Raw genomic sequence first — 215,513 nt, forward strand, 5'->3', positions numbered from 1 at the left:
TGCCAGCTGATTTCAGCTTGAATCCAACCACGTGCTCTCAAGAATATACACTCTGGGAGCAGTTGGTTAGCTGCCCAGAGCTTCCTCCGCCTTCTGCCACACAGATCCCGTTGACACAGATGATTTGCTCTTTGGCAGGCAATCAAAAATGGATATTCTTTGCTGACACTAGTGAGTCATGAATTATCATGGTGAATGAGAGAAATGGGCTCTTAACCACTGAAAACGTCAAGATAGGAGAAATGGTTAAAGGCTTAGGCATTCAGTTTGAGATGATGAAAAAGTTCTGGAGATGGACTGGTTGTCCAGAAATGTGAATGCATTTAATGCTACTGAACTTAAAAATGGTTAAAATGGGGAGTGGGGTGCTGAGTGGCTCAGTCAGTTGGGCATCCAACTCTTGGTCTTGGCTCAGGTCATGATCTCAGGGCTCCATTTTTAACCCAGAGTCTGCTCCAGATTCTCTCTCTCTTCCTCTCCCTCTACCCCTCCCCCGCTCATTCTCGCTCTCTAAAAATAAATAAATAAATAAAATCTTTAAGAAAATGATTGAAATGGTAAATTTTATGTTCTGTATATGTTATTTCAATTTTTAAAAACTTTGAGGTGGAGCCCCTGGCTGGCTCAGTTGGCAGAACATGTGACTCTTAATCTCAGGGTTATGAGTTCAAGCTCCACATTGGGCGTGGAGCCTACTTAATTAAAAAAAATAATAAAATAATTAAAAATTTATAAAAAATTTTAAGCTGTAGACACTGCCCATCCTTGCATGAATAGGGACAAACAACCATGACACTGGTCACCAAAATGTCCCCTGAGGCCTGGTCCCTGCTGGGGCTGTGCCTCACCAATGCTTTAAGAGGATTTCTGATTGCTGAGTGCCAACTAGAGGGTTCCAAATTAGGCCTCTAGAGCACAGGTCTGCAAACCCTTATAGTCAAGGGCCAGAAAGGTAAATATCCTAGTCTTTGTGGGCCATGAACTGTCTGTTGAAACTGCTCCCCTCTGTCATTCTAACAGGAAAGCAGCCACAGGCTATACCTACCTGAATGAGCATGGCTGTGTTCCAATAAAAATTCATCTACAAAAATCTGACCTAGAGCTTCATGTGCTGTCCCATGCTCTCCATCATTGGAATATTGTGTCTCCCTTGAGTGTCTTTTCATGCAAGGTGAGGTGGGAGCACTTCTACTTGCTTTGCCAAAGCCACATGTATTCGCTGTCTGTGGGGAGGCCCTCGGGGTAAGGCCTCCTTCCCTCCCGGCCCAAAAGTGCAGTGGCTGGGTTGTCAGACTTCTCACATCTCAGACAATCTGGACGGCCTGGTCACCTGCCTCAGAGAGCCCTGGAGTTGTAGGGAGCCTGCTGGCCAGCACCTGTTCACAAACAAAGACTCAGCCTGGAGCGTGGAGTACAACAGATAATATAAACAAAAGATTTAAAAAATTGCTCAAGGCATTATAAAATAAGAACTCTGACAGAGCAACAAAGAAAAGCCATTTGAGGCTGGAAAACAACAGCAAAAAAAAAACCCTACAGATTAGCCCCTCAGTGAAGAAAAGATGGGTCTGGCCCATTCAACCAGCACTGAGAACAGTGGGTGAGCTCCCAAAGCCAGGGAGACTTTAGGAAGGAACTGGATTTTCAACTACAAAACTGCAGGTTCCCTGAGGAACATCTGGATTTCAGGGTTCATTCGTTTTACCAGCTTTGCAGAAGACCAACTAAATCTGCAGGACAATTCAATTGGCTTCTGCCACTGATTATCACAGGTCTAAGGCAGAGGGAGGGAAGTGGAGGGTTGTTACAGGCGGTGCTTCTACGGAGCCGCTACCATACTCAGATCAGATTTCAGCGGCACCTGGGTGGCTCAGCTGGTTAAGCATCTGCCTTCGGCTCAGGTCATGATCTCAGGGTCCTGGGGTTGAGTACTGCATCGTGCTCCTTGATCAGTGGGGAGTCTGCTTCTCCCTCTCCCTCTGTTCTCCCCAAATTGTGCACGCTCGCTCTCTCTCTCTCTTGAATAAATAGATAAAATCTTTTTTTAAAAAGTAAAAAACAGATTTCCGACTATATATTCTTGCTTCCCCCAGCATCCTTTTCTCCTCTCCACTGGATCTGCTTACAAACCAGTCAGCATGCACCCTGAATGACTGCATGGTGTGTAGGGACAAGATCCAGTTTAAAACACAGAGGGAACAAGCTTCAAACATGAACTACACAGTGGACTCGATTTCCTCAAGTACAAAAATTTCTTCTTGGGGAGGGGGTGGGAGAGATGCAGTAACAGGGTGATGGACATGACGAAGGGCAAGTGATGGAATGAGCACTGGGTGTTCTATAAGACCGATGAACCACTGAACTCTACCTCGGAAACTAAGAATACACTATATGTTCATTAATTGAATTTAAATTTTAAAAAATCTTTCTTTACAATGTTACCATAAGAAGTAAATAGCTTATTTGTTAAATAACATGGGGTTTTTTTCCTGTCATTTTCTTGAGCTCTTACTCCATGAGAGACTCTATAAGGAGTTGTTGTTCCTAATTAATTGATTTATTTATTGAATACAATTGAAGTACAGTTGTCATACAGTATTATATTAGTTTTAGGTGTACAGCATAGTGGTTCAACGATTCTATACATTATGCAATGCTCACGATGATAAGTGTAGTTACCATCTGTCACCATACAAAGTTACGATGCTATTACAGACTATGTTCCCTATGCTGTACTTTTCCTCCCATGACTTACTCTATTTCATAACTGGGAGGTTTGTACCTTTATTGTTGTTTTAATGTATTTGCCTCTTTAAGTCACAATTATCTCTCTGTATTACAGACAAGAAAACTGAGGCTTAAGAGAGTTTAACTGAAATAAAATTGTAAACGTTTTGGCACAGAGTGGGCATTGAGTAAATGTCAACTACTACCCCTTCCAGAAAAAGCCTAATTTCAAATATGCTGTGTTCTTCCCTCTCAAAGAGATGATATGCTGAGGGTGGGGGCAGGTACTGCTTCCGGCCAGACACATGTCGCGGTGTTTCTCTCCACATGCTTAAGTCTTCTTTTCCTTCCACCAGAAAGGTTGTATTCATTCTTCACACAAACTGAGGCACCTGTTAGCTTTATTCTGAGCTGTTTGATGAGTTTGTGGCCATTTTAAAAAAAATTTTATTTGTTATTTGAGAGAGAGAGAGAAAGAGAGAGAGAGGTAGCAGTGCTACCTCAAGGGGGAGGGTATGGAGTAGAAGGGGGAAGCAGGCTCCCGACTGAGCAGGCACCTGACGCAAGGCTCCATTCCAGGACCCTGGGATCTGGACCTGAACTGAAAGCAGACACTTAAATAACTGAGCCCTCCCAGGGGCCCCGAGTTTGCAGCTATTATTAATGGAACTTTTCAGTGATGCTTTCTATTGGCCATTGCTGCTATAGAGCAGAGATAGAATGTGGATCTGGAGTCTACCTGTCTTACGGAACTCTTACTAGTTCTATTGGTCTCATAATGGAGATCTTTAAAAAACAAAACAAAACAAAACAATTCTTGCATCTCATTTCTTTCCCTCGTCTTATTGTATTGTCCAGAAACTCCAGAAGAAATACTGAATTGTAGCTCTGACAGTGGGCATCCTTTTTGTTTTCCTGTCTTTACCTTAATAATTCTTTGGCAGATGCCCTTTGTCCAGGTCACTCAGGTCTCCTGACTTTGTTGCTGTTTGCTGTTTGTTTCCACCAGGAGTGCATGTTGAATTTTGTCGAATGCTTTTTCAGCACCTGTTGACAGGGTCAGGACTTTTTTCTTTAAACCCCGTTAACTAGATCCCTTTGCATTGCCTCAGCCTTGTGCACTCAGCTTGGCCATAGCTTATTATTTTATTAACCCATTGCTTGGTTGGATTTATTGTTGGTGGGGTTTTTTATTTTAGTAATTTACTAATTACGTGCATAAATAAGATATTCCTACTGGTTTATTTTTGCACACCCCCCCTTCTCTGTCTTTATTAGCAGGATATGTTAACCTTCTAGAAATATTTTATAAGCATTCCACTTTCTCTATGCACTGAATACAGTATTAACATGGGGATATCTACTTTTCTGAAGATTAGGTAGATTCTTTGGATAAAACTGTACAGTCTCCAACTTTTTGGTGGGCTGACTGTGGATCACAATTTCAAGGTTGGTTTTTTGTTTTGCTTTGTTTTTGTTTTTTGCCTTTTTATGAAGATTTTACATTTCCCAGGTGATCACCCACCTCATCCAGGATTTCAAATGTATATAACAAAATGTAATATAAAATTCCACATAGTATGTTTGCTAGGACTGGCATAACTACTACAAACCCGGTGCTTTAAACAATAGAAATTTACTTTCTCACAATTCTGGAGACTAGAGTCCAAAATCAAGGTGTTCCTTGGAACCTCTTAGAACTTCTCTAAGGAGTTCCTTCCCAACCCCTCCAAATTCCTCTGATATCTGGTCAAGATCTGCAGATCTGGCATTGGGGAGGTGGCTACCTTATTTGGGATCAAGACAAACACCTACTGCTCCTTGTCTTTCCTTTAGGACCCCACCTATGGCTATAGAAGAGCCCTGAAGAAAGCCTGAGGAAGAATCTGTTCTACTTCTCTATCTGGCCCCCAGTGCTTGCAGGCAATCCTTTGTGTTCTTTGGCTCATACACACATCACTGCCATCTCCATGTCCATCTTTTACATGGTGTTGTGGGTGGAGGGAGGGACAAGTTTCTTCTTTTAAAGGTACCTCAGAGAGCTGCTTAGTGTGGATTTGAATATGTAAAGCACCTGTTATTTTGCAAAGTTTTTGTTTGTTTTTAGATTTATTTATTTATTTATTTGAGGTGGGGAGGAGGAGAGGGAGGGAGGGGGTATCTCCAGCAGACTCTTCAGTTGAGTGAGTTTGACCAGGGCTTGAGATTATGACTCAAGCTGAGAACAAGAGTTGTATGGCCCTTTCTTCATTTAAAGGTACGTCTGAGAGCTGCTTAGTTTGTTTGATTTGAATATGTAAAGCACTTGTTATTTCGCAAAGTTTTTGTTTGTTTTTAAAGATTTATTTATTTATTTATTTATTTATTTATCTATTTGAGGCAGTGGGGGCAAGGAGAGGGAGGGGAATCTCCAGCAGACTCTCCAGCTGAGTGAGCTTGACCAGGGCTTGAGATCATGACTCAAGTTGAAAACAAGAGTTGTAGGGGCGCCTGGGGGCTCAGTGCCTTAAAGCCTCTGCCTTCAGCTCAGGTCATGATCTCAGGGTCCTGGGATCGAGCCCTGCATCAGGCTTTCTGCTCAGCAGGGAGCCTGCTTCCTCCTCTCTCTCTGCCTTCCTCTCTGCCTACTTGTGATCTCTGTCTGTCAAATAAATAAATAAAATCTTTTTAAAAAATAAATAAATAAACAAGAGTTGTATGGCCCATCACCCACCCAGGCGCCTTTCATTTGCAAAGCTTTTGAATTGCAATTCTGATGTTTTCCTTAACCCAGGAATAATTTTGTTAAATTTATCTTATATTTAATTTTATATTGTTAAATTTCCCAACATTTTGGTTTTTCCTTCTGTTCCCTCATTTGCTTTTATTGCTCATTTCTAACTTTACTACACTCGTTTATTGATTGTGGCCTGTGTGATTTCCACTTTGGGGGTAAAAAGAGTTCCATATCTGTCTGTCAGTCCAAGCACGTTAATCATGATGGTCTAGACATCTGTCGTCTTGCTTGTTTAACTAATTTACCTAGTAAGAAATATGTCAGTAATGGAGCAAAAGAGTAGCTATGTAAAAAATACCATATGATTTTGCTCATATGTGGAATTTTAAAAACAAAGCAAAGGAAACAATGGGAAAAACAAGAAATAAACACAAACATGGACTCTTAACCATAGACAACAGATAGTCCCCAAAGGGGAGGGGAAGAGGACAAATAGGTAAAGGGAGTTAAGAGTGCATTTACGATGAGCACTCCGTACTGTGTAGAACTGTTGATTACGATGAGCACTCCGTACTGTGTAGAACTGTTGATTACGATGAGCACTCCGTACTGTGTAGAACTGTTGATTACGATGAGCACTCCGTACTGTGTAGAACTGTTGATTACGATGAGCACTCCGTACTGTGTAGAACTGTTGATTACGATGAGCACTCCGTACTGTGTAGAACTGTTGGATCAGTATTTGGACACCTGGAATTAATATGACACTGTATGTTAACTAACCGGAAATAAGAGAAAGAAAGAGAGAGAGAGAGAGAGAAAGGAAGAAAGAAAACAAAAGAAGAAAAGAAAGAGATAACAGTTGAGTACAGTAACAATAACTACAAAAGAGATATAAAAGAATAGAAGATTGCCTTCAAAATAACATCAAAACCTACAGATATTAGCGTTCTACTTAACAAAATATGGATGAGGAGAGTATAAAGTTTCAACTTCCCTCAAATTCATCTATAAATTCAATGTGATGACAGCCAAAACTCTAACACATCTTAAAGGGATTTGACATAGTTCTAAAAATTTACTTGGAAAATTAAAGGGCCAGGCATAGCTAGGACAGTTCTGAAGATGAGCATCAAATAGAGATTTGTCATATCAGATAGAACTTCCTAAATAAAAAAAAAGAAAGATTATTAAAAAACAAAAAAGAAAAGAAAGAAAGATGTTGGTTTCTCAAAATAATTAGGGTTTTATCCATTTTCTTCATATTCTTACTTATTTTAGCTTTTTATTTCCAAATTCGTGTGACTAGGCATATATAGATCCATGACATTAAACATGTTCCTGATCAATTGTGCCTTATATGAGCATTATAGGAGGCCTGATGGCCCACAGGACCTAAGCACTAACTGTAAACAGGTGTGTGGGTCCATGGTCAGTTCTGTCACCAACACTGTGCTGGAGGCCATTCCATCACCTCTGTAGGCATCAGTACCTCATTTATGAAATGGAGATCATGGGCTTTGTCACTACCTGGTGGGGGGGGGGGCAGCTAGCTTCTGGCTTGTGGTAAGTTCTCAAAGAACCGTTTTCTAAAATGGTAACAATGACAATGATGACCCACAACCTAAGAAAGGCCCCTACATTTTCTAATGGTTAAAAAAATATTAAGTAATATTTTGTGATGCATGAAAATTCTATGAAACCAAAATTTTAGTGTCCATAAACAAAGTTGTACTAGAACAGCCAGCCACTCATCCTCTTAGGCATTGCCTATGGTTATTTTCACACTACCATGCAGAATGGAGTACAAGAGAGAGTACTTAACCCCCAAAGCCTACAGTATTTACTCTCTGGTCCTTTGGAAAGAAGCTTGCCAACCTCTGCTTCAGGCCATTCACCCTACCCCACAAATCTTTGAGATTTTATGATCATATTACCATATGATCTGGTTCCATGCTACTACTTTGACCTCCTTTAACAACACAAAATTTTTCAGCATGTCCAGAAAATAAAGTGTCAATCACATTTATTAGTCTTTGTTTAATAATAGTCCCTTCCACCTAGAATTCTCTTCTTCCTTCTGAATATGAAAACCTCTACTCAAGAACCCAATTTGCTTTTATTTTACATACAATAAAGTGAACATATTTAACTATACAGATTGAAGAGGTTTGCAAATATACACAGTGTGTAACCAACATCCAAATTAAGACATGGATCATTCCTCACCAATGCAGAAAGTTCCCTCTGCAACCACTCTTCTGATAACAATCTCTTTTGATTAGTTTTTTTTAATCTCTTCTTAAACTTTCCATAAATGAAATCAGACAATATGTACTATTTTTTTTTTACCTGGCTTCTTTAGTTCAGCATAATATTTGTGAGACTCACCCATGTTGTGTTCATCACTTTGCCCTGCTGTCTAGTATTCCAACTGTATGAGTAAACTACTATTTGCTTATTCCATTCTTGTTAATGGCCACTTGGGTTGTTTCTGTCTTGAGGCTATTATGAATGAAGTGTCTATGAACATTTTTCTACAAGTCTTTTTGTGGACATAGTCTTTGTAGTTCTTAGGAATGGCTGGATCCTCAGCTCTGTGTTTGTTTAACCTTGTAAAGAACTGCCAAGTAGGGGCACCTGAATGGCTCAGTGGGTTAAAGTCTCTGCCTTCGGGGCACCTGGGTGGCTCAGTGGTTAAGCCTCTGCCTTCGGCTCAGGTCATTATCCGAGGGTCCTGGGATCGAGCCCCGCATCTGGCTCTCTGCTCAGCGGGGAGCCTGCTTCCTCCTCTCTCTCTCTCTCTGCCTGCCTCTCTGCCTACTTGTGGTCTCTGTCTGTCAAATAAATAAATAAAATCTTTAAATAAATAAATAAATAAAAATAAAAGTCTCTGCCTTCGGCTCAGGTCATGATCCCAGGGTCCTGGGATCAAGCCCTGTGTGGGGCTCACTGCTCAGCAGGGACCCTGCTTCCTCCTCTCTCTGCCTGTCTCTCTGCTTACTTGTGATCTCTGTCTGTCAAATAAATAAATAAAAATCTTCAAAAAAAAAAAAAAACTTCCAAGTAATTTTCCATGGTAGCACACCATCTTACACCCTCTCCAGCAATGTAGGAGAGATCTGGTTGCTTTACATCCTTATCAACATTTGGTATTTTCACTCTTAATAAGTGTAAGATATACCTCATTGTGGTTTTTTTAATTTGCATTTCCCTGATGACTAGTGATGTTTGGCACCTTTTCCTGAGCCTATTGGCTATGTGTATATATTTTTGTGTGACATATTCATTCAAGTCTTTTGCTCATTTTTTCAATTGGGTCATTCATCATATTGTTGATCTACAAGGTTACATATTCTAAATCAAGTCCTGCAAATATTTTCCCTGCAAAATTTTTCTCAGATGCGGTTTCTCTTTACATTTTCTTAGCAATGTCTTTTGATGAGCAGAAGATTTTAGAAGTTATTATTCTTTTCCATTGATCTATTTGTTCTATTTACACGATGCTATACTGTCTTACACCATTGCTATAGCTTTACACCTTTTGTTCTTTTTTTCAAGACTATCATAAATCATTTGCATTTTCATAAACATTTTTACAATCATCTTATCGATTTCTTAAAAAAAGATAAATTAAATTAAAAGAAGATCCCGCCAACGTGCTATTCTGATGGCAGAGTGGAGGATTACCCTGTGCCCCACAAAATGGAGCTTGAGGCTATGAGCAGATCCACCGGCCCAGGAAAGCCAGCTGTCTTCCCACATCTGACCACAGTGCAGTTGGCCACTGGCATGTGCTTCACCACCTGATCCTTTGTTTATGAGGTTACCTCCACCAGGTACACCTGGTGTTCCACCTGATCTTGGTGACCTTGTTCTTCTTGGACTTTGGAATGCTCTTCCTGCTGCTCTGGATTGGCATTTATAGATGAGGCACCAACAGTTCCAAATGGGTGGCTTCGGTGAACCCCTGCTTTTTTAAATGACTCTTTAGAGATTCTTCTATTTTCTTATTTGAGATAGAGAGAACACAAGCAGGGGGAGGGGCCAAGGGAGAGGGAACGGCAGACTCCCTTCCAAGCAAGGATTTTGACACAGGGCTCTATCCCAGGACCCTGAGACCATGACCTGAGTGGAAGGCAGATGCTTAACTAACTGAGCCACCCAGGCAACTCTTAAATTAATTTTATAACTGTTGTTGGAGATGTCGCACCTGCTGCTCACAATAAAGGCAGATGTGTGACTATCAAAAAATTAAAACTAACACTAAAAAATAAGAAAACTAAAGATCCTGGTGGATTTTGGTTAGATTTCACTGAATCAATAAATCAATTTGGAGATAATTGATATCCTTTTTTAAGAAAATTGAGTCTTCTGGTCAAAAATATGGTTATCCTTCCCCTCATTTATGTCCTCATTAATGTCTCTCTGCAATGCTCATTTAGGTCTTAGTATGGAGTAAAGAGTATAATTTAATTTTATTGTTTTATTTTTGTTACTGTCAGTATATAGAAATACATTTCTCAGGGGTGCCTGTGTGCCTCAGTCTGTTAAGTGTCTGCCTTCAGCTCAGATCATGATCCCAGAGTCCCAGAAATAGAGCCTAAGGTCAGGCTCCTGATCAACAGGCAATCTACTTGTCCCTCTGCCCCTCCCCCTCACTTGTGCTCTCTTGCTCTCTCTCAAATAAATACATAAAATTTTTTTAAAATTTTAAAAAGAATAAATTTTTCATATTGACTTTATATCTTACAACTTTAAATTTACTTCTCAGTTCTAATAGTTATTTTGTAGAGTCTTATGGATTTTCTCTATAATTATGTCAAAGTTTAAATGTCACCTTTTCCTATGACTTCCCTGGACAGGATTTGTTATCCACCCCTCCATGAAATCCCACAATGCTTTGTTGGTATCCATACCTCCATCATGACCACTACTATCAATGTTGTAATCACCTGTTTATCTATTGTGCTCTCAGTAAGAAATGTATCATTTTTTCATTTCATGTTTCCACTCCCTGGGTAATAAGTGAATGAATGAATATATATTTGAGTTTTCTGGAATTACTTATTCCAAATAAATACTCCAAATATTGCTTACTCCAAATACTATTTCTGGCCCTATTGGTATGCCTTCTACATGTCTCATTTTAAAACCAAACAGCGGCAGACAACTGGGTGGCTCAGTCAGTTAAGCATGTGCCTTTGTCTCAGGTCATGACCCAGGGTCCTGGGATGGAGTCTCACACGGGGCTACCCACTCAGCGGGAAGTCTGCTTCTCCCTCTGCCCCTACCCCGCACTCGTGCACTTGCTCACTCTCTTCGTGCACATGCAAACATAAATAAATAAAAGCTAAACTAAAAAAAAAAAAAAAAAAATCAACAATGAACCACAGAGTTGAAATTTCTGTCCGGTAACAGCACAGAAGTAAACATGATTGATTCTACCTGAAAGGTAGGAGCTTGGAAAGCTTCATACTGTATATATTGTTAACTTAATACTGTTACAAGTATGTGACCCCCTACTCAAATATCACACCTCTCCTTTCCTTCTTTTCTCAAAAATAGCTAGAACAATGTAACAGTATATTTTAAAGAGAATCTGGCACTCTTCCTGTTATAATGTTGTATCCTTAGGGGGATAAAGTGCAGAATCAGGAGAGGAAGAAAATCCAGGGAGTACAGTGCGCATTAGCAAAGTGAAAGAACCCCCAGTCTCCCCACTACAGGACCTTGGAGAGCTTTCTCCCTGAACCTGACTTCCTCAGATCTACCACACATCTGGGACCAATTGATCTAAAGGACCTCCTGCTCTGAAATTCTCCTAATGCTTATGGCTCGGATAGAAAAGCCTTCCATATTGCTAACCAGTGTTGATAATGCAGTACTATTTGCACTCCTATCTGCATGGTCAACAAATCAACTTATTATTTAACAAATGTTTCGTGTATTCCTACAATGTAAGACTCCTTCCTTAGTGAGCACGTACTCCCTAGTGACAAGGCAAATGAGAGACAATCTGCACACTTGTGGGATGTAAAAGCCCCAGTTAAGGTAGTGAAGGCTTCTCATCTCCATCCAAGGAGAACACTTTCAGCTTCCTTCCTTGCAGGAAGGAAGGAAGGAAAACTTATGTTCATTTCCCTGAACATAAGTTTGCACCTATGAACAGCAGAAAGTTTCACCAGGATCCTCATATCCTATATATAACCAGCTCAAAGGCCAGCTCTTAATTCATCAAGCATTTGATGGAAAGAAAACAGGGAGGAAGAAAGGAAGTACTCTCTGCCCCGACGAAGCTTCTCAGCCAGCCTTTCCAAGTTTTCAAGGCTCACTGAGAAGAGGTTTGTTATGGTTGAGCATGGCAGAGTTGAACCCACCTTGACCAGCTGGATAGAGCCAGAAGATTATGACAGCATGGAGGGTATTCTAGAGATGCACGTTTTGAGGGTGTAGTTCCAGAACTCTCTGGGAGAAGCTGAGGTTAGGATTCCTACCCAGAGTTTTCCAATCTGTGGTTCTGCAGTCAATTTAGAGAGTTGTGATCAGAATTCTTTTAATCAAACACATATTGGAGTGGATAAAAATAAATTATGTTTCATGAAACTTTGTTTCAGTTGAGAGCGTGTGTGTGTGTGTGTGTGTGTGTGTGTATTCTATATCCCGGCTTGTATATAAAATCTATTCCAGCTGTGGGTCTCAGGCAGAAGTCATGCCATTCTCCACCACAGACAACCAGTTCTTTTAATTTAAGAGCAAAACAGACTATGAAAGGCATAATATCTCCAAGAGGATGGTAATAAGGGAACTGGTTTTTCTCCGGGAGGAGGTGGAGGAAGGGTAACTTTGCCTTTCTAGTAGTTACTGGGAGAGCTAGGGGGTAGGTAAGCTTCAATCATGAGGAAAGCCACAATTAGCTTATCTCCCTGATAAGTCAGGCACTTCCTTCAGAGAATCCACCCTTTAACACCTTCTTTGGTGAACCAGAGTTTAAAAAAAAAAAAAAAAAAAAAAACCGACATCATTTCTTTTCTTTTCTTTTCTTTTTTTTTATGTTTCTTGATTATATCTTTCTCTTCTGGTTTGCCTTAGATCCAAGAATAGCAGAAAATGTATTTTGTTTTGTTTGGTTGGTTGGTTTTTTAAGGTTTTGTTTATTTGTTTGACAGAGAGAGAGTACAGGAGAGCATCGACAAGGGGAGCAGCAGGCAGAGGGTGAGGGAGAAGCAGACTCCCTGCTGAAAAGAAGCCAAAAGCAGGGCTTGATCTGAGGACCCTGGGATCATGACCTGAGCCGAAGACAGTCACCCAATCAAGTGAGCCACCCAGGAGCCCCAAGAAAATGTATTTTGTGGGTGTTTTTTTTAGCTCCTACGCTGTTCAGGGACCAGACATTCAAATCTTGGTTCTGCAGCTTACAAGCTGTGCAATCCAGCACAAGTGACTAACTTCCCTCTGCCTCAGTTTCCATTGTAAATGGAGATAACTATGTTGTAGAGATCAAATAAGAGCATAAGAAATGTATTTAAATATATGTAAAGAAGCACTAGAAGCTCCCTTGATTATTACCCATCCTGACATTGCCCTAGTGGTGAAATGTTCCTCTCTGGTCTAATGGAGTTGTGCTCCATTTGGGAAGTCGGAAGATACGCTCTTAGCCAACATACTTTGGACAGCATGGTGATATAAGGAGAAGGATATGGCCTCCAGAACCTAGACCGTGGCTCGAACTCTTAGCCTATTTATTTCCTCACTAAGTGACCTTGTAATTTAACTAACATCTGGCTCCCACTCCTCTCTAAAATGAGTATCTAATACTCACTGAGTAGGAGACAATGGACCGACCTGTTAATTTTCTCCTTTACCCTTTATAACAACTTTCTAGGAAGTTCCAGGACCCCTCGCTATGCTTTCCAGAAATTCTTGGTGATTATTTCTAAGTCAACTTGCAGTACAAGGCAAAGGATGCCTGTATAATAAACTATATTCCAGATGCAAAGAACGAATTGTCATTCCCACAGGAATTGCCCTATCCTCATGGATGTTCTTCTTAATAAATGATTTAAAAGGCTAAAAATAAAGATTTTTTAAAGAGTCAAAATTCTCTTTAATAAACAAAGCAAATGAGAAAGGGGGAAAAAAGAAAGAGAGAGAAATCAAGAAACAAACTCTTAACTAGAGAGAACAAACTGATGGTGGGGGTGGTTGGGTGACATTGGTGATGGGGATTAAGGAGGGCACTTGTTGTGAACACCAGGTGTTGTATAGAAGTGTAGAATCACTATATTGTACACCTGAGACTAATATAACACTGTATGTTAACTCACTGGAATTTAAAGAAAAACGTGATTTTAAAAAGGGTCAGAATTCCCCTTCTTACCACAACTACTTTTGTTGTTAGCTATTACTTTGCATTCTTTGTCTACATGCAGATATGGTTTCTCCTAGTTTCTGTCACATAATAAACTATTCACACTCTACTTTCCTATGTGACAGTCCTCATTTGCCAGCAGAGTTCTCACATTATCCCATAAAGTAGCTCCAGAATTGACCACTGTGTGGAAGTTTTATAACATTGGATATGAACATTGTATTCAAGTTTATGCTACAACAATTCTCTTTATTTTTTTTTTTTAAGATTTTATTTATTTGACAGAGAGAGAGATCACAAGGAGGCAGAAAGGCAGAGGGGAAGACAGAGAGAGAGGGGAAGCAGGCTCCCTGCTGAGCAGAGAGCCCATGCGGGGCTCAATCCTGGGACCCTGGGATCATGACCTGAGCCCAAGGCAGAGGCTTTAACCCACTGAGCCACCCAGATGCCCCAAAAAGTCTCTTTATGAGCACAGATTTATTCTTGTGCATTTTTCTCTTCGTAGATTATATTCTTTGGAAAAATTATGAAGGCTTTGATGTTTTACATTTGTAATGCTTTCCCCCTTAAAAATGAAAATGGCCCTTTGTTAACAAATGATAGATTCTTCATCTAATGTGGCCAAGAATTTGATCTGGGAGCTGATTTTATACTTGGAGAAATTGGGGTATAAGCACATTCAGACAGACCAGCCACTTATGCAAGCACCCATCTCATTTAAATGACCAGGGAAAGCAATGCTGTGTGTCTCAGCAGTGGAGTCTCATGGAACATCACCTAGCATTTCGGGAGACAAAAATCACCCTGCACTTAATGAAGTCTACCACAGAAGGAAAGACATGGGGGAGGAAGAACAGGGAGACAGTTAGGACAAATAATCTGTTGCACATACACTGTGTGTAGCAAGAGCAAATTGAAAAGAAGCTCAGGGTGCTTGAAGAGGTAGGATGTAAACCTGTCCTAAATGGGTATTATGTCCTATCGAAGTCTATTGTTTCATGGAGCCCAGGCCTAACAATGTCCTATTGTGGCAAATGCAAAGACAAGCTGGTTAAATCCCAGTTTTCCCTTCATTTTCAGTCTCCAGGACTGTAACCCTGAGGACAGGACTGCTCTCCCTGCCTGGGCTGCCTCCTCTGCTGGCGTGTAAGTACAGATGGTTTATAAGCGCCTGGATCTGATTTGAGGGCGTTAAAAATCTTTCGACCTTGCTCTGACTTTTATTAAGTGTAAAGACTATAGCATATATTTCCGGAGAGATGACATGGGAAAAACTATGCCTGGAATTGCCAACCTAGGGCCCATGGCTTATCTACAGAGCCACCTTTGGAATTATTAAGAATGTTTCACACAGATGGAAGATGCTTTGACGAGTTTTATGCTTATTAGTGGATGATTTAATATTTTTATTTTAAAAGGAATTTAAAGACGAACTTAAATTCCAAGGAAGTGTTTTGCTTTAAAGAAGCCTGGAAGGGATGTTAATGCTAAGTGGATTTTAAAATCCTGGGACTAGGGGCACCTTGGTGGCTCAGTGGGTTAAAGCCTCTGCCTTCTGCTCAGGTCATGATCCCAGGGTCCTGGGATTGAGCTCCACTTTGGGCTCTCTGCTCAGCAGGGAGCCTGCTTCCTCCTCTCTCTCTGCCTGCCTCTCTGCCTACTTGTGATCTCTGCCTGTCAAATAAATAAATTTAAAAAAAAAAAGAAATCCCAGGACTAAAACAACACTGTATGGCTACCAAGTGCTCTCGCTGCAAACACATTTCTGGGTCACATGACATCTTCTTATTGCCACTGACTGCACAAGGACAGGAGAACCAACCACCTGGGAATGGTTAATCAGCCCTGGGATCTTGGAAATTTGCCTGGAAATCATCTACTTCGTATCTCAACTTCTAGATGGAGAAGGATGTGCCTTTTTATGGGGAGGGAGGTTTTATGTTGGTTGTTGATGGTTTCCTCTGCTCTCTCCCTACCCGAGTCAGAGGATCTGGCTATGGACTGACCTTAGAATGCTATTGGACTTGAGGCTTCACAGAAAGAAGAGCCTTGGGTCTTGGGGTCTCCTGGGCTGATTCCTTTGAAAAGGAATGAGTTGCAGAAATGACTCATTTCTATATAGGTTTCTATACCAGGATATATAGTCTATATCTATACTATATAGTTTCTATACCAGGTCAGGGAGCCTGTTAAGTGTAATTGGAAGAAAATCATCCCAGCACTGACACTCCCCCTTTTTGGGTGACCAGTGGACTGACTGCTCAACCTCTCTGTTGTACCCCTTTCTCCATCTATAATATGAAGGTGTAGTTATCCTATTATCTTCACCAGGATATTGTTGAGGAGCAAAGAGATCTAGTGCAGTTGAAAGTGCTATATACAAGTAAATTATTTGTATTTTGTGTTGATAACAAACATTTAGGGATGGTCCTTGAGCTTGGTCCTTGAGCTTACACTCATGGCACTCTTCTTCCAGGATCTATTAGTAACAAGTGGACCTCTCCTTAACAACCCCTCCTTTTATACACTGACTAGGTGAGAGTTGAGAACTGCTTTGCATATTTGCTAAAGTTGTATTTCTTCCTTTCCTCTGTGGGGGTTGGGGTGTTGAGAGACCTACTAATATACCTACTCAGATCTAGTGGGAGCCCGTTAGGATTCAGCTCTGTGGAAAAGGTGGAAATAGGCAAAGGGAGGTGAAGTACAAACCATAATACATATTTCTTCTACCAGAACCATTTGATAAAACCTAATTTTTTTTTTTTTTGGTGAAAAAATTTATATTTAGATTTAGTTGGCTGGACTCAGTTTCTCTGTTAGATGATCCCAATTTACTGTCCACATCCAAATCATCACAGTCAGGAGCCAGTCAAACATATGCCTTCTCTCCATCATGCCTGATCAGGGTGTTGACCTTGGCCACCTCCGTAGGGCTTCTTCACAGTCTGTTTGATCTGGTGCTTGTTGGCCTTGACATCCACAAGTGTGTTGTTGTCTTCTATTTTCTTCATGGTTGACTGGGTGGTCAGGGGGAACTTGATGATGGCATGGTGATCAAGCTTGTTTCTCCTGGGACATTCTCTCAAGGATATGTGGGGTGGCTTCAGAGACACAGTGTCTTGGGCTGTGAGAAGGTAGGTGACGTGTGGATCTTCTCTTTTCTGTGACTGTGGATGCCTTTCAGCACAGCTTTCTTGGCCTTCAAAGCTTTTGCTTTGGCTTCAGCTTTGGGAGTGGTAGGGCCTTCATCTTCACCTTCAGTGCCATCTTTGTGAAAGCGATTTCTGATCAAACCTAACTTGGGTGAACAAGACTTGGGTGCCATGTTCTAAATCGTCTTATGATCATCTTAATTTAAAATGCCTCTTTTCTATGTGTCTAACACAATATGTATTTTTAAGATGTTATGGGTCCCAATTCTTTAGATCTTTAGTCAATACCCTGATTCATAAAAGTGCCATCCTTTTTCCTCTCTGATTGTGAACAAATAGAAATATGTGTGCTATCTAGGTAAACACGGCATTCCCTTCACCAGCCTCAGTGAATATTTAGGTGGTAGGGGGACTGAATGTCACGTGGAAACTTCGTCATGATATAGTAAAAAATAATAAGGTAAATTATAGTCCTTCCATATGACTCCTACGAGCTCTGTTTCCCCATCTGAGAAATGAGGACTTTGGATTAGATAATTCTATCCAGTTCAAAAATGGAGTAAATAATATCCTTTCACCAGGGGATTTTCTCTTCTCTTTCTGCTCCCACCCACCCTTTCCTCCTCCTCTTTCCAGAGCTTAGTAAATAGTCAACCCATCCATAGGGGCAGTGAGTGGAGGGAGGGAGAAGTCCTCTTGGATTCCTCTGGTCTACTCAACCCTTGCCCACTTCTCCAATATTCATCAGTGTGAGAACCGAAGATTTCTCTGGGTGGGTTTAATTCAGGTCAGCAATTATATGGGAATTGACTCATAAAACAAAATCTGTGCTAGGCTCTGGGAATGCAAGGTAAGTGAGTGAGTGCCTGTCTTTTAAGCTCTTTCCATCTCCTAGGGGGAGAAAATCAGAGTAACAGAACTGTAACATAATGAAGTCAGGGCTCTGAAAGCATGTGCTCAGGTAGGGAGGAGTATTCAGATTTGTGCAATTTCATGGCTAGCTTATACCAAATGGAGTAAACTAAAGTGTTGGAATTCTAAGGACTATTGAGCTACTTTCTCAAGCTTCTAATATAATCAGATTTCTTTCTTTTGGAGGTGAGAGACCAGTGGCCAGAGATCCAGGTCTCCATTAACCTTCATACAATAGGGCTGATAAAGCCCCCTCTTCAAACAATGTCTTGGCAATCCCTTTATCAGATGTAATTACATTTTCTAATCTTACAGTGACTTCCTTACAGGTATTGAGGGACTCAGGTTAAGGATCTTCCCAAAGGTTATCTGTTTGGGTTCTGTCCAGTTTAAGGCTGCAGTTCTAAGCTTTATTAAGCATTGTCCTGCTCTACAGGTGGTGTCCCAGCAGAGCAATCCTCTAAACCTGGACAAATTGACCCCCAGTGCTAAGGCCCTCTAATCAACGGCTATCTCTGAACAATGTCATCTATGCGCCACCCATGCCCCTCCTTTTTGCTTGCGGAGCCTGTGACTGATTCATCTCAAAGGCATTTGGTGAAATTCGGACTGAGGAGGTACCTGGTTCATTTAGTGTGATCACCTGAGCTATTTTCACTTCACAGATGAGATCTGGATTATACATGAGGCTCATGGCTGCTAGACCCAAATATTTCACATACTAGGAAGCTGTCAGTGTGGATGATGTGATTGAGACAAGCAGCATTAAGACCTTCCCTGGTGTGAGATTGTGTTAAAAAAAAAAAAAAAAAAAAAAAAAAGACCAAAAAAACCCGCAACAGGTAGATGAGTGGCCCAGTTTGGCTAAATGCTTGGTCATCATCCAACACTTCCTAATTATGAGTTGATCAAAGAGAAGTGCTGCGGGGAGAGGCAGAAGAGGAAATAACATTAAATATCTTAAAGTTACCCAGTTCTTCCTTTTGGTGAATTCCTTTCTTTTTGTGGAAATATTTTTCCTAGTAGTTTTGATGTTATCCAGCTCTGCTCATGCTGCTGCTTAATACGGATTTCATTACCTGCCTCCTACCCTCTCCGCAGACAATAAAGAAACTGCACTATGCACCACATGTCAACCCCCAAGGTGAAAAATCTCGCTCTTTCTCTATTCAAGTAAGAATTTAGGATATCCATTTGGTTTAATCCTACAAACTTGTGGGCCCATTCTTTGGAAGTAGCTGTGGAATACCCTCGTCCCTAACACATTGATTCCTCTCCTTATCCTCTCAGTCCTCATGCTTTTCCTTTGCAAGTTATACCAAGTTCAGGAGCAGCCATTAAAATGCAGAACAGCAAAGGAGTCACGATGAAAATGTTCCTCTGTATTTTTGTTGCAAATTTGTCCTTTCAGAAGTGATCCACGTTTCTGACATCCAGTTAATTTAAGTACTGTCAGATGAAAATGACAAGATAGGATGAATTAGCACCTGCTCTGATGTGATCAGGGAAGTCATGCCCACTGCAGTTTGGAAGGTTGGTGTCCTGTGAACCCCCCCCCCAAAAAAAAGCTCACCACGGCTCTGCTGCTAAGCCAGCTCTGAGAATCTTGAGTCACTGGACAGATCCGCAGCTTGAAATTTACACTTTTTTAAATTATTCTAAAAGAGAGAGAGCATAAGCCAAGGGTCGGGGGCAGAAGGAGAAGCAGCAGCAGACTCCCCACCAAGCAGGGAGCCCACCTCAGGGTTAAATCCCAGGACACCGAGATCATGACATGAGTCAAAGGCAGACACTTAACCCACTGAGCCACCCAGGCACCCCTGAAATTTACCTTTTAATGAGGGAAAAGATAGACTTTAAAAAAAAAAGGTAGACTTTAATTTTCCACAGAAATTATAAGAAATAGAGCCAAGTGAAAAGAAGTAGAAAACAAAAGAAAGATACTGGTAATTCCAATAAACATTTCTGTGGTTTTTTTTCTTCTGGTACTCCTTCTCATGTGATGTCACTTCTAGGTCTAAAATGCTAAAATGTTCTGAAGATTGTATTGGTCAAACACAGACTGGCTGTAGTTACCCAGGAACCTAAGCTTGGACAGGGTGCCTTTTTTTCTTGTGCCATCTTTAACTTATGGGAACTGTTTAGTCTAACATATTCAAAGAGGGTGGTGCTACTAATGCCAAGATGAAGACTGTCAGCAAAAAAACTAAATCTGGGGCCCCTGGGTGGCACAGTCAGCTAAACATTCAGTCTCAGTTTCTGCTCTGGTTGTGATCTCAGGGTCCCGGGATTGAGCCAGTGCAGAGTGCTAAAGCTTCTTTCTCTTTCCCTCTGCCCCTTCCCACGCCCACTTGTGCACTCTGTCTCTCAAATAAATAAATAAATCTTTAAAAAAAGAAAAAAACTAAATCTTAACCACTTTTTTTTCTAAGTAGACTTTAGGGGCACCTGGGTGGCTCAGTGGGTCAAAGCCTCTGCCTTCGGCTCAGGTCATGATCCCAGCGTCCTGGGATCGAGCCCCACATCGGGCTCTCTGCTCAGCAGGGAGCCTGCTTCTCCCTCTCTCTCTGCCTGCCTCTCTGCCTCCTTGTGATTTCTCTCTCTGTCAGATAAATAAATAAAATCTTCAAAAAAAAAAAGGTAGACTTTAATTTTCCACAGAAATTATAAGAAATAGAGCCAAGTGAAAAGAAGTAGAAAACAAAAGAAAGATAATTCCAATAACATTTCTGTGGTTTTTTTCTTCTGATACTCCTTCTCATGGTGAGTGTATATATGTTCTTTTTTTTTTTTTGAATTGTGTTATGTTAGTCACCATAAAATACATTATTGGTTTTTGATGCAGTGTTCCAAGATTCACTGTTTATGTTCAACACGCAGTATTCCATGCAATAGGTGCCCTCCTTAATACCCACCACCAGGCCCACTGATACTCCCACTTCTCTCCCCCCTCTAAAACCCTCAGTTTGTTTCTCAGAGTCCACAGTCTCTCATGGTTCTTCTCCCCCTCTGATCTCCCCCAATACACTTTTCCCTTCCTTCTCCTAATGTCCTCCATGTCATTCCTTATGTTCCACAAGTAAGTGAAACCATATGATAATTGACTTTCTCTGCTTCATGTATTTCACTCAGCATAGTCTCCTCTAGTCCCAGCCATGTTGATGCAAATGTTCTGTATTCATCCTTTCTGATGGCTGAGTGATATTCCATTGGATATATGGACCAACATTTATTGTTTCCTGCTTTGTTAATCTTTGCCATTTTAGGGGCTCCTGGGTGACTCAGTGGATTAAAGCCTCTGCCTTCAGCTCAGGTCATGATCTCAGGGTTCTGGGATCAAGCCCCGCATTGGGCTCTCTGCTCAGCAAGGAGCCTGCTTCTCCCTCTCTCTCTCTGTCTGCCTCTGCCTACTTGTGATCTTTGTCTGTCAAATAAATAAATAAAATCTTAAAAAAAAAAAAAATCTTTGCCATTTTAACTAGTGTAAGGTGGTATCTCAATGTGGTTTTGATTTGAATTTCCCCGATGGCTAATGATGATAAACATTTTTTCATGCGTCTGTTAGCCATTTGTATGTCTTCATTGGAGAAGTGTCTGCTCATGTCTTCTGCCCATTTTTTTTTTTACATGATTATCTGTTTTTTGGGTGTTCAGTTTGAGAAGTTCTTTATAGATCTTGGATATCAGCCCTTTGTCTGTAGTGTCATTTGCAAATATCTTCTCCCATTCCATGGGTTGCCTCTTGTTTTTTCAACTGTTTCCTTTGCTGTGCAGAGGCTTTTTATCTTGCTGAAGTCCCAAAAGTTCATTTTTGCTTTTGTTTCCTTTGTCTTTAGAGACATGTCTTGAAAGAAGTTGCTGTGGCTGATGTTGAAGAGGTTACTGCCTATGTTCCCCCCTAGGATTTTGATGGATCCCTGTCTCATGTTGAGGTCTTTCATCCATTTCGAATTTACCTTTGTGTATGGTATAAGAGAATGGTCAAGTTTCACTCTTTTATACATAGCTGTCCAATTTTCCCAGGACAATTTATTGAAGAGTCTGCATTTTTTCCATTGGGTATTTTTTCCTGCTTTGTCGAAGATTATTTGACCATAGAGTTCAGGGTCCATATCTGGGCTCTCTACTCTGTTCCATTGGTCTATGTGTCTGTTTTTATGCCCCCATGCTGTCTTGGTGATCACAGCTTTGTAATAAAACTTGAAATCAAACAATGATTGCCCCCAGGTTTGTTTTTCTTTTTCAATAGTTCCTTGGTAATTCTGGGTCTTTTCTGGTTCCATATACATTTTAGGATTATTTGTTCCAGCACTTTGAGAAATGCCGCTGTTGTTCAGCATAGTACTAGAAGTCCTAGCAACAGCAATCAGACAACAAAAAGAAATAAAATTTATTCAGATTGGCAAAGAAAAAGTCAAACTCTCTTTCTTCACAGATGGTATGACACTTTATATGGAAAATCCGAAAGACTCCACTCCCAAACCACTAGAACTCAATTCAGTAATGTGGCAGGATACAAAATCAATGCACAGAAATCAGTTGCTTTCTTATACACTAACAATGAAACTGTATAAAGGGCAATTAGAGAATCTATTCCATTTACAATAGCCTCAAAAACCGTAAGATACCTTGGAATAAACCTAACCAAAGAGGTAAATGATATATGCTTGAGGAACTACAGAACACTCATGAAAGAAATTGAAGAAGATACAAAAAGATGGGAAAAGATTCCATGCTCATGGATCAGAAGAATAAAACTTGTTAAAATGTCTAAGCTCCCCAGAGCAATCTATACTTTCAATGCCATCCCAATCAAAACACCAGCATTTAACCACTTTTTTAGAGTTACATTTATTAAATTAACATTTGCTACCAAGTACCAGGTAAGTACTTCACAAGGAATTGCTGTGTTACACCTCACACCAGCCTCTGGCTATTATCATATCCATATTTGAAACGAGGAAATTGAAGCACAGATAGGTTGGGAATGAACTTAGGGTCACACATTCGTAAATACCGGAGGTGGGATTGAAATGAATCCTGACCTCAGGTTCTTTGCTATTATTCATAGTGTCTAAAATTCACAGCAATTTGAATGGCTCTCCTCTGTGAACACCAGGGATTGTATATAGCACTCAGTGTGTGATAAGAGACAGGGGATGGGACTGACCTAAAATTTTCCTTTATTGACATGAACTTGGGTTTTTGTTTAAATTTCCTTTATATATTTCCAAAGTAAAATCTATTAAGTTCCTGTACAAATCAGAAGAAGACAATGTCAAAGATACTTGTGGGGGAAGGAGAGTATGAGATATAACTAGATCGTTGAAGGCAATGATCAGTTTCAAGCTGCTTTAATTCACTAACTCTGTATTTATTGTACAAGCAGAATGGAAAGATCAAAGCCAATCTGTGTTCCTACATTTGGGGAGTGATCACTGTGATTGGTCAGTTCCTGAGTGCATGTTAACAACCTCTGCCTGTCTCCATTCCTCCCACTCCCAATAGCACTACAGACCCTGAAGACTGAGCACTCTGCCTCTCTGTAATATGTGGTGGGGGGAGTGGGGGTTGGGAGGCATTGAGTGTAAGCATACAAGCTGTACAAAGAACATAGAGGACACAGAAGTTCAAGAATGGAATGGCCTCCAGGCTCTCCAAAGTATCTTATTTTCAATCTTATTTTGTATTAGAGAACATGGTCTGGAATCACAGCCAACCAGAACTAAAAGACAAAGGCCATTTTCCATGAGGGAGGGCCCTTCTCCACCTAATGTCTTTCCTCCCATATTCTTACAAAATGATGACTTGCTGGCCCTCTAAGTGTGGACTCTCCCTTGAATTTCCCGTTGACTGCCTTGCCCACAGCTAACACTGAGCTCTCTGATAGCCTCCTCTTGTGAGTAAGCCATGGACAAATTTCCAAAAGAAGTGGGTGGGAGAGGACATTCGGACCAAAGGAATAAAGGCTAGGAGAGGAGCCAACATGCAAGGAGCTGACAAACACTGAGCAGAGGTTCTCCAAACTAGCTGCTGATCAGATCAGCTAGAGCGCTTAGGGAGGATCCAATGTTCATGTTGCACATTGGATTAATAAATAGGACTGTAGGGTAAGGACACAGACATCTGTGATCTAGTGTGTAGTCACGTTTGAGAACCAGTATCCTGGAGGGCAAAGAGTGATCCCAAAGAAAGGCCAGGGGTGAACCTGAGGGCTGGCACTGGAAAGTAGGTAGAGGCGGTAGTTTGAAGCCTTTCATGAATACTCTGCTTTTTAATGATGAGAGGAACATGACCAGATGTTGGTGGTGGTGAATAAGGAATGGCAAGACAAGAGTGAAGCAGGAAAAACGGTGAAAAGGCTGCTGTCACATTGTCTGGCCAGGCCTAATTCCAGGTACAGTAAGGCTCCAGAGCACAGAGAAGGTGGGGTTGAGATAGTAGAAGAAGTGATGTGGGAAGAATCAGGGAGTGGAGACAGCTACATGATCAAAGGGGATAATGAAGAGTGGCTCGTGACTATCCAAAGCAACCTCATCAGCTCCCACTATTGTTTTTAGGATGTGCTAGCTGGGACATGCTTACAAGAGCATCTTTTGGGCCCTGCACTGTGCTGTCATGTGGGCCACAAGGGTCACTTGCTCCCCACACGTGAATAGATAGACTCAAAAGAGCAGGAGTTATCATCTCCCAGCCAGTAGAGACCCACATCTACATCTTAGGGCCCTGAACAGGTTCCACCAGCCTCATGGAAGAATCTATCAAGTGACCTTCTTCTCCAAATCAAAAGTTGGAACACATGAGCTTCCCATGAATTTGTATAATGCTTCAAGTATAAACTCTGAGACATGATTTAAATACCAAAATATTGAAATTTCTAGTTCCTTTTTACTTTTTATATGAATATAGAGTATTTAAAACAGGAGTATCCCATAAAATCCTAGAGGTATAATCTCTATAATGATATATTGTATATATTACATACTTAATAGAAAATCTTGAAGATATTCGCCAAAATTGAGGATATTAGCACATAAGAGTATCAGGTTTTCTTATTCTTACAAATAAAATCAGAAGTAATACTCAAAGGGAACCCACCCAACTTAATTCAGCTCTTCTCTGTGCTAACTCTGCCATGTTTTTTTTAAATTATTGACTCAACTTTACAAAGTAAAAATGAGCATAAGTCTTCTAAAGTCTTTCATAACTCAAACCTATGCAAAGTTGTTTCGAGAGAGGCAGGAGGAACCAAAAAATAGTTTCCAGAAATGACAAAATAAAAAGAAAATCCTTTTATTTATTATGTCTACAGAAAAATAGTAATTTGAATTATGAAATAAAACTATGAGCAAGAGGCCCCACCCTACAATTGTGAATTTAAGTATGTATTTAGCATTTAATCTATTTTTAGATTTATTTCAGGGTACCAATAAATTATAGTGTCAAATAAAGACTGCTGAATGGAGCACTTGGTCCCAGCCTGGTAGTGCCCTCACACTTTCTAGGAGATCCCAGCAGCTCCTCTTTTCTGGCCCTCAGATGCCACTTCTGTTTAGTGAGTCATTGTAATAAATAAATGGTTTTTCCATCCTGTTGCCCACTGGAACCACCTGCAGAGATTTTTAAATGTATCACGCCCCTAGAAATTTCCAAAACTGTTAAATTGGAGTCTGGTAAATGGGTCCTTGACCTCAATAGCTTTAAAAGCTCTCCAACTGAGTCCAGTGCATTGCCAGAGTTGAGAATTACTAGAGGAGTGACATGATCTCTATGTTTTCTGTCATAAACTAGGCTCCTGGAGCACCTGGGTGGCTCACTTGGTTAGGCGTCTGACTCTTGATTTTGGCTCAAGTCATGATCTCAGGGTCATGGGTTGGAGCTCCCCATTGTGCCCCACACTCAGTGTGTAGTCTGCTTGTCCCTCTCTCCCTGCTTCTCCTCCAGCACTCTCTCTCTTTCTCAAATGAAAAAATAAAATCTTTAGGAAAAAAATTAACTAGGTTTCTATTTCATGGGGCACTTTTCCCTCACACTCTCAATCCAAAAAGAAAATTCAGACTAGCACAAGCTTCCTTTTGTTTTCAGCTATGAGATATACACATGTAAAGACACCACACATAGAGGTCAAGACCAATATTTTATTTTTTTTAAAGATTTTATTTATTTATTTGAGAGAGAGAGACAGTGAGAGAGAGCATGAGTGAGGAGAAGTTCAGAGGGAGAAGCAGACTCCCCATGGAGCTGGGAGCCCGATGTGGGATTCGATCATGGGACTCCGGGATCATGACCTGAGCCGAAGGCAGTCGTCCAACCAACTGAGCCACCCAGGCGTCCCCAAGACCAATATTTTAAAAGGGGAAATGCTTTCAGACTCTAAGTATGACCCTTAACATCATGATGACTTGGTTTGTTTTAAAGAGAAATTCTAAATTACTTCTAAAAGGTATCTGGTGTTTTCAGGTGCACTGTAAGGTCTTCAGGTTTGCAAAAAGAAAATGAAAATTGGACAGAGCCTCTGGCCAAGGACAAGCACTGTGCTATGAGGACAGCACTCACATGGGAAACTGGCTCTCCTTGGTGGTGGCGGTCTTGCTACTAACCTTTATGCCAGTGGAGTGAGCAATTTCTCTAAATACAATAGAACCTCTGCCACTTTGAAGATAAGCTCACACAGGCTGCTTAAAACAATAATTCTGTACTTTCTTTCCTGTTTCTAGATTTATTTTAAGTATTAGTATAAAATGTCAGAGCAGCTGATAGCAGCCAGATCAGTTTGTATAAAACTCGACTGCCTGTTTGTAGTATATTACAGCTATATTTGACACAGGAAAGCACTTAATCATGCATGCTATCAGCACACCACACCCAGCTTTGTGAGGACCCTTGGAGGCTATGAGATTTATCACTGTGAACTTGAACTGGATGGACAGGCCCTACTGGATAATGCAGGCTGCTTCTGAGAAGTTAGGGCTAAAAGTGTACCATCCACAACCCAACTGCCAAGAGAAAGGTCAGGAATGTAAAGCCACCTCCCAGGAATGGCCTGAGTGCATCCCACCTATGCCCTGACTTTTATCTCAAGCTGTTGAAATTTTGCTGAGTGTAAATCTGATGACGTTGTAAGAAACTCCCCATGCCCCATTTTGCATTCAAAATAGCTTTTTGTGAGGGCCCTAACTATATTTTTCTCTTCCTGCCAACTGGTCAGTGACACTGCTTACGTGGAAGAGGCTAGCACTTGGGGGTGTTTGCCACCCTTGTAGGGGCCGGGTGGCAGTTGTTCCCTCCATTTTCCACATTGAGCTGACCAAGGAGAGACTGTCCATGGGGAACCCCATCCAGAAGTCCTGGACCTATGTTCTTCCTTTTATTTTTTTTTTAAGATTTTATTTATTTATCAGAGAGAGAGAGGGGGAGAGAGCGAGCACAGGCAGACAGAATGGCAGGCAGAGGCAGAGGGAGAAGCAGGCTCCCCGCTGAGCAAGGAGACCGATGTGGGACTTGATCCCAGGACACTGGGATCATGACCCGAGCCGAAGGCAGCCGCTTAACCAACTGAGCCACCCAGGCGTCCCATGTTCTTCCTTTTAAATGTGAAGTGTTTGGGCCATGTGAGCAAGTGTTTGCATTTCACTAGAAGTCAAGAAATCTAGATTCCACTTTTGGAATCAACATTCTGTAGTGAATATGGGACCTTACCCAAGTCATCTCTGACTTTTGTCTCCACCTCTGTAATGGCAATGACTAGGGATATATCTAATGGGGGTGCACTCAGAAGGGGACACACAGTTCAGCAGATTGGAAGAGAATGAATATTGGAATAAAATGAATAAGATGAATATGAAAGTATCATTTTTTCATTAACTATTAATATTATTACATACCTGTTTGGAACTACACTCTGTAACCAGACTGACTGGTCATAGCTCTTACTAAACTTCTCCTAGCCTCATTTACTTCATTTGTAAAATAGTAATGGTAAGATCCACAGATTTTTTTTTCTCTTCATTATAGACATTTTCAAACATTTTTTTAAATTTTTTAAAAGACTTGTTTATTTAAGAGAGAAAGAGAGTGTGTGTTGGGGGGGGTGAGTGAGTGCATGAAGTGGGGAGAGGCAGAGGGAGAGAGAGAATCCCCAAGCAGACTCCCCGTTGAGCATTGAGCCCAATGCAGAGCTCTGTCTCCGGACCCTGAGATCATGACCTGAGCCTAAGTCGAGAGTCAGATGCTTAACCGACTGAGCATCCCAGGCACCCCTCATATTTTTAAAAGGTAGAGGGAATAGTAGAATGAACTATCAGGTGTACATCACCTGTCCCAAATATTTTTGCCTGAATTCCTTTACACCAAATCCCAGGCATCATGCCATTTTCACCCATTTCTGACTAATTAGGTATACATTTTCTAATATCGTCACCATGCCATTGTCACACCTAGCAAAATTAACAGTAATTCTTTGTCGTCTAGTATCTGTCATAGCCAATTCTCCTGATTGTCTCAAAAATGTATTTTATTTTATTTTTTATTTATTATTTTATAATGATTTTATTTATTTATTTGAGAGAGAGAGAGAGCGAGCATGAGAGGAGAGAGATCAGCGGGAAAAGCAGACTCCCCGCCGAGCAGGGAGTCTGATGTGAGACTCGATCCCAGGACTCCAGGATCATGACCTGAGCTGAAGACAGTTGCTTAACCAACTGAGCCACCCAGGCGCCCTCACAAATGTATTTTTACAGTTGATTTATTCACTCAGAAGGCCAAGAGGTCCAAATGTTGAATGTGGTTACTATGTATCTCAAGCCACTTGTTTTTTGTTTTTTGTTTTTTTTAAGATTTTATTTAATTTAGGGCACTGGATATCTCAATCAGTTAAATGTCTGCCTTCAGCTCAGGTCAAATCTATTTATTTATTTAATTTGTTTGCTAGAGAGATAGCACAAGCACACGTATGCAAGGGGCAGGGCAGAAGGAGAGGGAAAAGAGAAGCAGATTCCCCAATGAGCACAGAGCCCCAAAGTGGGGCATGATCTCACAACTCTCAGATCATGATCTGAACCAAAATCAGGAGTTGGTTGTTCAACCCACTAAGCCACCCACATGCCCTGTAAACCATTTGTATTCTATAATATCAGTTCTCTCTCTCTTTAAATCACAACATTGTTTTGTTGGGGTAGCCTTATCATCTATCCTGTGGAGCGCTTCACATTCTGGATTAGATGGACTGCTTCCTTCTAGTGGTACTTCACTATTTTCCCCTCCATTTTCCCTATTTTGTAGGTTCGATGTTAAGGATTCCATGAATTAATATTTGTAAAACACCTGGTGCTGGTTTGTTAGGACTGCTATAACAGAGTCTCACAAACTGGGTAGATTAAACAGAGAAATTATCCTATCGTATCACAGTTCTGGATGTCAGAAGTTCATAATCGAAGTGCAGGCAGGATAGGTTTCTTCTGAGGACCAGGAAGGAAGGACCTGCTCCTCTCTTTGTCATGTAGATGGTCATCCTCTCCGGTGTCTTCACAGCCTTTTCAAATACTTGTGTCTCCTTCTATGTCCAGTTTTCCCCTTCTGCAAAGACACTAGTCATATAGAACATATGGTCATAAAGAACTAACCTAATGACTTCAACTTAACTAATCACATCAACGATGACCCTATTTCCAAGTAAGTTCATATTCTGAGACATTGAGGGCTTAAACTTCAACATACAAATTTTGTGGGGACACAGTTCAACCCATAATAGCACAAAACCTGGCACATTGTAAAATTTCTATAAGTGTTAACTACGTTGTCAATAATTCCAGGCTTAACATGTTATATCATCACTCACTTAGGGGTTAAGTGAGTTAATGCATGTAAAATACTAAACACAACACTAAGTAAAATTTCTATAAATATTAGCTATGTAAAAGTAGAATTTATATAGTAGTAAAATTTCTATAGTAAAATTTATATAAATATTAGCTATGAAATTGTAACTTGTTACCATACTAAATAATTAGCAATTTTTAAATACTAATTAATACACTTGTTAGAATGTTACTTATTTAGTAGTTTGTTAATACCAATTTAAATTCATTAGACTCAGGGGGGCCTAGGTGGCTCAATCATGAAGCATCTGCTTTCGGCTCAGGTCATGATCCCAGGGACCTGAGATCAGGTCCCACATAGGGCTCTCTGCACAGCAGGAAGCCTACTTCTCTCTCGCCTTCTCCCTGCTTGTATTCCCTCTCTTGCTGTCTCTCTCTCTCTGTCAAAAAAATAAATAAAATCTAAAAAAAATAAATAAATAAATTCATAAGACTCAGTCAGAATGAGCCACAAGCCAAATAAATTTTAACAGGTAGAGGGACAGAAACTGGGAGGCCTAGAAGAAAAGAGGCCCCAGTGGACATCTGACCAGCTCCCAGCCCATCTCAGGGAAGGTCAAGTCCTAGCTTTCCTACCTTACCAGCTACACAACTCTGGGAAAGTCCCTTCTTCAGACTAAGTTTTCCTTTTCTCTAAAATGATCAAACATGAGATATTCCCCAAACCCCTTTTCATTTCTAAAATTTTGGGTTTGGGACACCTGGATGATTAAGCAACTGACTCTTGGTTTAGGCTCAGGTAATGATCTCAGGATCGTGGGATCAAACCCTGAGCTGGGCTCCATGCTCGGTGCAGAGTCTGCTTAAGATTCTTTCCCTCTGCCTCTGCCCCTCACCCCTCTCTAAAATAAATTTTTAAATCTTAAAAAAATAAAATTCTAGGTTCTATAAGGAAAGGATGATGAAAAGCATAGCAGACAACTGCCACTTATAATAGCAAGAAAGTTATCTTACAATATTAATAGTATCAGAAAATTTTGCTAATTATAACACAGTAAATCATTCTTAAAACACACTAGAAAAAAATTATTTTAGCAAAAGTAGTCAAGTTGACATGTGTCCATCTTCTTTTATACCTCTATTTTTTTCACTTTGGTTTCTACCTAGTTGTTTGTTGTAGTTCTATGTTTGTTTGTTTTTCCTATTTCATGGACCATTTGTATTTGAAATTTTTTGGCTAACAGTGTTGTTTGTCGTTATTCTTTCCTGGTTTTTAAGCCTCTAACCAGGTATTTTCTTTGTCTTTCTTTCTTTCTTTTTTTCTTTTTTTAAGATTTATTTATTTATTTATTTGACAGAGATCACAAGTAGGCAGAGAGGCAGGCAGAGAGAGAAGGGGAAGCAGGCTCCCTGTTGAGCAGAGAGCCTGATGAGGGGCTCCATCCCAGGATCCTAAGATCATGACCCGAGCCAAAGGCAGAGGCTTAACCCACTGAGCCACCCAGGTGCCTCTTCTTTGTCTTTCTTTACCACTTTTTTAATTACTAAGCTCTCTTCCCTGACCTTGTTATTCCTCTCCCTTATACATTTTTTCCCTCTTATTCATTTCTTTCTTCTCTCATTGGGATGAAAAAGCCAAAGTTCCTTTGTTATAAAGATGGAATCAGTTACAGCATTACAGTTATAGCATTCCAATGAAACCTCATGCTGAAAAATCTCTGCTTACCTTTGTCAGACTAGAGTAGTAACAGCAAGTTTCATGGCTAGAAAGGCAAACGCAAGAGCTCAGCATGGAACCAGAGCTTTTCAGACCTTTACATGTGCCCAAATCTTCTGACTCACATCCAACAGAAAGGCTCTCATTGCCTGCTGCAACATTTCTTCTCTGGGGTCAACTCTACTAGGAAGTTCATCAGACAGGTGTATTAACTGCCCAACAGCCCACTGGGAAGACTAGTGGATGGGTGTGATGAATTAGGAGCAGATCCTGCTATTGGGGGTGGGAGAAAACACAGCTCTTCATGATGCTGAGCATTTTCAAAAGAGTGATAATACCCTTTCAGATCATCAGAAATGTTTACTAATTGAGAAGAAAGCCTCAAGTCTACTGATGGTTCTTAACATCTTTACATTTTCATTGCCATGATGAGAAGGGCTGAGCGAGCAGCTGCAGGGAGACGGGGAGAGGGTGGGGAGAGTGAGTTTCCAGCAGTAGGAAGAGCAGGGCCGCCCAGACCAGGAGACCCCTGTGGGGCACTGGGGATATCAAGCAATTGCTCTGGCACCTCCTTTCCCATCCATCCCCCAGGAAGGCTGTTGACCTTGATTTAGCTTCCCAAGTAGACTTCCTTCCTGAAAAAACACAGCTCCCATTAGAAAAAATTACATGGCCCTTCTGTCTCAGGCCAATTTCATTTGCTTGGACAGTAAAATCCAGTGTTTTCCTAAAACCTGAATACCTTGAGTAAACTGAAAAACCAAGATGATATAACCAGAGCTTGGCAACTCTCCAGATATGAGGGGTAAATAATGAGGAAAGAGTCAAAGACAGTATCAAATTTCTAATTCAGAGTTCCTAGAAGTATGATAAGCCACATAAAGAATAGAAAAAAGTAGAATCTATCAAAATATTAATAATCTCGGGCCTTCCATCACCACCAACCCTCTATTTTAATTTTTTGTGGTGGAAGTGGTCTGTAATTGCAAGGGCCGTATTTCACTTCCACGTTCCTTTCAAAATATGGAAAGAACATTGTCCAATGCTTCTTTTGCTTTTCTTTCATTTTTAAGGACAGAAAAATATATTTTGGCTCTGCCCCCCACACACACACTTTCCTCTGTATCTTACTTGTCAGAGTTATATCACTTTCTTATATCAGTCACTAGCAATACAAGTAATATTAACCTGAAAGCTTGGACCAATCAATATTCAACATTCTGGGTATGCCTGAGTGGTTAGTTAAGCTACCTCCTGATTTTGATTCAGGTCAGGAACTCAGGGTCATGAGATGAGCTCCATAAAGGGCTACCCATTCAGCTGGGAGTCTGCTTCTCTCCCGCTTCCTCTCCCTTTGCCCCTCCCCCGGCTCTCTTTCTCTCTCTCTCCCTCTCTCTCTCTCTCTCTCAAAATAAATAAATAAAATCTTAAAAAAATATATTCAACACTCTGGACCTGGGGAAGGAATCCTGGATGCCAGACACAGAAACAAAATCTAGATTCTGTTATCAAAGAGAATAAAGGGGTGGGGGGGATGGCTGTTAGGTGGACTACCAACAGTATTTACTGCAACATGCCTCTTGTTGCTGGCGCTTTTACTTGAAGCTGTTTAGACCCATCCCACAGATGTTTAGACAGATCTAGATCCGGAAAATGAAATATCTGGGAGGCTTCCACTGCACTGCAAGAGAAAGAAAAAGCACCATTTCCCCCAGAACTGAGGACAACTCTTGGGTAAATAACATCTACTGCTCCTCACAGCATCTATTGTGTGCCAGGTGCTATGTGCCAGGTACTTTGTTAAGCATTCCAAGCTTATTAGCTCATCTAGCTATGCAAAGTGAAAACCTTATCCCCATTTACACAAATTAAAGAAAACAGAAACTTTGCTTCAGGAAGGTAACATACTTGCCAAAGTCACACAATCAAGTGCAGAAGGGGAGTGTTAGGGTCAAAGCTCTTACTTCTCCAGTATACATCTCTATCATAAAATTCCTAAAATAAGCACATGCAAGCAGAGGCTCTTAGGGTCTCTGGGTGAGGAGGGAGGTTGGGGGACGATAGTTTTATGTCCTTCCCCAGGTACTGTGTTGTTTCAGAATATGAGGCTAAGGGTATAGGTACCAAGAAGTCCTAGAGTTTGTGCAGGGGTAGCTGCTGGCTCTTTGAGGACCTGGGAAACCAGGAGTTAGAGAGCACAGGGCTTCCATCTCTTTCTGCCCAGGAAAAATGAATGCTCAGCATTGCTGACTATAATGGGAGAAACAGAGCTGACCTGTAAAACTATCAGACATGTATGCTAGGGAGTCAGATTATTTCATGAAACTTTGCTTCAGGAAATCTGGAATCCACTCTGTAGCCACCCAAATTACAAATCAAGGCTAATGACACAGTCTGTGCTGCACTTCACAATGAACAAAGTGTTTCCACTTGTAATAGTGCAGTATCTCTTCTGTTAACTCCTCTCAGATGATGAAACTTGGGCTGTAAACCAATACTGTCCCAGGGAACTTTCCCTGACGATGGAAACGTACCTGTCTGCCCAATACAGTAGCTACAAGCCACATGTAGCTGCTGAGCACATAAAATGTGACAAGTGTGACTGAGGAAGTGAGTTTTTTAGTTTAAACTAACTGTAGTTTAAGTTTAAAGATCTATGTGTGGTTAGTGGCTACTGAAGTGAGCGGTGCACTCGTAGGTGTTGAGTGACTTACGCAAGTTTGTTGCTTTAGTAAGTTCTACAACTCTATTTGTGGTAACTCATTGCAAAAGGAATTCTTCCCGGGTTCGTTGAGTTAATTATCAACCTGATTTAAGTGTTGGAAATTAAATTCTGTTGTGAAAACTTCTCAAGTATGAATTTGATAAGGGGAAGGGAACAAAAATAGTTGAAATAAACTTTCCCTTATGTCAGTTAGGTCTGAATTTGTTGGACAATAGGAGCATAATACATATTCCATCACCTGAGGGAAGTTTTCCAGTCAGGTTGTAGGTAGAAGAATGAGCTTCTGAACCCAATAATGCAGGCAATTGCATAAGATACCTATTCACTGAGGGGCACAGCCAAAACTGTCCTTCACCTTCTGAGAGAAAAAAATAAGAGTCAAAGTCTCTCTTGCGACTCACTCTGGTATTCATAAATTCCAGAAGGTTCTAGGCACCAAACAGAAATCGTTATCTGATACTACTCCTGCTTATCAACACCAGTTAGACCCACGGAGGGGACTTAGAGAGAGCAGGAGAAGGAGTACAGGGAGGAATGGGCTTTCATCTGTGAAATCTCATGCTTTAACAAAAAAAAAAAAAAAAAGTTGCTTCGGGGGAGGGAAGAGGTGCCTAGATGGCTCAGTCATTTAAGCATCCAACTCTTGGTTTCAGCACAGGTCATGATCTCAGGGTTGGGGGATTAAGCCCCAAGTCAGGCTCTGTGCTCAGTGTGGAGTCTGCTCAAGATTTTCTTTCTCTCCCTCTCTCTTCCCCTCTGCTCCTCCTCCCACTGTGCCCCCTCCCCACTCCACTCCTGCTCTCTTATTAAAAATAAATAAATAAATAAAATATTTTTAAGGGGGGGCGCTCAGAGAGGAATAAATAAATAGAACAAGTCTCCCAGGAAAAATGTTTCATCAATTTTGAGGATTAAGTAGAGTCTTCTATTAATTTAAACAAATATTTCATTCTTCAATATGACAAGGACCATTATCCTACTTTTTGTAAGGCCTTAGATACTGTATCTTTATCTGGACTCTTTGCCTACTAAGGGATTCTGGAAATGATTGAGAAAAATCTGCCAATGACAACATCCACACCTCCCCCTCAACCATGACCTTTAGGAGGCTCTGGTTGCCCTGTTGCGTGAAGTCGAGGGTTCTCAGAATGTACATTGCTATCTTAACAGCGTGCCTTCAGATAGATCCCTTCCTTCCTGAGCAGATAGAAGTGTAGTTTAGCTGGGCAGGTGACCCTTACCTCCACCCCAGATTTAGTCAGAAACTTCATTTCATCACCATTATTAATAGCTGGGTGTGCTAATGTTTCCTGAACATGATAAGAGCCACACAGACTCAGAAGGAAACAAATCCATGACTCGGCACGTTTCCCTCCTATTCAGCTGCATTAGAAAGGTTCCTACTGGACCTGCAGATATCTGTGGGGCCCTGGACTCTGGACCAATGCCTGCTCAAAGATCTAACATTGGTGATAAGGATGTGCAGCTACTAAAATTCAGAAAAATAGTAGATAGTTTCTGTGTAATACTACTCTTTCCCTCTCTGGCTACCTAAAGATGATGCGCAGAACTGCTTAACTTAATTACAGTGCCAGTTTCTGTTTCCTGAATTCCAACTGGTTTGCCAAAGGGATGGAAGCTAATGTTTATACTGTGAATTGTGTACAAGATGTGTGTGTGTGTGTGTGTGTGTGTGTGTGTGTATCTCAGATTAGCCTCTTTTTCTCCCTGTAGATAAGAAACATTCACCTATTTTAAAGATGGGGAAGCTATGTTTCAGAGAGGTCAATAATTAGCCCAAGATCACACAGCTAATCAGAGAGAGAATTCAAATTCCAACCCTGATCCATCTATCTTCCAGTGCCAAACTGCCACCCAGGCAGCATGTGTGCCTGGAAGCAGGGAGCCCACTGTTACAGACCGAGCTGTGTCCTCCAAGATTTATATGTTGAGGCCCTAACCCCTAAAGTGAGTGTATTTGGAGATATGGCCTTCAGAGAGATGGTTAAGTTTAAATGAGGTCATAAGGGTGGGGCTCTAACCAGATAGGACTGAGGTTACTCTAAGAAGAGCAAGAGACTTTAAAGATCTTCTCTTTCAAAGCACACAGAGAAGAAACCATGAAAACACAGAGAGAAGAGAGTTGTCTAAACGCCAGAATCCAACCCTGTTGGTACCCTGTCTCAGACCTCCAGCCTCCAGAGCCCTCCCCCAAGTCTGTGGTTCTTCATTCTGGCTACTCTAGCTGACTAGCAAGCCCAGCTTGGGGCCTCCAAGACTTTCTTTTCAAAGCTCCTCATGTAACAGTCAGAAAGATATCATGCCCTAACCCCACATCCCACAGTACCTTCCTTATCACCTACTTGCCCTCCAGCAGGATAGGACTAAGGTGAGGAAGGAAAGGTACTTTCACCAGGCACACACACACACACAACAATAATTTCCAAAAGATGCCAAAAAATTCAGTAATTAAGACAGATAACATGTTTTAAATCATTAGTGCAAAAAAAATCCGTGATGTTTGCTACTTTGCCTGTTCGCCCACAGCTAGCCGTGCTTGAGAGATAGTTGACCCTGATCTTTCAATGAAAGTGGTACCCCTGTGAGTGAATCCCAAACTCCATTTTTGAGATAAAGGAACTACCCTTTTTTCCCATGACAGATGATTTTTTAAATCTTTTTTAAGATTTTATATGTTTAAGAGAAAGAAAGTATGAAAGAGCATGAGCAGGGAAGGGGTAGAGGGAGAGGGAAAAGCAGACTCCCTGCTGAGTGCAACGCCCCACATGAGGCTTGCTGCCAGGACCCTGAGATCACTACCTGAGCTGAAGTCAAACGCTTAATTGACTGAGCCAACCAGGCACCCCACGACAGATGATGATTAAGCTGTCAATAATAGTCAGATTTGGGGGGCGCCTGGGTGGCTCAGTGGGTTAAGCCGCTGCCTTCGGCTCGGGTCATGATCTCAGGGTCCTGGGATCGAGTCCCGCATCGGGCTCTCTGCTCAGCAGGGAGCCTGCTTCCCTCCCTCTCTCTCTCTGCCTGCCTCTCTATCTACTTGTGATTTCTCTCTGTCAAATAAATAAATAAAATCTTTAAAAAAAATAATAATAATAGTCAGATTTGGGCCAATTGTTGACTATGTTGCAGACTTTGTCCTGGGTGCAGTATGTTCAATAATGAACAAGGGAGATGAAGCCTGCTCATAGGGAGTCTGCAGGGGGAGAGACACAAGTAAGGGCCAGCATTAGTCTACAGTGCTCGGGCTACAAGGAGGCACATGTGAAGGAGCGAGAATGATGGAAGCACATAGAAGACTCGGAAGCCTGACAGAGGGCATCAGGAAAGAAGCCTCAGGGAAAGTGACATCTCAGTTTGCCAAATGACAAGAGCAAGGAAACATGGTTCCAGGCATGGGAGAAGCGTGTATAGATCCTCCAAGAGGCTGCTGTTGACAAGTGACAAGCATCACGGCATGGAAAGCTCATGACGTCTGTAAGGTGAGCATGCCTCTTCCTTGCATACTGCATTTAATCCGTCAGCAAATCCTGTGGGTTCCACATCAGAACAGATAGTGCAACTGCCTTTGACAAGTCCATTCCTCCCCCCAGGCTGAGACTCCTAAGTGGCCTGGCATCCTCCTTGACTTCACGCATTGCTCAACGTGGGTGCCGGAACCCTCCGGCCACAGAATCAATCTGATCATGCCACTTCTCCCGCCCAAACCTTCTAACTGCTTCTCGTTCTTACTCAGAGTAAAGTCAAATGAGTCAAATAATTTGCCCTGCAAGGCCCCTTCCCATTAGCTCTCTCCCCTCCTCTCTTTATAACAACCCTAATTTATCGTTTGTTTGTAACCCCAACTGCCCAAACAACCACTGGGAAAACCGAAGGGTCAAGTTTCTTAGACTTCTTGCAGTAAGGGAGCAGACCACCTTGACAGAATCTAAGTAGTATTTAAAAATTAAAAGTTAAAGAGTATTTTTAAGGGTTTAGGGCCTGAGCTAGGTGATGTCAAATATGAACTCACAGGTGGTGAATTGGCCAGGAGTAGGCAATTTACGATGTATTAGCCTGGGCCAAATGGCTGAGGACCAGATGGCTTTACTGGGAAAACTGAAGTGAGAGGCTCGTAGGACTCGGTGAATGAACTATTAGTCTTGATAAATAAACACCATTTCCTTGTTGAACACATGAATTGAGAATTATTCTGTTTCAGTTCTCACACCACAGAATGTAAGCCCCATGAGGGCATAGATTTATTTCTCTATTTATTCATTTCTACCGTATCTTCTATAAGAATGCCTGGCACTGAATAGGTATCAATAAGTGTTTATTGTATAAAAGAATAAATTTTATTATTCTGCTTTTTAAAATAAGGAAACTGAGGTGTGCCTGGGTGGCTGAGTCGGTTAAGTGTTAGACTCTTGGTTTTAGCTCAGGTCATGATGGCAGGGTCATGAGATCAAGCCCCACATCAGGTGGAGCTGAAATATTCAGCCTTAAAAAGGAATGACATTCTGATACAGGCTACAACATACATGAACCTTGAAAACATATGCGACCTGAGATAAGCCACACATAAAAGGACTCCATTTATATGCAGTACCTAGAATAGTCAGATTCATAGAAAAAGAAAGTAAAATAGTGATTACCAAAGGCTGGAGGGATAGGAGAATGGGAAATTATTGTTTCATGGATACAGAGTTTTTATCTGGGATGATGAAAAAATTCTGGAAATAGATAGTGGTAATCGGTTGCACAGCATTACGAATATACTTAATGTCACCAAATTGTACACTCTAAAGTGATAAATTTTGTGTTATGTGTATTTTACCACAATAAAATAAAATAAACATCCCAAGTGTCTTAGTCTTTTATTAATGCTACTCTAGCCCCCAAATAAAATCTTCTTGCAATCACCAGTCACCATTGAGCTTGTTTGAGGTGGGCCCAGATGATACCTGAACACACACAGCAAGCTACATTACAATACAAAAGAGAATCCTGAGCTTAGGGAATCCTCTATACCCAGCAGTAGGCCTATCTACCCTTTGCTCCCCAGGGAGACATTATCTGTATCATCCAAGGAGATTTGCTGCATAAGTATCCTTGAAAAGACAATCTGGAACATAGGGCAGTTCATACTTCTGTAGGCAAGATTTGCAGGAACTCAAGAGATCCGTGGAAAACTGTTTCCCCGTAATATTCACCCCTCATTTCTGCACCATCTTGGTTTCTGGTATGTTTTCCCATGAATATGACACTCTTTCATCCTCTCCAATTTATCTGACCAACAGAGGCTGGGACAAAACCCATTCAATTCATCTCATTCGGCATTTCATTAAAACTAATGCCTAAGGAACCCCAAGCAGAGGATGAAGCCAGTACTGACCTCAGCCATGCCCCTGAGTGTCCTGGATCCAAAGAAGCTGAACAAATCCCCAAAATCACCAGGGTCTTTTTCTCTTTACCTCAGTGTACTGATCTTGTAACCTGGCCAATGAGTTGGGACTGACTTTCAAGGTTGAGATCATATCATTATTCTCTCCAGCTAAAATCAGGGGCAGATTCCATGCCACTTCTAATTGGATGTCTCCCATCACAAGAAAAATTGCTTGTGAAGTGCATATAAATAATAAACCAATTATCTTCCATGACACTCCCTTGAGAACCAAGGCATAGCTGTTTTGCAAGAGATCTCCCCAGTTGTTGGAGTGCTACCTCACCCCCTGATGGTATTTCCTTAATATTGGAAAGTGTTCTAAGGCCACCCTTAGACATGAAGTCCCTATATTTTCATGAGAAAGGCAAATTAACACCTGGCTTCCAGACTAGACATACAATACTGAGAGTGCACATGGTGCTCCAAGAAAAAAAAAGTAATTGTTGTAATTTGTAATTGTTGAGCCCATTCACAGGACACCTACATCACCGGGGTGTATGTGAAAAGTTTGACAATTCCAATGACACAGCCTCCTGGATAGCTCATATGGGTCTCAGTTTAGTTCAAATAAATGAGCCCAGTCATTATTTTTAGAATGAAATCTATCCTGTTCGTACATGGCACCAGAAGAGCCATATTCACTCACCCCCACAGAATGATGGAACAATGAATCCGGGAATGAGGGTGGGAAATCCACTGGTGCTAAAAGTGTTTGGCATGAGAGTCTTTCGCTGCCATGCCCAATAAATTTCTCAGTAAGATTAACGTAAGTGATGGGGGCACCTGGGTGGCTCAGTGGGTTAAGCCTCTGCCTTCAGCTTGGGTCATGATCTCGGGGTCCTGGGATCAAGCCCCGAATCATGCTCTCTGCTCGGCGGGGAGCCTGCTTCCTCCTCTCTCTCTGCCTGCCTCTCTGCCTACTTGTGATCTCTGTCAAATAAATAAATAAAATCTTTTTAAAAAAAAGTAAATGATGATCAGTTATGGTCAGAGTCACCTGGAGGAAGGTGGCAGATCCCACAGTCTTAGATTTAAGTAAGTTGCAACAGTACAGAGAACTTGCACCAGGATAGTTTCCTTTTTGAGAAATCCTCGAGAGAATAATCACTAATGTCCCTCATTTCCCCTTAGGACCTCTCAGGTGTTCCCTCCCCAAGTGCCGGGTTTTTGTTCTCCCTCTATCAATACCAGAAAATTAGTGTGGACTCCTTCTAGTACCAATAACTTCACCCTTTATGAGCTATTTCACCATTCAAACCAAGAAGATTCTCTGGAGATCAAGTCTAAGAGGGACAAGGGCACTTTTATAAAATGTATAAGAACAGTTGTGATACTTTGCTAGGGCTGCCGTAACAAAATACCACAGACTCCATGCCTATACAACAGATATTTATTTTCTCCCAATTCTGGAAGCTGAAAAGTCCAAGATTAAGGTGCCAAGGTTGCTTGCTGGTGAGACCACTCTTCCAGACTTGCAGACAGCCACCATTTCAATGTGTCTTTCCATGGTCTTTCGTCTGTGCTTGAACAGAGGCAAATCTCTGGTGGCTCTTCCTCTTCTTATAAGGACACCAGTCCTACGGGATTAAAGTCACCCTTAAGAGTTCATTTAACATTAATTATATCTGTAAAGGCCATATCTAAAAATAAAGTCACATTGAGGGATAGGACATCAACATATGACTGGGGGGGGGGGGAGTGGAAGCAGGGGGACACAATTCAGCCCGTAACAACACTTATTCCCCCACCTTGGCCTATGTGGGCCACTGTAGGAAGAATTGGTAAGCAACATACTCAATCATGTGACCATTATCTTTTTAGGGCTGTGTTAATCCAAAAAGAGAATCTAGGTGGAAGAATCAGAATTTTGCATGTGTAAGACTTTCCTGTTGGCTGGCCTGCCCTAGGAAGTGAGCCACAGGCCAGCCTAGAACTGCCAATAGGTAAAAGGAAGGAGCATGCCGCTCAGTTATCCTAAGGGAAGTAGCCCAATTTTTTAAAAAGAGGTCTATATAACTCTTGGGAGACAGCTCCCCAGGGTGTCTCTCTGCATACTTTGTGAGCAAAGGCACTGACTGTCTTTGGTCTGGACTCTTTAGTCCAGAATATTTGTCTACCACACAGCCCTGAAGGATGAAGACCTTGTCTCCCTCCAGAGCAAAGGACAGCTATGTTAGCTTTCCAGCATAATAATGCTTCTCTCTAGGGCAATTATCAGACAGTCTCTTTGCCCATTATTAAAGATTTGGGCTCCTTGAACTTGGGTTTCTTTTCATGTATGCAAACCACGGCATGTGCAGATTTCACCTGCCCCTCATCACATTGTGGGAATTGGGCTCAGGAGCTCTGACAACTGCTATTGCCGTAAGTAGTAAGTCCTCCCCCTCTGGAACCCGGGAGTCTCATGTCTTCTGCCAGCAACACTGAAATGATAGCAGGCTGCGGTTTTTAGTCTGCAAGTAGGATAAACCCTTCACAGTTCTCGATGGTCGCCCCCACCACTTCTTTCGTCCTGATCATTACCCAGAAGCATACAAGGAGAAGACCACTCCTCCCTGGGGACTGCCAAATTCAGTGACTAAACTGTCTCACTAAGATGTGTAGATGGAGCAAAGGGGAGGAAATAGAGTTGAAAAGTTTCTTCTGTCAATTTTTGAGTGGTAGAAAGCACAGGAGGTCCATCAAATCCTTGACTACCAGCACAGGGTTGAGCAGCTCTTGCAATAAAAGGTTCACCATTGTCCCAATGCAAATGGTCCAGAAAGCCAAACACGGGGCATGGATCAGTTTCACAAGCCACAATGCTCTGGCAGAGGTTGATGACTGAACTAGAACAAAAACATCATAACCTCAAAAAGTATCAACAGCAGTGAGTCCCTATCAACAGCCCTGAAAGGGCTTAAGTGGCCAATGTAGTCTATCTATCAGGAGCAATCAAGAGCAAATGTCCCATGTGATACAGTCTCCCACTTTGTGAGGGGAGAAGGGTCGGGTGATGAAAGGGTGGAAGACTGAAGGTTGTTCTGGAAAAGTTTCAGCAAGGCTGACAAAGGGTCCTAGAGGCAAAGTAACCCATCAGAGGTATCCCAGGAATGGGTCTTAGAATCCCTGGTGTGTTCAGCGATTGGCTGAAAGCAGCCATGGACATTGCTTTCTGTGCAAGTATAGACATGAATATTTGCTCAGCAAATAAGGCTGTGTCCAACCACATTCTCTGCAAGTAGAAATCCCAAGATATGCATTTTTACAGCCATCATGACCAGTTATGGTTAATAAAAATGATTCCACATTAAATCACATTATAAGGGAAAAGGGTACTAAGACTCTGAAATAGAAAAAATCAAATAGCAAAACTGCAGAAGCATATCAATGTCTATATGAGTATTGTGGATACATAAAAGGAAAAGAACTAGACTGAGTGTCATATATAATGTCAACTTACACGTAATAAATAACATCTTTATACTTATGTATGTATAATACATAAATACTTACATATTTATGTATTACATATTTGAACAATGTCAAAATAATCCAAGGAACAAAGGTCAACTAATCGCTCATTGTAATGCATTTAATGCAGAGAAAAAGGTACAGGAGGATGCTTTTTGTGTCCTAACATGGTAGTGACAGTTTTGTAAATATTATTTACAAAACATATTTAAGTATGCATAATACATAAATACTTACACTTTCAGAAAATTCCATGAAGAACTAAAGGCCATCTTTAAAGCTCCAGAGAGAAAGGCACATTAGTATGTCTGTAGGGTTTTTTCCTTTTTTTTTTTTTTTAAGATTTTATTTATTTATTTGACAGAGAGAGATCACAAGTAGGCAGAGAGGCAGGCAGAGAGAGAGGTGGGGAAGCAGGGAGCCTGATTCAGGACTTGATCCCAGGACCCTGAGATCATGACCTGAGCTAAAGGCAGCGGCTTTAACCCACTGAGCCACCCAGGTGCCCTGTAGGTTTTTTTTCAATGTGACATATCACCTTTTTCTTTTCCTGGTAACCACAAACAGCTAGAGGGATTTCTTCAAGATTTTTCTATTTCTGGGACTCAGACAAGTAGAAAGAACAAGCAGGAAAACACAACCCCTCCTCTTCTCATGGCCCAGCTGGAAAAGGCTTCCTGGGACCAGGATCTTGTGGAGGGAGAAAAGGGGAGCAGGGGGCACAGCAGGCCCAGAGAGCACAGGTACATCATAATATCTTATCACTTACCCACCTAGTTGCTTTAAAGACCTATTGAGATACAACTCATATATCATAAAATTCACCTATGTAAAGTATACAGTTCCATGACTTTCGTATACTTACAGAAACATACAAGTATTACTATTATCGGAATTTAGGGTAATCACATCCCCCCAAATATTGAAACCCATTAGCAGTCATTCCTCAAACTTCCCTCACAATCCCTAGCCCTAGAAAACCACTAAGGTACTTTCTGTCTCTATAGATTTGCCCATTGTGGACATTCCATATAATTGGAATCCTAGGATATGTGGTCTTTTGCACCTGACTTCTCTCATTTAACACAATGATTTCATGGTTCATCCATGGTATGGCATGCATTGGAATGTTTTTCTGTTTTATGGCCAAATGACATTGCAGAGTGTGCTATATTTGGATATAATTATTATATAAATTACAAAATGTATAATAAATAATAAATTATTATATAAATTATTAAATGAATTAATTATATAAACTAATCAGTAATTAGTGGACATCTGGGTTGTTTTCATGTTTGGGGTATTATGAATAATGCTGCTATAAGTGTTTATGTGCAAGTTTATAGATGCTTTGAATTTTCTTGGGCATATACCTAGGAGTAGAATTGTTGGCTCATAGGGCAACCCTATGTTTAACATTTCGAGGAACCACCAAACTAATTTCCACACCAACTGCATCAGTTTACATACCCAGCAGCAGTATAGGAGAGTTCCAGTTTCTCCATATCTTTGCTAACACTTGGTATTGTTCTCTTTTTTATTATAGCTGTCCTGTGGTTTTGAAGTGGTATTTCCTTGTGGTTTTAATTTGCCTCTTCTTAATGGTTAACAATGTTGAGCATATTTTCATGTGTTCATTGGCCAGCTATATATCTTCTTTGGAGAAATGTCTATTCAAATCTTTTGCCCATGTTTTTAGTTGGGTTACTTATCTTTTTGTTCTTGACTTATAAGGGTTCTTTATATATTTTGGATACTAGTTTCTTATTAGATATGTGATTTCTAAATATTTTCTCTCATTCTGTCTTTTCACCTTCTTGATATATCATTTGCAGCACAAAAAGTTTAAATTTTGATAAGGTCAAATTTATTTTTTCTTTTGTTCCTTATGATTTTGGTGTCATTATCTACACAACCTTTGACTAAGTCAAGATCACAGAAATTTATTCATGTTTTCTTCTAAAAATGTAATCATTTTAGCTCTTACATTCAGGTCTGTGGTCTGTTCTGAATTAATTTTGTGTATGATATAAGAAAGGGATTCAATCTAATTCTTTTGCATGTGGGTATCCACTTCTTCCGGCACCACCTATTGAAAAGATTATTGTCACCCCATTGAACTGTGTGTCAATTTTAAGGAGAAAAAAAAGGTTCTGTTTCTGTATGAGCACAATCTGACAGGAGGAAAATTAGGTTCATTAATTCAGTCTTCTCACATTCCAAAATTCCTAGTACTTGGTATTCTGTGGGACAAACCTCCTCCAAACACATTTGTTAACTAAATAAATACAAGAACCATACTTAACCTTGCTGAACTACCTAAGAACTTGAACCACTTCTGTTTGCTATAAATACTCAGTGCTGTGAAGGAGCTGCTGGTTTCTATTGAAACTCGATCCCAGAGTATTTGTCTGGGAAGCTGGGGGACTGATTTTCCTGTTTTACCCATGACCTCTCCCAATAAATGCATTTATTAATTTCCACGAATTGTTGTGGCTGGTGGGAGATATGTAGCAGCCGCCAGTAGTGTGGCTAGAAAATGCCAACTGCCAACAGAAGGCCACAAAGACTATTGAATCGCTCCTTCCCAACTTCATCAGTACCTTGGGTCCTACCAATTTATGGCACTTTTTGGCCTTCTAGCTTACCACAGAGAGAAAAATGAAGACATTTAAGTGTTCTTCGGGCCAGTCCTACTGCAGCAAAACAAAAAATACCAGATGAGATTTTTGCCATCAAGCAAACTATTTGGCACATTGAAGGCACTCAAAACATATTGGTAGAGAACGTTAAAGATGTAATGCAAAGCCTACATCTGTCCCATGGGACTCCCCAAAAAAACAGCTAGAGAAGTGGTCTTCAAAGAGCCCGGAATCAACCTCAAATGAAGGGTCATAATCATTTTAGGGAAGTCAATTTCCTTTTTTTTTTTTCTTTTCTTTTTTTTTTTTTTTTTTTGTGGATTTATTTATTCATGTATTTAGAGAGAGCCCAAGGCAGAGGGAGAAGGAGAGAGGAAATCTCAAACAGACTCAGCTCTGCGTGTATAGCCCAAAGTGGGGCTGAATCCCAGGACCCTGAGATAGATATCCGAGCCAAAATCAAGAGTCAAGACATTCAACCAACCGGCCAGCCAGGTACCCCTAGGGAAAGTCAATTTCTAATTCAATCTGTACTGTTCTTCCAGGCTTGCCTTGCTCATTCTAATTTTTGTACCACACTTGGAGCCACAGATACTCTGGGAAAAACAACACTTGCACTATAACATTCTCAATCCTGGGCATGACCCAGAGAAACATGGCTTGGGCTCCTTACCCAGTCAGCAGAGCAGATGCTGCCTGCTCCTCTCCTAGCAAGAGACATAGAAAGGCTTAGATCACAGGATCTGAACTCTGAAAGAGCCCTTAGAGATTCATGACCCTCCTTTAGTTACAGATGAGACAACTAAGGCCTGAGGAATTAAGGGATTTGGCCTGTGTCATGCTGTGAAGTGAGTCTGCTGGAGAACTATCTGTAAAGTATTTGGGCAGGTTGACGTTCTGAGTTAAAATCACTGATGGAAAATAGTTCTTCGTTCAAAATCTGATGCTTCGAACATGTCAAACACGACAAAAATTTATCCAAATGTTCAAGCTAAGGTTTTGATAACTAACATCAAGTGTTAGGTAAGGATGGGGAGAAGTCACTACAGTTTCAAAGAAACCAAATCTAAATATAATTCCCCCACTACCATGTTAGGACACAAAAGACATCCTCCCGTACCTTTTTCTCTGCATTAAATGCATTACAATGAGAGGTCAGTTGACCTTGGTTCCTTGGATTATTTTGACATTGTTCAAAGAGCCTCCAGTGTGCATTTCACAGAGCCCAGGTGCTGGGCCACCCTTGAACATGGGTCCCCAGACCTGACTGTCAAATTCAGCAATTATTTTCTCTCTCTCTCTCTGCAGCTGTGCTCAGAAGACTGCTTTTGTGGACCACCAGGAATTTCCTGTGATAGAATATCAGAAAGCTACTGGTGACTGGGAGGAGGTGACTTCACAGGGCAAAAGTTCCCTTTCTACAATAAACATTCTTAGTGTGGCCATGTAGGAGACTTCCTACACAGACCCCACACCTACGAGCCACTTGTCTTCTTGACACCAAACAGGCAGAGAAAGAAACAGAACAATTTGTAAGAGGTTATCTGTTCTTCAGAGTGAATTTGCCTACGCGTTCCTAGGATATTAGCATCGTCGTAAAAAGCGGTGAAGAGGAAGCTCGCCTAGAAAGGATTCTAAGAGAACATAAGTTTTATAAAGCAAACAGGCAAGCCAGTTCAACAGTTCCTAAATGAGGGACAGAGGCTTGTGAAATGACTCGAAGACACTTCAGCATCTTGAAGGAGGAAGAGCAGGGCACCTCCTTGGCACCATGATCAGCCTTGTGCCTCACAGTAGGCCTAGGAGCAGCAGGAGAATGACCGACGCCATATTCCAAGAAGTCTACGTCTCCAACAGCCATCACAAAAGCCACCGTTCAGAAGAGAGTTACTAAAGATGAAAACCAGACATGCTTAATCAGAGCAGGTGCACACCTAAGACCTATCTGGTCTTCTACGCATCTGGGAGACAGTGGTCCAAGGGAAGGGGGCAGCCAGGCATCTACTACAATGGGAGGTAGCCCTGCAAGCCAAGCTTCCTTAACATTTCCTCTTCTGTCTCTCAGATACTGCACTCTCCTCAACTTAACCTTTGAGAAGGATGCCCACCCACCAAAATCTCATTCTCAGGAGCTGTTGGCATTATCCCTGGTAAATGGTAGAAGATGGATCCATCAAAAGCTAAAGGTGAGGGGTACCTGGGTGGCTCAGTCAGTTTAGTGTCTGCTATTGGCTCAGGTCATGATCCCGGGGATCGAGCCCCAAGTTGGGCTCCCCACTCAGCAGGGAGTCTTCTTCTCCTCCTTCTCCTCTGCCACCCTCCCAATGCTCACTTTCAAATAAATAAATAACATACTTTTTTTTAAAAAAAGGCTCAAGGTGAGCTTCAGCATTTTGGAGGATCTTTGACAACAATCTGTATTTTTTTTAAGGTTATTTATTTATTTGACAGAGAGAGAGAGAGAAATCACAAGTAGGCAGGCAGAGAGAGAGGGAGAAGCAGGCTCCCCACTGAGCAGAGACCCCCCCCACTCCCCGATGCAGGGCTCAGTCCCAGGACCTGGGATCATGACCTGAGCTGAAAGCAGAGGCTTAACCCACTGAGCCACCCAGGCGCCCCAGCAATCTGTATTCTTAACAAGATTGCTTGCCCTCTCACGAGGCTGCTTCCAGCTAGTTGAGGGGGTTAACTTCCCACTTCCGCTCATTTACAATGGTTAATATTTCCCGTTCATATGATTAGTTTCCTCGGGTAGATGATATAAGCATCTCTCCTCTTTGTAAAATAGGAGTTCATGGTTTGATCCGTTGTGTTTTCCTAGGCATGCCCACATGACAGTGGTGGGGAAGATCTAGAGGCCTCAGCAGGCTTTCTGTGAAAGGCGATAGCAGTGGGCTGATTGTAGGTGAAGTGAGCACCCACCTGACCACCTCCCTCAGTTCCTGTCCCCAGCATCCCTGAGGCCCCATCGCCTGCAAGGGAGGGGGAGACAGCCGGTCCCACCCCTTTATCTTCATGGGGCTGGATTCGTCGGTTCTCCTGAAGGTTTCCAAGTAGAAGAGAAGAGCTTCATCCATTCCTTCCTTTTTCCCTTGTTTCTGTATGAAGTGGAATCGCAGGACTTTGAGCACCTCTTACCCCTTTTCTGAGGCAAAATATCGTTTGCCTTTGATGTCCTTTCCACTGCCTCCCTGCGACTCCCCCACTGCTGATTCCACAGTGGCTGTCTTCTAGACTACAAGTGTGGGTGACCCAGGCTCCCCGTGACCACCATGTCTGGTCATCGTGCTCAAGCAGACATCGTGGGCAGGGGACTCTAGGGACACGGTGCAGGAAAAGGAGCTATCTGGTACAAGCACGACAGGACTCCAGACGCCACCTGTATCCAAGGGCTGCTTAAATCTTCAGAGGTTTCTCTGTAGCCATCCCCCAATTCAGAAAGCCCCCCAAGCAGAACTGCCTCGGGTAAGGGAACAAAGGCCATATTGTAAGGTGTGGGGAATGGGGCAAAGAGGCACACCACTCTCCCTGCTTCTCAGAAGCTACATAAGCTGCTCTTAGAGGCTGCTTTATCCTGAAACGCAGGCTCCTGTCCAGGTCTGCAGAGGTTCCCTTCCTGAGCTTCCCCTCCATTTCTTACTGCTGTTTCTCCTTTCCCAGGATGCCTGGGTTCAACCTTGACTTTCATCCATTGTTTTGCTTCCTTCTAGCCCATCTCCTAACTTGTGGCTGAACCACTGCAAATTACCGTTTACAAACACATTTGTTTAGGTATAATAAACTGGCCTGACTTCTCTATAGAATATGCAGGAAGGATATATACAATGGGACCCAGACAGAGACCAGGCCTGGAGGACTGAAGGAGGAACTAGGAGTGATGTAATCCAGATCCAGGGCAGACGGCCCCTTCCCTCCCCCTCTGTGACAGAGAACAAGGTGCATCATCTCACCAGACCTCAGCCAGCTCCCTCGTTTGTGAACTAACAGTGTGTAATCAGAGGGTGTCTCAGACTTCAGGCTCTAAAATTCCAGGTCAATAAGATGACTTCTGAGCACTTACCTAATACCAGGCACTAAACGGCCCAGATCCCTAGCCCCATGAGCTTAGCATAATGGGAAGAGCTGATATCAAACAAATAATTATAAACAATAAACCTACAACAGTCTAAATTACTACAGAAGAAAACTGAAAGTGCTCTAAAAGCAAATAATCCAGTCTGGATATTGTGATGGCATAAATTTTTGCAACTGCCCCATAGCACTCACTGGATTGAGAAAATGGCATCAATGTACACGTGAAGGAGATGTGCAGAAAATCCCAAGTTTCAGTGGGAAACATGGAAGGCCTAATGATAACACTGGGACCACAACTTGGGGCCAGAACTTGAAGGAAAAAAAGGTAAAGCAAAGGAGCCCATTTAGGTTCTTACTTCCCATGCCCACAGGCCCCTTTCATTCCTCCCCCCACCTCCCCCCGCACAGTCACTTTGTGGTGAAATCTACAGGGGACCTTTTAAAGGGCAAAGTCATCAGTGAAAGAAACTGACCGTGGCTGATTCAAATGGAAAGAAACACACTGAATTGCTCAGTGTGGAGGCTAGAGAGCTGGGTCCAGAAAATGGACAGGAACAAAGGCAAGTCAGGCCAGAGGAGTCCAGCCAAAATCACAGCACAGAACCAGACCAACGTGGATCATGAGCATGTACCTCAGGAGCTCCGGGTTCAGATCCTGGAGGCAGACTCTTTTGTTCGCATCCTATCACCAACAAGCTGGGCAACCTTGAGTAAATTGTTTAAATTGTCTGCAAAATTAAACGAAGAAATTCGAGGGACACCTGGGTGGCTCAGTCGGTTAAGTGACTGACTCTTGATTTCAGCTCAGGTCATGACCTCAGGGTCATGAGATTGAGACCCATGTCTGGCTCTGTGTTCAGCAGGGAATGTGTTGAAGATTCTTTCTCTCCTCCCTCTGCTTCTCTCTTCTTCCCCTCAACCACCCCAGCATGTTTGCACTCCCTCTCTCTCTCAAATAAGTAAATAAATCCTAATAAATTCCATATTTTAACAAGTCTGAAATGTTGTCAGCTGTAAGATGTACTGTTCTTTTATGAGCCACTAAAAGAAAACACTGCCAATTAAACTATGCCACACGGCTTTCTCATCACTTCACATTTTTTTTGTTTTATTTATTTATTATTATTTATTTAATTAAGATCCTTAGTAGATCTATTTATATACAGGGTTTTTTTAATTATGTCACTCTCATAAATACAAAAAAGGCAAATATAATAAAAATAAATTAGGATACTTCTAGATCTTTCTCAGTTCAGAACCCAACTCTCCCAAATGGCTTGTTGGTCTCGTCATTTTGTTTTTGTTTTTGTTTTAAGTAAGCTTCACACTCAGCCTAGAGCCCAACGGGGGACTTGAACTCATGACTGATCAAGACCTGAGCTGAGATGGAAAGTCAGAAGTTTCCCTGACCAAGACACCCAGGCACCCCTGGCCTGGTCATAATCTCCGCATGTGTCCACCTTTGGCTGCTGGTCTCTGGGCTATCATGGTCACTGGCAGTATTTCTTCAAAGCCAGCTCCACCAATTTCTCCTGGAGCTGCGGCAAGCCTCAGATACCCAGCTCTAAGGTTTGGCGCTACTGCTTTCTTGACCTTAGCAGAGGTATCAAGAGGCTTTCAGAACACACACACAGGCCTTTCCAAATGGTCCTCCAGGGCTTTGTTGCCTGAAACATCAAGGGTCTGTGGGCATCCTCTTATGTCACATAAGACAAGTAGGTGTGTGCAATGAGACAAGAGTAACGACCACCAGGCATGACCTGAACTCCCACCCCACTCACCATTCCTCAGAACTCACAAGCAACAGCCGACAGTCCACCCAGGGGTCCACCGTGAGGCTTGTGTTCATTCATGTGAAGAACTTAGCCCTGGTCCGCGTGCTGTCAGTACTCCACAAATGTCAGCCATTTTCTTTCTTTTTTTTTTTTTTTTAATTATTTGTTTTCTGGGTTTTTTTTTAAGATTTTATTTATTTATTCATTTGTCAGAGAGAGAGAGAGAATACAAGTAGGCAGAGAGGCAGGCAGAGGCAGAGAGAGAAGCAGGCTCCCTACCCAGCAAGGAGCCCGATGCAGAACTTGATCCCAGGACCCTGAGATCATGACCCAAGCTGAAGGCAGGGGCTTAACCCACCGAGCCACCCAGGTGTCCTTCAGGTACTTTCTACCTTCAAGAAATACTTGTAGCAGAATGTCTGGGTGGCTCAGTCAGTTAAGCGTCTACCTTCAGCCCAAGTCTTGATCCCGGGACTCCGGGATTCAGCCCTGAGTTGGGCTCCTTGTTCCGCGGAGAGACTGCTTCTCCCCCTGCTTGTGCTCTCTCACTCCCTCTCTCTCTCAGATAAACAAAATAAAATAAAATGATGCAGCAAATTAGAACTGTTTTATAGAGGTGCACCTCTTTATTTAGATTGAACAGGGCACGTGGAGGACGGTAAAATGAGCCGCTCTCCTGTCAGCAAGCTTTCAAAAGAAATCTGTAAGGGAATCAGTGACTCTCGGGAGGGAGATGGATAAGTGAAACAGATTTTCTTTTTTTTTTTATTAAGATTTTATTTATTTATTTGAGAGAGAGAGAGAGAACACAAAGGGAGAAGAGAGGGACGAGCAGAATCCGGGAGCCTGATGAGGGGCTTGGTCCCGGGACCCAAAGATCACTACCTGAGCCAAAGGAAGATGCCTCACCCACTGAGCCACTCAGGCACCCCTGATACCGATTTTCTTTAGTTCTGCCAGAAACCCTGAGATCCGCTCTCCTCTTGATGACAATTAAATGTGTATAACCATTTAACTAGGATTCAGGCCAGCTCAAAGGGCTGGTGGCAAGGAGGGAGGGACATTCTTTACGGTTCAATACAAGTGTCTAAATAACTTTTTTTTTTCATCTCTATTTAAACTGAGCTCATTAGTATGTAGTGTACTTGGGAACCCCAAACAGCCTCATTGGTTTTCTTTTGTGTTCTAAGACTTGGAACACTGAATTCTATTTCTGGCCATGAGACCATACACCTTTCTCACCAAGCAAGAGCTGGGGGTGGTGAGGGTGGGGGAGGATGGAAAGGTTCTGGCTGTGGAAGAGCTGTCAGAGGAGGCTGTGGAACAAAGACCAGGACCCCTCTCCCAGTTCTGACCACGTGCCACACACATCACCAGAGAGCAGGAAGGAGACAGTGGTGGGGTGGGGAAGGGGGTGAGGTCAGCTGGCTGATGGGGTTGCTCAGGCCCACTCGAAAAGCCTTTATTTCACAATCCTTCTTTAAAAATACACACACACACACACACACACACACACACACACACACACGACATTTTAAAAACTGTCAGTCCCATTCCCTTGCATTTGCTTTTGGTGCAATTTGGTATTTCTAATGGAAATAATTGAAGAGTATTTTTAATCTTGATGTGACCATTCATTCATTCCAGGGACCAAAATTCTGCTCTTTCTGGTTTTATCTGTATAATGAAAATAAATAGCTTAGATCTGGGGGCAGGCGCACAGGAAAACAAAAGTTGTTGGGAGCCCTTGCCTTCTGTCTGCATTTGTAGGCCAGCATGTCAGGCTCCTGGGGTTAGAACATCATTTCTAGCATAATATATGGCTTTGAGGGGAAACGTAGGACTATTTATATCCTAGCAAATACTCTAAAACGCTGCTCCAAAATACAGCCCCAACAACGGTGACAGAGAGAACCCATCTGTACACATTATCACCAACACTGGATTCTTTGAGGATTATTCCCTCATTGATAAGGTTATGGAGGTTTCAGACTTAGGAACTTCTTTGAACTTCTCATTTCTCTCTCAGATGGCTTCATGAATCGATAGTCATGTGCCGTTTGCCATAGTAACTTAGGAGATGAATATCCATGCTAACTGACTGGGCAGCGGGGAGCCCAAGCTAACAAACTGATGTGACAGACGAGACTCTGAATGCTCCCAGCGGCTGAGGCCCAACAGGCCCCGAGAACCTCTTCCCTAGAAGCCTGCTCCTCCCGTCTGGAGGCAGAGAAGACAAAAGTGCCTCAGGGAGCAACTACAGGGTCTCAGCCCCCCTAAAAAGGTAGGGCAGCCCTCACTGGGTGAAGACTAAAGCCAGGGGAGTGTGGCCCCTGGCAACGGAGGTGGGGGGGAGGGTGTAGGGGTCCTGCAGGGTGATTACAAGCTCTTTATTTGGTCACTTAGCCTCGCCTTGGAGTTCCCTGTGGCTAGTAAGCCTGGAGTCTCAATTTATAGATTTCTTTGTTTATTCTAAAGGAAAGAAGCAGGAAGTTCATTTTTACCGGTGACCTTGACTAGATGTCTTTGATGATGAAGTTTAATGGGTTAAAGGTTCATCGGAGTTTATTTATGTCATTATAAAATGACGCCATCCTTGTTTTTATATTTTTTTCACATTTAATGAGTATACTTCTTGTAATAAGTTATAACACATACACAATTCAAAGCAAAATGTTTTCTATTTACTTTTTTTTAGTTTTTAGTTTTTTAGGTTGTTTGTTGGTTTTTTTTTTCTATTTACTCGTTTTTATTGCAACTCCGTCCCAACCTATGGTACATATAGTATCATATTATTTTCAAATATTTGCCAGAATTTTCAGAACAGTAATTGTTTTAGTCTTTCTAAAGTGTCTTAGACTTGAACAGAGAATATTTAAAATATGTCCTCTCCACAGTCATTCATCAGATACAACTTGTAATCATATATAAAATATTTTGTATCATCTTTGTTTTGTCTTCGTTTAAAGAGCAAAATGTTATTTATTCCAATGGGGGGGAAATGCAGAAACAACTTAGAGGGGCAGTTTTTAATTCACTCTTTAGAAGCCGTAGGAAATATGAAGAAATGGGTCCTCCTAGCGTTCGTCGTGTGCTACTGTAGTCTGCCCGTCCTAACTTGTAACACAGCTTCTCCAACTTGAAAGCCTGCAGAAATCATCTGTGGATCTTGTTAAGACTTGCAGAGTCTTGGGGCGCCTGGGTGGCTCAGTGCGTTAAAGCCTCTGTCTTCAGCTCAGGTCATGGTCCTGGTTATCGAGCCCCGCATCAGGCTTTCTGCGCCCCGGGGAGCCTGCTTCCCCCTCTTTCTCTGCCTGCCTCTCCGCCTACTTGTGATCTCTGTCAAATAACTAAATAAAATCTTTAAAAAAATAAAAAGACTTGTAGAGTCTTGTGCAGAAGGTGAGGGGTGAGAAGTGGGATCTGCATTGCTGACAAGCCTGCAGAGGATGCCAGTGCTGCTGGTTTGTGGAATTTTCATGAGTTTGTATCTAGTTGTGTCAATACAGTCAGAAAGTTATAATTATCCGTAAAGGTCTTCTTAGATGTTAAAAATTCAGAAGTCTAACTCAATTTCCTCTTTTCTATTTCCTCTTTTCTACCAGAGGCCATGTAACTCAGCCAGAGTTGAGATGAATTGGTGATGTTGAATCACAAATTTCAGAGCAGCTAATTTCCCTAAATGAAATTCCTTTAATGATCAGCCCTTACTTTTGTAACTACAACATCTAAGAACATACCCACTTACTGCTTTGCCCACTCTTTACCATTAAAACAGTTCTCAAAGCAATGTTCCCATGTTCTAATTTATCTCCCTAGCAGCTGGCATTGGCTAAATTATAGCAGATGCCCAGCCTATTGGTCTAGAGAGATTAATTTTCCACGTGAAAGAAGAAAAGCAGGTGGGCAGGAAATGCCTCACCTCTGGCCATGAGATTGCGGGGACACCTAACCCAAGCAGTTTATTATGAGAGTAGGTCACATCCGGGAAGAAGTTTGTGTTGTCAGGGACTATCTTCCCTGAAGTGATCAGTATGATGTCTTCACCAGAGTAATGCGTGTTCATGCTTATGGGACCTTCACTAAATGATCTCTATACCTTCACCGTCATACCGAGCACACAGCCTCACGAGGAATTCACTTCGACTCTTGCTGTTTTGTCAAGGAAGCTGCTGAGGCTTAGCTCTTCGGGAGCCCTCCAGAGTAAGTTGCTGACTCCTGACACACACCCAGGACCACCTCATTCAAAAACTCTTGTTTTAAACCCCTTTGCTACCCCATTTAACACTAGCTTGTGAATGCACAACTTCTGGGCTTTTATTCCTTAGATAGTTTGCTATTGAATTTCAAATATGTATACATAATATATGATCTCAAAAAGGAAGAGTTTATCTATTCTGTCTGTATCCTTAAAGGGCTAGGAAGTACTATAAATGTCAGTTTTGGAAACTTGGGAAAGTCAACATCTAAACAGCTTTATAATATCTCTGGGAGACTTCAGTGAAAATCAGTGTAAAACCCATTGTTTTTACTTTTGGTTTGCTTCCTCCCCACCCCCACCCCGCCTCATGCCCCCCTCCCTTTCCCCCCTCCTCCTCCTTTTTATGGTAACTACAAGCAATGAAGAACTTAGGTTTGCCATAACTAGACTGAAGTTCTAATTCCTTTAAAATTAAAGGCAAACTTGAGTGTTGGGAGTAAATCACTAATAGCATTTACCAAATTACAATTTTTTTTTAAGATTTTATTTATTTATTTGAGAGAGAATGAGTGAGAGAGAACATGAGAGAGGAGAAGGTCAGAGGGAGAAGCAGACTCCCCAAGGAGCTGGGAGCCCGATGCGGGTCTCGATCCTGGAACTCTGGGATCATGACCTGAGCCAAAGGCAGTTTCTCAACCAACTGAGCCACCCAGGCGCCCCCAAATTACAATTTTTTTAATTTATTTTCAGCACAACAGTATTCATTATTTTTGCACCACACCCAGTGCTCCATGCAATCCGAGCCCTCTCTAATACCCACCACCTGGTTCCCCCAACTTCCCCTCCTCCCCCCGCCGCCACTTCAAACCCTTCAGATTGTTTTTCAGAGTCCATAGTCTCTCATGGTTCACCTCCCCTTCCAATTTCCCCAAATTCCCTTCTCCTCTCTAACTCCCTTTGTCCTCCATGCTATTTGTTATGCTCCACAAATAAGTGAAACCATATGATAATTACAATTTAATTATTCATTCATTATCTGTTCCCTTCTACTGATCTGTGTGTGCCTGTATGACAATAACTCTGCCTGTCTGTTTTTAGTATTCCAGTGCTTAGCATTGTGTCTGGTGTGTAAGCACTTCATGCTTGTTGAATATATAAATTCATGAATAATAAGTAATTAAGTCAGGCAAAGGTCAAACGGAAATTCCCCTAGAAATGTTTATATTTGGCCACTAGGTGGCAGCCTTGCCTAATTTTAGGGGTTTCTTTTTTTGTTTTGTTTTTTAAAGATGTTGAATTGGGGGGTGGGGCTCAGTGGGTTAAGCCTCTGCCTTCCACTGAGGTCATGATCTCAGGTTCTTGGGATGGAGCCCCCCATTGGGCTCCCTGTTGGGTGGGGAGCCCTCTTCCCCCCACCACCCCCTCCCCACGCCCGCCTGCTTGTGATCTCTGTCTGATAAATAAATAAAATCTTAAAAAAGAAAAAAAAAAGATGTTGAATCTCCACTTGAAGAAAGGAGAACCATCTGAAACCACTTCGAGCTGCAAAGAGGTCATTGTTCATTACTTTTGTGGGTCCTTCACGCCGTTTATCAAAGTAGAAGGCTAACATCTCACTCTCAATAGCTACTGTGTACACGTGGCCAAGAGATTGTTAGGTAAATAAGGAAAGGGGCATGAACAATCCATTCAGCTCATTTGAGAACGGACACCAGCTTCTTCTCCATCTTCACTCTCTAGCAACATCTAACACTTTCTCTGAAATTCTTCCTTCTCATTCTTCCATCAATACAATGAAATTACAGGAATGCTACAAATGACATTCATAAATGAGAAACAATAACTGTACATTAGAACGACTTCTGCACCCCCACTGCCCCATTAGTTTTGTTAAATCAATGTGACTCTACAGCAACACTAGCCCCAGTACCAACATCATTCCATGGCAGGTGGGCTGTGCCCAAATTCTCAGCAAGGAAGAGCAAATCCCTATCTCTCCCTTCAGCAGCTTCTCTATCCATGGAACAAGAATGATAACCAATAACCATGACCTATTTCTGGGGCAGCTCTTACCTGAGGAATTGTCCCTATTTACACACTGGAGAGGCAATAAAAAGAGATCCACCTCCCCTAAGAACTTCCCTGGACCACAGTCATTCTTTCTGCTCAAGATAAACTTACTCCTTGTAACACCTACTATGTTATAAGTCTTTGGCCCTTGAGATCTATGGTCTTGTGTTATGAAATCATCTTTGAGTGATGACTTGATGTTACGTAATACTGGAGGCAGAGAAGAGAAAGGCCAATAAGCTTCTGTGTGAAAAGGCATTGCTAAGAAAAAGTTTAAAGACTGGTAGGAAGTACACAAGAAAAAGTATAGAATTCTTACACTTTAACAAACCGGATGGATGCAGTTTTATGGCATGGCATGTAGTATGTCTACTATTCCCATTTTAAATGCATTATACACTGGAAAATGTCTTGATTTTAAAATAAGGGGCACCTGGCTCGCACAGTCAGTACAGCATTTGACTCTTCATCTTTGGGTCAGGAGTTTGAGCGCCATGTTGGGCGTAGAGATTACTTAAATAATATTACTTAAAATAATAGAAAAGGTAATCTTTGCCACATACAGAGCAAATTAATAAACCAGTAATGAATAAGAGACATTAATACCAACCTTCCAAAATAAAAAAGATTATAAGAGAGCACTGTAAATAGTAGTATGCCAGCAAATTAGGTAACCCACTAGAAAGGTACAAACTACCAAAATGGATTCAAAAAGAATAGAAAATTTGGAAAGATGTCTAACAGGTAGAGATTAAATAAACAATTTTTTAAACTTTTAAATAAATCACTTTATTAAATTTAATTTTAATTTAATTTAAAAACTTCCCACAAAGAGAAGTCCAGGATCAGATGACTTCACTAGTGAATTCTTTCAAAGTGGGGTGGGGAGAGAAAGAGCACTTTTTTTTTTTAAAGATTTTATTTATTTATTTGACAGAGAGATAGAAAGCACAAGTAGGCAGAGCAACAGGCAGAGGGAGAGGGGGAAGCAGGCTTTCCACTGAGCAGAGAGACCAACACAGAGCTTGATCCCAGGACCCTGGGATGATGACCTGAGCTGAAGGTAGCCACCCTGGGGTACCTAGGCGCTCCAAGAAAGAGCACTTTCAGATTATTCCATTTCCCCGGTATTACACTAATACTAAACAAGATCAAAACATTTTTAAAAATCAGACAAATGTAATTATGTATGTAAAAATAATCAACAAAATACTAGCAAACTAAATCCAACAATATATAAAAAGGATTATATACTATGACCAAGTAGAATTTATCCCAGATATACAAGGTTTGCTTAATATATCTGAAAATCAAAGTGATATACCTTTAAAAGAATGAATGACAAAAACCACATGATCATCTCAAAGAACAGAAAGAGCATTTGGCAAAGTCCAATACCCATTCATGATAAAAGATGATAACTCCAACGCCCATTCATGATTTTTTTAAAAATTCAACAAAATAGAAAGAGAGATTTCCTCAACCTAATAGAGAGCATGTATAAAAACCCACATTTGTTGTCAACGGTGAAAAGATTAAAAGCTTTACTCGTGATTGGGACCAAGGCTGACTGAATGCACTGCTGCTGTTCAACATGGTCCGGGAAGTGGCAGTAAGGACAATTGGGATAGGAAAGAAAGAGAAAAGGGAAGGAAAGACAGGGGGACGGAAGGGGCAGGAGGAAGGGGAGGAGAGAGAACGAAAGAGCAAGAAGGGAGGGAGGAGACGGAAGAAAGAAAGAGAAAAAGAAGAAACACAAGGCATCCAATTTGTAAAGAGAAGGCAAACTCTTCATAAAGGATGTCATCCTGTGTACAGAAGATCCAGAGGTGCCCGGGTAGCTCAGTCAGTGAAGCGTCTGATTCGGGTTATGATCTCAGGGTCCTGAGGTAGAGCTCTGCATTGGGCTCTTTGCTCAGGGTAGAATCTGCTTGAGATTCTCTTGCTCTCTTTCGCCCTCTGCCCTTCCCCCAACTCAAGTTTCTTCTCTCTCTCTCAAATAAATAAATAAATCTTGGGGGGAAAAAAAAGAAAATCAAAAAAAAAGTCCACGACAACAAATCAGTTAATGAATGAATTCAGCAAGCTTATAAGATAACAAGAGCAATATTCAAAGATCATGTGTTTCGGGCGCCTGGGTGGCTCAGTGGGTTGGGCCGCTGCCTTCAGCTCAGGTCATGATCTCGGAGTCCTGGGATCGAGTCCCGCATCGGGCTCTCTGCTCAGCAGAGAGCCTGCTTCCCTCTCTCTCTGCCTGCCTCTCCATCTACTTGTGATTTCTCTCTGTCAAATAAATAAATAAAATGTTTAAAAAAAAAAAAAAAAAGATCATGTGTTTCTCTAAACACTACCAATAAACAATTCAACAGTGAAATTAAGAAAACAATTTAATTTACTATGGCTTTAAAAATAGAAGGATACTTAGGAATAAATTTATCAAAAAAAAATAAAACTTGTACAAAATATGAAAAGGAATTAAAGAAGATTTAAATGAAAGACATTCCACATTCATGGATTAGGAGTTTTAATATTGTTAAAGTGGAAATAGTTACCGAATTGATCTACAAATTTAATGCAATTGCTACCAAAACCCAAGCTGTCTTTTTGCAGAAATTGACAGTTTTCAAATGCATATGGAAATAGAAGGGACTCAGAAGAGCCCAAACAACCTTGAAAAGGAAAAAAGTTGGAATTTCTGGACTTCAAACCTTACTATAAAATTGTAGTAAAACTGTGTGGTATTAGCACCAAATTATACATGTAGCTTAATGGAATAGAATTCAGAAGCCAGAAATAAACCTTTGCACTTACAATTGATTTTCAACAAAGATGTCAAGACAGTTAAATGGGGAAAATAATCATGTCAATGAATAGTGCTGAGGTGACTGAAACCCATATGAATAAAGATGGACTCCCATGTTAGCTTAAAGTAAGCCAAATACCTAAATGTAAAAACCAAAACTATAAAACTCATAGAAGAAAACCTATGATTAAATCTTCATGATCTCAGATTAGGAAATCATTAGATATGACACCAAAACACAACAACAGAAATAGATAATTTGGATTTCAGCAAAATTAAAAACTTTTGTGCAAGGAGGGATATGCTCAAAACAGTGAAACAACAGCCCACAGAATGAGAGAAAACATTTGCAAATCACATATCTAATAAGGATTTGTATCTTCAGTGTATAAAAACTGTTAAAAGTGGAAGAGAGGGACGCCTGGGTGGCTCAGTTGGTTAAGCAGCTGCCTTCAACTCAGGTCATGATCCCAGCGTCCTGGGATCGAGTCCCGCATCCGGCTCCTTGCTCCGCGGGGAACCTGCTTCTCCCTCTGACTCTGCCTTCCACTCTATCTGCCTGTGCTCACTCTCGCTTGCTCTCTCTCTCTGACAAATAAATAAATAAATAAATCTTTTAAAAAAAAAAAAAAAAGTGGAAGAGATTATGCTGAGTAAAATAAGCCGAGCCGAGAGAGTCAATTATCATATGTTTTCGCTTACTTGTGGAGCACAAGGAATAACATGGAGGACATTGGGAGATGGAGAGGAGAAGTGAGTTAGGGGAAATTGGAGAAGGAGAGAAACCATGAGGGACTGTGGACTCTGAGGAATTAACTGAGGGTTTTGGAGAGGCGGGGTGTAGGAAGTTGGGTGAGCCTGGTGGTGGGTATGATGGAGGGCACGTATTGCATGGAGCACTGGTTGTGGTGCATAAACAATAAATTCTGGAACACTGAAAAGAAATTTAAAAAATAAATAAAAAGTTTTTTTTTTAAACTGCTACAAGTCAACAGTAAAGAGACAAATAAACCAATTTTAAAAATTGGCAAAGGACATGAAAAGGTATTTCTCCAAAGAAGAAATATATGTGGCAAATAAACTAATGAAGGTGATGATTACCATCACTAGGTATGAGGGAAATTCACATCAAAAGCACAATGAGAGATTATGTCACACTCACTAGAAAGACTACAATAAAAAAAAATAATTAATAAATAAATAAAAATTTTTTAAACAGACAATAACGTCTTGGCAAGGATGTGGAAAATTGGAAACCTGGTACATGGCTTGTGGGACTGTAAAATGGTACAGCTAATGTGGACAACAGTTTGCCATTTTCTCAAAAAGTTAAACAGAATTAACAGATGACCCAGCAATTCAACTCTTAGGTATATACCCAAGAAAACCGCCAAACAGACAAATCCTTACACATGAATGTTCATAGCAGCACTAACCACAATAGCCAAAAGGTGGAAATAGCCCAAATGTTCATCAGCAGATGAATGGATAAGTAAATTGTGGTATGGGCTACCTGGGTGGCTCAGTGGGTTAAAGTCACTGCCTTCAGCTCAGGTCGTGATCCCAGGGTCCTGGGATGGAGCCCCACATCGGGCTCTCTGCTCAGCGGGGAGCCTGCTTCCTCCTCTCTCTCTGTCTGCCTCTCTGCCTACTTGTGATCTCCGTCAAATAAATAGATAAAATCTTTTTTTAAAAATTGTGGTGGGGGCGCCTGGGTGGCTCAGTGGGTTAAAGCCTCTGCCTTCGGCTCAGGTCATGATCTCAGGGTCCTAAGATCGAGCCCCACATCTGGCTCTCTGCTCAGCAGGGAGTCTGCTTCCCCCCTCCTCTCTCTCTGCCTGCCTCTCTGCCTACTTGTGATCTCTATCTGTCAAATAAATAAATAAAATCTTTAAAAAAAAATAAAAAAATAAAAAATAAAAAATAAAAAATTGTGGTGTATACGTACAGTGGAATATCAGTCAGCCATAAAGAGGAATGAGGTTCGATATATGCTACAACATGAATGAACTTTGGAAGCCTTATGCTAAGTGAAAGAAGCCAGGCACAAAAGACCACATATTGTATGATTTCCTTTATAGGACATATCCAGAATAGATCATTCCATAGTGATAGAAAGACTGGTGGTTGCCAGGGACAGGAAGAATGGATAGAGACTGCTTAATGGGTGCAGGTTTCCTTTTGGAGTGATGAAAATGCTCTGGAACTAGACAGAGGCAGTAGTCATACACACACCATTGTGAATGCTTTCCCTAACCTCCCCAATGAAATTAAATTCCTTTTATATGTTCTCATTGTCCCACATAAAACTCATTTCCAGCATTTATTACCATTACCATGTAAAATCCATTTGCTTGAGTATCTCTGCCAGTCAGACTAAACTACGGGAAGGCAAGATTTTGTTTGATTCAGCACGGCGTACTCAGGGTCCAGTACTTAGGAGGTGTTCGATAAACAAGCATTTGAAAGCTCAATAGAATAAATGAATATTTGAAAATTCTTTGCACAGTGCCTTGCATATATGAGGTGTTTTTACATCTAAAAAAAATCATTTTTGGAAAACAGTTTGGTGGTTCCTCAAAATTTAAAGAATTATCATATGATCCAGCAATTCTACTTGTATGTATGCACCAGCCCCCCCCAAAAAAAATGAAAGCTGAGGCTGAACCAGATACTTGTACACACACATCCATAGTGACATAATTCACAAGAGCCAAAAAGGTGAAGTCAACCCAAACGTGCATCAACAGATGAATGAGGCTGAGGGTCACATTGAGCTGTGAGCTGCTGCTGTGCTGTGTTTAGAGTCAGCACCATGGCAGAAGACTTCAAGACCAAAATCAAGAACTACCAGACTTCCCCTTTTGACAGCCCCTTCCGCAACCAAAACCAGACCAGGAACTGCTGGCAGAACTACCTGGACTTCCACCGCTGTGAGAAGGCAATGACTGCTAAGCGGGGCAATGTCTCTGTGTGTGAATGGCACTGGTGTGCGTACAAGTCCCTCTGCCCCATATCCTGGGTGTCGGCCTGGTTGCGACCGCCAGGCAGAAGGCCTGGGAAGATCTGAAATGGCCCCTCCCACCCTCTGTCCTCCGTCCTTCTCCCAGGGTGGTGAAGCGGGACCTGGGTGCGTGGTGATCCCCACCCTGGGGTTCGGAATCATGGCTTAACTAATAATAAATACTCATTGGAAAAGTGTAAGACTGAGTATGTGTAAAAGAGCCAGGTGAGCGGGCATGAAGCTGTGGTGGGAATGAATACCTTGACCAGTAAGAGGGGCTTCAGGTTGATTGCTTTTTTCTGTTTTGTTTTGTTTCATTTTGTTAAACTGACCACCTTCTCTACACCAGACAATAGAGTGAGTGAGAGAATAGTCTCAAGCCCCTGAAAGTGCTAAAATTTATCTGTATGTTCCCCTTTATTTATACAATTTCAAAAAACTTTACTTGTGTAATTTTTGAACTGCACAAAAATAGTATAATAAAAATTCCTGTGTACCCATCCAAAAAAAAAATAAAAAGATGAATGAATAAGCAAAATGTGGTATATCCATAAAACGGAATATCATTCAGCAAAAAAAAAAAGGAAGAACTACTGATGCATGCTACAGTGTGGATGAACCAAGTGAAAAAAATGAGAAGCAAAAGATCACATCCTTATGATACAATTTATGTGAAATTTTTCAGAATGGGCAAGTCTACAGAGATTGGTAGTTGTTTTAGGATGGGAAGGGGAGAAAAGAACGGGTAGTGGCTTCTAATGGGCATGGTTTCCCTTTGTGATGATGGGACTGTCCTATAATTAGACTGTGGTGATGGTTGTATAACTTTGACAGTATACCAAAAACTATTACACACCGAGAATCAGTAAATATTATGATATGTAAATTACCTCAATAAAGTTGCTTTTAAAAAATAAAAATAGTATATACTAGTAAAAGAGTAAATTAAATCCAACACAGGCAAAAGAAAGGAAATAATAAAAAGCTGAAGTTAAGAAAATTAAAAACAGGGGCTCCTGGGTGGCTCAACGGGTTAAAGCCTCTGCCTTTGGCTTAGATCATGATCCCAGGGTCCTGGGATCGAGCCCCACATCAGGCTCTCTGCTCGGCAGGGAGCCTGCTTCCTCCTCTCTGTCTGCCTGCCTCTCCGCCTACTTGTGATCTCTGCCTGCAAAAAAAAAAAAAAAAAAAAAAAAAAAAATTAAAAACAAAAAATACAGAAAAATCAATGAAATGAAAAATTCATCCTTTGAGATGGTCATTAAAACTGATAAACTTCTATTAGTCTGATCAAAAAAGATGAAAATTACAATCAGGAACTAGGGAGAAACATCTATAGATCCTACAGAACAAAAAGGATATCAAAGTTATGTTAATAACTTTATCACCATAAATGTGACAAGGTGGATGAATGACCAAATCCTTAAAAGGTACTAATTAACAAAGCTTATTTGAGAAAAATAAATAAATAACCTGAATATTCCTGTACCTATTAAAGAAATTGAATTTGTAGTTAAAAACCTTATCACAAAGATGACTACAGACTCAGATAGTTTCACTGGCACACTGTATAAAACATTTAATAGTATCAATTTTACACAGTCTTTCAGATGATAAAAGATGAGAGAATTCCTCCCAGTTCATTTTATGAGAAATCATTATCCTGACACCAAACCCGAAAGAAAAAAAAATACAAGAAAAAACATTACAAATTTATATCTTTCATGGACATAGGTGAAAAAAAATCCTAATAAAATATTAACAAATTGTGGGATTGAAAGATTAGTTCAACATTAGAAAATCAATGTACTTCATCATATCAAGAAACAAAAGAAAAAAATCTGATGATCTCAATAAATATGGAAAAAGGAATTGACAAAATTCAACTAACATTCATGACAATAACTCTCAGCATGGGGCCCCTGGGTGGCTCAGTGGGTTAAAGCCTCTGCCTTCGGCTGGAATCATGATCCCAGGGTCCTGGGATTGAGCCTCACATCATCAGGCTCTTTGCTTGGCGGGAAGCCTGCTTCCTCCTCTCTCTCTCTCTGCCTGCCTCTCTGCTTACTTGTGATCTCTGTCAAATAAATAAATAAAATCTTTTTTAAAATGTTTTAAAAACTCAGCAAACTGAGAATTAAGAAAGGAATTTTTAAAAACTTCCTCAAATTCACAAAGTTTGTGCACAAATAATTTATACCTTGCATCATCTTTAATAGTGAAAGATAAAATGCTTTCTCTCTAAGATCTGGAACAAGGCAAGAACGTGTATTTTCACCTCTTCCATTCATCATCATATTGGTGGCCCTCGCTAGTCAAATAATACAAAAAAAAAAAAAAAAAATGGTGAGGGGTACATACAAATGGGAAAAGAAGAAATAAAGTTGTCAATATTTGCTGATGATATGACTGTCTATAAAGAAACACACACACACACACAAAACACCAAAAAGCTGCTACAATCATTGATTTTAGCCTGGTTGCAAGATAAGCAGTCAACAATTTATAGAATCAATTTTATTCATATATTTTTTGAATAAAAAGAAATTGAATTTGAAAGTGTCATCTTTTATATTAACACCAAAATAAAATCATATACTTTGATATAAATCTAACAAACAGGTCCAAGATCTATATGCTAAAAAATACAAAACACTGTTGAAAGAAATCAGAATCTAAATATAAAAGGAGAGGTGCCTGGGTGGCTCAGTGGATTAAGCCTCTGCCTTCAGCTCAGGTCATGATCTCAGGGTCCTGGGACTGAGCCCTGGGCCTGACTCTTTGCTCAGCAGGGAGCCTACTTCCCCCTCTATCTCTGCCTACTTGTGATCTTTCTCTCTCTTTCAAATAAATAAATAAAATCATTGAAAAAAATAAATAAAATAAAGACTCTAAGATAGCTCTAGTCATCAACATCATGTATATTTTTTATGCTTTATACACGTATAATATATTTTTATCCCCAGGGGTACAAGTCTGTGAATCGCCAGGTTTACACACTTCACAGCACTCACCATAGCACATACCCTCCCCAATGTCCATAACCCCACCCCCCTTATCCCCCCTCCCCCCAGCAACCCTCAGTTTTTTGTGAGATTAAGAGTCACTTATGGTTTGTCTCCCTACCAATCCCATCCTGTTTCATTTATTCTTCTCCTACCTCCTTAACCCCCCATGTTGCATCACCACTTCCTCATATCAGGGAGATCATATGATAGTTGTTTTTCTCCGAATGACTTATTTTGCTAAGCATGATACCCTCTAGTTCCATCCACGTCATCACAAATGGCAAGATTTCATTTCTTTTGATGGCTGCATAGTATTCCATTGTGTATATATACCACATCTTCTTGATCCATTCATCTGTTGATGGACATCTAGGTTCTTTCCATAGTTTGGCTATTGTGGACATTGCTGCTATAAACATTCGGGTGCATGTGCCTCTTTGGATCACTACTTTTGTATCTTTAGGGTAAATACCCAGTAGTGCAAGTGCTGGTTCATAGGGTAGTTCTATTTTCAACATTTTGAGGAACCTCCATGCTGTTTTCCAGAGTGGTTGCACCAGCTTGCATTCCCACCAACAGTGTAGGAGGGTTCCCCTTTCTCCGCATCCTCACCAACATCTGTCATTTCCTGACTTGTTAATTTTAGCCATTCTGACTGGTGTGAGGTGATATCTCATTGTGGTTTTGATTTGTATTTCCCTAATGCCGAGTGATGTGGAGCACTTTTTCATGTGTCTGTTGGCCATCTGGATGTCTTCTTTGCAGAAATGTCTGTTCATGTCTTCTGCCCATTTCTTGATTGGATTATTTGTTTTTTGGGTGTTCAGTTTAATAAGTTCTTTAGAGATTTTGGACACTAGCCCTTTATCTGATATGTAGTTTGCAAATATCTTCTCCCATTCTGTCAGTTGTCTTTTGGTTTTGTTAACTGTTTCCTTTGCTGTGCAAAAGCTTTTGATCTGATGAAGTCCCAATAGTTCATTTTTGCCCTTGCTTCCCTTGCCTTTGACGATGTTCCTAGGAAGATGTTGCTGCGGCTGATGTGGAAGAGGTTGCTGCCTGTGTTCTCCTCAAGGATTTTGATGAATTCCTTTCTCACATTGAGGTCCTTCATCCATTTTGAGTCTATTTTCGTGTGTGGTTTAAGGAAATGGTCCAATTTCATTTTTCTGCATGTGGCTGTCCAGTTTTCCCAACACCATTTATTGAAGAGGCTGTCTTTTTTCCATTGGACATTCTTTACTGCTTTGTCGAAGATTAGTTGACCATAGAATTGAGGGTATCTTTCTGGGCTCTCTATTCTGTTCCATTGATCTATGTGTCTGTTTTTGTGCCAGTACCATGCTGTCTTGATGATGACAGCTTTGCAATAGAGCCTGAAGTCCAGAATTGTGATGCCACCAACTTTGGTTTTCTTTTTCAATATTCCTTTGGCTATTCGAGGTCTTTTCTGGTTCCATATAAATTTTAGGATTATTTGTTCCATTCCTTTGAAAAAAAATGGATGGTATTTTGATAGGAATTGCATTAAATGTGTACATTGCTTTAGATAGCATAGACATTTTCACAATATTTATTCTTCCAATCCAGGAGCATGGAACATCTTCCATTTTTTGTGTCTTCCTCAATTTCTTTCATGAGTACTTTATAGTTTTCTGAGTAGAGATTCTTAGCCTCTTTGGTTAGGTTTATTCCTAGGTATCTTATGGTTTGGGCTGCAATTGTAAATGGGATGGACTCCTTAATTTCTCTTTCTTCTGGCTTGTTGTTGGTGTAGAGAAATACAACTGATTTCTGTGCATTGATTTTATATCCTGACACTTTACTGAATTCCTGTACAAGTTCTAGCAGTTTTGGAGTGGAGTCTTTTGGGTTTTCCACATATAGTATCATATCATCTGCGAAGAGTGATAGTTTGCCTTCTTCTTTACTGATTTGGATGCCTTTAACTTCCTTTTGTTGTCTGATTGCTGAGGCTAGGACTTCTAGTACTATGTTGAATAGCAATGGTGATAATGCACATTCCTGCCGTGTTCCTGACCTTAGCGGAAAAGCTTTCAGTTTTTCTCCATTGAGAATGATATTTGCAGTGGGTTTTTCATAGATGGCTTTGATGATATTGAGGTATGTGCCCTCTATCCCTACACTTTGAAGAGTTTTGATCAGGAAGGGATGCTGTACTTTGTCAAATGCTTTTTCAGCATCTATTGAGAGTATCATATGGTTCTTGTTCTTTCTTTTATTGATATGTTGTATCACATTGACTGATTTGCGGATGTTGAACCAACCTTGCAGACCTGGAATAAATCCCACTTGGTCGTGGTGAATAATCCTTTTAATGTACTGTTGAATCCTATTGGCTAGTATTTTGGTGAGAATTTTTGCATCTGTGTTCATCAAGGATATTGGTCAATAGCTCTCTTTTTTGATGGGATCCTTGTCTGGTTTTGGGATCAAGGTGATGCTGGCCTCATAAAATGAGTTTGGAAGTTTTCCTTCCATTTCTATTTTTTGGAACAGTTTCAGGAGAATAGGAATTAGTTCTTCTTTAAATGTTTGGTAGAATTCCCCCAGGAAGCCTTCTGGACTTGGGCTTTAGTTTGTTTGGTGATTTTTGATGACTGTTTCAATCTCCTTACTGGTTATGGGTCTGTCAGGTTTTCCAGTTCTTCCTGGGTCAGTTGTGGTGGTTTATATGTCTCTAGGAATGCATCCATTTCTTCCAGATTGTCAAATTTGTTGGCGTAGAGCTGCTCACAGTATGTTCTTATAATTGTCTGTATTTCTTTGGTGTTAGTTGTGATCTCTCCTCTTTCATTCATGATTTTATTTATTTGGGTCCTTTCTCTTTTCTTTTTGATAAGTCTGGCCAGGGGTTTATCAATTTTATTAATTCTTTCAAAGAACCAGCTCCTAGTTTCGTTGATTTGTTCTATTGTTTTTTTGGTTTCTATTTCATTGATTTCTGCTCTGATCTTTATGATTTCTCTTCTCCTGCTGGGCTTAGGGTTTCTTTCTTGTTCTTTCTCCAGCTCCTTTAGGTGTAGGGTTAGGTTGTGTACCTGAGACCTTTTTTGTTTCTTGAGAAAGGCTTCTACCACTATATATTTTCCTCTCAGGACTGCCTTTGTTGTGTCCCACAGATTTTGAACCATTGTGTTTTCATTATCATTTGTTTCCATGAATTTTTTCAATTCTTCTTTAATTTCCTGGTTGACCCATTCATTCTTTAGAAGGATGCTGTTTAGTCTCCATGTATTTGGATTCTTTCCAAATTTCCTCTTGCGATTGAGTTCTAGCTTTAGAGCATTGTGATCTGAAAATATGCAGGGAATGATCCCAATCTTTTGATACCAGTTGAGACCTGATTTAGGACCGAGGATGTGATCTATTCTGGAGAATGTTCCATGTGCACTAGAAAAGAAAGTGTATTCTATTGCTTTGGGATGAAATGTTTGGAATATATCTGTGATGTCCATCTGGTCCAGTGTGTCATTTAAGACCTTTATTTCCTTGTTGATCTTTTGCTTGGATGATCTGTCCATTTCAGTGATGGGAGTGTTAAAGTCCCCTACTATTATTGTATTATTGTTGATGTGTTTCTTTGATTTTGTTATTAATTGGTTTATATAGTTGGCTACTCCCACATTAGGGGCATAGATATTTAAAATTGTTAGATCTTCTTGTTGGACAGATCCTTTGAGTATGATATAGTGTCCTTCCTCATCTCTTATTATAGTCTTTGTCTTAAAATCTAATTGATCTGATATAAGGATTGCCACTCCTGCTTTCTTCTGATGTCCATTAGCATAGTAAATTGTTTTCCACCCCCTCACGTTAAATCTGGAGGTGACTTCAGGTTTAAAGTGAGTTTCTTGGGACGCCTGGGTGGCTCAGTTGGTTGAGCAGCTGCCTTTGGCTCAGGTCATGATCCCAGCGTCCTGAGATCAAGTCCCACATCAGGCTCCTTGTTCAGTGGGGAGCCTGCTTCTCCCTCTGCCTCTGTTGCCACTCTGCCTGCCTGTGCTCACGCTCTCTCTCTGGCAAATAAATAAATAAAATCTTTTTTAAAAAAATAAATAAATAAAAATAAAATGAGTTTCTTGTAGACAACATATAGATGGGTTTTGTTTTTTAATCCATTCTGATACCCTGTGTCTTTTGATTGGGGCATTTAGCCCATTAACATTTAGGGTAACTATTGAGAGATATGAATTTAATGCCATTGTATTGCCTGTAAGGTGACTGTTACTGTATATTGTCTCTGTTCCTTTCTGATCTACTACTTTTAGGCTCTCTCTTTGCTTAGAGGACCCCTTTCAGTATTTCCTGTAGAGCTGGTTTGGTGTTTGCAAATTCTTTCAGTTTTTGTTTGTCCTGGAAGCTCTTAATCTCTCCTTCTATTTTCAGTGATAGCCTAGCTGGATATAGTATTCTTGGCTGCATGTTTTTCTCATTTAGTGCTCTGAATATATCATGCCAGCTCTTTCTGGCCTGCCAGGTCTCTGTGGATAAGTCTGTTGCCAATCTAACATTTTTACCATTTTATGTTACAGACTTCTTGTCCCGGGCTGCTTTCAGGATTTTCTCTTTGTCACTAAGACGTAAATTTTACTATTAGGTGACGAGGTGTGGACCTATTCTTATTGATTTTGAGGGGGGTTTTCTGCACCTCCTGGATTTTGATGCTTGTTCCCTTTGCCATATTAGGGAAATTCTCTCCAATAATTCTCTCCAATATACCTTCTGCTCCACCCCCCTCTTCTTCTGGAATCCTAATTATTCTAATGTTGTTTCATCTTATGGTGTCACTTATCTCTCGAATTCTCCCCTCTTGGTCCAGTAGCTGTTTGTCCCTCTTTTGCTCAGCTTCTTTATTCTCTGTCATTTGGTCTTCTATATCGCTAATTCTTTCTTCTGCCTCATTTATCTTAGCAGTGAGAGCCTCCATTTTTGATTGCACCTCATTAATAGCTTTTTTTATTTCAACTTGGTTAGATTTTAGTTCTTTTATTTCTACAGAAAGGGCTTTTATATCTCCCGAGAGCGTTTCTCTAATATCTTCCATGCCTTTTTCGAGCCCGGCTAGAACCTTGAGAATTGTCATTCTGAACTCTAGATCTGACATATTACCAATGTCTGTATTGATTAGGTCCCTAGCCTTCGGTACTGCCTCTTATTCTTTTTTATGGTGAATTTTTCCACCTTGTCATTTTGTCCAGATAAGAGTATATGAAGGAGCAAGTAAAATACTAAAAGGGTGGCAAAGACCCCAGGAAAATATGCTTTAACCAAATCAGAAGAGATCCCAAATTGTGGCGGGGAGGGAAAGGGGATAAAGAGAGGTTCAGAAAGAAAGAAAGAAAGAAAAAAGAAACAATTAAAAAAGGAAAACAAATACAGAAAAAAATATAAAAAAGAAAATATATATATATATATATATTAGATAAACTAGTTTAAAAAAACATTAAAAAAGAAAAGGGTAAAAGTTAAAAAGAATTTAGCAGAAGAAGAGAAGAAAAAATTGAAAAAGAAAAAAAATTAAATTAACTGCAAGACTAAAGAATCATGGGGAAAAAGCCATTAGTTCTGTGCTTTGCTTTCTCCTCCTCTGGAATTCTGCTGCTCTCCTTGGTATTGAAACCACACTCCTTGGTAGGTGAAGTTGGTCTTGGCTGGATTTCTTGTTGATCTTCTGGGGGAGGGGCCTGGTGTAGTGATTCTCAAGTGTCTTTGCCACAGGCGGAATTGCACCACCCTTACCAGGGGCTGAGTAATCTGCTCGGGTTTGCTTTCAGGAGCTTTTGTTCCCTGAGCCCTTTCTGTAGAGTTCCAGAGGATGGGAATATAAATGGCGGCCTCCCAGTCTCCAGCCCGGAGGAGCTGAGAGCCCAGGGTCCCACTCCTCAGTGCGCCCTCAGAGAATAGCACCCACTTACTCCCGTCTGCCTGACCTCCGGCGGAGCTCCAAGCTCACCGAGCCTGCGACCGGTTCAAGGTAACCCGAGCTCAGAGCTCACTCCTCGGCTCTGTCTCTGTAGCCAGCTTCCCCGTTCTAATACCCGCAAGCTCTGTGACACTCAGACACTCCCGATCCTTCTGTGACCCTGCAGGACCTGAGGCCATGCTGACCCCTCATGGGCTTCACCCCGGTTTAGCCTCCGGAGCGATGTCCCTCAGCGGAACAGACTTTTTTTTTTTTTTTAAGATTTTATTTATTTGACAGACAGAGATCATAAGTAGGCAGAGAGGTAGACAGAGAGAGAGGGGGAAGCAGGCTCCCTGCTGAGCAGAGAGCCCGATGTGGGGCTCGATCCGAGGACCCTGGGATCATGACCTGAGCTGAAAACAGTGGCTTAACCCACTGAGCCACCCAGGTGCCCCACCGCAGAACAGACTTTTAAAAGTCCTGATTTTGTGCTCCACCACTTGCCGGGAGCCAGCCCCTCCCCCAGCCATCTATCTTCCCGTTGCTTTGGATTCACCTCTCCACCAGTCCTACCTTTCAGAGAGTGGTTGATTTTCTGTTTCTAGAATTGTTGTTCTTCTTTTCTTCAATCTCCCATTGGATTTGTAGGTGTTTGCAATCTTTAGATAAGCTATCTAGTTGATCTCCTGCTAGCTGAAGTAGTCTCAGCCTGCTACTTCTCCGCCATCTTGACTCCTCCCCTGACATCATGTATATTGATAAAAGGATAGACACATAGACCAATGAAACAGAAGAGTCCAGAAATAGACTCAAACACATTTGATCAATTGATTTTTCCCAAAGTTGCAAAGGATTTGCCTTTTCAACAAATGATGCGGGAAACAATAGGAAATTCATGTGTCAAGAAAAATTTCTAATAACATTGACCCATTCTCACACCCTAAACCAAAATTTACTTGACAAGCATCATAGAACTGAAGAGAAAAACCTAGAATTAAGGAAACTGTTGGAAGAAAAATTAGAAAAAAATCTTTGTGACCTTGGGTTGGGCAGAGACCCCAGATACAATATCAAAAGATGATCCGTTGAAGAAAAAGTTAATAAACTGAACTGTATCAAAATTAAAATCTCTTCTTCAAAAAGCATTAAGAAAATGAAGACAAGGGCGCCTGGGTGGCTCAGTGGGTTAAGCCGCTGCCTTCGGCTCAGGTCATGATCTCAGGGTCCTGGGATCGAGTCCCATGTCGGGCTCTCTGCTCAGCAGGGAGCCTGCTTCTCTCTCTCTCTGCCTGCCTCTCCATCTACTTGTGATTTCTCTCTGTCAAATAAATAAATAAAATCTTTAAAAAAAAAAAAAAAAAGAAAATGAAGACAAGTCCCAAACAGAAAATATTTGTAAATACAAACCTGATAAAGGACTAGTATGCAGTACATATTAAAAACACTCAAAAGTCAGTAACAGGAAAACAATGAAATGTAAAAATGGACAAAATTAGGAAGATACTTCATCCACGATACTTGAATGGTAATAAAAGCACATGAAAGATGTTAGAATCATTAAGTCATTAGGGAAATACAATTCAAAATCACAGTGAGATACCACTGCATGCCTATTAAAATCGCTGAAATGGAAAAAGACTGCAGGGACAGAAATCAAGTCACTGGTTGCTCGTTGCTAGGATTTGGGTCAAGATACTGACTACTAAAGACAAGAGGCACCTGTACAGGTGATGGAAATAGTCTGTGGTGATAATGTCATATACAGGGATGTATAGTTGTTATAATTCAGCTGCATACCCAAACACCTTTACTAGATGCAAAATCACACCTCCATGAACCCGACCTTTTAAAAACAGTGATATTAGTGCTTGCTGGAGAGGCACAGGCCTTAGCCAGGCCAAGGACACAGAGCCTCTTTGAAGAGGAAGATAGAATCATCTTTACCCTGGAATGGGGCTGCAGTGGTAATGGTTTGCCAGGGGATCAACAAACAACAAAGGCAGACAAAAGGTACAAAGCTGTGGAGTTATAAAACGAGAGATCTGAAGATAATGGCACAACACATAAACAACTCCTATTGACCACTTAGGATATAAGAATTCCTTTTTTGGGATGCCTGGGTGGCTCAGTTGGTTAAGCATTTGCCTTCGGCTCAGGTCACGATCCCTGGGTCCAGGGATCCTGCCCCCTGTAGAGCTCCTTGCTCCGTGGGGAGTCTGCTTCTCCCTCTGCCCCTCCCCCAGTTCGTCTATCACTCTTGAATAAGAAAACTAAACCCTAAAAGAAAACACTTCCTTTTTTTCAGATTTTATTTATTTCTCAGAGAGAGGGAGAGAGAGCGAGCACAGGCAGACAGAATGGCAGGCAGAGGCAGAGGGAGAAGCAGGCTCCCCGCTGAGCAAGGAGACCGATGTGGGACTTGATCCCAGGACGCTGGGATCATGACCCGAGCCGAAGGCAGCGGCTTAACCAACTGAGCCACCCAGGCATCCCAACACTTCCTTTTTTTCTTTCCCTTTAGTAGTTTCCAGGTTTCTTTTCTTTTTTAAGACTTTTTTTGTATTTATTTGGCAGAGAGAGAGACAGCGAGAGAGGGAACACAAGCATGGGGAGTGGGAGAGGGAGAAGCAGATTTTCCGTTGAGCAGGGAGCCAAACTCAGGGCTGGATCGCAGGACCCTGGGATCATGACCTGAGCCAAAGGCAGACTCTTAACGGCTGAGCCACTCAGGCACCCCTAGTTTTCAGATTTTTTATTTTTCCTCTCAATTTCAGTACCTTTTCCAGATAGGTAGATGCCTTTTATAAATTAATGGCAGAGCAAATCAGTGGCTACATAACTGAAATTCAACTTAATTCTCCTGGTTCTGCGTCTAATTCCTACCATGCTGACTTTCCAAAGTGTACTTTTTCAGCAGATTCAGCAACCCTTTCATTAAGAAGATACTGACCATATATGAAAATCTTAAGGAGAAAAGGAAGTAACATGTACAGAATGGCTACCACATCAGAGGGACTGTAAAAGAGACAATTCACAAACACAAGCGCTTATGTGCCAGACATTGTGCTAAGTGCTTTACAAGTAGTGACTTCTTCCAACCGTCATCATAACTATGTGTTAGAATCTATTATTATCTCAGAGAAAACTGAGGCACGGAGAAGTTAAATCGTGGCCACAAGGACGTTACTGGGATCTGAGCCCAAGTAAATCACTCCTGGTGGCTCTGCAAACTGGCCCTCTGGGCTTGGTGCCTCTCCACAGATAAACTCGTGGGGTCCCCAGGCACAGAAAGAGGTGGGTATTACGGGATGCCTGGGTGGCTCAGTTGATTAAGTGTCTGCATTGGGCTCAAGTCATGATCTCGGGGTCCTGGGATCAAGTCCCACATCAGGCTCCCTGCTCCACAGGGAGCCTGCTTCTCTGCCTCTGCCTCTTCTCTGTCTCCCACGAATAAATAAATAAAATCTTTAAACACACACACACACAGAAAGAAAAAGAGGTGGGAATTATGATCCCAGCTTCACACCTCAGACAACTAAACAGGGAACTGACAGGGAAAGCTGTGCTAACTTCCACCACGCTATATGGCTCTCCAGCAAAGCATCTAGAGATACAGCCAGTTTGGGACTTGTATTAGCATTAGCCTACTTTATTCTCTGACACAAAGTTGGGTTACTCTGCTGTTAGCTGACATTTTTCCTACTATTCCAGAGCCACTCCATTTTCCAATAAATGAAGAGTAACATTTTAAAAAGAAAATAGGGGCGCCTGGGTGGCTCAGTGGGTTAAGCCGCTGCCTTCGGCTCAGGTCATGATCTCAGGGTCCTGGGATTGAGTCCCGCATTGGGCTCTCTGCTCGGCGGGGAGCCTGCTTCCTCTTCTCTCTCTCTCTGCCTGCCTCTCTGCCTACTTGTGATCTCTCTCTCTGTCAAATAAATAAATAAAATCTTTAAAAAAAAAAAATAAATAAAAAGAAAAAGAAAAAAGAAAATAAACTCAGGAACTCAATAAACAAGAAATCCACGGTAATTATTTCTGAGATATCAAAAAAAAAATCTTTTTTAATGTATATCAGCTTCAACTTTTCTATAGTCTTTCATGCAAATAGGCCATTCTGTATACCGAAAACAGGCTGAAGCCACACACCAGGTAAGGACTTCAATCTAGACAGAAAGTTTCTTGCTTTTCTACTTAAGATTTCCAAGAGATGTGATCTTAACAAGATAAAGCTACTCTACCATCTGCCACTGTGTTCTTGCCCTCATAATCCTTGTGCCCTCATAATCCCTGTAAATGACCAGTAATAGAGCAAGACCTGGGAGTCCAGCATTGTTACATAATTAAAATAGATTCGTGTCTCCCTGCTATATAGCAATTTAGGGACTGCCTTTGTAAGACAGAATGGACACTTTCTGCAAGGAGACTTGGCAAGAAGTTGTAGTAAAGCAGCAGCTGCTCTTGCATGTTCTGTCTTCGGCTTCAGGATGTTTCCCATGGCCGGAACAACTCTAAGTCATCTCAAAAAGAAGTCTAAAGAAATCCACTAAAGAAATCCAGGGGACCTGAATTTTGAGTTCATGAGATGTTGCAGAATTGTTTGGTAATTTTAATTTATTTGCCCTTTGAGCAGTTCAAAGCATTCCGCAAAAAATGGCAAGGCAGAGCCACCAGAAAAGGACACCTGATTTTCATGACAAATATGGTAATACTGTATTAGCTAGTGGAGCCAATTTCTGCATTGCTGTGTGGGCATATACAGCAACACAAATTGGAATAGCATGGACCCTATCCTGTTGGCAGAGTCGCCCCAAAGGAATGGAGAAATCAGTAATTATCCCAATTGGTGCAATACTGGTGTAAAACCAATTCACAATTGATGGCAAGTGAAAGCACTGTGTACCCATTAACATATGGCATGATTGAAGAAATAAAGTACATTTGAAATCTTAAAAAAAAACCCAGAATGGACAGATTTTGTGGAATGTGCCTGTTTGGGCTGAGAATTATCTGCACAATTATAATACTAAGATCAGGATACAGCTGTTTGTGACTAAGCCTAGAGTCACCGAATAAGTACTATCCAAGCATTACATCACCAGGCATCTGTTTCCTGTTTTCATTATTCCCTCTATCGTTCTATCCTGATTTCCCTTCACCTGTAGGCCATAGCTACAATTAAGCAAGTCTTGTGTTTGCCTGTCTCCTTTTCCATCTTTAACACAGAGTGACTTAGTCATTGTGCATGGAGGGGAAGGGGAAGGAGAACCTAAGGGCCCTCAAAAGTGCTTGTGAGGCTGAAGGGCTTTTGCCCGGGGAATTCATCTTTACATGACTTACTTCTCCCTCATTTCCAATTATGAACTTTTCCTGTTGAGGCAATACCAGCTCCTCAGAAAGAGCAGTTGTGAACTGAATCACAAAAGGAAAACATCCAGCAGCACAAATAAGTTGAGGCACTAATTTACCTAGAGCAATGTCCCCACACTCTGGTACACAAAAAATGGTATCTCTTCGCTTTGTTTCCGTATCTCATGCCCAGGTACAGAATAGATGTGTTTAAATTTAAGGAAATTCATTTCTTTTTTAAAGATTTATTTGTTTGTTTGAGAGAGGTGGGAGAGAAGCAGACTGCCTGCAGAGCGTGGAGCCAGATATGGCCAGAGGGTGACCCTGTGATCCAACCTGAGCCAAAATCAACTCAGACACCCAAACGACTGAACAACCAGGTGCACCTAAGGAAGTTTCTTTCTTTCTTTTTTAAACATTTCATTTGAGAGAGCATGAGTGGGGGGAGAGAGGGGAGAAGCAGACTTTATCATAAGGGCATTAGAGCTCAGAGACCCTACAGGTCACTTAAAACATCTCTTGGATTATACAAAGTGTCACTGCATTTTACACAGTTAAGGTGAAATGACTCCTCTAATGGATCCTATTTGAAAATGGTTTAAGAAAAAAGGCACAATTTTAAATACCCTAATGAAAAATACTCAGAAAAAGTGTTTTTGAAATACATTAGATGTAGTAAGCAAAGTCAGAACAGTGCAACAGGCTATCCCTTTTTTATTTAAAAATAAATAAAAGACCCTAAACTAACAGTGGTTAAGTTACCTCTGAGAAATGGGTAATGGATTTTACTTCTTATGCTTTGTTTTTACATCATTTCAAAATAAATATCTTTCATGACAGAAAGATTTGGGGGAACTTTTCCCAGCAGTGATTTTTTAAAAAATGTTAAAAAATAAAAATGTATTCTACTCAACATTTAGTGACTCATTATAATCATTAATAAAAACATTTTCTGGAGCGCCTGGGTGGCTCAGTGGGTTAAAGCCTCTGCCTTTGGCTCAGGTCATGATCTCAGGGTCCTGGGATCAAGCCCCACATCGGGCTCTCTGCTCAGCAGGGAACCTGCTTCCTCCTCTCTCTCTCTGTCTGCCTCTCCGCCTATTTGTGATCTCTGTCTGTTAAATAAATAAAATCTTAAAAAAAAAAAAAAAAAAAAAAAAAAACATTTTCTTTGGGGGCACCTAAATGGCTCATTCATTGTCACCTTTGGCTCCGGTTATGACTCCAGGGTCTTGGAATGGAGCCCTAAGTCCAGCTCCATGCTCAGGAGTAGGTCCACTTCTCCCTCTCTCTCTCTGCCCCTCCCCCTGCTTGTGCAAAAGCTCTCTCAAATAAAACCTTAAAAACCAAAACATTTTTTTTTTTTTTAAAGATTTTATTTATTTATTTGTCAGAGAGAGAGTGAGTGAGAGCGAGCACAGGCAGACAGAGTGGAAGGAAGAGTCAGAGGGAGAAGCAGGCTCCCTGCGGAGCAAGGAGCCCGATGTGGGACTCGATCCCAGGACGCTGGGATCATGACCCGAGCTGAAGGCAGCTGCTCAACCAACTGAGCCACCCAGGCGTCCCAAAAACCAAAACATTTTTGTACCTTGCTGTTTTTCCTTGCAACCTATCATCTCTCTTCCTCCATACATTATACTAAATATCTGTTTAGATACCTAACATGGCAAGTGTAAGAGAGATTTATTGTTAAAATGTTTAGAAAAAACAAGCACAGAGAAAAAGTAAATCACTCTTTGGAGTTTTGTCATCATTCCTTTGGAAACATTTTCCTCACCAATATTGATGAATCAATCAACTTATTGACTTAATATTTCTTACTAAACTCAGCATTCCAGAATGGTGAATATACTATTAAGCAAATTTAAGAATTCTGCACTTTTTATGTTGTCTTTCACATCAGCTAATCTCAGGGTTGAAGTTTGGTCAGTACCAAAACAGTTGTCATCCCCCTGCTGGTTGTCTGATATATCCACTCTTACTTATCCATCCTAAAGGAATTTTTCAGCTAAGAACATAAGCTACCAAAGTAAAAAGTTCAGCCTCCCCTGCAGAAGAGAATTTTATCCAAGTTCTGGCCAATGGGATTTACACATAAGTTTTGTGTGGCAGCTGCTGGGACACTTTCTTAGGAAAAGTTGGCTCTTATTGATTCCTATTTGGATCATGAAGATGCACATCTCACTCTACAGGTGGGAGAGCTAAACAAGGAGAAGCCATGGGCTCTGAGACTGTGGAGCTGAGCCAGCAATCAGCTCTGAAAGGTCTCAGACTTCTGTGAAAGAAAATAAATAAACTTTTATCTCATTCAAACCACTGTGATTTGTGGTTCCTAACTCTCACTTGGAATCTCTGAAAAATAAAAAATTTTTAAAAACTTTTGCCTGTTCTTGAAATTCATAGGTGATTATCATAGAAGACGGTCCTAATAGTGATTCTTGTAAGTTCTGGTTCATGAAGAAATGGCTTAATAAGCCAAATTATACAATCCTGGAAAAAAAAATTTAAATATACATACTCTAGGTGCATATATTACTTTATAAATTGAATGTCAGATCAGCAATATAGAAGGTAGATAAATTAACAAAACAAAATATTGTATCATTTAGGCTTTTAAATTTTTTATTTTAAGAAAATAAACAGCCAGGAATAATTTTATTTTCCTGTGGAAAAATTATGATTACTCAAGATTTAAATTACTCAAAAATTAATTGCAGCAGGATAAATTGAGTTTTTGTATGGACCAGGTCAACACATCTTTGCAGAACTATATAAGCTTACTGACTGCTAAATCTTTTACATTAACGGAGTTTAATTTTCACGTTACCAGTTGTTTCTATGGCTTATATAATCACTGAAGAGGTTTTCAAAAATCATTTAAAATGACTGAAAAAGGGGCGCCTGGGTGGCTCAGTGGGTTAAATTCTCTGCCTTCGGCTCAAGTCATGATCCCAGGGTCCTGGGATTGAGCCCTGCATCGGGCTCTCTGCTCAGCAGGGAGCCTGCTTCCCCCACCTGCCTGCCTCTCTGCCTACTTGTGATCTCTGTCTGTCAAATTTAAAAAAAAAAAAAAGGTATTAAAAAATTTTTAGGGACGCCTGGGTGGCTCAGTGGGTTAAGCCGCTGCCTTCGGCTCAGGTCATGATCTCAGGGTCCTGGGATCGAGTCCTGCATCGGGCTCTCTGCTCAGCCAGGAGCCTGCTTCCCTCTCTCTCTGCCTGCCTCTCCGACTACTTGTGATTTCTCTCTGTCAAATAAATAAATAAAATCTTTAAAAAAAAAAAAAAAAAAAAAAATTTTTAAAAATTTTAAAAATTTTTAAAGAAATGACTGAAAAACAAGTCTCCAGTAACAATGAAGTAAAGTATGTTAGAATTAAACACTTCTTCAAGAAAATGGTTAATGGCTTAATCATTACTGTCTACTCTTACCAGATGAGTTAAGAAAATGAATTCACTTGGAGTTTTCACTTCAGTTTTGCTAGTAAATATTGTACTACTTATTTACTGGGTTTAACCCTTAAGCTCATACCCCACATCTTAATAATCCAGAGTTGAAGATGTTCCACTATGACACTGGATAGCAGAGCTTCCTTGAGGCTATTGATGAAGATGGGCCACCATGAGTAACTAACTGCTTTAACCTCGACTGAGCGGGCTTAGCAATCCATCCCATTAAAGGGGCACATGAGTGACTCAGTCAAGTTAGTGTCTTGCCTTCAGCTCAGGTCATGATCTCAGGATCCTGGAATCAAGTCCATCTGGCTCCCTGCTCAGCCACGAGTATGCTTTTTCCTCTCCCTCTGTGATCTCTCTTGCTCTCATCCTCTCTCAAATAAATACCTTTTAAAAAAAAACTATTAAAAAAAACAGTTAATCCCATTCCACCTGTACATTTATTCTGATTTGCAAGAACAGAAACACAAAACCTGGACAAAAAGATCATGAAAAAATGAACAAGAGATAGCCTAAAAGTTACCATCTTCCTCTGGCAGAAAACCAGGGAATTTGTTTCTTTAATTGAGAAAGAACTCACACAGATTCAGTTCCCCTATGTAGCCCTTCCTTATTCCATTTTTTATTTCAATTTTAGATAAAAATAGAAATAGGGCTACATGAAAAATTAACATCAACATCTAGAGAATCACAAATCAAGATAAGATGATGAGAAATATGTATGTTTCAGTCCATTTTCTTCCAGAACTTTTACAACTCTGCTTTCTTGGAAGGAAATTCATGAACTGTAATACTTGAGGAGATTTTCATCTGTAGGTTTTAGGATTTTCTTATCTGCCATATTCACCACCCATCCAGGCGCAAGACCAAAGAAAATCTGCCTTGGATCCTTTCGAGTACTAAGCATTTTGAAGAGTTCATCTTTAGTGATATCAGGTAAAACATAGCCATACTTCTTGGCAAGTTCAAGTCTCGCCTCAGGAAATTTGGCAGGATCGGCCAGGTAACCACGATTCTTTGCATCAGTATAATACGGTACCAGTGCTTCCGGTGGAAGCATTCGTTTTGGAATGGGTTGTCCACGTAGAAAGAATGGAACAGGTTTGCACAGAATTTCTGAAAAAAAAAATTAAATAAAAAAGAGATACAAATAATGGCTATACACATATGATTATATTTTTAATTATTGATTTCTGAATACTGCCAAGAACTTCATTCCAAGAACTTTTTTTTTTTTTATTAAATAGGTTTATCTTAAGTAAGCAAATTGATATACTTCATTTTCAAATATTTGCATCTTGAAAATCAAAGTTATCCCTGGGTTACCAACAATTACTGAATTTCTAAACACAGGTAACATCAAATGGAAGTCCCATATTTAGAAACAAAAAACTTTCTTATGACATACTGACTGAGGTATATTAGAAGAAATCACACCATTAACAGGAGGCCCTAAAACAGAAATCTGAGGTATCCAAACCACAAGTCAAAGAGCTGGGAATACTTTTAAAATCCTCAAGTAAAAGCTGGTAGGAGACAAAGAGGGAGAAGAAAGGGACTGCAGGACACCTTACCTAGACTTCTGGGGTCATAGAAAGCTGTAGTAACAACACCACCATTTTTTTCGATTGCAGCAATGGCTAATTCTGAAGCCAACTGTACTTCAATATTAACTTTTGCCGTAAAGGTGTCAGCACCCTGTAATAGGTCAAAGCAAAGTCTGTTTGTAGACAGCTTGGCTAAAAGTAAGCATGGCACGCTTCCTTTTTACACTGCATTTTCTCCTCCAAAATGCTTATAATGCAACAGTAAATACCTCTGCATTAAGGTCCTACCAAACAACATGCAGTTGTTTTTTTTTAATATGTTTTTAAGCCACTTTGTTTTGCCAATTTTCATCCTCCATAAGCAGGGATGACTACATTTTCATCTTATCTATTTAGCAAATAGCAATATAAGCATCCATCCCCAGCACTTCATTAATAGTAGACTATTTAATCCTCCTAACAACCTAATGATGAAATTATTGCTAGGCCAACTTCATAGATGGGGACACCAAAGCACAGAAAGGTTAAGTAACTTGTCAAGATCACACAGCTAGGATTTTTTTTTTTTAAGTTTTATTTATTTCTTTTAGAGAGAGAGAGAGAGATAAAAAGAGTGAGTCTTAAGTAGACTCTGTACTGGGCACCAAGCCCCACATGAGGCTCAATCCCAAGATCCTAAGACCAGGACCCGAGCCAAAACCATGAGTCAGGAGGCAAAACCAACCCAGGCGCCCCTCACACAGTTAGGATTCTAACACAGGGGTCTAGTCACAGCACCTGTGTTCTTAAACACACCATTCTGCCATACTGAAATGAAAAAAAACCTACCTTCCTCATCCTTTAGTTAGCAAAAGACCAAGAGATTATTAGCAAGGGGACAAGTGGGCTGGAATCTTCTGAAGAACAAAACCTTTGACAACAGGGGCACCTGGTAGGCTCAGTCAGTACAGCATATGACTCTTGATCTTGGGGTTGTAAATTCGAGTCCCATTTTGGGTATAGGGATTACTTAAAAATAAAATGTTGAAAAAAAATCTGACAACAGGGGCGCCTGGGTGGCTCAGTGGATTAAAGCCTCTGCCTTCGGCTCAGGCCATGGTCCTGGGGTCCTGGGATCGAGCCCCACATCGGGCTCTCTGCACTGCGGGGAGCCTGCTTCCTCCTCTCTCTCTGCCTGCCTCTCTGCCTATTTGTGGTCTCTCTCTGTCAAATAAATAAATAAAATCTTTAAAAAATAAAAAAATTTTTAAAAAAAATCTGACAACAGTATCTGACCTTGGAGGGATCAGCCCACTCTAGGAAAAAAGGCATAAGAATACAACAGAGATTCACTTTACATTTGCTATTGATTTTATTACAGACTCTAAAAGGACAAAAATATAAGTCTACTTTTCCCTAGTACAGTCAATACTAAAATATGTAGAACTGAACTTTCCAAAATTCTGTTTTTAGTCACTTTTATTACGATGCACCACTTTTTACTCTAATTTCAAAACAGATTCTAATTAAAAGATGCTGGTATTATCACTCTTTTTGTGATGATAGAATTTTTCTGCTATTGTGGTGGTTGAAACAAGCTCGCTCCCAATCAAGTTCCTTTTATTAATTATGAAGTTTTCATGTATTTCAAAAATATTCCATCAGTGCTAAGACACATTTTCTCACATTTTTTTCCATCCATGATACTGGCCTGCATTTTCAGAATCAATGGCCCCTTTGACTCAATAAAATAAGGTCTTGTCATATTATTCGTGAATTTTAATAACTACTCTAAATTGCCCAACTATTTCCCTATTCTTGGGCATTAGAGTTAGTTCCAGCATTTTCAGTATTATAAATAGCATTTTTAGGAATGTCTTTTTAGGGGCACCTGGGTGGCTCAGTGGATTAAGCCGCTGCCTTCGGCTCAGGTCATGATCTCAGGATCCTGGGATCGAGTCCCGCATCGGGCTCTCTGCTCAGCAGGGAGCCTGCTTCCCTCTATCTCCCTCTCTGCCTGCCTCTCCATCTGCTTGTGATCTCTCTGTCAAATAAATAAATAAAATCTTCAAAAAAAAAAAGGAATATCTTTTTATTAGTTAGGTTTCTTTTACTATTCCTTGAAAACATATGTTCTGAAGTTGGTAATTTTGTGCTGAAAGAGTAAAACAGTCTTATTACCCATTACTTATTGGAAATCTGAAATCCAGAAAAGGTCAACCAATTTACAGAGCTACCAATGATATGTAACTAACTGTACTTACTCAATTGTTGCCCTGGTATAGTTTTCAGGATTATTTTCCTTATTTAATATAGACACATGCCTGAAAACTGTTGGAATATAGCATTTATTGGCTAACAAAGTCAAAGATTTTTCCTTATTAATTTACATGTGTATTCCCTTATATAGCCAGAATAGAATACTGAGACTTGAGTATTTTGTATTCTCTTTTCAAATCATTTTATTTGGAAAACTTTTATCCATGAAGGTTCACTTTTTCAAAGGACTCTAAAAGGTTTTTCCATAAGCACATGCTTCCCTCTAGTGGACGCGACATTACTTACATAACTGTATTACTGACTTAGAAAAAACAAAAGTATTAATGAACAAGTTTAATTGTTGATGAAACTCTTGGCTAATTTCTATAAATAGAAAACTTTGTTGCAACTGGAACTGGATTTGATTCATTCCTTTTCTCCATAACTAATTATCATGATCCAGTATTTCCAATAGTGAAAATATAGCAATGAACCAAAGTACTTGTCCTCAAAGAACTTACATTACAGTGAAGGAGGGAGTGAAAACATAAATGCCCTACTTGATAATAAAGGTCAGGTATTCATATATTCAAAGAAAAGTACTTTGGGCAAAGTAAAGCAGACAAAAGTATGACTGTTTTGGGGGGTGGAGGGCGGTGGTGAGAATTCTTTTACAAAAGGATGTCAAAAAAGATCTTCCTGATAGGGCACTTAACAGAGAACCAAAGGGACTGAGGGAGCAAGCTGAAAAGATACACGATAAAGAACCCCAGAAACAGAGTACAAAGGTCCCTCAGTACAGCATGCCAACTTCCTCACTACGGGGCACCTCGGTGGCTCAGTGGGTTAAGTCTCTGCCTTTGGCTCAGGTCACGATCTTAGGGTACTGGGATCGAGCCCCACATCGGGCTTTCCACTCAGCGGGGAGCCTGCTTCCCCCTCTCTGCCTGCTTGTGATCTCTCTCTGTCAAATAAATGAATAAAATCTTTAAAAAAAAAATACAATCACTACTATGTAATGGTGATATGACAACTCAAAAGAAAAAAATTTAAAAAGCAGAGTACTGATTATATGAAATTCAGATAAAGCCTTCTATTAACACTAAAAAATCTAGCCCAGACTTACCTCCTCTACCAGCTGGACACCATAATCCCGTTTAAGTGGCTGGACAGTCACACCTCTCCCATTGACAAGCTGAGTTAAGTCAATAGGCTGAGTAGGATCCACTCGACCCAAATCAATTAGATATTGCAATCTATTGAGACTCAAAGGCTGATACTGGCGTCTGAAGCTACAAAACAAAGTAACAATTGGAAAACTCAGTCAAGCTTATCTTCCTATAATTTCTTCAAATCAACTCAAAGCTTTGTCCTGTATTTTCCTCCATCAATTTAGATGACTTAACAAAATAAAACCCTCCTGGGACACCTGGGTAGCTCAGTGGGTTAGGGTCTTTGCCTTCGGCTTAGGTCATGATCCGGGGGTCGAGGATTGAGCCCCATGTCAGGCTCTCTGTGGGGAGCCTGCTTCCCCCTCCAGCCTGCCTCTCTGCCTACTTGTGATCTCTTTCTCTGTCAAATAAATAAAATCTTAAAATAAAATAAAATAAAATAAAACCCTCCTGAGTACAACAGAAATATAATATTGCTTCATTTTTGCTAGTGAAACAAAACTAGTATTTTTATTTCACTAAAATAACTTGCCACTCTAAGCATTTACTTCACTCATTTAAACAAATTTGTCAAAAATGTAACCCTTTATTCAATGATGCATTAATGGAGCTCAAACAAGAGTAGTTTTCCTTTACTAAGTGACTAAAATTTTCCAAATTTTTATATATATTGTTGCTCAGCCTCTAACCAACCACAGAAGCAGGCATTCCTATCTCCATTTGCAGGTCTGAGTACAAAGTCTGTGCTTTTTTTCCTACTAATCCAGCTGAAATTTCATTACCAAAAATGTTTCAGAGAAACAGCAACAAAAGTTTGTTTCAAAGTGAATTCAAATTTCTACCAAGCTATTTTTTTGTTTTGTTTTGTTTTGGTGACTGTCAGTGAAAATTAGGGATTTTTACTTTAAAAAACAAAGCAATCTCACCTATGACCTTCATTAAACCCATATTTTGGGATTCGAAGGTAAAATGGAGTCTGGCCTCCTTCAAAACCCAGTCTGGGCCGTGTTCCTCTCTGACGCTCTCCTTTATGGCCTCGACCACATTTTCTACCTCTTCTCTGACCTCTTCGTCTTCTTTCCTAGGAGGACAGAAGAGAGTTTTGTATGATCTGCAGCTGCATTTTTAAATTGTATTTTATCTTTTCACCAGATATTTTTTTGTGATGCCATTCATTCATTCAATCAATCAGTACTGGCTAACACTACTATGTGTCAAGCACTGTTCTCGTTTCTCTAACCCCCAAACACTCTTAAGTTAGCATCTTTGCCTCTAAAGAGGTAGTGAATTCTTGTAACCAAAGTCCAAGCTGTGTTTCAAAGGCAAAGTCCCAAGGAGGAGATGGACGTAAGAATTCTGTGATAGACTGCAATTGAAAAAAATCCTAGAATCAAACATCCCCAACAAACAAGGTTTATTCCGTATTCCAAAACATTTTGGAATTGTAAATACATTAGCGTTATGCATGTATATTACTGAAACATTAATTTGTACAGAAAATATTTTTCTAAAATTAACTTTCTCTCACTTCCTGAAAACAAGGAACTGATTTCTTAAAAACGACAGTATATCCCCGTGCCTGGCTCGTCAGTGGGCCAGGCAAGCGACCCCAGATCTCAAGGTTGTAAATTAAAGCCCCACATCGGATACAGAGATTACTTAAAAATAAAAGCTTTCAAAAATTAGATAAATAAAAGGCAGTATGTCAACAGCTTTTCTATCTATATCCAGTGATTTGCAGAGGCATTTACCCTGTCAGTTAAAATCTTTCCCACGAAAATAAAGATACTAAGAACATACTTCATTTTAAATTCAATTTTCACTGAGACTATCATTTTGTAGTTTCTGTGACTTCACTCCTCCGCCCTAATTAACGTAATTATGGTTTAAAATATAAAACTTACTAAGAATTGGGGCCATATGGGAAGACTCTCCTCTGTGCAGTTAAGGAGAACAAGGGCTCGGCAACCCTAGTTCATCCCAACACCCTTTTGGAAAAAAGAGCCCCCGAAAACGACGGGGAGGGAATGGCCGCTTCCATCGTCCCAGCCCCCAGCGATTCCCCGCACCGCCACCAGCTAGTTACCGGTTTCCTGGAGCCCGGATTCGGCTTTAGGTTGGCTAAGCTCACACGGGGAAGAGCCCGGAGCAGGTCCAGGGCCCGAGCCCCTGCACCCTGCACCCTACCAGCCATTAGCAGCAGGGCCAAGCCCCTGCAAGGTCGCGGGGGTGGTCTCAGAGCCCACGTGGTCTCCCGGAGCTCCTTTACGGTCGCAGCACCGCCCCTGTCGTACGGCAGGAATTGCTGAACTTTCTGTCGCACGCCGCGCCAGTGTCCCGGAGTAATTGGATAGCGCCGGAGATTACGCAACATTGTTGTCTCAGTGTTCCTCGGCGTTTCTAGTGTTTAGTTCACTGGTGGTGTGAGCATAGTTGCAGATCGTGCGTTGGCCCCGTCTCTGAACGTACGTTTTCTCCCGCTTCGTAAATGCACGCATTGAAAACGCTGTGCGGTAGGGAATCTTTGAGTCCGTGTTTGGCCTGGAATATTTTGTCCTGGGGTCTTGTAGTCCTTATGAGGCAGCGTGTTTTCTGAGCTCCACGTAGAGCCTGGAATAAAATAACGTGAGCGCTAAACCATTAGTTTTGAACTTCGTTTTAATTACGCGCTATGAGATACGAAAATAATACCCAAGATCCAGTTTTTTTAAATGCCTGGCAGGGGCGCCTGGGTGGCTCTGTAGGTTGAGCATTGGACTGGTGGTTTTGGCTCAGGTCACGGTCTCCCGGTCCTGGGATGAGCACCGCCCCCGCCCCACCCTGGGCTCCTGCTCAGCCGGGTGTCTGCTTAGTTTTTTTCCTTCCCTCCTGCCTCTCCTCCCGCTGGAGCAAGTAAATCTTTAAAAAAGAAAATAAAATGCCAACCTGTGAATAAGACTTAAACTGTACATTCTTTTCCCTGTTTACCTACAGATATTGCCTTGGCGGAAACACTGAAATAACTAACTTCACTTACTATTTAAAATGTTAGGAGCCATATGGGCGCTGTGCGTCAAATGCGTTGAGTCAGCCTGATTAGATTTCTCTGAACAACCAGTCCTAGAGGTAGATGTTTGTATTTTTTACACTCGGGGAAGGTAAGGCTCGGCAAAATCAAGTAGTTGGACCAAGATCTGACAACAAACCGCAGAGCCAGGATTCACTTGCACTGCCTCCTTACAAAGTAGTAGGTTTTTTTTTTTAATATAAAATTGCAGCCCAAAACACATACCATTATTTTCACTCAAAAAATAATCAGCTTCCCTATTTTTGTTTTAAGGGAGTATAATACAGAAGACCATGTTCCTTTTTTATTCTTTTTACATTTCACTGTCTTAATGTGGAGTTGTTCTTCTGTTAGTGATAACGAATAGTGAAGGTGAGAAATAAACGTTTGGAGGAGAAGTACTATGTTTGACTAAACCTTTTTGAAGTTATTTGAAATGAAGTATAAAAAAAAAGGTGCATTTATTTCTTTAAGCAATATTTATGAGCAAGTCACTAACTTGTTCCTAAGAAATATACATAGATGAAGTCAAATAGGATCTTGCTCCCAAATCTAGGAGAGGAAACTTAACAAAATTGAGTATTTTTTTTTTAAAGATTTTGTTTCTGAGTAATCTCTACACCCAACATGGGGCTTGAATCCACAACCCTGAGATCAAGAGTTGCTGACTCCACCAACCAAGCCAGCCAGGTGCCCCCAAATTGAGTATTTTTTAAAAGGTAAAAGAGTGCCTGGGTGGCTCAGTTGGTGAAAACTCTTCCTTCCATTCAGGTCATGACCCTGGGGTCCTGGGATTGAGACCCAGGTCCAGCTCCCAGCTCAGCAGGTAGTCTACTCCCTCTCCCTCTGCCCCTTCCCCACTTCCCCACTCGTTCTCTCTCTTTCTTTCTCACCCCCCCCAAAAAAATCTTTCTTATAAAAATGAAAATAAAAGTTAAATGAAAAATACAAATACGACTGTGAAATAATACACAGTACAGACTATATGGAAATACAAAAGAAAATACAGGAAAATAGAAGCTAGTTCCTGACTTGAAGTGCCTCAATTCAATAAATTTTTTTTTTGTTAGAAATTTCGTACACTTCTGGGAAGGAAACCGCAAAATATGTTGCACAATATGCCCTAATCTGTAGAAAGAGTCAGTTATTTTCTTCACCTAGAAAGTCATTGCTTGCATTAAGTGGAGTGTTAATACTAATAACATTTTTTAATCAGACAAAAACTTTTATTGAATAAATGAGATACAGGAAACATAAAACTATGTGCTGCATTTCTTGGAAGTAGATGTTCTTCAATGTGTAGGTTACATAATGTTATTACTAGACATCAGTTAATAGTGGAAATAATTGTTAATTGTAAGCTACCTATTTATCCCATATCCAAAATGTTTATGAAGCATATAAAACTATCAATTGGATGAGTATCATCTGTGTTGTACAAACATAAATTAAGGTCGTGTGGTAAGTCAGTCAGTCATCCTAACCTTCACCTATATAAGTATACACCATCATTATTGCATGAGAATATTTGTTAAGCACCTGCAAGACTATATTTTTAGGGGTCATTTTCAGGAATCAGTTCGTTAAGCACCTCCAGAACTGCGATATTACACAATACCCTATTTAAATCTTCAAGTAGACCTCATAATAAGAAAACATCTAAATAACTTTTATCCTGATTTCAGCCTGAGTTAATAATGACTACTGAATCATTATATAAAAAGAATGAAATGAATCCTGTAAAGATGGTATGATTCAAAATCCCTTGGGAAGGCCTCTTTCCCACACTTCTGAATAATCTTCCTCCACTTATCCAAGGGTCTTTAACAGTCTAATACAGATTAATTCCTTTGAACTCATTTAAAATGAAAATTCTCAAAGTGAATAGAGAGTAAGAGTTGGGGGGGTGAAAATAGAGGGATAAATCCATCATACAAGGTACTTTACATGAACCATATGTAATAGACTACTAAGTGAAGAGTCTGATCCACTGAATTTACCTCTGTTTCTGAGATGAAAAAGTAACAAAACAAAAACATGCACATAAAACTCTCTTCCTAAGTGGAATAACACATTAAAGAGTATTTGGCAGGGATGGGAACAGGAGGAAAAAAATTTTAGTTATTAGATCATTACTGACTTTTAGTATGAGCCAAGAACAAGTCATTTTTAGAATGAGCCCAAGAATAGGCTTATTTTGTGTTTATCAAAGTTGAGAATCAGAAAAAAATGGAGATGAGATTTCCTTAGTGAAGAGGGGAGGAAGTCAGAGCGGGGAGTGAGTGTATCCCTTTGATATTGGGAGGAAACAGTACCCAAATGGCTGAGAAGTGGACATGGAAAGGGGATGGAAATAAATGTCACTTTGATAAAACCTACCAACTTTTATCAAAGGTTGGTCCTGACATAGGTCTTCATTCACACTTAAATAGTTCTTGCTTTAATTTTATTAAAGTATAGTAAAGCATACATTTGTTTGGAGAAAAATAGTATAGGAAGAGTTTCTAATGAGAAACCAGAATTCTCCATAGGCAATCACTTTTAACTTTCCGTTTTTATTTCATCTGGTGATTGCTTCCACATTTATTTTATTAAAATTTTTTTTTTATTTTTTTTATTTTTTAAGATTTTATTTATTTATTTGACACAGAGATCACAAGCAGGCAGAGAGGGGGCTGGAAGCAGAGAGCCTGATGTGGGGCTTGATCCCAGGACCCTGAGACCATGACCTGAGCCAAAGGCAAAGGCTTAACCCACTGAGCCACCCAGGCACCCCTGCCTCCATATTTATAATTTAAACTATATCACTAATTGTTTGATCAATTTTTGACATTGTATATTCACCTGTCTTAAGATAGATGAAGACTTAGATCATTTAAACTACTTTCTAGTATTTTAGTTCTACCACGGTAAATGTATAATTCTTTTTTAAGATTTTATTTATTAGAGAGAGAGCGCACGAGTGGGCGGGGCAGAGAGAGAGACTCTCAAGCAGACTTTGTGCTCAGTGCAGAGCCCGATTTGGGGCTCCATCCCAGGACCTTGAAATCATGACCTGAGTGGAAACCAAGAGTCAGACACTTAACCGACTGTGCCGCCCAGATCCCCAGTAAGTCTGTAATTTAAATAACGTGTGTACTTTAGGGGCTCCTGGGTGGCTCAGCGGGTTAAAGCCTCTGCCTTCGGCTCAGGTCATGATCCCAGGGTCCTGGGATCGAGCCCCGCATCGGGCTGTCTGCTCTGCGGAGAGCCTGCTTCCTCCTCTCTCTCTCTCTGCCTGCCTCTCTGCCTACTTGTGATCTCTGTCTGTCAAATAAATAAATAAAATCTTTAAATAAATAAATAAATAACGTGTGTACTTTAAATATCTATTGCTCAAATTTTCAACTATCAAAAGTATATAGCAGCTCCTTACTCCATGTAAGATGAAGATACTGACACATCTCAGCTCTCACACTTTTTTGCTCCCTCTACTTACAACTTCTTCTAGCTACATATTTTCTTTAACATTGTCATGGATATAAACAAGAAGCTACAACAATTACGGTACTTGCTCTCTCTATAGAGCAATTTTCAGTATTTTTCTCTTTCGGGTCCACAAAGAACTGGCTTTCAGACTGATAGGCTTTCTTTAGATTCAAGATCACAGACCCCCAAAATGGTCATCCTATCCCAGTGTTCTAGAAAACTTACTTTTTCAGTCTCCACAATGACTATTTTGTACCTTCTTTCTCATCCAACGAATTTCACTTCTAGTTTAGAAAAAGAAGTCATGGGATAAGTCATTTTCCACATCCCATCACCAAATGTTTAATCCTTCCTTTCATTGCATATATCCTCTGTATATTAATTATACCTCAATAAAGTTAAAAAAAATTGAAACTCTGTTCTCTTAAATGAGTGCTGTGGTGCCTGGGTGGCACAGTTGTTTTAAGTGCCCAGCTGTTGGTTTTGGCTCAGGTCATGATCTCAGGGTCCCAGGATCCAGCCCTGAATGCGGTAGAGTCTGCATGAGATTCTCTATTCCTCCTCCTCTTCCCCCTGCCAAATAAAGAATTTTTTTAAAAGCATGCTTAGAAGTTTTCAAGGCAGTTGACCATTTTGTCCTCAAAATACTTTCTTTGTTTGGTTTCTGGATAGCCCACATTTTTGGTTTTCTTCTTCCATCCTGGTTGATCTTTTCCCCTTTTACTAGGTCCTCCTAATCTGCCCTCTAAATGTTGAAATTTATCTTTTCTATGCAGATATTCTCTCAAGGTGATCTTAAATGATTTATTAATTCTCAGGTTTATATCTTCATCTCAAATCTAAGTTCAACTTGTATGTATCCAGCAGCTTAATTGATATCTTGACTAAGAGGTCAACAGAGGATTCTAGATTTCCAACTCTTTTCCATAGTCTCCCCCAAACTTCTTTGCCTTTATATTCTCCACCTCAAAAATGGCACCTCCACTTCCCTAGTTATTTAAGCCAAAAACCTGAGAGTCATTCTTTATGCCTATTTCTGTATTTTCCACATGAACAAGCCTAATCTCTTTGACCCACAAATACCATGCTGATTCAACCCACCACCATCTTGCCTAGAATAATGCTACAGCCTACTGATGATCTCTTTTTACTTCTACTGCCACCCCCTTCCAGTCCATTCTCCAAAAGTAGTCAGAATGTCATTACTTTTCAGGGGCTTTACATTGCACCTGAATAAAATACAAACATCTTACCATGGCCTATGAGAATCAGACTGATCTGATTCCTTCTTGTCACTCTATCCCCAAAATGCTGGGGATACTTCAGTGAATGAAAGAGGTAACTTATGGAGTTGTCGGGGGGTTTGAGAGGGGAATACAATAAATAAGTACAAATAAATAAAACTATTTCTGAGAATAAGGAGTACCATGGAGATAATTAAAAAGGGGATTGTAGGGCGCCTGGGTGGCTCAGTGGGTTAAGCCGCTGCCTTCGGCTCAGGTCATGATCTCAGGGTCCTGGGATCGAGTCCCGCATCGGGCTCTCTGCTCAGCAGGGAGTCTGCTTCTTCCTCTCTCTCTCTCTGCCTGCCTCTCTGCCTACTTGTGATCTCTGTCTGTCAAATAAACAAATAAAATCTTTTAAAAAAAAATAAAATAAAAAGGGGATTGTATTACAGTTTAACTGGTATTTCTGGTGTCTTTTAGACTGAGTGGTCAAAGGTTGCCTCTCTGAAGGGACATTTGAACTGAATGACACAAAAGGATTTTTAACATCTTCTAAGCAAAAGTTTATTTCTTAGTTATATTATAATCTTACTGAACATCAGCTGGGAACTCTGGTCCTTATCTAGGACTAATTCTAGGACTAAGGATGAGACAGCAGACACATCCTGAAACTTGAAGGTTGCTGTGACAAATGGAAAGAGGATTCTGGAGGGTCTGACACAGAATGGAAAATTCTGGTCTGGAAGTGACACTTTTCTTTTCCACCTACCGTGTATTGACTGGAACTACTCACATGACCTCACCACCACCCCCACCAAAAAAAAAAAAAAAAAAAAAACCAACTGGGAAGTGCAATCATACCATGTCTTAGAACATAGAAAATCATAAATATTTGTTATTTATTCATTTATTTAGAGCATGTGGGAGGAGTGGAAGGAGAGGAAGAGAAAAAGTCTCCAGCAGACTCGGAGCTGAATGGGGAGCCCAACTCAAGACTCAATCCTGGACCCTGAGATCACAACCTGAACTGTAATCAAGAGTCAGATGCCCAACCAAATGAGCTACCCAGGCGCCCCCAGAAATATTTGAAAAAACATTAACAACTACCATAGTCCTTCATGTTCACAATGGAAAATAACAAAGAAGGCAAGGCACAGATACATGCTTGGTAGTAGCAAGAGTTCTCCCGCAACTATATAATGTCATGGTATTGCTAGGTCCGGTCCCTCTGGTAGTTGTAGAATAGAAACAGAAGACAGTTTGGTGAGCCTTTCCAAATCTTTCTGGTATCCAATCCTAAGACTGAGAAAATGGTTTCTTACTATTTTATAGAGCTGGAAGAATGAATCCATAGAATGTTACCTAACTCTCCCTACTAAGGATTTCAGTTTGCTCAGATTCAGTCAAGCTGCCTTAAATTATCTAAAAGTTATGAACAGTCTGGAAATATATATACTCTCCATAACAACATTTCAGAGCAAAAATCAAATAAATGAACACAAGACTGGATCATTGATTTTTTTATGACTAATTTCAAGGCTATTTCTTGCATATTACACATACATTTGGAGAGAGAACAAAAGTTTCATTCAAGGTTATAGATGCCACTAAGACATTCATGTTGTTTCTTTTAACTTTTTCATGGTTCCTTCATCTTAAAGGAGAAAAAAAACACCTTAACCCTTTGTCCTGTTTGAACTCTTTCGATTATGAAATATTTCAAGACTGATGTTAAGTATAACAGCAAGCTGAATACCTAGGTATCTACCACCCACCTTATGAAATAAAATAGTATATATATATATATATATATAGAGAGAGAGAGAGAGAGAAAGTTGTCTTTTTTAAATAGTCACATTCCTCTTTCTGCCAGCTTCCCCAGAAATAGTCACTACTCTGAGTTTAGAATTTATCCTTCCTATACATTTCTTTGTACTTTCACTATACCTCTATATATTCATTATCAATATATAATACTTTGAGATTTTGGCTTCTGGAAATGATGGGGTAAAAACAACTGAATAATAATTTTTAAAAAGAACAAGATTTTTCTTGTCAGCACACACAACTAACCAACCAGAAAAAATATACAGCATAATGGTTTTCAAATATTAGAGAACAGGCACTTCTCTGAGGAAAATGAAACAAAAGATTTGAACTATATTATTGCTCCAACTTATAGCCTTCTTTCCAGGCTACTTGCAGGGAGAAGTACCCAAACAGAGCCCTTAGGTCTCCCAGAGGTGAAGAGTCAGAGTTCATACAGGGAAAGTTTACTAGCATTTATAGAATCAAGTATGAGGGATGAGAAAGCTGCACAGGGAGAGCTCCAAATGAGCACTGGTCACACATGTGTTTGAAGAAACTACTTAAGACCAACCCCCCACCCCCCAAAAAAAGACCAGGAGAAAGATTCAAGCAGAGCCTTTTCAGAGCTCAGACAGGGCTAGGAAAACTTTATGTTATCACTAGCACAGGCACACGTGCTTACACACACACACAAATCTCCTACCACAAAGACTTTCTCAAAATGATACTAAGTGTTGGGACTGAATTAGTCCTATACTATAATGGACATACCTAGCAAAGCAAAAAAGCAAGACTCAAAGAGATCAACTGAACAAGTAAATTAACTGCATTTTAAAACAAAGCCTAAAAATATTTCAGGTAAAAAAATGCAGAAACTCCAACAACTAACAAAATAACAAAAATTAAAATTCATAATATTTGGCATTTTGTAAAAAAATAAAAAAATAATAAATTAAAAAAAGAAAATATTACCAGATATGCAGAGAAGCAAGAAAGACATGAAATTTCAAAACCAATCAAGGGGCACCCGGGTAGATCAGTGGATTGGGCCTCTGCCTTTGGCTCAGGTCATGGTCTAGGTCCTGGGATAGGCCCCACATCGGGCTCTCTGCTCGGTGGGGAGCCTGCTTTCCCCTCTCTCTCTGCCTTTCTCTCTGCTTGCTTGTGATCTCTCTCTCTCTCTGTTAAATAAATAAATAAATAGTTTTTTAAAAATTAAAAAATAAAAACCAATCAATACAGGGACGCCTGGGTGGCTCAGTAGGTTAAAGCCTCTGCCTTTGGCTCGAGTCATGATCCCAGGGTTCTGGGATCGAGCCCCACATCAAGTTCTCTGCTCTACAGGGAGCCTGCTTCCCTTCCTCTCTCTCTCTGCCTGCCTCTCTGCTTACTTGTGATCTCTGTCTGTCAAATAAATAAATAAATAATCTTAAAAAAAAAAAAAAAACCCAGTCTATATAAATAGATCCAAAGATGATAGAAATAATTGGCAAAAATGTTTAAACCTTTAGAATAAATATAGTTCATATGTCCAAGGAGGAAGGTTGAGCATTTTAAGGAGATACAAAAGAGGCTGGAAAAATCTATTTCCCAACAATGTAAATATACTTAACCCTACTGAACTGTATACTTATAATGGTTAAGATGGTAAATTTTATGTTATTTGTTTCACCACAGTTAAAAACTTTGCTAATCTAAAAGACAACCAAAAAAAAAAAAAAAAAAAACCACAAATAAATGTCTAGAGGTAAAAAATAAAATGTCTGAGAAGAAAATGGTATGGCTAACATTACCAAAAAGTTATATACTATAGAAAAAGATTTACTAACTTAAAGCCTTAATAGAAATCATCTAAAATGAAACAGAGGAAAGACAGGAAAAAAATATATCAGCGAGCTGTAGAGCAACAACAAGTATCCTAACATTAGATATAATTGCATTCCCAGAAAGGAGAAGAGACCATGGGAAGAGAAATTTTGAAGAACTAATGGATGAAATTTTTCCAAATTTAATTAAAACGATTAACTCATATGTCCAAGAAGCACATTAAGCTCTGAGCAGAATAAACTAGAAAACACTACCAAAGTACCTGATAATTATATTGCTTAAAATCAGTGATAAGGAAAAAACTTAAAAGCAGCCAGAAATACAAGACATGTACAGAAAAATGAAGGTAAGAATGACAACAGATTTCTCTTTGGAATGACTGAGAACCAGAAGACAATGAGACAACACTATTAAAATGCTCAAAGAAAAACCATAGCCACCTAAAAATCTATATGCAGTAAATACACATTTCAGGAATCAAAGTAAAATAAAGACTATTTTAGACATATCAAAGCTTTAATTCATTTGATTAAATGTTTGTACATGATGTGAGATAGCTGTCCAACTTCATTCTTTTGTGTGTGGATATCCAGCAGACAACTAAATTTTGACAAAGATACCAAGGAAATTCAAAGAGGAAATTATCTTTTCAGTGACTGATGATGGACAATCAGCCAAATGCAAAAAGAAGTCTCAATCATCATTTTATACCACATGACAATATTAGTTCAAGATTGATCATAATAAATATCCTAAATATAAGAGCTAAAGTGATAAATCTTACAGAAGAAAACATAGGAGAAAATCTTAGTGATTTGGAGTTAAGAAAAAATTTCTTAAAGTCTAAACTAAAATCAAATACATAAACTATAAAAGAAAAATTGATAAATTTGACTTTGTGAAAATTTAAAACTCCTACTCTTTAAAAGACATTTAAGGAATGCCTGGATGGCTCAGTTGTTAAGCATCAGACTTTGGCTCAGGTCATGATCCTAGGGTCCTGGGATTGGGCCCCGTGTGGGGCTCCCTGCTCTTGGGAGGCCTGCTTCTTCCTCTCCCACTCCTCCTGCTTGTGTTCCCTCTCTCACTATCTCTCCCTCTGTCAAATAAATAAAAAACATTTTAAAAATAAAGAAATAAAATAAAAGACACTTAAGAATGAGAAGTTCAGTCACAGATTGGGAGAAATAATTTTTTTAAAAGATTTTATTCATTTATTTGACAGACAGAGATCACAAGTAGGCAGAGAGGCTGGCAGAGAGAGAGGAGGAAGCAGGCTCCCTGCTGAGCAGAGAGCCCAATGTGGGGCTAGATCACCACCTGAGCTGAAGTCAGAGGTTTTAATCCACTGAGCCACCCAGGCGCCCCGGGGAGAAAGTATTTTTAAAACATGTATCTGACAAAGTGTTTGAATCTAGAATAAATACATAATTCTTAAAACACAATAATGTTGAGACAACCCAGTTAAAACATGAACAAAAGATTTGATCGGATATGTAAAATAACTATTTTGGAAAATATTATGCCAAGTTTTTAAAGACTTGAAGCTTCACCTTCCACATGATTCAGCAGTGCCACTCCTAAAAAAAAATGTGAGTTTATGTTCACATGAAAACTTATATAAGATTGATAAGATAGAAGCTTTCTTTGAAATAGCCGAAAACTGAAAACACTATAAATGCCGACCATGTGTGAAAGGTTAAACAAATCATGGTATGTAATGGAATGCTACTTAGCAATTTAAAAAATGAACAATGGATGCAACAGTATGGCTAGATCTCTAAATAGTGAGGCTGAGTGAAAGAAGTGCTAGAAAATGCAAATGAATATATTGTGACGAAATAATCAGAGGATTCCCAGGGATGTGCCACAGAGGGAAGAAACAGAAATAGATTATAAACTGGCCCAAGAGAACTTTTCTTTATTATTTTTTTTTAAAAGATTCTATTTATTTATTTGAGAGAGAGCAATCATGAGAAGGGAGGAGGCGCAGAGGGAGAGGGAGAAGCAGACTTACCCAAGAGCAGGGATGCAGAGCCCAGGTCCCTGGATCATGAAAATGAACTGAAGGCCAATACTTCATGGACTGAGCCATGCAGGCGTCCTGATCCCAAGAGAACTTCTGTGTGCAATGGCTATGTTCATTATTTTGTTTGTAGTGATAGTTACAGGAGTATATAATAAAACAAAACTCATCAAATTGTACACTTTATATATGTGCAGTTCATTGTACGTCACTTTAGATTTTAAAACTGCTGAAAGAAACAATACATTGTAACTTAGTGTGTTTTTTAAGCCTATTGTAGAGTTTTATTTTTTGTTTGTAGTTTTTTAAAAATTCAATGTTGTTTTTGAAATCTATTCATGTCACCATATTACCTATCATTCATATATTTTCACCTTTGTATAACATTTCATCATATGAATATAATAGTAAATTCATCTATTTTCCTGTCAATGAATGTTTAGGTAATTATTGGTTTTTCACTCTATGAAGCGGTGCTTTTAATATTCCTATATGTCTCTCTGTGCATATATATATGTAAGGGTTTCTAACAGAGTAGGGCTGTTGGTCATAGCTACTGTTAACCTTAAAAAAACAGAAACTGCTAGTTATTTTACCAGCAAAAGATGGGTTTATTCAGGAATAAAAGAGAATTATAATCTGGGACAAATAAGCTATGGCAAAACCATAGGCAAGTCCAGGGAACAAAGAAGAGGTGCCCTTTTTTGAGGAGAAAAGAGGTAGGTTGGGAAGGTTGTTATAAACTGAAAGTTCATCGAATAAATTGGGAATTTGACTTCCAGGGTCTTCTGCGTTTTTTGCACTGTTGGGTGGGCAGGGGAAGGTAAAGAAAGTGGTTCTTCCTTAGGCTGGTCTAGTAGAGGAGTATCCACCTGCAAGAGAAAGTTCCCATAAGGTCCAATCTGTGTCTTCTGTTGGGTCTGCAACTGACTAGAGTGTTAGGGCAGAGCTCCACCTGCCAAACCCACCCATTCTACTTTAGTGAAGTTTCATGTTACTAATTTACACATCTGCAGCTTCACTAGAACTTTCCAAATTGCTCTGCAGTTTCATCCAAGTTTATACTTTCATTAGTAGTGTACACAGTTGAACCATGTTCTGTTCTTTCCCATATTACTGGTCTAAAGTAGTAAGTTGTTTTAATTTGCATTTCTTTCATGATTAGGAAAGTTGGGTACTTCCTTTTTTTAGTCATTTGGATTTCCTCTTCTGGATATTGCCTAGAATTTGCTGGGAGATGTAAGAGGAGAAATGGAGGAGCCATCTGAATTTTCTCTCAAATGTAGTCAGTTATTCTGATATCATTTGCTGAAAAACTGTCATTTTTCTACTGATTGGAAATGTCACCCTTAATGTATGTATGTCTTTTTTTTTTTTTTTTTTTTTTTTTTTTAAGATTTAATTCTGTTCTGTTCTGTTCAAATAAATCCAAGCAGGGTAAGTGGGTGGCTTAGTTAGTTAAGTGGGTAAGCACCTGTCTTTGGCTAGGATCATGATCTCAGGGTCCTTGGTTTGAGCCCCACACTGGGCTTCCTCCTCAGCAGGGAGCTTGATTTCCCCACTCCTGTTCACCCTGCTTGTGCTCTTTCTGTCAAATAAAAAAAAATCTTGAAAGAAAGAAAGAAATAGAGAAGGAAAGAAAGAAAAGAAAGATATCTGAACAAGTAAGGAAAATCAGAAAATGATCCAATCTACTCATACTTTCTGACATTGGTAATTTACTACTGTAACTTTTAGATGATGTTGATGGAGAGGGAAAATACTTATCCTCTACTCTCTTAGGTTCAGTAACTGATGACTTCTAAGTTGAATTGACAAAAGACAAATTAACAGGAGAAAGAGGCTTGTTTCATATGTATATGTGGGGGTGGCTCACAGAAATGATGAGAAAACTAAAAAGAGTTGGGGCACATGGCTGGCTCAGTCAAGGGTGCATGCAGCTCTTGATCTTGGGGTCATTGAGCTTAACCCCCACATTGGTCTTAGAGATCACTTAAGGAAAAAAAAACTCTAAAGAGGTGGTCAGATATGTAGGCTATGTACCATTTTAAGAAAGGTAAATAAATTTGTGGAGAAATAACAAGACAAAGGAAAAGGGTTTTGAGCTTCTAAGTGTAGTAAATTAGGGAAAGGTAAATCAGTGGACAAACTAATGGAAGGCAAATGTTATTTTGCGAAGTTTGTTTGTGAAAGTCCACTTTGGTTCCAACTTTGTCTTCTGTGTGGGTATAATACTCTTGCAGAAGAGATTTATGGCTGTCCTCATTTCTTTCTTTTTCTTTTGCAAAATTTTACTTATTTAGAGCAAGAGAGCATACACATGCCAGTGTGAGCTGAGGGAAGGGCTGAGGGAGAGAGTGAATCTCAACAGGCAGACTCTGAGCATGGAGCCCAACACAGAGCTTAGTATCACCACCCTGAGATCCTGACCTCAGCTGAAACCAATAGTCAAACAATCAACTGAGCCACCCAGATACCTCGGTTGTCCGTAGAAGTTTCTGTTATTCGTCAGATAAAGGAAAGTCCTAGAGGACTTCTTTCTTCATCTATTGACTTTCAGTGCCCTTAACATAAAATAATTCATATAATAAAATGCCATATTTTCGGGTGGTATATTCTGATCCCCTTCAATGTCATGCATTTGGTAGGGTTGGTAGCTCAAATTACTGTATTTCTTTTTTAATATACCTGGATTTTCCTGCATGGCTATTCTCCCATGTGTGTGAATTTTAGAATAATTTTATAAAATTGGAAAATTGGACTGGGTTATTAAGAAATAATTATTACTGTATAAGTTATTGGGATTTTAATTGGGAGTACATTATATTGATAGTAATTCTGAACAAATTAATAACCTTATACTATTGTATCTTCCTGTTGGGTCCCCCAATGTTGGAACCCCAATGATGGGTCCGTGAATAAAGGAGCAAGACTGATACAAAGCGAAAAGTCAAGCAAAGCTTTATTTCACGCCAAGCATCAAGAATCAACCCGACCGTCAAACAGACCAGTCGGAGCCACCCTTACAGAGAGGGCGACCCTTCTCTGTTTCACAGACTAGCTTTTATAGAGCAAAGGCCATGTGGTTGGGCTTGGCCATGCACAGGTGGCCAATGAAATTGTAACGCACAGAGAAAGCTTCACAGTCATGCTAGGTGACCAATTGAATTACAATTTACCCTAGTAGACATCGGAACCAGCCTATCACCTTGGTTAGAATTGGCGCCCAAAAGGTGCCCAAAGGGCAGGGCCCATACCCCTTGGTAGCTAGGAGACATTATGTGCCCCCACTGATTGAATACCTCCACTGGTCTGACCCACCCTTGTATTTGGACTTTGTGACCTGGGACTGGTTTCTGGGACTTGTTTTTAAGTAAGTTCCCCAGCGGGGGGGTTGGGTGGGGGAGGCAGTCAGGGTCAATGTTAGTTTTACCACAAAATGGAAGTTTGACCGGGGTGGGGATGCTCTGGCTGAATATGCCCTTAAGATTCCCCACTTTTCTTTGGATATTACTCAAATCTTTGACTTTTCAGCCAGTTCTATGTCCCTTTTTAATGGCTGTTGGACTATTCTAATGACCCCAGTGTGATTTACCCAGGAACAGCATTTCTCTCTTAGGGCTGCGCAGAGCCCCCTCTTTTTAGAAATAGTATGTCAAGCCTTTCTCTATATTTCCCACCTATATTTTAACAATAGGAGCAACAATGAACTCATTGTTTCAGAGTCTTAGCTTTAGTCCATGATCGGCGGGGTCCATCAGCAGTGGCATCCATCTCTGGGGATCATCCTCATCCTTGGCTCCTTTGGTGTGACCTGCAAAAATCCAGGTCCTGATGCCTCCTACTTTCACAGCCATGGGGGTGGTCGGGATGACAGCAAATGGTCCTTTCAGCGAGGCTCCAAGTTTCCCACTTGGTGGCAGCACATCCAAACCAAGTCCCCAGGTTGGTAAGGATGTGGCTTCACCTCCGTCTCTGTCCCAATGTGGGCAGTCCAGATCCCTGCGTGGCCTCTTTTTAAGACAAACTGCAAAGCCTGCAGTGACTGGAGTACAGACCGATCAGTCATTTGTGCTAGGACAACCCCTTGTAGCCGAGGGCATAACAGAGTGGTGTCTCTTGAACATTATTTCAAATGGGGTCACCTTGTTTAAGCAGGGTGTACATCGCACCCTGAGAAGGGTAAAAGGAAGGAGATCCACCCACCCACCACCAGTCTCCAGAATTAGTTCTTCCAAGGTCTCTTTGAGAGTCCGGTTCATTCTCTCTCCTTGCCCAGAGCTCTGGGGCCGGTAGGCACAATGTAGTTTCCAATTAGTGCCCGCGGCCTTGGCCAATGCCTGCGAGACTGAACTCACAAATGCAGGGCTGTTGTCTGACCCAATCGCAAGAGGTAACCCATACCTCTAGTAGCCTTTTGGCTACCACTCCTGCCATCTCATGTTTGGCAGAAAAAAAACCTCTACCCAGCCTACCGTCCATATAGATGTTGGCGGTCTTACCCTTGGCCATCTATAGTGCCTTGGTGAACACAATCAGCTCCGCTTTTTCCACCGAGGTTCCATGTGGCAGGGCTGTCGTCCAGAGTTCCTGCTCAGGAGAAACCACCACAGCCTCCGTGTAAGCTACTCCCTGACCATGTAGCTACTCCCGTCTGTGGACAGAGTCATTTCCGCATCTGGGAGGGGAGCGTCTCTGAGATCCAGCCTTCTTCCTGTGACCTGGGTTAGGACCTCTCCGCAGTCATGTGGGTGGTCAGTCAGCATCTCTGGCAGCAACGTGGGTGGATTTAGCACCGCTGAGGGCCGGAAAGTCACTTATGGTTCTTTGAGGAGGAGGGCCTGATATCCCGTCACTCAAGCGTTTGTTATCCACCGGTCTGGTGGGGTCCGGAGAAGGCCCTCGATAGTGTGGGTGGTGATCAAGATGAGATTTTGACCCAAAGTCGATTTGCCTGCATCCTTGACCAGGATGGCCATGGCAGCAATTATGCGGAGGCAAGGGGGGAACCCAGCCGCTACTGGATCTAGTTTTTCGCTAAGATAGGCTACTGGCCTTTGCCAAGGCCCCAGAGTCTGGGTCAAAACTCCCTTAGCTACCCCGGCCTTTTCATCCAAATACAAGTGGAAGGGCTTGGTAACATCTGGGATGGCCAGTGCTGGGGCACTCAGTAAGGCTGTTTTTAAGAGTCCTCCCTTAGTCAGTTCGTAGAGAGGTCGATCAATCTCCGCAAACCGTGGTATCCACAGCCTGCAGTAGCCCACCGTTCCAAGAAACTCCCCCACTTGTCCGGCCATGGTGGGGCGGGGATATCGGGTGATCACCTGTATCCTGGACTCAGACAGCAAACACACTTCCTCATGGAGATCAAAGCCTATAAAAGTGGCAAGGCTCTGACAAAGCTGTGCTTTTTTGCTGACACCTGATACCCTTTTCCAGCAGAGTCTTTAAGAGAGCTCTCGCCGCCATCACCGCCGCCCTGCCAGCATGACCCATAGTCCTCAGCGGCTATTTCCACTATTCCCACTAACTCAGTCAGATTCGTCCTTTCAAATCCTTCAATTTTCTGAAGTTTCCTCCTTTTATCTGGGGCTGACTGACTGGCAAAGGCAAGATCATCTAAACAAGCTATCGTGCAACTTCTCTGAGGTTTACCTCAAGGTATCTAGCTTAGGTAAACAAACATTTAAAGACCATCAAATCTAGAATTTAACATCTGCAAGGGTGTGTTATTAAAACTAATTTTTCTCTCTAAAATAACCCTCATTTCCAGAGATAGCCAAATCAGGACTAATTCATTTGAAAAACAAGTCCAGTTTTAAGAAACTTGGCTTAATTATTTACATAAGCTCAGCAAGAACAGTAAGTAACCATATAGATCTTTTTAATCTGCTCTGCTGGAACTTCTTATATGAAATCTCTAGGTTGACCTTTTAGTAGCCTCTCCAGGCCAGAAGCCAAGCCATGAACTTGCCATCAGACATGATTGCAATACCTGTTGATTTGGGCAAATTCTTCTTCCTGAGGTCCTGACCTTGCCAGGGAGTGACATTCTTTACTCACCTGGTAAGGCTGCTGGGAACTCTGTAAGCAAGGTATCAGGCCAACTGTTCCAAAGGGCTTTGTGGTTCCAGGTTTTGTAAAGTCAACCTTAGTTCCTCTAAGCTATCTGCTCATAGCTGAGTCCTTTCAAATATGCCATTCGAGTCAAAGCCTTGGTAAAATAACCAGTGTTTCCAAAGGTGTCCTGTTACAAGGAGAACAGATTCTTATTGAACTTATGCAAATGATTGATTGCCATGGAAGAATGAATACTTACTAAGACCTTTTGGTTTCAGAGGGTTCAGATAGAGAGAAAAGTTGAATGCCTTGATTCGTTTACAAATGAGTACTTTTACATAATCTCTGTAAGTTACAGACTTAACTTAAGAAAAAGTTTCCCTAGTCTGGAAGAGCAAACATTACAGAACCAGTCATGTTTAAAACATTAAGAGACACAACATTACAACTTCCTTCAGTTCATCTAGTCCCACATTACTAATTCTGGTTTAGGCCAAATGCAGCTTTTACTTCTGGAAATTCTTACCCATTTCAGTTCCAGGATTTTAACATATCAAAGACCTGTATTTGTCCTGAAAGTCTCCCATATGAATTTCCTTTAAAGGGCGGAATCCATCTTACAAGAGAATTAAAACAATTACTAATGAAAAAAACTCAGGATAGATATGGTTAAATATCAAGTGATGACCCTTATCAAAACATTAAAATTTTGGAAAATGTAAAGAACCTCTAGAGTAGTTACAGTATTTACCCAAATGTAACCCAAGGTTTATCATTGGTTTAGCAGTCCTCCCTGAGAAACTTAGCATCTCAAGGAAAAGCCTCATGAGTCAAAGAGATCTCATTTACAACTCTGGTCAGGCAAAGAGAAAACCATTTACATTTTTTTTAGAAACACCTCAATTATTAACCAATTGTGAGCTGTTAACAGAATTCAGTTAAGCACAAAAGAGGTTTACCAACAGATTTCAAAAACACAAACCTAGTTCCAGCAACCAGCCCTCAAGCATTTTATCCCATTTGGTTTAAAGTTTCAGGTTAGCAAAGACTTTGAAAGCTACTTTAACAATTACCAATTAAAATTCTGAGACAGACAATTAACCATCAGTTTAGTCATCTCTTTGCTAACAGGTTTCAACAGATTTCAACAGGTTTTAACAAATAACACGAGCTTATTTGACCTTAAGTAAAAACTCTGAAGTTTCACATTTATTACTGTTAACTCAAAAGACATGTTCATCCTAATTAACCTGAAAACTTAACTTACTTCAAATACTGATTTACGTTCCACCTGGGCACACGCCGCTTCGAATGTTTACCTGAGACCCGGGTGGGAAGATCCGGGGTGGGGGGTGTTAGGTCCGGGGGTGCTCTACTTGTTTCCCGACAGTGAAGAACAGAACAAAGTGCCACCAGAAGGCAGAGAAAGGGTTCCCAGTTCTAAAGCTAGCTCATCAATCAGCTCCAAGAGAGGAGCAGACGCCATGCTTTCCCACCAGCAAGGGGGAGGGGCTAGGCAGTCCACATCAGGCCAGAGAAGGCAAAGAATGTCTCCGAAACAAAGTTTGTTTAGGCAGCTGCTTGGGAATGTTGCTTAAAGTCTCTGTCTCGAGTTAGACTAACCCCAGTTGGCTCCAGTTATAGCCCTTAATACACGAAATGAGGGAGGGAGAAGCCCACATCTATTAGGAGGAAAGGAGAGACGAAAGTCAGAGTCCCCTTACTCTGCTTGCCCCATTCCTTCAAACACAACAGCACAGCACAGCAGACTACAAAAAGACAAGACAAAGACAACCACAAACCCAGCGGCCCTCACCCAGAGCCTGCCGCGGGTGGGGGTTTTCTCTGTCCCCTACAGACGCTCGCCAGTGGGGAGTTTCTCGGTCCCCTAGGAATGAACAACACAACAGGCAACCAAAAGACACGACAAAATCAACTGCAGACCCAGCGGTCTTCACCCAGAGCCTGCTGCTGGAGGGGGTTTTCCCGGCCCCCTGACCGCCTACGGCAACTCCGACCCCTAGAGACGGTCTACCAGAAGAGGGATGGGGTGTCCCCGCATCCACTCCAGCCCTGAAGAGCATGGCTGCATCCAGGTTCTCCCTGGTGGGCCATTCCTGGAACTCCACAACCAGACAGAACCAGACCCAGAAATTCTGATGCTGGCTCAGTTCTCGTCGTTTAATCCCAGACGAGCCCCCAATGTTGGGTCCCCCAATAATGGGTCCCCCAATGATGGGTCTGTGATTAAAGGAGCAAGACTGATACAAAGCAAAAAGTCAAGCAAAGCTTTATTTCATGCCAAGCATCAAGAATCAACCCGACCGTCAAACAGACCGGTCCAGGCCACCCCTTACAGAGAGGGCGACACTTCTCTGTTTCATAGACTAGCTTTTATAAAGCAAAGGCCATGTGGTTGGGCCTTGCCACGCACAGGTGGCCAATGAAATTGTAATGCACAGAGAAAGCTGCACAGTCATGCTAGGTGACCAATTGAATTACAATTTACCCTAGTAGACATCGGAACCAGCCTATCACCTTGGTTAGAATTGGCGCCCAAAAGGTGCCCAAAGGGCGGGGCCCATACTCCTTGGTAGCTAGGTCCTATTCACTTACTTGACATTTCTGTGTGCTGATGGCTTCATGGTTTTCCTGATATAGGTCTGGTATATTCTTGCCCAATTTTCCTGAATATATATATATATATATATATATATATATTTAAGATTTTATTTATTTATTTGACATAGACAGAGATCAGAAGTAGGCAGAGAGGCAGGCAGAGAGAGATTAGGAGGCAGGCTCCCCGTCAAGCAGAGAGCCCGATGCGGGGCTCGATCCCCGGACACCGAGATCATGACCTGAGCCAAAGGCAGAGGCTCAACCCCCTGAATCACCCAGGCGCGCCCCTTAATTATTTATTTAAAACTTCTATCATGAATATTTTTTTCTTCCATTAGTTATTCTAACCAGCTAGTATTTGTAGCTAGAAAAACTACTCATTTTTGTATATTGATTTAGTAATTAGTGATTGTTGCGAGCAAAACCCCTACGTCCCGCCAAGAGGTCACAACGTGTAAAGAAGAGATAGAGAGATGGATATGATGTAACTCACTTGATCTTCATTGGGACGAGGTCCGCACCACTATCGTGGCCCGGTCACGGTCCACTGACGTTGTCACGGAGAAGGAGATGTCGCCTCACAATCTAGACAGAGAAGTCACCGCAGAAGTTGAGACTGAGAACCAGCGAGGGGTTGGCAACGAAACTGTCGGGGCGTCAGTAGCACCGGCGATGATGTTCTCCCGACAGGGAACTAGCTTCACCTCAGTCCAACCCGATGCCTCTTTATATACTGTGCTAAGTCTCCTTCATAAACATATTACATCACTTATTTTTCTTATGCTTACACACCAAAAACATACACACGTCGCAAACACGTTTCGGTTTACGATATTTCGCACAAGTTAAAATATTTACAACTTGGTACTCCGCACTAATCTTATCACTACACGCATATGGTCTAGGCTTATTTGCTATGTGGTTAGTTTGTATTTTGTTCCTTTTGCCTGTTTTTCATTTAGTAGGGGTTTGCACTTACTACATATTATTTATTTATTTATTTATTCATTTATTTATTACACTTTATTAAAGGTTCGTACTCACTACAGTGATATTGCATAATTTTCTTATAAATTTTAAATAGCTTTCTTAAATTTTCCCTTTGTGTGGGAAACAAAGGCAAAGAAAAAAATAAATTTTCTTATTGCCTACAGCCCCTTGACAAGTCCTGGGAAACCGGTAGAGCTACTTTCCTCTGGGAGCTCAGCTCCCTCTATGTTAAAATTTTTTGCTAAGGGCAAAAAGCAATCTTTCCTTAACATTATCCAAACCCCCAGTATCCTGTAAGTCTACTTTAACATATAAAAATTCCTTTGGAAACTTCCTTTATCTCTACACCCCTAGATACATGTTAGCAATCATTTCCTAAACATATGACCTACTGATATACATCTGAAGGGTCTCATGACTAGGGTTTTACTAGACAGTAATAAATGACCTTTTCCTAACCATAGTTAGAGCCTACCCCCTACTCCCCCCCTCCCCACAATCCTTTCCCGAGGCTTTCACAAAATCACCTTTTTGCACCATATCCATCTCAAGATTTTTTCTTGGCCATCTCCTACAGACCGCAATCATTTCCTACATCATAATCATCTGAAAATAATGATAATTTTGTCTTTTTTCAATTATATTTATTTCATTCCCTTACCTGAGGAAGAGAGAGCACAAAGTTACTTAGAACACAAGTTCTAAGAACTCGTGCTTAGACACAAAGAACACAAAGTTACTTAGACAATGTAGTACTTGGGAGAACCTTGCAGGATTGGGAAAGAGGGACAGGTGACTGAAATACATCACATTGAGCTGTCCTACTCCCCACTATTGTAAGTTAATTGTTAGAACCCGGCGTGGCCCCTGGAACTCTACATACCACATCATAGAAAAATTCGCATACTAGGGAACAAGTTATGTTCACAGTAACAGCCACAGATAGCTTTTCTCTGTTTATATCGCAACCAAATACTTAAAAGCCTGACATAAACACATGTACTCCAAGGTGAAATAAGTCACATTACCATTTTCAATAAATCTGCATCAATTTACCATTTTTGAATTCTCAGCACTCAAAACCACGATAAGTCATAAAAAATAGTACGAATAAGATTCCGAAAACCTTCAGCATGTGGTTATCCTGTGAATTAGAGTGAGTTTTTAAAGCCTTTTTTTTTTTTTGTTCACCAACTTCCTTCCCTGTCTTATACTACCCCCTAATGATTGTATACCTCCTTTAAGTTTCTCCACTGAATCCTTCTGAAGGTCAGGGCATTTTGCCTTTAAGTGTTTCAGTCTCTTAGCCCCTCACGAATCCTACAGAGTGTTTGATGGGCTTTGAGCTCTCCCTGCCCCCCTCCCCAACACCCAGTGTAGAAAAGGGGCCATCCAGTCTTGTCCTTAAATCAATAGAGTGTCAATACCCATCAGTCATAAACTGTGGATCCTCGATGCAACTGATTTCCCTTCCAGCTGAGGTTTAAAGGAGGGGAATCGATGAAGTTCTAGATGAACTGATGAAGTTCTAGAACTGATGAAGTTCTAGAACCTACGTGAGGTTCGGTGGGCTGAGTTCCGGAGCCGATGACCAAGAAAGAATTCTTGAGACATCTTTGGTGCAAAATGGTGGTTTATAAAAGCACGGGGACAGCGCCCGTGGGCCCAAAGAGCTGCTGCCCTGAGTTGTGAGGGATGGCAGGTTGCGTACCCTGCGGTCTGAGGGAAGGTGAGGGAAAGGGAGGTTTCAATGGAGTTTTCATATGCTAAAGAGGGCCTACAAGGGACCTACAAGGTGCCATTAACATGAAGATAGTTGGGAGATGCTTGTCTTGCAGGATTGTGATCTCTGCAAGTTAACTATTTGTTTCTTGTTTATGGCGGTCAGCGGGGCCTGAGGAATGTTACACATATTACCAGGGGGGCTGGTGGACACGGGGTGCAAGGTGCCAGCTTTTGCTTTGTCCTCAGCCAGCTTCCTGCTCCCTCATCAAAAGTACACCCTGGCAAAGCCCCGAATGGAAATAAAGCAAAAGCTCAACTGGCCTTTGTGAGGCCGGCTCTTCCTGACCCTTACGAACCAGTATACACCCTACATTAGGAAACAAAGGAGTATCTGCGGCTGGATACGACTGCCTTTGGGAATAATTCTCTTCACTACGCGGCCCCAAGAGCGGAAGATAAAGCCAGGCTCCAGGGATCAGGCTACCCGCCTGGGCCTAAGAGCCTTGGGCGGCGGGGCACTCGCACCCAGCGAGCGCTGGCGGCGGAGCAGGCGAAGGTCAGCTCGGGTCGCTTCCCTTTGGCAGCCAATGAGCGGAAGGAGATGCCAGGCATTGTGACACGCGGAGGAGAGAGGGGCAGAGGCGGGGCAGGCTGACAGGCCCCTCCGAGCGCGGGCACGCGGAACCGGCGCAAGGCGGCGCGGCGCCTCATTGGCGCGCACGCGCCTGAGCGCGCGCCCGGAGGGGCGGGCCGGGACTCGCCGCTCGCACGCCCTTGGGCCAGGGCCGGTGTCCGCCTGTACGTTTTGCCTCCGACGCGCGCAGTCAGTGGAGCTGGTGTATGTGCGGCAATAACATGTCTGCCCCGCTTCCCGCCACCGTGCCCGCCGTCCGGAAAGCCACCGCTGCGGTGAGTGGCGGCGAGTAGGGTTCGGAGGGGCCTCTCGGCCCACTGCGGGCTACCGCCTTGGGCGCGGGTTTGGCGTCGCAGGCTGGTGAGCTGCCGGTGGGTGGGGACGCTCTGCCGGGCGGGGTGCGGAGCGAGTGTGGTGAGGTGGGGAAGGCTGGCCCGGCGCCGGTCGGTGCTGTCTGGGGAGAGCGCTGGCCTCGCGGCCGGGGTGGGGGATTCGCGTCCCACTCCTCCCCTCCCACCCCCCACAGGCAGCCCCCACCCCGAGTCGTCCTCCGCCTTGCGGAGTGAGTGCGGCCCGCGGGACCCCCGGACCTTCCCCACCCCCACCACGGCCCGGGCTTGGAGGCGCTGGCGTTACTGGAGAGGCGCCCTAACACGAGGTGGCTTTATCTCGTGTTTCTGTCTCGTTTGTGGATGAGAGAAGGATTTTCTTGCCTTGCACTCTCGTTCTAAATTAAAGAAGTTGGAAGATTTCGTGTCTCACAAGATCAGAGGTACTGTTTTGGTTTTTTCCCCCCTGATGTAACTTGTGTATGAGGATCTCAAACTTGTTTTTAAACGACCCCCCTCCTTTTTGCGATGGAAAACTTCTACAGCTTTTGTGAGAGATTTCAGTGGTTTGACAAGAAAGAGACAAACTCTTTTTCTTCCAGTGTGGTTGGTGATCATTGACACTTACAAATGTCTGAGACCTTTAAGCGCTAAAACGCAACGTTAATTATCTTAGGAATTCAAGGAGAGAAGTTAAGGATTTTTTTTAATGAAGAGGTCTGTAGCGATTAACTAGCTTGCTGAGGGCAGTGCTCTCTAATTGTAGCATCCACCTTAACCAAAGCTTCAATGTGTAGCAAGAGTTCGGTGTGGGTTTATTTAGGCATTGCTTATTCATTTTTCCTCTTCTCTTATAGGTCATTTTCCTTCATGGACTGGGAGATACAGGGTAGGTACCCTTATTCGTTACAGTAATGAAATGGGGTTATGCAGCTGTATACTATGAAAAGTTTACCTAAGGACTCTAGGAATGTAGAAAAGAAGATTGGTAGTCCTACTTACAGTCCAAGAATAAGATACAACTTTTTCTTTTTCGAAAACTCCCAGAATTTTTCTCTGATCATCTTAAATTTCTCATTTTTCAACTCATGTTCCTGGAACATACTAAAATTGCAAACTCCTTGAATTGCTGTGGGTATTAGATGCCGGAGGTGGGTAGAATGTTTGTAGAGACAGTGTGTGCAACTGAGAGCTCTACAGGAGTTAAAATTTCAGGGCAGGTTGAGAAGTAGTTGATTTTGATAAGGAAGTAATAGCAATATGAGGTATAGAGCATTCTGATTGAGTGCTTAGGTATTCCCTTAAAAGAAAAAAGCAGTGTAAGTGCAGGAGAGGCCACTGAAAGATTTGGAGTCTGATAAAACGAATTATGTTGTGCTAACTTTAGATATATGATATGTCTTTCCCTTGGGCTTTTTCTCTATTGAGATGTTTTGTTTTTAATTTAAAGCTGTGATTATCAGGGCACCTAGCTGGTTCAGTCGGGAGAGCTTGCAGCCCTTAGTCTCAGGGTGGTGAGTTCAAGCCGCACATTGGGTATGGAGCAATAACAAGCAGTGATTTCCTATTTGAAACTTGGGCAAAAGTGTTGTTACAAAATTACAGAACTGGAGGAAACCTGCAGAGTAAATACATTTTAATAAAGTAGTAAAAAAAAAAAACAAAACCCAAAACCCAAACTATTAAATCTTTACAAAGAGGCATTGCACTAGATTGTTAAAAGTGATTCCTAATCTTATTATTTTAAGATTTTATTTATTTATTTGACAGAGATCACAAAAAGGCAGAGGGGCAGGCATAGAGAGAGAGGAGGAAGCCGGCTCCCTGCTGAGCAGAGAGCCCAATGTGGGGCTCCATCCCAGAACCCTGGGATCAAGACTTGAGCTGAAGGCAGAGGCTTTAACCCACTGAACCACCCAGGCACCCCATGATCCCTAATCTTTAATGCCTACTAAGGAGAAGTACATGACACATAACCTTGTATGAAGTTAGGGAAAAGATTGCGGGACTCTTGCTGGCAATCAGGTAGTCCTGTGAAAATGACAAACCTATTTTACGATTTAACTGAAGAGAGGCTCAGAGAAGCTCTCTTTTACAACCAACCCTTCTTGTTGCTGAGAGTTAGGGAAAGTTAGGTAGAGAGTTGCTACCCTGTAGCTTTCCCATCAAGGAGATCCAGACCTGAATAATTAGTCCAAGAGAAGCAAGCTTCAGTGTAGGAAGGTTCTTTGTGGATCCCAAATTAGCTGGAATTAGCAGTGCTGGAATCTGGATCGAGCCCCACATCGGGCTCTCTCCTCGGCAGGGAGCCTGCTTCCCTTCCTCTCTCTCTGCCTACTTGTGGTCTCTCGCTGTCAAATAAATAAATAAAATCTTTAAAAAAAAAAAAGAAAAGAAAAAAAATATGACAGCTAAAGTGTTCCTAGTAACCTGTATAATTAACTGTGAAACTAGTATTCAAATTAATTTATTTTATTATTTATTTATTTAAAATAATTTTGTTTATTGACACAGAGATCACAAGTAGGGAGAGAGGCAGGCAAAGAGAGAGAGAGAAGGAGGAGGAAGTAGGCTCTCTGCTTGGCAGACACTGGATGCGGGACTGGATCCCAGGACCCTGAGATCATGACCTGAGCCAAAGGCAGAGGCTTAACCCACTGAGCCACCCAGGCGTCCTCAAATTAATATACTTTAGACTATACTGTATGGCATGAGATCGATCACAGTTTTCCTTCTAAAGTAAAACCGACTTGTTGTGATTATGAAAATGTTATGTTTGTATTATAAAAAAATTCAAACTGTAAGTATGAGAATGAGAATTGATTTAAATCCTAAAACCCAGAGATGTGTTTTTGATAGCATTTAAAAAAATGTTTTATTTTGAATTATTTTCAAATTTATGGAAGAGTTCCAAGAATAGAGATTTCTCAATACCTTTTACTCAGATCCACTGATCTCTGTTTACTGAATGTGTTACTGTATTTGCTGAAATCCCTGAGAGTAAATTGCAGTTCCCTTGATTCTTTTTGTTTGTTTGTTTATTTGACAGAGATAGAGTCAGCCGGAGAGAGAACACAAGCAGGGGGAGTGGGGGAGAGAGAAGCAGGCCTTCTGCAGGGCAGGGAGTCCAGACCCGGAGCTTGATCCCTGGATCCCGGGATCATGACATGAGCCAAAGGCAGATGCTTAATAATTAAGCCACCTGGTCACCCCTACCTTGATCCTTTATTTCCACACCTTAGCATGTATTCCCTAAGAACAAGGAGAGTCTCGTGTAACCACAGAAGAGTTATCACATTCAGGAAACTTAGCCCTTAGTTAATATTATCATCTAACATACTACGTATTCAAACTTTGCAAACTGTCCCAGTAATATCCTTTATAGTAATCGCCTCTTTTGGAATCCAATTCCCAGTCACACATTGCATTTAGCTGTTATATCTCTTAAGTCAGGAACAATTCCTCAGCTCTTCTTTGTCTTTCATGACACTGACATTTGCAGAGATGAGGGTAGTCCCTGAGATTAGGTTTATTTGCCATTTCCTCATGATTAGATTCCTTAGATTAGTTTATGCACTTCTGGTACAAACTCCATATAGGCGATATGTCCTGTTCAGTGCATCATGTCAGGAGACAGATGATAGCCTTTGACCCGTTACTGATGCTAACTTGGATCACTTGATTAAAGTGATATTTTCCAGGTTTCTCTGCTGCAGTTATTTTTCCATTGTAGTTAAAAAGCAAGTTGTAGGGAAATACTTTCAGACTTTGTAAATTGTATGATAAACTTTAATCCAATATTTTCAGCATCCATTGGTGATTTTTTTTTTTTTTTTTTTAAAGATTTTATTTATTTATTTGACAGCGAGAGATCACAAGTAGGCAGAGAGGCAGGCAGAGAGAGAGGAAGGGAAGGAAGCAGGCTCCCTGCCGAGCAGAGAGCCCGATGCGGGACTCGATCCCAGGACCCTGAGATCATGACCTGAGCCGAAGGCAGCGGCTTAACCCACTGAGCCACCCAGGCGCCCCCATTGGTGATTCTTGTTTGACTCAATTGTTAACATGATATGATTGTCTAAGTCTGTCATACTTTATTAGTTTGCCCCTCCCCATTTAATACAGTCTATAGATTAGTGTAATGAGTTATATTTCATCACTGTTACTGTTTTAAAATTTTTTAACTTTTTCTTTTAAAGTAACTTCAAATTTACATAAATATTGCAGAAGTAGTATTCAGATCTCCTCATATCTTTTCAGATTACCCAATTAACATTTCTGAAAAAGGGGCACCTGGGTGGCTAGTGGTTTAAAGCCTCTGCCTGCTCAGGTCATGGTCCCAGGGTTCTGGGATGGAGCCTGCATCAGGCTCTCTGCTCAGCGGGGAGCCAGCTTCCCCCCTCTCTCTTTCTGCCGGCCTCTCTGCCTGCTTGTGATCTCTGTCTGTCAAATAAATAAATGAAATCTTTTAAAAAAATTTTTTTTTCTGAAACATTTGGGCATATTGTAGAAATATTGCTTCATTACTCCATAAAATTTTAGTGTGTATTTTGTAAGCACAAGGGCATTTCCACATGACCACAGTATAACCAACCATCAGGAAGTTAACATTGATCTTATGCTATCATCAAATTTCTTGGTTCTATCACATTGTCTTGGTTTGACCCAATCATGGCCTTTTATGGGCCCAGGATCCAATCCAGGATCACATGTTGCATTCAGTTACCATGTGTCCTTTGTGTTTCCTTCAGTCTAGAGCAGTCTTTCCTTGTCTTGCATGACCTTTACGACTGTCCTTCAGCTTGGGTTTATGTGATGTCTCCTGACTTAAGCTTTTCTGACAGGAATATCACAGAGATGTTGCTATGTTCGTCTCAGAGGATTGTATCAGGTGCACACTATGTTGATTTTCGTTCCTTTACTGATAATGTTATATTTTTTCACCTGGGTAAGGTGGTGTTTGCCCCGTTTCTCCACGGTAAAATTAATAAGGGTATTTACTTAAAAATATTTTGTGGGGAGATGCTTTGATATTATGAAAACATGTTTCTTACTAAATTTTAACCTATGGATTTAGTGTCCATTAATGATTTTTATCTGTATCTATTATTGTGATAGTTCCAGATAATGATCTTTTAAAAAAAATCCTTCTTTCTAGATTTATTCATTGGCAGCTCTCCCTTCTCCTTTATTATGTATGCATGTATTTATTTATTCATATTAGTGTCAAATCAGGACAGACTCTTAGATTGCTCTTTTACCCTGAGGGTTACAAATTGTTAAATCGGTCATATTTTTGATGGTCACGTCATCCTATACGTGGCTATGAAGACGCCCCTTCATCCTGTTCTGATATCTTTGGGACATGCCCCATCATTCTTTGAGCACTTTCTTGCTTTCCAGTGCAGCAAGGTCTTTCCCACGATCATCTTACATTTTTCCTGCTTCAGTCCTGGGATTCAACCATTTTTTTCAAGAGCCCCGGTTCCTTTCAGTAAAGAATATTTAGGACCCAATATCTGGGTGCTTTATGTGGTAATTGGTAGAATCATTACTTCTATATCCTTTCAATGGACAGAGCGGGAGTGTAGCTACATTAACATACATGTGTAGGCACACATCTTTATCAACTTAGATATTTTCATATATTAAAATTAGGGGGTGTATTCTAATTCCTCCAGTTCTAGTCAGCACCAGGTGTATTCTAGCCTTCCCCCCTTTCCATATTTGTAATTCTTTGAGAAACCTTGCTTCTGTTCTGGCAGTTCTGGCCAGAAGTGCACTGTGGCATTGCCTCCCACCCCCTCTAGGTGTCCCAGCCCACAGCTTTGCTTCAAACTGGTAACAACTCCCTCATCTTACCCCCGTCCCAGATAACACATGAAAGCTCAGTTTCAGTTAAGGGGAGCAGGAAGGAGAAAAGGCCAGGTGGAAATCTTGGCCTTCTTGTAAACTTACCCTTCCTTTCATATATTGCAGGAGTTTCTGGTCTATGTTACCAATCTATGTGTGAGTTTTCTAGGCTGTGGAGATTGTAAAGCTTAGAAAACAAAGTTTCAAAAGAAAAAAATGAATAAATAAAACAAAAGTTTCCAAGACAGAAACTGATTAAGTAGATTAAGCCTTACTGAGAGATCAATACAGAGAGTATTAAAAATAATATTGAATTGGCAACATGGGTATATTTTACGACCATTTGTTTGCAAGTCCTTATATAATCAAGAACTAAGAGAATTATAGAATGTTATTTGGATATCATTTAGTTATAAGGACTAGGAAACTGTTCAACTAGTTTAAGCAAAAAGCGGTATTTATGGAAGGACATAATGATAGCTGTCTTGCATATAAACTCCATGAAGGCAAAGATTTTTTTTATTTACTTGATATATAACTGACATGCTATAAAATTCACCTGAGAACACAGGTATTTTCTATTTAACTTAACACTGCATCCCCATGGCTTGGACATTACTGGATATGTAGAACATCTATCCATTGAGTAAATAAATGGATGAGGAATTAAGGGGGAAAACATATAATGATAATTAGTCACAAAGTATATTGTTTTCCTAGAGCTGCCATAGTTAAAAACCATAAACTAGATAGCTTCAAGCAACAGAAAATTATTTGCACAGTTAAATAGGCTAGCAGTTCAAAATCAAGATGTCAGAAGGACTATAGAACTCCCTCAAAGGCTTTAGGGGAGAATCCTTTGCCTTTCCCAGGTTTGATGGCTCCTGGCATTCTTCGGCTTGTGGCAATATATTTCCAATCTTCTGCCTCCCTCAGACATGACCTTTTTGTTATTTATCTGTGTTCTGTTCTTTTCTTTTCTCCTTTCTTCCTTTTCTTTTTTGTTTTATTTTCCTGTTCCTTTCATCCTTCCTTCCTTTCTTCCTTTTTTATTCCTCATATCTAATAAGGACACCAGTTACTAGATTTTTTTTTTTTTATGGTTGATATGTTATATTGACAGGCCATTTGAATAGCCTTTTTTTTTTTTTTTCGTACAGATTTAATTTATTCGACAGAGAGAGAGAGATCACAAGCAGAGAAACAGGCAGAGAGAGAAGGGGGGGAAGCAGGTTGCCTGCTGAGCAGAGAGCCTGATGTGGGACTCAATCCCATGACCCTGAGATCATGACCTGAGCCAAAGGCAGAGGCTTAACCCACTGAGCCACTCAGGCGCCCCTTGGATAGCCTTTAACAAAATAATCAGCTCTCCCAAACATCCAGACTTTTTTTTTCATTTTTTTAAAAAATGAAACATATATAATGTATTATTTGCCGTAGGGGTACAGGTCTGTGAATCATCAGGCTTACATACTTCACAGCACTCACCATAGCACATACCCTTGACAATGTCCATAACCCAGCCACCGCATCCCTACTTAGTTTGTTTTTTGAGATTAAGAGTCTCTTATGGTTTGTCTCCCTCCCAGTCCCATCTTGTTTCATTTTTTCCTTTCCTACTCCCCAAGCCCCCCACTTTGCTTCTCAAATTCCTCATATCAGGGAGATCATGTGATAATTGTCTTTCTCTGATTGACTTACTTTGCTCAGCATTATACCCTCAAATTCCATCCATGTCATTGCAAATGGCAAGATTTCATTTCTTTTGAAGGCTGCGTAGTATTCCATTGTGCATATATACACCACATCTTTTTTTTTTTTTTTAAGATTTTATTTATTTATTTGGCACACAGAGAGAGAAATCACAAGCAGGCAGAGAGGCAGGCAGAGAGAGAGGGGGAAGCAGGCTCCCTGCTGAGCAGAGAGCCCAATGCAGGACTCGATCCCAGGACCCTGAGATCATGACCCGAGCTGAATTAACCCACTGAGCCACCTAGGCACCCCTATACACCACATCTTTATTCATTCATCTGTTGATGGACATTTAGGTTCTTTCCATAGTTTGGCTGTTGTGGACATTGCTGCTATAAACATTTGGGCGCACATGCACCTTCAGATCCCTACATTTGTATCTTTAGGGTAAATACTCAGTAGTATGAGTAGTATGAGTAGTATGCTGAGTATGAGTAGTATGAGTAGTATGCTGAGTCATAGGGTAGCTCTATTTTCAACTTTTTGAGGAACCTCCATGCTGTTTGAGTGGCTGCACCAGCATGCATTCCCACCAACAGTGTAGGAGGGTTCCCCTTTCTCCGCATCCTCGCCAGCATCTGTCATTTCCTGACTTGTTAATTTTAGCCATTCTGACTGGTGTGAGGTGATATCTCATTGTAGTTTAGATTTGTATTTCCCTGATGCTGAGTGATGTGGAGCACTTTTTCATGTGTCTGTTGGTCATCTGGATATCTTCTTTGTAGAAATGTCTGTCCATGTCCTCTGCCCATTTCTTGATTGGATTATTTGTTCTTTGGGTGTTGAGCTTGATAAGTTCTGTGTAGATTTTGGATACTAGTCCTTTATCTGATATGTCGTTGGCAAATACCTACTCCCATTCTTTCTGTTGTCTTTTGGTTTTGTTGACTGTTTCCTTCGTTGTGCAAAAGCTTTTGATCTTGATGAAATCCCAATAGTTCATTTTTGCCCTTGCTTCCCTTGTCTTTGGTGATGTTTCTAGGAAGAAGTTGCTGTGGCTGAGGTCAAAGAGGTTACTGCCTGTGTTCTCAAGGATTTTGATCGATTCCTTTCTCACATTTGAGGTCTTTCATCCATTTTGAGTCTATTTTCGTGTGTGGTGTAAGGAAATGGTCCAGTTTCATTTTTTTGCATGTGGCTGTCCAATTTTCTTAGCACCATTTGTTGAAGAGACTGTCTTTTTTCCATTGGACTTTATTTTTCTGCTTTGTCAAAGATTAGTTGACCACAGAGTTGAGGGTCTGTTTCTCTATTTTGTTCCATTGATCTTTGTGTCTGTTTTTGTGCCAGTACCATTCTGTCTTGATGATTACAGCTTTATAATAGGGCTTGAAGTCTGGAATTGTGATGCCATCAACTTCAGCTTTCTTTTTCCTCATTCCTCTCGCTATTCGAGGTCTTTTCTGGTTCCATATAAATTTTAAGATTATTTGTTCCATTTCTTGGAAAAAAATGATGGTATTTTGATAGGGATGGCATTAAACATGTAGATTGCTTTAGGTAGCATAGACATTTTCAGAGTATTTGTTCTTCTAATCCATGAGCATGGGATGCTTTTCCATTTCTTTGTATCTTCCTCAATTTCTTTCATGTGTACTTTATACTTTTCTGAGTATAGATTCTTGGCCTCTTTGGTTAGGTTTATTCCTAGGTATCTTACGATTTGGGGTGCAATTATAAATGGGATCAACTCCTTAATTTCTCTTTCTTCTGTCTTGTTGTTGGTGTATAGAAATGCAACTGATTTCTATGCATTGATTTTATTTCCTGACACTTTACTGAATTCCTGTACAAGTGCTAGCAGTTTTGGAGTGAAGTGAAGTCTTTTGGGTTTTCCACATAAAGTATTATATCATCTGCAAAGAGTGATAGTTTGACTACTTCTTTGCTGATTTGGATGCCTTTAATTTCTTTTTGTTGTCTGATTAGGACCTCTAGTACTGTTTGAATATCAGTGGTGATAATGGACACCCCTGCCGTGTTCCTGACCTTAGCAGTAGCTCTCAGTTTTTCTCCATTGACAATGATATTTGCAGTGGGTTTTTCATAGATGGCTCTGATGATATTGAGGTATGTACCCTCTATCCCTACACGTTGAAGGGTTTTGATCAAGAAAGGATTCTGTACTTTGTCAAATGCTTTTTCAGCATCCATTGAGAGTATCATATGGTTCTTGTTCTCTCTTTTATTAATGTATCACATTGATTTGATTTGTGGATGTTGAACCAACCTTGCAACCCTGGAATAAATGCCACTTGATCATGGTGAATATCCTTTTATTTTATAGATTTTATTTATTTATTTGACAGAGAGAGAGATCACAAGTAGGCAGAGAGGCAGACAGAGAGGGGGAAGCAGGCTCCGCACCGAGCAGAGAGGCCAGTGCAGAGCCTGATCCCCGGACCCTGAGATCATGACCTAAACCGAAGGCAAAGGCTTCACCCACTGTGCTACCCAGGCACCCCTGAATAATCCTTTTAATGTATTGTTGGATCCTATTGCCTAGTATTTATGGTGAGAATTTTTGCATCTGTGTTGATCAAGGATATTGGTCTGTAGTTTTCTTTTTTGATGTGTTCTTTGTCTGGTTTTAGGATCAAGGTAATGCTAGCCTTGTAAAATGAGTTTGGAAGTTTTCCTTGTATTTCTATTTTTTGGAACAGTTTCAGGAGAATGGGTATTAATTTTTCTTTAAATGTTTGGTAGAATTCCCCTGGGAAGCCGTCTGGCCCTGGGCTCTTGTTTGTTGGGAGATTTCTGAGGACTGCTTCAATCTCCTTACTAATTATGGGTCTGTTCAGGTTTTCTATTTCTTTCTGGTTCAGTTGTGGTAGTTTATATGTCTCTAGAAATACATCCATTTCTTCCAGATTGTCAAATTTATTTTCGTAGAGTTGTTCAGAGGATGTTCTTATAATTGTTTGTATTTCTTTGGTGTTAGTTGTGATCTCTCCTCTTTCATTCATGATTTTATTTATTTGGTTCCTTTCTCTTTTCTTTTTGGTAAGTCTGGCCAGGGTTTATCAGTCTTCTTAGTTCTTTCAAAGAACCAGCTCCTAGTTCTGTTGATCTGTTCTACTGTTCTTTTGATTTCTATTTCATTGGTTTCTGCTCTGATCTTTATTATTTCTCTTCTCCTGCTAGGTTTATGCTGTTCTTTCTCCAGTTTCTGTCAGTGTAGGGTTAGATTGTGTACTTGAGACCTTTCTTGTTTCTTGAGAAAGGCTTACATCACTATATACCTTCCTCTCAGGACTGCTGTTGCTGTGTCCCACAGATTTTGAACAGTTGTGTTTTCATTTTCATTTGTTTCCATGAATTTTTTCAGTTCTTTACTTTCCTGGTTCACGCATTCACTCTTTAGAAGGATGCTCGTTAGCCTCCATGTATTTGGGTTCCTTCCAACTTTCTTCTGTTGATTGAGTCTAGCTTCAGAGCTTTGTGGTTTAAAAATATGCAGAGAGTGATCCCAGTCTTTTGTTACTGGTTGAGACCTGATTTGTAACCCAGGATGTGATCTATTTTGAAGAATGTTCCATGTGCACTATAGAAGAATGTGTATTCTCTTGCTTTGGGATGGAATGTTCTGGATATATCTGAGATGTCCATCTGGTCCATTGTATTATTTAAGGCCTTTATTTCCTTGTTTGTCTTTTGCTTGGATGATCTGTTCATTTCAGTGAGGGGTTTAGGGATGTTAAAGTCCCCTACTATTATTGTATTATTGTTGATGTGTTTCTTTGATTTTGTTATTAATCAGTTTACATATTTGGCTGCTCCCATGTTAGGGGCATAGATATTTAAAATTATTAGATCTTCTTGTTGGACTGACCCTTTGAGTATGATATGGTGTCCTTCCTCATCTCTTATTATAGTCTTTGGCATAAAATCTAATTTATCTGATATTAGGATTGCCACCCTAGGTTCTTTTGATGTCCATTAGTATGGTAAATTGTTTTCCACGCCCTCACTTTAAATCTGGAGGTGTCTTTGGGTCTAAAATGAGTTTCTTGTCGACAGCATATTGATGGGTTTTCTTTTTTTATTCATTCTAATACCCTGTGTCTTTTGATTGGTGCATTTAACCTATTAACATTCAGGGTAACTATTGAAAGATATGAATTTTAATGCCATTGTATTGCCTATAGGGTGACTGTTATTGTATACTGTCTCTGTTCCTTTCTGGTCTACTATTTTTAGACTTTCTCTTTGCTTAGAGGACTCCTTTCAATATTTCCTGTAGGGCTGGTTTGTGTTTACAAATTATTTTAGTTTTGTTTGTCCTGGAAGCTTTTTATCTCTCCTGTTTTCAGTGATAACCTAGCTGGATATAGTTTTCTTGGCTACATGTTTTTTTCATTTAGTGCTTTCAGTATATCACGCCAGTCCTTTCTGGCCTGCCAGGTCTCTATGGATAAATCTGCTGCCAATCTAATATTTTTACCATTCTATGTTACAGACTTCTTGTCCTGAGCTGCTTTTAGGATTTTCTCTTTGTCACTAAGACTAGTAAGTTTTACTATTAGATGATGGGGTGTGGACCTATTTTTATTGATTTTGAGGCAGGTTCTCTGTGCCTCCTGGATTTTGATGCATGTTCCATTTGCCATATTAGGGATATTCTCTATAATAATTTGCTCCAGTATACCTTCTGCCCCCCTCTTTCTTCTTCTGGAATCTGAATTATTCTAATATTGTTTTGTCATATGGTATCACTTATCTCTTGAATTTTCCCCTCGTGGTCCAGTAGTAGTTTATCTCTTTTTTGCTGTTTCTTTATTCTCTGTCATTTGGCCTTTATATCACTAATTCTCTCTTCTGCCTCATTTTCCTAGCAGTAAGATCCTCCATTTTTTATTGTACCTCATCAATAGCTTTTTTGATTTCAGCTTGGGTAGATTTTAGTTCTTTTATTTCTCCAGAAATGGCTTTTATTTCTCCAGACAGGGTTTCTCTAATACCTTCCATGCCTCTTTCGAGGCCGACTAGCACTTCTAGATCTGACATATTACCAATGTCTGTATCGATTAGGTCCCTAGCCTTCGGTACTGCCTCTTGTTCTTTTTTTTTTTGTGTGTGTGTGTGTGTGTGTGTGGTGAGTTTTTCCACTTTGTCATTTATCCAGATAAGTATATATGAACTGGAGAACATAATACTAAAAGGGTGGCAAAGACCCCCCAAAAATGTACACTAACCAAATCAGAAGAGACCCCAAATTGGGGGAAAAAGAAAGAAAGGGGGTAAAAAGAAATTTTTAAAAAATTTATGTATATAAAAATAAAATTTATGTATATATATTAGACTGATGAATGGAACAAAGCCACTCACTTGGTTTTGGGTGTATTTTGGTCTCTTAGAAGAAACTATCTCCCAAAATTTTAAAGAAAAAAATAATATGTATTCAAAAATAAGGATAAAGATGAATGGATGGAATATGATTGTAAAGATGAAAATTAAAAAAAAATTGGAAAAAGAAAGAAGAAAAAAGTGAAGAGAATTTGCTCAGGCTGGAGACTAGAACAAACCCCTGTGGTAGATTTAGGGTATATTTTGATCTATTAGAAGAAAGGTATCCCAAAATTTTTTAGAAAAACAACAACAACAACATCCCTGTATGTATACAAGAAATAAAATTAAATACAACAAAGGATAAAATATGACTATAATAATGAAGGTTTAAAAAGATTTTTTTTAGAAAGGTATTGTTAAGATAAACTAGTTATAAAACGTTAAAAGAGGAAAGAGGAAAAGTTAAAAGAATTAGAATAAGAAAAAAAAGTTTTAAAAATTTAATTAACGGGGCGCCTGGGTGGCTCAGTGGGTTAAGGTCTCTGCCTTCGGCTCAGGTCATGATCCCAGAGTCCTGGGATCGAGCCCCACATCAGACTCTCTGCTCGGCACGGAGCCTGCTTCCACCTCTCTCTCTGCCTACCTCTGCCTACTTGTGATTTCTCTCTCTCTCTGTCTCTGTCAAATAAATAAATAAAATATTTTTTAAAAATTTAATTAACTTGTCAAGACTAAAGAATCATGGGGAGAAAGCCATGAATTCCATGCTCTGGAATTCCACTGTTCTCCTTGATCAGTGAGCTTGGTCTTGGCGTTCTTGCCATCTTCTAGGGGAGGTGCCTGTTGTAGTGATTCTCAAAATGTCTTCGCCTGAGGCGGAATTGCACCACCCTTGCCAGGGGCCGGGCTAAGTAATCTGCTTGGATTCGCTCTCAGGAGCTTTTGTTCCCTGATTGCCCTCCTGTAGAGCTCTGGAGGACAGGAATGGAAATGGCAGCCTCCCAATCTCTGCCCAGAGTAGCCAAGAGCTCGGGGCCCTAGTCCTCATTAGGCCCTTGGAGAAAAGGGGTAAATTACTCCCATCTCCCTGGTCTCAGGCCGCGCCCTGAGCTCACCCGGCCTGTGACCGAGTGTTTCTGTCTCTGGCGCACCGCCCGGTTTGGAGTCTCCAAACCCTGTAGATTCCTGCCATGCTGCTCTTTTGGTGGAAGAAGGTGGGTCTTCCCAGATCTGCTATTTGTGGGGTCCCTGTTCAAAGAGCAGTGGTCCGACTGCCACAGATCACAGTTTAAGGTAACCCCGAGCTGAGAGCTTCCTCCTCAGCTCCATCTCTGTAATTGGCTTCCCCGCTGTGTACCTGCAAGCTCTGCTACACTCAGACACCCCTGATCCTTCTGTGACCCCGCAGGATCTGAGACTGCTGTGTCCCTGCGAGAACTCCACCCCCGCTTAGCCTCTGGAGTGATGTCCCTCAGCAGAGCAGACTTTTAAAAGTTCAGATTTTGTGCTCCATTGCTCCACTGCCTGCCAGGAGCTGGCCCCTCCCACCCCAGGTCTATCTTCCCGTTGCTTCAGATTCACTTCTCCGCTCGTCCTTTCTTTCAGAAAGTGGTCAGTTTTCTGTATCTAAATTGCTGCTCTTCTCTCTGATCTGTTGGGTTTGTAGTTGTTGGGAATGGTTTGATAACTATCTTACTGAACTCCTCCGACCCAATGTCATCTCAGTCTGCTACTCCTCCACCATCTTGACTGACAATCCACCAGTTACTAGATTTAGGATCCATCCTAATCTTAGAGAATCTCATCTTGATCCTTAACAGATTACATCTGCAAAGAGCCTCTTTCCCAATAAGGGCACATTTTGAGGTTCCAGATGGACAATAATTTTGTGGGGACTATCCAGTCAACTACACCAAAGGTATTCTCTCTGCTGTTTGTACCCTTGTGGTCTCTCACTTTAGGTTCTTTCTGTATATTTGCACAGTTTTCTCTGCTGACACACTTTCCTTATCACTCCCAAATGGATCAACCCAGCTCTGACTTTTTATCAACCCTAGTTCTGGTGTTTTTTTAAGAATTTGACCCATCTTGGATGCCTGTGTGGCCCACAGGCTAAGTGTCTGCCTTTGGCTTGGGTCATAATCCCAGGGTCTTGGGATCAAGTTCTGTATTGGGCTCCCTGCTCAGCAGGGAGTCTTCCTCTCCCTCTACCCCTCTTCCCACTCGATGTCTCAATCTCTCTCTCTCAAATCAATAAATTATTTAAGAAAAAAAAGAATCTGGCCCATCTTGGGTCACTCTGCTCTTAGCTAGGTAGTTGGTAAGACTCACCAGGATGTGTAAGGGTAATTCTATGGCAGTGATATGCTACTTGGACACAGATGGTGATGAGTTGTGTTTCTTGTGGAATCTTTTGAGTTTTTAGTTCCATACCATTATTACTTTGGAGTAGTGAACATTATGAAAATAGATGTAAGTTACTTTGTAGTCTTTTCTAAAAGGACAGTTCAGAAGTAAAATAGAGTGAACTTGTAATATTTCTTGGGATGTACCTTGAAATTCACTTTCTGAACCCATAAAACCTTTGTGTGTGTCTGTTTCATTTTCTTTTTGTTTCTAATAATTAAGTGAAATATATTCTCATTGATCTAGGTTTCTGAATATTAGATTCTGTTTAACTGAAGCTCTGTGTAGACTTCTTAAATCTTGAGGTTTCCCCCGACTTTGACAATTATCAAAAGGACAAGTTATAGTCCATAATTCAGTTATAATTATAAATTATAATTCAGACTATAATTCAGTTATAGTCAAAGATTTTTATAATCTGTGAGGACCTTTGAAATCATCTAGTACAGGCAGCACAGATTATGGGTGAAAAAACTGAGAACTGGAAAGGCATTGGTTCTCATACTGTAGCATGCATAAAAGTCACATGGAAGGCTTGATTGTTGGTCCCCACCACCTGAGTTTCTGATTCACTGGGTTTGGGATTCGGCCCAGGAATTTGCATTTCTAACAAGTTCCCAGAAGATTCTGCTGGTCCTGGGGACCACACTTTTAAAAGCCAGTAGACTGAACTGGGGCCACACTTCCTAAAGGCACAGTGGGGACTAGAACTCAAGATTCCTATTCCTTTTTATTATTTCTTAGTATTTCTTATGTTCTTAGTATTTCTTGTGTAGAGGAGTAGTTGGCAAACAGTAGGCCACAGTTCAATTCTGGCCTGCCACTTTTTAAAAACTTACTTAATGTTATTTATTGATAATATGTAATTCACATCCATAAAAGTCACCCTTTTAAAATGTACAATTCCATAGTTTTTAGTATACTTACAGAGTTGTGCAACCATCATTATGTTAATTCCAGAATATTTTCAGCATTCCAAAAGGAAATGGCATACATGTTAGCAGATAGTCCTCATTCCCTTTACTGGCAACCATTAATCTCCTTTCAGATTCTGTGGATTTGTCTGTTCTGGGTATTTCATATAAATGGAATCAGGCAATATATGACGTTTTGTGTCTAAATTCTTTCACATAGTGTGTTTTTCAGGTTCATTCATGTTGTAATGTGTCCTGGCATTTTATTCCCTTTATTGCCAAATAATTTTCTGTGGAGGGGTATCCATGTATTGATCTTAGGATATACCATGTTTCTTAAATTCATCAGTTGATGAACATTTCAATTGTTTCCACTTTCTGGCTATTAGAAGTAGTGCTACTCTGAACATCCATTTGCAAGAATTTACCTAAACACAGGCTTTTAGTTCACTTGAATAATTGCTGAGTCAGTGGTAATTGTTTAACCTTTTGAGGAACTCCCAGACTGTTGTCCCCAGTGGCTGTACCATTTTACATTTCTACCAATAGTATATGAGTGTTCTGATTTCTCCACATTCTCACCAGTATTTGTTGTTACCTTTCTTTTTTTTATTATAACCATCCTATTGGGTCTAAAGTATTAATCTCATTTTGGTTTTTTTTTTTTTTTTTTAAAGATTTTTTATTTATTATTTATTTGACAGAGAGAGAAATCACAAGTAGGCGGAGAGTCAGGCAGAGAGAGAGAGAAGCAGGCTTCCGCTGAGCAAAGAGCCCGATGCGGGGCTCGATCCCAGGAAACTGAGATCATGACCTGAGCCGAAGGCAGCGGCTCAATCCACTGAGCCACCCAGGCGCCCCTCATTTTGGTTTTTAATTACACTTCCTAATGACTAATAATTTGGTCATCTTTTCATGTGCTTATTTGTGATTTATATATTTTCACTAAAGAAACATCTATTCAATACCTTTGCCCTTATTTTTTTTTTTTTAATTTATTTTAAAAGATTTTATTTACTTATTTGACAGAGAAAACAAGAGAGAGGGAGCACAAGCAGGTTCCTTGCTGAGCAAGGAGCCAGGTGCTGGGCTCCATCCCAGGACCATGAGATCTTGACCTGAGCCAAAGGCAAATGCTTAAGCATCTGAGCCACCCAGGCACCAGTTTTTAATCCTGATAAGTTCCGGTTGATCTTTTTTTTTTTTTGGTTGCTTGTGCTTTTGGTGTTTATATCTGAGAAATCATTGTGTATCATTGGTACCAAGCTTCTCCAGTTGTTAATCTTTTATGACATTGTGCATTTGTCCATGCTCTCAAAGCTCTTTCTCTGTTTTTATATGTATACGGATATATCTTTCTCTGTTTTATATGTGTACGTATATACTTATTATTTGGTGATCAAAGTCTTTTTTTTTAAGTCTTTGAAATCAGCCTGATAGAAGCATGATCTTCCATCATCACTAATTATTCCAGTGTTGCCCACGCGTGAGGATACTGTACCTGACCAGCATATGGCACTCCAAAGTAGGAAATCAGCATTGATCCAGTACTACCATCCAGTCCAAAGAATCCATTCAAGTTTTTCCAGCTTTCTTAATTATGTTTCCTTCCTGGTCCAAGATCCTTTTCAGTAATTTGTGCTTTATTTAGAAACAGTTTATTAGCCTTTCATATCCTTCATATTTTTAAAATGTGGAGCCTTACCTCTGTACCTTCTATAGAGTGACCCTTAGATTGAATGTAATGTCTCATGACTGGATTTAGGTCATTTATGCCTTTTTAATTCTTTTTATAATGGTTTGGGATGTAATTTGATTACCACACAATTCACCCATTTGAATTCTGAGGTGCAGTCTTTAATATATTCACAAAGCAGTGAAACCATTTTTATCACTCCAAAAGGAAACCTTGTACTCTTTTTTTTACCCCCAAGTCCCTAGGTAACTAAGCTTTCTTTCCTTTTTTTTTTTTTTTTTTTTTTTTTTTTAAGATTTTATTTATTTGATAGAGACACAGCGAGAGAGGGAACACAAGCAAGGGGTGTGTGAGAGGGAGAAGCAGGCTTCCCACTAAGCGGGAGCCCGATGCAGGGCTGGATCCCAGGACCTTGGGATCATGACCTGAGCCCAAGGCAGATGCCCAAAGATTGAGCCACCCAGGTGCCCACTAAGCTACTTTATCTTTATAGATTTAGCTATCCTGGACATTTCATATAAATGGAATTATAATATAATATATGGTCTTTTGTAATTGGCTTTCTTTACTTAACATAATATTTTTAAAGTTCATGCATGTTGTAATATATATAGGAATTTTATTCCTTTTTATTGTTCATCATATTCCTTTGAGTAAAATTGCTGGGTCATATGGTAACTTCATGTTACTAGCAGTATGTGAAAATTCTGCTTTCTTCCCATCCTCATTAACACTTGTTATCGTCTTTTTGATTATGGCCATCCTAGTGGGTGTGAAGTAGTATCTCATTGTGGTTTTATTTGCATTTACATAATGACTAATAAGGTTGAGGATCTTTTCCTGTACATGTTGGCCATTTGTATATCTTTGGAGAAGTGTCTGTTCAAGTCCTTCACCTCTTTACTTTTAGGTTGTCTTTTTGTTTGTGGGTTTTTTTTTTAAGATTTTATTTATTTATTTGACAGAAATCACAAGTAGGCAGAGAGGCAGGCAGAGAGAGAGAGGAGAAAGCAGGCTTCCTGCAGAGCAGAGAGCCCGACGATGTGATGTGGGGCTCTATCCCAGGATCCTGAGATCATGACCTGAGCTGAAGGCAGAGGCTTGACCCACAGAGCCACCCAGGTGCCCCAGTTGTTTGTGGGTTTTAATAATTGTTTATGTGTTATGGATACTGCATCCTTATTGAATATGGTTTGCAAATAATTTTCCATTCTGTAGTTTATCTTTTTCTTCATAGTGCCCTCTGAAGCATAATAGTGTGGTTTTTTTTTTTTAAGATTGTATTTATTTATTTGACAGAGAGAGAGAGATCACAAGTAGGCAGAGGCAGGTAGAGATGGGGGGGGGGAGCAGGCTTCCTGCTGAGCAGAGAGCCCCATGCGGGGCTCGATCCCAGAACCCTGGGATCATGACCTGAGCCGAAGGCAGAGGCTTTAACCCACTGAGCCACCCAGGCGCCCTAGCATAATAGTTTTTAATTTTGATGATTAATTTTTTTTCTTCGTTGTTTGTGCTTTTAGTGTCTAAGAAGAAACCATGGCCAAATCCAACATCACAAGATTTTCATACATTTTCTTCTAGGAGTTTTATAGTTTTATCTCTTACATTTAAGTCTTTGGTACATTTTGAGTTAATTTTTTTGTATGGTGTGAGCTAGGAGTTCAACTTCTCCTGTTGCATCCCAGCTACTTTTGTTGAAAAGATTATTCTTTCCTCATTGATTTTTCTCAGGGACACCTTTTCAGAAATAAATTAACCATAAATGGTGGGTTTATTTCTGTATTTTCAAATCTGTTGATTTATAGATCTTTCCTTGTTTCAGTACCACTCTGTCTTTATTATTATTGCTTTATAGTAGCTTTGAAATTGGGAAGTGTGAGTCCTTCACCGTTACTCTTTTTTTAAGATTGTTTTGAGTCTTCTGGGTCTCTTACATGTGCAACTGAATTTTAGAATTGGCTTGTCAATTTCTGCAAAGCCAGCTGTGATTCTAATAAAGATTGCATTGACTCTGTATATCATTTTGGGAGTACTGCCACCTTAAGAATATTAAGTCTTGGACTTCTGGGTGGCTTAATTAGTTGAGCATCCAACTTTTGATTTCCCTTAAGTCATGATCTCAGGGTCCTGAGATGAGACCCTTGTCAGGCTCCACACTCAGCAGGGAATCTGCTTGAAGATTCTCTCCCTTTACCCGTCCTGCCACTTGCACACTCTTTTTCTCTACAATAAATAAATGAATGTTTAAAAAGAAGAATATTAAGTCTTTTGGTCCTTGAACATGGGGTGTACATTTATATGTCTTTAATTTCTTTCAACATTTTGGTAGTTTTCATAATGAAGCTTCATAAAAATATCTCATGTATCTACATACACATATACAAAAGACACACATGAACTCACATAAACACACATGTACACATGCAAAACACATGTACAGCTCTAGAATAGTGCCTGACTCATAGCTAGTGTTATGTAAGTGTTAAAATTAGTTCTTTGTTACTAATTTTTCTATATGTCTTTAACACTTTTGAGAAGGTGGATTAAAATAGAGAAATAGTTAATAGAAAATAATTTAACATTTATTTATTTAATTTCTAAGAAAGATTTGTTTATTTTAGAGAGAGAGTGTGCGAGTGGGGAAAGGGGCAGAGGGAGAGAGACTTCACACAGACTCCCCACTGAGCACAGAGCCCATCACAGGTGTTGATAATGAGCTGAACCAAACCCTGCTTTAACTGACTGAGCCACCCAGGCACCACATTATTTATTTAATTTTAGTTTTTAAATTTTAGGGTTTTTAAAATTTTTAATTATTTTTAAAATTTAAGTAGGGGCTTGAACTCATGACCAATGGAGGTCACATCTTCTACCAGCTAAGCCAGCCAGGCACCGTTTAAGTTAATTTTACTTTATCCTTTGGTAAAAGTAACATGTTAGGGGATCCTACCTGGCTCAGTTAGTTAAGCAGCTGACTCTTGATTTCTGCTCGGGTCATGATCTCAGGGTCATGGAATCAAGCTCCACGTTGGCTCCATGCTGGTTGTGGAGATTGAGATTCTTTCTCCCCTCTGCCCCTTCCCCCCAAAATAAAAAAACTTTAAAAAAAAGTAACATGTAAAAAGTATCAGTTATAATGTCAAATGTAAACAAGCAGGAAACTGTATGTATGTATGGTATCCCATTTTTGTAAAATCTGTTATCTGTTCTTAAGTGATAAACATGAAAGAATTGGAAAGATACATCAGAAGATTAACTGCTTATTTCTGGCTTGAAGGATTCTGATGATTTTTCTAGTACTCCATTTTGAACATGTATATGTACATGATACACACAAGTAAAGAATGTGAAAGTTATTTTTAGAAGTGCAGTAAACATGTAGAGTTTATTTATTTATTTATTAGCATGTTGAGTTTAAGATAACGGATGTACTCCTGAGACGACTTTTGTCATTATATGGTAATTCACATTATATAATATAAATTGTATTATCTGTCTGGCCTATTTTGTTAGGCACATTGTTGTGAGATTATAAAGAGATAAGCATATCTGTGTTTTGCAAATTATAAGGCCTTATAGAAATATATGGAAGAAAACACACTGCTCTTCAGAAATCAGGAGACATCATCTTAACTTGTAGGTAAAGCTTGAGCTGTATTAGCCTTTGGGTTGTTTCTGGGTTGGTTGTGGTATTTTGCTACCATTGATGGTCCACACTTCTAAGATTTTATAAGGAGTTAACATTTATCCTTGCAAGTTTTTAAAAGTTACTGTTCTGTTACTAATTTATTGGGATTTAAAATCGTATCTAATGGCAACATTCAAATAATTTCTCTACCAGGCATGGATGGGCAGAAGCCTTTGCAGGTATCAGAAGTTCACATATCAAATACATCTGCCCACATGCGTAAGTATTTTAATCTTTACATTTGTGATTCAGAATCTGGAGAAGAAGAATTGTGATAGCTTTACTTTCCTAGAAAAGGATTTGAATATAACCAGCTTTTATCCTTCTAAGTATTCAGTTTAAAAATAAAGATTAGTAAATATTTTAAAACTAAACTGGTAACTTGGCTACATAGAATTTTTTTTTTCTTTTTCGTTGGGAAATTTAAAATAATGCTTTTGTGGAGGTCAGTCAAACTCAGGCTTAGAAAAATTCCTTTAGATACACAAACATCTGAGATCTAAGGATATCCCAGAAGGGGATTTATTTACTTGTCAGGTTTGTGAGAGATCTTTATTTACTGTGTTGAAAACACTCCTAAATTTTATCAGCTAAAGGCAATGGGATGTACGTGGAAAGAACACAGGTTTTGAAGTCTGATAGATTTGGTTTCGAATTCTGAAAATGTTTGTGGATGTCTTGAGCAAACTCAGAAAATTGCTGAGATTGGCAAGGTTTTAGGTCAAAAGGTTGCTGAGAGACAGTAGCTGTGAAGGCAAATGGGATTAGATTCGTGCTAATAGGTTAATAATTCATCCTCAGAAGTGGTAGTAGCAGTAGAGCTGATAAATGTGAAAGAGAAAATGGAACGAGGAAAAATACCTGATGAGGTAAGAAAACTTTTTGTCCCCTTTTTATCCTGAAACAGAAGTTTTTGTTTTTGTTTTTGTTTTTAAAGATTTTATTTGACAGAGAGAGATCACAAGTAGGCAGAGAGGCAGCCAGAGAGAGCAGGGAAGTAGGCTCCCCACTGAGCAGAAAGCCTGATGAGGGGATCAGTCCCAGGATCCTGATTTTATTTATTTATTTGACAGACAGATCACAAGTAGGCAGACAGAGAGAGGGGAGGAAGCAGGCTCCCCGCCGAGCAGAGAGCCCGATGCCGATGCCGGGCTTGATCCCAGTACCCTGGGATCACGACCTGAGCCGAAGGCAGAGACTTACCCACTGAGCCACCCAAGCACCCCTGTAAGACAGAATTCTTGATTATGTTAGTATTTCTGCTGTATTGTTACTGGCCCCAGGATTGATTTTATTTAAGGCTATTCCCAGTCTAGGGAAATTCATGTCTTTAAAGAAATTTTTTTTTTTTTTAAACCTCTGAACTCTTTTTTTTTTTTTAATTTATACACTTTTTTTTCTTTTGCATGAAACAGTCTCAGTTAATGGGATGACTACATTTCAAGATTTGAACTCTGCTTTAAAAGTAATAATGACCTAGTCCAAAACTTTTAGAAATAACAAAAAAGGAACCAAAAAACCTGGAAAATTCTACAGTGAGCTCCAATTAGAAAGGTCTTCAAAAGTTTTTTTTTTTCTCTTAACCCTTACAATGGAAGAGATATTTAAACTAATGCTCTAGATTGCATGTGCATCTTTCTTTTTCAGTTTTTCTTCTCTTATGTCCAGTAATCCTAAACTCTGATTTAACCCAATCCTTTTTGTTTGTTTGTTTAAAGAGAGAGGAAAGGAATGCATTTTAGCTTTCCTTTGTTTGCAAAATTCAGCTGCTGACCTATCAGCCTTCCCTGTTTTCTTAAATATCAGATTGGTAGCCTAAGATTTTGTAACCTCTAAGGTAGACTTGTTTCATGAATTAGAAGGTTAGTGATGAGATGTAATTCTAGTGTATTTTTCTTTTCTTTTGTACCTAGCTATATTCAGGTTTCCAGCAGATTTTTCATCACAAACCTGTATAGTGGACGCTTAGGCAAAACTTATATTTCCCATATTTATTTAGAGATCTCTTAAATAACCACATACAGGGGTGCCTGGGTGGCTCAGTGGGTTAAGGCCTCTGCCTTCTGGCTCAGGTCATCATCCCAAGGTCCTGGGATCGAGCCCTGCGTCGGGCTCTCTGCTCAGCGGGGAGCCTTTTTTCCCCTCTCTCTGTCTGCTTCTCTACCTACTTGTGATCTCTGTCTGTCAAATGAATAAATAAAATCTTAAAAAAAAAAAAATAACCACGTACGTAAATAAAACTTAAAATATAAGCAAAAATGTAATCTGACCATATGGGAATTGCTGCTACTTTATCTGTGCGGTACATTGCTTGTTTCCTTAAACCCTTAGCCAGAGTCTCATATTTTATACATTTCCAACTGTCTTGGTTACGTGTTTTCCTGGTCATGTTTGGTTTGAAAGTATTAAATAAGGGAGTTGAGAAAGGGAAGTGTTTTTTATTTGCCAAGCTTAGTCCTTTCCAGCTGTTGCTCCATCTTCAGAATACAGGATATGTAGAAAAAATGACATAGGTGTGGATGCAGTGATACAGTTCATATGTTAAAATTGTAGCATACAGTTTTGTGTAAACCTCAAGTAATTATTTGTTCTTAATTGATGAAATTTATCAGGTTTTATGCCTTGTTACATTACTCTTATTTTGCTGTTTTTTTCTTTCCCGCATAGACCAATTATGCCTGTAACGTTGAATATGAACATGGCTATGCCTTCTTGGTAAGTCAGAATTATTCAGTAAGAACTTTTTATTTGTACTTAACTTTTGTGTTTTTTGTTTGTTTTAACTGGAAGTGCTTTTGTGTGTAACAATTCTTAATTATCTTTTTAGGTTGCAAAGTTATATAATTAACTTTAAATTTAACCTTAAACCTTCAAGTTTAACCTTAAGGTTTTGTATTTTAGATTCAGGGGTAACCTTAAGGAGCTGTACCAACAGGTAGAAATACAGTAGAAAATGGGTAGACAGAAATACTGTAGAAAATAATCTCTTACTGCTTAGTAAACCTTTACTCATTTCAGTGACCCATCATTTGAATGATCCCGTGTGCCATACACTCTAATGAAGCAGCAGCCTCTCTCCCTTCCAATTTCTTCCCCCCCCCAAATATTTATTTATTTATTTATTTGACAGAAAGACAGAGATCACAAACAGACAGAACAGCAGGCAGAGAGAGAGGGGGAGCAGAGAGCCTGAGCAGAGAGCCTGATGCGGGGCTCGAACCCAGAACCCTGAGATAGGACCCGAACGGAGGGCAGAGGCTTAACCCATTGAGCCACCCAGGCGCCCCTCCCTTCCAATTTCTTGCCTGTCTGGAGATTTGACAAGCTTTTAAGGAAACCACTTCCTCTTCCACCCCCTCAAGATATTTTTACATTCCCTTCTATGTTTTTACTTATTTTTTAGTCTCTCAGGGATCTTGTTAGTTTCTACTATGGAAGCAGGACAATAAGAGCAGCAGATTGGTAAAAGCCGCTCTTTCTCATCAAAATCTAGATCAGTGATGCTTAGTGTCATTTTAATAATTTTTTAAAATGTTTAATTTTTTAAGTTAACATATAATGTATTATTTGTTTTGGGGTACAGTTCTGTGATTCATCAGTCTTATACAAGACCCAGCGCCCACCACAACACATACTCTCTCCAATGTCCATCACCCAGCTACCCCATTCCATGCCCTCTCTCCCCTCCAGCAAACCTCAGTTTGTTTTCTAAGATTAAGAGTCTCTCATGGTTTTTTTCCCTCTCTGGTTTCCTCTTGTTTCATTTTCTTCCTCTCTCTCCTTATGATCCTCTGTCCTATTTCTTAAATTCTGCATATCAGTGAGATCATATGATAATTGTCTTTCTCTGATTGACTTATTCCACTTAGCATAATACCCTCTAGTTCCATGTACATCGTTGCAAATGTCAAGATTTCAGTTTTGATGGCTGCATAATATTCCTCTCTGTGTGTGTGTACCACATTTTCTTTATCCATTTATCTTTCGATGACATCTGGGCTCTTTCCACAGTTTGGCTGTTGCAGATATTGCTGCTATAAACATTGGGGTTAGAGGTGCCCCTTCAGATCACTACATTTGTATAAATGCCCCGTAGTGCTATTGCCAGGTTGTAGCATAGCTCTATTTTCAACTTTTTTTTTTTTTTTAAAGATTTTATTTATTTGATAGAGAGAAATCACAAGTAGACGGAGAGGCAGACAGAGAGAGAGAGGGGAAGCAGGCTCCCTGCTGAGCAGAGAGCCCGATGTGGGACTCGACCCCAGGACCCTGAGATCATGACCTGAGCCGAAGGCAGCGGCTTAACCCACTGAGCCACCCAGGTGCCCCCTCTATTTTCAACTTTTTGAGGAACCTCTATACTGTTTTCCAGAGTGGCTGTACCAGCTTGCATTCCCACCCTTGTGTGTTTTATATCAGGAAGTAGAGTCAGTTCTTTGTTCCTCTAAGCTACTTCCAGTCTATTGTCATCTTGTCCTCTCTGCTTGTTCCCACCCATATCTTACCCACCCCTTCACTTCCTTTTTATCTCTTCTGGATTCCTTGACAGCTTTCACAAGTTCCTGCCTGCTGTGCCCATTGGTTCTTTCATCTTCCCTCTCTGGCAAAATTCCCATCCAGAACAGAATTTCTGGATAATGTGGCTAGAGACCATTAATGAAAGGATGTAACTTTTAGAGAAATGGAAAGGGCCAGAGGAAACCTTCCCTTGGGTCTCTAGTTGGAGGTATCTACTATGTGTGATGAAAAAGTTTTACAGAATGTGGATAGAGCTCGGTATAATTCCTCTGCTCAATACATGTGAAGGTAGTGCATGTGAGAGTGACATGGTAAAGTAGCTCTGTTCCATCATATTGACTTATGATACAGTAGAAGGGGAAAGGAATGGCTGGAATTTATTACAAACTTTTTAGGGGAGTGTGTGTTGAGATTCTTGCTTGGCTGTAAGATTAGACTAGATGTTCTTACCCTAAAATTATGTGGCATTATGATTTTTTAACATTAAATCTGTATCTAGTTGGTGAAAGGAACAAGTGGAATGTTAGAATCACACATTTAAGTTAATTTTTTGGCCTCTGTAGAAATTTTGTTTTGAGTTTCATTTTCATGGTTAGCCCTTTTTATCTTGAATTTAGTGAAACATACTTTTAGAATCAAATAGCTCTTTTAAGATTTTGCCTTATTTTCCAGGTTTGATATTACTGGACTTTTACCAGAGTCACAGGAGGATGAACCTGGAATTAAACAGGCAGCAGAAAATGGTAAGTACAGAAATATTTTACAAAGACAAAAAAGCATTCTTTTTTTACTAGGTTCAATAGTTTTATTGGTGTTGATAAAATAATATATAATTATCTGAACTTAGGAGGTGATGCTATTTCCTTCCTTTGTGATGACTCTCTAACTTGTTTGCCATGATGGCTACATGGACTCCCCTAACTGTAAATGAAGATGAGGTAAATGGGGAAGAATGGCCTTTATCAAACTTTATTGTATTTATTATCTCAGTTGGATACATAATTTTGCTTTGATTTACATAGACTAATAGAGAAAATAGTAATTTTCTTTCTTCATTAAGGAGACTTGAAATAAGGTTGGGTATAGTGATAGAATCATACATAACGTAATTTATATTGGGTAATTTTCATGTGGTAATAATAATAGATGCCACTGATTGAATACTTAGTTGTTAAACAATCCAGGTAATTCTTGTAAATCATCTAATTTAAGACTTCTATGACATAAGTCTTAGCTCTACTTTACAGAATCTCCAAAGTGTGTTCTCTGGTTGGGATTCCATGTTTCTTATGGACGTGATAATTCCATTTATTTTTAGAGTGAAATCATAAAGAATACTAGCTAATTGGGAGAAATCTGATTTTAGAAAATGTATAGAGTCATCCTTTTATGAATGTGCTGAAGTTTTTATAAATAGATGGGATCACTGGGATTGACTTAAGAATAATCGGGTGGTGACGCAGCAGATATTGATGAAACAAGCCTGGCTGTGAATTGATAGTTGCAGAAGTGAGGTGATGTGCACCTAAGAGTTACTGCACACTTTCTATTTTTAGATTTGTTTGAAAATTTGCAAAATGGCTTAAAAACCAGTGGGATCCTTTTCAAAAATGTTAAAATGTTTCTAAAGAAGAACTCTTAAAAACTTCAAAACAGGGAAGATACACTCAAAATGCACTGGCAATTTGGTATGATCAAACCAAGAACACTGTCTTTTAGGATCATCAAAATGTAGGTCGAATCGAGAATCCTGGAGCTAGGATTTTTTTAAACAATAATTTGATGACAAAAATAAGTATTGGGTTTGGGAGTGAGTTGTTAGATCTTGTGGAAGGTAGGGGAAGGGCAGGGCCTTGTGGAGAAGACTGGTAGGCCTAGTAATTTCCAGAGTGAAAAGTTCCACCCTAGTGATAGGTGGCCTGTGACATACTTGACGTTTCTTTCCTTTCCAAGGTGATGTATTACTGGAGAAAGTGAGGCTCAGACTCAGAGCTAGGAAAGAAGGGAGCCTCTGTTGGAGGCCTTTAAGAGTAAGCTCCTGAACAAAGAAAAAAAGTGCTCTGGTTAAGGTCCAAGGAGCACAGTGGTGCCCTCGCCTGTATGCAAACGGTGATTGAAATTGGGACACTACTGCTCTACTGCTGACTGCTGTCTTTGTAGTTTGTCAATATTATCTCAGTGCTTAATGTAACCTTGAGGGTTAACTAAAGCTTTGTGAAACTTGGGGGAGAAGTAGTCCCAACAGCTCACCCAATGGCAAACAACTCACATTCCCCAGGCCCTTACTTGAACCTTCCCTCCTCACACCTCGGCCATTATTCCCTTTCTTTGGTGGTTGGGGGTGGGTGTTAAGATTTTATTTGTTTAATTTATTTATTTTAGAGAGAGCATGTGTGTGTTTACACAAGCGATAGGGAGGAGCAGAGGGAGAGGGACAAGCAGACTGTGTACTAAGCACGGAGCCTGACACAGGGCTTGATCTCACGACCCTGAGACCACAACCTGAGCTGAAATCAAGAGTTGCCACCTATCCGACTGAGCCACCCAGGCACCCCCATTCTGTATCTGCAGTCAGTATCTGAGCCACCCAGGCACCCACATCTGTAGTCTCTATCTGATTGAGGCTATGCAGTCTCCTGTAAATAAATACCTCACATTTCTCAGCACTTCTTTTATTTCTTAAGCCCCCTTTACTGTTCTCTAGCCCATTCTTCCATGCCATAGTCTGGGCATTACTTTTCATTCTCACTGTAACTTAGTACTAAACTCTTTATATAAAAGGAAAATAGTTTTTCATTTGGGCGTTTGGTTTTTTCAGTGTTTTAGAAAAAGCAGATTTTTATTTTTTGATAAGAAGTACGGAAGTTGGAAATTTTAATCTTTAAAAATGAAACTCCTGGTGCATCTAGGTTGCTCTAGGTTTTAAGCATCTGCCTTTGGCTCAGGTTACGATCCCAGAGTCCTGAGATGGAGCCATGTGTCTGCCTCCCTGCTCAGCGGGGTGTCAGCTTCTCCCTCTCTGAACATCACTCCTGCTTGTGCTCTTACTTGCATGCTCGCTCTTAAATAAGAGATCTTAAAAAAAAGAAAGAAAGAAAGAAACTCTTGTGCATATGTGAAAACAAGAGGACATAATCTGTAAAAGGTGTAGTTACAAAAAAAAAAAAAAACAGGACAGGTTATAAGGAAAAAAGGAAATTCTAGGAGTCCTCGTTTTATAAAGATTTGTGTCAAAGTATTTTGCAGAAACAAAAGACTCACTTGATTTTTTCCCCCGGCATCATTTATTGGCTATAGGAAAAATTAGTACTATAGTTTTTAAAATAACAGAATGAACTTTTTATTTTTTTTTTTTTTTTTTTTTTTTTTTTTTTAAATTTTTTTTAGATTTTATTTATTTATTTGACAGAGAGAGATTACAAGTAGACAAAGAGGCAGGCAGAGAGAGAGAGAGAGAGAGGGAAGCAGGCTCCCCGCTGAGCAGAGAGCCCGATATGGGACTCGATCCCAGGACCCTGAGATCATGACCTGAGCCGAAGGCAGCGGCTTAACCCACTGAGCCACCCAGGCGCCCCAGAATGAACTTTTTAAATACTATAAATAACAAATTGTGTAATATACTTTATTTATATTTTAAAGTGGTAACTTTCAGGTTGTTTCATTGAAGAGAGAAATATATTTATATGAGCAGAATGGACCATAGATAAAAGAATAGCTGTTGATTGATAAGAGAAAGAACTATTGTTTATAAATTATAATAGATATAATTGAACACTTTAAACAATACCTGCAAATGAGTTTTATAATGAAAATACATTCTAATTTTGTATTTTAGTTAGTAGAGTGCTTCAAGTTTTTCACTTGTTTTGACCTATTTTATCCTATTTAAAATGGTATATTTAGGCTTAACTTTGAAGGTATTAGTGATTTAATTCTATGTTGTTTTTAGTAAAAGCTTTGATAGAGCAAGAGGTGAAGAATGGCATTCCTTCTAACAGAATTATTTTGGGAGGATTTTCTCAGGTAAGGTAAAGTTTGGGTGATATGTTATTGGTATATTTATCTAGGAGTCTGGATTCTGTCCTTTTCTATGGAGGAGTCTTTTTTTTAGTATGTTATAGAATCTGATGTACTGTTCTCTTTGTTTTTAATATATTGTTATCTTTAATGCTGAATTAAGTTTGAATGGACTAGATATAGTTAATTATGAGAATGTATTCTTTTTGCTTTTCTAGTTTTCTCTCTTTAGCAGTTGCCTTCAGTTTCTAGATTATGTCTTGAAAATTTATTAATAAGTAAATTGATTCACACTTGGAATGTATTTTCTTAAAATAATTATCACACATGTAGTTAAGGTATTTAAGTTGATGCTGTGTACCCCCTTTAAACAAAATTGTAATTTAATAAACACAGGTATAATTCCCCTGTCTTCAGAGGAGACTACTAATAGAACAGTAGGGTAGACAACAAGAGAATTTCTTCCCTCTTTTTGTTACAGATTCCCAGTGGTTGAGACTCATAGACTCCCCTGTAGTCCCTTTGAGACACAATCCAAGTAGGGTCTCCCACAAAGTGACTTGTAATGCTTGAGGTTGCTGGTTGTTCCCCTGGAGTTCTCTTCTTCCACTGCAGAAACAAGAGGTTCTTGGAAGACTCTCTGGTGATGCTGCACTGGCTTGGGAGAGGGGCAATGCAGTCAGCATGTAGCCACTTCTCTTACCTTTTGGCATGGTCTCTTGGTTTCTGTGGTTCAGAGGGTGCCTCAGCCTCACCCTCTCCCCTCATGTGCTAAGATTCTCTTGGTGGTGTCCTGTCTATGATTAGATGCTAGTTCTTGTAGAAGGGAGCAAAGTTAGGAATGACCTGTGTCCCATCATGATGATGTCACTCTATCATCTTTCCTCTTTTTGTCTTGTAAAACAGATTTTAGATTTAAGTATGCGATTTTTGACATCTTTCTGTACTTTTCTCCTACTTCCTATACTTTTTCTGCATAGTTACCTCATATTGACCTTACATCTTATTTCAGCTTATTGCATGTTCACTTTGTCACCCATCCCAGATTGCTCCAGCTTCTTTTTTTTTTTTTTTTTTTTATTTTTTATTTTATTTATTTGACAGAGAGAGATCACAAGTAGGCAGAGAGGCAGGCAGAGAGAGGGGGAAGCAGGCTCCCCACTGAGTAGAGAGCCTGATACGGGGCTTGATCCCAGTACCCTGAGATGATGACCCGAGCTGAAGGTGGAGGCTTAACCCACTGAGCCACCCAGGTGCCCACATTGCTCTAGCTTCAAATCTGTAAACCTTCTAAATCAACAACTTAGTGTTCAGACTGCCTGAATTAGACAATGTCAGAATTAGGGAATTCTTTAGAAGTTAGAATTCAGTAGAAAGATAGGTTGCCAATACAGTATAGTAAAAAGAGGTTACTGGTTTGGTATTTGTTGAAGTCAAGATAATGTCTTTTTTGTAATACACATTGTGACATAAGTGTAGGTACAGAAGTGAATGTTTGATTCGGAAAAAAAAAGCTAACATAGGAGACTATATAGTTGAGATTTGTTGATTATGATTTACAGAAAGGAATTCCTCTTGCCTTAAGCAAGAAAGAACAGATTATGAGTCTGTGGGATCACATCAGGAAAACAAAGGATGAGAATGAATCAGGGCCTCAGGAAATAGCTAAGACAATGGAAAGCCCTCATGGCTTTCTTTCTCGTCTCCTGTTTTTCTGTCCATCTGCTTTATTTGCCTTTTCATCTACAGTTGGTAGTCTACACCTTTTCAGTCTATAGCTTTTCCAGTTCTAGAATTTACAGGTTACTGTTCCAGCCACACAAAGAGACAGGCTGATAATCACTGAATCCCAATTTCAAAATCTTGAGAAAAGGAACATGACTATCTTGGATGAGAAAGAATCTCATATTTTCATGGGGCCCAGTGACCAACAGGCATGGTCAGAGTGACTTGGCATCTAGAATACTAACGGGAATGCTCTTCCCAGAGCGCAGGGTATTGTAAGCTGGGGAGACAAATACTCTGAAGGTGCCTGCTACAGAGTCCTTATGATCTTGAATTTTTGCTGTAGAAAAGATGACCAACTTAAGACTACGTTTGATTTTATACCTAAGACTTCAGAGCAGAAAATAAGTGTAAGTTTAGAATGTTCCTAAGGTGATTGTAAGTGCATTTAAATATAGTTAACTGTTTCTTGACTGATTCCGTGGTTGCTATGTTCCTAGAGTGGTATTCAGTGTAGAGAATCATGTCCTTCAGGGCATGGTGGGGTGGGGTATGTATGTATTTCTGCTAGTTTGCCTGATTTGATTTGACATCAAATATCCAGGTTGCTTTTTTTCTTTAATGGACATTATTAATAATAAATCTTTTACGTTGCTGTTAGCAGAGGATGTGTTCCATTGACTTTTCTCTGCTTATCTTTCCAGGGAGGAGCTTTATCTTTATACACCGCTCTTACCACTCAGCAGAAACTGGCTGGTGTCACCGCACTCAGTTGCTGGCTTCCACTCCGGGCTTCATTTCCCCAGGTAGCCTGACTGATACTTGTAGCATTAGATTACTGAGCTGGGAGATCACAGATAATGTTGGTGAGAGGTCATTTTTTTTAATTAATCAACTATATATTTTTAGAACGGTTTAATAAGTTTATGGCAAAATTGAGCAGAAAACACAGAAAGTCCCTTTCTGTGCACAGGCTTTGGACACCCTGCAGCCCTATGGTACATTTGTTAGATTGTATATCATCACCCAAAGCCCATCATTTACCTCTGTCATCCTTTCTTTATTTTTCATTTTTTAAAAAGATTTTATTTATTTATTTGACAGAGGGAGAGAGGGAACACAAGCAGGGAAAGCAGGAGAAGCGGGCTCTCCACTGAGCAGGGAGCCCAATGCAGAGCTTGATCCCAGGACCCTGGGATCATGACCTGAGCTGAAGGCAGCCGCTTAATGACTGAGCCATCCAGGTGCCCCAAGTCATCCTATTTAAAAAATAATTTTCTGAAACTTTTGCGATGTACCTAGTAGGCTTTATCTGAATACTATATTGTCTTTATTGTGGATTGCAGAGAATGGAAATAAGTCCTTTTGTCATAAATCTTATATTTGAAGTGTTTGGTATATTTTAAAATGTATATATAAGTTTAGGACAATCTTTTACACATAGAAATAAAATTTTCAAATGTTCAGTATTTTTACTGCTTAATAGCAAAATCTTACCATAGAATAGAATTTCTAAGTACTCACTAGTGTGTAAAGCAATATATGATACACATGGGAGAAATGGACATTTATTTTCAAAGTCATCTTTAAATCTAAGATCTTTTGGGGCGCCTGGGTGGCTCAGTGGGTTAAAGCCTCTGCCTTCGGCTCAGGTCATGATCCCAGGGTCCTGGGATGGAGCCCCGCATTGTGCTCTCTGCTCGGCAGGGAGCCTCTTTCCTCCTCTCTCTGCCTGCCTCTCTGCCTACTTGTGATCTCTCTCTGTCAAATAAATAAAATCTTTAAAAAAAAAAAATCTAAGATCTTTTTCATCACTATATATGGTAATTCTTCAGTGTCTTATACATACTAAATGCTAATTATTAACCATCTTATTTAAATCAGTTAAATAAGAACTGAGAAGAACATGATTCTGTTAAAGCATACCTCTTATTTCAAGATACTGTGAACATATAAAGAATAATTAAGATTGAGTCTGCTTCAAGAAACCACTTCATTGGGAAAACAGTAATACAAGACAGGGGAGGGGCACCTGGGTGGCTCAGTCAGTTAAGCATCCGACTCTTGGTTTTGGCCCGGGTCATGATCTCAGGGTCATTAGATCAAGCCCCATATCAGGCTCCATGCTCAGCTGGGAGTCTGCTTGAGATTCTTTCTCTTCTTATCCCTCTGCCACTCTTCCTGCTTGCATACTTTCTAAGTAAATAAATAAAATCTTTTAAAAAAGCAAGACAGGGTGATCATATATCCTATAAAAGTTTAACTGAAGAGTTGTGGGAGTATAGGGAGAAAAGGAATTTTATTTCTGTGGCCGAGTAAAACTTATGAAGTAACATATTATATTTGCATATCTAGGTATAGTTGTAAATGCCTGGCATATAATGCTCTATACATTTGAATAAATACTAGTGTTCTTTTATTTTTTGCAGGGTCCTATCAGTGGTGTTAATAGAGATATTTCTATTCTTCAGTGCCATGGAGACTGCGATCCTTTAGTTCCCCTAATGTTTGCTTCTCTTACTGCCGAAAAGCTAAAAACATTAGTAAATCCAGCCAATGTCACCTTCAAAACCTACGAAGGCATGATGCATAGTTCCTGTCAACAGGTAATTGTTTGGAAGCAGTGATTACAGAGATATATTTGCAGCTTTTTTCATGTGATATTTTTAACGTAAGTAGCATTTGATTGCTTGGTTATTTAAAGGAGTTAATTAATGAATTCACATTGAATCATAGGGTAGCAGGATTTAGATCAGAGTTTATTCAATTTAATTCAGCAAGCATTCACTGTTTTCCCTATTACATGCCAGCTTTGTGCATAATTCAAACGACAAAACATTCCTTTTTATTGAAGTTTAAGCCAAATTAATAAAATTTTAAATGTAATAAGAGAAAAGGATATATATCCAAATAGTTGTGGATATATATCCAAATAATCGTATAGAAAACAGGATGTGATAAGTGTTATATTTGAAGTTTTCATAGTTCTCTAAAACACTGAGAAGAGTGGGGGTGCGCCTGGGTGGCTCAGTGGTTAAGCCACTGCCTTCGGCTCAGGTCATGATCTCAGGGTCCTGGGATCGAGTCCCGCATCGGGCTCTCTGCTCAGCAGGGAGCCTGCTTCCTCCTCTCTCTCTCTCTCTGCCTGCCTCTCTGCCTACTTGTGATTTCTCTCTGTCAAATAAATAAATAAAAAAAAATAAAAATAAAAATTAAAAAAAAAAAAAAAACACTGAGAAGAGTGAGATTAATTTTATCTTGGGAAGTACTAAGAACATGAAGCAAAAGCTAGATTTGGAATTTGGATAGCAAGTGTGCAGAGAAAGGGAAAGCAAGCTATCCAGTTGGGCCATGGTCTTATGAAAAGCTGGCTGTCCTAGAGCAGGATGCCATTCATAAAGTAGGTATAAGGAACAGTTTTAGGGTAACAGGAAGGAGATAATACTGAGTTCAGTGAACATACTGAGATTGATAGGCCCCTGTGATAACAAAATGGGTTTTGGAAATACTTGTCTGAAGCTCAAGCCTGTGATAGAGATTTAGAATAATTGCCAATATTATTCATCACTGAAGAATTACCATGGGAGAATATCATGAGGAAAAAGCCAAGGAATAGAACTTGAGGGTGAGAGGAGGGATTAAAAGGAGCTAGATGTAGAACGAGAGTACAGGAGGAGAGAATTCCAGAGTGGTGGTGCACCTGGCTGGCTCAGTCGGAAGAGCATGCAACTCTTGATCTTGGGATTGTGAGTTTGAGCCCCACGTTGGGCATAAAGATTACATACATAAACAAACTTTTTAAAAAATTGGTTAGGTTATTTAAGAAAAAAAAGAAAAAGGGGTTCCTTGGTGGCTCAATCAGTTAAGCATGTGACTGGTTCAGTTCATGATCCCAGGGTCCTTGGATTGAGTCCTGCATCGGGGCTCCCTGCTCAAGGGGGAGCTTACTTCTCCTGGTCCTGCTCCTGTTCCCCGCCCCCTGCTCATGCTTTCTCTCACTTGCTTTCACTCTATCTCAAATAAATAAATAAAATCTTTTTTTAAAAAGTCTTTTTTTCAGAGTAGAAGGGAACAGTGTCCCATGATTCAGAGAACAATTGACAAAAAATAGACCAGGAAGAAACTAACCAATAGTAAGCCATCTGTGACCTTGGATGTTTGGGGAGATGGAGCCTGCAGTGGATTGTGTAAAGTGGATAGGGAAATGGGAAAAGTAGAGGCAACATGTATTAACCTTTATTTAAAAAGTTTTTGTGAGGGTAAAAAGGATAAAAAGACTCTTTAATGGTTGGGAGGAAAAGACTCCCTTGATGAGGGAAGGAGGAAGAAAATACGATGAAGAGAAGGTAATATCTAATAGGGGGAATCTTAGGGAAATCGAATAATGTAAATAAGTCCTAAAATGGGTAGTGCTTGCCTTCAAAGAGGAAAACAGCACTTGAGAATCCAGAAGAGGGTCAATGAATATGAACAAGGATTGGTGAGGTAGTAGTTGTTGAGAGTTCACATTAGATCCTCTTTATCTTTTCAGTAAAGTTGGAGATATGGTCACTTGATAAGAATGAAGGAGGCCTGCATCAGTTTGGAGGCTTGAAAAGGCCTAGAATAAAAATTGATTGCCAAGCACTGAGGTAGTCCTACATAAAACTGTTTTGTAACCACCCAGCCTGGCTGAATCATTTGTTTTACAGACAGAGAAAAGAGGTAGTAATGTGGTTTATCCAGAAAGACAAGGGGGCCTAGGATTCTAGGCTGTTATTGAGAACATAGTTGGAACCATCAGCAAGTGCTGAATCCAGAAAACAGGTGGGCTGGCACTCCAGGTATCCAGGAGGGACTGAGAGCCTAGAGCATTGGTTTTTTTTTTTTTTTTTTTTTTTTTTAAAGATTTTATTTATTTATTTGATAGAGAGAAATCACAAGTAGATGGAGAGGCAGACAGAGAGAGAGAGGGGGAAGCAGGCTCCCTGCTGAGCAGAGAGCCCGATGCGGGACTCGATCCCAGGACCCTGAGATCATGACCTGAGCCGAAGGCAGCGGCTTAACCCACTGAGCCACCCAGGTGCCCCTAGAGCATTGGTTTTTAAAGTAGGCTTTATGTTATAAATACCCTGGAGCTTAATAAATATTCAGACACCAGAACTCCACAAACTCCACAATTCTGATTCAGCACATTGGGGGTTAGCAGGTAAACTCAGGTATTTGTGTTTGTGTGGATGTGTTTTTAAAATAAAGCTTCAGGGGTGCCAGGGTGGCTCAGTCAGTTAAGCAGCTGCCTTGGGCTCAGGTCATGATCCCAGGGTCCTGGGATCTAGTACTGCGTCAGGCTTCTTGCTTAGTAGGGAGCCTGCTTTTCCCTCTGCCTGCCACTCCCCCTGCTTGTGCGTGCTCTCTCTCCCTGACAAATCAATAAAATTTAAAAAAAAAAAAAAAAAAGGATTCTGTTTACCTAATCTCTACACTCAGTGTGGGGCTGGAACTTATAACCCTGAGATCAAGAATCACTGTTGGCACACCCCAAGCATGTGACTCTTGATCTCAGGGTTGTGTGTTCAAGCCCCAAGTTGGACATAGAGCTTACACAACAAGAAAAAAAGAAAAAAAAAGGTGATGATTTTTTGTGCAGTCACATTGGAGAATATTGGACTGAATGATGAGGAGCAGAAAGTGAAAAGAGGTAGTAAGAGGTATTGTGACCAAGAAACTTCAAGGACTTTAGAGTGTTATAAAATAGAGCACTTATGTGCTGTGGCTTTATTTTCTGATTGACTAAATTGTAAGGTTGAAGGTTCTTTGTGTTGCTAATTTGTGTGTTTGTGGAGTTAAGCCTTGAAATACTAGAGATGAGGGGCACCTGGGTAGCTGAGTGGGTTAAGCCTCTGCCTTCCACTCAGGTCATGATCTCAGGGTCCCGGGATCGAGTTCCACATCGGGCTCTCTGCTCGGCAGGGAACCTGCTTCCTCCTCTCTCTCTCTCAATGCCTTTCTGCCTACTTGTGATCGCTGTCAAATAAATAAAATGTCAAAAAAAAAAAAAGAAAGAAAAAGAAATACTAGAGATGATACTAGGAAATTATTTGAGGGGAGTGGGAAAACCGAGCCACATGCAGGAGTCTTATAAAACGTTTTTTGTTTTTTTTTTTGTTTTGTTTTTTTTTAAAGATTTTATTTATTTATTTGACAGAGAGAAATCACAAGTAGATGGAGAGGCAGGCAGAGAGAGAGAGAGAGGGAGGGAAGCAGGCTCCCTGCCGAGCAGAGAGCCCGATGTGGGACTCGATCCCAGGACCCTGAGATCATGACCTGAGCCGAAGGCAGCAGCTTAACCCACTGAGCCACCCAGGCGCCCCCCGTTTTTTTTTTTTTTTTTTTTTTTAATGAATACTTGATATATTCTTTTTTATCTTTCATAGGTACATGTTGTCTTTCAAATGGTTGCTTGTATGTAAATCCTTGTGAAAGGCACAAAATATTTTATGCTACAAATTTAGCATTTCATTCTAACAAGAGAAGGTTAAAATCTAGGTTTTTCTACCTGTGGTTAGTTGACCATAATTGTGTCCTTACTGATATTTCTCTGGATAGGTTTTGTTACTCCTAAGCCCCTTTCTCTCCACCTATGTTTTTTGTTCAGCTATAGCAAAGTGCAGACCATTTTCATAGGACTGCATAATAGTTGGGAGCTATCATTTGAATGTACATTTATAATCCTAATCACAGGAAATGTTCTGAAATTTCTGTTGAACTCTCATTTTTCTGTTACAACTTTTCATTTAATTGATGTAGTGAGAATATGGTTTTACCTTACCTTGGCACACCACGCATTTAGTTGGTGGTATTTTAGTAGGGATTTAATTACTGATTTTGTAACTGCTTATTAAATCACTTTATTCCAAACAGGAAATGATGGATATCAAGCAATTCATAGATAAACTTCTACCTCCAGTTGATTGACGTCACTAAGAGGCCTTGTGTAGGAGTGCACACCAGCATCATTGTAGTAGCGTATAAACCTTTTCCTGTGCCCAATCTTGAAACTTCTAACGTTTGCAGTGTTCAGATGTTTTGCAAATACCCACCAATGACACCGACTACATAATACTCTCTCCTTGTGGGAAATACGGTCTTTTAAGTTTCTATACATGTATTTGTATAATAGGATTCAGAATATACTAGTATTAAAATAGGTGAAGCAGCTAAGCTTTTTCCCAAATGTAATTCAGCAAAATAAAATACTGTAACCAGATTTTTTATTACATCATTTGACAATTATTAGTATGCTTAATGAAAAATTGTTCAGGTATAAATGAGCAGTTAAGATATAAATGATTTATGCATGCTGTGACTTAGTCTATGGACTTACTCCAAAATTACTTAGTCACCATGCATTATCTGTATTTTTATAAATGTATTCATTATATACTTAATGATTGTAATACATAATAAGAATGAGGTGTTACTACATTATTCCCAATAATAGGGATAATGCTTCTTCAGTAAAGAGTAATATTCCTCTGTTAAGTTGATGGCCCTTTTAATTTGGGGACCAGGCTTTATTTTCCCTGATACCATTTCTATTGAATATTTTTTTTCCTCTCTAAAAATGTTTTCTTTTTTTTTTTTTTTTTTTATCCTTCATAACAGACCAAATATTGCTTCCTTGCCATAGACATCTGCTACCAGTACATGCTGTAATTTGACATTTTGAATCACAGATTTGATGATATTTAAAATGTATTTACTCTTACATAAAGAAACCTTTAAACTTCCTACACTTATTTCTTAAACTGCACCTTCGTCCACAGTTAGGCCTATATAGTCACTAGAATCTTCAGTCTAGATAATGGGAATAATTCTGTGGTTGTATTTTTCTGTAATTAACTGAAAGAGTATGTAGGTCATATTCTAGTCTGTCCTGAAATATTTAAGACATCTTAAAAACTAATTTCTAAGATGATTTGCTCTAAGATGATTCTCCTTGAGCATAGTTTTAGTTTACTTGGTTTGTAGATATGTTTGAAACCAACTACTGTAGAAAATAAACAGTCCATTAGAAAAATTTGCTTTATTTTTATCTGCCAATGAACTTATTGAAAACTTCACTTTAGTAGGTGGGGTTTTATTTAGTTATTGTGCAAACATAAAAGTAGCAATTACTTGATTTTAAGTAGTTGAATTTTTCAGATTATTTGTAAAGATTATTGGAGAACAAATTTATGGGTGATAAAGATTAATCACAACTCAATACATATGGTATAGTTATAACAGTTTAATATGTAGCAAAAATGTATACTTGGTATTTCTAAACTGTTGGTAGTTTTTCTGCTGTATTCCAACTGACTAAAACAATGTTAGGAATGCATCTTTATAAATGGGTGCTAATTGATAATGGAAATAATTTAGTAATGGACTGTATAGAATGTTAATAATGAAGCCATATGTTTATGTCTGGATTTAAAAATTTTAAACAATCATTTAATAAGTCATTTTGCTTGACCTTGAGGAATAAAAATTGTTGTTTTAGTTATACAAATCAGCAAGATCTAACTTATAGCAAGAAATATTCCATTGAAATGTTGTGCTGTAATGTGGGAAAATGTAAATCTTTTTCATGATTTCTACCAATGTGAAATAAAATTTAATTCTGAGTTTTCTGTGACTGCTTTCTCATACTATTTTTAATATTTAGGTTTGCCTTTGAATGGTTGTCTATACTGAAAAGGGGGAAAATGTCAATGCAGTCATAACATATATTCAAGAGAGAATTTTTGATGATGGTATGGTTGATCTGGAATAGAACAAGGCATGAGAACTGCTTCTCTTGTTACTCAATTTGAATAAGCTAAAAAAGTATTCCTAAATTTGATTTTGTGTTTCTAACATGTTTAAGAAGTTTTGTTTACTGTTTCCAAGCCTGCTCCTCTCGTGCAGTATTCATGGGATTTTTAAATTAGTGTCATGAGGCAGTATCTAAATAATTTTTTCTCCTCTTATTTCACGGTTGACTCCTAGCATTTCCCAATAAAGGAATCCTTTCTGTCCGTCTCTTAAGCAGTCCTTCACTTTCTGCTTCTGAGTACTTAAAATTGACCAGCTCATTTTTTTGTGAGGGAGCTTGTTCTGTTTTTGGATTACCTTAATGGTAAGGGAGTTCTGTATATATACTACAATATTGTATGCAACTTTCAGACTTCATAACAGCATCTTATTTTGTATGGTAAACTTTTATTTTGTCATCCTTTCTCAACTATTGTGTTCACAGTTAGATGTGGTCAGTGTGGTATTGTTAATCTCTATTGACAGCATTAGTGTCTTATGTATATATAAATAATTGGGGAATTTGTCTACTATTGCAATCAGTGTTATGGATGTTTTTAAAAGTAGGTACATGATGAGCTCCTGGCTAGTTCAGTCAGTAGAGCATGTGACTTTGATCTTGAGGTGAGTTCAAGCCCCATGTTGGGCATAGAGTTTAATTTTTAAAAAAAGGTAAAAGTAGATACATGACACAGTTCCACCCTCTAACAACATACTACTTTATTTTGTAAAAATTATTAAAATATGAACAGTAATTTAAGTAGTTGAGATATTCTAGTCACTATACTAAACATTTTACATTCTTTATTAGTGTAATTCTCACATCAACTTTATCTTTGCTTTATAGGAAAAACTGATAGCTAAAGGGATGAACTGTTTGCCTATACTTACGGAGCTATTATATGTAACAGCCAGGATTCAGAGTGATGTGCCTGACTCCGTGGTCTGCTACCTTGCTCTTTGCCCTTGTGAGGTAATTTTAAATGCTGTAAACAAATAAAAAAGCTTATTCCATATAATTCAGAATGCTTAGAAGTAACTAAACTAGGGTAAGAACCAGCTTACCATAAAGAAATTACAATCTCCAGTGTCCAGAGAGAACTGAAAAAGAAACTAAAAACCTGCATGGTATACCTAACTTTGGGGCTCAGCAAATAACTTACCGTCGTACAGCCAGGACCCTTATAAGGGCTGCACTCTGTCCACAAAGTGAGCTAAAAAAACATTCAGTCTCTTCAGGAAGGAAGGGAAAACTTACCTATTTTGGCCAGGGCCCTGTATTAGAAGAGGGAGCTTTTCCCTTGACAATGTTTAACTAGAATTTTATATTAATATATATTTGGATTTTGAATTTATACTATTTCTGTGGCCGGGAAAACAAGCTCATAATTTAACATCAAGAATCTCCTTGAACTAGATTTGCCTGTTGAGCACTTGGAAGAAGCAAGATCTTTATGGACAGTGACATCCTCAATCTAGGCAGCATAAATTTAGTCTGCTGAGAGTGAGCTCAACTCCCCCCCCCCCCCAAATTCAAACCATAGGAGGGAACAGTCTGCCTGCCATAAATGATACCAGGTGACAAAAAAGCTAAAAATCATTAGACTCTTGGGAACTTTAAGAAACAAAGTATGAGGGGTGCCTGGGTGGCTCAGTGGGTTAAGCCTCTGACTTCAGCTTGGGTCATGATCTCAGGGTCCTGGGATCGAGCCCCACATTGTGCTCTCTGCTCAGTAGGGAGCCTGCTTCCCCCACTCTCTATATGCCTGCCTCTCTGCCTACTTGTGATCTCTGTCTGTCAAATAAATGAATGAAAAATCTTAAGAAAAAAAAGTATGAATGTTAAGCTGCGACGAAAGAATCAAGTGTAAACAGTATCAAATTGAAAATTGGAAAAAAAATTTTCTAGAAATGAAAAACAGTTACTCAAGTAAATATTTCAAATAAGAAGCATTATTTATGATAAAATATTTGAAATAATGCAATGTGGAATTACAAAGCCCTTTCAAAACAAACTATCATACATTTATATAATGGGATGTTGTACAGCTATAAAGAAGAAATGAGGGTGCACTGTACTAATTTGGCAAGGATTCAGAATACATTATTGATGGGAAAATAGTGTAAAAACTAAAAGGCATGGAGGAAATAATACCTATATTTTACTTAGTTAGAATTTACATTTGTAAAACCAAATTGCTAGAAGGATATTAAGAATCCAATAAAAGTGGTTATAGAGCATGAATGGGGAAGGAATGACATGGGTAAGGACTGGAGAGGAATTAGCCTGTTACTAAACCATTAAGGAAAGAGTAAAACCACAATGGAATTATCACTATATACCTATTAGAACAAATAAAATTTAAAAAGGCCATGGCAAATCTCTCATACATGGCTGGTGGGAATGTAAAGTGGACACTTTGAAAATTTTGGTAGCTTCTTTAAAATCTATATATAATAGTTATCGTATGACCCAGCAGTTGTACTCTTGGGGATTTATGCCAGAGAAAGGAAAACTTACATCTACACAAAAACCCATACGTGATTATTTATAGCAATTTTATTCATAATATCCAAAAAGTAGAAAGAAATTATGGCGCAACCATACCATTAAATACTACTTGGCAATAAAAAGGAATGAATTACTGATGTACGCAACAGTTTTGCTGGATCTCAATGTCATTATGCTGAATAAAAATGGCTTATCTTCAAAGGTCACATATGGTCTGATTTTATATAACTTTTGTCAAAATTACAAAATTATAGAAATGGAAAACATTAGTGAGTGGCAGAGATTAGAGATGGGGAGAAGGTAGGAGGTATGACTATAAAGGGGCATCATGAATGAGATCTTTGCAGTGATGGAATACTTCTGTATCTTGATTGTGGTGGTAGTTACATGAATTTATACATGTGATAAAATGAAAGGAATTTGCACACAGGAGTGCCAGTTTTGGGGTTTTGATATTGTATTATAATTATGAAAGGTGTAAGTATCTCTACAATTTCTTTTCAACCTGTGAATGTTTCAAAAGGTTTTTTTTTTAAAGTACAGTGGGAGAGATGATATAATTTGAACTATGCTATGGTTCGTTCCACTATTTTCTGAGAGTAGATAAGAACTAGTCATCCCCTTTAGATATTCACAATGTAAAGTCAACTAAAAACAACAAAAACAAAAAACCAAACAAATCCAAAAAACAAAAACACATATATAACTTCCAAACTAGGGGAGGGGATGGGGATGTCAATTTAAAAGACAAGGTAGGAGTAGAACATGTAAAATGTTAACATGTAAAATGTACAAGATATTTCAAGATATGATAGACACAAATCCAAAAGTAATAGTAATTATAATTGTGAGTGGGCTAGATTTGCCAGTAATAAGACAAGTTATCATTTTGGACAAAGAATGACATGAAGCTACATCATAACTACAAGAGATTCTGTTTAATTACAGAAAGATTGAACATAAAGGGATGGGAAAATGCAAGAAGCAAATACTCCCTAAAGTAAAGTAAGCTGTCTTATCCTATATTAGTATGATGCAAAGTACGTTTTGAGGCCATGAACACATGTCTGCACAAACACTTGTACATGGGTGTTCATAGCATTATTATTCATAATATTCCAAATGCTCAAAGAACCTAGATGTTTGTCACTGATGAATGGATAACTGAAATGCGGCATATCCAATAGCGTAGTTTGCAGCCATAAAAAAGGAATGTTCTAACATGGGTGAATCCTGAAACAATGCCAAGTGGTAGAAACGAGTTACAAATGACATCATATTGTATGATTTCTTTTATACGAAAAAACAGAATAGGCAAAACTTTTTAAAAATAGACTTTAGGGGGCTGTCAGCACCGCCTGCCGCCGCATGTGCCGGCAACGCGATGCCCAAATCCAAGCGCGACAAGAAAGTTTCCTTAACCAAAACTGCCAAGAAAGGCTTAGAACTGAAACAGAACCTGATCGAAGAGCTTGGGAAATGTGTGGCCACGTACAAGTACCTGTAGCTCTTCTCCGTGGCCAGCAAGCCGAAGGACATCCGTTTTGTAAGCGGTTAAACTGGAAGCACAGCCGGATGTTCTTTGGCAAAAACCAGGTGATGATAGTGGCCTTGGATCGAAGCCCAGCTGACGAGTACAGAGACAACCTACATCAGGTCAGCAAGAAGTTGAGGGGTGAGGTCGGTGTCCTTTTCACCCACCGCAGCAAGGAGGAAGTGAAGGAGTGGTTTACGAAATACGCCAAAGTGGACTTCGCTCCAGCCGGAAACAAAGCAACTTTCACTGCGACCCTGGACCCACGGCCCCTGGAGCAGTTCCCCCACTCCATGGAGCCACAGCTGAGGCAGCTGGGCCTGCCCACCGCCCTCCGGAGAGGGGTGGTGACGCTGCTGTCCGACCACGAGGTGGGCAAGGAGGGCGATGTGCTGACCCCAGAGCAGGCCCGCGTGCTGAAGCTTTTCAGGTATGAGATGGCTGAATTCAAGGTCACCGTCAAATACATGTGGGATGCACAGTCCGGAAGGTTCCAGCAGATGGGAGATGACTTGCCCGAGAGTGCATCCGAATCAGCAGAAGAGTCAGACGGGGAGGACGACGGCGGACGGACACTTGGCGGGACTGTGGGACGCTGTCTTGCTGGCCAAACAGCAGGGAGGGCACGAGGGATGGACTGCTTTTTTGTAAGCGGTAAAGCTGTCTGCGGGTGGCTCCTGTGTGGACAGCAGAGAGGACTTTTCCGGGGCAGGGGGGGATATATTAATTTTTAACATGTATGTACCTAGTAGAGTCTCAAAGCAGGTAAAACAGAAATGATGGTGACATCAGTGAAAGAGGTGGGAGAGGGAATGTCAAAGTCCTGTGTGTCCACACAAATACCAAAAACAAACAAAACAAACCTGACCCGAACTGTCACAATCCACTCTATGAATCTCTATGAAAATAGTCAAGAGTTTTCCACCAAGCAAGTGAATGCTTGAGAAAAACTTGATTGAAACCCAGTACAAAAGCGTTGTGTCATTTTAACTTACTCTTAACCCCCCACTTCTAGGTCTTGAAGATGAAGTCCATATTCCCAACATAGGTTCCAGATAATGGAGAAAGCAAAGCAGATTTTTGGTTCCAAACAATTGTGGTTGACTCTTAGGTGGGTCCTTGAAGGACTAACACAAAGGCCTTTCCCCTCCTTTTACTTTTTTCTCTTTCTGTTTTTCTTTTTTCTTTTCTTTCTTTCTTTTTTTTTTTTTTTTTTCCTGCCCTAACTCAGAACTCTCTCAGGTTGGAAAAATAGCTACACGGAGGTGATTCCCCCCCAAAATATTTAAATGCAAAGAAACCAACCACTACCATAGTTGGGGCAAAAATAGATACACTGAAAAACCTGAGAAGAAAAGGCTAGGGAATGAAATGCCTTGGGGGAATAAAGACTTCGAAAAGCTTCCACATAAGTCTAGAAGGCCATGTGCATGAACGGCCAGGGTGCATGTTTAAAAAGACCTGAGAATGCTCTAAGCACTCATCTCTGGCTGATCTTGAAGCCCTGGGCAAGCAAGATAATAGAGTAAAGGCAACATTTTATGCTTCCCAGCTGAATATTGCAGGTATGCCCCAAGACACATGAAGCCCAGATGTAAGTACTGGGAGTTGTTTTGTCCCCAGGCACTGAAGGAAATCTCTGTGAAATCACCAGGTGGACAGTAAGCTAACAGATTTAGTGACCACTCATGACAATAAATTTAGTCTTTACCAAAAGGAATTCAAAGAAGTCACTAAACCGAACACAATAACTAAACAACAAAAACCAAAACCCTCAACAACAATGATGCTGATTTCCAAAGTTACATTATAATATTAAAAATGTTACGTTTTCAACAAGAAACAAAGCATGCAAAGAAACAAAATTCTAGCCCATTCACATATACGGTAAAGGAATATTAACATAAACTGCCCCTGAAGATGCCCAGACGTTGGACTCACTAGACAAACACCTTAACTGCCTTAAATATGCTCAAAGAACTAAAGTAAATAATGGATAAAGAACTAAAAGAAACCGAGGTTTGTGGGGAGATGGGGTAACTGGGTGATGGGCATTAAGGAGGGCACTGGATGTTATAAGCAACTGATGAATCACTAAAGTCTACCTTTGAAACTAATAATAAACTAAGTTAATTGAATTTAAATAAAAAAATTTTTACAAAGAAATGAGTTGGGGGAAGGAGTTAAGATGGTGGAGGAAGAGAAGACCCTAAGTTTGTCTGGTCCCTGGAATTCAGCTAGATAGTTATCAAATCATTCTGAACCGGTACGAAATAAATCAAAGATCTGAGAAAAGAGATGCTGCAATTCTACAAATAGAAAAGCGATCACTTTTTGGAAGGTAGGAGGTACAGGGACATGAATCTGGGGCAATATATTGGAGGATAACATGGGGAGGAGCCTGGTTAAGGAGGTCACCACAAAGCATTATAAACAGTGGAACACAAAATCAACTTTTAAAAGTCTACTGGGGTAGGGACTTCCCTGGCTCAAAGGTGCTGAAGTGGCAAAGTGGGGCAAAATTCCAGGTGAGAGAGCATGGTCCACGGTCCCGGAGGGCACAAGAAGAACGGGCCTACCTGAGTGCAGCAGAGTTCCCAGGCATTGGAGAAGGAAGCTGGATGAAAATAGTCTAGGCACAGCTTTCTGCTTGTTGTTGCCATGCACTGTGAACTGCTGCACAGTTGGGTGACCACTCTCTGGGCAGGGACCCAGCAAGAGGCAAAAGTGGTGAGACTCCCCCCACCCCCACTCCAGGAGAAGGGCAAGTGTTTGTATCACAGAAGTCTGTGAAGTTTAGAGAGTGGAAACTGGGTTCCATGTGTGAGATAAAAGTGCTGTCACAGGCTGGATGAACACAGAGTTTAGACAGAAATCATGGAGACAAGAGTGAGTGACTGCTTTTCTGTGAGGGCTCACTAAAGAGTCAGGGGCACGAACTTTCAGTACGGCAGCTAGAGATGGTGTGTTGCCATTTTCATCTTTCCAATCTGTGCTGAAAGACATCAGGGAGCAAAAGAGCACCACATAGTGCATTCCTGAGCCACTTACATGGAGCCTGGCCCTCCAGCAAGGGGACTGTGATTCCCCCGGGAAAAGCAGCACAACAGGCCTCTCCCCAGGAAGACCAGCAGGAACATCTGGCTAATACCAACTTTACCGATCAAAAAAAACTGCAGAAGTTCAGGGCTAGGGGAAATCAGTATATAGCATGCATGTTTTTTTTTATTATTCTTTAGTTTTTCAGATTTTTTTTTCAGCTATCATTTCTTTCAATTCTTTTAAAATTTTTATATATATGTTATATATATATAGTTTATATTTGTATATTTTATAAATAAATACATATATTTATGTATTATAAAAGTATATTTTATATGTATTATAAAATATATGTATTTTTATATATAAATATATAAAATATATTTTATATATGTATTTTATGTTTCCATGTTGTATTTTATTGTAGTTTTGTATATACATGTTTTTCTTCCCTATTTTGAGATCTAGTTTCTCTTTTTTTTTTTTTAAAGATCGTATTTATTTATTTCACAGTGAGAGAGAGAGAGTGAGAGCAGGAATATGAGCAGGGGGAGTGGAAGAGGAAAAGCAGTCTTCCTGCCAAGCAGGGAACCTGATGCAGGGGCTCCGATCCCAGGACCCTGGGATCATGACCCGAGCCAAAGGCAGACATTTAATGAATGAGCCACCCAGGCACCCCCAAGATCTAGTTTCTTTTAACAAACAGACCAAAACACACCAAGGATCTGGTTTATTGTTTCATTCTGTTTTACTTTTTTCTTTTATTAGTATTATCTATTTTACTTCTTGTTTGATTTTTTCTTATTTTGTTTTGTTTCTATTTTCTTCTGGTTTGTTTTTTTTCTGGTGGTGTTATTTTTGCCTTTTCTCTCACTTTCTTTTATTCTTTTCTGGACATAATGAGAAGACAGAGAAACTCACCCTAAAAGAGAACATGAGGAAGTACTCCCTGCCAGAGATTTAATCAATATGGATATAAGTAAGATGTTGGAACTAGAATTCAAAACAACGATTGTAAAGATACTAGCTGGGCTTGAAAAAAAGCATAGAAAGCACTAGAGAAACCCTTATTATAGAAATAAAAGAACTAAAAATCTAATCAGGCCGAAGTTAAAAATGCTATTATTGAGATGCAGTAAGAAATGGAGGCTCTAACAGCTGGGATAAATGAGGCAGAAGAGATATAGAAGACAAAATGATGGAGAATAAGGAAAGTGAGAAACAGAGAGAAAAACAACTACTAGATTATAAAGGGAGACTTCAAAATCAGTGATACCATAAAGCAAAAGAAAATTCAAGTAATAGGGGTCCCAGAAGATGAACAGAGAGAGGGGGGCAGGTTTTTTGAACAAATTATAGCTGAGAACTCCCCTAATCTGTGGAAGGAAACAGGCATTCAAGTCCAGGAGAATCCCCCTCAAAATCAGTAAAAACAGGTCAATACCTCAGCATATATTTGTGAAGCCTGCAAATTTCAGAGATAAAGAGAAAAATAAATGAATAAAATCTTAAAAAAAAATTATTTCTCCCAATCTGTGTCTGAACTTTTCATTCTTAAGTGTCTTTTATTTTATTTCCTTATTTTTAAAATGTTCTTTGTTTATTTGACAAAGGGAGAGATAGTGAGAGAGGGAATACAAGCAGGGGGACTGGGAGAGGAAGAAGCCGGCCCCCTGCTGAGCAGGGAGCCCAATGTGGGCCTCGATCCCAGGACTGTGGGATTATGACCTGAGCAGCAGGCAGATGCTTAACAACTGAGTCATCCAGGTGCCTCACCAGCAAATAAACTGAAGCAGTAATCAGAAATCTCCCAACAAGGGTGCCTGGGTGGCTCAGTTGGTTAGGTGTCTGTCTTTGGCTAGAGTCATGATTTCAGTGTCCTGGGATTGGACTGAATGTCAGTCTCCCTACTCAGCGAGGTGTCTGCTTCTATCTCTCCACTGCTTCTCATCCTGCTTGTTCTCTCTCTCTCTCTTTCAAATAAATAAAGATCTTGGGCACCTGGGTGGCTCAGTGGGTTAAGCCACTGATCTCAGGGTCTTGGGATCGAGTCCCGCATCGGGCTCTCTGCTCAGCAGGGAGCCTGCTTCCTCCTCTCTCTCTCTGCCTGCCTCTCTGCCTGCTTGTGATCTCTCTCTGTCAAATAAATAAATAAATCTTTAAAAAAAATAAAAAAAATAAAGATCTTTTAAAAAAATCTGCCAACAAACAAGGGTCCAGAGCCAAATGGCCTCCCAGTGGAATTCTACCAAACATTTAAAGAGGAATTAATACCTATTCTTCTGAAACTATGGGTGGCTCAGTGGATTGGGGCCTCTGCCTTCGGCTCGGGTCGTGGTCCCAGGGTCCTGGGATCGAGCCCCGTGTCGGGCTCTCTGCTCAGTGAGGAGCCTGCTTCCTCCTTTCTCCTCTCTCTCTGCCTGCCTCTCTGCCTGCTTGTGATCTCTGTCAAATAAATAAATAAAATCATTAAAAAATAGAAATGGAAAGAAAACTTCCAAAATAATTTTATGAGGCCAGTAGGGTGTTATACTTAAAATATTGAAAGAAAGAATTTCAATGAACAATTCTTTTCCTGTTTTTAAAGATTTTATTTATTTATTTGACAGAAAGAGAGAGAGAAGGAACATAAGCAGGGGGAGTGTGAGAGGGAGAAGCAGGCTTCCCTTTGAGCAGGGAGCCCGATGAGGGGCTCAATTCCAGGACCCTGGGATCATGACCTGAGCTGAAGGTAGACACTTAATGACTGAGCCACCCAGGTGCCCCTCAATGAACAGTTCTATCTAGCAAAGCCATTCTTCAAAAATGGAGTAACTAAAACATTCACAGAAGCAAAAGCTAAGGCAGTTCAATGCCAGTATACTTCCTTGATAAAGGAAGTCCTTCAGGCTGAAATGAAAGGACATTAGACAGTAAGTTGGAAGTCATATGAAGAAATAAAGAACACCAGTAAAGGTACTTACTTAGGTTAATCTAAATACCCATATTATTGTAATTTTGGCTTGTGACTTCTTTTTCTTTTCTACCTCATTTAAAAGACATGCATAAAATATTAAGTATAAGTCTATGTTACTAGGAATACATTTTGTAAAGATTTAATTTGTGAGAACTGCATAAAGGGGAAAGGACAGAGTTGTATAGTAGGAAAGCATCTGTATACTATTGAGGATGAGTTGGGATTATTAAAAAGAGAATGCTATAATTTTAAAATGTTAATTGTACTTTCAGAGATTATGAAGTTGGGCAGATACTGGCCAGGATGAGGATATTGGATCTCACTGCCCTCTTAGCTCCTCCACCCTTCTTTGGAGCAAAAAAGGAAGGGAGAATGGAGTAAAAAATGGCATACTAGAAGAAATCAATCACAGAAGAAGGCTGGAATGGAGGAACTGAGGAAAAAAAGGTATAAGATATAAGAAAAAAGTAGCAAAATGGCAGAAGAATGTCCTTAACTAATAATTATCTTTAAAGGATAAATTATTCAATTTATGAATAATTGAATTTAATAATGATTGAACAATAATTTGAATAAAAAATTACAAAAATCAGAACAATATCTCAATATCAGAAGAAAGTATCAACAATAAAGAGATAAAAATTATAATAAGTTAACAAAATAGATATCTGGAGCTGGAAAAACAGTAATTGAAATGAAAATTCACTGTAGTTGAATTGCTCCATTCTCACTTCCTTTTTTGCCTATATTAAGTTATTTTCTTAGTGGTTACTCTGGGGATTACAATTAACTTTTTATCAATCCATTTTATTGAGGGGCTTCTGGGGAAACATTAAATGACTAAATGACTAAATGAGATTTACGTCAGGAGTTCAAGAATGGTTCACTATAAATAAATCATGCAATGTTAATACAATGAAGGAAACATCTGATGCGATTATGTCAACTGACACAAACGTTTGACAAAATTTAATAACTATTCACGATAGAAATGCTCAACAAACTACTGTGTTCGACTTTCTGAGTCAGGAAACAAACCAGATTGGGTCTTGGTTCTTGAGCTTACAAACAATTTGTCTTTTAAAAAAGGGACGCTTGGGGGGCGCCTGGGTGGCTCAGTGGCTTAAGCCGCTGCCTTTGGCTCAGGTCATGTCTCAGGGTCCTGGGATCGAGTCCCACATCGGGCTCCTTGCTCGGCAGGGAGCCTGCTTCTCCCTCTGCCTCTGCCTGCCATTCTGTATGCCTGTGCTCGCTCTCTCTCCCTCTCTCTCTCTCTGACAAAATCTTTAAGAAAAAATAAAATAAAAAGGGGACGCTTAAAGCGATCAAATCCGTATTATAAAGATTTAGGGAGACTGGGGCAGTTCTGATTTTCACTGTAGCCGCCTCCACAGAAAAAGGGCTCGGGATTTAACTGACTTTTTTTTTTTTTTTTAAAGATTTTATTTATTTATTTGACATACGGAAAACACTCGTAGGCAGAGAAGCAGGCGGGGGAGCAGGCTCCCTGCTGAGCAGAGCGCCCGACAGGGGGTTGGATCCCAGAAAGTTGGGATCATGACCATGACCTGAGCGGAAGGCAGAGACTTTAAACCACTGAGCCCACGCAGGCGGTCCATGCCTTTTTTTTTTTTTTTAAGCCTTTTAAGAAATTTATTTATTTGACAGAGAGATCACAAGTAGGCAGAGAGGCAGGGGGGAACAGGCTCCCCGCCGAGCAGAGAGCCCGATGCGGGGCTTGATCCCAGGACCCCGAGATCCTGACCCGAGCCGAAGGCAGAGGCTTTAACCCACTAAACCGCCCAGGCGCCCCGACTTGACTGCCTTTTTTTTTTTTTTAAAGATTTTATTTATTTATTTGATAGAGAAACAGTGAGAGAGAGCATGAGCAAGGAGAAGGTCAGAGAGTGAAGCAGACTCCCCATGGAGCTGGGAGCCTGATGCGGGACTCGATCCCGGGACTCCGGGATCATGACCTGAGCCGAAGGCAGTCGTCCAACCAACTGAGCCACCCAGGCGTCCCCCGACTTGACTGCCTTTAAAGACCGCCCCGGTTTCGCTCTCCAAAACCGCCTCGCTTCAGAGATTGGTGTGTCTCGCAGAATCTGAAGCTCACCCTGGGCGGCGACTGGGCCGGAGGCGCACGCGCGGCAAAACTCGGCCCCGCCTCCTACAGACTTTTACAACGGCCTGGCAGGAAGCCCAGCCACTGGGTTGGCGAGTCAATTCATTGACAGTGCCTCGGTCGATGCCGGTCTGGCGGGCGCCTTGGCGCGCGGCTTCCCAGCGATCGGCTGTCGATTGTCAGTGCCTGCACGGTGCGCGCGGAGCTCGATTGGCGCTGTCTGCGGGGGCGGAGTCGCTATCGCTGCCACCGCCGCCGCTGCCGCGGGCTTGGTTTGTGAGGAAGGGCTTAGGCCCAGGCCTGCTGTGGTGGGCTAGCCCAGGCGCTGGGCTCTTGTCCTGCCGTCCTCTCAGCTCCAACTTCGCCCACTTCCCGACCCAAACGGGCTGGGCACGGGAAGACTTGCGGGAACCATGGAGGATGAAGTGGTCCGCATTGCCAAGAAGATGGACAAGATGGTGCAGAAGAAGAACGCGGTGAGCGAGGCGGGTGGCGCGGGCTGGCCGGGAGGCCGGGCGGCTGGCCGGGAGGCCGGGCGGCTGGCCGGGGCCGGGCGCGTCAGGCTTCGGGCCGGGCTCTCAGGAGTTCTCGGCCCGCCCACGCAGGCCCTCTCTGCGCGGGAAGCCCGCGTGGACCGTACCCGCGTCCTGGGGAGGGCGTCGGGGAGAAGGCAGCGCGGCCTGCGGCGGCCGGCGTTACCATCGGTTCTTGGTACTTCCAAGTGTCTCCTTGCTGGTACGGCGTAGTACATCTAAGGGGGCATTCTCTTACTTTAAACTTGAGGAATTGATTGATTCGCTAATCACCTCTTCAGTTTGGCTTAAGAATTGAAGAGTGTAGAAAAGCCCTTCACAGTTTGAAAGAATTTGTTCTCTTTTCCGTGATCGCTGCCTCACAACTAGAAATAACATCACGTAGAGGTTTGTGAGATGTTTTAGACATCAAACTGGTAAGTTAAGTTTTTTGGATTTTTTTCGAAGAGTAAACATTCACTTGATTTATCTCGTCTACGCTACAGGTTTGTTTAACAATGAAAAAGGTAGAGTCTGCTAGTGCGCTTGGCAAGTCGCTAAACGTTTTTAAAACCTGGATATGGTCAGGTGCTAGTATGTAAACAGCTAGGATGCATTTGGCCAGATGTCATTGCTGGGTACTCTAAGTGGTTTACAGTTAATACCAGTGGCATTATCTTGTTATTGATAAAGGGTTTATGTAAACATGTTTTCTTTGTGGTTTATGTTCTGTATTTTTGTCTACCAGTGTGTGCTACTTTCAGTCCTCTGGTTCAGAGTCAACTGTTTTCAGTTGCGGCTCCATGATTGTCTTCACCTGAATCTGTGCCACGCTGCTCAGTACGTTTTCAGTATCAGCCTACCTGAAACAACTTACTCCTGTCTGTGAAATAAATTCCGTATCAAACTAATGTGAAGGAGAAAAGGGATGCTCTGATTTGTACAGCGCTTTAACATGAAAAAGCATCTGTGCAAACTTCTTTTGAGACTCACAGCACAGCCATTATCGTGTACCTATTTTGCAGAATAAGAAACTGAGCGAGATTAAGTAGTTCACCCACTTAAATTAAGTACTGTGCAATTTGGATTAAGCCACGACCCAGGTTTTCTACTGGACAGCATTCCAAAGCAGAAAATAGTGTTAAACAATGAACTTTTAAGATTTTTGTACGTAGTCTGTTCCTCTTTTAACAGGTGCATTGCTTAGCATGTAATTTCATACTCTGTTAATCAGCATTTGCAATTTTGGCCTTTTAAAGTATTTCCTGTTTGTTTTCGGTTCCAGACATTCATTACCTTTGCCATTTATTTTTCTCATTGATATAGCCTAGTGCAAGTGATGAGATCTGATTATTTGATAAGCTGAACATTTCTGTTACTTTGTTTAAATTGGAAAGTTTTTTCTTTACCTGGAGACATCCCTAGAGTCACACAGTAGAACCTCAGAGGGGAAAAGGGCTTTTGTTGGGTAATTTTTTTCTCTAACTCAGGCTATAATGTGTATCCATTAATCATGTAATGCATTAGCTGTTTCTTTCCTTTCCTTGTAATAGGTGTTTCCTAAAAATGAGTAATTCCTTAGTGGATAAGTATGGAGAAGATCAGTTTGCATTTATTTGCAGTTCTCAAGGTATAAAGGAATAATGATGAGTATGGGGAGAATGAGGATAAACTCCACAGATACTTGTCAAATCTCATTTATCTGATAGTTCAAAACTTGACCAATATGGAAACTTGCCCCTCAAAAAGAAAGATAAAATTGACTGGCTCTTTTATGTTTTTTTCTTCTCCCTTTTCCTGTGTATCTTACAGAAATTCAAATTGGCAAATGAAATAAAGAGAAGGGGAAGTGGTCTGAATGACTCTCCCTCTTTGCCTTCCAAAGCACGTCAACCCACAAATAGCTTTTTAAGAGGTCAGTAATTTCACAGAGGTTGTTCTGGGGGTTGTAGGATCATGGTAGATTTGTTTCTCCCTGTGTGTGTGTGCGTGTGTGTGTGTGTATATGTGTGTGTTTTCCAGATTTTCTCTGTGAGCTTTTAAAAATATTTTTATACTACGAAAAAGTAAACTTTCCTTGAAAAATTGTAGTTTTCCTCTTGAATTGGCAAGTTTAGGTGCTGTTATTGCATATTTTGTTTCATAAAGCATAGGTGTCACATTTAAGTAATAATAAAAACAGCAACCATTCATTGAACTATTATTCTGAGCCAGGCATTCAGCTGAGTACTTATGCCTGGGACAGTTTTACATAAGTAATACCCCATTCTAAAAATAAGGAAATTATTTGGAAACTTAAGTGAATTGTCCTAAGCCAAATAGCTAGAAAGTGGGCAGATGAAGACGTGAATCTAAATCTGTTTTGCTCAAAGTGCTACTCTTTTCAAGTGCAGTGTCTCTTTAGAAGACCCTTTTTTTGGAACAGTTAGGTGAATATAAGACCAGGAAGTAAGGGTATTTGCTGTTCTTGGGGAAGCAGCTTTCCCTAGATCCCCAATCAGTATCCTGACCCTAGAACTATCCAGAATGTTGCACTATGTGTATACTTGGTCTTAAACAGTATTAGCAGTTTTATAAGTGTATACTCTGAGGTTTTGATGAACCACATAACTTAGTTTCAAATTTTCAAGTATTAACTGCTTTTTAGGTCATTTTAACTTTTTTTAAAATTAATGTCATTTTGACTTGATGTCAGTAAGCAAGTCTGACTCCTAATTTGAGTTCAAATCTTGACTCTTCTGAACTTTAACAGATCTTAGGCAAGTTCCTTAACATTTCTAAAACCACTTGAGGTGGTTTTTTTTGTGTGTGTGTGTGTGTGTGGTTTTTTTGTTTGTTTGTTTGTTTTTTGTAGTAAACTGGAGATAATATAGTAAATTAGATGAATCTTAAGAGTCCTTAAGATATGGTAAGGGCTAAAAAACCTTGTATATTGTTTTTATAAAGGATTTATTACGTGATTTTAGAGGGAGTAAGGTAACTTAGAATTTTCGGATTCATGGATTTTGTCAGTGGTGTTGAGCTTTGTTTTTTCTTCATTGAAGGCTCAGGGTTGAGTAGAATTAAATTGTTGGGAGAGAAATTGAACTTAGATGTTAGAAATACTAGGAACTGGGATACTTGGAATGTGTGAATTTCTAAGTCTTATAACTGGGTTGAAGAAAAAAAATTTTGGTTTTCATATCAGAGTTAGATTAATTAGTATATATTGAGATTTAGAATGACTACACAATTTTTTTAACAGCCTTATTGAAATACACAGTACTGTTCTCTCTTTTAAAGTGTACAATTCAGGGCGCCTGGGTGGCTCAGTGGGTTAAGCCACTGCCTTCGGCTCAGGTCGTGATCTCAGGGTCCTGGGATCGAGTCCCGCATCGGGCTCTCTGCTCGGCAGGGAGCCTGCTTCCTCCTCTCTCTCTCTGCCTGCCTCTCTGCCTACTTGTAATCTCTGTCTGTCAAATAAATAAATAAAAAATCTTTAAAAAAAAAAAAAATAAAGTGTACAATTCAGTGGTTTTAGTTTATTCACAGATTTCTACAGCTATCCACACACTATCTAATTTAGGAACACTTTCATAACTCCAGAAAAGAAACCTGTACCCATTAAGTGGTCACCATATATCTGTGCTACCACCACCGCCCCCACCCCACCAAAATGTTTTCTGTCTCTATGGATTTACTATTCTGGGCATTTCATATAAATGGAATCATACAATATGTATTCTTTTGTAACAGACCTCTTTCACTTAGTGTTTTTAGGATTCGTCTGTGTTACAGCAGGTATCAGTACTTCATTCCTTTGTATTACTGAACAGCACTACTGTACTGGTGGAGGTATCTTGCATTTTGTTTGTCATTTGTTGGACATTTTGGGCTGTTTCCATTTTTTGGTTATTATGAATAATGCTGCTTAGAATATTCTTGTGCAGGTGTTTGTGTAGACATATTTTTTTTTCTCTTGGATATATACCTAGGAGTAGAATTGCTGGGTTGTATGATAACTGTGTTTAACTTTTTGAGGAATTGCCAAACTGTTTTCCAAAGTTGCCGCACCATTTTACATTCTTAACAGCAATGGATGAGGGTTACCACGTCTTTATCAACACTTGTTATTTTGTCTTTTATGATTATAGCCATCACAGTGGATGTGAAGAGGTAGCTCATTGTGATTTTGATTTGCATTTCTCTGATGACTGATGATGGTGAACGTTTTTCACTTTTTGCTGGCTATTTTTGTATGTTTGGGGAAATGTTTGTTCAGATCCTTTGCCCATTTTTAAACTGAGTATTTGTATTGAATTGTAAGAATTCTTTATATTCTGAATACTAGACTCTTATCAGAGACAGGATTTGTATGTATTGTCTCCCATTCTGTGGGTTATCTTTTTACACTCTTTGATAGTGTCTTTTTGAAGTTCAAAAGCTTTCATTTTTTATGAAGTCAAATTTATTTCCTTTCATTGCTTGTCCTTTTGGTTGAGAATAACTACAAATTTGAGATGACATAGTAAAATTATAATTATTAGTTTATAGTGATGTTGCTGAGCCATAATAAAAATATTTACAGTGTTTCCTTTTTTTTTAGATTTTTTTTTTAACAACTTTATTTATTTATTTGACAGAGATCACAAGTAGGCAGAGAGGCAGGCAGAGAGTGAGAGGGAAGCGGGCTTCCCGCTGAGCAGAGAGCCCAATGTGGGGCTTGATCCCAGGACCCTTAGATCGTGACCTGAGCAGAGGCCTTAACCCACTGAGCTACCCAGGTGCCCCTTAAGATTTTCTTCATGAGAGAGAGAGTGGCCATAAGCAGGGGGAGTGGGAGGGAGAGCGAGAACCTGGCTCCCTGCTGAGCAGAGAGCCCAACATGGGGCTTGATCCCTTGTCTCTGGGATCATGAACTGAGCCAACGTTGACGCTTACCCAACTGAGCCACCCAGGTATCTTTGGAGCTTTTATTTTAAAAACACATTCATACAAACACAAATACCACCCAGGTACCCCTCCTTTTTTTTTTTTTTTTTAAAGATTTCATTTATTTGAGAGAGAGCATGAGAAAGGGGGAGAATCAGAGGGGGAAGCAGACTTCCTGCTGAGTGGGGAACCTGATCTAAGATTCGATCCTGGGGTTTGATCCTGGGACTTTGGGTTCATGACCTGAGCCGAAGGCAGTCTCCTAACCAACTGAGCCACACAGGTGCCCAGTGTTTCCTTTTTAAATAGCACCTTAAGTTTTTAAATCTTGGAATCTCCTAATTCTGAGGTGTTTCAGTTGATTGAGCTTAAGTAATGCTCACTTAAAATGCTGGCTTATGGCTCTTTGAGGATATTGTTATGATGGGGGTAGATATATTTTTTATTTCTTTGTACATCTTATCAACCATCTCCTGTGTGTCAGGTACTCTATTTCAATACTTCATAGTGTTATGTTACTCCATTTGACCATTTTAACTGTTTTAGGTCAGTGTATTATGCTCTCATACATATAAAGAAGCTGAAGCTTGGAAAGGGTAAACAACATTCCCAGGATCTTATAATTAGGAAATGGCAGTATATATATCTCATGTTCTTCATTGTATATTCTGTGTTGCTTCCTCTTCCTTATGTCTCCTTGAGGAGAAGGATGTTTTTACCCTATATGAGCTTGTGTATGCTGAATGCTCAGTACAAATTTGAATACCATATTTTGTAAAAGTACTTGTTTCTGATGATAGTACCAGCCATGTAATAAAGTCATGTTATAGCTGTTTATTATTCAGCCAGTTTGTGAACTAAATTTGACTCTGGAAGATAAGGTAGAATCTTTCTTTCTCTTGCATCATTATCTGTAGGAGATGCTGCAAGCTAATAGATTTGACCTTTAGAGGCAGGTGATGATTGGGGAAGGATAGAACATAGTTTCTTGTTCGGCAGTGCTATTCACCCCAGCTCACGGATTAGAACTACTCCCAGTGGACCTATGAAATGGAGAGAACAGTGGTGTGAGGGTCAGGAGATTATAATTCTTATTCTTTTATATTACCTATCAGTTGGCCAAGTTACTTTCCTTTTCTGAGTTTGCTTCTTTGTATAATTTAGGGTTTGAAGTAGATGCTCAAAGATTTATGTTTATTTTAAATTCCCTGTAGTCAGAAAGGATTTCTGTCTTGCTCATTATCATATCCTCAGAGTTTCGTATACAGTTAACAAGTATTTGTTGAGAAGCGGTAAGTGTAACTTGACAGAACTGGGTAGGTCTCACCCTTTTTAGTTAGTAATAATCATATGACTGTGGAAGTTTCTAAATTATCTGGGTTTTCAGTTCCCCTTCTGTAAAATGATTACCTGCTTCTATAGGGTTTATTGTGAACATGAAATAATACATATATAAAGTATTTAACAGTCCTTGGCACATAGTAATATTCAAAGAAGCTTTTGTCATTGAATTAATATATGATCATCTGCTTTTGCCTTTTTGCTCATTCAGATCATCATATTTATTTCTTAAAGAACTTTGAGATATCCATCTTATTTGACTAGAGCGTAATGTAATTATGAGAAAGGTCATAGTTTCATCCCTTGAATATTATTTAGCTTTTTCTTCTTCCATAGCTTGTATTTCTGACTCCAGTCTCTCCAAAGACATCTGTGTAAAAGGAGAGTGTGGGGAAATTAATGCAAATCTATCTATTGCTTCTACTTGGAAAACAGCTTAAAACTTACATCACATTGCTGATGTGTTAGAAGAATCAACTTTATACATGATAGCATTTTGTAAGTCTAAGGACTCCTAGAAGTGTGATTCTTTATCTTCCTTTCTAATTAGTCCTAGGTAATGGATCAGAAAGTCCATGGAGACATGGGTAGAAGAAAAATGTCTATGGTAGTTGTAAGATACAAGTCTACAATCTCCTAATCAAAACCTTTAGAGCCTGATATATTTGAGAATTCCTCAATTTTCAGATTTTATTAAGATAATATGATACATATATCATATATCCTAAGCGGATCTGGGCTGTTTCCATTAATCAGACATTAACATTTCTATAGTGAAATGTAGTATTCTCTCATGAAGTGGGATATATAGAACATAAATGACTTTACATATGTAAATTATGTAGATTAGGTGTTGCTGGCAAATGAGTTTATTGAAAATCTGTAAGAAATCTTGATTTTCTTTTTAAAGATTTTATTTAATTATTTGACACACAGAGAGAGGGCATGGACATGCACAGGCAGGAGAAGTGGGAGAGGGAGGAACCTGATGTGGGGCTTGATCCCAGGACATTGAGATCACGACCTGAGCTGAAGGTAGATGCTTAACTGACTGAGCCACCCAGGGGCCCTGTGAAATCTTGATTTTCAAAGGGTTTGATTTTTGGATTTGCAGATGGGGGATTGAAGATCCCATTTCCTCACTGAGATGTCATTCCTGTAGAAATTCCTGATTACTAGTAAATTTAGTCAATGTTAGTTTTCTTATCTAGCAACTATATTGTTTCACTGTTTTTGGTTACCTCTAAATGAAAAGAATTTGTAGAATTTTAAAATCAGAAGGAATCTTTGAGCAGTATATCATTCAAGTCCTTCATAATAACCTGTTTCATAATTGCTATTGAACTTAAGTTTTTTTTTTTAAAGATTTTATTTTTATTATTTATTTGACAGAGAGAGATCACAGTAGACAGAGAGGCAGGCAGAGAGAGAGAGAGGGAAGCAGGCTCCCCGCTGAGCAGAGAGCCCGATGCGGGACTCGATCCCAGGACCCTGAGATCATGACCTGAGCCGAAGGCAGCGGCTTAACCCACTGAGCCACCCAGGCACCCTGAACTTAAGTTTTTATTTATGAGGTACTGAGTGAAATTAAAATGATAGATATGTTTATTACCAGAAGAAAAGTTAATACATTTTTATTTTCCACAGCCAAGTCTGATGTCTCAATTTTAAATGGAAAAATTGACCGGAAGCCTCTATTCAATTTTATATTTAAGAAATTTGGTACCATAAGTTTCCATGCTTATTTCTTCCTTTGGGGTGCATAATGAGGGGCGTTCTCTGGGGCTTTCTATTTTCCTGGGATATGCTGTGTTTCACTGATTCATAGGCTGCCTAGTTTTCATATTTTAACATTGGAGAAAGTGGAATGAATTACACATATATTGTCAACCAGATGGTTCTTGGAATCTAGTTTCACAGGCAGAATATCAAACCCAGCATCAGCATTTTCAATGTGTCAGTGGCTTAGAAGAAACTCTGAAAAACATTAGTGGAGTGCTTGTTCTTTGAACCTCAAGGAACCAAATGGTTGAAGAGCAGTGGGGTGAAAAACAACTAGCTCTACATGCACTTCAAAGCCAGCTAAGAGCTAATTTAGCTCTTTGATGGATTTTTTTTATGAAATGCTGCATTACTAGTGTTTTTGACACAACCTTTGGTGGGATAAAAACATATTGAATCTGAGTCAGTAAGTTATTCATAAGCATTAAGGACTCCAAACGTGACATAGTTTTAGAAACAACTTAGCCAATTTATTTTGCTTATATTTTTCTTTTATATATGTAAAAGGTGATACATGATAAAAATTTCAACTCCGAAAGAGTTAAAAAACTAGAAAACAGTGATAATACTGTGCCATAGTTTAATATTTTTTCTTTATTAGTGGCATATAGACTAATGATGTGTCTAAATATAGTACAGTGAGTATTTGACTAAATAAAATATGACTAAGTGACTATTTTTTAAAAATTTTTAAAAATATGTTTATTTATTTATTCGACAGACAGAGATCACAAGTAGGCAGAGAGGCAGGCAGAGAGAGAGGAGGCTCCCTGCTGATCAGGGAGCCTGATGCAGGGCTCAATCCCAGCACCCTGGGACTATGACCTTAGCCGAAGGCAGAGCCTTCAACCCACTGAGCTACCCAGGCGCCCCTAAATGACTGTATTGTATGAAATATGATAAATTGGAATATTTGGCCATAGGTATAGGTGATGCTGTTGCTTCTTATTTCATTCCTTTTTAAACTTTAGGTGGTTTATGTAATTCTTCTAGGAGCCTTATTTTGTTCCATCTTCATCATCAATGTGCGAGCCTTTGATTCTAGATGGCAGTGGACAGGACTGTGAGCTTAACATCTTAATTCTGAGTTTTCTCTCAGAATTTGCTTTTTCCTACTTTGTAAGAATCAGGTAGACAGCAGTGTTTTTGTGACAGACTGGGAAGATACAGAGAGACCTCAAGAGAATTCTAGTACAGATAGGTCCTTTCCCACTCTCCTTGTGTGTGAGTGAATGCTAGAGGTGCTGCAACATCTTTGGACCTCCATTCCCACTTTCTTGGGGTTGGCTCCTTAATGAGATAGGTGTTCTCTATGGAAACTTGGGATGTGTTATGTCACCATAGTAGGAAACCCAATTCAGATTTCTAATTGGGACACATAAATACTGTATGTAAAATGAACTTTAACAAAGCAGTACTTAATAAGTGCTGATCATAACCCAGTAAATGGATTTTCTATTTCTTTAATGAGTTACAACCATTATTTGGAAAACACTACCTCTCTTTCCCTTTCTCCCTTTTATAAATACACTATTCCCACATGAATAAGTGAGCCATAGTGAGTTGTGGATAGGAAAACATAAATTTAAATCTCTAGTTAGTCTTTGCTTTGTCAGCTGGGAAGTTCAATATACAATTATTTTGTTTTATAGGCTGGAGCATTGGATCTACTGAAGGAGCTTAAGAATATTCCCATGACCCTGGAATTACTACAGGTAGGTGCTAATCTGTTTCATGATTTGAATAGATAATTGTCATACAATACCAAAACATTTTTAATACCATTAACTTTTTTGTATTGTCCTGTTACAGTGTTCTGGGCTTTTTTAAAGATGACAACATAAATCAATAATCTACTAAATTACCACTATAGAAAAATGTTGCCTTCCTCAAAAAGAATAAAACCTGAATCTCCCAAGTTTGAAATCTTACTGTGAAAGGAAATGAAGTTGGATTCTTGGCCCTGATTTGATCTCCCTAAATCTCACTTTCTTGGTCTGTTATTGATAGCTGCTGCCAGCATGAAGCTAGCCTCTGGGGTACCTTTGAGTTGTCAGTCTTTATTTCTCCCCAGTTGTACCCCTTCTTCTGCCCTAGGCAAGCACTAATCAGTCTACCTTTTGTCTCTTTAGATTTACCTATTCCAGAGATTTCATATAAATGAAGCCATACATTATCTGACCTTTTGGTTCTGGCTCCCCCGCCCCCTTTTTTTTTTTAAGTTTTTTCTTTTAAATTTTAAGTGAGCTTAAATGTGGGCCTTGAACTCATGACTCCCAAGATCAGGAGTCACATGCTCTATCACCTGAGTCAGTGAGGCGCCTGTCTGGCTGCTTTTACTTAGCATAATCCTCAAGTTTCATCTGTGTTGTAGCATGTATTGGTACTTTATACCTTTTTCTGGCTAAATAATACTCCATTGTATGGATATACTACATTTTGTTTATCCATTTGTCAGTTGATGGGCATTTGGGTTATTTCTCTTATTTTGGTTGTTATGACTCTTGCTTTGCACATTCATATATAGGTTTGTGTGTTTCTGTTTCTCTTGGGTAGAGATCTGAAAGAGTGGAAACGATGAGTCATAAGGTAACTTTGTGTTGAATATTTTGAGGACCTGCCAGACTGCTTTCCCAAGTGACTGTACCATTTTGCATTTCCAACAGCAAGTAAATGAAGGTTCTAGTTTATCCACATTCTTGTCAACACTTGTTATTATCTTTGAGTATACCTATCTTAGTGGGTGTGAAGTGATATCTCATTGTGGTATTGATTTCCATTTTCCTAATGACTAATTATGTTGAACATCTTTTCATATACTTCTTAACCATTCATATGTTTTCTTTGGAGAAATGTCATTTCAGAGCTTTTGCCTGTTTTTCAGTTGGATAGTTTTTTTTTTTTTTTTAAAGATTTTATTTACTTATTTGACAGACAGAGATCTCAAGTAGGCCGAGAGGCAGGCAGAGAGAGAGAGGAGGAAACAGGCTCCCTGCTGAGCAGAGAGCCCGCCCCAATGCGGGGCACTGAAGGCAGAGGCTTTAACCCGCTGAGCCACCCAGGCGCCCTGATAATTTTATTTTTTATTAACTAATTTGTAATCGTTCTTTATACATTCTAGATACAAGTCCCTTAGTCATATATAGGATTTGCAAATATTATCTCCTATTCTGTGGGTTATTTTTACTTTCTTAGTGATGTTCTTTGAAGCACAAAAGTTTTAAATTTTGTTGTAGTGTGATTTGTCTGTTTTCTTTGGTTGCTTGTGCTTTAGATGTCAAATCTCAGTTACTTAACTCAAGGTTAACAAAAATTTATTCCTTTTTTTAGGGGGGGCTCTTTTTTAGTTCTCTGATTCATTTTGAGTTAATTTTCTTGTGGTATAAAGAAGTCCAATTTCAGGGCGCCTGGGTGGCTCAGTGGGTTAAGCCACTGCCTTCGGCTCAGGTCATGATCTCAGGGTCCTGGGATCGAGTCCCGCATCGGGCTCTCTGCTCAGCAGGGAGTCTGCTTCCTTCTCTCTCTCTCTCTGCCTGCCTCTCTGCCTACTTGTGATCTCTCTCTGTCAAATAAATAAATAAAATCTTAAAAAAAAAAAATTAAAAAAAAAAAGAAGTCCAATTTCATTCTTTTACATATGGATATCTACTTGTTTACTTTTTAATATTCTTCTGTCTAATGAATTATCTTGACATCCTTATTGAAAATGACAAAAAATGGAAGAGTTTATTTCTGGGTTCTTAAGTCTGTTCCATTAATTTGCATGTCTCTCTTTATATAGGACCACGTTGTCTTGATTATTGTAGTTTTGTAGTAAGTTTTGAATTTGGTAATTGTGAGTCCTTCAAGTTTATTCTTCAAGATTGTTTTGGCTATTCTGAATCCCTTGTATTTCTGTATGAACTTTAGAATAAACTTACCAGTTTCTAAAAGTCTTTTTTTTTCTTTTTAAAGATTTTATTTATTTATTTGACAGCAAGAGAGAGAGATCACGAATAGGCCGAGAAGCAGGCAGAGAGAGGAGGGAAGCAGGCTCCCTGCTGAGCAGAGAGCCCGATGCAGGGCTTGGTCCCAGGACCCTGAGATCATAACCTGAACCGAAGGCAGATGCTTAACCCACTGAGCCATCCAGGCGCCCCAGCCTATCAGTTTCTACACAAAAGGCAGCTGGGATTTTAGTAGGGGTTGCATGGAATCTATAGTTGGATTTTATTAGTATTGCAGTCCAAACATGTAAGCCTTATGATCCATGAATATGGGATACCTTTCTATTTATTTTGGTCGTTAATTTCTTTCCACAGTGTTTTTAGTAGCTTTATATTTTTTTCCTTTAAGATTTAGTGGCTATTGGGGCACCTGGGTGGCTCAGTGGGTTAAAGGCTCTGCCTTCGGCTCAGGTCATAATCCCAGGGTTCTAGGATCCAGCACCGCATCAGACTCTCTGCTCAGCAGGGAGCCTGCTTCCCCTCTCTGCCTGCCCTCTCTGCCTACTTGTGATCTCTGTCTGTCAAATAAATAAATAAAATCTTAAAAAAAAAAAGATTTAGTGGCTATCTTAAATCATCTTGGGAAGAACTCATGAGTGATCATAAAGATGATTCTTCTTCTAGAACATACAAGTCGGCTTAGTTCCCATGATGTTGACAGTGTCTCTCTTTTAAAAAAAATTTTTTTTTTTTTAAATTTATTTGACAGACAGAGATCACAAGTAGGCAGAGAGGCAGGCAGAGAGAGGAAGGAAAGCAGGCTCCCTGCTGAGCAGAGAGCCCGATGCGGGGCTCAATCCCAGGACCCTGAGATCATGACCTGAGCTGAAAGCAGAGGCTTCAACCCACTGAGCCACGCAGGCACCCCCTGACAGTGTCTCTTAATCTCACTACTCATTCCTTTCTGCCTTACTGCAAATGTGCAGCTGATTCCCTAAGTCTGCTTAATGCCTTCCCCATCTTTCCAAGGGAGTGTCTTTCTTTTTTCAAAATTTTTTTTATTTCTAAGATTTTGTTTATTTATTTGATAGAGAGAGAGCAGATGTGCACAAGCAGGGAGAGTGGCAGGCAGATGCAGAGGGAGAGGGAGAACCAGTCTCCCTGCTCAACAGAGAGCCTGTTGTGGGGCTCCATTCTGGGATCAGAACCTTGGGATCATGACCTGAGCCCAAGGTAGACACTTAGCCTGGGCCACCCAGGTACCCACCAAGGTAGCATCTTTCTAATTGCAGAATTGGTGTTCTATAAATCAGATGGCCAGACATGGGCAAAGCATACATTTTCTGTCTAGAATTTCACAATGTATAATTGATCTCAAAAACCTTCATTAGTTTTGGAGCCAAGAAGCATTTTAACTCTGTAGTTCTTTTTTGTTTGTTTGCATTATTTATTTATTAATTTTAAAGTTTTTATTTATTTATTTATTTGAGAGAAAGAGAGCTCATGCACAAGTAGGGGGAGGGGCAGAGAGAGAATGAGAAGTAGACTTTGCTGAGCAGGGAACCCCATGCAGGGCTCAATCCCTGGACCTGAGCTAGAGGCAGATGCTTAACCGATGACAGCCACCCAGGTGCCTCAGCTCTACAATCTTTTTTTTTTTTTTTTTTAAAGAATTTATTTATTTATTTGACAGAGAGAGATCACAAGTAGGCAGAGAGACAGGCAGAGAGAGAGAGGAGGAAGCAGACTCCCCGCTGAGCAGAGAGCCCGATGCGGGACTCGATCCCAGGACCCTGGGATCATGACCTGAGCCTAAGGCAGCGGCTTAACCCACTGAGCCACTCAGGCGCCCCTCAGCTCTACAATCTTAATGTTATTTGAGCACACAACACTTTTTTTTTATAGGCCACCTGTTAAATCCTGTAAATTATAGTATACTGATTTTAGGAAAAATCCAGAATCCAGAGAATTCTTAGAGGTACATCTAGAATTGGTTATCAAAGTAATACAGCTTAATAATCCTTTCCTCTGTCTAGTTTCTTCTACTGTTCCCCAAATACCCTTTTTAAAATGGAGGAAAAACCTACTCAGATCTTTGTCAGTCTACCTTAGCAGTCTCATTTCTTACTATTTTTTGACTAGATGATCTCTTCCTTAAATAAGCATGTTTGTTACAGATGCTTAGTCTCCATGTGGGTTTTCATGGGGTTTAAGCAGGAAATTATTGACTCTTTAGTGATGAAAACATCCCTGTGACAATTAAGCAATCACGCACAGCACACAATTTGTTCATGCTCTCCTTATATCTTTGCTTGCCTCTCCTTCCTAAAATCTCATTTTCTTTGCCAGTCTATATAAACTGCAAGCTTCAGAACTATGTTAGTAACTCAGATGATTTCCCTGACTCATTCCAAAAGTAGGTTTTTGTCTAGGTTGGTGGGGTAGGTTGTGGGCTGGTAGTGAGGAAGAGCTGTGAATGGGTGCTGGAGGAGTGCTGAAGGCATCAGAATAAGAAGCCAGACCTAACACTTGGTATGGTGGCTGTAAGTGCAAGCCTGGCTTCTAAGCAGTTAGCTGCATCCAGTAGGACAGCTCTGGGTCCACACAGTTGTAGGCTATGCCATGCAGCCCAGGCGCTTGCTTCTGGAAAGTTTTCTGTATCGAAGTGTTAGAAAAGTTCTAAAAAGTTTTAAAGTTCTCAAAGTATTTTTTTCCCTAAAAAAAGTTCTGAGAGCATTTTGTTAAAGCAATAAACCTCTTTCTTTGGGGGAAAACCCTCCCAAAACATTAATCATAAAACATTTTTGGATTTTAGAATTGCAGAGTCCCCTTTATCTTTCTACTATGAAACCTTATCTGCATTGCGTAGCCTTCCATAGGTCTAACGTAGGCCATTCCAGCCAAACACATGCTCTAAATTCTTGAACCAATTTCTGTCTTGAATCTCTTTGTTGAGAAGACTGGATAATTTAGCAGGAAACCATAAGTACACAATTATTATTCTGTCTTAAAGTTTATAGCAGGGATTCCCCCCCTTTTTTGCCACTAACAATTCCTTTTGTTTTTTTTCTTCCATTGACTGTATGTTTTGAAAGATTGTCTACTAACAACTTGAACTTACTAAATAATTTACCATTTTTTATTTATCATCCTTAATTGGCCTGTCATAGCTTTTGTGTTCTTTGAGCACAATTTGAAAACCATTGATGTACAGGAAAGAGCATGGACTTTGGGGGTGGGCAGACCTGCATTAAAATCCCAGCTTTACCAATTAGTAATATTGCTGGACAAGTAGGGATAATGATCTCAACTTCATAGGGTTGTTAGGAAGATTAATGAATATATGGATGCTCCCAGCATAATCCTGGGCATAAGAATAATAATATTTCCGCATGATGTATTACTGTATTCTCTGAAGTCCATTTTAATTTCTGTGATTATTTGTGGGTTTGGGCAAAAAAATGCTTTTAAGCCTCTATCGATGGTAATATTTGGGTATTTTCATTGAAGTCCCAGCAGGTGATTTATGGAGTAATCTATGTTGAAGAATATATAGAAACAAAGAAGTGCATATATTAGTCATGATTGCTTCAGGATGGCCTACATATAAATACAAACATTTTATGTTTTATTCTTTGAGAGATATGGAAAGACTGATTTCATTTTACTGGTTAACCAGCCTTATTATAATAGCAACTTATATGCTTACAGATCTCTATGGTAATAACCTCGATGAGTCCAGTATTTGATCTAAAGACGCATGTATCTTAATTCTATCGTATATAAGAATATGTGTGTGTATGTGTGTGTGTGTGTGTATATAATATACAAGAATATATTAATATAGTTTCAAAGAATTTAAACAACTGAGGTTTTTTGTCACAGGAAAATGGGAAAGAAGAAAATGAAACACTAAAGTGTCTGAAATAAATGACTTATACAAATTTTTTTGTCATTGTCTTGCAGTCCACAAGAATTGGAATGTCAGTAAATGCTATTCGCAAGCAGAGTACAGATGAAGAAGTTACATCTTTAGCAAAGTCTCTCATCAAATCCTGGAAAAAGTTATTAGGTATAATTGATCTTCTCTTATATATATTTATGATCTGGCTTACTCAAACATTTGGTATTTGCATTTTTTTCTGTTTAAATATATAAATGTGTTGAAATGGATGCCTTATATTAAGAGAGAGGGGCATTAGTCTGACATCCCTGAGGGTTTTACTTTTTTAAGTTAGTCAAAATTAGCTTTTTTTGTCTTTTAACACTTAGAACTGGACTTCTCTTTAAGAAGAAAATTTCTGCCCATTACAAAGTTGTCATGCTTTTTAAAAAGGTTTTTGAAATAATTTTCTTTCTTTCTTTTTTTTTTTTTTTTAAAGATTTTGTTTATTTGTTTGACAGAGAGCGACATAGTGAGAGAGGGAGCATAGGCAGGGGGAGTGGGACAGGGAGAAGTAGGCTTCCCACCAAGCAAGGAGCCCGATGCCGTGCTCCATCCCGGACTCTGGGATCATGACCTGAGCTGAAGGCAGGTGCTTAACGACTGAGTCACCCAAGTGCTCCTTGAAATGATTTTCTAACCTACAGAAAGTTTACAAGAATAATAAAAATAACCCACATGTGTCTTTTTCTAGATCATTAATTTTTAATATTTGCCATTTTTGTTTTGTCATATTTCTTCCCTTTCTCTGTATGTATATATTCAAATGCACAAATTACTTTTGCTAAACCATTTGAGAATAGTTTCATCTATCATCCTTTACCCTTCAGTACTTAATTGTCTATATTCTTGGAACAAGTTTTATTTTCTTATGTAATCATAATATAGGAAAGTCAAGAAATGGAACATCAGTATAGTACTGTAATCTACAGGGCAGGTTCCCGTTTTGTCAGGTGTTCCACTGATGCCCTCTAACTTGTTTTTTCCCTTTAAGAACAAGTCTAAGATCACTAGTCTTCTGCTCTGGAATAGTTCTTAAGCCTTCTTATGTTATTTATAACATTGACAATTTGAAGAATATAAGCACTCATCTTTGTTTTTCTTTCTTTCTTTCTTTATTTATCATCAGTGTTTTTAATAGCAGCTTAAAATAATTCTGATTTGGACCTTTTCTGTTATTTTCTCATGATTAGATCAGATTGTGCATCTGTAGTTGGATATGAGGTTATCACATCCAGAGCCATTTATCTGTTAATTTTGATAACCTAGTCAAGGCATACACTGTACAGTTTATCATTTTTCTTCTTATATCTGATAGGCATTTTATGAGAGACATTTAAGATCCTTAAACTATCTTGCTTCTCTTTGGTCTTCTCCCCACCCCCCATTTAGTATCAACCAGTTCTTGCCCAAATTGCTCTTTATAGTGTTAGTTGCAAAATTGTGATTTTCTAACTCTTCCACTTCTTCAGTATTTATAAATCAACGTTCTACTACTACAAGAAAGAACCCTCCTTTTATTTGCCTGTTATTTTCCTATTAGTGGATTCCTATTTTATAACATGGATTATAATTCATTACTGTTATTATTATTTTGATGTTTATATTATCCCGGATTTGACTGATGGGCACCCATTCAAACTGGCTCTTGTGTCCGTTTGACAAACCCCTTCTGTTTTATCTTTTTTTTATATTCTGGAACCAGAAAATGTGTTGGGTTCATCTGTCTTCCCTGCCCCAGCATGTAATCAAGCAGATATTAGCCTTACATGGATGAAAAATAGAAAAAGTTGAAACTTTTAAAATTTCAAGGGCAATAGTAGTAATAACAAAAAAACCCATTACTTCTAAGAGCTTAGAAACTAAGAACTAAAAATTGTAAAGCCTCTAAAATTTAAAGAGTTTAGTCTTAAGAAAATTAAATACAATATATGTTCCTGTATTGGATTCTGGACCAGAAAGGAAAAATTGCTATAAAGAGCTTTTTGTAAGGTATATAGGTAAGTAAGCAGTATTGTATCATTGTTACATTTACTTATTATTTACTGTAGTTATATAAATGAATTTTTTTCTTGAGGAGTACATAGTGAAGTATTTTGGGATTAAGGAGCAAGGTATCTGCTACGGATTTTCAGATGGTTCAAAAGAAATATGTTTGCACACAATAGTGTGCGGGTTTGTGTACATATAGCACACATGTATGTATGTGTATAGTAGGGTGCAGTGATGAATGAATAAGGAAGTGAGTATACCAAACATTAACACTTGGGGAATCTGAGTGAAGTTTTTTTTTTTTTTTTTAAGATTTATTTATTATTTTAGAGAGAGAATGTGCAGTGGGGAGGGGCAGAGGAAGAAGAGAGAGAAACCCCAGCGACTCCATGCTGAGCACAGAGCCCGACATAGGTCGCAGTCCCAGGGCTCGGAGATCACTATCTGAGCCAAAACCAAGAGTCTGGATGGTTAACTGACTGTGCCACTCAGGTGCGCCTGAGTAAAGTTTTTTGCATATTTCTAAAACATTGGTGCAAGCTTCAGATTATTTCAAAATAAAAAAACTTAAAAAAAAAAAAAAACCCTAGTCTTTAAAGACAAACTGAAACTTTATAATTCATTTAAATTTTATTTTTTATTTTATTTTATTTTTTTTTTATAATTCATTTAAATTTTAAATCTTATTCCATATTCTAAAGTAATTAGGATTTGCCATAGAAAGTTGACTGAGAACCATATACATGTTTTTTATTTCTGGAAAGATGGTTTACATTTTGTGGGACATTGTAGTTACATTCATTTAATCTTAAATTTAAAGAAGTTCTACTTTTTTATACTTATTGGAGGTATCTGATCTCATTACAGGTTTTCCTTTAAAAACTTTTTTTTAATATTGAAAGATTTCCCTGTTCGTTAAATATGGAGAATTGGAGGAGGAAAAGAAGTCATTAAGTCTGTCTTTAAATACAACCATCAGTTAATATGTTATTGCATTTCTTGCCCTTTTTTTCTCCTTGTGTATGGATTTTGCTTCAACTATAATTATACTATATGTATATTTACTTATATTGCCTTTTTTAATGAAAAAAACCTATATTTTTATATCATCATTAACTAACTTTTATTGGCTTCAGAATAATCCCCTGGGTGATTATGCCTTAATCACTTGCCTTAATTTAATCACTTAGATGTGTTTTTCTTAACTTTATAGCTATTATAAATAATGTCTTGATGAACATCTTTCTGCCTAAAACTTTTTCTATAGATTACTAGATAGATTTCCAGAAGATTTACTACTACTGCTACACTGCAGCATAGTTTGAATACTTAACATATGGATATATTTAACCCTCCCAGGAGCGCAGTGTACTAGGTGTCAATATATTTCCCATTTTCTAAAGAGAAATGGAGATTAAGCATCTTATGCACAGTTGGATTGGTGGTGAGGTGTAATCTGCAGATAGTCTCAGTCCGGAGCTGGCCGCCTTGTCTCTGGGTCTGCTCTGTTGGTCATGACACTATATTAAGATTCTAGGAATGCTTTTAAGGCTGTTTACATCTCTTACTGCTCTGCTTCCTCCAAGGATTTCACCAGTTCACACCGTTAGAGCTGTGTGTGGGATCTGTATGATTGCATTGTTAGGTAGTATTGCATTGTTACATCACCTTTCACATGCTTTCTACCCTTTTAGTTTTGGAGTATTTTCTAGTCCTTGTTACATTCTTTAATGTCATTAGTAATCTTTGTTTTCTACCAGCTTTAGGCTTTGGGAATGAATTGTAGAGAATAAAAAGGGGCAATAAAATGAGTAAGTGAAAACTTACACAATATTATAGGGGACTTGAATTGTATTTTGGATTTGGTAACCCTAACATTTACAAGATGAATTCCTAGAATTGTGATTTATACCATTCTCTATCAATTAGCCTCATCTAGATTAGCATATTAGAGTCATCTGGGGAACTTTTAAAGGTTTTGATGCTTATGCTTCACTGCCAGAAATTTGGATTGAATGGATCAGAATAGGAGTTTGAGCTTTAGGTTATGCTTAAAAGTTACCTAGGTGGTCCTGATAAACAGTGGAATATGTTTATGCTCTTTTATATGCTGTACAGAGGGATATGTAGAAGTAAAGTATTTATGTACCTCTTATTAATTATGTAGGGATCAAAATGTAGATAGATAAGTGGGATAATTTATGCAGTAGATCCAAACGTTTTCTGAACCCCGCTTCAGAAAGCGGTTCTGGTTGATTTAAACATGTATATTTCTTTTCATTGTTAAACAGTTGCATTGGCCCAATCTGTTTTATACCTCTTTATCTCTTAAAGCTTGTGGACTCTATATTACTTTACAGATTATTTAAGATAGAGGAGGTGTTAGGTAGGCCTTACTACTCCTGAAGTCTTTTCTATGAAAATGTTCTTTGTTTACTATCCCAGAAATATTTATATACATTTTGGATACTACCTCAAATTTTTTGACTTCATGAAAAATTGTTAAAATTATATTGCTATATATGCTTTGTACTTTTTATTTTTAAAATGACAGTACTGATATTATTTCTATATTCTTTCCTTTGTTCTTTATATTTTTCTCCATTTCATTGATTTATTTATTTACTAGTTTTAAAAAGATTTTAAGTATATTTTTTGCCATTTTAGGTTCTCATCGGCATATGAATTTTGTGCTTCCCACTAAATGAGGGAGTTTATTTGGGATTGCTAAGCATGCACTGTGAAAAATACCCAAGTACATATGCTAGTAGAATAGCTTGCATAAACTTCATTTACTTTTGAAATTTTAGGATTTTTGTTGTTGTTGTTGTATCAATAGTTTGATAATGTGAAGTAGTTCCATTTTATAATTTTTTATTTTTATTTATTTATTTTATTTATTTTTTTTAAAGATTTTATTTATTATTTATTTGACAGAGAGAGAGAGATCACAAGTAGATGGAGAGGCAGGCAGAGAGAGCGAGAGATAGAGGGAAGCAGGCTCCCTGCTGAACAGAGAGCCCGATGCGGGACTTGATCCCAGGACCCTGAGATCATGACCTGAGCCGAAGGCAGTGGCTTAACCCACTGAGCCACCCAGGCGCCCCCATTTTATAATTTTTTAAACAAATTCTAACATCTGAGGGATTTCCTAATTTTCAGATGGACCATCAACAGATAAAGACCCTGAAGAAAAGAAAAAAGATGCTGCAATTACATCACAGAATAGCCCTGAAGCAAGAGAAGAAAGGTATGCACTTTATGGAAATTCATTTCTGTTTGAAGTCATAGTTGTATTTGACTGTCACTTCCTTCATGGTCTTATTTATGGTCTTATGTCTGTACTCCTTTTTCTATTTTCTAAATAAACAGAAAGTCAATTATGGTTTCACTTACTTGTAGAGCATAAGGAATAACATGGAGGACATTAGGAGAAGGAAAGGAAAAGTCAGTTGGGGTAAATCAGAGGGGGGGATGCAGCATGAGAAACTGTGGACTCTGAGAAACAAACTGAGGGTTTTGAAGGGGAGGCGGTTAGGGGAATTGATGAGCCTGGTGATGGGTATTAAGGGCATGTATTGCATGGAGCACTGGATGTGGTGTATAAATAATGAATCTTGGAACACTGAAAAAAAAAATTAAAAAAAAAAAAAAAACCAGACAGAATTAGTAAATGTGTATAGCCAGATAGAATATTCTAAGATTTCTTACAAGATTTTCATGGAAATTTAAGAGACTTAGAAGATACTACATAAATAAGGAGAAATTACACTGTATTCAGTAAGCTTAATTGGATGGAATCCCTGGGATAGGACTAATAGAATTGATAATGAAGGTATTAAGGTATTAATTAAGGATTCAAGTGATTATTGCCTTTATTTACCACATTTCTTTTTTTAGTTTAGTTTAGTTTAGTTTTGGTTTTTTTGGGGGGGGGCTGGATCTGTTTCTCTTTTTATGCAAATTTCTTCCTTCTTAATTTAGCTGTCTGTCATAAGAACTTAAAATGTGAAGTTCAGTAATGAAGGGTTCAAATTGTTCCTCAGTTTTCATAAGGCCTTTTGCATTTATTCTTTTCCTGTCACATGTAATGAATAAACTGTGTAGTATCTAGTATGTTGATGTTGTAGATAATATGCCTAATAGGTTAAATACAGTTACTTTGTTCTTGGGAAGCTTGTGTTTTAACACTTGACTCTGTTATAGAGCAGTAGTTCTTAAAGTGTAGTCCTAGGAACAGCTGGGAACCTGCAACTTGTTAGCAAAGCAAATTCTTGGGCTTCACTCTGGAACTACTGAATATGGAATTGTGGTGGTGGGGCCCAGAAATGTTTTTAACAAGCTTTTCAAGTGATTCTGATGGACTCAAGTTTTAGGCTACCCATTTTAACTTAGTTTATGTCTTAGTATTTTCCCCAAAGTGATAATGTACCCCTCATTGGCTCAGTAACAGTAATTAATATTCCATACACTGTTGTCTTATGCATTAGAACTAACTAAACTTAATAATTAAAGGGTGAACATCCTTTGTTAATAAAATTTATTCAGTGTTTTCTGACCTGAGATAGTTTTAGAATCTTAGAAAATTGTAAGAACAGAACAAAGAATTCCCAGTTGCCACTCTGTGTATATCTGCATACATGTATGTGTGTGTACATACTCAGTCACGTGAATAATTTTATTTTGACTAAATGAGAGTCCTTTATATCCCTAGATACATCATTGTGTATTTACTGAGAACAAGGACTCTTTCTCATATCTAGCACGATATAGATACCAAAATCCAGAAGTTAGGATTAATACAGTGCTTTTTTCCTAATCTGTAGGGCATATTCATATGTTAGCGGTTTTCCCAATAAAGCATTTTATTGCAGAGGAAAAGATTTTTCCATAATATCATCCAGGATCACATTCTGCATTTAGCTGTCATGTCTGGTTTACTTTAATCTGGAGTAATTCTTCAGTCTGTCACTGTTTATCATGACCATAATATTTTTGAAAAGTATAGGCCATAATTTACAAAATTTTTGATAGATCTTTCAGTTGTATTATATTCAAAGTTGCTGACTTCATGTCTTGGATATAAAACATAAAAGTGTAGGCAGCTATTTTAAATAGATATTGGAGAAGGCATGAGTTCCTAGTCTATTTTTGTCTGTTTTATGTAATTGAAGTTTAGGGAGAGAGCCTATTGACAAACACATTGAAGTATCACATATGAAGTCTGACAAAATGGTTGGTGTTTATCTATACACACGCACGCTTACTCACACTCTCTTTCTGGAGAAGACAAGGCTTCAGGAAGGAAGTGATTAAATGTAAAAGGTATACAGAAGGACTGTTCTGCCCACTGGGATCAGTTTGTGCATTTTGATAGTGGGTTTTGTGGAGAAAGAGTAAGTGGGATCTCTTTGGAGGAATGCAGCAAGTTACTCTGTGGCTGGTGATTGCTGTCTTTGGAAAGGTTTGTGGCAAATACCTTCAGTGTGATAAACATTAATTACAACCCCACAGAAAATATTTTGGTGAGACTCTTAAGAAGTTAGAAGCAATTGAAATGATTAGGTTGACTGGAAAACTGTTGAGCTGTCCTGATTGAGTTGATGTTTCTAGGGAGGAATTAAAGAGACATTTTCATATTCTTTTTAAAAAATTTTAAAAAATTTTTTATAAACATACAATGTATTATTAGCCCCAGGGGAGACATTTTCATATTCTTAAAATTCATTTTTTACTACACGTTTTTTATCCAGAAGGGAGTGTTTTAAATATAAACTTCATTGGTTATCTAATTGGAATAGGGTTTTTCAAGCATTGTTTTTTCCCCTCTAGTCTTGGTTGAGAGCTTCGTATTCTCTGGTATCATCCTCTCCCCTTTCTCAAAACCCAGATCCTTGTTTTCATTTATTGTATTGAGTTGTAATGTGTATTTTCTTTATTAAAAATATTGTTTAATGTTTAAGATAATAATCAAGGTATTTAATTGGTTAAAAAAAAACATGAAACATGTCTCAGATTTCCTAAAACTTTAACTTTTTAGAAATCTATATGCACGCAATTTCTTTTTTCATGTAAGAATTGCTGAATACGATCTTATTTACACCCCAAATTTTTGTTTGTAGAGAGTGATAGTAATGATGTTACTTTAAGAGAATTTTTCCTGTTTTCTTTTTGGTGTGTGTGTGCATGTATATGTATTTTAGTAGTTCCAGTGGCAACGTAAGCAGCAGAAAGGATGAGACAAATGCTCGAGATACTTATGTTTCATCTTTTCCTCGGGCACCAAGCACTTCTGATTCTGTACGGTTAAAGTGTAGGGAGATGCTGGCCGCAGCTCTCCGAACGGGAGGTAAGTTTAGTGTACCCTGTTTCATTTCCTGGTCCTTTGTTCTTCACCACCACCGATGCCATATTCACTTCATGTTTCTGTTTCGCCAGTGGCTTCCTCGTGTAGCTGCTTGCACTGCTTAGTTCAGAAAGATGTGGCACATAGCGGTTAACGATGGAAGAGAGCACTAGGTATCCTGGGTCCTCTGCTTGCTACTGTATAGTTCCAAGAAGGAGATCCTTTCTAATATGTGGACGTTTCTCTTGATTCATAGTAACTTAAAGGTTTTTCACAAATCTTCTTTTCCCCCACTTTTAATCTGCAAACCCTAGTTGACCCGTGGATAACGAGTTTAAATTGCATGGGTTTACTTATAATGAATTTTTTTTTCCCAACAAAACGAGTACAATACTGTAAATGTGTTTTCTCTTACAATTTTCTTAACATTCTTTTCTATTATAAGAATACGGTGTATAGTACATATATACATTCTTTTCTATTATAAGAATACGGTGTATAGTACATATATAAAATATTTGTTAACTCTTTACATCATTGGTAGGCTTTTGGTTAACAGTATGCTATTACTAGTTAAGTCTTTGGGGAGTCAAAGGTTATAACCGGGTTTTTTACTGTACAGGGAGTTGACATCCCTAATCCCTGTGTCATTCAAGGGTCAACTGTAATTACTCTGCTCTCAGATTGAGCATTAATGGTATTGTATTTGGGTCCTATTGTTAAATGTTAGTATGACATATAGTATTTAAGTTTTATATTCATAATTCCATTTTTTACTTTCTTTTAAGTGGAAAAGAGATCTTGATTTATATATATATGGGAGCCTTAATTTAACTTGAAGGTATTCATTCTTATGTAAAAAAGTTTCATATATAGGAATATTTATCATCTTATACAAATTCATTCCTTTTCTTTTCTATTATACTGTACCATAGTTACTATGACCTGTTTTTCTCTTTACTCTGCCCTTTCTATTTTGGTTCCCTTATTGTTTCTTTATATATTTTTTCTTTTTTCTTCCTAGTTTCTTTTTATTTCCTTCTATCCATTTGAATATTTGCATGGGAGTCTTCTGAGTGTGTCCATATATGTGATTGGCAGATGAAAATGAATGGTTTCTTTGCATTGAAGCCTGAGTCACAGGATACAAGACAGTTCTTTCTGTAACTTTCTCTACTCTCTGCTGGAGCAACCAGAATTTATGGAGTTGTGAATTGAGGAATTGCCTGCTAGATCAATTACTTCCCCACTCCTGAGGGATAAGGAGTCATCAATGCAGGAGCACTGTGGACATTAGGTGAATCCAGAGGAGGAGGCTAGTGGGTAGGAAAGAGATCAGTTTCTAATGAAACTAAACAAAAAGGACTCTTTATTAGGGCAATGGGGTTGAAGAAATAGGAATGTTAATTTATTCTGTATTGAAATTTTTTTTTTTAATGTCATAATCGCTTATTTTTGACAATTCTTTGTGCCTGTGTTTAGATGACTACGTCGCTATTGGAGCTGATGAGGAAGAATTAGGATCTCAAATTGAGGAAGATATCCTTTGTGTGTATATTCATGACAGTTTAAATAATCTGCTAGATTAACTATTTTTCTTTCTGTATAGATTTTAGAGTTTGATTTTTCAGTTTCTGTCTTCATTGTATTATTTTGCAAGGACAAGATACAGGGCCATCCATGTTATTTTGTTCTTGTTTTCTTGTTAATCAAAATTAAAACATATGTGTTGATAGTATTTTTATTTCTCTGCCTTGCAAATTGAGAATGTGATATCTCAGATGAACTTGTGCAGAAGGAGGGCATGGAAGGCACACACACACTATACATGTGTAGTAGGGTTTCACATTTGGGGGATCTCAGGAAAGCATGTGGGGTCCCCTGAGTTCATTACGTTTGTTCTGGGCGCCACGAAAGGGGATTTGGGAGAGGGGTTGTGCACATCTGGGTGACCATGTGACCATGGAACTGTCCTAGTTTTGGAAATAGCCTTGTTAGAAAGAAAGTATGCTGTTCTTTGGGCTCATCTGTTCTGTTAAGGAAAAAAAAAAAACCAAAAACCCTGGTAAACTAGCTTCTTCCTGAGCTGGGGGAGGAAATGAACCTTTAGGGCACCGTGAATGATTTCTTCCCAGAGGGCCTCCAAAGGAACTGTGTAGTCATCTAGCCTTTTAGGATCCTTTGTAGAATTCAGATTTGAGCAAGTGAAAGTTTATATAAATGCAGGCTTCTTTTCACAAGTTTTCTTACTCAGACTGAGTACCTAAGTTACTTTTTGAAATGTCTCTAATTTGTGTGCTACTGACCTTAAACAAGAAAGCATTGCTCATTCATAGTGTAATAAAAGTAAGATCACTTTTATTTGCCAGTTACAGATCAAGAAATGAGGTAGAAACACAGCCTGTTAGCTTAATCTAAGTTGGAAACCGTTTTGGAGAACTGCTTAGAAATTTTAGGAATTCTTACTTTGGTGAAATAAAAAAAAAATATTTCTACAATTTAACTTTTTTTCCTTAACGGCCTAGTACCTATTTATCAAGAAATAAGGAATACAGACATGAAATACAAAAATAGAGTACGAAGTAGAATATCAAATCTTAAAGATGCTAAGAATCCAAATTTAAGGAAAAATGTACTGTGTGGAAATATTCCTCCTGACTTATTCGCTAGAATGACAGCAGAGGTGAGTATATATGAACATTTCCATGGTGTGGTTCTATGATGTTAGGTGAAAACTATGTATAAATCATAAAGTACTTTATAAGTACTATATTTATAATAAATTATCATTAGCTATTTTGCTATTTTATATGTATAATGTACTAGACACATAATTTGAGGTGATTAAATCTGTTGGTATCAATACTTTGTCTCTTCCACAACTATACCATGATCTTTGGTTGATTGCCTTAAATCATTGTCTAAATTAAACTGTTTTTACTTATTTTGGATTCACGTGGAATTGAAGATTTGAGTATCTAATTGCAAACAGGCTTTTTAACCTCCAAGTTCTTTTCATGGCTAAATGCCATAAAATTGGTCACATCTTATTAACTGTTCCTTAAATTTTAGGGAATGATTGAGAAAACGAAATTCAGAGCTTGCTGTTTATAGACACAGCTGTTCGTAATCTGCAGTCTCATTATTTTATTACACATCCAGGAGAGTAAATTTGTCTTTCTATATAGCTAATAAAATTATTATATTTTTAACATTTATTTTTTTAAAACCTCATTAAAATAACATAAAACACTAGAGACCATAATGTAATGAACTTTATATCCATCACCTACGCTTCACGTATTTTCAAGAATTTGTCACCCTTGGGGCACCTGGGTGGTTCATTCGGTAAAGTGTCATGATCCCAAGGTCCTGGGATTGAGCCCCACATTTGGCTCCCTGCTCTGTGGGAAGTCCACTTCTCTCCTTTGCCTCTCCCCCTAATTTGTGCTCTCTCTCCAGCTAAACAAATAAATAAAATCTTTTAAAAAATAGAATTTGTGACCCTTTTTCTTTTTCTTTTTTTAAGATTTTATTTGACGGAGAGAGCCACAGTGAGAGAGGGAACACAAGCAGAGGGAGAGGGAATAGTAGGCTGTCTGCTGAGATGGGAGCCTGATGCGGGGCTTGATCCCAGAACCCCGGGATTAAAACCTGAGTTGAAGGCAGCTGCCTAGGTGCCTTATGACCCTTTTCATCTATCCCTTTTTTTTCCTTTTCCCCTGAGTTGTATTCAAACGAATCCCAGACATTATATCTTTTTACCTTTATAAACCTAAGAGAGATACCTTTAAAAATATAATTTTCAAAAAAATTTTTTTTCTTACATAATTACATTGTCATCACTACATCCAACAAAACTAACAGCAATTCCTAATTTATATATTAATATTTTCCTGATTGTACATTTCTTTGTATCAGGATTCCAGTCTGCACATACCTTTAGTTGGGTCTCTAAAGATTTTGTATATATGTGTTTAAATCTCTTGCAGTCTCTTCTCCTGCCCCGACCCCCTTTTTCTTCATGACACTGACCTGTTGAAGAAACCAATTTACTTCTGTATTCCACAGTATGAATGACCTCCTCCTTATGATTTTTAAAAATTAAGATTATTTATTTATTTATTTGACAGAGATCACAAGTAGGCAGAGGGGCAGGCAGAGAGAGAGAGAAGAGGAAGCAGGCTCCTCACTGCGTGGAGAGCCTGATGCAGGGCTCGATCCCAGGACCCTGGGATCATGACCTGAGCCGAAGGCAGAGGCTTTAACCCATTGAACCACCCAGGCACCCCCTTATGATGTTATTTATTTAACTTTTCTGTCCTCTCTATTTTCTGTGAACTGGAATCTAGTTCTCTAGGTTTGATAACATACAAATTCAACTGTTTTCCCCACATAATACTTTGGAATTGGTGCTTTTTACTTTGTTTTGCATCAGGAGACACATAATGTCTTGTTGTTCTACTGTTAGCATGTTGAGCTCAATTAGTGAGTTTGGATATTAACAGTCTGAAACCTCCATTGTAAAGTTCTCCTTTGACCTTTCATCTAATACATTCATCCACTGATTTCCTTACCTGAATTGGTTAAATTACCAGGAGTTACAAAATAGTGATTTCTAAAGTTCTGTCGTCCTTTCACATATATTAGCTAGATTTCTTTGATAAAGAAGCATTTTCCATTGTAAACTCGGGCACTTGGTGACCTCTTGGTTTGGATATGAAAGGCAAGTAAATGTTGTCTGTTGTCTGAAACTCTTCCTTTAGTTAATAGTTACCAGAATGAGGAGTTGGTGCCCTAGTACCTGCCACTGGAGGCTTTTCTTGCCATTTTTGTATGGTTGTGCTCTTCTTTTCCGGTATCATCATGGGCTCGTGACATTTTTATTTATTCAGTGGGGATTGGTTCTTTACAGAAATTTATTTTGATAGCTAAAGAAATTGCCCTATCTTTGGCTAACGGGAGCTCCTTCATATTAGCCTCTCATCCATATGACTCAACCACAAGTCTTTGGTAGCTTCCATTCTTCTCTGGCACAAAAGGATGACCCTGGCTTATCCTGTGCATTTCTTTTTTTTTTCCTAATAGAGTATGAGCAGGGGGCGGGGCAGAGGGAGAAGGAGAAGAAAATCCCAAGCCCAACTTCGCATTGAGCACAGTTTTTATGGGGTTGGATCTCACAACCCTGAGATCATGATCTGAGCCAAAACCAAGAGTTGGACGCTCAACTGACTGAGCCACTCGGGCGCCCCAAATCCCGTGCATTTCTTGGTTCAAAATGGGAACCAGATGCTTCTCCAAAGATCCCTCATTCCTTTTTGGGGAGAGCAATGTTACGGACAACAATCTGGGTATTAGAGGTGCTCATTGCTCTAGTATTATTTATTACATTGTTTATAAACCTTTAAGCAGTAATTAAATCTAATTTTCACATAGAAACTTAAAAGTATTTGATGAAATTTTAAAAGAAAGCAAACTCTGAGTTCTTGGAGGAAAAATAATTTTTCACCTTTAAAACTCTAAAAGTTGGTTTTTGTTCCATTTTTATTAAGCTAATAGAACATAAAAAACATTCAGGATATATATAGGAGTTGCCTATAACTGAGTGGTATTACCATCTCTCTCACAGGAAATGGCTAGTGATGAACTCAAAGAGATGCGGAAAAATTTGACCAAAGAAGCCATCAGAGAGCATCAGATGGCCAAGACGGGTGGGACCCAGACTGACTTATTCACATGTGGCAAATGTAAAAAGAAGAATTGTACTTACACACAGGTTTGTGATTATTTATAGATTCTTATTTTCATGTAAGAATGCTTAAGGGCATTGTGCTAAGTCAAGTAAGTCAGAGGAAGACAAATACACACACACACACACACTTATTTATAGAATCTAAAAAGAAAAAAAATTGAAATACTCAGATACAGAGAACAAACTGGTGGTGGTTTTGGTGGTTGGAGAAGAAGGGTTGGGGGGTTGCATGAACTAAGTAAAGGGGATTAAGAGGTACAAACGTCCCAGTTATAAAATTTATAAGTCACAGGATGTAATATACGGTATGGAAAATATAGTCTGTAATGTAGTAACTTTGTTTAGTGACAGAGGGTAACTAAACATATAAAGATAATCATTTTATAATGTATAAAAATACCAAATCACTATGTTGTACACCTGAAACTAATATTGTATGTCAGTTATAATCCATTTAAAACTAAATAACATAAATAGAATGCTTGCAACTCCTGTTTCAAAACAAGTAGTAAAGATAATTACCAGTACTTTGATAATGCTTGCTTTCTTGCTCTCTTCTTTCTTTCTTTCTCCCTCCTTCTTTCTTTCTTTCTGTCTTTCTTTCATTTTATTTATTTATTTGACAGAGAGAGACAGCCAGAGAGGGAACACAGCAGGGGAGCAGCAGGCAGAGGGAAAAGCAGGTTCTCTGCTGAGCAGGGAGCCTGATGCAGGGCTTGATCCCAGAACTCTGGGATCATGACCTGAGCCAAAGGCAGACTCTTTTTTTTTTTTTTTTTTTTTTTTTTAAGATTTTTGTTTATTTATTTGACAGAGAGAGATCACAAGTAGGCAGAGAGGCAGGCAGAGAGAGAGGAGGAAGCAGGCTCTCCGCTGAGCAGAGAGCCCGATGTGGGGCTCGATCCCAGGACCCTGAGATCATGACCTGAGCTGAAGGCGGAGGCTTTAACCCACTGAGCCACCCAAGCGCCCCAAAGGCAGACTCTTAACAACTGAGCCACCCAACGCCCCTGATAATGCTTTTTTAATACTAACACATTCCAGTTAATTGAAAATAAGTTGATATATTTATACTTGCATGGAAATTGTTACTGTGAAAGCTGTATCAGGTAAAATTTTATAAAAATCATTGTAGAATTTACTGAAATGGCCATATTCTTTCTCTAATAGTTGAGCAGTTGATTATTGGTTAGTATATAAACAGGTTATAATTCTTTTTATTAGGCAGGATCATATAATTTAGAAAAGTTCTTTACTCTTCCTCACTTGGAGCATGGGTACTTTCGCTTAGCTGCTTTCCAGATACTGATTGCCTTTCTGCAACGTATTGATGACTTTTCACATATGATGCAACTAACCTTCCTTTTTGTTCTTGGACAAAAAGATAGCTGAAAACAGCCACATAATGGTTGTTTTTGTTGTATATGTGTGTGTAAAACTGGTTTATCACTGTCATTAATTTCATTTGTCAAGGAGCTATTTTTATGCTGTGTCTGTAATTTACTAAACTCAAAATTTTCTCCTTAAAGAACAACTTATAGTTAATATTGTAAGGTAATGGATTTAGGGAATTGAATTTTCTTATTGATAGAAAATTAAGCAGTTAAGGAAGTAGTACTACTAAACTCTGTAAGTTGTAGAAAGGAACCTTTACTTTTTTTCTTTTTAAAGATTTTATTTATTTATTTGACAGAGAGAGATCACAAGCAGACAGAGGCAGGCAGAGAGAGAGAGAGGGAAGCAGGCTCCCTGCTGAGTAGAGAGCCCACTGTGGGCCTTGATCCCAGGACCCTGAGATCATGACCTGAGCCGAAGGCAGTGGCTTAACCCACTGAGCCACCCAGGCACCCTTTTTTTTTTTTTTTTTTTTTAGAAGGTGTTACTCTCAAGATTAAAAATTCAAAAGGTACAAAAAATTGTGAGTGGAAAGTTCCCCTCCCACTTTTGCCTGCAACAACTTGGTCCCACCTCCCTGGAGATGAACTAGGTTACTAGTTTCTTTTGTGGCTTCCTATGTGTTTTATGCATACACATGCAAATATGTATGTATTTTTTGTTTTCCCTTTTTTAATATTTATTTTTTATAATTTTTAGTAATCTCTGCACCCAGCGTGGGGTTTACATTCCCAACCCTGAGATCAAGAATTGCATGCTCTTCTGACAAACCCAGCCAAACACCCCATGTTTCCCCATTTCCTAAACACATGTGGTAGCACATTATATATAAACTGCCTCTTTTAGTTTTTAAAGGTACATAACACCCATTTTCAGATATGCTCTATTTAACCAATCCAAAGTCCTTTCTACCTTTTTGGAGTCTTTCATTTAATCATAGTTATAGATCTGATATTTCATTATTTTTTTTTGTGGAACTATTACTACTGATAGTCATTAAAATATATTAAAATATGAAAGTAGCTTCAGAAATTTCTGAGTTTGGGGATACCTGGGTGGCTCAGTTGGTTAAGCAACTGCGTTTAGCTCTGGTCATGATTCCATTGAGAGCTCCACATCAGGCTCCCTGCTTGGCTGGGGGGTGGGGCCTGCTTCTCCCTGTTGCTCAGCCACTCCCACTGCTTGTGCTCTCCTGCTCTCATTCTGTCAAATAAATAAAAATCTTAAAAAAAAAAAAAATTCTGAGTTTGGATTGCTCGGTTTTCTTTTGATTAGGCAGAAACATCTCGGCAGTAAAAATTCTGTCCTGAAAATGCTACATAGCAGGAAGTATTAAGTATAAATAGAAAGGTATTTAAAGCCAAAGCTTCTTTGAAACATTGGAAGTCAGGGTGTCTGGGTGGCTTAGTTGGTTGAGCGCCCAACTCTTGATTTTGGTTCTTGTCATGATCTCAGGGTCCTGGGATTGAGCCCCATGTCGGGCTTGTGCTCAGTGTGGAGTCTGCTTGAGGTTCTCTCTCTGTCTCCATCTACCACCCTCCCCTTGCACACGTTCTCTCTCTCTCTAAATAAATAGATAAAATCTTTAAAAAAACCCATATGAAGAAGTAATATATTTATATAATCAGCTATAATAAAAAATGTTTCTTTTAATATAAAGAACCTGGTACTAAAGATGAGGTATGATTTTCTTAGTATCAGTTCCTTCAATAGATAGAAAACTTGCAACGTTGGCAAAATAAGTGATATAATAGACATAAGTTTGACTCTTGGTTAACATGTACCTATCAGGAGATCAACATTTTTCCAAGAGAGAATAATGTTCCTCCTATCTGTGTACTTTTAGGGCCCTAGTTAGCAAGTATCTAGATATAAATACATGAGAATATTTCAGAAGGATTTTTCAAATGATTTTTATCTGAAGGCCTTAGCCTGAATGGTATTCTTTTAAGAGTGCCTTTTCTTTATCTTCCTTTGGGCCTTTGAGTTAAAAATCATGTTGATAGTTGACAAGTATGGTGTGCTTCTCATCTTCAAGGTGGAAATATACTGGATTTCATCATCCAATACTAAATTTATTCTTTTTTTTTAAAGATTTTATTTATTTATCAGAGAGAGAGAGGGGGAGAGAGCAAGCACAGGCAGACAGAATGGCAGGCAGAGGCAGAGGGAGAAGCAGGCTCCCTGCTGAGCAAGGAGCCCGATGTGGGACTGGATCCCAGGACGCTGGGATCATGACCTGAGCCGAAGGCAGCCGTTTAACCAACTGAGCCACCCAGGCGTCCCAATTCTTTTTTTTTTTTTTTTAAAGATTTTATTTATTTATTTGTCAGAGACAGAGGGAGAGAGCGAGTGAGCACAGGCAGACAGAGGCAGGCAGAGGCAGAGGGAGAAGCAGGCTCCCTGCCGAGCAAGGATCCCGATGCGGGACTCGATCCCAGGACCGTGGGATCATGACCTGAGCCGAAGGCAGCTGCTTAACCAACTGAGCCACCCAGGCGTCCCCCAATACTAAATTTAAATTGACCTTATTCAGAATGCAATATTGTTGGTGTTCAGGTTCTTGCCTTCACCCAACTTCTTCATCTCTCCCATAATTTAAACCTTAAGAATAACTTACAACTTTAATATATATAATGCATTGTCAGCTTCATTCCAGAATGTACAGTTGAAAGAAAACCTCCTGTTTGGGGGACCTTGTTTTCAGTAGTTCTCAGTGGAGAACTTCAGAAGTCTATTATGGTTGATAAAGTTTTAAAAAATCATATTAGCTTATTTATTATTATTTTTTCTTGAGTTCTCTTTTGTTTCAAAAATTTTAGTTGTGGCAAAATACACATAACCTAAAATTTACCACCTTAACCATTTTTAAATATATAGTTGAGTAGTAATACAAGTAATACATTATAGTAATACAGGTAATGTATTTATGGCAAATACATTTGCCACAAATTAATGTGGCAATCTCCAGGACTCTTTTTCTCTTGCAAGACTGAAACGCGATACCCATTAAACAGTAACTGTACATTTCCCTAGCTCCTGGCAACCACCAGTATCTGAATTTGACAACTCTACTTAGTCAGAGGGATAAATGGAACCACATAACAGTATTTGCCCTTTTTTATCCCTGGCTTAATTCTGATACCTGATCTATTCTAAGATAGCAATTAGAAGCACAAAGAAATGTGTACAGATCAGCATCACTAATCATCAGGGAAATGCAAATGAAAACTATGTAGTGTTCACAAATAATCCATATTACAGCATATATCAGAATTTCCTTTTTAAGGCTGAATTATCACTGTATGTATATATTACATTTTGTTTATCCATTTATCTGTTGATGGACACTTCTACATTTTGGGCTTTTTTTTTTTTAATATTTTATTTATTTACTTGAGAGAGAGACAGTGAGAGAGAGCATGAACGAGGAGAAGGTCAGAGAGAGAAGCAGACTCCCCATGGAGCTGGGAGTCCAATGCGGGACTCGATCCCGGGACTCCAGGATCATGACCTGAGCCGAAGGCAGTCATCCAACCAACTGAGCCACCCAGGCGTCCCTACATTTTGGGCTTTTACGAACACTGCTGCTTTGAACTTTTCAAACTTATTCGAATACCTCTTTGAGACCCTGCTTTCCATTCTTTTGGGTATTTTCTCAGGAGTGGGACTTCTTATTCCTATAAGCTTTTTTTTTTTTTTTTTTTTTTTTTTTTTAAATAGAGGGATGGTGGGGAGATACAGAGGGAAAGTGGGGGAGAGAATCTTAAGCAGGCTCCATGCCCAGGTCGCACAACCCAAGCCAGCATCGAGTTAGACGCTTAACCCACTGAGCCACTGAGGCATCCCTATATTAGCTGTTTTAAGGCATTAAAGTACCTCTTTATAGAAAAATTGGAAAATGAAGAAAAATATGAATAAAAAATTTAAATCACCCGTTAATCTGCATTTAGAAGGAATAGTGGTTGGTATATTGGTGCCTGCAGTATTTTGTGAAGTTTTTCTAATCTAGTTGTAGCTAAATCCTATTAACCATTTTTTTAAAAGATTTTATTTATTACAGAGAGCATGAGCAGTGAGGAGAGGTAGAGAGGAAGAAACAGATTCTCTGCTGAGCAGGGAGCCTGGCATTGGGCTTGATCCCAAGACCCCGGGATCGTGACTAAGCTGAAGGCAGATGCTTAACCAACTGAGCCACCTAGGCACCCCTTTAAACCATTTTATGTATAGTTGACCCTTGAACATCATGGGCTTGAAGTGCAGAAGTCCACTTAACATACAAATTTTTTTCAATATATTTATGTCCATTACTGTAAATTTATTTTCCTTATGATTTTCTTAAAATCTTTTCTGTAGCTTGATTTAAGAATTCAGTATGTAGTAGATATGACATACAAAATATGTATTAATCAACCAGTTTGTGTTGTTGGTAAGGCTTGTAGTTAACAGTAGACTATTAGCAGTTGTGTTTTGGGAGAGTTAGTTGTGGATGTTCAACTGTGTGAGGAGTTGGTGCCCTTCGCCTCCACATTGTTCAAGGCAGAACTGTACTTCTTTTCACTTAACTGCCATAATAATGTAAGGATTTTCCTTTAACTATTAAAAAAAAAACCCCAAACTCAAACCCTTTGTAAACATCTTAATAGCTGTATAATATTCCATCAGATGGGTATGCTCTTACTTCATTATTTCCCTGTTGAATATTTAAGTTGTTTCCAGTGTTCCTACTGTAAAATTACACCTCAAACATCCCTGTACACACATAGCCCACCCCCAGCTTTATGAGGAATAATTGACATATAATTGAATGTTTTTAAAGTGTACAGTGGGATGGATATGATATACATATACATTGTGGAATGATTTCCAAGATCAAGATAGTTAACATCTCCATTACCGTACATAGCTAACTCTTTTTGTGTGTGTGTGGTGAGCTTCCTTAAGATCTACTCTTAACTATCGTCACTATGCTGTATATTAGATCCTCAGAAATTATTCTCCTTTACTTGAAAGTTTATATCCTTTGACCTTCATCTCTCCATTTCCCCCTTCTCCCAGCCCCTGCAACTACTATCTGTTCTCTATTCCTATGAAATCTGCATTCATTCATTTTTACGATGCCATGTATAAGTGATACCATACACTATTTGTCATTCTTTGGCATATTTTATTTAGCATGCCTTCCAGGTCCATCCATGTTATCTCAAGTGGTAGGATTTTCTTCTTCTTCTTCTTTTTTTTAAAAGATTTTATTTATTTAACAGAGAGAGAAATCACAAGTAGATAGAGAGGCAGGCAGAGAGAGAGGCAGGCTCCCTACAGAGCAGAGAGCCAGATGCGGGGCTCGATCCCAGGACCCTGGGATCATGACCTGAGCCGAAGGCAGAGGCTTTAACCTACTGAGCCACCCAGGCGCCCCAGGATTTTCTTCTTTTTTGTGGCTGAATAACCTTTCTTTATCCATTCTTGAGCTGAAAGACATTTAGATTGTTTTCATATCGTGGCTATTGTGAGTAATGCAGTGAACGTGAGTGTGTAGATAACTCTCTGAGGTATTGATTTCATTTTCTTCAGATGTATTTGTGGAATGGGATTGCTGGGTCATAAGATAGTTAATTTTTTTTTTTTTTACTTTTTATGCTCGCTCTGCCTTTTTTTTTTTTTTTTTTTTTTAAGTCTACACTCCAATGTGGGGCTATGACCCCAAGATCAAGAGTTTCATGATCAAGAGTTTTCATGACCCCAAGATCAAGAGTTCTGAGCCAGCGTGTGGTAGTATAATTTTTAATTTTTTGAGGATCTGCTGGCCTGTTTTTTACAATGGATAGGCCAGTTTATATTCATGTCAACAGTGTATAGGAGTTCCCTTTTCTCTACATCCTCAGCAGTTTTTGTTATTTCTTGCCTTTTTCATAGTAGCCATTTTAACAGGTGTGAGATGAAAATTCCTTGTGGTTTTCATTTGCCTTTCTCTAATGATTAGTGATATTGATCTGTACTTTGTGATCAGATACTTAGCTGTCTTTGTGTTTCCAGTTACCATCTTACAATAGATTAGATGTCAGGTTCCTAGGTCAGAGAGAATGGATATTTGAGGCTCTTACTTTGTTGCTGCCTAACTTTTAGAAAGATTGTGACAGTTTATATTTTTCAGAATGAAATACTCATAATTTTTACATCTCTGCTAATTTATAAGAGAAGATTGATGTATCTTTTAATTAACATTTTTGTGCTTCTTAGTGATGATGAAATTTTAAAATATTTAATAGCCATTTACAAAAAGTATGTGTGACTTTAGAAGGTTTTCCCACTTATCTGGGATAAATTAGACATGAAAAGACAAACAATGGGCGCCTGGGTGGCTCAGTGGGTTGGGCCGCTGCCTTCGGCTCGGGTCATGATCTCAGGGTCCTGGGATCGAGTCCCGCATCGGGCTCTCTCTGCTCAGCGGGGAGCCTGCTTCCTTCTCTCTCTCTCTCTGCCTGCCTCTCAGTGTACTTGTGATTTCTCTCTGTCAAATAAATAAATAAATAAATCTTAAAAAAAAAAAAAAAAAAGACAAACAATGACTTAGAAAAATAAAGTTTTGAAATATGTGTCCTTTTGACATTATTTAGCTTATTTGAACTTGTTTCAGGCTCTTATACATTTTATTGTGGTACTGTTGTGATTACTGTATCTCTTAATGTAGAATGTTCTTATTTAGGTCAGACTTTTTATAGTATTTTAAAAAATAATATTTTTCATTTGATTTTACTGTAGGTACAAACTCGTAGTGCTGATGAACCGATGACAACATTTGTTGTCTGCAATGAATGTGGAAATCGATGGAAGGTATATGACACTTTTTTATATTCATATTTTATCCATTTATAATAGAATTTTTCACATCTTTTCATAAGACTACCTAGGTATCTAAATACATACATCTTCTCATGCTATCTAGTACTATTGAAGTCCATGACAAAAACCATTTGTAAAGGAATGTACTATATTGTACTGTATTAGAAATTAAGAATGTTAATTTAATTTTTCTATCTTCATATGGTTTTGGTGTGGGAGTAACAGGATTGAATCTTAGCTGCACTTACTGTATCATAGTCCTGTATACATTTATACTCATTTAATTGCTTTGACTCTTGTACTTCTGGAAACTCTGTCTTCAGAGATTTTGGGTATTACTTGTCTTCATAGATTTTGATTCTGGAAAGATTACTTTGTTGAAATCCAACAGGATGGTTTTAGTGTTTATTTTAGGAATTAACAGATGAGCACTTTCATGGTTTGGTAGGCTTTTCACTGAGACTTCATATAGCCTATGTACTTTTGAATGAGCCCCACACAGGCAAGTGTGTGTTATTTAAATGATCCCTTTTTGAGTGATTTTTGTGAGCCACAGAAATATAATTTAAACTTGGGAGAAGAATCACTTCTGAGACCATTTTTATTGTTAATGGAGATGTGAGTGCTAAGGATATGTATTTGGGCAGACTCACGTGGTAGGGATATAGTATATAGTCTTTGGAGCCAAACAGGTTTTGAACTCTGCTTCTTATCATTAGTGAACTATAATTTTCTCACATATTAAATGTAAATAATATCTACATCATAGGCTGTAGTGAAGAGTACAGATACTATATTTAAAAAGTGCTAATTGTATTTCAAAAATGGTTGCATTTATTGGTTTTGTAGCTTGTGTGATTCTTCTTTTTTTTTAAGCTATACTTAGCTTTAGCCCTTTAATGCTCTTGAATTATTTAGCCCTTTTGAATTATTCACCTAAGTTAAAACATTTTTTGAAAGTCAGAAATGAATTAAAAGCTAGGCAATGGGGGAATATCCTCCATAAATATGGTATAGGTTTGGCCCTAGATATTATTTTAGAGGTTGAAACCAGTACTCATTTTATTATATACAAAGATGTAGTTCTGAGCTGGGAAGGTTACTGGTATTGAGAGTGTTTGGTATTGAGAGTGTTGTCATGATTTGAAATAGTGTCTCCCATCCTGAGTAGTTTTTTACATTGGTTAAAGAGAGGGACATTTTTAAAAAATTATTTTTTTTTTTTTTTAAGATTTTTTTTATTTATTCATTTGACAGAGAGAGATCACAAGTAGGCAGAGAGGCAGGCAGAGAGAGAGAGAGGAGGAAGCAGGCTCCCTGCTGAGCAGAGAGCCCGATGCGGGACTCGATCCCAGGACCCTGAGATCATGGCCTGAGCCGAAGGCAGCGGCTTAACCCACTGAGCCACCCAGGCACCCTAAAAAATTATTTTTAGTTCTGTAGAGCAAGTCTGGCTTTTCTAGATAGCTCTTAGATTTATTTTGCATAATGGATGATAGTGATGATGATGATTTCTATTATTATGGGGCATATTGCAGTTGGTTTTGAATACAGGCAGTTTGCAGCAGAATTTTGACATAGTACTTCTTGGATTTAAGAAAGGTCAATTTAATGTAGCAAGCTGATGCCCAAGGATGGCTTACTTTAGAAGTTCAAGATTGGAATTAAGTTTTTTTTTTTTTTTTATTTTTTTTTTAACCTAAAAACATTAAGAAGAGGGGTACTTGATAAAAAAAAAATTGATAGTATTTCTTCAGTTATATATTCCTACTGATTGTAAATTGGAAAAGACAAACATGTAGGTAGGTGTCTGTTCATGTCTGAGAAGTACATCTTTTTAAAAAATGCCTCTTTTTTATCAGTATAAGGTATATAGTATGTTAAATGGGGGGTGGGGTACACCCCATTGTCTGTATTTAAAGATCTCATGAAATACTTTTTTTTTTTTTTTGACAGTTCTGTTGAGTTGGAAGAAATGGCAAAATGTCTGGACCATTAAAAAATGGATTTTGTAATTAGCTTTAAAACTAGGCCAAGCATCTAGTTTACGTGCAAATCAGATTTTTAAAGTAACATACATCCCTTTGGTTAGTCTTGGTTTTTGCCATAGCATTCCTTCCTTAAATGCCTTCTGTAGTTTCAGATCAGTAGGGAGACCACATAATAATTGTATAGTTTCTGTTTCAAAACATTTTTTTTTTCATTTTTATAGTAAGTTGATATTAAACTCTTAACAGTTAAACTTCTGGCAATTTATTTTTACTTTTTTTTCTTTTGAAAGGAAAATGAACCTTTTTAAAAGTCCAAACACACAAAGTAGGAATACTCTTCTTCTCAGTTAATACATAAAAATGGAAATTACATTTTTCCCCCATATTGGCACATACATGCAAATAGTAAAGGAGGAGAAAAGGTAATATAAGTTTATCAGATGTGGTGTATATTCAGGTAATACTTGACCAGCTTATCTAAATTGTACATAATATTTGAACATATAATATTATGTTCACAAGTCTGGGATAATTAGATATTATTTTGCATTTGTAACTAACTGTGATAATCATTTCTTGTACATGTTTATGACTTTTTCTTACTAGATTTTACTTTTGGAAACATGACTTGACTTTGTTGAAATCAGTTTGGTTTTGTTGTTTATTTACCTGTTTGACTTTGTAGTTGTACTTTAGTTTTGCAGAACACTCTTGTAGTTTGGTAGGTTTTTCATAAATCCCAGCATAGGCAAAGAATGAAAGCTTCTGACCATTTTTCCCCTCATAGGAAGACAAACTTGGAAGGAAATATTAGCATTTTAGTACAGTATAGTTACTATAAACAGATATGACTTGATTTTTGATTTGGAAATCTTTACTGACCAAGGATTAAGTTTAAGGACTATATAGATCATTAGAGCTGTGGTCTTTCCATATGGAGGTTGATAGAAAATATTTTTGTCCTGAGTTGAATTTGGTCTTTTTCTGTTATACCATGAATGAGGTTGTTCAACAAACCAAATATATGGGCTATAATGCAGTTGGTTTTACAGTACAGATCTTATACTTAAAATTTATTTTTTACATGTGTACCATTTGTTTTGTTAGGAATAAGAAAAAATGATTTCCTTAGGGAATGTTCCTTAGGGTACACTTGTTCTAGCATATCTTAAAGGCCATTTTTACAAAGGCCACATTTTATCATGCTAAATCTGTATTCTATCATACTCCTATAGGAAGACTTCAGTACATGCTTTGCACTCCCCTTTGCTCCCTTTTCCCATTTTTTTAAAATGCAAATCAATTTGATGTAATACAGAAAGCAACATTAAAGGTTCATGTTAGGACCACATATATGAGCATTGGCCCACTGGTACCATCCTATCTCTACTTTGTTATTTCACAGATTAACTTTATCACCTAAAAAAAAAAGTGCATTTTTGGAAGAATGAGTTTTGGAAGAATAAAACTAAAATAGTCACACTTTTAAATTAAGTGATCCATTTTTAAATTTGTAATTCAATAAAGTTTCTTGTTATTAAACATGTATCACTTTTTGTCATTTTATTTAGATATTGACAGCTGCTCTACCTTATGTTTCAAAGGTTTCCCCCCACAACTACTAAGATGGTTATTTATTTATTTTAGAGAGAGAGTGTGGGCATCTGGGTGTGCAGGGAGGGCTGTGAGGGGGTAGAGAGAGAGAGAAAATCCCAAGCAGCCTCCATGCCGAGTGCAGAGCCCAAAGTAGGGCTCAATCCTGTGACTGAGATCATGACCTGAGCTGAAAACAGGAGTCAGATACTTAACTGAGCCACCCAAGTGTCCCAACTACTAACGTGTTTTTAGAGGATAGTTTTAGTTAGGTGATGCCTTCCTAGTTTTAAGTAGAGACTAATACTGAACAGTAGTGCAGAGAACATGTTTTTCCCTTCTCTTTTCCTGGACTCCTGGTGAGGGAGAGGAGTGGTTCTCAGTAGAGCATCAAGCATATCCCGTGTGTGCACATACACAATATGAGTCCACATAGTCTTAGTAGAGAAAAATACTAGCCAGTTGTAAAGTACTGGGAAGTAAAAGTAACTGTGTAAAATGAACATACAGAAGAATTAAATGAGACATAGGCAGTGAGAATTAATGAAGGACCATCCTAGGAAAGCAGAAAATAACCATTTTGGTTTTCTAGCTCAGAGGTGATGAGCATTGGTTTACAACTTTTGGGAAGACATGGCAAAAGTGACGAAATACTTATATAAAGATTTATTTATTAGAGAGAGAGAATGAGTTGGAGAAGGAGCAGAGGGAGAGAATCCTTAAATAGATTCCCCACTGAGTTCAGAGCCCTACTTGGGGCTTGATCCCACGACCCGTGAGATTGTGACCTGAGCTGAAACTAAGAGTCAGACAGTTAACTGACTGAGCCACCCAGGCACCCTTGAAATATTTATATATACCCAAACATTGAAATTTGTATATAACAAATGGAGAATAATTTTATTAAAAAGATACTGAAAGAAATAACATATACTTTGAATTTTTATAGGTACACAGTGATTGTTCTTAGAGGTCAAAGTGTAATTCAGCAATTGGAATTGAATTTACTTCTCAAAATAAAAACTGTAATTAGAATGTTATGGTATAAAGAATTTTAATCTGTAATTGCGCTTCTTCCTCCAGCTCTGCGCGTGCGCGCGCGCGCACACACACACACTTCTGCTATAGAAAATTAGCCATTTAAGAAGAGTTGAATATCCCACTGGGAAATGTGATGTGAATAGTCACTGACATAAAAACCACATATTTTAGTCAGTTTCCAAAATACAAAAAGTACCAGGATTGAAGATGATGCTTTATAGTAAATAGAACAGTTACTGATTGACAAGTTCCTAGGTAATAATGGAAGAATTATGTTGCAGAAAGGTTAACTGAAGTCAGTCAAAAGTAATAAAAGATGTGTATGGGAAGTCATGTGGCTTTACTAGATAACCAATAGCTGTTAATAAAGATGGAGTCAGTAAGTTTTTATGAGAAACTTGTTAACTGCTGTATCTTTAACACCTAGAAGTATACTTGTCACATAGTAGATGCTCAGGAAGTAGTTTTTCTTGGTTATCTTTGTGTTTGTGCATTACATTTATTCTTGACCATACAGGAGCTGAGATGTGAGGAGTATCCCATGTGTTGAGGACCTGTAGAAGTAGGATAAATAGCTACTGGTTGTCAATGTTTTAGACTCCCAGCCTTAAAGGAAGAAATGTAATGAATCCAGAGTCTTGGGAGATCTCTTTTGGTACTTGAATTCTGCAAAGTGATGTAACAGTTTTTATTATATTAATTGAAAAAAGTTTTTTTTCTTTTTTCAAGTGGACCTGGGTACTCCTATACTTGTTTACCCAACTAGTGGATAGAAAATGAAAGCACAGAGGACTACCTCAAATGACTTATTCTGATTCCTCTCTCTGGGTGCTATAAAAAGATAGTTAATTATTATTTTTTCCCCTTAATGCATGCATGACATTATAGCAACAACATTTCATATATGACCTGCCATATGACCAGCTCAAAACACTTAAAACACTCAAAACACCTCAGGATTTTTTAAACCCTTAAATATGGTTTACAGTATATATCCAAATTATTTTTATAATAATGCCAATTGAAAGTATTGCTGATGTAAAATAAAAAAGCACAAACCATAAAAGCAGTGGAATGGAATGGCTTAGCTTTGCCTTTTGTCTTTTTGGCAGTAGTTCCTAGACATCTTGTCTGATTGATTTTGGGGATGCCTTCTCACTTCTGTTTGACCTTGGGGGTCTGTCATTCACTATCCTACTCTACCTCATGCCCCTTCTCTGGGTTGCTCTCTGAAATATGATAAATGCTATCCCTACTGGAATAGCTGAACTAGCAGGAACTGCATCTGGGGCTTGTTATACCATTTTGCCTACAATATACAGAGTCCTTTGTGTGTGGCAAAGGCGAAGGCAGTTGAGATGGAGAGAAGGTCTGGATAACACTGAGTGTCTGGATCTGAACTTGCTGTAGCTAGAACCACCCTGGACTTCCTGCTTATGCAAGCCAGTCAATTTCCTTTGTGTTTAAGCTAGTTTCAGATAGATTTCTGTAACAAGCAACTGAAAAATTTTTTAAAAATCCTAAATGTTTTGGATAAATATTTGAATTGGGTTAATGTAAAATGATTCTAAATAAAAGTACTGCTATCAGAATACAAAAAGCTTTGAGAGTACTACTGAGATATCCAGGTAATTGCAGAAGAAGCATAAGTGATCTGGAAGGGCAATTAAAGTCACAAGTTATTTATCAGCCTGATTTACCTCAGGATTTTTTCACTAATCTGTCCATTATTTCCCCTCTTAATGATTGCAGTCCTAATCCTGTTTTAAAATTCATCAGAACAAGTCCATAAGACCAAATGCTTAATCTTCTCCCTGTTAAAAACTTTATTTATTATTTATTTATTTTTTATTTTTTGTTGGGGGGTGGGAGGGTCAGAGAGACATGGAGAGAGAATTATCTTAAGCAGGCTCCATGCCCATTATGTAGCCTGATGTAGAGCTTGTTATCACAGCACTGAAATCATGGCCTAAGCCAAAATCAAGAGTGAGACACCTTAACTGACTGAGCTGCCGAGGTACCCCACTTCCCATTTTAAAAAATTTTGAAATATAATGGACATATAATATGGTGTTAATTTTAGGTGTACAATAATGATTCAGTATGTGTATATTTTGCAAAATGATGTCACAATAAGTTAACATCACTTACCACACAAAATTACAATACTTTATTCTGATGAGAAATTTTAAGATCTACTTTCTTAGCAGCTTTTAAAATATACAATATAGCATTGGTAACTATAGTCACCATACCGTTAATTTTAAAGATTTTTATGCTTAAGTAGATAATTACTCCTTTACTCAGACTTCTCATTCTTAGGCTAATAAAGTTTTAATTTCTACTTTTCTTATAATTAATATTTTGATTATTTGCTTTTCCACTGTATTCCGCTGGGACAGGTTGATAGTTTATAATGCCAAGGCCACAACTTCATCTCCCATGAGATTAAGTTGGCATTATTCAGGAAGAATCCTGTTTGGTGACTGTTGTACTTTAGATGACTCAAAATAGAAGTTTTTGCTTATGTACATACTAGGAAAGAAAGCTTAGATGATTTAGCTCCAAATTCAGTAACTAGTGGAAGAAAAAAAAACTGCCTTATCTAAGACAGTAGTTATTGTCCATTATATATGAAGGCTGATTTTTATTTTTTAAGTTTTTTTTTATGAAGACTGATTTTTAATAAATGCTTGTCATGTTATGTTTTAAAAAGAAAAACTGGCTACCTGAGCCTTCATGAGTCATGAGGGCAGAAGAGATTGGTCAAGGCTACTTTTAACTACCACCTATGAAACTGGTTTTATTACCTTTGTCTTTTAGGTCAAAATCATGAACTAAAAATGGTCTCCCTGGCTCTGTAATTTTCTCTATGTCTGTATTTGTGTGTATGTGATCATACTAGGCTTTCTAGTTCTCTTCCTAGGGAATCAGCGTTGCATAGTAGTTAAGAGCACAGGCTTTTCATCTGCGCAGATTCGAATTTGACTACCATTTATTAGCTGTAAGACTTACAGCAAGGAACGTCACCTCTGTAAAGGGTAATACCATCTTCCCTTAGAATTGTGAGTAAGAAGGGCCAAACAATAATTTGTAAAGGCCTTGAAGTAGTACCCATCTTAGTCAGTGAGGAAATTGTTTTAGAATGGCCATTTTAAAAAAATAAGGGGGCGCCTGGGTGACTCAGTCATTAAGCCTTTGGCTCGGGTCATGATCCAGGGTCCTGCGATTGAGCCCCGCATTGGGCTCCCTGCTTGGTGGGAAGCCTGCTTCTCCCTCTCCCACTCCCTCTGCTTGTGCTCCCTCTCTTGCTGCATCTCTCTCTGTCAAATAAATGGGTGAAATCTTAAAAAAAAAAAAAAAAAAGTCTCTGTGGCCAATGTGGGGCTCAAACTCATGACCCTAAGATCGAGAGTTGAATGCTCCACCGGCTGAAGCAGCCAGATGCCCCTCGAATGGCCATTATTAACATAAATAGGCACACATACATATCCCAAAATTTGCTTTTTTCCTTAAACAGTTGACCTAATACTGCTTCTGATTGGATATAGATATATGGATTCATTTTCACTGTAGAGGAGTCTATGCACATATATAACATTTCCTTTAAAGACTCTTCTCCAGGGGTGCCTGGGTGGCTAAGTGGGCTAAAGCCTCTGCCTTCAGTTCAGGTCACAATCCCAGGATCCTGGGATGGAGCCCGAGTTGGGCTCTCTGCTCAGCAGGGAGCCTGCTTCCCCCTCTATCTGCCTGCCTCTCTGCTGCTTGTGATCTCTGTCAAATAAATAAATAAAATCTTAAAAAAAAAATACTCTTCCCCATTGTTTTGATGTTCTTAACAATTTAGCTGACTAGCTAATGGATATGCACATTTATATGATAGATATTGCCAGATTGCTTTCCAAAAAGTCAAACTAGTTTACCTGTCAACAGGATATAAAGGCCCATTTCCCAACACCTTTGCTAATAATACTGGGTATTGAACCTTATGGTTTAGGCAAATCTAGGGAGGAAATAGTAACCAGTATCCTCTCATTTTAATTCGAATTCATAGGATTATCTTTTTGTATTTATTATGCTCATCTTTTCTTGTTTATAGCCAGTTGATTTATTATGTTAGCTCTGTTTTTATTGTGTCTTTCTTTTTTACTCTATAGAGTTGTCTTGTTAGTTTGTAGGTACTCCTAATGCATTCTGCATAGTAATTTTATAGTGTTTTATAGCCTGATATTTGTGTGTGTGTGTGTTTTTAAGATTTTATTTATTTATCTGACAGAGATCACAAGTAGGCAGAGAAGCAGGCAGAGAGAGGAGAAAGCAGGCTTCCTACTGAGCAGAGAGCCTGATGAGGGGCTCGATCCCAGGACCCTGGGATCATGACCTAAGCCGAAGGCAGAGGCTTTAACCCACTGAGCCACCCAGGCGCCATGATATTTGTGTTTTAATTCTTTGTATTTGTCTCTGTGGCACAGAATTTAACTTGTTTTTTTCATCCTATCCAATCTATTATTATTTTATGGTTTCTGGGTTTTATGTTTTGCTGAGGAGGACCTTTTCCATCTGAGTTACAAAAGTATGGCCAATGTTTTCTTCCTATATTCTAATAATGTTCTCTTTTTAAAAAATTTTTAGATCTTTAGACAGTTTGGAATTTATATTTGTTTATGTATCCATTTTTTCCCAAATGAAGTGTCATCTATCCCAACAAAATAATCCCTTCAAAGTTTACTTAAGAATTCTTAAAACCTTAGAATTACATTAAATTTGTATGATCCTTTTGGGACTGCTCCAGGATTCTTTCATATACGTAGATGTCACTAGCGATTACCCACCAGATTGGTTTGTAGTGTTAGTGAGCTCTATAGCCACATGGGCTGTGATGATCTCTTTCTGAGATGTGACACTTGTAAAATAAATTTGGCATGGAATTTTTGTTCTATAACTATGGGAATTTCAGTTTCATGCTATAACTCTCCAGTTCTACAAACATTTATTTAATACTGTTTTTAACTAGATACAGGGTAAAGTATATTTTCAGTGCCGCTGGAGCTTATAGTCTAATGGGAAAGACAGATATGCCAACATAATTGGTAAACTCAGATGATAGGAAAATCCCAGAATACTAAAGAATGGCACCAAATGGAGTATGAATCAAGAGGTCAGGTAAGGTTTCCTTTGGGCAGTGATGTGTGAGGTAAATCTTAAAAGAGTGACAGTTCACTGAGTGAAGGGTGGCATTGTAGAGAGGGGTGGGGGCAGCAGAAAGTATGAACAGTATGAGCAGTTAAGAAAGGATATACTTGCCTATAAGTATATATTCTAGAGTATATGTGGAGGGTTGGCTGGGAAGCATAACCCAGCTATATATAGAGGCCCTTGCTTGTGTCTCATACCTGAAATTTGGTATTGGTACTCTGGGCAGTCGGGAATTAACTGAAGATTCTAAGGAGCAGAGGGAGGGTGACAAGCAGATTTATGTGTGAGAAAGGTCACCTTGTGGCATTTTGAAAGGTGGCTTTGGAAGGCTGAGATGGGGGCAGGGAGACCACTTACGAGGTTCTTGGCAATGCTACTTACTGGCAGATGGGAGGTAATGGGGATCAGAAGAGACACATGAGAAATATTTTGGAGTTAAGATCAGCAGGGCTTGGTGACTGGGCAAGGAGAAACAAGGAAGAAATTAGCACTTAGAGAAGAGCTTAGGTGACTGGCTGGCTGGGTAATTGGGCAGATAGGCAGGGGTAAGGCTTGGAGGGAGGGGGGCAGCAGGATGACAAGTCAGAATTAAGATAATTTCACTTCTCCGTGGGATATGCAAAGGGAGATGTCCAACAGGCAGCTGATTATGAAGAGCTCGAGGAAGTTACACCTGGTTCTTACCTGGTAGCCATGATCGTGTTGGCAGTAATTTAAACAATGAGAAGGGGAACCATATAGATTAGAAGAGGAACCATATGGTGACTTGCACAGTCACCAAGCCCTGCTGATCTTAACCCCAAAATATTTCTCATGTGTCTCTTCTGATCCCCCATATAGAACATGTTGTTAGTAATTTAAACAATGAGAAGGGGAACCAAAAGCAAGCCAAAGCCTAATCCTTGGAGGCCATAGCATTTAGTAGATAATAACATCAATAACTAACATCCAGTGATTGTTTAATATATTTTATTTTAGATGGATTAGGGTTTTTTTTTTGTCTTTAAAAAAACATTTCATTTTTATTATTTTTTTAAAAGGTTTTATTTGGGAGAGAGCAAGGAGTGCACAGTTGGGAGGAGGAGAGGCAGGAAGTGGGAGAGAGAGAAGCAGACTCCTGGTTGAGCAGGGAGCTCCATTTAGGGTTCTGTCCCAGGACCTAGAGATCATCACCTGAGCCCAAGGCAGATGCTTAATTGACTGAGCCACCCAGGTGCCCCTAAAGATTTCAAATAATCTCTACACAATCTCTAGACCCAACAGTGGCTGGAACTCACACCCTGACATCAAGAAGCCTGTACCCTACTGACTGAGCCAGCCAGGCGCCCCCACGTGGGTTGGTATGAATCTGCACAGCAAGCCTATGGTTTCCTTCAATGTCAGGCCCGCCGCTCGCTTCCACTATATTCAGTAAACGTCTGTCTCCTTTGGGGGGAAAAATCTAAACAGCAATGCTAGGGATAAGGTACCATTATTATCCCCGTTTCTGTAGGTGAGGAAAGAGGCCCAGAAAGACTATGTACCCACCATCAAGCAGTGAGCAGCAGTCAGTCTGGCTGGGAAGGAAGTGGAGGGAGAAGAGGACGACACAGAGAGCAAGAGACAAGGAAGTTGTGTTTCCACTGAGGCACGGGCAGTGTCAGGGAGCTGGGCAGTCAGCTGGGAGTGCGGTGGTGTCAGGCTGGGCTGGTGGAGATCCCGCCACGTGGGTGGGTGCGCTGCCGAGGTACAAGAAGCACATGCAGAGATGAGCAAATGGAGACAGTGGGAGTGCCAAGTCTCATGGGAAAGGAAGGGGAGTCAGCAGTTATCTTATACAGGCTCCTTTCGAATTGGGGAGCCCAAGGACCCACGTGGTGTGGGAAAATCTCAAGGTCAGACTGAGGACACAGGAGCATGAGGGAATAGAGGGAGAGGAGTGCCTCCCACTGTTCCTTTGCTGCCATATCCCCCACTTTCTTAATGGAACCGAGAAGGCAAATCCTTCTAAATTTTCTTTGGAAACTCTTTCTTGGTCCACTGATGCCAGGATTTACCCTTAGCT

General features: G+C 39.5%; 3 protein-coding genes, 1 long non-coding RNA gene and 2 pseudogenes across 7 annotated transcripts; 4 read left to right on the forward strand and 2 right to left on the reverse strand.

The window, feature by feature from the left end:
- Positions 1-9,148: 9,148 nt before the first annotated feature.
- Positions 9,149-9,375, forward strand: LOC131827859 (transmembrane protein 258-like; annotated as a pseudogene).
- Positions 9,376-82,045: 72,670 nt separating this feature from the next.
- MRPL15 (mitochondrial ribosomal protein L15) lies at positions 82,046-88,579 on the reverse strand. The gene is made up of 5 exons (XM_059166438.1): positions 88,389-88,579; positions 87,229-87,383; positions 86,257-86,422; positions 82,920-83,043; positions 82,046-82,461 (listed from the first exon to the last, which is right to left on the reverse strand). Exons 1-5 carry the CDS (start codon positions 88,494-88,496, stop codon positions 82,124-82,126), a joined length of 891 nt encoding a protein of 296 aa, XP_059022421.1. The 5' UTR covers positions 88,497-88,579; the 3' UTR covers positions 82,046-82,123.
- An 11,800-nt stretch (positions 88,580-100,379) lies between these two features.
- LOC131826829 (uncharacterized) lies at positions 100,380-110,876 on the reverse strand. The gene is made up of 3 exons (XR_009351773.1): positions 110,804-110,876; positions 108,880-108,971; positions 100,380-100,576 (listed from the first exon to the last, which is right to left on the reverse strand). It is a non-coding gene; the product is annotated as an uncharacterized LOC131826829 (long non-coding RNA).
- Positions 110,877-111,768: 892 nt separating this feature from the next.
- On the forward strand, positions 111,769-152,578 carry LYPLA1 (lysophospholipase 1). Of its 2 annotated transcripts, XM_059166440.1 has the most exons (10): positions 111,950-112,010; positions 112,262-112,507; positions 112,922-112,953; positions 133,813-133,878; positions 136,327-136,374; positions 138,850-138,920; positions 142,127-142,200; positions 144,624-144,725; positions 146,349-146,525; positions 150,820-152,578. In XM_059166440.1, exons 5-10 carry the CDS (start codon positions 136,334-136,336, stop codon positions 150,871-150,873), a joined length of 519 nt encoding a protein of 172 aa, XP_059022423.1. In that variant the 5' UTR covers positions 111,950-112,010; positions 112,262-112,507; positions 112,922-112,953; positions 133,813-133,878; positions 136,327-136,333; the 3' UTR covers positions 150,874-152,578. The 2 variants fall into 2 exon arrangements, with proteins under 2 accessions (XP_059022422.1, XP_059022423.1); XM_059166439.1 differs by lacking the exon at positions 112,262-112,507 and having other exon boundaries at positions 111,769-112,010.
- Positions 152,579-152,711: 133 nt separating this feature from the next.
- LOC131826830 (mRNA turnover protein 4 homolog) lies at positions 152,712-160,037 on the forward strand (annotated as a pseudogene).
- Positions 160,038-165,057: 5,020 nt separating this feature from the next.
- Positions 165,058-207,187, forward strand: TCEA1 (transcription elongation factor A1). 3 transcript variants are annotated; one of them, XM_059166444.1, is made up of 11 exons: positions 165,069-165,381; positions 167,230-167,332; positions 175,104-175,166; positions 181,344-181,449; positions 186,475-186,562; positions 189,516-189,661; positions 191,141-191,197; positions 192,187-192,341; positions 195,288-195,434; positions 203,568-203,639; positions 205,605-207,187. In XM_059166444.1, exons 3-11 carry the CDS (start codon positions 175,146-175,148, stop codon positions 205,611-205,613), a joined length of 801 nt encoding a protein of 266 aa, XP_059022427.1. In that variant the 5' UTR covers positions 165,069-165,381; positions 167,230-167,332; positions 175,104-175,145; the 3' UTR covers positions 205,614-207,187. The 3 variants fall into 3 exon arrangements, with proteins under 3 accessions (XP_059022426.1, XP_059022427.1, XP_059022425.1); XM_059166443.1 differs by lacking the exon at positions 167,230-167,332 and having other exon boundaries at positions 165,058-165,381; positions 189,519-189,661; XM_059166442.1 differs by lacking the exon at positions 167,230-167,332 and having other exon boundaries at positions 165,071-165,381.
- The last annotated feature ends 8,326 nt before the right edge of the window (positions 207,188-215,513 follow it).

The sequence above is a fragment of the Mustela lutreola genome, chromosome 3 (assembly GCF_030435805.1).
Source record: "Mustela lutreola isolate mMusLut2 chromosome 3, mMusLut2.pri, whole genome shotgun sequence".
Lineage (NCBI taxonomy): Eukaryota > Metazoa > Chordata > Mammalia > Carnivora > Mustelidae > Mustela > Mustela lutreola.

Excerpts from the sequence above, each read along its gene's own strand:
- MRPL15 (XM_059166438.1), bottom strand. The coding sequence starts at position 88,496 with ATGGCTGGTAGGGTGCAGGGTGCAGGGGCTCGGGCCCTGGACCTGCTC. Across the intron at positions 87,384-88,388 it reads ATCCGGGCTCCAGGAAACCG|GAAAGAAGACGAAGAGGTCA; the intron begins GTAACTAGCTGG and ends CTGTCCTCCTAG. Across the intron at positions 86,423-87,228 it reads GGGTTTAATGAAGGTCATAG|CTTCAGACGCCAGTATCAGC; the intron begins GTGAGATTGCTT and ends TTTGTTTTGTAG.
- LYPLA1 (XM_059166439.1), top strand. The coding sequence starts at position 111,942 with ATGTGCGGCAATAACATGTCTGCCCCGCTTCCCGCCACCGTGCCCGCC. Across the intron at positions 112,954-133,812 it reads CATGGACTGGGAGATACAGG|GCATGGATGGGCAGAAGCCT; the intron begins GTAGGTACCCTT and ends TTTCTCTACCAG. Across the intron at positions 146,526-150,819 it reads TGCATAGTTCCTGTCAACAG|GAAATGATGGATATCAAGCA; the intron begins GTAATTGTTTGG and ends TATTCCAAACAG.
- TCEA1 (XM_059166442.1), top strand. The coding sequence starts at position 165,319 with ATGGAGGATGAAGTGGTCCGCATTGCCAAGAAGATGGACAAGATGGTG. Across the intron at positions 165,382-175,103 it reads TGGTGCAGAAGAAGAACGCG|GCTGGAGCATTGGATCTACT; the intron begins GTGAGCGAGGCG and ends TTTGTTTTATAG. Across the intron at positions 181,450-186,474 it reads ATCCTGGAAAAAGTTATTAG|ATGGACCATCAACAGATAAA; the intron begins GTATAATTGATC and ends CCTAATTTTCAG.